This window comes from Felis catus, chromosome A2 (assembly GCF_018350175.1).
Source record: "Felis catus isolate Fca126 chromosome A2, F.catus_Fca126_mat1.0, whole genome shotgun sequence".
NCBI classification, from domain to species: domain Eukaryota; kingdom Metazoa; phylum Chordata; class Mammalia; order Carnivora; family Felidae; genus Felis; species Felis catus.
The window spans coordinates 96,827,944-97,116,301 of NC_058369.1; the positions used below are offsets into that span (position 1 = coordinate 96,827,944).

Here is a 288,358-nt window from a genome sequence, read left to right on the forward strand (position 1 = left end):
AAGCAGAATTTCCTTTGAAAATTCCTGTTTAGCTGAGTGCTAAAGTGAAACTTTAAGTTAGATTGAATAGCTTTTTTCTTTACCTACTCACTAAAATGTAGTCATAAAAAAGGCTTGTAATTGAATTCACTTTGAAAGTATAGTTATCTTTTGTAATGAAAAATTGGACCCGAAGATGAAATACAAATTGTGCTCAGAGCAAAATGAACAAGTCCAGGGGAAAATATTTACGTTTCTATATTTATTCTTTGAGGCAATTTTAATACATACATAGTGGTTAACACAAATGATATTTAACTCCTCAGAATGAGTAGTGACAAAATTATTAACATTCTGGTGTGATCTTTGTAAATATTAAGACTAGTGCAGCTTTTTGCAGATTTTCTTTTTTAGTATTACAGAAAATATTTGCTCAATTCATATCATCCACAAATTTTTAAAGGCCATCAAAAAGTTTAAGCTACACAACATTCCCCAGGACAAAACTATGTCACATTTTATACATGAGAATTCTTTTTTTTTTAAGTTTTTTTTTTAATGTTTATTTATTTTTGAGAGAGAGACACACAGAGTGCAAGTGGGGGAGGGTCAGAGAGAGAGGGAGAGACAGAATCCAAAGTGGGCTTCAGGCTCTGAGCTGTCAGCACAGAGCCTGATGCGGGGCTTGAACCCATGAACGGTGAGATCAGAACTGAGCTGAAGATGGATGCTTAACTGACTGAGCCACCCAGGTGTCCCTATACCTGAGAATTCTTGTTCAAACTCAATGGAGAAACATAGTTCATTAACTCTAATACACTTTTCTTGATTGTTGTATCCTTTTGTGAATCTTGCTAAGTATATCTGCATCATTTTTTCAGTTTGGAAACAAACCCACAGTTAGATTCTCTATTTGCTAGGGATGTTGGAGGAAGGGGCAGGAATTCAGGGAAGAAGGATAACTAGTCTCTTTCTGGAATTTTGGTACTTTATTGATATGACTTATAACATTTTTTTTGTTTTGCTTTTTGGTTTTGATGAAGAGCCATATTTATAAGTTTCTTTAGTGATCACTTCTTGATCTCAAGACTGAAATTTCCAGATTTGCTCTTTGAGGACTTTTTCACACTGAGCCAAGCCTTTCAGTCCAGAAAAGAGGTGTTTTTGTTTTTGTTTTAATCTACAGCCTATATTTTATTCTGTTTCTTCACCATCCCTTGTTTCTTGATTCTGCCTATCAGTAACCAAGAGGATTTATGTTTTAAAGAAAAGACATTTCCATATTGTGGGCCTTTTGGTCCAGCTACCACAAACAACATAGCGATCTTTGCCTTAGATGGAAGGGATATTTTAGTCAGGGTTCCCATTTCAACAGAAGTCACTTCTGGAGCCTACACTGAAATGTAATTACACCCTTGGGTAGCTATTAGAAGACAGCTTTGCTGACTGCCTGCTGTCTACCTTATTTTACTTCTGTTGTCCCTACTTCCTATCACAATTCCACCTTTAAGAACTCAACCAAGATGCTTTACTTTCCACGAAACCTGTCCTTTACCAGAGTAGGTGCTCTGGGGAAGAAGTGATAGGGAATGGTGGTGATCACGGTGGAAATAGAATTTTAACAAGGAAGATTGCAGAAGATCTCTCTTGGAAGGAAATGAGGAGGCCAGTCCTGCTGTTATCTGAGGTGGAGGGTTGCAGGCTGAGGGAGCAGTAAATGCAAAGTGAAGGCTCAGGGTGAAGGCTTCAGCTCTGAGAAGTGTAAGGAGGCCAGCATAGCAGGCACAGTAAGTGGGGGAGATTAGGAATGGAAAGGGTGTAGCAGGATGAGTCACACAGAGTGAAGACCTGTGAGCCTTTGGATTTTACTTTCAGATGGGAAGCATTTGGAAGATTGTGAACAGAGTGGGCACCTCATTTCTGACTTAGGTTTTAGCAAAATCCCTCTACCTGTGTATTTGAGAAAAGGCCGTAGGGGACAAAGACCGAAGCAATGAGACAGAGTAAGAATCTAATACAGCAAACCAAGAACAGAATTATGGAGGCTCTGTCTGCAGGATATGGTGAGGAGTGAGCAGATTCTGGATGTGTTTCAAAGGTAGAGACATTAGGATTTGTTGATTGGTTGATGTGATGTTTGAGAAAAGAGGGATTAAAGATGATTCTAAAACTTTCGCCTGAGAAAGTAGAAGTCTTTGACAGAACTGGGTTTGTGAAGATCAAGGGAATACTTGGACAGCTGTGTTTGAGATACAACATTGGAGGTGTAGAAGAGGCAGCTGTGCACGCGAATCTGGAGAAGTCAGGGCTGTAGATGTAAATGTGGGAGTCATCAGCATATAGAATAAACCCAAAGCTTTCTTTAGGAGGCGGAAAAATCTTACTTGGCCCATGAATATTAATAAGCATTGGTCATAGAAATTTTATCCCTTTAGGATTGCTATCTTCCTTGAAATTGAGCTCCGGACAGTTTCCACATCACACAGGATAGATTAAGGAATAGGCTTTCTTGGGGAAACTGACAAGCCTGGGACAGCAAAAAGTAAAAAAGAGAGAGAGAGAGAGAGAAAGAAAAGGCGTTCCCCCCCCCCCCCCCCACACACACACCCTTCACCCATCCCCAACATTATCACCATGAGAGGTGAGAGAGGGCTGGGAGAATGCAGAGACTGTGTGTGTGTGTGTGTGTGTGTGTGTGTGTGTGTGTGTGTGTGTGCGTGCTTCCTCTGGCTGGGAAGCAGAAGCCTTCTCCTTTGGGAAGATGAGTTCTGGGGCAGCCCTTTCCCTAGCTGGCTCATCGTTCAGGCAACTAGAGCTAGCTCCAGGGTACTGTCTTGTGTCAGGAGCTGGCTGGTCTCTAGTGGATTGGACAAATAGTTCCTGTCCTCAAGAGTCTAAATCTAGTAGGATAAACAGATGTAAGATAAACATATTTCATTCTGGGGGGTACTCCAAAGGAGAGTTCAGAAGTGGGAAAAACTACACTGAGGAAGACATGTTCAAGTGAAGAAGAACTGGCATGAGGTGAGGAGGCTGGGGGAAGAGTGTGCTTGAGGATCAGAAAAGGCAGTGTGGTTGGCACACACAAGGGGCAGGGAGAGGGGCACAGAAAAGACTGAGAAGACGTGGCAGATATCCTGTGCAGCCAAGCAGGAGACACAAATGAATTAAGCAGCAGATCTTATTCAATAATGAATGACAGGCAGTTTGAGATGTGGACAATGTGGGCCCGGCTGTACCTACAGGCACTTGAATTCGAATTTTAATCTCTGCATCCAAGGGAATGAATGGCCTCCATCCATCAGCTTGGGGGAGAAGGGAGTCTGTATAGATGAGGGAATTTCCCAGAACTTCTATCTGTGTGTTCTGCTATATCCATCTTGATAGCACTTAGCACAGAATATTACTTAGCTCAAAACTATATGATGGATGGAGTGGTCGAGTGGAATGCAAATAAATACTCAGGCCCTTTGAGCTAGAATTCCTCCCTAAACCGTCCTCAAGTGCTGCTTGGTTCTTTGGGGCTGGATTGTCGCAAGTATATTTCTTTACACCCCAGAGCTCCTTGTACTGGATCAGACGTGTAATGGCTATTTGTTTATTGACTTCTCAGTGTTGTGGAAAAGGATTAATTAGTAATTGTTGAAGAGAGGTGCACACTGGCATTGGAAGCCAAAAGGTTAGCAGTTTAAAAAGAAGCAATAACTTATTTCACTTTCTTAAGTTTTTAACGCCTACAGACTGAGATAAAACTTGACATGTTTTAATAGACTGCCCTAGACCAGTGGTTATCAAAGTATGGACCCAGATCATCAGCCTCAGCATCACCTGAGAACTCATTAAACAAGCAAATTCTCAGGCCCCACTAGAGACCTATAGAATCAGAAACTCTGCAGGTAGGACTGTACAATTGGCGTTTTAATAACTCTGACGCATACTGAACTTTGAGAACCACTGACTTCAAAGACACCCTGAGACAAAGTGATCCAGAAAAGCTGTTCACCTGGAACTTTCTTTCCCTTCACAGGGCTGTAGGATAGCTATTCCAGACTGACTGCTGACAAGGCTGTTTTTGTTTGTTTTTTGTTTTTAGACACTATTTTTTTGCCCACTTTAGTATAACAATTGCTACTTTTCCATAAAATAAATCTTATAGTCCTGCCTTCCCCATCAGAACCTGTATGAGTGACTACTGTTGGAACAGGCCAACAAACATGTGTATGTCCTTCACATTGACTTGAGTGGAAAGAGATTTACCAGGAGATTTTTAATTGGTGCAAGAGTCATGTGCAGTGAGACCATGGAACTGGAGGAATAATGTATCATTTTACAGAGATTTGGTCATTGATTCTTTCAGCCACTAATTGAATCAGATGGAGAGAGAAGCCAGTTGACTATTTGGTAAGGGAAGCTTAGCGTGAGCTGGAGTGTTGGTGGCTGGAGTTCTGTTGAGTTCATATTCTTGCACTCTCGCTAGTCTCCAGTTACCCTTCTGTGCCATAATTTTAAAGAGTATTTCTGTATGTCTAAGATGGGAACAATAACAGTACCAACTTAATAGGGCTATTGTTTTGTGCAGATGGTGACTAGGGGCCAGGAGGCTGAGGCAGTTTTCCCAAAGTCACACTGCAAGGGATGGAACCAGAACTTGAGTCCATTGTTCTTACTGTGTGATCCACATACTGGCCACTGACAGACCTCATCACATTTCTTCAGAATGCTAGGCTGCCTGAACTGCATCCTACTATCAATTCCTTGGCTGTACATCCGCCTCCTTCGTGAGGAATTAGTTGGCACGCTGTAGAATGTGTGCTGGGTCTCCGTGGGATTCCTTACGCTTTTAGTGATTCCAGATTTAATAGCAGAGCCTCTTGTGGGTGAGCGATGTGTCTCAATTTGGGGAAGTGAGAATCATTGTTTATGCCATTATGACAGGAAAATGCTGAGGTGTCATTTCCTTCATGCATTCTCTAGGTAAACCACCCAAGAGACCCTCTTCTGACTTAAGAAATTCAGGTGTGATTCATGTGACAGTGGTGGTGTTTCTGCTGCTATATCAGCTTCTAAGGTAATTCCAGGTGTTCTGTTCAGGTTCCATCTCGGGTGTGGAAAAGGTTTTCTCCATTTGGGGGGCTTACATCTGGGGTTGTCTAGTAGTAGGTGGCCCACAGAATAGAAACGTCCACACTTGGGCAGCTCAGCACTGAGTCCCTTTTCTGCTCTCTTGCCCATGTGCCCTCCCCCCTTTTCTGCTTAGCTCTCCATACCTTTCTTCCCCAACCTCTTTCTCTAGCTCCAGTCTTACAATGTTTTGGGGAAAGAAGAAGTAGTTCTGTAAGTGGGCACATTTTCATTCACACTTAAATTAGGAGTTTCTTAGACTCACTAGTTCAGCTTCTTTGAGGGTTGAAAGAAGAAAAGTGGTATTTAGATGTTTAGTGAGAAGCAAAGGAAAGCAGCAGACCAACAGAGGCATTAATGGAGGTAGAACCCTGCCATTTATCAGTATTTTAAGATTGTCAGGAGAGTACTCTCAATTCTCTTAGCAAATTTCTTTGTAGTTTGTAAATTTATAATGCAAGAACCTGATATTTTCCTCTCCAGGCTCCTATGTTCACACACATCTCCCTGCACCCCAACTTCATTGACTAAACAAACAAATGTACTACCTGGTGTCTGTTTCTTCAGATAATGGGATGGTTATTTTAAAATTTATTAGGGCTGAGGTCCATCAGCTACCTCTTCAGAGTCCTTAATTTTTGAGACAAGGCTTGTTCCAAGCAAACTACCTGCAGTTTAGTCCCTGAGACTTAAGCATGTGTCAGTAATAAAATTGTAAATGAGATTATAATTAGCACACACCAGAGACTGAGATTTGGCATTACCTGATATACTTTTCTCAGTAAGTGCTTGTCTTTCTGTTTAAAAGCTCACTTGTTGGACGCTGGTTTAAATGATTTTCGAAGCATCTTGTAGAGACAAGCCAAGGTGATCTTTGTAAGTGAAGTACCGTTGCTCACCATGAGCACGTACATTACAGCAGTTTTCAACATATTGGTGATGTGAAGTGTTGTTTGGCTGGTATTTAACAATAATAATAGGAACTTGGCTCTTGTGGTTTAAGGCATTTTGATAGCTGCTTTTTTCATTTTAAGCCAAAATAGAGTTTTGGTTTTTTTGTTAAAGGTCAAGTATTCCTCTTTTTCCTTTGACTCTTCTTTTGCCTTTTTAGCTCTTAGATTTCATCTTCAGGAGAGTGTGACGAGGAACTTTGGGAAGAGATTGTGATATAATCAAAATGATGGTGGCATAGAAGTGCAGGGGTTGGAGTGGGCAGGCACAGACCAGTTGGTGGGATGAGCTGCTGTACCCTAAGCTTCAGGGACAATGCATAAATGATAGAACTGTAGTATTTGAAATAGGAAGACTTAGCAGTAACAGCATGACACTAGAATTCTCCATCTGGCAAGGTAGAGTTGGAGAGTCAAAAATACTTTAGTAAATATTGGTAACAGTTGAGCATGCAGAAAAAAGACAAAGCAGTGATCTCTTCACCATGATTTGGGGAGTCCACAGTAGGTCTGTATAGAGTTGGGAGAGTGACGAGTAGGCAGGAAGTGTCCAGGAGTCTTTTGTAAACCCAAGTCCAGTAACATCCTATTTCCCCAGGATCCAGTGAATCTGTGTGGAAAGCAGCATACGGGCCTCGCAGCAGGGAGCTCAGTATGCAGCCCCAGGGAATAAGAAGACAAAGTACTGAGAAGCTTCCAGAGTAAAATCTAACAGTTTTGAAGCTGGTAGGGAACTTAAGAGGCCACCTAGTGCAACCTTCCACTAGGAAAGTTATGGATGTCCATAACTTGAGGGTATTCACAAGGGATGATATCCTTTACAGCATTCCTACCCAGTCAGTCCTAGCTACTTCCTGAGAATTTCCAGCAACAGGTAACTTGCTTTCTCACAAGTTCTGAACATCAGAGATCTTCCTGGGTCTGAAACTACACTCCATTGGGCCTACTCTCATTGTCCTCTGTTGTGCCCTGTGATCAGGAAGAATATAGAAACCTGTCTGTTTCTTTTCCATTAACACCTGTGAGTAGCTGTGTTGACTAATGATAACCAGATCACATGTAGAATGTCAACTCATTTTGAGCATATATTCACCTAAAGATCTTGAGTTTATTCAGTGCTATTAAAATCCTGCCATCTTTAGAAATGCCTGGTTGGCTCAGTTGGTTGGGAGTCCAAATGGATTTCAGCTCAGGTCATGATCCCAGGGTTGTAGGATCAAGCCCTGAATTGGGCTCTGTGCTGAACATAGAATCTGCTTAAGATTCTCTCCCTCTGCGCCTCTCCCTGACTAGTGCTCTCTTTCTCTCTCTAAAATAAAAAAGAATCTTTTTTTAATTAAAAAAAAAATGCTGCCCTCTTCAGCATTTGTACAGTAGATTGTTTTATTTTTTTTTTATTATTTTTTTTTAATTTTTTTTTTCAACGTTTATTTATTTTTGGGACAGAGAGAGACAGAGCATGAACGGGGGAGGAGCAGAGAGAGGGAGACACAGAATCGGAAACAGGCTCCAGGCTCTGAGCCATCAGCCCAGAGCCTCACGCGGGGCTCGAACTCACGGACCGCGAGATCGTGACCTGGCTGAAGTCGGACGCTTAACCGACTGCGCCACCCAGGCGCCCCAACAGTAGATTGTTTTAAATGTTAATTCAACATCTTATGTAATTTTCATCTAAAAAAATACTATTTTGTTACTTTGGACCTTGTTAGCTATTTGGAATTTTTTGGTTCCGGATTCTGTCATTTAGAATGTGAAGCATGTCTTTGCTGCTCAAGTGATAAGGAAGTATTTCTTGTAGGTCCTTAGTCAAGTAGACAAGAATGTGAGTGGGATAGAACCAAGGACAGAGGTCTCAGCCCTGTAACAAGGCAGCTCCAGTAATCAGAACTCTTTGAACAAGTATATTAGAGCCATGAATGCACTACCTTTTTTCACTTTCCCCTTGTTTTTCCAGTTTGGCCACAAGGTAATATGAAATTTTGTGATATTCTTTTCTAGGAATACAATACTAGCAATGCCCTCAAAATGGAAAGTGAAAATATTTTGGTATTTTTGTCCTCACTTGAATCCATGCTGGCTTTTGATGAAGACCTTTAAATTTTATAAGTGCTCACAAACTATTTTTAAATATTTTATTCTTGAATTCTGCCAAGTATTCAATGGTAAGCTCACCAGATGATTGTGTGGGAAGTTTAATTCTTTCAATATATTAGAATATTATTCACCTAATTCCACACTTCAGACATCTCTTCTCCACTCAATATAATTGTGCATAAATTTCTAATTCTTACTTCTAGTTCCTTTATGACCACAGGAGGGAAACTTGAACTCCTGTAAATTTCTAGGTGTTTGTGTGCTTTGGTATATTATCTATCTTTAAGTTCCACTTATCTTAATCATGTTTTTTTCCCTTTCTTACTGTAATGGGTGGATTGTTTGTTTTTTTTTTAAAGTCTAATTAATAATACTCCATATGCTTCAAGCAGTGATATGTTTTCCTGTTCTTTCTGCTTAGAGCACATATGTAAAAACCCTTAGAATTGTGGTGAAGCTGCTTTTATCTCAAGCCATACTATGCTTTAACCTCCTAAAAGGTCCCTTGTCATTCTTGTATTTGACCCTGATTATATACCTACCTTTATTTTCATTGTTATTTTTGGCAGTGAGATGAGCAGAATATACCTTTGGAAGACACCCTATCATCTTCAGACAACGCTGTCTCCTTCCTCAGAATGATGGCTGGGAATTCCATAAGACTTTCTTTCCTTTTTTTTTTCTTTTTCATTCTTTCTTCAAATGTTCTTCTGGAGATGAATTCCCTTTCAGTCTCTGGACACAGGACTGTGATATCTTTTCCTGACCATTTTCTGAAACGTGATCTCTTTTGGAGGACACCATATATAGCATAGTGGTTAAGCAACTCAACTTCAGAGTCTAATATGCTAGGGGAACTTGGACAAGTTATATAACCTCCTTGTGCCTCAGTTTCCTCATCTGTAAAATTGGAACAATGGAATCATTTGTCATATTTTGTGGAGGATTAAATGAGGTAAAATCTATAAAATTCTTAGTAACATTATTATTATTTCCTAGGGGCCATTTATGGCCATGCTACCATGGATCCTAGGAATTTGGTTCTGTTCTTCCAATATTCTCATCATCTCCACTTTATTAATCAGTATTCCCCTATTTGAAGTTTTAAAAAACTGCCTGCAGGGCTGTAGGTTGTGTCCCACTCAGCTGCAGGGGGCAACACTCACATGAACTTCGCAGGAAATAGTGCCTTCTACTGTGTGCAGTGCGCCCACACCAGTCCTTATTCCTTCCTGAATGACGAAACCATCAGCAAGGCAAAACAAGAATTCCTCAGGTGCCTCTGCCTTCCTCAGAATAAGCTTTATAGAGTATGTCTTCAGATTTGAGATCTACTTCTATAGTATAGTTTTATTGGAGCAAGTGGGAGCCGAACTGGAAAGAGTCCCTGAGGGAAGGTTGGAGTTGATGAGCGTGAACTAGAATGTGGGATATATGGACAGATAGCACCAGCAGTTGGAATTAGATATTTCACCTCCCTTGGGCAAGTTGTCTTCTCCCCAAGTGTGCTTTGATTACCACTTGGTCCCCTCAGCCTTTCACACTCAGGCTGTGCAGTTGAAGACTTAGGAGATGCTCTATGTTCCACAGTCCTGTTTAGCTGGCTTTGTGTCAATTTCTTAGAATTCTCTAAAAACAATGTGTCTTTATAGGAAATGAGTAAGCCATTATGGTGTTTCTAAGATGTGTTATATTTTTCTGAATCATGTTATGAACACTTTTAACATTAAGCCTGGGTAGGCCTTCTGTTTGTTTTAGGCAGTCTCCATATTTTCCATTGGAAGCCTCCACCTAGAGCAAGGTGTTCTTCATACTCCACAGTGCACCAGTTCAAAGAGATGACAGGTTAGGACTCATCATATTTGTTCTACAACAGTCATTATGCAATTGGATAAAAAATGATGCTTTAGGATTTGTTCTGAAAGCAAGCCTTATCAGCTAATAAGTTGCTATTATTATTATTAACTCTTAAATGAGTGATGATTTTCCTGTTTTCCCTTTGTTCTGCTTTCTATGTCATTAAACTGGAAAATCCACTTAGTCACTGTATAAGTTGGTAATTTTAACCTTCAATAGAGCTAATAGGTAGCACAAGCCTCTATACCTTGACCACTTATGGTGTCTTAGGAATTTTACAAAGCATACCAAAACCCAGCTCTGAAGTGCCTCTGAAATGCCATTGTTTTGACATGTTCCTAGGGCCTATCCCGGTTTGTAATGTAATTGTACTTCTGGCCATTGAGGGAAACGTAATCCACATGTAATTTCTCCTTTAGCCTGTTGTTATGTGGATTACATTGCTTATTTTTTGAAATGCTGAATCAACTTTTCATCTGTGGAATAAACCCCATTTTGTCATGGTGTAGAATTATTTTTATAATTGCTGAATTCTATTTTTTTTTCAACGTTTATTTATTTTTTGGGGACAGAGAGACAGAGCATGAACGGGAGAGGGGCAGAGAGAGAGGGAGACACAGAATCGGAAACAGGCTCCAGGCTCTGAGCCATCAGCCCAGAGCCTGACGCGGGGCTCGAACTCACAGACCGCGAGATCGTGACCTGGCTGAAGTCGGACACTTAACCGACTGCGCCACCCAGGCGCCCCTGAATTCTATTTTTTAATATTCTTTTGTGTCTATATTCATGAGGAGTATTGGTCTGTAGTTTTCTTTTGTACTCTCTTTTATTATTTTATGTATTTGTGTATTTATGTATTTATTTATGTTTTGTGAGAGAAACAAAATATAGTATTTTACTCAGGGTTTCTGATGATGGCACGGTATTAGTTACATAATTAATTTCTTCCATTGCTTAGAAAAAATATTATTTATTTTCTGAATAGGTTTTTGTTTTATTTTTTTTTAATTTTAATTTTAATTTTTTAAAATTTACATCCAAGTTAGTTAGCATATAGTGCAATAATGATTTCGGGAGTAGATTCCAGTGATTCATCCCGTGTATATAACACCCAATGCTCATCCCAACAAGTGTTTATCTTAATGCCTCTTACCCATTTAGCCCTTCCCCCACCCACCCACAACCACTCCAGCAGCCCTAAGTTTGTTCTCTATATTTGAGTCTCTTATATTTTGTCCCCCTCCATGTTTTTATATTATTTTTGCTTCCCTTCCCTTGTGTTCATCTGTGTCTTAAAGTCCTCATATGAGTGAAGTCATATGATATTTGTTTTTCTCTGACTAATTTTGCTTAGCGTATCACCCTCTAGTTCCATCCACATAGTTGCAAATGGCAAGATTTCATTCTTTTGACTGCTGAGTAATACTCCATTATATATATATATATATATATATATATATATATATATATATATATATATATATACACACACACACACACACACACACACACACACACGCACACACACAAATACATACTACATCTTCTTTATTCATTCATGTGTCGTTGGACATTGGGCTCTTTCCATAGTTTACCTATTGTCAGTAGCACTGCTATAAACATTGGGGTGCATGTGCCCTTTGAAACAGCACACCTGTATCCCCTGGATAAATACCTAGTAGTGCAATTGCTAGATTGTAGGGTGATTCTATTTTTAACTTTTTGAGGAACCTCCATACTGTTTTCCAGAGTGCCTGCACCAGTTTGCATTGCCACCAACAATGCAAAGGAGATCCTCTTTCTATGCATCCTCACCAATATCTGTTGTTGCCTGTGTTGTTAATGTTAGCCATTCTGACTGGTGTCAGGTGGTATCTCATTGTGGTTTTGATTTGTATATCTGTGATGGTGAGCATCTTTTCATGTGTCTGTTAGCCATCGGATGTCTTCTTTGGAGGAAGTTGATTTTTTTTATTGTTTCCTTCTCTGTGCAGAAGCTTTTTTCTTGATGCTGTTCCAGTAGTTCAGTTTTGCTTGTTTCCCTTGCCTCCAGAGACATGTTGACTAAGAGGTTGCTGTGTCTGAGGTCATAGAAGTTTTTGCCTGCTCTGTCCTCTAGGATTTTGATGGCTTCCTGTCTTACCTAAGTCTTTCATCCATTTTGAGTTTTTTTTGTGTATGGTGTAAGAAAGTGGTCCAGGTTCATTTTTCTGCATGTTGCTGTCCAGTTTTCCCAATACCATTTACTGAAGAGACTGTCTTTGGATATTATTTCCTGCTTTGTCAAAGACTAGTTGATCATATATTTGTGGGTCCATTTCTGGGTTCTCTATTCTGTTCCATTGATCTGTCTGTTTTTGTGCCAGTAGCGTACTGTCCTGATTACAGCTTTGTAATGCATTTTGAAATCTGGTATTATGATGCCTCCATCTTTGGTTTTCTTTTTCAGGATTGCTTTGGCTATTTGGGGTCTTTTCGGTTTCCATACAAATTTTAGGATTGTTTGTCCTAGCTCTGTGGAGAATGCTGGTGTTATTGTGATAGGGATTGCATGGAATATGTAGACTGCTTTGGCTAGTATCGACATTTTAGCAATATTTGTTCTTCCAATACATGAGCATGGAATCTTTTTCTATTTTTTTGTGCCTTTGACTTCTTTCATAAGCTTTCTATAGTTTTCAGTGTATAGATTTTTTTACCTCTTTGGTTAGGTTTATTCCTATGTATTTTATGGGTTTTGGTGCGGTTGTAAATGGGATCGATTCCTTGATTTCTCTTTCTGTTGCTTCATTATTGGTGTATAGAAATGCAACTGATTGCTTTGCATTGATTTTCTATCCTGTGACTTTGCTGACTTCATGGATCAGTTCTAACAGTTTTTTGGGTGGAATCTTTTGGGTTTTCCATATAGAGTATCAGGTCATCTGTGAAGACTGAAAGTTTGACTTCCTCCTGGCCGATTTGGATGCCTTTTATTGCTTTGTGCTCTCTGATTGCTGAGGCTAAGACTTCCAACACTGTGTTAAATAACAGTGGCGAGAGTGAACATCCCTGTCTTGTTCCTGACCTTATGGGGAAAGCTCTCAGTTTTTCCCCATTGAGGATGATATTTACAATGTGTCTTTCATATATGGCTTTTATGATATTGAGGTATGATCCTTCTATCCCTACTTTCTTGAGGGTTTTTATCAAGAAAGGATGCTGTATTTTGTCAAATTCTTTCTCTGCATCTATTGAGAGGATCTTTTGGTTCTTGCCTTTCTTTTATTGATGTGATGTATCATATTTATTGTTTTGTGGAGACTAAACCAGCCCTGCACCCCTGGTATAAATCCCACTTGGTCGTGGTGAATAATTTTTTTAATGTATTGTTGGATCTGGTTGGCTAGTATCTTGTTGAGGATTTTTGCATACATATTCATCAAGGATATTGGTCTGTAGTTCTTTTTAGTGGGGTCTTTGGTTTTGGAATCAAGGTAATCCTGGCTTCATAGAATGAGTTTAGAAGTTTTCCTTCCATTTCTATTTTTTGGAACAGCTTCAAAAGAATTTAACTCTTCTTTAAATGTTTGGTAGAATTCCCCTGGAAAGCCATCTGGCCCTGGACTCTTATTTTTTGGGAGATTTTTGATTATTCATTCAATTTTTTATTGGTTATAGGCCTGTTCAAATTTTCTATTTCTTCTTGCAGGGTTGCCTTGGTTAAGCATCCAACTCTTGATTTTGGCTCAGATCACGGTCTCACGGTTCATGAATTTGAGTCCTCTGTTGGGCTCTGAGCTGATAGTACAGAGCCTGGTTGGGATTCTGTGTCTTCCTCTCTCTTTCTCTCTCTCTGCCCTCAGCCCTCTTTCTTTCTCTCTCTCTCTTTCAAAATAAATAAATAGACTTTAATAAATAAAATAAAATAAAATAAAATAAAATAAAATAAAATAAATTACAAATGCACTTTCCTAAACATATAGAGGGCTATTCCACTAATCTGTTTCATAGTAAGTGGTAGTAATTTGTGTTTTTGAGTATTTGCTTCATTTCTTGTAAACTGTCAGATTTATTTCTATGGAATTCTTTGTAATACTCCCTTATTATCCTTTTGGTGTCTGCAGGTTCTGTAGTGATACCTAGTTTCATTTGTGATTCCTGATGCTGATAATTTGTGTCTTTTCTCTTTTTTCTTTTTAAGTCTTGTCTTAAGGTTTGTCTGACTTACTGATCTTTGCAAAGAACCAGCTCTTTAGTTCATTGACTTTGTTTTTCTGTTTTCAGTTTCATTTATTTCTACTCTTATTTTGTTATTTCTTCTTTCTGCGTGCTTTGATATGATCTGTTTTCATTTGGTTCAGTTTATCTTTTGATTTTCCTTGAGAATTCTGACATAAAGATTACTTAGAAGTATGTTGCTCAGTTTTCAAGTGTTTGGAGATTCTCCTGTGATCTCTCTGCTCTTGATTCCAGTTTGACCCCATTGGAGTCAATTAAGTGGAGAAAGAGTAATGCACAAAAAGCACTTGAAAAAAATTCATCATTCATTCATGCTAAAAACTACCCGAGAAAGGAATAGAGGGGAATTTATTCTGCTTGAAAAAGAGTATCTATAAAAATGCTACAAGTAACATTATAGTTAATAGTGACAGACTGAATTCTTTCTCCCTAAGATTGGGAACAAAGCCAGGATGTCTGCTGTCAATAGTCTTATTCACTTTGAATTCAAGACTTATTATAAACCTACAGTAATCAAGATGGTTTAGTAGTTCTGTCAAGATAAACATATAGACCAATGGAACAGATTGGAAGTTCCAGAAATAGATGCACACATATGGGGTTCTATATTGATTTTTAACAAAGTACAAAGGCCATTTATTGGAGAAAGATAGTCTTTTCCACAAATGTTGCTAGAACAATTGTATACCTATATGCAAAAGAAAACAACAATAACAACAAAGAATTGATCCATAGATTGCATCATATATAAAAGTTAGCTCAAAATGGATCCTAGATCTAAATAAAAAATCTAAAAATTTTAAAGTTCTAGAAAGAAACACAGGAAAAATTCGTACTAACTTTGGATCAGGCAAAGATTTCTTAAACTCAATGCCAAAAGCATGATCCATAAGAGAAATTTATAAATTGGACTGCACAAAAATTAAGATCTTTGAAAGACATTAAGAGAAAAAAACAAGTCACAAGCTGAGAGAACATATTTGCAAATCACATATTTGATTAAGGAATTGTATCTAGAGTATATAAAGAACTCTCAAAACTCAATAATTAGGAACCAGAATTACAGTTAAAAAGTGAACAAAATATATGAATGTATACTTCACCAAAAAAAGATCTGTTGTTTGCCAATAAACACATGGAAAGATGCTCTAACTCATTAGCTATCAAGGAAATGCAAATGCAGTTTATTGTGTCAATTTTGCCTCAATAAAGCTGTTTAAAGACTTAAATATGTTAATGTTCCCACTTGCCAAGATATTAAGTTTGATTTCAGTTATGTTTTCTGGGGCCCTTACGTCTAATAAGACCATGGAGGAATTATAGGGACTTATGTAGCTTTTGGAAAATAGGTTAAGGCCAGTTGGCCTTGACCACCGCAGATGCTGCTGCACAGTTTGGTTCTTGGATCTGTGTTCTTCGGCCTCATACTCACGTGTGATGACAACCTACTCACTATTCTTTTATACAAATCAAAGCTCAGAACCAGAGGTCTCCATAGCACCTTAGGGCTGTGTAGTCACCCTCCACAAGCTCCTTGCCTTTATATCCCCATCTGGAGTTTTGTACAAAATTGGGCATATAGGGATTGTCTACTCTTTCCCAGGTGAGGACATTTCTTCTTCATCTGCCCAGGGAGTCCTTTCTTTTCTTGGAAAGTCAGCTTTATTCCCCTGCATGAGCCTGACACCAAGCAAAAGTCCCATGAACATTTGCCTTCTCAGAACCAGCTAAACACAAATACCCTTTAAAATTTTTTTTTTAACGTTTATTTATTTTTGAGACAGAGAGACAGAGCATGAACAGGGGAGGGGCAGAGAGAGAGGGAGACACAGAATCTGAAACAGGCTCCAGGCTCTGAGCTGTCAGCACAGAGCCCGATGCGGGGCTCGAACTCACGGACCGTGAGATCATGACCTGAGCTGAAGTCGGCCGCTTAACCGACTGAGCCACCCAGGTGCCCCTCGAAGACCCTTTTAAATAGCTTGCTCAGGTCCTGTATGCCATCATGTTTGATATCACTGAAGCCTGTCTCACTCTAGAACTCAAACTGCATCTCCACACCCTTTGGGATTCAGTATTTATTGACAAACTATTTCTAAGTATCTCAGTCTAGTAAATGCACACTCATTGGTAGATAATTGAGAGGTTTTTGTTATTATTTGTTTGACAGTGATTGAATACGTTGTAGTGTCTCAGAATCCTCACTCAGATTTCTCATTATTCAAACACGTCAATATAGGTGGAAGAGATCAACTGTATCTGTCCTCTCTTGTGGGTTGGCATTTTGATTAAATCTCATGATTTGTGCTGCGTTACCTGTGTTCTGTTTCTTCTAAAAGAAATGTTGGAAAATACTACTTACTCAAAGCTTCTGGTTATTTGAGATTTTATCTTTATTCTGAAGCTGGTCATGGGACATCTAGGTTGTTTGGTTCTTCATGAAGGAAGTTTAACAAGTTTCTTAATATCAAGGACAGTATAAAGAGAATCCCCAGCTTCTAATAGTAAGTCTCAATTACACAAAATACATGAGGCATAATCTACATTGTACAAAAAAACTCATAGCATAGAACTTCCAGTATTTCTGATGACCACACTTAACCCTTTGAAAATGCCCCAAGTAAAGCTGTTACTGAACTGAAACTTGCCCATGCACATGATACACACTAAGCCAATGTGTGAGACACTGGTTTTGAAGCAAAGAAAGCTTTGTTATCAGAAGGGCAGGGGGATCATTCCCAAAGCTGCCTTGCCCTGTTGAGCCTAGGGACAGGAGAGGAGGGTAAAGGGTTTCTTGAAACCTTGGGGGGAGGGGCCTTGAAACAGGAGGTATGCATTCTTCTAGATGATGAAAGCTATCCAGGACCTGGTAAGATCAGGTAAGTCAGTTTCAAGAAAAATGTTACCATCCATCACCAATAGGTCTCTACAAACAGTAGGCAAACAGAGAGTAGGGATAAAAGGCAAAGTTAATGATTAATTGTGCATGAGATTAAGAGACATAAAACAAGTAGGGAAGAAAACAAAATGTGGAGCTAAGTTAATAATGTGACTAATACAACTATAGTTCTGTTTATGCTTTCAAAACAGGTCCAGGAACCCAGTGTCTGGCCTCAAAGTAGGATTATTTTTTGGATGAAAAAGTCAAGCCTCTGGCTTCATAACCTCCATCAAACAATTATAGTTTTGAGGTATGGCTTAAGATATAGTGATATTGGTAAAGATGGTTAATTTATGTGTGAACTTGACTGGGCCATGGGGGTACCCAGATATTTGGTCAAACATTATTTTGGGTGTTTTGGTGAGGTTTTGAGATTAGATTAACATTTGAGGGGCGCCTGGGTGGCTCAGTCGGTTAAGCGTCCGACTTTGGCTCAGGTCATGATCTCACGGTCCGTGAGTTCGAGCCCCGCATCGGGCTCTGTGCTGACAGCTCAGAGCCTGGAGCCTGTTTCAGATTCTGTGTCTCCCTCTCTCTCTGCCCCTCCCCCGTTCATGCTCTGTCTCTCTCTGTCTCAAAAATAAATAAACATTAAAAAAAATTTAAAAAAACATTTGAATCAGTAGATGGGGTGATGCAGATTGGTCTTTCTAATGGAAGCAGATCTCATGGAATCATTTGAAGGTCTGAATAGAACAAAAAGGCTGACCTGCTTGCAAGTAGGAGAGCATTTCTTTCTACCTGACTGCTTTTGAACTGGGACAGTGGCTTTTTCCTGTCTTTGGACTCAAACTGAAATATCTGCTCTCCCTGGGTCTTGAGCCAGCAGTCCTCTGACCGGAACTATACCATCACTCTCCAGGATCTCCAGCTTGCTGACTCACCCTGCAGATCTTGGGACTAGTTAGCTTCCACAAGCCAATTCCACATAATAAATCTTTTATACATGTATAGAGATCTCAGCTGCTTCTCTGGAGAACCATCACGAATGTAGTAAGTTTTCCTTATTTTTAGTATGTCCTCTTGGAGCCTACAGAAATATGAATGAATATTGGCTAGTTTCTTTGGTCTCATGTCTCCTACTAAGTGCAACAACTTTAGCATATAAAATTAACAGTTTTAAGAAGAGACTGGTGATTTCAGAAAATCCTTGCTTTGGCTAGAGTCTCACCTCCTATATTAGCTGCAGAACGGGGTTCCTGTTCAGAGTATAAACCAAAAACCTTTTGATTGTCCCCAGGAGATAACACATTTTTCCAGTGCCAGAGAGGATAATATGTGTATGTGTCTGTTTAGACGGATGACACCATTTGTTTCTATTTGGGGTAGATCTGTGTAATAATCGGTTTATAAAGTGAAAAAATATGAACATAAGCTTTATTGGAAGTTCCTGGTTTGACAAATCAGATCCAATTGGGCCACACCCAACATAGGACATGTTCTAAAACAGGTTTTCAAGTTTGGGAAGAAAAATGCTCTGTTCTGCTTTGTTAAACATCCTAAGAGCGCCCCTTGAAGATTCATGGGTGGGGGGAGAAGGGGCTAAAGAAGGAAATTGGAAGGGAAAAGGGAAACCACAGCAGTTACTGTGGAGTTCATTCAAAGCTTAATGTTAGGGTATCATGTCCTTTTCCAGAGGGATATTCTTTGCGATTTCCTTGGTGTCTCTCAGATTGTGAAGTGAGTACCTCTCTTTTCATGAAAAGCAAGATGTTCAGAAAAACGCCTACAAAGAAGTGCCATGATGCTAAATCTCCGGGCAGGCCTGTGGTGAGACTTTCTTCCCCCAGCCTTGGTGTTCAGTTTACCCCCATTATGTGAAGGATCCATTGGAATTAAAAGATCATTCACTGCTAAGTGGGGCATACCTATTTCCCCTGCATGATTTGACCATTTTTTCACACAGCAGCATTGTTCAAGACAATTATGTACAAATGTAAAGAGTTCCAAAAAGCCACAAAATGTTTAGCAAAAAATATATTCAACAAGAGATTGGTTATGTTCCAATCTTCTAGGCAAACTACCCCTATTATGATAAACTAAGGGAAGAAAACCTTACAGTCAATGTTTAGGGGTTTACACTTGCTTCTTCATTGCCTTCCAGGCAGATCTGTGCCAAGACTACCAAGGCTATTATTACACTAGCTTCACTCGTTGAATTCTTGGGCTTTGTACTCAAGTTCATGATGTCTCATTACTAAAAAAATTGTTTACATGGTGCCTGGGTGGCTCAGTCGGTTAAGCGTCTGACTTCAGCTCAGGTCATGATCTCGCAGTTCGTGGGTTCGAGCTGCACGTCGGGCTCTGTGCTGACAGCTCAGAGCCTGGACCTGTTTCGGATTCTCTGTCTCCTTCTCTCTTTGCCCACCCCTCCTTGTGCTCTGTCTCTCTCTCTCAAAAATAAACACAAAAAAAATTTTTTAATTGTGTAAGGAGGTGCCTGGGTGGCTGGCACAGTTGGTTAAGCATCTGATTTCGGGTCAGGTCATGATCTGGTGGTTCACGACTGCAAGCCTCACGTTGGGTGCTGTGCTGACAGCTCAGAGCCTGGAGCCTGCTTCAGATTCAGTGTCTCCCTCTCTCTCTTGCCTATCCCCCGCTCACACTCTGTGTCTCTCTCTCAGAAATGAACATTTGAAATAATATATATTTATTTTTAAAAAAGGTAAGAAAAAATTGTTTAAAATGTACAGCAACATGGGATTTGAGTTCAATATAATTAACGAGGTTTTTTTTAATGACAATAAATACAAACATCTGAAAAAATATCCTTAGTAGACCACTGTTCTGATACTGTTTTCAAAATGCACAGTCCAACTTGGTTCTCTAATACCATCTATTGAGCATGTCCCGTGCACCTCTCTGATGATGCTCTGATTATTCTCAGTCTGACCCAGCCACACTGCTGTCTCTGATACCCAAACATATCAACATTTCACCCCTTGAGGGCCTCTGCATTTGCTATTCTCCCAGATCTTCCCATGGCTGGCTCTTTCCTATTAGTCAGGGCTCAATGCAAACGTCAGTTCCTTAGAGGTGCTTTCCTGGTAACCCTACCTCAAGTATCAAAGCTCCTATAGCCACCTAGTTTTTCCCTATTATATCCCCTTTTTTTGTATTCTTTTTCAATGTTTATTTGTTTTTGGGTGGGGGGTGTAGAGACAGACAGACAGTGAGCATGGCAGGGGCAGAGAGAGAGGGGGAGACACAGAATCTGAAGCAGGCTCTAGGCTCTGAGCTGTCAGCACAGAGCTGGACACAGGGCTTAACTCACCAACCACGAGATCATGACCTGAGTCAAAGTCGGACGCTTAACCGACTGAGCAACCCAGGCGCCCCATGTATTCTTTTTCATAGCATTATTACTATTGGGAAAATTTTACTTATTGTTTTTCTTGCCTATTGTTTATTTTATTCCACTTGAATATAAGGTTCTTAAGAGCAGGGACTCTGTCATTCTTATCCATTGCTGAACTCCTAGACCTTAGTATCCAATAAATAAATTTTGAATGAATTAGAGTGGCCGCTCAAAAATAAATAATGAATTAATGAATTCCAGGCACTATGTTCACTTGGCAGAGGATTTTTAGCCTTGGGAAGTCATGATTTACCAGAATTTCCTCGTTAAGATGATGACAAATCTGAGACAAATCACAGTCTCCCCAGAGAGCAGCAGGACCTGGATGCCTATTTAGGGAAGCCCAAGTTTTGTAGTCGAAGGATCTCTGGAGTTGGACAGGCCATGGGTTCAAAGGTTTGTGGCCTTGGGTGAATCACCGGGCCTCTCTACACTTTGGTGTTCATAAAACCAGGAATGCTAATGACAATGGCTCTGACACTGACCATCTCAACAGATTACTTTGCATACTGTGGAAAGCAGTGTAAATTTTAGGTTCTCATTGAGGTTCTCAATGGCTCTTCAGGTCTTTTATGTAACAGGGAGTTTGGTTATAGAGGGTTTTTTTTTGTATCAAAATTAGACATATGCGTATTCTTGAGATAAAATAGCTTCTACTGAGGGCATGGATTTGTTTCTCAACCTTCCAAGATATAGAGAAACTCCTGGAAGGTCTTCTAACTTGTGCAGTAACAGGAATGACTGGGCCTATAAGGAATGAGACATAGGGTCTAGACAAACATTTTCTGGTTTGATATTTATAAATATCTAAAGTATTTTAATATTGTATTTTGTTGTAAAATATGCCCCATTGTACTCCCAAAAGTAATTTGAAGCAGTCTATTAAAAAAATGTACATACAAAAATAAATCTGATATATGAGGAGGGATAAGAGATGTAGTTTCACTTACCAGAGAAGTACTGAAATGATACAGAAGAATTTGTATCATCTTTTGGCAGCGAAAGAAAAAGGGAAAATAGGTTATGTCATATAGATACCAACTCTACTTTCAGGCTAGTCCAAGTGCATTTATACGTACCAGAATAAAAATGATACTTGTCCCCTCTTAAGAAACATTTTTTTTTTACAAGACAGTTTTGTACTGGAACATAACACTCCTTGCCAGCAGGACACATAGAAGAGGCCCTGGAGAACCTGTTCATTAGCATACAGTCACTGCAGTGACATTTGTTTATTTCCTATATCTGCTTTCAGCGATATAGAAGGTATAGAGACCACAATAGAATAGAACTTTGTGATGTTCCAGGATACAAACTGGGAGATCTGCTGTTCAGTTTGCCCTGCCTTCTTTCTCTCTTTGGGGAATTCTATCTCTTACCTTCTGGGAACCATTCTTTCCACTTCCACAATGAGGGAGCTTTCATGGTTCCATCCAAGTTGTTGCCTCCCTGACCCAGTAAGTGGTCTAAGTATGGTAACTAATCCAGCCTGAACCAATCAGAGATCTTTCCTAGGATTTTTAAGCCTGCGTTTAGAGGGTGCCAGCCAAGTACGCTTTCTTGGGTGAGGCTGGGAGAAGTGATACTAGGATCTATAGGTCACCATGTCTCCAGCGTGGAGTCCAGTCTGAGAAAATGAGACTGGCACTCAAAAAGAAGCATGGAGATGGAGAGAGAGACAGTCCTGGCAGTGCCTGAGTCCTTGAAGCCCAGCTGTTCTCCTGTTCTGCCACTGGTTTGATTTTCTGACCCAAACGTCTCCATTATCTAAATTAGAGTTGAGGTTGTTGCATGTAGCCAGAGGGTCCTGACTACTTTTGATAGAGATATGTAGGTTTTGCTTGCCCAGCATCCTTCTTCCCTTTTCCAGTAACAGCACTTTTGATTTTCCTTTGAGGAACCACGCCTCCTTAGTCTTAGTCCTTGTAGATGGGGTCACACAGACTCTTGCACCCCCTTCTGGTTACAAGCATGGAAACATGATCCAGGCATGACAAGTGAAACTTATTTTCTGGGTTTTAATTGGAACTAGGGGGAAAGAGAAGCTGGAAATGCTAGGGATTATTAAATGAAGAGGGCCTGCCAGTGGACAAAGCTAACACAGAGTAAAATGAAGCTCAGAGGAGAAAGGGAGATTAAGTCCAGATGATACCTTGAACTTTTGGGCCTTTCGATGCCGAAATCCGATTCAACCTTGGCTTTTTCAGCTATATGAGCCAATCCTTCGTTTCCTCCCCCTCATACTGGTTTGCATTGGCTTTCTATCACTTGCAACTAAAATCCCTGGGTAATAACAATATCACACACTATTGAGTATTAAGTTACTGGGGAGGGAAGCCCCAAAGCATGTTTATTCCATACACAAATTTAGGAATTTTCTTATGCTGGTTAGTCGTCAATTCAAGGTGAGTCACTAACAGGTAGAAAAACCAGATGTAAATAAATTGTAGTCTAGCAACATGGAAGGTTATTGATTGATGTCTTCCCAGAAATGCTTCCCTAGTGAGAATGCCAGTAAGAGATTAAAATCAGATTGTGCTATTTACACCATCCATGGGAAGAATAAATTAATTGCAGCATGTCTTTTTTTGTCAAAGGCGCAAGAATTACTTTATTTTTTAAGTTCATTTATCTTGAGAGTGAGAGAGCAAGCTGGGGAGAGGCAGAGAGGGAAGGGAAGAGAGAATCCCAGGCAGGCTCCCCACTGTCAGTGCAGAGCCTGACGTAGGGCTCGAACTCACAAACTGTGAGATCATGACTGGAGCCAAAACCAAGAGTCCAACACTTAACCATCTGAGCCAACCAGGTGCCCCCAGGAATGACTTTTTACTCTAGTCTTGCCTAGGAGGGTAGTTGGTGATAATCCATTTTTATTATACTTGATCTACCATTTGGTAATGAACATAGAATATTCTGAAATCTTTTGGGTGAAAAATGAGTCAATGCTTCCATTAAATGAAATGAATCAATATTGCTCTTTGGCAAGGACTCACCTGTGATTTATTTTTTAAAAAAAGAGGAAAAACATTCCCTGGCAGATATATTTAGATAAACATTTTTCCGATATAATCTCTCCTTTGTGAATAATTTCTTTGTCCCCATTCACTGTTGATAAATATCATGTTCATTATCCAAAGGTACAATTTACAAATGTGCTAAGTCTCAGCAATTACAATTTTTCCTTGTCACAACATTGCTGCTTATTTTTAATAGTTCTTTTTGTGGTTACAAGACCTTTCTTATGGACTATGTGTTTCCTTACTTTTGGTAAAACAGTTGGTCTCTGGTGGACTACTGTTACTCTGTCTCTGCTGCCTGGATGGATAAGAAGGTGTTTATTTGTTTGCTTGTTTTTTGTTTGTTTGTTTTAATGGAACTAGTGGGGTTTTTCCCCCATATTTATGTCACAAAGAGTACTTTCTTATTCTTAAAAAAATCACTAAGAACATATCCCTTTTTAATTCGTAATACTCTTTATCAAATTATTTTTATTATTTCACATTGCCTAAAGATTCTAAAATTATATGAACTTCTGTAATTCAAATTGTCAGAAATAGACTAATCACTCTTAAGTATGATACACTTGAGAGCTTCTTTCCCCAACAAAACAATTGAAGCCTATGTAAATTTCAAAACACTTCGTTATTTTGATGGTATGTCAAAGCAAAAGGTTAATTATAATGCCTTTTAGTCCTGTTTTTAAAAAAGTAATCTGTAGGAATTTGTTATGTAAATAAATTTAGTTTGATACAGTCTAAACAAGATGTCTAATAGGGTATTCCTAAAAGAGTTTATTTTTTGGAAAGTACTTTTTAATTTTCACTTATACAAAACTTTAGTCATGTTCAGATTGAAAAATACTTTTTGAGGGGCACCTGTGTGGCTCAGTCGGTTAAGCCTCCGACTTTGGCTCAGGTCATGATCTTCCGGGTTTGTGAGTTCCAGCCCCAGCATTGAGCTCTGTGCTGACAGCTCAGAGCCTGGAGCTTGTTTTAGATTCTGTGTCTCCCTCTCTCTCTGCTCCTTCCCCACTCACACTCTTTCAACCAGGCTGCCTGTCACATCAGGTTTACTTGGCATTGTTTTTTGCTGGAAGAAATCTTACTTTCCAAGAAAATGAAAATGTAATTTGTGAATTGTATTTTTAAAAAATAATAGATACTAAATTTCACTTTTCATGTCTGCTTCCTCCGAGTGATTTGGCTTCTTGAAGAGAGCAGGAGAGTTGGTTGAATATTTGCAGACTCTGAATCAAGCTTGTAGGGCCCTCAGTTTCTTCAAGAGATGAGGTCAACTGTTGTGCAGAACTGTTTTTAACCACTAGTGGGCACTCAAATAGTTGTCAAGCTGAATAAGTCTTTACATAAATAACAGGCTGAAATTACCATCTGCAAAATGCTTTTTTAAAAAAAAAGTATTTATTTTCTTTTTACTTACTTAATTTATATTTATTTTATTTTAATCTCTAACCAAATGTGAGGCTTGAACTTACAACCCCCAAGATCAAGAGTCGCATACTCCACCGACTGAGCCAGCCAGGTGCCCCCTCCAAAATGCTTTTTTGATAGAGTGCATTATGAAGCTAAATTTATTCTTTAAAGTTCTGTCAACTAATAATTAATATAACTAGAGAATTTTTTTGGAATTGACAATATCTTTTAGTTGTACTATTGTTCAGGAAGAAAAACTTAAAAACATCTGGATTCTGCTTTCTTGGCTTATGGTATTAGTTCATTGTGTTGCTTTCTTTTCTTGTAGGTGTTAAAAGAGTGATTCAAAGAATAGGATAAAATATAAATTTGACTCTTCTTTTTAAGTCCTTACTAATAGAGAAGGGGATCACTTACACACTTTTTTTTAAGTTTTATTTATTTGGGTGCCTGGGTGGCTCAGTCAGTTAAACGTCTGACTGCAGCTTGGGTCATGATCTCGCAGTTTGTGAGTTCGATATCCACATTGGGCTCTGTGTTGACAGCTAGGAGCCTGGAGCCCTCTTGGGATTCCGTGTCTCCTCTCTCTGCCCCTCCCCTCTCACACTCTGTCTCTCTCTCCCTCAAAATAAATACACATTTAAAAAATTTTTAAAAAAATAAAGTTTTATTTATTTAAGTAATCTCTACACCCAACATAGGGCTGAACCCATGACCCTAAGATCAAGAGTCGCATGTTCTTCCAACTGAGCCAGCCAGGGGTCCCTCCAGATCTGTAAAGGGCTAGATTATTCGGCAACTTTGTAAATATTTAGGATTCAGTGAAACTCCATTTGGGTTTGGTTGCATACTTATATTTGTAATTTTTGACATTGCATCCCTTTTGGGATAATGTAAGGTGTATGTTTGATTCATGAGCACTCAAAAATCCACAAACATAAATTAATAAATACGACAGAATTTCAAGCATGAAAGTGTTTCTATTAATAAAGATAAGGATCTTGCCTTCAGTAAATAAAGTATGGCATGGGCTTACCTTCCCCAGAATTTGTTCAGAAATCTCATAATTTGAACACTATTCATTCTCTCTTTTGCTTCACATTCCTTTTGGGAAAATTCCTAGAACTATAATCTAAAGAAAGTGAGAAGTGGGCTAGTCTTCTCTTCAGACTGGTTATATTTTCTTTCATTTAGTTGATTTTCAAAATCTTAACTGGAAATAAGAATACCTGTTCTTTCCTAGTCAGAGTGTCTCTCGCCACCTACTTACTGATCATGTGTCATTGGGCAAGTTAGCTGGCTGAATCTTACTTTGTGATCCATAAGATGCGAATAATATCTTCCCTGATATGGTATTTCAGGGGATAAAACGAAATTATGTATAGCACTTATCATAGCATGTGATCAAAGTAAAACCTCATTTGTCATTATCGAAGAAACTCTTCTGGCTTTCCAGATGAAACCATGTTCTTACCTTTCCTCTGTAAAATACACTAGCAAATGTGGCATGCTGAATTCTCCTGGCTAGAAGATACTCAGGAAGGTGTGGTCAAGGACCAACAGCATTGGGATCACTTGGGGAATCACCTGGCATCAGCTTGTTAAAAATGCAGATTTTTAGGGGCGCCTGGGTGACTCAGTCAGTTAAGCCTCTGACTCTTGATCTCAGCTTAGGTCTGATCTCATGGTCCTGAGTTCAAGCCCCATGTTGGGCTCTGCACTGAGTGGGAAGCCTACTTTAAAAAAAAAAAAAAAAATTAGTCACTTAGTCATTGGTTGGGGCCACTGTGAGAAGAGTGTGTGCTCAGCTCAGAATATAGGGGGGGACATGGAATTAACAGCTGGTGGCTGTCAGCTAATCACACATCTGGGCGGCCAGTGCTTTCCTAAGGGAAAAACCAAACAACACTCGCATTGTCTGCCACAAGCCCAATCTGTTTTTGTTTTTGTTTTTAAATCTGCAAACTGATGGATACATGCCTAGTATAAATTGTATGCCTATGATAGCAGTGTCTTATATACTTTGTTGGGCAAAGACTCCTTAGGACAAATGTGAAGGCTTTGAACATCCTGAGTGCAAAAATAATTATGCATTTTAATGATGGTGTTTGAAACTTGACAAATCCTCAATCATGCTCTCTGCACACCGGTCTCTATAAATATAGTCCTCAACAGCCATCCCTAGGGCTATGAATTAAATCTTAACTGATTTTCAAAGTATTGTGAATGTACTAATGAAAATTCTGAATACAAATGGACTCACTTAGGATGCATGATACATATTTAAACCACCAAGGAAATATCTGAGCAGCATCCACAATTTGTCTTCCACCATCTCTACTAAGTTTTACAGACCAGGAATAGCCAGTGGAGATGGATGTTATGTGGAACATCTATTATCATCTCAAGCTTTCTCACATACAGGTAAGCTGATGTGGTGAAAATGGTGACACTTGAAGTATGAAGACCTGTGTTTGAGAATGGCCACTGTCACTTAGCTCCCGACTTAGTGTCTTCAGGAAATGATTGATCAGTCTTTACAAATTGGCTTTGCACAAGGAAAGGCCTCTACCAAATCAGTCTGGCTAGAGACTCTGGCGGTCTCTCAGCACTTTGCTTTTGATGTGTCTTTCCTGGATTTGTGTGCATGATTTCTCAATTAGAGGGATTTGTCATTATTCCCCCCCAGGAGTTTGTAAGCTCTTCCTCTCTCTGGTGTCTGTCTGCAGTACTGCAGGCTCTCTGGAGCTGCTGCAAACCTCCCAGCTTTCTTTTGTCCTCAGCAGCCCCCAGGCTCCTAGAGTATTCTGGTTCCTAGTGCGTGAGACAGAAATAAGTCTCTGGGGTATTCCCTGGCCCCAAAAGCTGGAACATTAGAGGTATGCTCCAACTTTTTCCTTTCCCAGGGAGAAGCCTCTAGCTGAGGCTTAATGACTTTCCCAGAATAATTCAGCCTTTGGTTAATTTTCAGAGTTCTGAAAATCTTGATTTTGACAGCTTTTGCCAGTGTTCCCGTTGCTATCATGGAGGAGCAGATTTTTGGAAGTCCTTACTCTGCCATTCTGAATGTGCCTCTTCTCTATTTTGCCTTTATTCTTAAAAGATCCTTTGAATTAGTGCATAATCTAGATTGATATTAATTTTATTTTATCCTATTGATTCTCACATTCTACTGTCTTCCATTATTAATGTTGAGAACTAACTCATTCACCCATGAGGAGTTAGTCTGTTTTTTGTCATTGATTGCTCTTTAAGAGTTGTTATTTTGGGAGTACCTGGGTGGCTCAGTTGGTTCAGCGTTAGACTCTTGATTTTGGCTCAGGTCATCATCTCATGATCTCATTTCGGAAGTTCAGGCCCCTCGTTGGGCTCTGCACTGGTAGTCCGGAGCTTGCTTGGGATTCTGTCTCTCTCTCTCTCTCTCTCTCTCTCTCTCTCACTCTCACTCTCACTCTCACTCTCACTCTCACTCTCACTCTCACTCTCTTTCTCTCTGTGCCTCCCCCCTCCTCTCTCAAAATAAATAAACTTTGAAGGAAAAAAAAGAGTTGCTATTTTTGGATTTCTGTGAATTTAGTCTGTATGACTGAATTTCTTTTTATTTACTCTTCTTGGCTTTATTGGGTTCCTTATGTCTGTGGATTGATGTGTTTCAAGTTTATGGAAAATTCTAAGCCCTTATCTCTTTGAATACTACTTGCAATTCATTCTCTTCATTCTGTTTGGAGTTCTGATTAAATAGATGTTAGACCTCACATTTCTTAGTCTCTCTTTTACCTGTTTCTTCTGTCAGTCTGTGTGAACTCCAGATATTATATTCTCACTTTTCTTTTTTCTCTTCCTTATTATTTTCTTTTTCTTCTTCTTTTTTAATAATTTAACTTTATTTTTTATTTTTAAAAATTTACATCCAAATTAGTATATAGTGAAGCAATGATTTCAGGAGTAGATTCCTTAATGCCCCTTACCCATTTAGCCCATCCCCCCTCCCACAACCCCTCCAGCAACCCTCAGTTTGTTATTCATATTTATGAGTCTGTTTTGTTTTGTCCCCCTCCCTGTTTTTATATTATTTTTGTTTCCCTTCCCTTATGTTCATCTGTTTTGTCTCTTAAAGTCCTCATATGAGTGAAGTCATGATTTTTGTCTTTCTCTGACTGACTAATTTCACTTAGCATAATACCCTCCGGTTCCATCCAGGTAGTTGCAAATGGCAAGATTTCATCCTTTTTGATTGCTGATAATACTCCATTGTATATATATACCACATCTTCTTTATCCGTTCATCCATCAATGGACATTTGGCTCTTTCCACACTTTGGCTGTTGTTGATAGTGCTGCTATAAACATGGGGGTGCATGTGTCCCTTTGAAACAGCACACCTGTATCCCTTGGATAAATGCCTAGTAGTGCAATTGCTGGGTCATAGGGTAGTTCTATTTTTGGTTTTTTGAGAAACCTCCATACTGTGTTCCAGAGTGGCTGCACTAGCTTGCATTCCCACCAGCAATGCAAAAGAGATCCCTTTTCTCTGCATCCTCGCCAACATCTATTTTTGCCTGAGTTGTTAATGTTAGCCATTCTGACAGGTGTCAGGTGGTATCTCATTGTGGTTTTGATTTGTATTTCCCTGATGATGAGTGATGTTGAGCATTTTCTCATGTATAGTTGGCCATCTGGATGTCTTCTTTGGAGGAGTGTCTATTCATGTCTTTTGCCCATTTCTTCACTGGATTATTTGTTTTTTTGGGTGTTGAGTTTGATAAGTTCTTTATAGATTTTGGATACTAACCCTTTATCTGATATGTCATTTGCAAATATCTTCTCCCATTCTGTCGGTTGCCTTTTAGTTTTGCTGATTGTTTCCTTCACTCTATAGAAGCTTTTTATGTTGATGAGGTCCCAGCAGTTCATTTTTGCTTTTGTTCCCCTTGCCTCTGGAGATGTGTTGAGTAAGAAATTGCTGTGGGCAAGATCAAAGAGGTTTTTGCCTGATTTCTCCTCGAGGATTTTGATGGCTTCCTGTCTTACATTGAGGTCTTTCATCCATTTGGGTTTATTTTTGTGTATGGTGTAAGAAAGTGGTCCAGGTTCATTCTTCCGCATGTTGCTGTCTGGTTTTCCCAGCACCACTTGCTGAAGAGACTGTCTTTATTCCATTGGATATTCTTTGCTGCTTTGTCAAAGATTAGTTGGCCATACGTATGTGGGTCCATTTCTGGGTTCTCTGTTCTATTCCATTGATGAGTGTCTGTTCTTGTGCCAGTACCATACTGTCTTGATGATTACAGCTTTGTAGTATAGCTTGAAGTCTGGGATTGTGATGCCTCCTGCTTTGGTTTTCTTTTTCAAGATTGCTTTGGCTATTCGGGGTCTTTTCTGGTTCCATACAAATTTGAAGATTCTTTGTTCTAGCTCTGTGAAGAATGCTGGTGTTTCTTTGATAGAGATTGCATTGAATATGTAGATTGCTTTGGGTAGTATCGACATTTTAACAATATGTGTTCTTTCTCTCCAGGACCGTGGAATCTTTTTCCGTTTCTTTGTGTCTTCTTCAGTTTCTTTCATAAGATTCCTATAGTTTTCAGCATATAGATTTTTTACCTCTTTGGTTAGATTTATTCCTAGGTATTTTATGGTTTTTGGTGCAACTGTAAATGGGATTGATTCCTTGATTTCTCTTTCTGTTGCTTCATTGTTGGTGTATAGGAATGCAACCGATTTCTGTGCATTGATTTTATATCCTGCAACTTTGCTAAATTCATGAATCAGTTCTAGCAGTTTTTTGGTGGAATCTTTTGGGTTTTCCATATAGAGTGTCATGTCATCTGTGAAGAGGGAAAGCTTGACTTCCTCCTGGACGATGTGGATGCCTTTATTTCTTTGTGTTGTGTGATTGCAGAGGCTAAGACTTCCAATACTACGTTGAATAACAGTGGCAAGAGTGGACATCCCTGTCTTGTTCCTGAACTTAGGGGGAAAGATCTCAGTTTTTCCCCATTGAAGATGATATTAGTGTTGGGTCACTCGTATATGGCTTTTATTATCTCAAGGTATGATCCTTCTATCCCTACTTTCTTGAGGGTTTTTATCAAGAAAGGATGCTGTATTTTGTCAAGTGCTTTCTCTGCATCTACTGAGAGGAGCATATGGTTCTTGTCCTTTCTTTTATTGATGTGATGAATCACGTTAATTGTTTTGCGGATATTGAACCAGCCCTGCATCCCTGGTATAAATCCCACTTGGTCATGGTGAATAATTTTTTTAATGTATTGTTGGATCTAGTTGGCTAATGTCTTGTTGAGGATTTTTGCATCCACATTCTTCAGGGAAATTGGTCTATAGTTCTTTTTAGTGGGGTCTCTGTGTAGTTTTGAAATCAGGGTAATGCTGGCTTCATAGAAAGAGTTTGGAAGTTTTCCTTCCATTTCTATTTTTTGGAACAGTTTCAAGAGAATAGGTGTTAACTCTTCCTTAAATGTTTGGTAGAATTCCCCTGGAAAGCCATCTGGCCCTGGACTCTTGTTTTTTGGCAGATTTTTGATTACTAATTCGATTTCCTTACTGGTTATGGGTCTGTTCAAATTTTCTATTTCTTCCTGTTTCAGTTTTGGTAGTGTATATGTTTCTAGGAATTTGTCCATTTCTTCCAGATTCCGCATTTTATTGGCATAGAATTGTTCATAATATTCTCTTATTATTGTTTTTATTTCTGTTGTGTTGGTTGTGATTTCTCCTCTTTCATTTTTGATTGTACTTATTTGGGTCCTTTCCTTTTTCTTCTTGATCAAACTGGCTACTGGTTTATCAATTTTGTTAATTCTTTCAAAGAACCAGCTTCTGGTTTCATTGATCTGTTCTACTGTGTTTTTTTTGTTTTTTTGTTTTGTTTTGTTTTGTTTTGTTTTTGGTTTCAATAGCATTAATTTCTGCTCTAATCTTTATTATTTCCTGTCTTCTGCTGGTTTTGGTTTTATTTGCTGTTCTTCTTCCAGCTCCTTAAGGCGTAAGGTTAGGTTGTGTATCTGAGATCTTTCTTCCTTCTTTAGGAAGGCCTGGATTGCTATGTACTTTCCTCTTATGATCGTCTTTGCTGCGTCCCAGAGGTTTTGGGTTGTGGTGCTGTCATTTTCATTGACTTCTGTATACTTTTTAATTTCCTCTTTAACTGCTTGGTTAGCTCACTCATTCTTTAGTAGGATGTTCTTCAGTCTCCAAGTATTTGTTACCTTTCCAAATTTTTTCTTGTGGTCTGATAATATGCACGGTATGGTCTCAATCTTTCTGTACTTACTTAGGGCTGATTTGTGTCCCAGTATATGGTCTATTCTAGAGAATGATCCATGTGCACTGGAGAAGAATGTATATTCTGCTGCTTTAGGATGAAATGTTCTGAATATATCTGTTAAGTACCTTTGGTCCAGTGTGTCATTCAAAACCATTGTTTCCTTGTTGATTTTTGGATTAGATGATCTGTCCATTGCTGTGAGTGGGGTGTTGAAGTCTCCTACTATTATGGTATTACTATCGATGAGTTTCTTTATGTTTGTGATTAATTGACTTATATATTTGGGTGCTTTCACGTTTGGCACATAAATGTTTACAATTGTTAGAGGTCTTTTTGGTGCATAGACCCCTTGATTATGATATAATGCCCTTCTGTATCTCTTGATACAGTCTTTATTTTAAAGTCTAGATGTCTGATATAAGTATGGCTACTCTGGCTTTCTTTTGTTGACCATTAGCATGATAGATGGTTCTCCATCCCCTTATTTTCAATCTGAAGGTGTCTTTAGGTCTAATGTGGGTCTCTTGTAAACAGCATATAGATGGGTCTTGTTTTCTTATCCATTCTGTTACCCTTTGTCTTTTGATTGGAGCATTGAGTCCATTGATGTTTAGAGTGAGTACTGAAAGATATGAATTTATTGCCATTATGATGCTTGTAGAGTTGGAGTTTCTGGTGGTGTTCTCTGGTCCTTTCTAATCTTTGCTTCTTTTTATATTTATTTATATATATCTTGATATTTTGATAAATATTTTGATATATATTTTTCCCCATCTTTTCTCCCCTCAGAGAGTCCCCCTTAAAATTTCTTGCAGGGCTGATTTAGTTGTTACAAACTCCTTTAATTTTTGTTTATCTGGGAAACTTTTTATCTCTCCTTCTATTTTGAATGACAGCCTTGCTGGATAAAGAATTCTTGGCTGCATATTTTTCTTATTCACACATTGAATATATCCTGCCACTCCTTTCTGGCCTGCCAAGTTTCTGTGGATAGGTCTGCTGCAAACCTGATCTGTTTTCCCTTGTAGGTTAGGGACTTTTTTTCCCTTGCTACTTTCATGATTCTCTCCTTGCCTGAGTATTTTGTGAATTTGACTATGATATGCCTTGTTGATGGTCGGTTTTTGTGGAATCTAATGGGGGTCCTCTGTGCTTCCTGGATTTTGATGTCTGTGTCTTTCCCCAGGTTAGGAAAGTTTTCCGCTATGATTTGCTCACATAACCCTTCTCCCCCTAAATCTCTCTCTTCCTCTTCTGGGACCCCTATGATTCTGATGTTGTTTCTTTTTAATGAGTCACTGATTTCTCTATTTCTTAAATCATGCTCTTTTGCCTTAATCTCCCTCTTGTTTTCTGTTTCGTTATTCTCTATAAGTTTGTCCTCTATATCGCTGATTCTCTGTTCTGCCTCGTCCATCCTTGCTGCTGCTGCATCCATCCGTAATTGCAGCTCAGATATAGCATTTTTAATTTCATTCTGGCTATTTTTTGCTTCTTTTATCTCTGCAGAAAGGGATTCTAATCTATTTCCGACTTCAGCTAGTATTCTTATTATTGTGATTCTAAATTCTGGTTCAGACATCTTGCTTGTGTCTGTGTTGGTTAAATCCCTGGCTGTTGTTTCTTTGTGCTCTTTCTTTTGGGGTGAATTCCTTCGTTTTGTTATTTTGAAGGGAGAAAGGAATTAATGAGGTAGAAAAATTGAAATAAAAAAATTAAAATTAACAAAATATTAAAATTAAAAATTAAAAACACACACACACAAATCGAATAGATGATGCTAGATCCTAGGTATGTTTTGGTCTGGGTGTAGAAAGTGGTTTGACAGATTAGAGAAACAAACAAAAACAAACAAACAAAAAAAAACCCAAAACAACAAGAAAAGGGGGGGAGAGAGAGAGAAAAAAAGGAAATAGTTTGAGAATTTGAAAAAATGAATACACTAAAGTAGACTAAAATACACAAAAGTAGAGAATATAGTAGAAAAAATTATAGAAAAATATTTTTAATAAAAATTAAAAAGAAATAGGAATTTTTTCATTTTCTGTATTTAAGAAAAAAGAAAAGAAACAAAAAAGAGAAAAAAGATAAAAGAAAAGAAAAGAAAAATAAATCGTTTGAAATTTGAAAAAGTGAATACACTGTAGTAGACTGAAATAAAATGATGGGACTAAGAAATTAAAAAAAACTTACATAAAAGCAAAAAATATAGTAATAAAAATTAAATAAAAATATTGTTAAAAGAAATTGAAAGTAAAAATGAAGTTTTTCTCTTTCTGCATTCAAGAAAAAGAAAAGAAATGAAAAAGAAAAAAAGAAAAAGAAATTAAAAAAGGAAATTGTTTGAAAATTTGAAAAGGTGAGTATACAGAAGTAGACTAAAATAAAGTGGTGGAAGTAAAATAGGATTTGAAAAAAATTTACACACTCAAAAATATAGTAATAAAAATTAAAGACATATTTTTAATAAAAATTGAAAATAAAAATGAGTTTTTTCTCTTTCTGTATTCAAGAAAAAGAAAAAAGTGTAAAAGAGAAAAAGAAAAAGAGAGAGAGAAAAAAATTGCATAGACAAACCTGGTAACAGATTGAAGTAGAACTGAAATTGCTTCGTTTTCCCCTAGAGGTCAGTCCACATAGCTCTTTACAGTCCATAAATTAAGCCGGTGGTGAGGTTTGTGTTCTTGAAGTGTGAAGTTGGCCCAGTTGGGCAGGGCTCGGTGTTACAGCTCTGCTGTCCACTAGATGGCGCTGCTAGCCTACTGGGGTGGATTGTTGCGGTGCTGGTCGGTGCGCATGCGCGGGAGCGGTAAAAAATGGCGTCACCCAGCCACCAAGTCTGTTCTCCCCAACAGCAGTCGCGCACCGGTCCTCCGTCTTCAGCTCTCGTCCACTCCTCGCTTTTCCACTCTCCGTGACCAGGCCTCAGGCAGTACCTCTCTCCCAAGTTTTGTCTCAGATGCAGCTGTTTTCCCCGGCCCCTTACTTCCGAAGGACTGCGGCTTTGACCCGTTCTGCCCCTCTGCGGGAGGCTCTCACCGGGCAATGGCCAAATGAGCAATGGCCGAATGTCGCCTGCACCCAGGAATGCCCACTGGATCCTGCTGTTGCCAGCGCCCCGGGACTGCGGCCAGGTGCCAGCCCGCCTCAAAAAAAGATTGAGAGACAGTGTAGCCTCAGTGTTTCAGGGACCATGGAAAATCACAACACACATCTGGCACCAGGCTTCACCCTCAACAACCTTGCCCCAGCACCAGCGAATGTGGCTGCCTTCTGGGGTCTGCTGGGACCAGGTGTCTTCAACAGTCTCTACCAAATGTCTTTCCAGCAGTGAAACCGCTTTTCCCCGTGTGGCCTGAGAACCTCCCGGACCCCACTCTGTTCCTGGGGATTCACCTTTCCCACCAGAGCACTGCCAGGTATCGAGCTGCAGAGTTGCAGCCTTTGCATTCCTCTTGTTTACAGTCTTAATGGAATTTAAACCCTCTCCTTTCTCCTTTCTCCCTTTTTAGGTTAGTCCCTGTGGCTGTTTCTAATTTTCCACTTTCTCTCCAGCTGCTTTTGGGGAGGGGTGCTTTTCCTGTATGCTCCCCCGGTCCCCAGTCTCCGTCCTCTCTCTGCCCACAAAAGTGGTTCCCTACCTTCCGGGGCTTCTTGCTCCCCAAGTTCAGCTCTTCGTGTCGCATACCTGCTGAATTCTGTGGTTCAGGTTGTGCAGATTGTTGTGTTAATCTTCCAATTGGTTTTCTAGGTGTGTCGGATGGTTTAGTGTTGGTCTGGCTGTATTTCATGGATGCGAGACACACATAAAGCTTCTATGCTGTTCTGCCATCTTGGCTCCTTGTATTCTCACTTTTCTTTTAGTCCATGAATCCTCTATACTTCTGTCTTATTATTGTCCATTAAACTCATATACTGTCTCCCAAATATTATTATATTTTTCATTACAGAAATTGTATTTGATTCTTTTAGCATACTACTTAAACTTTTTTTTATCGTTTGCAGATATCTTGTCTTTTTTGTATGTTTAACATAGCAAAATTATTTCATAGCCCACACACACAACAATTTAAATATCTAATGTGTTTGCAAGTCTATTTTTTTTTCCTGTTCTTTTCATGTAGCCTTGTTCCTACGTGCCTAGTCATTTTTGACTGTGTGCTGCACAGGAGATACACACACACACACACACACACACACACACACACACACATATATCTATATACACTTTTTTTTTTACACTTTACATACACTTTTTTTTACTATTGGCAAAGCTTACACTTTCATTTTTTAAAAATAGAACACTTGAGTTTGCCAGGACATTTAGGTTTTCTTTTGCTAAAGCACCAGTGGACAGCACAAGTATTTCTGAAGAACTTAAACTAAGTTCAAGAGTTGAAATTCCCTAGTTTATCTTGAAGAGTGGGATGGAATGTAATTCCATAAATTATTTCACTTTAAATTTACCCTCTTTCTGAATCCTGACAGGATTTTGGGGATGATAGCTTATTGGGGATTTCTGTTTTAAGTTGTCTGTCTTCCTTATCTGTCAAAATTAAGGTTCACGTCAACAAATGCCCTCAATGTGTGAGTGGCTTCTGGGAGCACTCATGATTCTGGATTATTATTTTCCATCCACTTTTGATTTTGTGCCTTGGTTTTTTTCTTGTTTTCATTTTTTGTTTTTAACAAGATGATTTTAATATTTTATCAAAGTTCTTGGTTGGTTTCTGAAGGAATCTGAACTATCTAACGAACCACTAATAGAACTAGGAATTCCAGCTGTGCACATTTCACGAGATACATAATGTTCTGTATCTTACTTAGAGAGCTTCATGAATACCATGCTGATTTCTTTTGATGCTCTTTTCCCCTTCCTCATTAGGTCCACTGTTGGTTTTATAGGCATATCAATGATTTTTCCATATATTCTCAATATAGTATTGTGGTCTTTCACTTGTTTGATAGTTGAGTTAAAAAATATATGTATATAATAAAACTTATGTGTTTGACATCATTATACACATTATACACATACATGCAGACATACATACATGACATCACATCTTTCTATTGCTGTTGACTCTCCAACTTTCTGTAACATTCATGTGACAATACTCGTCATTTGTGTTAATGTTTCTGATTCACTTTGTTACTACCACACTTCACACTGTCATATAGATTTGTAGGATAGAAGAATTATTTCTGACTTTCTTCCCAGATACTTTTCCATGAAACATACCCTATTCTTCTTCGGTTTGCTTTATCTGGCATGCTGGGGCCCTCCAGAGAAAGTTGTGGAGCAGTATCTGGGCACTATTACTCCTTTCGTCCTCATTTTTTAGTTCCCAAAACATTTTTTTTTGAATTTTACCAGTAAGTTTTCTGCCCAGTAGAATCCTCTTAGCCTTTAGGTAGAGCCGGCAGCTCCTCAGCAGAGACTCAATGTACTATTGTAATAAAATTCAGAAAACCAAATTCTATTTTTCACTCATATCCTCAGCTTGGACTCCTTTCGTTTTATCTTCTTTCCCTGACAAAGCTACTACCATCATTTGGAAGAAGAGATGAAAACCATCTGTGCTTCCATGACCCTCCGCTTTTTACCTAAAACCCTCTGACAGGGAACATTTTTTTTATGACATTACTATTCATTCCTATAGGAGTAAGAAGAGTATGTCTGGTGCATTTAATTAGCCTTGGCAAGTTTTTGTTCAGGGCTTAGACATATGTTCTAAGAAGCCAATTATCTTAGTCAGGGCACATTGTGATATTTGGACAGGAATCCACTGAAACTATTTCAAGAAAAGAGCGATTAATTGTAAGAATACATGGCAATATTATAGAATCCAATTGTTGGAAATACAGCCAGGTCTCTTCAGAGATAGAAAGCAATCAGGCAGTTATTTTTTCCATCTCTCACTCTCCCTCTCTCTCCACTCATCTCTCTCTCTCTCTCTCTCTCTCTCTCTCTCTCTTTCTCTGTTACTCTCTCACTCTCATCATAGCTCTTTGTCTCTATTCCCTCAGTCTGTCTATTTTGTTCTCCAGATTCTCATTATTTATCACTGTATTTATGGCTAAAAATGGCTACCAAATCAGGATCTTTGTGGACTTTTATCTCCAAAGTCCATCACCATGTAATTAATAGTGTTTACAGAGAGAATTTTACTAGTTCAGCTTAGGTTAGGTATCTGCTTATAGTCCAATGTGCTGTGGCAGACAGTGAGATCATCTGGCCTAAACATAGCTGCCAAAGCATGGGTGGAAAACAGATTCTCTTAGATGGTGGTGTGAATGGAGAGGTGATGATTGACTTATCAGTACATCAACATACTCACTGTTCTAGAATGGAGATTTATTCACTTTTTAAACGCACAATGTATTTTCTCTGATTCAACTATTTTAGCATATACTAAGTCCGTTATTTCTTGTTATTAATTGAGTTTTTTATTGGTAGAGTTTTTGGTTGTCATTGCTGATTAAGTGCTTTAGTTTCACCCTCCTTGACCACATAGTTGTCATATAAATCAGGTCGAGAGTTATCGCTTCTTTATGTATTTTTCTAGTCACTAAGTTCCAAATGTTGGTTTGCTTTTCTAGTCTTTCAGAATTTTTTTCTCTATTCTTTCTAGTATCCCAATGAACTGGAGGAGGATTGCTTTCCCCTGAATACAGATACCTGTCCAGTCCTAAAATATATATCATCTGTGAAACTTGTTTTTAAAAATTTTTTTTCATATTTTTTTTTAACGTTTATTTATTTTTGAGACAGAGAGAGACAGAACATGAATGGGGGAAGGTCAGAAAGAGGGAGACACACAATCTGAAACAGGCTTCAGGCTCCGAGCTGTCAGCACAGAGCCCGACGTGGGGCTCAAGCTCATGGACCGTGAGATCATGACCTGAGCCAAAGTTGGAAATGTCCAACTGACTGAGCCACCCAGGTGCCCCTAAAAAAAATTTTTTTTTCTTGTTTTATTTTTTTAAATTTACATCCAAATTAGTTAGCATATAGTGCAACAATGATTTCAGAAGAAGATTCCTTAGTGTCCCTTATCCAATTAGGCCATCCCCCCTCCCACAACCACTCCAATAACCCTCAGTTTGCTCTCCATATTTATGAGTCTCTTCTGTTTTGTCCCCCTCCATGTTTTTATATTATTTTTGTTTCCCTTCCCTTATGTTCACCTGTTTTGTCTCTTAAAGTCCTCATATGAGTGAAGTCATATGATTTTTGTCTTTCTCTGACTAATTTCACTTAGCATGATACCCTCTGGTTCCATCCATGTAGTTGCAAATGGCAAGATTTCATCCTTTTTGATTGCTGATAATACTTCATTGTATATATATACCACATCTTTATCCATTCATCCATCGATGGACATTTGGGCTCTTTCCATACTTTAGCTATTGTTGATAGTGCTGCTATAAACATGGGGGTGCATGTGTCCCTTTGAAACAGCACACCTGTATCCCTTGGATAAATGCCAAGTAGTGAAATTTCTGGGTTGTAGGGTAGTTCTATTTTTAGTTTTTTGAGAAACCTCTATACTGTGTTCCAGAGTGGCTAGATCCTAGGTGTGTTTTGGTCTGGGTGTTGAAAGTGGTTTGACAGATTAGAGAAAAAAAGGCGGGGTGGGGGGAAGGAAATTGAGAATTTGAAAAAATGAATACACTGAAGTAGACTAAAATGAGATGATGGGAATGAAACAGAATTTGAAAAAATTTACACAAAAGTAAAGAATATAGTATAAAAATATTAAAGAAAAATATTTGTAATAAAAACTAAAAAGGAAAATGAATTTTTTTTCTTTCTGTATTCAAGAAAAGAAACGAAAAAGAGAAAAAAAGAAATCGTTTGAAAAATTGAAAAAGTAAATACACTGTAGTAGACTAAAAATGATGGGAGTAAAATAGAATTAAAAAATTTTACATAAAAGCAACAAATATAGTAAAACAAATTAATAAAAATATTTTTAATGGAAATTGAAAGTAAAAATGAAGTTTTCCTCTCTCTGCATGAATTCAAGAAAAAGAAAAGAAATGAAAAAGAGAAGAAAAAGAAAAAAAAAGGAAATCGTTTGAAAATTTGAAAAGGTGAATACACCAAAGTAGACTAAAATAAAATGATGGAAGTAAGATAGAATTTGAAAAAAATTTACACAAAAGTAAAAAATATAGTGAAAAAAATTAAAAATTTTTTTAATAAAATTTGAAAATAAAAATGAATTTTTTCTCTTTCTGTATTCAAGAAAAAGAAAAGTAGTGTAAAAAAACAAAAAAAGAAAATTGAATAGATGGATCTGCTAACAGATTGAAATAGGACTGAAATTACTTCGTTTTCCCCTAGAAGTCAGAAGCACTTTGTAGCACTTTATAGTCCATAAACTAAGTAGGTGGTGAGACTTGTGTTCTTGAAGAGAGAGGTTGGTCTATTTGGGCGGGGCTCAGTGTAATGGCTCCATTCTCCACCAGATGGTGCTGCTAGCCTACTGTGGTGGATTGTTGCAGGTGCTTGTAGTACCTATGAGCATGTGCGGGAGTGGTAAAAAAAAAAATGGCGTCACCCAGCTACCCAGGCTCCAGTATCCGAATTCTGTTCTCCCTGATCAGCAATCGCACACCCATCCCCTGTCTTCAGCTTTTGTCCACTCCCCACTTCTTCACTGTTCGTGACCAAGCCCCAGGCAGTACCTCTCTCCCAAGTTTTGTCTCCGATGTGGCTGTTTTCCCCAGCCCCTTACTTCTGAAGGACTGCAGCTTTGACCCATTCAGCCCCTCTGTGGGAGGGTCTCTCCAAGCAATGGCTGAATGTGGGCTGCACCCAGGAATGTTTGCGGGACCCTGCTGCTGCTGGTGCCTAAAGACTGCCGCCAGGTGCCAGCCCACCACAGAAAAAGTTCGCGAGATAGTGTAACAGCAGCTTTTCAGGGATTATGGAAAATCACAACACACATCTGGCACCAGGCTTCACCCTTAATGACCTTGTTCCAGCACCAGCTAATGTGGCCATTTTCTGGGGTCTGCTGGGACAGTCTCCACCAAATGTCCTTCCATCAGTGGAACCACTTTTCCCCGTGTGGACCGAGAACCTCTCGGACCCCACTCCGTTCCTGTGGATTCGCCCTTCCCACCAGAGCACTGCAAGGTATGGAGCTGCGGAGTTGCAGACTTTAAGCTCCCCTTGTTTACAGTCTTAATGGAATTTAAACCCTCTCCTTTCTCCTTTCTCCCTTTTTAGTTTAGTCCCTGGGGCTGTTTCCAATTTTCTACTTTCTCTCCAACTGCTATTGGGGAGGGGTGCTTTTCCTATATTCTTCCCCATCCCCCAGTCTCTGTCCTCTCTCCACCTGCAAAAGTGGCTCCCTGCCTGCCACTGGCTTCTCTCTCCCCAAGTTCACCTCTCCGTGCCATGTACCTGCTGAATTCTGTGGTTCAGGTTGTGCAGATTGTTGTGTTAATCCTCAAATCAGTTTTCTAGGTGTGTAAGATGGTTTAGTGTTGGTCTGGCTGTATTTCATGGACACAAGACACACAAAAAAACTTCTATGTTGTTCCGCCATCTTGGCTCTGCCTCTAAAATTTTTTTTATTTATTTACTTATTATTATTCTATCATCCTATCCTATCCTATCCTATACTATCCTATCCTATCCTATTCTTATTTTAGAGACAGAGAGTGGAAGCAGGGGAGAGAGGCAGCGGGAGAAAGAGAGAGAATTTTAAGCAGGCTCCATGCTCAGTACAGAGTCTGATGCAGGGCTGGATCCCACAACCCAGGAATCATGACCTAGGCCAAAATCAAGAGTTGGACGCTCAACTGACTGATCCATCCAGGCACCCCTCGTCTGTGAAGCTTTTGAATCAGTAAAAAATAATGCCCACTTCGTTTCCCTTCTCTCACAAGATGAGGTACAGACCGTGGTGGTTCCCCCTGGAAATAGTCATGTTCCCATATCTAATAGTGGCATTATTGTTTTAGTGAGCACTTTTCTGCTAACTAAGGATTTTGTGCATATCTGCATATACTTTTTAACTTTTTGGATGACCTCTTCGGTAACCTGCCTGTGCATATCCCATGCCAATATTTTTCTTGTTGATTTGTGAAAGTTCTTTTTATGTTCTAGTTATTAAATCAGTGTTATCTTGCTTCCTATCATTTGCCAATTAAAGATATCTATTTAATAAGGAACACTGTTTCTTGTTGGTTAGGTATCTTTACTTTAATGTAAACAAATTCTTTTTTTTTTGCCTTTTGTTTATGCTATTTGTTTAAGAAATATTTCCCTGCCATCAAGCTATTTGTTTACATATTCTTTTTGCATACATATATATGCATACATATATATGCATATGTATTTTTAAGTTTATTTATTTTGAGAGAGAGAGCATGGGAGCACATGTGTGCCTGCAAGGGTGGGAGAGGGGCAGAGAGCGAGGGAGAGAGAGAGTTCCAAGCAGGCTCCATCTTGTTAGCACAGAGCCTGACACAGGGCTCAATCCTGTGAACCGTGAGATCATGACCTGAGCCAAAATTAAGAGTCAGATGCTTAACTGACTGAGCCACCCAGGTGCCTTATAAATGCATATATTTACCTTATATCATTAGAAATTTAATATCCCTGAACTCTTAAGAAGTGATCCAATTTTATTTTTCTCTATGTTGTGATCCAGTTTTTCCAATACCATCTATTAAACAAATCATTATTTCCCCCTTATTTGTGGTATCACCTTTGTTATATATTCTGGAAAATCTTGTATATCTGGAAAATATTTTGTGGCAGAAATTAACAATTCCTCAACAAATTTGATGGGACTTATCCATAAAACCATCTAAGACTGGTGTTTGACTAGTTTATTGAAGTTTTCTGTTTTTTGTGTCCAATTTCTCCCATTTATATATATATTTTCTAGATATTTAGTTTCATCTAAGTTTTCAAATGTATTAGCATATGGTTGTATAGCATACAGAAATTTTAATGCTCTTATTGCTTTTATAATCTCTGTGGTGTCCTAATTATTCATCATTTTATTATGTATTAAAAATTTTTTTTAAATATTTATTTTTGAGAGAGAGAAAGAGAGACAGAGTATAAGCAGGGGAGGGGCAGAGAGAGAGGGAGACACAGAATCTGAAGCAGGCTCCGGGCTCTGAGCTGTTAGTGCAGAGCTTGATTTAGGGCTCAAACTCATGAACCCTGAGATCATGACCTGAGCCAAAGTTGGACAGTTAATCAACTGAGCCACCCAGGCAACCCTATTATGTATTTTTACAGTAAAAGCATCCTATCCTCTTTTTTTCTTGATCAGTCTCATTAGAGGCCTTTTTCTTTAATAATTTTTTTTGAAGAACTAAATATTTGGGTTTGTTGTCCTTCTCTTTTTTGTTCTTTTTTTTTATTGACTTCTGCTCTGAAACCTATATCCCTTGAAGTACATGTGTGATGAGTTATTTAGAACATTTAATTCTGCTATAGAAGACAAAGAAAGTAAATGAGAAGTATGAATAATAAGTAGATTAGTAACCTGTGAGCTATATTAGATGTAGAATAATTTGAATGGAGCATATGTGTGTTTAACATAGACTATAAGATATGGAGGGACGACAAGGCACCAAGTATTTAAGATCACTAAAGGTACCAAGGCATACAAACCCCAGTATTAATGATACTGTACATATACATTAGGCTTCTAAGACATTCAGTGGTCATGAGATTAAATATGCCATCAATGGTGACATTGTAGTTCCTGTTGTCCTCTGCCCAAGAAAAGAAGATAAAACCCATAGCTGTTAATTATGGTAATTGGAAGCTACAGTTGTAGCCATGAGTACTTAGTCTTGCATCTGTCTGGTAGATCAACTACCATATGTTGGCTCTAGGCATCTTTCCTCTTCTGTGCCTCACTGCTCAAACCTCAACTCTGGTCTTCATATCTATGGGAATATATGGCCCAGAGAAGAAATACAAACACTAAGGATTCAGGTAGTATGGTTAGTCTATTTTGCTGTACTCTATCCTAAGATCTTCTTCTCTAAATTTCTGATTGAGTGTTTTCAGTTGATTAAAAAAACCTGCATGATTTGAGCAATCTTAATTTGGTCTATAAACCTTTGTGGGGCATGAATTCGGAAATATCTTGCCTGATAGAGTACATGGAAAATACCATTGCCTCAAGGGACTTTCTCACATAACATTTTCCTTCTTATGTTGTTTTGCTTTCATTCTGTAGCTCACCCTCTTATTTCTTCTTGGATAAATGTGTCTAAAGTTTAAGTGTCCTTCCCATTACCCAGTGGGGACCACAGCACTGGTTTGGACCATGACTCTGCACACGGGCTAGAAAAGTATATGGGACCTTATGCTCACCTTCCTTACTTGTATCAAATGATGACCAATGTACTGATCTTCCATCCCTTTGCTCAAGGCAGGAGGTGGCTTAAATAACTAATTTAGGTTGGAAAAAAAAAAAAGTCTGAGTGTCCTTCAAAGAACTGCTTTAGGTATGTCTCATAAATTTAAAAGTAATATGATACTAATATAAGTCAGTCACCATTCTATAATTTTTAAGACGTTATAGTAAAATATTTATTATTTCCAACATCAGACTGCTCAACCTATAACTTTGTTATTAATTTCTAATTATATTGCTTTATGGTCTGAGATCTTCTGAGTGGTATTAATCATTTGGAATGAATACAGATTTTCTTTATGATTTTAAAGATGGCTATTTTTGTAAACATTCTGTCTATACTCAAAAAGAATGCAGGTTTCCTGTTTGTTGAGCATAGTTAATATATTTTCAATAGGTTGAGTTTGGGTAGTTATATTTTCCAGATATTTTTGTAACACTTGTAATATTTGCTTCACCTATCAGATTCTGAAGCAGGTGTGTTAAAATCATCAACTACAACTGGTAAATTGCCTATTTCTTCCTGAAGTTCTTTCAGTATTGATGTATTTTGAAGCTGTATTTTAGGGTACTTATGAGTTTATGATGGTTATAATCTTCTTGTGCAATTATTTCTTTTATTAGTACATAATTTTCTTTCTGTTCTTTATGATTTTTTTGTTTTGAATTCTATTTAGTCTGATATTAAGAGATGACCCCACATTTCTCTGGGTTTATATTTCCCTAGCATAACTTTTCCCACCCATTTCCAAACTTTTGTTTTCTTTTTGTCTTGTGTGTGTCACATTGTGGGGCTTTATTTTTTTAAATCTAATATGAGATTCTCTGTTATTAATTGGTGACCACAACCACTTTATTATAATGTTATATTATGACTATTTCATACATTTAGAGACCCATACTCATGTTTATTTACCCATATTGTGTTCTTAATTATCCCAATCTTTATCCTCCCTGCCCCTTCACAGAGCACCAATAAAAGAAAAAAAGCTTTAGCTTGTTTGATTATCATGTTGATCTTGTCCCAATCTTGTCAACATCAATATGGATTTTAGTTTGGGGTATTTATTTGTTAATATTTAACTTTTCTTATCTGAGGTCTCTTATCTTTCTTTAATTCTGGAGAATTAAAAAAATATATTTCCTCTTCCCCATTATATGTTTTTGGTCTCCTTCTGGGATTCCTGTTGTCTAACATTGGCACTTCTACCTCTGTATCTCAGTTTTTCTTTTCTATTTTCTATCTCTTTATTCTTTACTGCATCCTTTGGGGGAGATTCCTAGTCAGATCCTCTTACTTACTAATGTCCATCTTACTAATTGTTATTCATTTCAATTATTGCATGTAGTTATTTATTTCAGCTATTGCATTTTTCATAATAGTTTTCCCCTGGGTTCTTTTATATTATTTCTTGTTTCTTTCTGTATTGCTAATAATCTTTATTTATGGCCATCAATATATGTTTTCAAGCTTATTTGGAATTTTTCATCAGCATTTCCTAATCACTCTGGTTTATTGTATACTTTGTTCAGTTTGTTGGCCTTCCTTTGGAATGGTTGTATTCCTGAGATGTCTAATTGTCTTGGATGAGGAGTTCCTGTTTTTGGAGTAAATAGTCTCTAATGTCTTTTGGGGAGTAGCCAAAGACCAAGTCATGGCTTTGTGGATCCTGGTGAATTTAAGGAGAATGGAGGGAGTGAGCCCCAGGGTAAAGATCTAGTCACCTTGGAGTATCCTAGATACTTTCCTGTGCTGCTACTCTACCCGGACAACTTATACCTGGTCACTGCCCCTCATCCCACCCCACCCCCCTGTTATAACCTGCCAGTCTTGTGGTGTTGGAGAAGAAGGAAGGGCAGGAGTGAATGCCCAGTTTGGCTGCTTAGTGCATACTTATTTGTTTTCATGAACTCCTTACTCCTTTAGGGCTTTTGTGCTGCCCTGAGAGTGTTCTGTGGACACTGGTACCAGCAGGGGGGCTATTGCTGCAGGTGATGTCCCAGAGTGATGAGAAGTTGAAGACCAGAACATAATAAAACTCTTTCCTCTATCCTATTCTTTATTGCAGTGGCCTCCTGCTGTTCTCTAGACTGCTCTCCCCCCTTCCTCAAAATATACACTCATTTGAGAAGCCTAGAGTTTCATTTTTATTTTTTTTCCTTTTCCTTTTTCTCTCCCCACCATTAAATACTAATTCCTGAAATGCATGTGTCCCCTCTGTTTCTGTAGCTTCTCCAGGGTTGATGTCTGGAGTTGGAGCCAGCAGCCCCCCTAACTAGTTTGCCCTCTTGGCTGACCCTATAGTTCCCCATGCCTCTATCTTCCCCACTCTTTGCCTCCCTTCATCACCTAGCACTGAGTTCTATGGGTGAATGTATGTTCATGGTCTTTACTGTCCTGTCAGTTCAGGCCTCCATTCTTGAAAATCAGTACATGGAAGTCTGCCTACAAACAGTCTGCAGACCTCAAGTTAGGCCTGGTGTGTCACTGAGAGTTTCCCAAAGCATGTTTTGTCTCCCAAATATCTGAAATGGAAAAGCACCAAACCAACACTGTATGTGAAAAAATCTCTGGATAGAAAAAGAAGTCATCACTATAGAAAGAAACCCTTTAAACTATAGAAATATGCACTTCATCTAAAATCCACTCATATTTGAAGGAATCTGTGGACCATGAATTTTGGACCAAAGAACACACATATTGTGAACGGTCTCCATCCTCTCAATCAACAGGAGACAACAATCTGGTAGAGTTAAGAGGGAAAGAGTCTTACTTTGGTAAGTGTAGGATGGTGTAGTAGGGCCAACCAAGACAACCATTTAAAAAGCAAAGGCACTGGGCACTCTGGATTCAGATCCTAGCCTGGCCACTTACTAATCAGGTGACTGTGGTGGATGCATGATTTAACTTCTTTTTCACTTAGCTTTCTCATCACTAAAATGGGGTTAAAAACAGGTTCAGTTGTTACAAAGAGTAGGTAAGCTAATGTCTGTAAGTCTATTCTTTTTTTTTTTTTTGAGAGAGAGAGAGAGAGGGAGAGGGAGAGAGAGAGTGTGTGTGTGCACGAGCAGGGGTGGGGAAGAGAGAGGGAGAGAGTGAGAATCCCAAGCAAGCCCCATGCTGTCAGCACAGAGCCTATCACAGGGCTTTGATCCCACAAACTGTGAGGTCATGACCTGAGTTGAAATCAAGAGTTGGACACTCAACCTACTGAGCCACTCAGGCACCCCATAAATCTGTTCATATTGACTATAGTTTTTCAGTGATTGGTGTTCCTTTCTTTTCTTCTTGTTCTTGTCCTTCTTCTTCTTCTTCTTCTTTTTTTTTTTTCATTTTATTTATTTGAGAGAGAGAGAGACCGTGTGAGCAGAGAGGGGCAGAGGGAGACAGAGAATCTCAAGCAGGCTCCATGCTCAGTGTGGAGCCCAACATGGGGCTCAGTCCCACAACCCTGGGATCATGACCTGAGCCAAAATCAAAAGGTGGATGCTCAACTGAATGAGCTCAACTGACTGAGCCACCCAGCCTCCGCTCTTTATTCTTTTCTTCTTAAATCACCTCTATGCAAGGAATGTTCTCCATAACATTAAGCCCCCATGACAATAACCCTCTTGTGATGACAACATGCAGAAGTTGTAATGCATGGGCACAGCAGGGAAATGCTTGCAGCCCTGGGAGTAACCACCCACCCTGCTGTGCACACATTTCAAGAGTTTGCAGCTGAGTGTATGTTTAGGTGCAGGGTCTCTGTGTGAGACTGGTGCACTAGCTTTGATTAGTCAGTCTGGCAGGAGTGGATGGAGACAGATTTCCTGACATTATATTTTGAACATATTTTTCCCCTCCCCTCATTAAAGACATCTCAACTGGTTTTACTGAATTTCTATTCAGCGCTTCACTTGTAATACTCTGAGATTTTATTTGGAAGCAATTTCTCCAAATAAAATAGGAAGTCTCTTCAGTAAAGGAGATTACAGGGACATGCAGTGGCATTGCTGGTCAGTCAGCCAAGAGCTGGGGCACAGTTTGAGTCTCAGTGAAAGCATTTCTGGAAAGTTAGAGAGAAGGCATTGAATTTCTGTGAGGGGAGGAAATGGACACTGATCAGTGACCTAAGAGACTGGCTGGTCAATGCTTAACATAATAAAAAATCTCTGAAATCTTTCAGAGATGCTCACTAATCTCAATGGGGCAATAATATATGATGTTAGAAAATCTTCCCAAGTTGAACTGTGTTTTGTCTCCTTTGAGGCTTCATATTATTCATAGGTATTAAACACATGTAAATTCTATATCCAGAAGAACAGAAATAATCAGAAAGATAGTTCTTCATTTTCAAATGTCGGTTTTCTACCTTGCTTGACTCTCACAAGCACACATTATCATTCTTTCTTTTATGCTTCTAGTTATTGTTACCCCATGTTTGCCCCACTGCTGCACATACACACAAGGTATCTATGGATTAGTTCAGTAAAATCAATTTTATGTAAACTTAAGCTAGGAGGGAGGCATCTTGTCTACTCTTTCAAAATAACAAATGGACCTTCCTTCTGAGTTTATCTGCTTGCTTTTCTAAATATGGCTTCTGATTTTCTCTCTTCATGAATATGCTTATTTGAAACTCTGAAGTGTTAACTCCCCAATAAGAAGTCTAGCCAATGGAAGAATCACTGTTTTAGACCTAGTTCTTGAGAAAATGAGTCCTTGCTAGGTATTTATGCAGAGATCTTGTTCTGAGAATGTTTCTTGTAACTTGAGCTGTCCTGCCCAGTACTAATAAGGAGGAAAGGTCACATTCAGCTACCAGTTCCAACCACATTTGTCCCGCCCCAAAGACATTCCAACCACATTTGTCCCACCCCAAAGTTATCCATGGTTATGGTTTTAGGGTCATGGTTGACTTGGCAGGTTTTGATACGTACCATTTACCCAGGAAAGAAGCAGTCACCACTGCAAAGAAACTTTGCCATGATAACTATGATAAATAAATATTTGTCATAGAGTTAAATGGAAGGTGTGTGAAATGCCTGTTGAATCAATGATAATGAATGAAGGAATGAATGAGAAAGGCTGGAGCCTCATGACAATAGCATTTCTGTTATTTCTTTCTCAACATCTTTCCTCTTTTAAGAACCATGATATCTATGTGTACCCAAAGGCCTATTTGGGATCTTTTTGTAGTAGGGGTCAAAGCAGGTGGGCAGCTGACCACCTGAGTTCAGGTTGCCTGCTGAAGAATCAGGTTTTATGGTATGATGGAAAATTCCTTTTGTTTTTCAAGATCTCAAGGGTAATAATATTCATCTGTATTGCCTATTGGGACACAAAGAGTAAGATATAGCCCTTATGTATCTTTTCTGAAAAAGTTCTCCAGCTCTTATGAGGACAATAGTTGAACTGCACAGAACCTACAGATGGCTCCTGTTCCCCATTATTAGTCTGTCACAGTTCTAATTTCATCCTCATCTTTCCATTTCATGCTTTCCAGATATGAAAACCTTTCCAATGGTGGCCTTTATGCATTCTAATGACATGTAGTTAGTTGCCTTTTATCCTGCCTTAGTCTCTCTCCCAAACTATATTAAAAATCAATGATCGTAACAATTCCAATGATCTGATGTGATATTGGACAGTTTCAAGTCTGGTCCCAGAATAATGAAAAAAAAAAAAAAAGTCAAGAACAATAAAAGGATTTGATACTTTTGGCCTAGATTTCTTTGCTGTGCTTCCCAAACTTATGCAATATAGATCAAAGGGTGTGTGTGGTTTTTGTATTATCAAGGGAATGAGAGCTGTACTTTGGAGTTTATAGTCAAATTGAAGATGTTAGATGATCACACGGACAAAGGCAATAATCTCGATGTTTTTGCACATAAGTTTTCTAACCTATGCTTTTGGATTATCTTTCCCCCTCTTGTAACACAAACTAAATGGGATGTTAGCAACCCATGGCTGAAATGAAAAACAAACAAACAAACAAACAAAAAAACCCCACAAAACTGAACATGGAATGAGCAGGAGACAAGATGAATGTAATGAAAGATGAGGAATATATTTCTTTAGAAAAATAGGCACATATACATCTTTTTGCTTTTAACATACTCTGTATTAATTTATAGATATACATAGCGTAAGCATTTCACATCATTTTGGCACTGTGTACAATTCTACGGAAAGCTGTGTTGTTTTTCAGCCCGTACTATAATAGCACAATAATGTCTAGAATATTTAGCAATATTTTATCACATTTGTACTAGAGCTGCCTCAAATACTCTGTTTTCCATGTTTGTAAACGAAAATAGGAACACCACTACATAAACACTGTGATTGAAAAAATACCTTCTTTTCAGTTCCTCCTTTACATTCAGTAAAGGAGACTTAAGCCACTTTAGTATCCAAAATACATTTTCACTGAAGGAATATAATTTTTCTTCGGGTGCACTAAATATGTAACCAGAACAAATCAACTTTTTGTTTTCCCACAACTAGATCACCTCTGAAAGGCAGTGGCATCAAGGACATAGATGAGACTTGAGATTTGGAGGGTTTTGGTGGATCTCTTCATTTAGCACAAAACTAAATGATGGTGACTCGGATTACTGTTGCAAAGTCACAAATGAATTTCAGGTGCCAGCAATGATAACTGGTTTATTCAGGGATTTTTAAGGATTTTATACTGAGGAAGTGAAGAGAGACATGGGAATATAATATTGGGTTTTCAGAAGAACCTCTACTTTCATTTTAAATGAACTGGTGGATGGTCAAACTTGTAGCAGTTACTTTTCCTCCTCCTGTCTTGCTAATAGCAGCAAACAAGAGGTCAACTACAAACTGATTTCTAATTAGCCCTACTGAATCTTCCCGGAAAAGTCGGAGATCTTGTTAAGCTTTGAAGCTGGGTGGAAGGCAGTTAATGGATTTATATGGAGTCTTTTAATTACCAGTCTTAAACAAATTTATCTTTTACTGCTAGATAGCACCCAAGGGCAAGAGGTAATCTGCTTTATAAACCTTAGAGTGATTTGCTTTATAAATCCTGGAGCTTAGGAAAGTGGAAAACTCTCTTTAAAGAGAATATTCTCTTCCACTAGAAATTATATTTTTGGCAGTTTTGTGAAAAATTTAGTGATGGATTCTTTGTGACCTCCCAGTGTATAAATGTCAAGTACCAAAGCATATTCAACATGAAGGCCAGCTCCTTCAGCAGGTAGACCTGTTCGGTGGACAAGATTATCCAAAACCAAACTGAGTGTACGATATTAATAAACCAATTAACAAGGTGGCCCATCTAATGTTTTGAGCAAATTGACTCTAAACTTCTTTTTCATTCAGAGCATTACACCTTCCTGCCAAATGCAAGTCTGTCCCCCGACATTCTTAGTCATCTCTATATTAGAAAGCCACTCGGTCTTGCAGAGGTCATGTAATTTGTGCGGTTTACATTGTGTGGATGGTAAAACATCTGAGTAATATTGGAATTGGTTGAAATAAAAAAATTAAAAATCAGATCCATAGCCAAATACAGAAATATTCTAATTCAAAGTCTAGAGTTAAAAAGAAAAATAGTGACCGTGATTTTGATTTTTCAAAGTTATAAATGGCTCAAGATTAACAAGGAGCACCCTGTTTCTGAACTAGGTCAATTTAGTTGTGTTTCTCTTGGATACTTTGCTTGCATTACTATGACATCTGCATCTCGGTCCTAGATGAAAGATGGAGATCACAAGTGATGCAGTGGGAGACCCCATTCCTAGACTGTCTCCCACAGCAATAGTACCAAGGAAAACTTTCTCCAGATTTACTATGGACAAATTCACTTAATAATTCTTCACGAATGATATGCTCAGCTCCTGGGAGGATGGGGATCACTTTAAACACATGGTCTGTCTGTCTCCCAGGAAATGAAGGCTCAGTGATCACAATGTAAGCTTCACATTCAAGCGGATGACTCTTGCTCAATGATCTCCAAAGCGATGACCTCCGCACCCTCCTCGCCCAGGTTGTTGGCGGCTTCGTTCCTCGGCTCCTGATGGCAGATGTAAACCGGGATGTCGCCGGCTTCAGCTGCGGCTGCGGCAGCGGCTGCAGCAGCGGCTGCAGCGTTGGCAGCAGAGCGGCGGGGGTTCCTGCTCCCCCAGCGCTGATCCCACTGGGTTTTGAATTGGGCCCAGTGGCGCTTCACGGTGGTTTGGACCTGGAAGAGAAAAGGCGACCTTGTTTTCGTATAATTGTCAGAAAGGACCTGAGCTGTTTATGAGTGGGCACAATTCTAGGAGCTCATCAGAGGTTAAAGGAGATCGAATCGTAATTCTGATCCAAAGGACTGTGCAGGATATGCTCTGGTTGGGGAACATACCATCTTGGCAGAAGAATTTACAAACTGGAGAAGTGAGTTGCTTGCCTGAGCTACCACTGGCAAGGTCATTTGCTCTTATGAGTAAAAGTCTGTTCTTTAGCTCTTCTACCCAATCAATGAAATTTGACTTGGTTTCATACCCAATATGGTATACATGTCATATCAGAGGAAAAGATTTTGAGAAGTTTTTATCTGCTACCACCTCTGGTAAGGCAGAAACTTTCATCTAAACCTACACATTATTGGTCATGATTGCACAGTTCTGAGTTTTATGATAATGACTTCATACTGTTGACTTTCCTTTCTCCAACATGGCTTGAGAGCGGATGTGCGAGGTAAAACTCTGGTTAATGGAGTGACAAGCTTTTAAGAGTAAAATTTCAATCTCTTTCTATTGAGAAACTTCTAGTATGTAAATAAACTCATCAAACATACTTTATAAATATGATAAACTCTATCTTGAGCACAAGGGAGAAGGTGCTAAAGTCAGAAAGTTCTAAATATGAAAATTACAGTAAGCATAGCTGAAAACAACACAGACGATAGTGTTGCTTCCCTAGCTCTGCTTTCTACAGAACTGAATTCAATTTAGTAGTTAAGTTAATCTTTTCTGTTGTCTTCTAGCATACAGTGCTTACACATATGCTCCAAAGACTGCTCTTTGGGTTTGAGTTCCAGTTTGTTGACTCCATGGTTGTTGTTGTTGTTGTTTTCTTTCTTAGGCTTTTCTCCTTTGTAAAAAGGAGATCATGACACTAATTCAGAGTTATGAGTAAGATTTTTTGGGGTTATTTAAATCACCTAGTATGCTACTGGTGCATAGCAGCAGTAATTCCCTACTTTTTCTCCTGTTCTGTCCCCACGTTGACTCCCCTCCTATACCCACCACCTCCAAGGATTTCCCAGTCAATGTGGCTGGATTTGAGAGAGTCAAGTGTCTCTCTTAATATTATCTAGCACTTAATAAAGACCTAGCTCTTTATTAAGGCTATTTGCTGGTTGAAAACTGATTCATGTAAGTGTTTTGCCTTCTATGGTTGTAAGCAAATCAGTAGAAGAGGTACAAATGTCAGCTGTAATATATATAGAGAGAGAAAAGGAAGGATTGGAGCCATGGAAGAGGTACAGGTGAGGAAGAACAGAACAGTAAAGAAGAAAAGCAGTTAGGACAGTGCTGAATAACTGAGTATTGACTAGTTTGTTAACCCTCTGAGACATTTCTGTCTAGAGGTCAAGACACAAAGAGAAGACGAAGCCTGAAAGATTAGGTCCGTTTATTTCTAATTGAAACGATATACTCCTTCACACACTATGGTTTCCTGCACTCAGCTAGTGCCATTCAAAATAGCAGTAGGGAGACATGCTCCAGATAGGCTGAACTTGATCACGGTTATTCTTTTCAGAAGGAATTCAGTCCACACCCTAGGTGACCTGAAATCTTGGCCTCGTGGGTTTGTCCTTTAGCTATTTACCAAAAATACCTCCATTTCAGTCACTCAGCCAGGCACAGATAGAAGGGATTCGGGTCCCGTAAGAGCACTCAGACACCAGGAACAGAGCTGCCATCAGGCAGAAGTGGAAGATTCCCATCCATCATTCTACTGCGTTTGCCTGAGTTGGCTCATCTCTCTGCCAAAGTGGTTTTAAGCCACTTATTGCTCTGACCCTGATTCTCCAATATTAAACTGCTGGTCTCTCTCCACCAGCTATATGGTTTCTTCCCATCAGGCCTCTATTCACTGTGTTCCCTCTGACTGGAATGCCCCTCCCCCCACCCTTCACTAACACCAAAACTTGTGTTTTCAGGACTCAATTCTGTTTCCCTGGAAACTTTTCTTAACCCCCTAATACAGAGTTAGGAGTCTCTTCTGTGCTCTTGTTGCACTTATTCTCCATTCATTATTGCTCTTGCTACATTATATTATAATGCTTGGTATGTCTCCCTCTCCTCCTGTGTGTGTGTGTGTGTGTGTGTGTGTGTGTGTGTGTGTGTGTGTAGTGTCTATTAAGTCTAGGTCCTTAAATGTTTTAAATGCCAGGTTCATAATCTAGGAACCATCAAATACCCTGTTGAAGAAATAGGAAATACATTGTTTCAGCATATTTTTGGAGAAGCGATGTCCCCAAAGGGAACTGATAGTTTCTGTGGATTCAGCATCTCTCAAATACCAACATAGCTAAAACTTACACCAATATTTAGAGGTATCCAAGGCAGACAGTGTAAGTTTAGAGTGAGTTTGTAAAAGTTCCAGCAGACAAAAAAAAAAAAAAGTCTTTGTTTTTCCTCACCTGTTCTTTTAAAATAATCCCCTTTGGAGTGTCCATGCATTTTAATGAAGTACCCTGCGTAAATGAGGCCAAAGGGTTTGAGACCTATTTCATGTTTTTAATATTATTATTACAGAAATGTTCATAGCCTTCTATAATTGCATTCCTGAATTATAAACCTGTTCTTTTGTGTGAAGATGAGAATCTGCTTCAATTTGTAAACCACACATATAAGAATAGGCCCTTAACAGGATGTAAAAGACACTTGAATAATTATAGTTTAATAGGGCAATTATCTCCTACAATACCACAGGTTAGGCTTGATGCTGCTTTGATCACAAGAATAAGGGCATTGAATCTGATTGAAAAAAACAGGGAGACTTTTCATTGCTCCTGAAAAGCATCAGAAATGTTAGAAGAGGCCAATGGGATAAATATACAAAGTTTGAATTGTATAAATTCATCACTCATTCTAAAAGCAATTAATACAGATCACTTTACATTTTCCCTAATTATATCAATTTATGTATTGCCACCTTTAAAAATAGAGCCCTGGACTGAGGGTTTGAAGACATAATTATTGCACCTGGCTCTATTATTAACCATCTGTATAAGGCTGGTACATTTGGGCCTCAGTTTCTACATTTGTGAAAAAGAAAATCAGGTTGCAATCTTCATGGTTGGACTTAAATGCTTTTATCTTTGGCCTTTGTTTTGCTTAAATTCAGCATAAGCACCAGCAGTTATATACTGTTGAATGGAAGGTGGGATTTCTCCCAGGGAGTTTTGATTCAATGGATGAAAAGATTTTCAAAACTCCTCCCTCATGTCTTCCCTTGTTGATGCCACAACTGAATAGACCTGCTGCCATCTAAATTTAAGATTAAAAATCATGAGTTTTAAAAACACTTTAAATCCACTGGGAAGTTAAAAAGTAACTATATGCTTTAAATGCTTTTATATGACTTTTTGAAGCTGGATCTCTATTAAATCCTGTTAATTAGATGCTGAGGGGTACTTCTGAATATTATTCATAAAGTTGCCACTGATATTTTTTTCATCCTTTGGGAGCATTATCTTTACTAGTCTTTATCTTACAGAATTTACATGTTTTACAGTTTGAGGTAATTGGGTACTGCAAGATTATAAGATCAAGGTTTTCTAATTCCCTTTCACTACCTACTTTCCTATGTTTGGGGAAGCTCCCCTGTTCTAGAAGACAGAAATAAATAAATATCATCTATAATAAGGTTAATATTTTTGAAAATATTTAACTATTGTGTTTCTTAAATAACATTACCCTACAACCCTCTCATTCATTAAGTGAAGGTCATTCATTGCTTGAAGAACAAATTAGATTTTGTCTAGAGTAGGTTCACCAAGTGTATTCTCTGATCAGCAGCATCAGCATCACCTGGAAAATGGTTATAATGCAAATTCTCAGGCCCCATTCTTGTCCTACTAAATAGGAAACTCTTCTGGTTGGGGCCAACCACTCTGTGTTTTAACAAATTTTCCAGGTGATTCTGATGCACACTTAAGTTTGAGAACACTGGTCTGGAAAAACAAAAAGAAAAATCATTGCTTAGCTTTGAGTCTCCAAGCTGACTTTCTTGAGTCTCTAGAAGGACAAGCTTTGAAAACCAGGTTTTATGGAGTGAGAGAATTTCTAAATAGAAAAGTTTACCTTTGCATTGAAGTGAAAGCCTTACTGCTCTGAAAACAGAATTTTACTAAAAGCCATAGTACAGAGAACACACAGGATGTGACATAGGGAGAGTTCCTTGCAGACAGGAAGGGGAGTGGGGAGCCCAAAACCCTTCTAAGCCCCAGAGGAAGAGAAGAGAGAGATACAGAGACACAAAGGACCTTGCATTTCCATTCATGGGGGAAATACCTGGGGACATGGGGAGAAGAAAGAAAGCAGGAATAACAGAAACACCCCAATATAATAAATCTTGCTTTTATGATTTTGAGAGCACAGTTCTAGAAATTGATAGCCCCATAAAGAAGTCCCACATTTGGCTTGGTACCATGTCCAACTTGGTGCCTGAGCAGTGGCTATGACATTAGCTGAAGACAGATTCACAGGCCCTTCTCAGTGTGAAGAAAGGAGGCTGACTTCCAGGCTCCTCAGGTGGCTCCTCAGAAAACTGGTGTAATCAGAACAGGGGCAGGGCCTGGTCAAGGAGACTACAGAGTAAAATGATCTCTAGGGTCCTCAGTAGTGAGGGGAGCCACCATGAGTTTCAACAGGGGGTGCTAGCATAATGTCAGTTTTCACACACTCCAGTCTTAAACTGAAATCTTCCTGATCATGCTAGTTTGATCTACAAACTATTTTAGCCATAATGCATGGACAATAGCAAGAAACATGAAAAAGGGAGAACATTCACTGTGTTGTTAGTGCTCTCTCAATTTTTAAGCTGTGGCTTGGAAACATTTGAGTATCTTTATAGCTGTGATCATCTTTTTGAGGTCCCTTAGATAGTTAATAATTTATTGAAGTTGGATGGTCAATGTCCACACTCTTGGAAGACTTGTAGGAACTATTTGATCCATAAGCATGCTCTCATGGTTACCTCCTGATTCCTACTACTGTAATTCTCCAAATTCCTTTCCTGCTTCTAGTCTTTTCATCCTATCTGATCCATTTGCATAACAGGAATCGCTGATAACATACAGATAAAAAATAAAAACGAAAACCTCAATCTTCATAATCTAACTGACATATTAACCCCGGAAATCTCTTAACATTCTGGTAGGCAAAGCCCAATCCCAACTCTGTCTCAGATGCAGCTGCAAGAATTTCCTGCAGGTTCAAGTGCCCTGCCTGTGTTTCAGGTTGTTCACAGAGGGCCTTGCTGAGATCCACAGGCCTAAAATTCATGGGGCTGTGACATTACATTTGACACAGTAAACAATTTCTATCTTATTAGAAATGTCACACTTGTAGCTTCTCCTGGTAAGAGAATCTTAATTAAAATGGAGACAGTTTCTTTACTTCAAAAAGCAGAGATAACATACTCAAATGAACTAGAAACATTCAATTGTTCAGGAGCACTCCTCGGCTTGCTTTCTATGCCTGACACTCCCAAGACAGCATCATGGTTAAAACATAGTAAGTACTGAGGTATTTTTACAAACGCATGCAATCCTCTAATGTTTTCAAGGCATGCCCCTTCTGAATATGGTTTTTATATTAGCCCTATATGGGTATTGCTTTAGATGGGAAAACTTATTTTGTATGGCACCTGTAACAACTCAGAAGACAGAGACATACATTCACAGAAACTGATTAAAGATAAGGTGATCTAAGCCCTATTTATTTTTTTATTAGTTTTTGCTATTCTTCAAACAAATGAACAACAACAAAACAAAACAAAACAAAAAACAAAGGAAGAGAGACACTTTAACAGCTGGCAGCAGAAAGATGTCTTTTCCTTTCTATCCCAGGCCTTCAGTCTAGCCCATAGCAATAGTGAATACATAATATATTTTTGTTGAATGAAGGAATGAGTTTATGGATGAATGGACGAAGGGAGGAATAAAATGTACCAATTAAAAAGGAGAATGAGAATGACAAAAATCCCACAATGCAATGTCGAGGTTGGAGATAAATAATAGGTCACAAAACAGCAAAATATTATAGGTGCTCACTATTTAACTGAAGAAATAAAGAATGGAGAATCAATTAAATATTAATTGATTATGGTTAGAAAACCATTCTCGTTTGTAATAGAAAAATAATATTTTTGTTTATCTCTTAACAAAATCTGATTTGCCTTGGTATAGAATTATTCTTAATAGGAATTAATGTAAAATTATAAAAAATAATTGTGCATTAAAATTCATGTGGTATATAACTAGAGAACATACGCCAACAAATCTCCAGGGAGGAATCCTAGACATATTATAGAGCAGTGGAAGATGCAGTTCATTTAATTAAGAATCAGGAAATTTGGGTTCTAGTCACCGTTATACAATATACAACTATGACTGTGACATTGTGTGAGTCACATGTTCTTCCTGGAGTGTAGACTTTTCACCTAAAAAATGAGGGAGCTTACAAACCATGTTTCTTGAAGCCCTGGATATTCTGTGGTACAAATTTAAGCAGCTCCACTTTTTTTTAAATTCAAGTATAATTAACATATGTGTTGGCAGGATTTCATTCTTTTTTATGGCTGAGTAATATTCCATTGTATGTATATGCCAGATCTTCTTTATCCATTCATCCATCAATGGATACTCAGGCTGCTTCCATATCTTGGCTAGTGTAAATAATGCTGCTATAAACTTAAGGTTGCACTTATCTATTTGAATTAGTGTTTTCATTTTCTTTGGGTAAATAGCCAGTAGTAGAATTACTAGATTATATGATATTTGTATTTTTAATTTTCCAAGGAGCTACCATACTGTTTTTCCACAGTGGTTCCACCAGTTTGCTTTCCCAGGGACAGTAAGCAGGGGCATTTTTATGCTTTACAGTTGGGGTCCCGGGAGAGATTTCATTGGAAGAAAGGGAACTCTGACTAACTCCCCCCACCCCTGAAAACACTGGCCATATGGATCTCTAGATTTTACTGATCTAAATATTCAGATAATAAATTACTTATTTGAGAATGCTTTTTGAGTCTTAACTTCAGGGTTGTTTTCAAAATGTCGAATAAGTGATATGACACCGACACCAAACAATGGGAAAATAAAAAGTGATGAAGCAGGACAAATTGGCTGGATATTGGTTTTGCTCTAGTGAGCAGTTGGGTTTTCCAAAGGAATGGGAGCATGACTTCTCCTACTATGGGAATCCAGAATAGCTTTCACTATTCCTGCTCAAGGAACTCACTAACTTAAGGTGCCATCCAAGGAAATCAGAACTTAGCTGCCCGTCTGGATAGTATCTGCAATTGTACCATAGAAACACAGATAAGATGCAGCTTCAAGTAATGGAAAAAACATGATCCCTCAAGTCATGAAACCCTGCGAGGTCAACTGTAGAAGTGAGAGCAAATGAAATGTGTACAGAAATCCTTTGGGAACTGTAAAGTGCTGGCTGTATATAAATGAGTGATGGTATTATGTGAAATGCATGCTTACCTCGTTGTTGCAGAAGCAGTAAATCACGGCAACGAAGAATCCCTTAAAAAAGGAGGAAAAATAGAATTGAAGTTATTTTTGTGTGCATTATGTTATTTAGGAATCAATATAAATAGCCTGGAGAGGAACATTTCACTGTTGCAACAGCAAGTGAAGGCTCAAGAAAAGACAATTACAGCACTCATATCCAGTGTTTTATTACAAGAATATTCCATTTTAAAGGGATATAGCTTCCAGCTTGGGGTCCAGTGGAGGCATTTCATACTGATATAAACATGTGCTTCTCTACCCTGTGTTTTCTTGGCATTGGGGACTATGATGATAGAAATCCAGGTTGGGAAACTGACTGACATTGGTGATGTTGATCTTCAAAACTCCCCTTCATGAAGGAAAAACAAATGTGGCCCTCAAAATACTGGAGAGGGGAAGGAAAGGTTGAAAGGATGGTGGGAATAGAAGTTCTGTCCTCAGTACTGTGCAGTGGGCCCATCCCTGGACAAATATTTGTCCTTAGGAAGATTTGTTCTCAAAGCTCATACTCCCCCTATTTCCTTCTTCAGTTTTGGGATTCAAAAAAAGGGGAAACAGGCAGTGAGAAAGACAGAAGCTGTATCCCTTCCAGGTTGCATATATTTGAAAAGGTCCTTCTAATCATATATGAGGCCTAGAAAATGGTTCACCTTATGTCAACTAGCTGAGCAAGTAGTTGAATAAATACACTATTGGCTTCTTTACCTGGAAATGGATCAGAGAGTGCATCAGGTAATCATAGATCTTCCCAAGCATCTTGTTGGATGGCCTCCAGGGAAAGACGACAAACTGGATTCCCAGCAGGGGCACCAGGATCAGGGTGGCCCTCACAGCCTTCAGGTACATATGCGATTCTGCCTCTTGGGTTTCCCTCAGTTTGCTCACAAGCACGCGGACGATGTTGAGCAGGAAGAAGAAATTGACCTGCAAAGATATGATGTTTTGAGGAAATCATCTATGTCAGTACTACTGAAGGGTGCCCACTTTCCTCAGTTCTTGTTTATTCCTGGGAGCAGATGTGACCTCTGCAGGACATGAGGGATGGCCTGTGACATAGTGTAATGTGCTAAGCATTGCTGGGAACATCAGTATGACCAGACCCTTTCAGACCTGAATTAACATTTCTTTTTTTTTTTTTCCAAATGAGAAAATATTATTCCTGCATATGTAAATATATTAAGTTCAATTCTAAGGAGGGTGGTTTATTCTTTACTTTGATTTTTACGTTTTTACAAAGGAGCATCATAGATGACACTTTTCGATCTTCCTTTTTGGTCATCACATTATGAAGATTTTCCCTGTAGGCAAGACTACTTAACCAAGGCTGAAATGAGGACCGAGACATTTATTTGTAAAGTATTTGTAGTGGAGACAGCAAACCCAGCCTTCTTTTCTCTTTCATAACATCTTTTTAAAGACAATCACTTCATTGAGGTATAATGCACATTCAGTAAAATGGAGATTTTAAGTTTACATTCCAGAAGTTTAGAGAAAGGTATGCACCTATGTAACAACCACTCCAAACAAGAAAAGAGCATTTTCATCACCCCAGAAAGTTCTCTCCTGCTCCTTTGTGGTCAACAACCCCCTCCCCTCCACCTCAAGCAACCACTAATTTCTATTACCATAGAAGTGGAGAATTATATAGTATGTACTTTTTTTGTGTGTGTCTGGCTTCTTTGCTTTGACATGTTATCTGTGAGATTCATGCATGTTGGATATATTAACATTTCATTCATTTTTATTCCTGAGGAGTACTCTATTATATGGGTAATACAGATAATTTGTTTATTCATTCTACTGTTGATGGAAATTGGCATGGTTTCCACAATTTGACTATTATGAATAAGCATGCAATGAATATTTTCATACAAGTCTTTGTGTGAACATATGTTTTCGGTTCTCTTGAACAAGTACCCAGGAGGAGAACTGCCTGTTGACATGATAAGCATGTATTTAACTTTATAAGAAACTGCCAAACTATTTTTCAAAGAGGTGGCTTCATCATATGTTCCCTCCAGCACTAGATGAGAATTCCAGTTGTTCTTCACCCTTGCCAACACTTGGTATGGTCACTCTTTAATATTAGCCATTCTAGTGGGTGCCAAACTACTTTTGGCTATGATGATTAGTTTTGAAACCAAAGTTGTTTTTAAAATTTAATTGATGATTTATTTTTAAATGATTAGAATGATTCTTCAACCTGGAAGAGAAGTAACACGATTGCCCCCAAAAAATTCAGTAAAGGAGAGAGACCTTTATTAACAAATAAACTCTTACAAGGGGTTGGAAATATTCAAGACCTACGTCGGTGGGTCTTTGTGAGGACTGTCAGGCTGGTAAGTACATCACTGCTCTGGAGGAGGACAGAAGAAATTGGCTTTGGACTAGAGACACTGGTTACTGATGAATACTTCCTCAGTATGGGAGCAGAATATGGTGTATGACTCAGACTGTTTTTATTTTTCTCATTCGTACCCCAGGAAAACACTGTCTTTGAGGTTGGTGGGAAAACTAATGTCTAAATATTAAATTTGGTGGTTCTGACACCGGTCACCATATAGTAAACGTTGGGTAGAAACAAAGAGATTGGAAATAGATGCAGATGGTCATATTCTCCACTACCCCAACTTCTTACTAGCCTATGTGATTTGGGGTGAGTTTACTTGAATCTTTGGGTCTAGTTTTCCTACTGAGTAAGGGTTGCTTTTTGAAGGGTTGCTGTTAGAAACAGCATGGCAGCGTATGAGAAGTGCCTGAAATACGTTAAGTGTCTGCTGAGAGGGAGTTCCAACGATGGCTCATGTACCAAAGATGAAATGAAAGATGGTTTTGTTTGGCAGAGACCAGGGGAAAAGGTGCAGATGGACTCTGTGGTTTTTCAGTTTCTTTATCAGAAACATTTTTTATCATTCCTCAGCCCCTTGATCTTTACTTTTAACTAGAAGCATTTAGTTATAGCATTGTTTAAAGCAAAGTTGTAGCATTGAAAACTATATTTTTGTTATTGTGGGTGTAAAAATGAACTTATGCCCTTTCCCCAGTTGTGTTAAATGTTATTTTTTTCATTTGAAGACCCTCCAATAAAGTTGTTACAGATTATCTCACTATAGATTATCATTAAATTAGCCTAATTTTGAAGTTCGAATACACATGCTACATAGATCCGTCTTTACAGAAATCCTCTCAAAGAGGTAACACTTAATAATGGATTTAAAAAGCAATTCTCAACAACAATAACAAAATAAATAAAAAAGCAATTCTCACCACCAGTGCTGCCATGACGGGGCCGTGGATGATGTAAAGCAAATGGGTTTCCACACTCAGCCAGCAGCTAAAAAAAATAAAAAATAAGAAAAAAAATAAGGAGGGAGGGAATACATGAATATAAATGCATTTTATTTACAAATATGTTCACTTAAAAACCATCAAAATACTTACTTGTCATTGAAGTACAGCGCCCGAGTAATAGCATGGATAGTGGTCGGTACCAGTGGGAACCCTAAAAATGTGAGAAAGCAGAAATCACACCTGGTGTCTTGTCATAAGCTACAAGTAGGGTTGCATGGAAAATGGTAGTTTATCTTCAAAAACAGTGGCAAATTTTAATGTCTCTGTCAAAATATTTCCCTGATGTTTTTGCACAAAGTATTGTTGGTCAAACCAGATAAAAATGCTCTTGGTTAGAACATCATGTGTTTTCAGAATTTGGTTAAAGGCATTTCTAGGTAATTAAAAACCTTGTATGAATTATCCAAGATGGTAGGTACATTATTACTCTCACTATGACTATTATGTCATTGTTGTCTGTGGTGGTGGTGATGATGATGATGACGACTATTAGCTGAGACCAGAAAGCTCTTCACTGAGTGTGAACTGGATTCTGCTATAGAGAGGAGTTGGGTCACCATGGAGGGAAGTGACCTGGGACAGCTTATGGAGGCAATCACCTGATTGCTCTGAATGCCTCGATGATGTTCATAGTGGTTTTTGTAGGTTTCTTGTGTTTTTGTCTGTTTATATTACATGCATTGATCATGTTTTCTTTCTGTAAGAATACTTCAGAGCAGTACTGCATTCCCTACCCTCTGTAAGTTCTAGCTACAGAACCCTTATTAAGGCAGCTTACCATCCACTTCCCTGACTAAACTTGAAGGGCTAATAAAAAAAAACTTTGAATTTATAAATGGAACAATGGAGGTCGTGACTGGCAATGCATTCTGTCAGGGTACATGTTTTCAAAATCATTTTTCATTCTATTAGTGTAATCTAGAATAAAGTTTTAATTCTTGTAAAACAAATTTTTTTTTTTCCTCAGAGGTACCCCTGCCCAACAGAATATTGTTTGATTTGGTTGAGACATTTGTGGGAAGACTTTTTAAAATTATCATCAGATTAAGAAATGTATCTGAGATTGGGTTAGACCTCCACACTTTTTTTAATTTTTAAAGAATGCTTGTTTTTGAGGGAGAGAGACAAGAATGTGGCCAGGGGAGAGGCAGAGAGAGAGAGAGAGAGACAGACAGAATCCAAAGCAGGCTCCAGGCTCTGAGCTGTCAGCACAGAGCCCAATATGGGGCTCAAACTCAGGAACTGTGAGATCATGACCTGAAATGAAGTCAAATGCTCAACCGACCAAGCCACCCAGGTGCCCCTAGACCTCCACACTTTTATTTTCCGTGAGTTGTATGCAAAAACAGCCTCAGTTCCTTAACCCATGAAGCATATAATTCAGTAGGGCTACTGATTAAATGCTTGACCTGGGAGAACTTTGAGTTAGACTATTTGCACAAAATATAGTTGTATTTTATTCACAGCAGTTATAACATAGCATTTCCCCACTTGGGTTTTAAAAACAGAAATTCAGTCTCTGGATTTATTCTGAAACTTACGTTTTAGAATTAAACAGCAGAAGAAGCATATGGAGATCTCACTCTCACCACATCATTTGGGAGAGAGGAAAATGTGTTCCTTAGTGTACAGAGGAGCATAGACCCCATATCTGCTGATTCCTGGTGCTCTTTGCCTTGCTCTAGCCACCGATGTCTCTTTTATGCAGTTTGTTTTCTCCTTCCTCTTCCTCTCATCCCCCAGGGCCCCAAGAGCTGTAACAACCCTTCCTTCCACTAAAGTTGGTGAGAGTTAATCCTTTCTCCCTAGGATTCTTTTTCTAGGGAACTAGATAAATTCTGTGTGTTCATTGTAAAAGTCCATGGGGGGAATTCCTTCTTTGATTTATAACAAGAGGAGAACCAGCAAGGCGAAGAATCAATTTGAAGAGGGTTGTAAAATAAGTGACTTTTCTGAGAGCTAAACTTCACTATTTGAAACTGCTTCAATTTGAGAGAAGTCAACTAGTAAGTGGCCCTGTGCAGATTTGTAAGGGAGTAACCACCAAAAGAAGCATTCTTTCACTTTCTCTTGTAGAGAACTGTACTACCAGGTACTTTTCTCCCAGAGGGTGATGTTCATTATGTCTCTTATGATTTTTAGGATCTGTTCCAGATCCTGGAGTGGTAATATTATTCACAGCTGAAATGAATGGATGGGGTGTGCGTCACCTGGAATCAAAGTTAGGTCTGAGGACATAGCTTTCTGGGGCTAAATCTTCGCTGTTCCACTTTCATACTCTTTTCAAAGCACAGGTTATGCCTTATTTCATGGCATTGTAAAATTTGGGATCTATCATACTGTTTAGGTGTGAAATAATTTCAAAAGGACAATAAAAGTAATATCCAGTGGAAATGCCTTCTCTGCTCCACTAAATTCTTTAAAGATTCTGTGACATTATTTTTCTGGAGAAGTCATTTCAATTGCACTTTTACTTGTTTTACCCCGACCAAAGATAATACTTGCTAAAGTTCTAAGACAGAACTATTGATTTAAAATGCATCATCATGGTTGTCTCTCAATTTTGTTCTTAGAGATGGTAAAGAGTTTGGTGGAATTATGGAGTGTGTGTGTGTGTGTGTGTGTGTGTGTGTGTGTGTGTGTAGGGGGAGAGAAAGATAGATTTATGTCTGGCATGCTAAAAAATAATTACACTTTAGAACTTTATTGGTTGACTATCTGTCTTTCCAAACATCTATCTGTGGGGAAGTGCAAATCCTCATGCTTTTAAATTGATGATTCTATGCTTACCTTACTGAGTGCAATGTTCCTTAGGATTCCACTTCAATCATTCTGATAAAGTTTTAAGTATTTTCTGATTAAGAAAGGTTAAGGTATTCCATAAACATTTTACTTATATTTATTCCTTTCTTTTTGATACAGCTGAACAGCTTGTTCCTTTTTCCCCTTGAATTGTTTATGCGTGTTAAGCAGATGTCTTCATCAAGCTGTCTCTGATGATGTCAAAAGTTTTATAACTAATTCACAATGCATCAGTATGGAAAGAGTAGTTATAAATTGTTCCTTCCAGGGTGCCCTCATCTCTGCTGAATGTCACGGGCAAGAATAAATTTATAGCCTTTTGCTTCCATGGAAAATTTTCTGAGTATGGCAGATAGATGTTTTTGAATAGTCAAAACCAGTACAAGAAATATGCCATAAATTTTATGTCATTGGAAATAAGTAAAATACATCAGACAGAAATGGTGTGTGTGTGTGTGTGTGTGTGTGTGTGTGTGTGTGTGTGTGTGTGGCAGGCTGGGAGTGTGATGATATTTTCAGGTCTTCAGTTGGAAGGCATCTATCTGACCAACACCAATCATTACTATTGTGATGATCAGAATTTCTTCTGGGGGCATTAAACTGTATCCAGTTCATTCCTGGTATGATCATCTTTGGAGGACTAGAAATCTCTGACAAGGTATGTGTGAGGCTGAGAAGGTCAGGGAAAGGTAAGATCAGCCTTCTGTGGAAGGACACAGCTAAAAGAAAAACATAATAAAAGGCTATTTTGACCTTTGTATTCTGACCTGTTTTGAGGACAAGGAAGAGTAAGAGAACCTAGCACTTGATGTGGGACTGGCAGGATAGTCACAAACTTTCTTTCTAATCTTTCTGGATTTTGTAAGTCACAGAATGAGGGGAGCATGAAGGAGTAGCCCACAAGATGAGGTGGTTTGGGGTGTATTCTATATGGGCTTTCTAGTTCAAAAAAACCCCTCTCCCATTTTTTTCTGGATGGGTCACCATCCCCAGACATGTCTGCACTATGTGATTAATATCCCTTTCAAAGTCTTTGACCATGGTTTATTGAACCATGGCTGGCCCCCTAACTTCAGCTGAACCAATCAGATTTTCTTGTCCTGCTATTCACAATTGGGACTTAGAGACGAACATCTATCTAGTGTTTCTGTGTACCTGGAACAGAAAAATGCGAGCTCGGGAAAATTTGGGGTGGCTTGTGTTTACCATGAGGACTGGGGGAGCAGAGACCCTGTGATCTATGTTCTGTAGACAAAGAGAAGTGTTAAAACATATACTTAGAAAAAAAGAGACAAAAGAGAGGGAGAGTGTTCCTGGTCTTCTGGTCTCAGTGTATAGTTTGTTCAGTAGCTGAGCTGTGTTTCAGATCTTGACTTCCATGAGGTACTCTAGATTCTGATAATTTCTCTCTTTTTGTTTAAATTAGAAAATTGTATTCTCTGTTACTTGCAACCAAAGTGTCATAGCATTATTAGCTCAACAATGAGACTGCCCAAATATCTGCCCTACTAATTCACCATTATAGACTTATTCCATTGGTTTTGGGTCATGTGTTTTGTTAAAGTCCATATACTCCTATTGGGGAGGGTGTTATAGAAACAAACATTGCATAGGGCCAGTCCTGGTGTAGATTATAGAAGATTTTAGGTCACTTATATGACTTCCCAGACACATTTCCATACATTGGTGACAATGCCTGTTGAGTAGGGGTTTAAATACAAAGGGTCATGTTTTTATTTTTTTTATTTATTTATTTTTTTTTTTTAAATTTTTTTTTTTTTCAACGTTTATTTCTGGGACAGAGAGAGACAGAGCATGAACGGGGAAGGGGCAGAGAGAGAGGGAGACACAGAATCGGAAACAGGCTCCAGGCTCTGAGCCATCAGCCCAGAGCCTGACGCGGGGCTCGAACTCACGGACCGCGAGATCATGACCTGGCTGAAGTCGGATGCTTAACCGACTGCGCCACCCAGGCGCCCCTAAAGGGTCATGTTTTTAGAAAGCCTTTGGATTATCTTCTCTCCTCATTAAATTTTTCCTCTCTTATCAATATTTTTAGGGGTCCCCCAAAATGCTGCATTAAAGGGCAGGTTTAATTGAGGACAATCCATAGCCCCTGCTCCAACAGCCATCGTCACCCTATTAGTGGAGAATAAGAGTAAGCCTTTAGCTCTACAGTCAGGATCCTCCTCTGGTCTGGGAGGTTCACAGGATGTGTCTTTTTTTGATAGCACTGCATGAGTTATTGTCCCAAAGCTTTTTCCCTCTTCCTGCCTCACTACCTACCCAGTTTCCTTCCACCAGAATGAGTCATACCTTAGCATACTTGGTGAAGGGGAGAAATTTTAGAGTAGCCTCATGGACCTCAGCACCCTTAGTCAATATGTACAGAAGTGACCATGGTTTAAGCAATCAACCAGAGGCTTTTCAAAGTCATTGCCATGCACTGTGGTGTCAGGTGGCTCCCTTTGGGGTCCCATGAAATTATTTGTGTCTATTGTTCAGTGGGGCTCTTCTACCTGACTTTTTACTGGAGGAGTTGTTGGTGGATTGGTAAGAAGGAATGTTTTTGAGGAAGGGGAGTGGTGCCTGGATGGAGGAGATACAGAACTCAAAATGTGAGACTCTCTACAAACAGGTGATAAATAAAACTGAAGGGAGGATCTAATCATATCTCTCAATCAGAGCATGTTTGTCTGTCTGTTAGCTGGTCTGTTTCCACAGAAACACATACTCTTCCTTCTCTGCACTGACCCCTGTGCTGGCCACAGTCCATATAAACTTGTTGATGGGCTGCTACCGAGCTCTCTTGGAGACTGAACTCCTGCCCCCACCTGTGTCCCACCATTCCTCACAAGACCTAGGCCCCTGACTCTTCTCTGAGACCAAGAGTAGAAGAAGATTGTAAATATGCAGACAGAAGGGAAGGTGGCTGGAAAAAATACATACCCCAGCCCAAGAGATAATACCAACGCAGGTGTTGCTCCTCAGTGAACACAGCCACCACGATGAGTGTGTGCAGGTAGATTCCCTCACAGAGCATCCAGAAATAGTTGCATGCCATCATGTACTGGTGAAAAAAGTGCAAAATCTTGCAGCTCAGCTGTCAGAAAGAAATGGAGAAAGTCAGTGGAAGACACTGGCAACGGTCTGACAGTGAACAGAGGGTAAATGCGAAAATGAGCCAAAGTATTAACATTCAGTCTGCAGGGCGTCTCCCCAAGGATCTGTGGACACGCGCCACCCTCTATATCCACAAGTCAGAATGATAGTGTGCAGAGCAGTAGTATTACAGGTAAACAGCCATCCAGGGCGATGGAAGCCTACTCCTCAAAATGCTCTTTTCCTATTACATACTGGTGACTTATATAGACTAGAGAGGTTGATTTCCCTGCAATGTTTCTGAGGCCTATAATTTTTGAGAGCATCCAAGGCTTTTTCACATGGCATTTATGGCCCTTTTTCTGTGGCCAATGAGGCAAATAACCCAGAACTTGTTAGTGATGTTCCTAAAGTTCACTGATCTGTTGGTGAGGTCTCGTTAGCAATACAGAGGAGAGAACCAAGTGATACATTTCTCAAAAATGAGCCAGGAGCTATGCTGAACCCAAATGATGTGAGTGATTTTGTTTTCATATGGGAGGCTTAGCTTCTATATTGAGATCCAAACGTTTGGTGCACAGAGATTAGGATAGCAATCTTATTTAGTACTCAGTGCAGATGTAGGAGCCATACCTCTGGGGGAATCAGAGCAGCTACATAGTGTTGTCTGTAGAGAAATAATCATTGCTTCAACTGAATAACAGAATACCCTAAATTATTTCATAGTCACCTTTAGAATAGGGCTTTTCATCTTGGCACCACAGATATTCTGGACTGGATGATTTTTGGTTGTGCTGGCGCTGTCCTATGCGTTATGCATTATTCGGGTATTTAGTCACTCTAGTGGAGTAACCTCTGTCCACTAGATGCCAGTAGCATCCTCCACCCATTCATGAAATCAAAAATGTCTCCAGACATTACCAAATAGAGGAAAATGCCCCTGGTTGAGGAACACTACCCTAGATACCTAAATACCTAGAGTATTTAGTGGTGTTTAACTCTCTCTAACAACAATGGCAACAACAACATTTAGCATTTAAGACTTGGGGCATTAGAGATGATTATCTGCATTATTATTTTACCAAATGCCCTGCTTTACATATCGCATTTTGAATCTGACCAATTTTGGGCCTTTTTTCACTAAGTAAGGTAGTCATAGCATGACTGTCAGTACTATAGTAACCTTCTTAGGACTACACGTTTCTATTTAATGCGTAGCAGTAATAATTTATTTACTGACAATCCAATGTGCTCAGTCCTTTTGGGACTCATAGAACATAGGGAAAAGCCAGCTGGGTCCACAAAAAGGCAAATACTGCATTTTCAGAGATAGAAGCAACTTCTGATTCTGTCCAAAGTGGAACAGTAATGCAGAGAATTCAAAACATCAGGTAACCCAAAAGTAATTAATATTTGGCTTAGGAAGGCACTGGCTTTTTTTTTTCCATCTGAATGGCTTCCTGATTAGAATTATTTAATTTTATATTAGTTTGTATTTGCTACGCAAATACTTGCTATATGCACATGAGACTAAAACATATATTTGAAATAAGAAATTCAGTTGACTCTCACTACTCTTATTTAAAAGCCCTATACCTTCTGGGTCAAGAATTCCAGTGGAGATGTTTTGCCAGCCACCACTTGTGGAGGAAGGGAGAGGAAGAGGATGAATATGACAGCCCTGTGCAAAGATGTGGTTTTGTGTCGTCCACAGCAGCTTTGGCTTCAGATTTTACATACAGTCAATTCTCATTACTCACAGCTAGTTATGTTCTATAAAGTTGCTGCAAAAACTGATTTAGCAAATGCTGTGCCATTGCTCCTAGGGGAAACACAGGGTTAGGTTCCTACAAGCCTCTGGTCAAAATATTTTCATCAGCCAATCAATATCTAACTTTGTTTTATTTCTGTTTAAAGACACCTTATTTAATATATATTCTTGATTTGTTAACATTGAACTTATGACCAACAGCACTGTAACTTCTGCCTGAGGGAAACTCATCTAGCATACCTATTTTTTTCTGTAAGGTGTATCACAGCCAACTTGTACTTAGGAATATGACAACACTTTGGCACTATGCTTGGGGGCTATTGTAAGCAGTGAAATCACCCAACAAAAGCAACAAAGTGTGAAAAACATGGCATTTAAATAGACCATGAAAAGGACATTTATGCTATGAGAGATGAAATAAGAAGACAGAGTGTTGCCTTGTTCAACCTCAGCTGGGAATGTGTACATCAAGTGACTCAGTGTTTTTTTGCTACTCCGTGCATATCTGTAAATGGCCACGAAAGCACTGAGAATATGGATTTTGGACTTATAAATAAATTTTAGCAAGTAGGCAAATTTGCAAATATGGATCTGTCAATAATGAATATCAATTATATTTGGGTTCAGGGTAAGATATTCTTTGGAGGGCAAATGGCTCAAAAGTTCACAAAAATTCTGAAAATGACCAGTCTATTATTTTCCCCCCCAATGTATCATGGACATGATTGGATATATCTAGATGATGAAGTTGATTATTAAAATTTTATAAAATTGGTCACCACTTAGGTCAGTGGTTCATAACTAGGGTTGTTTATCTGTATCACCTGGAGGACACTTACAAAATATGCATAACCAGACCTCATCTCCCTTCTGTATTTTCAAAATATTTTAGGAGTTTCTAATGTAAGTTCCTAGTGAAGAATCATGTGCCTGAGATATTCAAGGTCATTCTGTTGCATTCCACAAACATTTACAGAGCACCTAATATGAGCCAGGAACTATACTAACTCTGTGAATATCAAGATGAATAAGGTGTAGTCATATTATCTCTGACTTGATTATAACCTTTCCCTCAAGGATGGGGTGAACCAGGTATTCAACAGACAGGGCTTCTGCTGAGGGTTAGTGCTTCACATCATTCTGGGATAGTTTTCTGCTTAGCAGAATGAGGTATTAAAAGATTCACTCTGAGCTCAAATAAGCTAAATAGCTTTTTGGCTATTTTTTCAGGCTGTGGTCACAATACTATAATTTTGGTTAGAGTAATGATTTCCAAAACTGCAAGACATAATCTATATTCAAATATAACTACATCACTCCCAAGTAATACAACAAATGTTCCAAGCCAGAAATGTATGGAATTTGTGAATTATTTTCTATTTTGTTTTCTTCATTAATATGGACTACAAAGAGATAATTCTACTGTGAATGATATGCATTCTAAGAAATAAAAGCAATAGTATCTGCTTTGGCTTCAGATAAACTGTTATCACCATTTAGTGTCATTATCTGCTCATAATTCAATAGAACATAAAATTTGTTGAGCAATAATGTCACTATCAAGGGAACAGATCCTACAGTTTTCTTAATTGGGTATACTCATCAGACAAATCTATGTTTCCCATCAAATAGCATGAAGATATTTTATAGTACTGTGATTAAAAATGGAATTGGAATTGCAGAGCAGAAATTTTCTTTAGTCTAATAAATTAAGTCAGCCTCAAAATCCTACAGAAGATACTCAATTGTGGATTTTGTTCCAATTGTATCTTTCTTTTTTTATGTTTATTTATTTATTCTGAGAGAGAGAGAGAGAGAGAGAGAGAGAGAGAGAGAGAGAGAGAGAGAGAAAGAGACTCCCAAGTAGGCTCCATGCTGTCAGTGCAGAGCCTGATCACAGGGCTCTGTCCCATGAACAGAGAGATCATGACCTGAGCCGAAACCAAGAATCAGAGGCTTAACCCACTGAGCCACTCACGCGCCCCTCCAGTTTTATCTTTCAACACACTTAAGAAAATTCTTCCCATATGTATAGCATGGGAAATATTGTGTGTCAGTGTGTTTAAGAACCATTCAACGGGGGAAAGAATGCCTCCATATGAAAACTGCTTTGGAATTTTTTGTTGTTGTTTTAGAAAAGACCAACCTTACAACAGGTAGTCAGTGTTTTTGAGATGTTCTATTGTGCTGGGACAGGGGAAGGGCTTTGGGTTGAGAAGTAGAAAGGAAATCAGCTATTGCTCCATGGAAGCAATGCAAGCAACAGTGGGTCACAACCTATATCCTACCTTTAAGCCATTGAAAAATCTACCACGAACCATTCCTGATACCATTTCCCCTATGGGTATGTTACCAGGTCTAAAAGGGAGCTAGGGAATATCATCTTGCCTCTGAGAACTTATTCCACCATCTTCATGATGTCTGAAATGCCACATAATTTCATTTCTTTATCTTACGATTGTTTTCCTTATTAAAATGTCACACCTCTGGAAAGGATTGCACATTTTAATCCTATCATTTATAGAAAATTTAGAGTATAAGAATTGAAGAAATGAAAGGGAAGGAGGGTGGAGGATACTAGGAGGTGCAGATTTGGAATGTGGCATAACAAATGCTTATTACTCTTGTGCTGGAGGAAGGCATTAGGCTGGAAGATTACAGCTGCCAAACACAGATCCTACTTCCAAGAAACTTAGTGTCTTGAAGGGCCAGGGAAGGGCTGCCAAAAGTAAGCTTTGTCCACTGGAAACCTTTGGCAAGGGCCAAGCCAACGCATACTTCATTCTCATAATACATTTTATATGTGACCAAAAACTCTCCTCTTTTACAAAAAAAAAATACTTGGAATTTCTCTCTTTCATTGATAAAATGGAATATCAGGTGAATAGGTTCAGCTTCTATATTAACTCTGTCAAGTCGAAGTTGGCAAGTTTATTCCTAAGTCGTGTTTTAAAGTAGAAATAACGTTTGCAGTAGGTTCAGAGTGATTTTGAGTGATTAAGCATGATTATTTATATTTCCCTGAAGCTTCTAAAAATGTTTTCTCATCAGTTCATTTTAGCACAGAAGGAAGGGTGCAAAGTTATATTTACTTGAGCCAGGGAAGAGGAATCGATAAGCAATCTCTAGATAATTTGCTTGAAGGAAAAGACATTAAAAAAAAAAAAACCCTGAATAAGAAGGATTTGTGGCCTATATTGGTTAAATTTACCAGGTTAATCTTTTATTAAATTTTACTCAGTGGTCATTTAGATTACATATTGAGTAAACATGTAATTACTGTTAAATATGTGTCTGCCTGATCATCTTTTTGTCTCTGTTGTTTTTTCTATCTCTACCCACAGGATTTAAACCCAGTAATACTTATACAGTAGGTGAGCAGTAGGTGCTAATTAAATCTAAATGAATATGGCTTTGGATAGTGTTTATAATGTTGTTCATCTGAAAGTATTTCAATTCCTAATTTATTTCTCAAGTGCCCAAACAAGAGCTGCTTAATCAAGATTTAACAAATAAATTCCAGCGTCCTTTTTTCCTAACAGACCTATGGTTCTTGCAAATGTCTGCAGGGGTCAGGCTATTGATACCAATAGAAAACTTACAATACTGGGTGGGATCCCTGGCGGGGTGTGGGGTGCCCTCCTGAGCCTGTGATGTTCTTCTAAGTTTTGGGATTTTTAGAAGGTAGCATCCCCAAGGTCAACTGTTCCCTGTCATTTATACCCATTACCCCTGGTACAACAGAGATCTTCAAACTGGGCACACAAATTCTTTCTGAAAACGCTACCTTTCATCACGATTTGCAGTTGATCTTAATATGTTCCCAGTCTTGAGATAATGTTTCAATAATGTATTTAAAAATACAGTCACCTATAAACGCGGTAGTTTAGTTTTGGTAATATACCTGCTTGTTACTCTTTAACAATGGTTCACAATTTTCAATTATCTATACTACATGTAAATCATCCAGAACTTTTCAAGGCCTTTGAGCTTATTAAAATCCATAGTCACTTGTTTTTCTCATAAGGGAGAAATGCAAGACTTATTTATCAGCTAAATTGAGTTGCATGTGACATTAAGAGGGATGCTCTCCATTGAAGTACTATTTATGGATGCAATTGAAACATTTTTCTACAATGGCCATCTTTCTATGAGACCTATTTAAAAGTATGTCTTTTGCTGCTTCCCTTATCATTTCAATTAAAAGAAAACAGGCTTTTGTCTGGGTCAAATATACTCAGTCTTTTCTCCCCACCCCACCATTCCAAACAGCATTTCTTTAGAAAACACAAAATCAAGAGAAAACATGCTCTCGAATGACTGAAAAAGGTTCTACTTTATGGGCTACCCCCAACTTTGAGAAAGAATTTTGATTTCAGGATAGTTTTATTATTTTTATTTTTTTATTATTAAAAAAAAATTTGGGAGGGTGCCTGGGTGGCTCAGTCTGTTAAGCGTCCGACTTCATCTCAGGTCATGATCTAACGGTTCGTGGGTTTGAGCCCCGCGTCGGGCTCTGTGCTGATGGCTCAGAGCCTGGAGCCTGCTTTGGGTTCTGTGTCTCCCTCTCTCTGGCCCTCCCCCACTCACACTCTGTCTCACTCTCTCTCTCAAAAAATAAAGCATTACAAAAATTAAAAAAAATTTTTTTTTAATGTTTATGTTTTGAGAGACAGAGCGCAAGTAGGGGAGGAGCAGAGAGAGGGAGGGAGACACAGAATCTGAAGCAGACTCCAGGCTCTGAGCTGTTAGCACAGAGCCCGACTCGGGGCTCAAACTCACCAACAGTGAGATCATGACCTGAGCCAAAGTTGGATGCTCAACCAACTGAACCACCCAGGGACCCCTGATTTCAGGATAGTTTTAAAGTATTATTATTGAAGAAGGGTTTTCATAATTAGCTTTTAGTTTTATGTGAAAAAATTTACAAATGTTCCCATTCTCTGTGATATGATTGGAAGTATGTGTTTATTTCTCATTCATTGTAAACATTATTTTATCCAGTTATAGGACCAAAACAAAATGGGAGATTATTGGATCTGATGAGATGAGGGATGTTGAGAAGCATTTTATTTCCCTTACTTAATCATTTGAAGTTGTGGATTTGTGTTGAGACATATTATGGGAGAGATATGTGAATGTTTTGGTATATAATCAAAGAAAGGTAAATTATTTTACATTTTTAGAGTCAAGGACTTACTTTTCTCATCTTTCCTATTGCTCTTCTTTCCTTCTAAAGCAATATCAGTGCTATAAAGTTTCCAAAAAGGCTTAGCGGAAAATTAGTGATGTTATTTATCACTGCCATTGTCTCCCTTTTGTAAGTGGTCCCTTATCATTCTGGAAGCTATTTTTAAGCAAGGAATGAGTTCCCAGCAGAGAAAGATGACCAGAAAAACACCCAAAGTGTACTCAAACTTTCATGTGCATAAGCATTTCTGTACAGGAACGTATGTTGTACTTGACAGATGAATTAAGGGATTTTGGAGCATAATTTGATGATTTGAGAATTTTATTTTAATAGGCTAATGTTAATACCCAACACCCCTACTATGATACAACTCCACTATACTGCTTCTCTCTTTAGGCTTTCATTTTAAGGAGAATAATTTGTAAATCTTTAAGTAAAACTTCGTATTCTTTAAATCAATTTCTTTATTAGGTGACTGATTATTTTGTGCTATTAGACATGTCTTCTGTTTCCCCAACCTATCAACCATGGAATTGCATTCCAAATGTGCAAAATTTAGAGGGAGAAATGAGAATGTGTCTCTAGAATGTGATATAAATTATTTATTTTAAAGGTAGCTTACATCTGGCCTGACCCCTCATGTCTTTAAATTTCAGGTTTCAGTGAAGATTTTCACCTTCTTGTTTTTACCTGAGGTTTTTCCTGCCTATAATATGTCTGCTTTTCAAACTAGCATTTACTTTGCTCTATCACAGGAGTGCAAATTTTCTTTTCTGAGGTGTTTCATTTCTTTTTTTTTTTTTAAATGTTTATTTATTTATTTATTTATTTATTTATTTATTTATTTATTTATTTATTTATATTTTTGAGAGAGAGAGAGAGAGAGAGAGAGAGAGAAAGGGAGGGAGGGAGAGAGGGAAAGAGAGAATGAGAGTAGGAGAAGGGCAGAGAGAGAAGGACAGAGGATCCAAAGCAGGCTCCATGCTAACAGCACAGAGCCCAATGTGGGACTTGAACTCACATATTGCGACATCAGGACCTGATCTGAAGTCGGATGCTTAACTGACCGAGTCACTCAGGAGACCCAGGTATTTTTATTTCTAAATGATATTTCTAAATAGTCAAGGTCTCAGTATCTTCCCATGAGGGTGATTTTTGATTACTTTTTTCAGGGCAACTTCTCTGTAGAACTTTTTGTGTAGCTGCAATAGAGCTACTCCAAAGAAATGTTTTGTGTCATTTGAGGGTGTCTTTGGATGTGTGGATCAGGAAATACTGGAAAGGTCTGCTTCTGGTTTCTCCAGGGAAACATGTCATATTGGGCCCAGAGCCATTGGAAGAGGGATTTTATACTTTCAGAGTCAATGTGGGGCTTCCTTGGGAGACAGGAGTCAGACCTGTAGGGGCAATGCAGTCTCCTGTGAATGGCTCCCTGGATTAGAACTTTGTCTGTGTTCTAGCCACTTCCACACAGACAACCAGAACTGGTCACAGATGAAAACCGGGGTGAAACCATCCAGAAGAAGTAGGAGATGGCAAGGAGTGATGAGTAAAAATGCAGAGAAGAAAATCTTTGTGGGAGAGAAATAGGCTAACCACATCTAAAAGCCGAAACAAAAAGGATTCCGATCTTCTAGTTAATTTTGTTGGAGTCTGATAGGTTTCTAGAAATCACATTTCTGTTCTTCTCTGAATGTTCCAGGAAGAGCTGGCCAACATATATATGTACGTCAACAGGGCACCAGCCGGCACTGCATCTCTGGCTTGTTCTGCCTCTCGTAGATCATTCTGTCTTGTGTGGGCACAAACTTTTGGGAAATGGAGGCTCATCTCCCTGATCTTCCCTGAATTATTTGGAACTGGAGTGAACAGTGCTGTGAATTTGTAGGCAAAGTTTTGTTTGTCTACCAGGGAGGATGGATCAAATAAGACTGACATTCGTTTAAGCTGGTAATTTTCCCAGCTCTCTTCTCTTGAAGTGAGAGGGTGATTTTGATACATGGAGAGCTAGACAAGGAATATTGCTTAATTTTTCCTCTTTATCCCTTCATATATCTTACAAGCTTGAAAATTCCCTCTAATCTACTCCTTGATATTGAAGTCGAAAAGGTATGGGTATGAGTTCCTGAAAGCCTCTTATAGTGCACCCCTCCAAAATAGGTTCAGTTCAAATGTAAATAATAAAAGAGTATACAGTGGTGATCTTCCTATGGGGGTGATTTTCTCAAATTTTAGCATGCATCAAAAAGCACTGGGAGGGGTTGTTAAAACGCATGTTGTTGGGCCCTACTAATAGAGATTATGATTCCGAGGGTCTAACATAGGACCCGAAATTCTGCATTTCTATCAAGTATCTGGGGATCCTGATGCTGTTTTTCCATGGGCCCCTCTTTGAATGGATTTAGGGTATAGATGTAATTTCCTCAGTATCTTACTCCTATTTTAGTTACTTGCTGGCCTTCCAGTGCCGATAATCCTAATTATCTATGTTCCAGGAGACTCACAAGGCAGTGGGAGAAGTCCCGACTTTGAGTCACATGTATACTAAAACCTCATGAGGAGAAATTACAGTACTTTTTGTCAAGATGCCAGTGCAGTTGATAAATGGAGGAGCAAAAAGGCACTCATATCAACTTGAAAACTGTCAACTTGTACAGTCTTTAAAGCTAGCTGAATGAAGGAGAAGAATCCCCCAGTCAGAAAATCAGCATTAAATAACTTTGTAAGGAAGTACCACAATCTTTCTGCAGAGGAATTTCAGGATGTAACATTTTCAATTAAATGCGAGTCTGTCATGCAATTCTGAGCTGATTTCTGATAAAGCTTCAGAGAAAATGAGCTTGAATCTGTGGAACTATAGTCACGATTCAGTGTGTTTAGGGGGGGAAAAGCACTGGAGATAAAAGTCCCATCTAAGATAAGTACATTGGAAGATGACCCACACATTGGCAAAGGAAGTGTTCTGGAAGTATTCAGAAAACAAAGCCATAGTAAACAGAAAAGCAGGATACACACATGATGGAAAAAAAAAAAAAAGCCTGTTAGGAATGTGACGAAGGAAAACAAATCAACAGCTTGCTACGCTCAAGGGTCTTTCTCTATATGATATAATGAGGATATTATGTCACTCTTCACTAGAAGTTCTCAAGCCATGACTGAGTTAGTTTTATTTTCTCAGACCACCGCCCTTTTGGTTATTTCTGACTTACTAACCTCTAAGTATTTTTTTGCATTTGGCTTTTACACTTAGTCCTTTTGGATTTAAGCAAAATTTACAAATGCTCTGTGTTTCCAATCTCCTATGCTATGTAACACAGAAATGAAACTAGGTGCAGAGTTAGAAAATGACAAGTACTTAAGGCCTCATGACTGTGGTAACAACTATAATATAAGTAATAATAGATAACATTTGACAGTTGTTATGTGCCAGCCTGGTTTTGAGCATTTTAAGTGTATCAGTTCATTTAACCCTCACACACAACTCTATGAGGAAGGTGCTATCATTATCTCCACTTTACACATTAGGAAAGTGGGTTTCAGTAAATTGCTCAACATTACAGAATAATCTCTAAGTAAGTAGAAGAACTACAGGATTTGAGATCCTCTAAGATCAGCAAGACCAATTTGGAGCAATCCAGCTAAGCACAGCGATTCTAGCGATGAACCAACAGGGTTGGTTCAATGTACAAACTCCTTCATACAACCAACAGAGTGGTTCTATCTCAACTAAAAGCTTTTGAGAATAAAATCTATAAGAAGTTCTGCATAAAATGCATGATAACCTTCTCAAAGCAGGGGAAACTAGCTGTAAATGTTGACATGAAGCCTTGCTACACAAACCACATCACAAGGTACCATTTGTAAGTCACTGATTTGCTGTGCAGAGGAACCACCCAGATTGGCCAGATGAGAGAAACTGGAGGTTGGGTTGATGTTTATAGCCATTTTAGCAGTAAATGCTTCAAACCCATGTGGGAAACCATATAATCTTGGTTAAAATATCATTTATTGGTTTGATGTGTACGTAAAACAAAATGGCATAAATGACCAGAGTAGGATATTTCATTTCATTACCACATCTTGGCAACATGCTCTCTGCATCATCCCTCAAATCCATCATACTTTTTCATTCCCAATCTAATTTCTTCCACAGGCTACTAAGCTGGATAATTCCAATCTAGTTTTACCTGCATTGATCTCTCATCTCAAAAACTCTGCTGTCCCTGTCACCTCTCTCACATGGAGATGCCCTCCCTTACACCAGTCTCCTCTGGGCTGAGTAGGAGGGTTCTAGTGCCTTAGATCTCTAGTGCCTAGTGCTCTGGTGCCTTAGATCTCGGCAATCATTCCAAACCTATCTTTCTGTGACTATGATGAAGTTCTGACATAGTCTGGTGGCTCAACTGTCCTGAACAAATTAGAATTAGAAGAAATCCACTTTGTTTTTCAGACTTTGCTTATATAAGAGGCTATAGAAAATGTGTCTCGATTATTTTGGCTTTTGAAGTGCAAAATGCCCAGATTCCCAGTAAAAACTAATCTCCCTGTATTGTCCCTTTCAGACCCAGATAAAAAGTTCAGAGAGACATTTCTTCCTAGAAAATGACAAGTATGCTGCCAGCTTCCTTTAGATGCAGTAAGAACAATGCTTTTAATTCTGCCTCCTGACTCTACATGAAGATCATCAAATAAGCAGATGGAACAAGAAAATGAAATTTTAGGTATTATGGAAATGAAATACTCAAATGACACAAATGACAATGGGCAATTTTCACATCACTCAATAAACTGAGGCTCTATTCAGCCCTTATTTGTGCCATGAGTTATTTTGAGTTTAACTTTTAAAAAAAGAATGTCAAGGAATGAAATTCTCACCCTTGGTTTTACAGGAGAGAATCTGCCTAACCAAAAAAATTCCAAGGAAAGAAACTAGCTACTTTGATGGGAAAGGGGCTGCAAGTCCATAGGGATTCCCTACTGAGGAGTGAGAACATTGTTTGCTTTTGCCCCCAACGAAATAAACTCTTCTAGAAGTAGTGCAACAGCATTTGGGATGATGCAGCCTCCTTTTACAAGAAATAACTTTCTTTTTAATATATTCCCTTGGGCACTGGGAAGGAAAATCTTTTTGCCTCTTAACTGCTGATTCAGTGACCTGAGAATTGGGTCAGAATGAAAAAATAATCTACAACTCTGCTTTTAGTTTGCTTAAGAGAAAAAGTGGGTTTAAAAATTACATATTTTGTTGTTGTTGTTTTTTTTTAAAGGAGACATAACACCTGAATCACAGATAAATGGAATGCTGGCAAATATACTTTAATTTATGACTGTGGTTATTTTTTTATGTTAGTTGTAATTTCAATAGATATATGTAATTGACAATGTCCAATAACTTCTTTTTTTCAAACATTTCTTGTGCTTTTAAAAATTTTTTTGGGGGGGTCTATTCTTGGGCTTTTATTATCTCCACTCTTCTTGGCTATGGATAACCATAATCTAATGTTTTCTGGAATGTCACTCTTTCAAGAAAAATGCAATATTTCAAATGATTCATTTAAAGTAACATTTAAATATACAATTTTGCATGTGACTTACTAATATATTGATGACCTGATTCTCAGTGTTTGGATGATATTTTTTCTGCCTTTTTAAGCAGTGAAGAACTTTACTCTTAGGAAAGATGGGGCTTTCCTAGTCAAACTTCTCCTAGTTCTTGTTTATCCCCTGTAAATGTAAATATATCACAATAGGGAAAATTTCTCCCTTCTCAATTCCTGAATTTATTGCAACTGCAATTCAATTTCATTGTCTTTGGATGGGAAATGATACTTAAGAAATTGGGCTTCTCTGAGTGCGTTAATGACGGAATATGTGTTTTCAAGGTGAGCTACAGCACAGATTTCAAGACTGTTGTCTCTCTTGGAAATACTAAATAAGCAGTTTCAAGGATGAATAAATAACATAGAAGACATGTTTACTTGAAGGTTGTTTCTTGCCCTTTCTTGAACTTTGCTTAGACAGAGCAACCCCAAGTTTTGCATACAGAGAGTTGGAGAAAAGATTTAATAAGATCTCACTGAAAAACAATGACTATTTTCAAACAGAAAACGTACTAAAACCAAATGACCTAGTTTTGGGGGGGGGGCAAGTGTATGCTTCACAATTTACAAACATGAATTAATTTTTGTTGTTGTAGTCATTTGTGCTTAGTCTACACTATTTATATATATTTGGTAAAGGGCATGAATTTCCAAATTTTGTTTTATGGAAGAAACAGACTTTTGGAAATGTGAAAGAGGGCACATTGTGTTCACACATTATGATGTTCCCTGTTTCCCACTGTCAGTGGCTTGTTATTGGTGGTTTATTCTCATTTTGTCTAACCTCAGAGGAGAGGAGGCTTCTTTTTCACCCAGACTTTTTGCTCCTGTGTTCTCCGTTAAGAAACCCCACAAACACTTGGAAATAGGTAAAAAAAGGACTGAACCCCACATGTTTGGTTGCAATACATAGGAAGCTGTTTCCATATGAGGCTTAGTCTATTCCTAGGCATTGTGAAGAAGACGTCATAAATAGCCATCTTCCCCCAATTCTATGAATGTAGTTCAGCTTGAAGACTAAAATTCGAGTTTTGGGCGATCGACAACACTTGATTGATTGGATTAAATTCTGCCTTTCAAGATTTTACAATTTTTCCCTAGGAAGTTTATTCTTGCATAGCTAAAAATAACAAGTCTGTTAGGTTAACAATATATTGATTGGCAGAACCAGGTGCTAGTCATGTCATAAAGATAAACTTCTTTCCATTTTTCAAACTTATGTCATTTTGAGATTGCCTAATGTGTGCAAAGGAGCCACCCTCACTCCTCCATACCAGAAGAAAGCTTCCTGTTAATTTCTCTGGCTCTCCTATGCTCACACATTCTCCCAGGAGATGAGCTGTTGAACTGGGTCCCTAAACATCTGCTTATAGGCTTTATTATAGGTTTCTAGGCAAGAGAGAAGCTGCAAGGCAGAGCTGGGCTGACTTGTTGGCTAGGAGGCAGCCTATGCATGGTAACTGGCAGAGCAGATAGACATGTGTGCCCCTAAAGTAGCCTATGAAAGTGAAAACATCCACTGTTAAGAGCCATGAATAGACTAATAAATGGACCAGGGAAGCCAAGTGCAGAGACCTAGGAAGTCAGTTATAGGGCAAGAGTTAGCAGCAACTGTGTGAGCGATCATTTGCAATACTGTGCCTTTGGGAATTTTTAAGTTTTCTGCTTCAGGGCATCTTGGTGGATCAGTCAATTGAGCATCTGACTCTTGATTTAGGTTCAGGTCATCATCTCACAGTTCATGGGATCAAGCCCTGTGTTTGGCTCTGTGCTGACAGCATGGAGCCTGCTTGGGATTCTCTCCCTCTCTTTCTGTCCCTTCCATGCTCATGTGCGCATGTGTGCTCTCTCTCCACCCCCCACCCCCCACTCTTGAAATGAACAAAATAAAGCTTAAAAAATTAAAGCTTTGTGCTACTTTTGGGACTCCAGGACAAGTTCTTGGAAGTAAGCAGGGCAGTTTTTATTTTTCTCGTTGATGGATAAGGTTAAATGGCTTCTGTAATTCAATAGTGAATTCAGAAAAATCCTGAATTTAGACTATTTCAGGAAGATAATAGGTTTAGTATGATTTCACAATGCATGAGAAGCCCCCTTCACCCTAGGAGCCAGAGAGAGGGATGGTGGAATGATACGGGGGTATGAAACCCTCACAAGAGAGATGGGACAGAGGTTACTCAAGAATTTACAATACTTCATAACGTGACTGAGTATTGCTCCCATGATTATTTAGTGACTAAAGTGCCATTTCCAGGCCTACTCCATACAGACTGTAATTTGTCAGGATTTCCACACTTAATGTTGTATGGGAAACCAAAAATTTGAGCTTTTCTGATGAGAGATGCTTAGTTAATTGCTTTTACATTTTAGTAGGTGTCAGCTTCCCTAATGAAACATAGTATACGTGCCCAATTATGGGCAATTACCACTTGGGAATGGCTGAAACTATTTCTTTAAGAACACATCTTCTTAAGGAAATTAATCAAGAGCTCCATGTGGTATATAGGAGAGAGGATGGGATTTGTGTGAGACAGGTCTGGGTTTGAATCCCATCTCTAACTAACCACAGTACAGAGGACACATCCCTTCACTGAGCCTCAATTTATTCAGTTAATAATGAGAATAATATCCACCCTTTCCTGGGGTCTTGGGAAGACTAAAGGAAATGAAATTATTTTTATTAAAATCAGTTGACATTCAAAAAGTAAACTCATCAAGATGAGCCCATTGGGTCACATTCTGTAGGTAAGATAAGACTGTCTCGGATAACAGATGCCATGACCTTAAGAGATGGACCATCATACCTTTCTGGATATATTCGCACTGCAAAAATTATTAACACTGTGGATTCATTAGAAGCCAAATTAAGCTGCTTTCCCATGCCATGCCACTGTCACACAGGATGCATGCTCTGGGCAGATTTCACGCATTTTTGTCTTTGGGTTGGCAGAACTGTCAAATGCCACTTTTGAAAGATGAGGCTATCTACAGATGCTTGCATAACACAGTTAAGCAGAGAAACAAAAATAAAAATATCCCTTGGTCATTTACTGTGGGCTGGATAGCTTCTGTTCATGCTCTCAAATGCACTCTCCACCCTGCTCCCACTGCCCTGGGCCCAGAGAAACACATCTGTACAACTCCATCCTGGCCTCCTTGCCTTCTGGTTTATGGCTGAGCTCTGTTAATAGGGATCGGCGGCAGAGATTGGGAGCTGAGAGTGAGTGAGTTAGGGGTATTTAAACCTTTTTCAAGTTATGCAGACATAGAATATGACAGTATTTATGTGGGTTACTAGAGTAAATGCATAGCAACCCATAGCTAAATTGACTGGCGCAAGCCCAGCCTGGTGTCAGGATGTTAAGGGGAATTACTTTTAAGGACACCTGTAACCCATTAGTGACACACTGGGGCATTGCCTTAATATACCTCAAATTGCCCACGTTCACAAGATGTGCTCAGTAAACTTCCCATAGATGTGAATAAATTTTTAATTCGTAGTAAAAACTCAAGATTTGTTGTATAATTCTTGTTTGGTTATGACTGAATTATTCCCAGCCCTTTACTACTGCATATAGCAATTACTTCCAATAACTATATAGAAATGATATGTCATGGTTGATGCGAAACTCAACTGTAAAAGTAAATATGATCACACATGTAAACAGTTGCTTCAGTTAAACACAATAGCACCATGTTCACTCTTCATGTGTACTACATCCTTAAGAACAAATCAAAAGCAAATCATGCAGTGTTTACCGGGTCCCTTCTCACAAGCTCTCCATTGGGTACTACTTCAACCAGGTGGATGATGATAATCATAGAATTCAGAATATAAGTCAGAAACATGTTCTTGTGCAGAGTTACCCTTTGGCAGCCAAGGTTCCTGGAGGAAAAAGTAACAGCATTAACCGGTGCCAAAAATATTGACATACCTGGAAAAAAATTTTTTTGGTAATATTTGTATTATTTCCTTTAGCAATAGATGAGAGACATATAGAAATAAGTGAGACTGGTCCCATCTTTAAGACTCATTACTACTTTTCTGCCTGATTTTTAAGAACAGTTTTCTAGTCACGGTAGCTCATAGTTTTCAGTCCTCAGGGTGACTTCATACAATAACTGAAAGAGTGAGTGATAAAATCACTTTTAATTATACCAAATGTCGTGAAATTAATTAAGAGAAGGACTCTTACAAGAGAAACCATTAGGGTTTGGAGTGTGCTTCAGATGAAAAGTCGAATATTCATTGATGTAACCGGGCAGAAATTGTGTGGCAAATGGGATAACAGAGCATGAAGTCAGAACCAAGGCTGCCCTTGACAAAGTACTGAATCTGTGTCCTTGACCCATCACAGACACAGACTTTATTAAGTCTCCGTCATTCTTCTCTTTTGCTATTTTTTCTAACATCTTCTTCGTATTTCTCATATTCCAACTGGAATCAACTCTGTGGTTCTCCCTTTCCACATCCTCCTGATGGTGGAGCTCAGACACAGGCACAGAATTCTACATAGGCTCAAATTTGATCTCATTATAAGGCATATTGTGGTTTGGATCTGATGAAACCCATCCACGTGCCGCCGCTTGTTGGCATAGCCATTTCCCACCTTTTGGACACTAAACAATTTGTTGGAATTTTCATTCCTTTCTCCTCCATTTCATAAGCTTGTACATACGTATTTGTGTGAATGATCACATAAATAAACATTAGTTTGGATATCCTATTCCACTTTTTGATGCAAATGGAGAGAGTCCTGTAGGATGGCTATAACAAAATTGGAATGATTATCCAAGAGGAATAAAAATCTTGCATTTACCATAACTGATCCAGTCAAAAAACATTTAGCATAATGTGAAAATCTAAAACATTCAATTAATGATGCCAATGACTGATCATAGTAATTATTCCTAATTCATGGAATAAAGGATTCCAGGAATTTTGAAAAGGAAATTCTGGGGAAAGATGAAATATGAGAATGGTCTGGCTTTACTTAACAATGCTTTCCTAAATTTCGAATCAAAAGAAAATGCAATTATCTGTTGTAAAAAGTCGATTTAAGTAATAAGGGCATCTGTTAAAACATATTTTGATTATTGTAACTACACCTTTCAACATTCAGGAAGCACAACCATTAGTAAATAGTTAACACAGAATATCTTAAATTTTTCAACTTGCTGAGCAGGGATAGAATGCAGAACTTTATATCCAGGAAGGGTTTAGAGAAGAACTTAAACACACGCATGTGCACACACACACACACACACACACACACAAACACACCCCTGTACTACTTTATTTGACAGCAGAAAACTCTGTTAAATAAACCAAACCTAATTGGTTTTATAATAGTACTATAAAAGTAGGTTGCAAATTTAAGGCTTTAAAAAGAAAAAAAATTACTTATGGGAAACATCATACCCATTTATACTGCATAAACTCTTCAATATTGCAACTGGTACATTAAACCTGTGACCTGCCATTTTCCATATAGTCATAATAGCATTTCATAATTCTTCTCACTGGGGGGAAAATATCTGTGGCCTCATTACTGGATTCTGCCTGGCTTAAACCAACGACACTTGGCATTATCCAGAACTAAAGAGTATGGATAAATGCATCACACAGTGCTACTGTTCTCATGCCTGGTTTTCTTCTGATCAGGTAGAGTTCAATAATCTGCTGATATACAACATTAGTTTAAAGGACTGGTTAATGCTCAATCTTCTGTGTAAACCAAAAATCGACTTCCTCTACTTCTAGCTTATTACTCCCTGGCCCTTTTATCCTTACTTTATTATTTTTTTCTTTTAAGACCACCTTCTGACATATCATATATTTGTTTATTGCCTGTTATTTTCTCCATTTCTTTCACTAGAGTGGGAGTGCTAAAGGATTTGTTTTGTGCACCTAGAACAGTGTTTGACACCTTGTAGGGCTTGATACTCATGTTTTTTATTTTTATTTATTGATTTTATTTTTATTTTATTTTTTAAAGTTCTTTGAACTTTTTTATTTTTAATTTTTTTTAACGTTTATTTATTTTTGAGACAGAGAGAGACAGAGCATGAACGGGGGAGGGTCAGAGAGAGGGAGACACAGAATCTGAAACAGGCTCCAGGCTCTGAGCTGTCAGCACAGAGCCCGACGCGGGGCTCGAACTCACAGACCGCGAGATCATGACCTGAGCCGAAGTCGGCCGCCCAACCGACTGAGCCACCCAGGCGCCCCTCATGTTTTTTAATTAAAAATCTTTACATAAGAGCAATTTCCTTCTTCAAGCAGTGGCCAGTAAATAGTTTTCCAGTATATCAGAGAATTACATTAAGTGCTAGATTGTGTAATATCTTATACTTTGAATCATACTGAACATATGTTCATACTGAACATATGAACATATGTTCATACTGAACATTACTATAGGTATTAACTACCTAATATTGGACATTATGCTGTTGTTCAACAGTAGCTAAAACCTGTATGTGGTATGGTGTTAATTATATAATGAGAAAATGAAGGTTTAAAGCTGGATAAACTATTAGACTCCAAAGGAAGAATATGACTAGTATATAATAAGAGTTTGTGTCTTAAAGTTTCAATATAATTTCTGCTTATTGAGTTTAAAAAAATTTTATTACACTTACTTGACAACATTTAAACTCAGCTTTTTGAAGCAAGTTAGAGTTACTTTAAATTTATTAAAATTCCTTCAGTAATCTAACACATATCACTGTGTACCCATTTAAAAATCCAACACACATTACCATATGGTTCAGACCTTTGGTAGATGCTAGGGATATATGGATGAACAAAACAGCCTCTGCCTTCAGAGACCTTATATGCTAAATAACTGTTTATTTACTCTTATTATGATTACTGTTCTGAAGGAGAGGTATAGGATGCTAAAGAGGGTAACTGAACTTAACATGAGTAATTATGCGCTCAGTTGTTCTCAATGCAAATATCTTGTTGCTTGAATGAACATGATCTGTCAGATCTGAAAGGTCTTAAGTAGAAAATAGCACAAACCTGATGTTAGCTATACTTCATTCCTCTTGATTAAAAGAAACAGTTATTTAGATAGACAGAACATTGCTTACTCTTTGCAAGACAAGGAACCCTAAGTACTATAGATTCTGTAATAGTAGGAGGATAAGAGAACATAATTGACGTCTGTCTTGGCCCAAAGTGTCACTCAAATGTGAGGAAGAGATAATGATTTACCTAGGTATGAATCTCAAGATGTCATACTTTAAAGCTAGATGTTATTTTCATGGTTTTAGCTTACTTGGGGTAAATCTGCCACACTATTTGTTTCAAATAATTGGGACCCTATGTATGTATGTGTGTGCTCTTGGGGAGCTTTTAGTCATATGAGAAAGCATTTATATTTGCCTTGAGTTTTGCATATTGCATAAAACAGTCTGATATCAGAGGATAAGGAAGAGCAGTGTTCAGTCCTTTATAAGACAGTGTAATTACAGTCACATTCAAAGTAAATGAGGAAAGATGCAAGCAATAAAAAAAGTAAAAGTTGTTTTGAATTTACTGATGCATGAGAAAATGTGCATTGGAATAACTGTTGTGATTAGTACAAGGAGTCATATCTCTCAGTGTAATGCTAAATTTTTCTTTACCTGGCTATCATATTTTGTTCACAATAGACCAGACAAGTAAGGAGAAGGGGAGGGAATCGTGGAATGGACTGCATTAAAACTCCTAGAAGAATTTGAAACCCAATACTCTTTATATCTTTCCCCTCTGACAAGAGACTTTATACCTTTGGATTTAGCACAAAATCTTTATCCTTAAGGAACTCCCTTTTGATCATAATTCTTGCTTCTTTTCCTATTACCACTATTCTATGAGTGAACAGTTTACCAAGATATGACTGGCAGTTATCTTTTGTGTCCTGTTGTGTCAAGGGTGGGTTGGGAGAAAGGAGGTTATCTTTGGTGCCATTGATTTAGTGGTTTCTTTGGAGCAGTAGGAAGGCAGCTGGAGATGTATCATAGTGGATGCTATAGAAGATAAAGTGTTATCTATCCATCCACTATGTAGATGTGACAGAATAATAGTGAATGCTGATGAGTAGAGAGGAATCAGTATTGCTTCTGGAAGGTCCCAGTGGAAAACCTCCTTTTGTGCTGATATGGCCAATGTAATGTAATGTAGACAATGTAATGCAATAAAGACACCCCCCCCCATCTTCCAACATATATCTCTACTAACTTTCAGGCAAGAGTAATTAATATTCAAAATTTAACAGTAAGTAAGGCATGAGTATCAAGCAGTTAAAATGGATGATAATGAATGTTCTATTACTGTGCTTTCCTGAGAAAAAAGAGTTAGATATTTAGTAATTTAGGATTCTTCCACATAAATGTCAATTGATAATTCTAACTGGAACTGATGGGATAAGTGAATTTTATTGCAAACTTGCTTAAAATGGTCAGGAAATGCACACAAATAAATGTCCACTTATGTGGCTTTCTCAAGCCTGTCTCCCCTCGGGGTATCTTCATCTTAACTCTCTTGTTGACATTTACTATTGGCATGTAGTAGTGAGGAGTCTTGCTGAATAAATTTGATGTTTCTATTTAATCCCTCTCCATACTGTTGCTCCTAACTAATTTTCCTGCAAAGAAAATGAGTATATATGAGTAATTTCCCAGATTTTTAGCAGCAACGTATTGGCAGTTCCACAGCCTCCCGTGTATTTAGTGACTTTAAATTCCTCTGCAGGCTTTCTTAGCCTGCTGGTTTGAGGAGGACACCTGCAGGGTTATTCCTTTTTATAGATCCTATAAGGCACATTTGATGAGTTGAGAGTGAGTTTCAATGGGATGATTATGAATGGGGCATTAGGTCTGAAAAGTGGGGCTGGGTGTAACTTCTCATTTTGGTTTCATGAAATTTTTATGAAACTGATTGTTTGGATTTTGCAAAATAACTCAACCCTGGGAATGTGGAATTAAGCGAGGGAATTATGATTTTTTTTTTTTTTGCTCAGGTTTACACAGATGATGCATCTTAAACTCATAAATCACAGAAGCTTCCACTGTAATATGAAGTAGAGACCTTAAGGGTGATGTTGAACATTGAGAACAATTTGGGGAAAATGTTGCTAATTAAAAGATAAAATCCAATGATAGATCAGAATTACCTTCTTTTAATATTTATGAAATGCAAATGTAGAGAAAAAATCTGAAGATTCAGAAACATACTTTAATTTTAAGAAAAAACACAAATGCCCTGGATATTTTTAGTTTGAGCAGGTTTAAGATAAAATTAAGAACAAGTATAAAAATCATGTGTGACTGCTTTTAGATCTGAATATTTGATATCTCAGCATGTGTGTTTTTCATATCCTATTTGTCTCTTGTTGTATGTGCTTTGGAGAACAAGCTATTTCGGTTTATGTCTCCCCATTATCACACTCAGATTATAAATCCATAAGAGCTGGTTTTCCTCCCAAGATTAAAGTTGCTGTTTGGTAGGCTTTTGGAACTGAGAGATAGTAGGACAATATTAGGTGCTTTCTAATCAATCTGCCCCCAAATTCTCTCATGGGTTCAGCGAGATTAATTGTGTTCTGGGTCTAACTGGAGTTGAGAAGTATTTTACTTTACTTATGTGCTGTACTTTTAAACACCCATCTTCAGTGGCTTAATACAGCAATGAGTGTTGAAAGAATACTGCTATTTTCTTTGCTGATTTGGCTCTCACATCCTATCACTTATTTAAGTGACTGGAGAAATAAAGAAGTAAGAAATGTTCCCTGGACATTTTTTATCTTTAAACTCCTGAATACACTTATTAGTTTCACCATTACAAACTTGGGGGCTTTTTCTTTCAATTTTTTATGGTTACATTAAAAATTTTAAAGGTGAGACTTTTAGTGACAGACTTTTTAATCAAAGTTGTATGGGAGCCATGATGATGTATTTATTCACTGTGGTCAAGTGCAGTTGAAAAATGAATAGACATTCCAAGATTAATCATGCTGTGTGTTTACTCTGTTGTATTCTGATCATTATAATTGAAAATACTCTTCTATTCTAATTCTAGTAATTGATCCCTTATGTCTTATTGCTTTGTTTATATCTTTCTCCTGTTAAACCATATATGGAAAGAGCTCATTCTGTTTATTTAATTTATTATTTATTTATTGTTATTTAATTATTATTATGCAGTTAACAAAAAATTGCTATTCAATTACGTTCCTTTGTCAGAATAAGAATCTTGACTATATAAGATATAGACATAATATGATAATGGTATAAGATAAAGGCAAAGATTAAAAAGGATCAAGGAAAAAAATAATAGTAGTTGTGTTAAGGGTGTGTTTTCAGGTGATTCCCCCCTTGGGTTAGGCTTCTTTAGTATTATCATGATAATATTTTAACAAAAATCAAATTAAGATTCTGTTATACTATATATGAATCACTGTATATTTAGTTACATAATCACATCTGTAAAGTGTGGAGGATTATTTGTAGTCTGAGCCTATGAAGGAGCTTTTCTTTACCATTTATATAATACCACTGCAACTAAAAAAAGTATTAGTTGAAGGAGACAGCCCTGTAATGTAGAAATTAGAATTCTCATGAAAGGGTAACGTAGCGCCTCCTGCCTTTGATTTAAAGAAACTACACTAAATTTAGGATGTTTCTAGAACTGATTTTAACTTACGTTACTATCTCACATGCATTATGAAGTCATTCCTGAAAAAAACAGATTTAAAGTTTCAAATTCTCCATTAATACAAAATCAGTAGTTATACCAATGTTTTGTCATATATAATGCAATCAAGTACATAGACACAGCCTTGGAATAGAAACCTCATTGGGATTTTACTCCTCACAGTGTCTTAGGAGATAACTATGGTGGATGATGCCAGGTTTGCAAGGGCAAAATACTGACACTTGACTCTTCTTCCAGAGATTCTCCTTGGTCTTGGATGAGTGAGTCAAGGCCAGAAGGGAGCCTTACCTTCCTTCTCTGACTAAACACTATCATGGCCTCAGTAGCCACACTTCTCCACTGGCCAAATCCACCTGTGATACAGCTCATAATTAGGCAAGGTGCATTTGAACTTCCGGCCATGACCTCCATATTTTAGGATGGGGGTAAAAGAAGGAAGAAGAGCCTCTCCTCAATACTTCCTGCAACCTTAGCAATGATAAGTGGAGCCTTTAACATGTTAACAGGATACCTATGGGCTCACAGGACTGTTTCATTTTGGGAAAGGCATATTGCCTTTGAGAATTATACGATTACACCTTATTTTTCTCAGAGATAGGATTAAAAATGGTTTTAATTAATTTTATTTTCCTTGCTACTTCATGACTCTTGGTGGTGCATTTCTCTTGTGATTTGCAGAAGATCACCCTTCCCCCAACTCTTGCAGAGTTAACCATTTATTTCAGTACCTTAAATAAGAAAATAAAAAGCAGATGCTATGAGGGTACTTACTTGAAAAACACGAAAATCCCCAGCGAAATCACCAAGGTGAAAATCGACAAAGAATGACCCACAATAGCCAAGTAGTACAGGACATATGCGTTCTGCAACAACAACAGCAACAACAATGAAACAGTTATAAAAATAAACAGGCAAATAAGTGATAATAGAGGAGGGAAAATAGTTTCTATTTTTAATATAAGTGTAATTCAACAATTGTTCTCCTTTTAAAAAAATCTAAAATTATAACATATTTCACAGAAATTATATTGAATTATAATATTTGGGTTTAACAGGTTAAATAGTATAAGATTATCAGTTATACTAGAATTTGCATGATGTGGTGGGAAGAATGTAAGACTGGATTCATCAGAGCTGTTCTTTACTCAGAGTATTAGTGATTAAGTCTTTGTGTGACTCTCATAAGTCAGCCACTTCACCCCTCTAGATCTCAGTAGTTTTTATCTGTAAAATAATTTGGTCAAACTAAATGATTTTTAAAATAATTACATACCACTTATAAGAAACATAATTAAATACTGGGATACAGAAATACTGGACATAAAAGGATGGGGAGATGATGATCTAGGTAAACACTAACCACAAGAAAACGGGTGTAATATCATATAGGTCCAGAGCTCAAGTCAGAGAGATAAAACAATTTGTAATTTCTATTCACCTAATAATATCAGTTCAAACCACATAAACATAAAGCAAACACTGACACCACTTAGTAATCAATAGAACACACAATACAAACGCAGTATAAATAAGTTGGATAATTTCTGTGAAGTTTTTTAATTCCTGGTAGAATGTGGCATTTATGTACAAATCATGACCCTTCTGCATTTGATTCTTGTCACTTTACTCATGAAGAGCCTGATATTGAAGTACTGATTCCACTAACAGGCTCTCAAAGCATGCAGAGTCCTTTGTTTGGTTAAATGCATTATTGCTGGACAGAAACAAATATTGCTTTTCTAGGAGTTTGAATTTCAAAATGAACTAATCAACATCTCCTGAATTGTGGCTGTTCACCACTTGACCGGGCATTTGCATGTTATTTGCCATTTTCATTGATACTACTCTCCTAACAGAATGCTTTTTGTCTTTGCAGAAATGATAATTAAGGTTGGAGTCATTGGTTTATATCTAGAACTTATGATAAAGACTTCAAAATAGCCTATAAGCCCCTTCTTAGGAAGTATTTAGGAATCTTTGCAAAAAAACAGATACTCAGCTGCTGTCTTTTCTCCCACCAATTCATTTTCTGGCTATTTTTTTCATTTTACCACTAGACAAAACCAGGAGTGGCATTTTCTAAAAGTTCTTCCTTTTAAATAGTTCACCATGTAGAATCCCCTTGTCATTGAAAGTACTGTTTTTAATTTAGATATATGCTCATGCCCCATCCTCTGTCACTATTTTATTTTTATCTCTGTATATTTTTATTTCTAAGAAAATTTTATATAATTGATTTTCTTTCAGTTGCCTCCAGACTACTTTAAAAAATATTTATTCTTTTGAAATAAAGTTGTCTAAGATTAAACCAACAGCTCATAATTTAGTTGCCATTCTTGATGTCATTCTTAAGACTGAGAAGTGCTTTTTTTTTTTTAATAAATTCTAACATTCTTTCTTCAAAACAAAAAAAAATTTTTTTGCCTGTATATAGATGGAAGATTTGTTCAAAGAATTTCAATCATTATGTTATGTGCCCAGAGGGGAACATTTACTCTTAAAATCCTTTCTTTCTATCTCAGATGTGGCTAGAATGAGAAGGTCAAATATGGCAGCCTGAAGAACTACTTACTTGGATATGTACTCCTTATAACAATTGAGTTAACAGGATTACAGTTTTTTCCTGTAAAATCATAATTAACACTCATTCAGGTATTCCTTACTTGGTGACATGTCATCTCAGTCAGACCCTATTACGTAAATAGCTCTCCATTAGGATGTAGACATGCGTCTAATTCTCAGAGGCGACTATGCAATTTGTAAAGCGGTAACCAGCGTTGGTGCCCCCAGCCTACGCCTGTGACAAGATGTCCTTCTGGTCTCTAGTCAACTGGTCTCAAGGCTACCTGTTCATCTTGTTTGTTTTTTGTGTTGTTTTGTTTTTAATAAAAGGAAAATTTTCTATACTCCTAAATCTTCACTGTAGCAAACAGCAGCACTGATGAGCTTTTAGCTTCCAACTCAGTAATTATTTAGCATGCAGGCCTATCTTTGAAGGAAACAAAAGGTTTCTACTGCTGTGTGGTTAAACACTGCCTGTTTCTCCCAGCTCAGTGGGAAAGAGGAGGCTGATTGTGGGTTTAGTGATTTTTTTTTCAGATTTCTCATGCATTTGGAGAGTAAGTATCTGGGTTTTTCCCATTGGCTTAAATGTATCCAAGCAGAGATGATACTAAAAATATTTAACAGGCAGTAAGACAAAAGTAGTTCCACTGAAAATAACCTAAACTGCCACACCTGTATCTACAGGCTGATGGGCAGCCCCTTTCTAAGGGTTCCTTCAAGCCCTGATAGTAAAACTCTAACTGGCATCTTGGGGGTGGGGAAGAGGGGAAACTGTCACTTTGTGGCTTGAGGAAAAATCTCTAATTTTGGAATTTTTCTCACAGAAGAGACATCTTAGAGAGTCCCTGGAAATGCTGCCTAATGTCTGAATGGGGAATCCCATCATCTTTCCCATGGACACTATTTGCCTCATTATAAATGGCCTGATTCTATATGCTCATGGAACTCTTTGACACCAGGTATCAAAACAAGAAGTAGAATGTCATTTTTTTTCTAATACTACTAATAGAGTCCCTAGAAACTTACAGGCCATTATCTGATTTCCTTCTATAAAATAGGTTGGCATCTTGGTAGCAGCTGTTTCATAGTGATGCATATATTTCTATGTAAAAATAATGGCATTCTCACCCAATACTGAAATTTGAAATAGAACCTACCTTCAGTTTCTCAGGAGTGAAAGCATTACACATAGTATAGTTGGACCAGGTTCGATTGTTCTCAGGATGTTTATACCAAACCCCTTTCTCATCACAGTATTTTGTAACCTTTTCTGTTAAGGAAACACAATTATTACATTATTATCTCAAACTACCAAGAAGGAAAAATAAAGCTTAAAAGCCATGCCACAATGTTAATCACTTTATATAACTTGAATGTGAATATAGGTCAATGGAGACCATCATGAAGATGTATTATGCACAATGTTTTAGCATGCGTTGTCTCATTTTATCATCACGAAGCCATATAAAACGGATGTTGCTATATCTCCATTTTGTAAACAGGAAGCAGAGAGTGAGAGAGGTTATAGAGTTTGAAAAGTCACTGGATAGTGGGTCAGCTAGGATTAAATGTCAGGTCGGTTGCACTAAAAAGTGCTACCTATACTGTACCTCATATTTTTTTAAAGCCACATTACATTTCTGATTTTAGATAGAAACTATATGAGAAGAGCAAGACCACATCTTCATTTATATGCAATATTTATTTATTAGGTTGACTGTATGAAACCACAGTTTTTGTGAGTCAGATGGTCAAATATTGGCAATTTCATATAGTTAAATCCAAGAGAACAAAGAAGTCCAAAACTAAGAGGTGTATCAAGAAATAATTTTTGTGCTTCTCAAAAATATTTCATTTAAATCATCTCTTTATCCCACAGAGGGCATACTAGGGATGTATAGATTTAGCCTTCGCTATTTACTTCTTTAACCATCTCTCAGGTGATAGTGAAATTTGCTGATTTGGCTGGATTGGCATTTTAAAGATCTCCACCTTGCTATGGGCCAGGCACTGTGCTAAGCACTTTGCAGAATTATTTTCTTAAATGTTAATAATGACCCTTTAAGATGGGTGTTGGTCTTCCCATTATACATATGAGGAAACTGAGGCTCAGATAGGTTGAGTAAATTCCCCATCTATGGCTAGCAAGTAGGAAGGCCAGGGGTCAAATCCAGGTCTGGTCTGCTTGATTCCAAAGCTATTGTGCAGCTAGTTAACTCTATATTAAGGCTCATAGTTTTGTGGGCAAGTTATCTACACTCCATTCAGTGACCCAAAGAATCATAAATAATTTGTTGACTGTAAGATAGTATTTTAAATCTAATCTGATTGGCTATACAAATGGAAGAAAAAATTATATTGAGTTAAATAAAATAGAAAATAATGAACAAATGCACATTGAAATGAATGCACTTGCCAAATTTAATCTGAGTTATTCTGACTTCCTCTAGTTCTCCAGAGTATCTCTGCAATGCACTTATTGCCTTAGATATCATAAAGCAACCTCAAATTGGTATAATATGCAAATAGGTTTTACCAGTGTATTTAGAACCCTTACAAAATTTTGATTTTTGATAATTTCCTGGGAAAAATATTTTTGAAGAATTTTTCTTCATTGGCAAAGGCAAAGAGCTGTCCCACCTGTGGATAGACCTTTTATTGTATCACTTTTGGGGTTTTTTTTTTTAGCCCAGGATGTGGGAGTCTGAATCACATACTAATATTTGGAGGAAACTGTTATTGTTTTAAATACTAAGAAAACAATTCATGTAAAAAAAAAAACCTTATTTGTCTGAAACATCACTGAGATCTCATAATATTTAAAATAATTTTCTATCAGTAGTTATGGTTAGTCAATCAATATGCTAAGAGCTAGTATGAGAATTCTTTTATCTTTGGCAGATTTTAAGGGAAATTAAAAATTTTTAATTACAGAACTGAAACAGGTGCTATCAAATTAAACAAGATTCAAGCTTAAAATTGTAGATTTGTTTGTATGTCTACTCTAACAATTATTTCAAGTGGATGAAAAAACACATTCTGCAAGCAAAAGATGTTTTCAAGCAACCTATGAGACTCATCATTGCTTAATGTAAATTTGTTAGAAAGTTAAATGGAAGAATTTTTAATTGTAAATTTGCTGAGATAGCCATTGGACAAAAACTATATAAAGAATCACCACTGAGGGGTGCCTGGGTGGCTCAGTTGGTTAAGTGTCCAACTTCTGCTCCGGTCATGATCTCACAGTTTGTGAGTTTGAGCCCCGTGTTGGGCTCTGAGCTGACTCTCTCAAAAATAAATAAACATTCAAAAAAAAAAAAAAAGAATCACCACTGGATACCAACAATATTTCAAAAAAGGGTTAGCACTAATCAGCATAGAAAAATTGATATTGACAATTGGTCAATGATTTCGCTAATGCTATTTGTTGAAGCTTCTTGCAATTTTTAGAAAAGTGGCTTGCAATGCAGCATCTTATCTTTATTATATTGTCAGAAACTAGCTTATTACTTTATCAAAATGAATACAATCTGTTTTAACAATGTTATTTAGCTATGTAAGGCAAAATATATTCTATGGAGGAGGGAGGGGTGTTCCTCCTCAAGAAGTCCATTCCAATCATGGACAAGACTGTAGGAAATATTATTTTGTTTTGATGTCACTAAAGTCTGGATCTAAGCATTTCTTGGTTCTACCTGTTACAGCTATAAGAACTTGTCCTCCCCACCTGGCAAGTCTTTCAATATTCAAAGAAAGGATATGTCTACTCTAACTTCCCTTTCCAAACCAAACATCCCTATTTACTCACACTACACAGTTTGCTGTCCCTTCATAGTCTGGAGCCACTCTGCATGTGCTGTGATACTGGTATTTCCCTAAAATATTTTAAGTTTGGACTGCCCCATGAAGAGGGCAGCATGCTTATTTCACTTTAGATTCATATGGAGGTTTTACAGATGCTCAGCTCCAATCTCCAGAGATTCAAACTTGATTAACTGGAGAGGTAACCAGGCATTAGCATTTTTAAAAAGCTCACCAATTCCAAAGGGTATCAGGGTTGAGAATCATTGTCCTAAACCATGTTGACCATCTTGGCGCTGTGCCATTAATGTTGACTGAGTGACATTAAAATCAGGGCCTTAAGCACCTCCTTGTAAATCTGCTTTTTACATTCTAGCATATTCCTTCAGGCCACCAGCCTCTTTTGAATTTCAGTGCTGTTATTCACTCTCTCATGACCTGTCTTTTACCAAGCACTTTGTCTAAAATGAAATCTCTGTCATTTCATGAAACTGTTTTGTTTATCATCAAGGTGTAGCTTTGGGTCAATGGTAAAATCCTAAAGAATTTACGTTTGGTGAAATAGGTATTTTTAACATGTGTTTTTCTTTTGAAGTGGATTTGTCTCCCCGTTGAGAGGGTTCTTTCTACAAACCAGGCTGATAAGATGGATCTATGCCTGGAAATCCCTGTTTTGCTGACCAAAAACTTGCCTTTTAGTCAGTAAGTAGAGCCATTTTGGCAAGAGCCCATTGCTGCTTTGGAACTGGCCTTGTAGTCTCAGTTGCAGAAAAGCTCTTTGTGCCAATCAAGTTACTTCTAATGTAGTTGTCAAGTCAAGATTAATGAAGCATCATTTACTGGGAAGAGTCAATAAAAGATGGAAAGATTATCATCAAATAGCATTTAGTTAGAGTTTACAGGAATGTAGTGCTGAGCAGGGGCACAGCACTAAGCCCTTCCTCTTTCCACAATGAGAATTTTCAGCAGTGGCTGGCCTGAACTGGTTTTTAAAGTAGTCCCCTGTAATCTCATTTTCACTCTCTCTGTCTTACTGGGGTGGAACTTTGGATCTCATCCTTGCTAGATGCACGAAAAGCATCTCTCAAACATTGATACAGGGACAGACTAATTTCTCTGCTCTAATCTGGATTCCAGAGACTTTCTTGACTAGATTTTACCATTTGACTATTGTTTCTATCTTAACTGATGATCTCACTTTCGGTCCGTGCAGCAGTAACCTCTTGCCATTCTTTATCAGTGAGTAAAGGGAAACAGATGGGCTGGTTGATCCCAAAAGGTGGTAGAAACTCTGACCAAACAACTCTTGGAAAAATTTGAAAGTTAAGGTTGTTTTTTTCATACATAATCTCTTAAGCATGAAACAAACACTGATTCCTCCCTTCAAAATGCTAGTTCAATGAAGATCCTTCCTGTCAGGACCTTGCCATTCCCTTCCACTCACTGAATATTCCAACTCTCTTCCACTGAACCACTCCCAAAAGGACACTGAGGAAAATCGGCACTGTGAGGTGTGGAGGGATTACTGTGTTCTGTTATATCACGTCTTGTTAAAAGGGATCAGGAGCTTGAGATGGAATGAACTGACTACCTGGGGCCCTGACTCCCAGCCAGCCAGTTCAACACCTAGAGCCACTTAAACACAGTCAGCAGACTGGGACTCAGGCACACCCAGGCACACTCTGCTGTCAGGCACAAACCTCACCTGTTAACTGGGATTTAAATCGTGTGTCTGTAGCTTAGTTTCAGCATATGGGTCTCTTTTATAACTAAGATTTATACTCCCTTTTCAGTATGTTAATCCCATATAGTATTTCGTTAGGGCAGATTTTCTGTCTAGTGTTTTGGAACAGAATTTTTCTGGCCCCAACACCTGCAGTCCCTGAAGCTAGGTGGCTACTGCTTTTTACTCCTCTGGTACAGTCTCGTCGGATACTGGGCTCTCCCTCCCATGGGCACAGCTACTTAGTGTATTGGTTGAGCTTTCCTGGTACCAGCCACTTTCTTAACTGGACTGTCTTTATTATTTAACACATTTTCATCTTGGCTATACATTTAATCACAAGCAGAACTTTAAAAGATCATGCCCAGGTTATGCTCCAAACTAATTATTTAAGAATATCTGGGGTGGTACCAGGCATCAGGATTTTTTTAAGTTTCCTAGGTTCTTAGCTAAGTTGAGAATCACTCATTGCTAACACCTACCCAAATCCATTCCCCTGATTCCCACGTAGCTAGTCTCTGGATTGAGGTTGTTATACAAACTCAAACATCTCTTCACACATTCCTTGCACTGCTCCTGACCACTAACTACCAGAGCATCTTGGATTCCAGATCTCCAATTTATTTGGATAGCTGACAGTTCAGAGATACATCTTGTCAGCCCTCTGGCTTCTCACTCCACTTGGTAGCTGGTACTCCTCGACCTTTATCTTGCCTAAGCATCCTGACCCAACTTCCAGTTACACCAGTGTGGCTAGATTAAGGCCTGAAGGAAAAACATGTCTTCCTTAGAAGGTTCTAAAGGTACTTTAATCTGCACAAGTTTGTATGGAGACTTAGAAATATTGCTTCCCAAATGCTTTTCCAAGACTGTTGCACTTACTTATATGTATTATATATATATAAGAGAGAGGGAGACACAGAATCTGAAGCAGACTCCAGGCTCAGAGCTTTTAGCACAGAGCCTGACATGGGGCTCAAACCCACAAATGTGAGATCATCACCTGAGCTGAAGTCAGATGCTTAACCTACTGAGCCACCCAGGTGCCCCTGCATTTACTTACAAAGAGAGGGTTAGGTAAGAGCTCTAGGGACTTGGTACACTTGCAATTTTGTGTCAAATATTGTGTGAGTATAAAATGAGATAATATATATGAAAATGTTTTGAAAAGTTAAAAATGACAGTGAAAAGTATTCCTGTGTTACTTTTATAACTAAAATGAATTTGGTGTCACTCATTTACTTAACACACATTTATTGACTGCTTATGTTGTGCAGGGCATGGAGCTGAGTATTAGTATGATCCATTATAACAGCATTAGTCTTATTTACTGAACATATTTTAATAATCTACTGTTGGAACAGAAATCTAGTAGATGTCTAGAGTTACCACCGTCTGGTTTATTTTCCTTTAGACATGACAGTTTTATATAACTCTCTTTTTAAAAATTTTTTTAATGTTTATTTATTTTTGAGACAGAGAGAGAGAGAGAGCAGGGGAGGGGCAAAGAGAGAAGGAGACACAGAATCTGAAGCAGGCTCCAGGCTCTGAGCTGTCAGCACAGAGCCTGACATGGGGCTTGAACTCACGAACCGTGAGATCATGACCTGAGCAAAACTCGGACACTTAACCAACTGAGCCATCAGATGCCCCTATATAGCTTTCAGTGTTATATCAAATTTCCATTGTGCATGCTATATCAGCCCAGTAGACCCGAACTCTAGACCAAGCATTTGCATAAGTTGCTAAATGTGACACAATTGAAAACTTAAGAACAACCACATTTAAGTAAAACTTCAGTTTTAAAAAATTAATTTAAAATTTTACTAAAATTTAATAACAAATATTTAAAATATATAAAAATTTAACTTTTATTTAGAATTTAAGACCTAATGTACACAACTGACCAGTAATGCGACTTAAAAAATAAGGAGAGCTTGTAATATGTGTGCAACTGGGTAATATTTCAAGTAAGAAAATTCTTCAGAAAATGCTGAAACACACAGAGTATGATTAGATAGATATCTTTTATATCTGATTTTCTTTTCAGAACCATGAAAATTCTAAAAGTGAAGCAAAATGTAAAATAAAAAGAAATATTTTACCTGATGGATCAAAGTCTGGAAAATAATCTGGGCAGTACTGATGGGACAGTACTCCAGCCGGTGTATCATCCCAGCACAGCCATCCATCCCAGGTACGGTTGCAATACGGACCTGATTATTCAGAAAGAAATTAACACTGTACTTGGAAAAAGTTGCAGAATCATCAGCAGGGATTTGACAGTGTTAAACAGGATCTATCTATTTAATAGATGGTTATTTTGGAGCTCTGGACATGCATATGGAAATATTAAAAAGAACAGCAACAGCAACAAAATAGAGATATTAACTTTACCAACTCTTAATAGAGTTTACATTTTTAGAGGGTTTTCTCCATTTGTTCCTCAAAAGACATACATGTCATCTGTATGGAATCTTTCCTCTAAAATATTTCCTTGAAAATGTCTCCAGAAATGCTGCAAAGAAATCTTGTGAAAGGTATATGCAGTATCACCCCTGGATCAGAGGCTTACCTTGAAAAAACTATATGTTTTTGTAACATATGGATCCTACTAGCCATTAACCTTCAAAGGGGTTGCCTTGAATAGTTCTATTCTTTTTTTTTTTAATTTTTTTTTTCAACGTTTATTTATTTTTGGGACAGAGAGAGACAGAGCATGAACGGGGGAGGGGCAGAGAGAGAGGGAGACACAGAATCGGAAACAGGCTCCAGGATCTGAGCCATCAGCCCAGAGCCTGACGCGGGGCTCGAACTCACGGACCGCGAGATCGTGACCTGGCTGAAGTCGGACGCTTAACCGACTGCGCCACCCAGGCGCCCCGAATAGTTCTATTCTTAATCCAAGGGTTTAAAATTCAATTGTTCAAAATTCCTGTGGGAGATGCATTTGTACACAGTTAACAGGTCACACAGAAATCTAGTCTTATTATTTTAGAATCACACTTTGTTAGTAGCTAAAATAATGCTCAGTTTGAGTAGTTTATGTATTTATCAGCATTGGGTCTTAGTGGTGTCTCACTGCTTTCAAAATTTAATCTACCCTAAAATGTAAAGATTGACCTCTATAAAGCTATTCAAAAGAATAAGCCTCAGGCTTTGAAGGCAGTCCAAGAACAAAAAAAAAGGAAGGAAGGAGGAAAAAAGGAAAGAAGGAAAGAAAGAAAAGAAGGAAGGAAAAGAAAAAAAGAAAAACAAACAGAAAAAAGAAAAGAAATCTTAAAAGAATGATCATAGCACAAAAGTTCAGCCTCCCAAAATGGTTAAGACTGAAGTGAATGAAGGAGTCTGCTCTCGCTTGGTCTCTGAAAATAAATGTTGTGTTTCTATTGTTTCACTTGCTTCAGAAGAAATGATTTCTTCTTTGGGCAGAGTTGCATCTAATGACTTTTCAGTTTCTTAAAAAACACTGAAACTACTGGAGACCGAAGAAGAACATGTATCTATCTTTCTACTGTCTTGAGTTCTGTTTAAAAGAAATATTCTAAAAATAGGAAGTAGAAATTAAGTAGAAATTTAACTATTTAAAGGCAAACCATATGTAGTAATAGAATATAGTTAACTGATATTCCGCCTCACCCCCAACACACACACCAAGAGGTGTTATCTTAGAATATACAAGGGTGTACAAGATCTTGTTGGGTCTTTTCAAATGTTTTAGGGGACAGGGAAGAGAACTGAAATGGATGTCGTAATGCTTGGCCATCACATAGCTCTCTATGGCTAAGAGAATAGGCTTGGCCCTGAAAATATTTGAACAGTCACATAGAGCATTCTAGAGAAGGTGACAGATAAACAATGCCTGCCTAGGAGATAGCTTTTTTCTAATTTCTCTGGGAACTAGGGCTAGAAAAGGAGAAGGAATAGCACTAGTTGCCAACAAATTGACAGTTAAGGGAAGATACTGCCTAATTAACCCAAAACAAGACAGGATTTTGACAGGATTCACCTGAGGCAAATTCTCTGCCCACCATTTTCCCATTCCCTTCCTATCATTTTCCAATTCTTCTCCCTCACTTCATCCTGCATTGTTCCTCCTTGCTAGGTGTGAATACTGAGTTATTGTAGCAATTTTGTCATAAGTGTAGATGTTAGCCCAAAACCAGTTGGGTGGACTTGAGCAAAGAAAGTAGGCATGTGTCCAGCATGAAATATACAAGCATACCATAGTTTGAAAACCACCGTTAAAATTGCTGGCATATTAAAACTAGTCAACACATATTTACCCACTGAAGCAAAAAACCTTTAATGTTGTTTGAAACATATTTGCATACATCTTTCTTCTTACCTTCTCCTTGGTATGGGGGTAACTGCTGCATGCGGTCATAGCATTTGTACTGCGCATCCGTCATTTTCTTACGTCCTAGGACGTAGAGAAATGGCTCGGACTTCATATTTGGAGGATAGGTGTCATTTGAAGTGGCAGGAAGAATTGGGGTTGGGTGCTGTATTAAAAAGAAAAATCAGTCACTTATAGAGAGCAGGAACCGGTGTATACAGAAATAAATGAGACAGTCAAAAAGTTTGAAAACATTTTCCTTCCACGAGCAACAATTATATATGGTCTCCAAGTGGAATATTTTTCTTCATAACTGAAAAGTGTATTTATATTTCATCTACAAATTCTACCTACAGATTTCATATATGCATTCTTTCCATTCACTACTGAAAATGTATAGCCCCCACTCAAACTCATGCACCTCTTTATCATATAAGATTGTTTTAATTTTGTTATCACTGTTAAGTTTAGAGGTAAACAAAACAAATAACCTGATTTCCAAAAAATACCAATATTAAATCAACTTTGCCTTCTTTGGAACTTCTAATACTCATGAATCATGTTATTAAAAATAGATATATTAGTGCAATAAGTAAACTTTTATATTAGATTCTTTCAGCTGATTTTTATTTGTGCTTAGATTACGTGCGCTGCCAAAAATTCACTCCAGGTAGTCACAGAACAGACAAAATCTGTTCTTCTGAGATACTCTGCATTGGATAATTGGCTTTAATATCTTTAAATAGGCTTCTTCAGCAGGTGACCTACACAGGATAATTTATTTTCACTGCTGGAAATCAGTGCAAATCTTAAATATTTCTCTTAGTGCTTCTGCACTTTTGGTACAGGCTGTCACTGGTCATGATCACAGACTGACAAATCATCCTAAGTCATGTTTATATAGATTTCAATTTCTTTTGTGGCCATGATGTTTTTGGTGGTGCTTGAATCTGTGATTCTATACCCATGTTCTGCATAGAGACTTGTTCAGAGAAGACTGCAAGCTTCAGCCTGCACTGGCTGTTTCTTCTTCTGAAGTTAGGAAGTTGCTCTCTTTCTATCACACCTGTTAAATACATTTTTTATTTGGCCTTATTCTGTCTAAATTATTCTAAGATTGAAGTTTCCCCAACTGTATTCATGCCAGAAACAGTGTTGCATACTTTTCTCTATTCCTCACAGTCTCTAAAACAAACTCATTTTTATTAAGTTGACCTGTATACCTCAGGCTACTCGGAGTGTAACCACACTGTTTTCCAGTGTATGTCATTGTGTGGATGCGGCATGCTTTCCTATCAGATAGCATGTCACTAGATGCTAAATTGTACAATGCATAATACAATAAAAATTCAGAGTGTACAGAGGGCATGGTGCAAGAATAGTCAGTTACCATTACAGATACAAGGTAGAATTTCAACTGGACTTTGAGTATATGCAGTGTCTACATAGGCAGACAGGAGAGGGAAGGCTTTCTGAATGAAGGGAAAGGAATGCGTATAGGTCCCAAAGGTAGGAAATGGCACGTATGAGACACAGTAAGGAAACCATTGTCCCTGGAGAGAAGCATATTTGGGGGTTAGTAAGAAATGGAATCAAGGAAAATAAGATAATATAGAGCCCTGAGAAAACAAATACAAAATGCCTAGTGCAATGAAAGGCTCAATACATTTTAGCTAATATCATTAAAACATGACAATAAATTAAAGATGTACTGTAGGCTTTTGACCAGTGAAGTCTGTGAAAGGAAAATGTTAGTAAAATTCATGTGGTGGGCATTAGATGTTCACAGATCAGAGCTGGGGAGGGAGCCAGGAAGCTGAAGGCATGGACTAGAGCACTGAGTGAGGGAACAGGGAAGCACAACCCTCAGCACTTTCTCAGATAATAAAACATATATTTGAATATAAGGACCGGAGAACAGTAATAGTCAAATAGCTCAGGTATTTTAACCTACATAATGGACAAGAATGGGAATACCTGAGAAGGGAGAAGTTACTAGGGGGAAGAATGTAAGTTCTCTTTTGTTCTTGTTTTGAAGGTGCCAGCAAGGCATCTGAGTAGAAATTGCTTGCAAACAGAAGAGGGTGAATACTTATTACATACTGTGATAACTCTAGATGGACACTTACTGTTGGTATAGTTGATACTACTCTTTATATATTAGGATTGTTTCTAATTTTAATGCTTCTTGAATGTATGACAGAAAAAAAAGAGACATTAATGAACTCACAGAAATTATTTCAAATGTACAAATCCTTTACCAACATAGTTGAACACCATTCTGTTGTCATATGATCCTTCCCTACTGGTTTTAAGATCAACCAATCAGCAAATAGTCATTGAACTTTATCAGCCAAGCATTATGCTAGTGCTGAGTAAAATAAACATAGATCCTGCCCTCATGGAGCTTACAGTCTAGCAAGAAAGATCAACATAAAATATTTCCTGACACCAGGAACTGTGAAATGTAAAGAATCATTAATAATTGAATGCTCAGTATTCCTTCAGGAATTGGAATGTGGTTTGGGAGTAAAAAATACATATTTTTAATAGATTTCACATTAAAGGCTTCGTTGTGGATTATACTAGCCTACATTTGTATGAATGCATGTGGCTGTGTGTGTTTTAACAATCTGACTAAAGATCACATAACCATGGTCTTTAATAGATCATTGTATCTCCACAATAAGAGATATCAATTATAGGTTAACCTTATGCATCTATTTTAGATTCTTTGTAGCTCTATTCTTAGAATCTTTAATTGATGTGAGAATTGTCATTGATATATTATTTATTTATGGGTAATTTTCTCACCATATTCAAATGAAATTAGAAGCTGGAATCTGATGTCCGATATAAATATTTTCTGTCATTTATACTAGATGTTTTAGATGTTAGGGAGCATCCTGTTTAAGTTTGGCATTCTTTCCAAAAGTAACATTCTGAATTCTATCTTTAATGGACTGGGCAACCAATTAATAAATGTTCCTGCACTAGTTGGAAATTCTTGTAAGCCATGGGGAGTCATTATGTGCAAGGGTACCAAGAGGAAAGCCTGGTACTTGTGTTTTCAATTACAGCATGATTTGTTTTAATGAAGTTTTAACATCTATAACAGTGTAGATATGACCATCTGAAAGAGCATGTGTATTTCATGTAGATGATAGGAGCATCAATCTTACCATTCTTGCAATATTGAAACAAACTCCAGTGAACTTGGTTTGGAGCCTGGTTCCATAGAGATTGTTTCAACACTGAAGGAATGAGAAATTAGAACTTCTGTCATAGATGAGACATAGTAATCTGAGTCTACTCCTTGTCTGGTTGGTGTGTGAGCAATGACTATAGAATGTTTGCAGTGGTAACTGAATGCTTCAGTGACTTTCTTCTGAAAATAACATATATTTGAGGCATTCTGTCATATATGTATATATAATGGATATGAAGATATAGACAGATAACGATTATATATATAATTCTAATAATGGAATTACTACTGCTTAAAAATAATACATATACAAACTTCATAAAGCTCATGAACATAGAAAGGTTTTGCTGGTGATTTTGTACCAATAAAAATGGCTAGTGAGGTGGCATAATTTTCAGCAATATAGAGACAAAAAAGAAGCAGTGGTGATTAGATAAGACTACCAAGCAATGTGAAACACTTAAAAATATTTTAGTTATCATAAGTATTATGTTTATATTATACATTTTGGCACATAAATATTTTATGCTCAAATGAAGATAGAGATGAGATATTAAGGGCACATTGATGTTCTGGATAAGGATTCATGTTCAAAGTTTTTCATACAAGCCATCTTATATGATTCTCCCAAAGCAAAACAAAATACAACCTCTTAATTGTTGTCCTATGCAGCAGTTTAGCCGCCGTATATGTGATGTCACTCCTAAAGGTTCAAGTAAATGGCGCCACACATACGACCACCAAGCTGCCACCAATACCTGCAGTCCGTAGCTGAAACACCGTTGTTCTTTCAGTTAATAAATACTTTGCTTCCCCCATGCCAGTTACTGTTCTAGGTACTGGAGATTCAGCAGTGAACAAGACTGGCAAGGTCCCTGCCCCCATGGGGCTCACATTCTAGGAGGTTTGGTGCACACTAATCATGGAGTCCAGTGGAAAGCAATCTGGTTTGAGTGGACATGTACTCAAGCAATTCCTACTTTGATGTAAAACAATCTTCCTACTTCTTGGTTTCTAGAAGCACAGAGACAAAACAATTACAGGACCATTCTGTGTAGAGCTTTAAGAAATGGTGCATCACTGCAGTGGTTCAAACGTAATGAATATGGGAACTCATGCTACAGTGCTGAAGGGAGAGATTCCTATTGATTTCCACAGACAGAATTTGTCTAAAAGGAACATGATTCCAGAATCCACAACTTGATATAACGAGCAGGATTTTGACATCACCATCCTTAATACTGACAATGTACATGTTGGAATTGTTTGTAGTTTTCAGTTACTTATACTTTTCAAAATAATAAAGGATAAAACAGAGCTTTGTAAAGTGTTAACCTGGTTCTTCCAGGTAGGATCAGATGGTTGGTATCCTATGTTTTTTCTACTTAAGCATTATTTAAACAACAAAACTGCTCCATAATGATAAATGCCAAGCAAATAGGGGAATACAGATAAGTTACCAACAACGAATGCTTCTCAGAAGAATCTAGTTTTTCTATGTCTTCATCATTGTTGCTATAATTATCATCATCACTACCTTTTTTTTTTAGAACTCACTATGTGCCAAGTACTATTCTAAGCCAATTGCACTATTACAGATAAGGGAGAGGAAATGAGTAGGTGGTTTTGATTGATGTAAATTGAGGCTCATGAAATGTGGTGACCCAAACTTTAAAGACCATTTAGAAATCAGGTTGTTAGAATTCAACAAATACACTGGCAGTGGTTTTTCACAATAATGTATAAAAAAGTAATATTTTATAGTAATTAAAATCAGTACCACTTTTTAAAATAATTTACTTTTCTTGAAGGAGTATCAGTGTGGAACACAATGCGTGTTTTAGAAGGAAACTCACATATCAAAACTTTTTTTTATGGAAGAATCCTCCAAATCAAATATATGATCCAAATACAAGACAGAGAAGCAAATTTCTGTTTATCACAGGAAAGAGAGCACAAAGCCACTTTAGTGCCCTGTACAGTATAGTTTACTAGTAAAGAGATGCCCACAAACCATAAAATATTTCTGCCCATGGCTCAAATATATGAAATTATTTTAATCTTTGAATTTTGTAAAAGTTTTGAATAGAATTGATGTACTTCAGTTTTTTAGCACACCACAAATTATCTGTAGTCTTTATAATAGAAAAGGTGGAAACACTCAAACTGTCTTATATCTAGTTAAAGTTACTTTAGTTTTTCTTCTGTCAATGTTTAATATAATTATATGCTTTATAAAATAAAATTATTTAGAGATATTTACATACAACTGATCACATAGGATTTAATTTAAGCTATAAAAATAACAATATCAATCACGAATAGAATATACCAATATTTCTGTAGCTATAGAATCTCATATAAAGCTTGAGCATTTACAGACAAAATAAAATGTGCTAATAATTTCTACAATATTCTTGGTCCAGTGTTTTTATTATATTTACAATGGCATGAAGTTACCTGCATTTCCAAATACCAGATTACTTTTAGCAAATTATGTTGTATTTTATCTAAAGATTATAACATGATACTTTTACATAATAAAATAGACTATACTTAATATCCAAGTAGATGCAAAAGGACTACATTGACAATCATACCCATAAACCACTTATTTGATGTATAACATTACAAAATAAACATTTCCTTAAAAATAAGATTTATGTTTATGGAATATTAGTGATATTTTCTCCTGAATAATGTTAAGAGAAACAGTTTATACAAACTTGTAAGCCCATGACGACACATTAATTAACAATGTAAATCCTGGAACCCTGGACTAGTTTTGTTTGCCTGAGTATAATAGGATCAGTTATTGACTGAATTTTATTGCCAGGTATAATTCATTGGCCAGGATAAGGATCAATACAACTCCCAATTTGTTTATGTAAAATTTACTCATCTCTCTTTCATGTGCTATGGAAGTTGATGTGATGGGGAGTTAACAAAGTTAACACAAATAAATAGGCAGGCACTGGTAGTATTTTCTAAGATAATTGCAGTTCTGACTACTTGCTAACCATTTAGGAAAAACCAATATAAAATTACAGAAATTGGGCATGATTTACAAGGCTAGAGAAAGAGTTATGGAATGACATTGGTATGTTAAGACCTAAGATTCTTAGTTTTTAAAAAAAATTTTTTTTATGAGAAATGCATTTAAAATCAATAGCCAGACTGAAAGAGTTCAGATGTTTGAAAAAGACAGAAGCCTAGAAACTGGTTCAGATCCACATGTCTAAGATGAAAAACATTTTATCGAAGGACATTATTAGCCTTCGATGTTAATTTCCAAGATAATGTGGAGATGTCTCAAGTTAACGCTAAATTTTTATAAACAAAGCTCACATTTTTCAGTGAACTATAACACAAATCTAAATTGTGAAAGTTGGGGGGGGGGGGATCTGTTAACAAAGTATCAAGGAAATGATAGTTTTGGCTTGTGGAATGTAGTTTTGGCAAGACCTCTCCCTGTGTGAGCGTCTACTCAATCACGTGCTCTGTGTCAGCATTCTTGATTAACGTGGCTTAAATAATGTTTTACTTACATTTAGGAAGATGAAGAGTACCAAGCACCGGCGGGTCAGTGTGAACTTCATTTTTGGTTTTTGAAGATGATCTTCTAAGTCCTAGAAAAATATAAAAGTAACAAAGACATTTACATTAATATAGGTTTAATACTGACTACAGTCAATTTCTTTTTCTTGTCTTTCAGTTTGACTCGGAGAGAATCATGTCCCAAGACATTCTAAATAAATTCATGTAAGTAAACAATATGCTTGTGATGCAAATGCAGTTGCATGTTCCATTGCCCTTCCTTTCAGCCAGGAAGGACTGGTGTCTGGTTGTTGTCTAAAGTCCTCCTATTAAGAAATTCCAGAGCCACCTTTACATATCAGGATCAAAATATAGGATTCAGAGAAATCAAGAGCAATCAATGTGGGCTTCAGTTAACATGTGGTGTCAGTAGAACTGTTGAAAATTTCAATGGAAACGTCCAGAAAGAAATCACTTCATTAGACATGAACAAATACAATCAATGATTTGTAAAGGATCACCTAGGTAATTTAAGGCAACTTTTATTTAAGCAGTCTTATTTAGAGCCTTGAGTATTTTCCTTTCCTACAGAATTTTCTACAAGCTTCCAGTTGCTATTAAGAATAAATTTCTTCAATAGCAAGGATAGAATATGTCAAAATATTTTTCTTTCCTACAAAATTTCCTACAAGCTTCAAGTTGCTATTAAAAATAAATTTCTTCCACAGCAAGGATTGAGTATGTCACCTAACAGCTCACCATTCCTACCCAAAAGCATGTAATCGTCAGAAACATGCTGCTGTCACAAATATCGGTTTTTCATGACTGCAGATAATTTTACACAAGGAAAGATAATAAAAGAGCAAAAAAGTATATATGTATATTTTTCATCAGTGGGATTTGCATGAAAACTGTATTTCACCTAGGGGTGAGTGGCTATGATCACATCATATATCTTACACTTACGTATTCTGCTAGGTATGTTAGTATCTGCACTGTCTACCTAATACACTTGCTCCCCAAAGAGCAAAAGTTGTATTCCATTTACATATCAGTACTACAGGAAACTGAGAATGTAAAGTATAATTTTCAAGTGTCATCCTATATGCGGATTATTATTTATGGCTTGTGGTTTACCTCAAGTCCACTAGTAAATTAAAAACACACATGGGTGAGCTGGATGAGACATGGTCCCATTACAAGAAACTGAGCATTGGGGTGTCTGTGCAATACACTAGGTATGAATGATACAAGACGTGTGCTAACACAACTATAACACAAAATGGGTAAAATTATCAAAAAATGGTACAAATACAGAGCTTCATAAAAGGGAGAGCTTTTGAATAGGGGAACCAGGGCAGGATTTGTATTTTGACTAAAAAGGATTTTGAAAAGCAAGACCTATAGGCAGTGAAAGCAGATGAAAACAAGATATGAAGATAGGCAAATTTAGGGGTAGCTGAAGAATAAGGAATCCAATAGTTTAATTTAGCTGGAGCTTGGAGTTCCTCAGGAAGTGAAAATACAGCTAGAAAATTAGGGTCTGAGTCCCTAGGAAATTTATTACCCAAACCGTCCTTTCGGCACTTTATATGCCAGCTATACGTTTTCATCTAGGTAGATACGTAACCTGACAACCTTGCCTGATGCTAAACCCCTTTCATATAAGAATTACGTTTTAGCTATCTTTATCTCTCACACTTCACATAATCACTTACACATGATTATTATTATTATTGATAATGATGGGGGTTAGTGGTCCAATGAATCAAAGGAAGCATAGAACTCTGTGATTTTTTTTTTTTCAACGTTTATTTATTTTTGGGACAGAGAGAGACAGAGCATGAAGGGGGGAGGGGCAGAGAGAGAGGGAGACACAGAATCGGAAACAGGCTCCAGGCTCTGAGCCATCAGCCCAGAGCCTGACACGGGGCTCGAACTCAAGGACCGCGAGATCGTGACCTGGCTGAAGTCGGACGCTCAACCGACTGCGCCACCCAGGCGCCCCAGAACTCTGTGATTTTTAAAAACTGCATCTTCTCTACATGACCACAGTAACAAATCTGAATACTGTATATCATTTTCCCTCTCCAATTCCTTGCATTCCCGTGTCAGTGACTTGCATAATTATCCATGAATTGTCCAAAGGAGAAACCCAAATCATCCTTGATTCTGCGCACTTCCTCGTACCCAACATCTAGTCTCCAGGACTCCAATTCTATCTGTGTTTGGTATCTTTTCAGACATGTCCACCCTTCTCCACTGCCTTAGTACAGGACTCTGTCTTTCTCATCAGGACCCCAAAACAGCCTCAGGATGTTTCCCTACTTTAAGTCTTGATCTCTCCAACCCATTGTCTATATTAAAATGAGTGTAATTGTATCTTCTTTCAGTGATACCCTACAAACTTTAAGTAAACGAATAAAACCCTCAACTAGGACTAAAATATATGGCCCTATTATAGCAAGAAGCACCAATATGATTGTGCTGAGAAATAAAGAAGAAGAAACTAAAGTTGTCTCTCAGATTGCTAGCTTGGATACAAAGTTAGATAATGAAGAAATTCAGGAAGGGGAAGTAGGTGAAAGAAAAAGAACTTTTGATTTGTATTCTCCTTTAATTAAAAATATTACTACCAGAATCTTGGATGAGTCTTATTTCCTGGGCTGAAAGGCAGGACTTTTGAAATGTACTGTGTGTACTCATGAAATTAACGCAGCTTTGCTTAACTAGATCCTGCTTTTTTTTTTTAAGAAGGAAATCACAGACGTACATTGATTTTTTAAAGTCTGCTATTAATGGTAGCCCTATGATTTGGCCTCTGAGAGAAAAGATGTGTGAGTGCCAGAATTAAAAGTCAGATCTCTTCTTCAGATGAAAGTCCTACTCATTAATTCTAAATGTGAGAGCTACGCACAGTGAGAAGCCAGCTTCTCTATGAAGGTGAATATGGGGTGATTAGGCAGTTAATTGGCTTGTTCTATCCATGTCATATATTTGATGTCATCTGATATGTTATAAAGTATAAGTTGCTAGGTTTTCACTCAACAGTATCATTACCATGAGGAGCATTAGAGGCTGTGGGAGAACTGTCCCCCGGAAGGTGAATGAGGCTGCACATTTTGCTGTAGGAAAGCGGAGCCCCATGGTTTCAAAGCCCCACACACTGCTTTTACAATTGTCCCACGACCAACTAAAGCGAACGAAAATAGTAAGGACATGGATCTGAGAGTGAATGTTCGGAAATGACAGAGGGGTTTAGCCAAGAAACAAAGTCCTTTCCTTTCTCCTATTAATTGGACATGTCTATAATTTTAAATACTCTTGCATTATTGTGGACTATAACAAATTTCTCATGTGCAACTTTATAGCAGATCTGGACTGTACCGAATCTGCCTCTAGTCAGGAAAGATCACTTGTAATTGTTCAAGGTTAAACAGTACTTTGCAGATATGCCTCTCTTTGAGAGAAGTATTTCATGATGATGTGTGAAGAGGAGAGAAATAACATATAAGTAGAGTTGTGAAGAAAGACAGGGATTTATGAATTTAAGGGAGAAAAACATGGCAAAGAAGAGCAGAATCAGAGTAAAAAATGAAGTAATTCACCTTTGCTGAGATTCTTCCAAGGGAAGAGAGAGAGAGAGAGAGAGAGAGAGAGAGAGAGAGAGAGAGAATGAAGAGGAGTTAAAAAGAATGATGGACGTGGAAAACCCAAGTCTATAGCTTAGTTGAATAGATGATTAAAGGATGGATAGATTGCAGGGTGGAATCTAGGGAAAGACTAATGTGGAATTTCCAAAAGGCAGGATTCAGAATTCAATGACCGTGAGGAAAACAGTTTTGACCTAAGGCGTAGAGAGTTAAACCTGCACCCAAACAGGAAAAGACAAAATCAGGCAAACAGCAGCTAATGGAGACAAAAATGCAACTTGGAAACGTTTAATTTGGAATGGGTACAGATGAGACAGGTAACCTGTGATCAGACAGGTAACCTGTGATCTGGTATACCTGGGAGATGACTCAGAGAAAACCAGAACAAAGCTTAACTTTGACATTAGATTATTGATTTGTTTACTTCTTAATGTTTTCCCTATTCCTTCTGTACAGCAAGGGCTTTACTCATTTTTGTAACCCAAGAACCTAGAAAGGAGTCAGTAACATTGTAAGTGCTCAGTAAATGTTGGTTACTTAGTTTAAGGGATGAAATTTTACCAGATTTTGGTAAGGTAGGAAGCATTATTATCTCCCCAAAGAGCCCTAGTTGGAGAACCAAGAGATTCTAATTTCTGCTTTTATTTTTTTTTAATGTTTCTTTTAAAAAGATTTTTTTTAATGTTTTATTTATTTTTCAGAGACAGAGAGACAGAGTGTGAGCGGGGGAGGGGCAGAGAGAGAGGGAGACACAGAATCTGAAGCAGGCTTCAGGCGCTGAGCTGTCAGCACAGAGCCCGACACAGGGCTCAAACTCACGAACGGTGAGATCATGACCTGAGATGAAATAGGAAGCTTAACCGACTGAGTCACCCAGGCGCCCCTAATATTTCTTTAGTGATTTAAAGAGAGAGAGAGAATGCAGGGTAGAGGCAGAGAGAGAGGGAGAGACAGAATCCCAAGCAGGGCTTGATCTCACAAACTGTGAGATCATGATCTGAGCCGAAACTAAGAGCTGTTTAACCAACTGAGCCACCCAGCGGGCCCTAATTTTACTTTGATTATTTCTTTTGTTTTGGGCAAGGAGCTTCATCTCTATGTCAGTTTCCTGTCTATAGAAAGACTCCTTAGCCAATCCTCCTTGACTAGGAGAAGAACACGCTCTCATATGCGAAGCTTATGGATTCCACTGGATCTGTCCAGCAGTCTTCTTAGGATAATGGTTTCCAACATGTCTTTTAACCACTTTTTTTTTTTTTAACAAAAGCTCTTGTGGGAGCCCCATATATAAACCAGATGAATGTGGAGTCTAAAAGCTTGATTGTGGAGCTGGACTTAGAACATGTAAATGAAATAACCCTGGACACTGGTTCAATTAATGGGTGAGACAATACAATCTGCACTACTTTGAATCCACAAATGAACACTCAACACTAATCTCTTCTCTAGAAGACTGTATTCCTTTGTTGCAGGGATGAGTTGGTCAGTGGAAACCACTTCTATTAATACACAGAGTCTAAATCACTAATTCAATGATGGTGATTGAATAATCTTCATTTAAGGAGAACAAATTTCCTTGACATGTAAAGTTTTTTTTATTTTTATTTATTTTTTATATTTTTATTTATTTTTTTGTGGAAAGAATATGAAATGTCACTGTCTGAAAATAATGTGTCTATTCTCATAGATCAGCATTTCCAAAAGTGTATTCCATAGAATAGCAGTAATCCCATGAGAAGCAGCATAAAATAAAGTTTCCATGGCCAAAAATGTTTAGGGAAATTAAGCATTTCCTATATTATTCTTAGAGATCTACCATAGACATTAGCACTTTAAAGTACCTAATTTTCTTGTACCAAAAACACTAGTCTGACTTTCAGTCTTCATTCTCCAAACTCATTTGACTATGAAAAAAATGTTTTTGGCAATAACAATTATTAACCCATCTACAGCATATACTTTGAAAATGCTCTTTTGGCTCAATGGCAATTTCTAACCCACCATAGTCTATTAAGTTTGCAAGTCATGAGAAAGAGCTGCCCTTTTACTTAAAATTTTCTTTTTTTCTTCTCCATGGAGCAAAAGTGGAATTTCTGAGGTCTTAAATATTCCCCAGACTTGGTACAAAGCCCAAAGCTATAAAAGGCATCTCAGAGGCAGTTGCTCCTTTGGAGCATTATTTGTTAAGAACCTCTCCTCTAATACCCTGGCTATGAGAACAAGTAGTATGAGGGTATAGGCATACAGCAGGAAAGAGAAGAGACAGGCACTGCTTATCTCAAAATAGCTGTAGCCTTTTGTCACCCAAGGCCTAGAATCTGTTTCAAATTTGAAATTTGACATTCCTTTTGAAAAAAGATCTATCTAATATGTTTATGTAGATATAGTCCAAGTGAACAGGTAAATAAATTTTGTGAAACCACAGGGTATACTGGTTTGTTGCCTCAGCAATGCCTTCTGTTTGGATAACTCCTTTATTATGTGACCTACTAGAAAATCATTCTTCATTACTCTAGGCAGCTTGCCAAGACATAGTGTTGTCATTATGTCATTCCTTCATGTCATTATTTATGTTGACATATTCAGCAAAACAGACTGACTTCTTGCCTTCATCATGAGTTTAAAGTGCTCATCTAACTCTAAGCTCCAAGTTTAGGTAGTAAAAACTGGCACTCTCTGCAGTGGGGCTGTTTTTGGTAAACTAGTTGGCACATCATGCAAAAGCATCTAGATGAGCAGGGAAGCAGAATAAAAGTGATGTCACATTGAAAAAAAATGACTTTATCTTTGACTCTTGTCAATGATCTGACATAATAAGTGTTCAATAAGCATATATTGAATGAAAAAGATAGATTGCCTCTAAGCAGTTGGCTAGGCAACATTAATCAGTGGGAAATCTTGGAGAAATGGTTCAAAATCACGTGTAGTTCAAAAGTGTGCCATTACTCAAATGGATATTATTAATGAATAATCAGGCAGGATTTGGTTAATTAAGACTAATTTGAGGAAATGGCATTGTGACCTCATGGTACTGGATCTCCAATGGCAGTCATGATAGAGAAAGGAGAGATAAGAACTGACTGGTTCAAATCAACTTAGTTAAAAACACATCATGCACTTATTATGTGTGTCTTAATACCATCTCAAGATAAAGTTTAACTTCAATATGTGAGAAGTTGGAAGAAAAACAGTCCAGTCTAAAGCGTCAGCATGAGCAAAGACAAGGATGTGGGAATCATTAAATGTATTGAGGAAACTCTAATTGGGCTGATTGTGAAGTTCATGTTCTTGGTCGTTACCTATGTACTGCCATCTGACATGAAAGGAATAAACTCAGCTTTGGACAAATGAAATTGGAGTCGTCAGCAGGGTCTTCTATATGGAGAACCTAAAATGCACCTGGTTGTAATTAATATATTCACTGCTTCTGTATAAGCTCATAACCTTATAGTCTTATGGGTTCTGTGAGATCACTTATGGTGAATATGGGAAGAGAAGTCAGTACAGTGTAATGGAAAAAAGATCTTGGGCTAAGGAATAAGGAATCCATAGTCTAATCCTAGAATAACCTCAAACTCATCATGTGACTCTTAAGCATGTTACTGCACCTGTCTGGACATAAATTTCATTATCTATAAATTAGAAAATAGAGCTATAATTAAGGGTTCTTCTCACTCCAACAGTGGCTCTAAGTTGAGCTACAACAAAATATAAAAAATATATTTTGAAGAAAGAGAAAGCGTAGTAATTAGATACATATTGGGTCTATTTGACCCTCCAATAGAAAATAAACAAAAACAGCATTTTCCACTTTGTGTTCTCCAAAATATGATACCTATGACCACTCATTTAATAATGAAAAAGGGAAAGAGTAATTCACTAGGACAAAGTTGGAGAAATGTGGAATATTATGTGCTCTTTTCTGGAAAAAGCATTAGGTTGATGTTAGGATACTAAAGGTTCTGAGAAGTCCTGCATCATTTAACTAAATTCATTTAAGTTAGCTCTTGTTACTAATTACATTTACCAATAATAATGTGCAATTAACACTCTAGGACTGAACAGGCAAGCTTAGCTATTAGTTGACTTCCACTAATTTCAGTGAATGAAAGGTGTGTTGCTCTTTCTTTATTAGCAGAAGACTTACTAGCATTTCTTTATTATATTGGAATAGAAATGACAGGACTTTGCCACAACTTGTCTGGATTACTGCAACTCACCTGAATAGATGACTGAGTTAAGTATATTGGTGCTATTACAGCATGGGGAATATAGTCAATTAAAAAAATATGTTGGTGCTTTGTTTTGAAAGTGCATTTTCACAACTACTGATATATGAAAAGTATCCTCTCTTATCCAGGAGACATCCTGAGAGGCACTGCACTGGTCAATTCAAATTACAAACTCTTTTAAGTCAAACTTTAAAATATTTATATAGAATCTGGGGCGCCTGGGTGGCTCAGCTGGTTAAGCGTCTGACTTCGGCTTAGGCCATGATCTCACAGTTTGTGAGTTCAAGCCCCACGTTGGGCTCTGTGCTCACAGCTCAGAGCCTGGAGCCTGCTTCAGATTCTGTGTCTCCCTCTCTCTCTGCCCCTCCCCTGCTCGTGCTCTCTCTGTCTTAAAAATAAATAAAACATTAAAAAAAATTTATGTAGAATTCAATGTCGTACACACATCAAACTATTCTATAAATACCAATAGGAATTCGAACTTGTGGGTTTATGATTTAGTCCTTACATACACATTATTGGGCCCTTATACACACACTTTTGACCAAATCTTCTTTCAGAAAAAGATAAACCTGATTTCATTGGATGCTAGAACTGAAAGAGATTCTAGAATTTAAATTTTCCAAACCTCTCATTGTACAGGTGAGCTCATGAAAACCTACTGAAAGAAGGTTAGTGGAAAAGGTCTAGTTAAACCCTTATCATATTCCCAGACTAGTGTGTGCTCGAAACTACTACCTTGCCTCACACCAAAGGTTTTCCCTTGTTGGTTTTAACCTTCTGCCCATGAAGCCTGTAAGGCCTAGTCTCGCTGGGATAGAAGTAAACAACAACCACAATCATCCTCTTGATCAGTTTGGTTTCTCTTAATCACCTTCAGGAATTCTGTTTGGTTCTGGTTTCAAGGATATATTAGGGTAGAAGATGTTTAGGCCTGAATAAAGTGGGTTATATAAAGGAATATCTATCCTGTGGTGTTATTCAAAATGCGTAACAATGGCTGCCACTTAAACATCCACTGATCAGAACATTTGCTCACTGTTAACCGCAGACTCTGTTGTGCCAGTGCTCACCAGCCCTGGAGTTGTCCACTTTCTTCCCCTCTGCATAACCTTGGTGTTCATTATACATGTGTCTCTGTATGTTTGTGTTTACAGAAATGGAGGTGAAGTGGAATGAGGCAGAGAGCACTTAGTTATAAATTCACTCATTAAATATATGAGTCAGATGCACTTTTTGCTCTTATGAGCCATTATGTACTACAGAGAATGCCTGAGTGGAAGCTACTCTTATGTATCCCCTTTATTTATACATGTTTCCCAATCCTCTCACCATTTCTGAGATTCCACACAAATATATTTCACTGAGAATCTTACAAGGGGCAAGCCTGCTCCTGTTTTTCCAATTCCAGTAGCATATATTTACTAACAGAGAAAAGTACTATCAAATATAATTTAATCATTACAAAGCTTTCTTTTTCTTCCTATTAAATTATTTAAGGATCCATTTCCCTGAAATTTGAGTGCCTAGGAAATTATCTTTTTTGCATTGCATGGCTGTGTAAGCAGTTCAAAAGTTTCTGTAAAATTAGCTGGATTCCCTTGAAAAACAGATTAAGTGGGATTAATGACATCAGGGATGGTCAGCCAAGCTGGAACCCTCGATGTCAGCCATGATGATGCAGATAGTCTTCATTATAGCAGTTGTTTCCCACCATGACCCTAACAGCTAACATTCAAGGCCCTGATCTAAGGGATTTTTGTCTAAAATTATGGTGTCAAAGTCAATTTCAATGTGGCAATTTAATATTTCAGAAGAAGCCAACATTTTGCAACCTGCTTTATTGAAGAAAGAATGGTCCTTTCTTTATTAAAGAAACTTGCATATGATTCACTTTGCCAATTCATTTTTTAAAAATTATACATGTAAAGAAATTATGGTCCATGAAATAAGACTTAGCCGATCATACATTTAATTAGGAACGCCAAAGAAGTGATCTTAATGCATGTGATTTGATTTGGGGATGTAGATGGGATGATAACTGAGAATCATGGAGACAAGTTCAGTGAATTCAGAATGTGTCTGGGAGATATCCAGATAATCTCTATCCATAAGTAATCCCTATTTGTATTTTCCCAATCTCTGACTGAATTTCTATGACAGATCTTTGTACTTCCTGCTGCCCTTTGGTGGTTTGCATTCAGTGAGAGTAGCTAAAGGAAACACTGCAAAGACATAGAGGGAACCTAAAGTTTATCAAGAAAAAGTTTTTAAAATTTTTTTAAAGTTTATTTATTTTGAGTAAGATAGAGACAGCATGAGTAGGGGAGGGGCAGAGAGAGAGGGAGAGAGAGAGAATCCCGAGCCGGCTCTGCATTGCCAGCGCAGAGCCCGATGTGGGGATCTAACTCATGAAACTGTGAGATCATGACCTAAGCCGAAACTGAGAGTCGGACACCTACTTAACCGACCGAGTCACCCAAGCGCCCCAGTAAAGAAAAACTTTTATCCTCAGGGGCTTGTTGATACATATATAGTAGTCTTTAGCTAAATTAAAACATGTCTTAAAATGGACTTTTTTTTTTTTTTTAAGAAAAAACTGGTGGTTGGGAAAGGAAGGAAGGAAACTAAAATGAATTGAGTGCATACGAAGAGCCAGGTAATTCTATTTATTACATTATCCTCACATTAAATGCAAATAAGCGTTATCTCCGCCTTATGCATAAGGAAACAAAGGTTTGCAGGTGTTAGGTGACTATATTACGATCTCATAGTCAATGAGGGGCAGAGACAAAAATTTGAAAACGGTTCTTCGAACTATGTTCTTTTCATATTTCACACTGATTCTAGAAATACGTACATTTAAAATCAGTATTAGGCAATGGCACTTTGAAAATAAGTTGTCAGTAATTTTTCTTTTTATTTTTTTAAATGTGTATTTTGATTTTTATAATGGCTAATATTTATTGAAAAAAATTTTTTTTTCATTTACATCCAAATTAGTTAGCATATAGTGCAACGATTTCAGAGTAGATTCCTTAGTGCCCCTTACCCATTTAGCCCATCCCCCCTCCCACAAACCCTCCAGTAACCCTCAGAATGTGTATTTATTTTTGAGACAGAGAGAGAGAGCATGAGCAGGGGAGGGGCAGAGAGAGAGGGGGACAGAAGATTCTAAGACGGCCCTGTGCTGACAGCAGATAGCCTGATGCAGGGCTCAACCTCATGAACCACGAGATCATGACCTGAGCCGAAGTTGGGATGCTTAACTGACTGAGCCACTCAGGCGCCCCTCAACAATTTTTCTTTTTAAAGGAGAATCATCTGTGCTTTAAAAAGTATGTAAAGTTTTACTTTGGAAAAAATATAGAAGTTTGGTAAAGATTTATTGTCTCTTAAATTAACAATTTGAAGAGTGTTAAACATGTTAAATATATTTCATTCTTTCTCTTGGTTAATACGTATTTTACTTTGTATTTTTATAGAATTCTAATTTATCATACACTTTTTTATAATTAATTCCAAATAATGACAATACATTTCCACTTAGGGTCTCTTCATGAACGTTCCTTGTTGAAGGGTTATGGGCCAATGAGGATTCTGAGCTTTCGTTAGCAACCCATTATAACCACCAAAAGCTTCCAACAAGGACCAAATCTAAAAGGCATTAAGAGATTTATGACTATTCATTTTAAAAACATTAGACAAATGTTATTTTCTTAGGTCGACTGTATTGACTATATTGAATTTTATCTAAATCATGCATGTAAAATAATAATCATACTTTGAAATGATTGTTGCTTAAAGACAGATGTAAATTATTTATATTCTTTTTTCTAACTTAACTGTATTGAAGCAATTATTCACAAGTGCTTCAATGTCAGTTTCAAAGTTGCTCTCTGTGGAATCGTGCTAATTCTGGAGTTGGCCACCAAGGTGAATACTGGGCTAGATTACAACTAATGCTCCTTGATTAACTGCTTCAATATGCCTACAATAGGTAATTTAAAAATGCAGTGCTATATTTTTCTCCTTCTGTTAGAATTAAATGCAGAGTCTATACAACCAAAGATAATTAAGATCAAAACCAAAATACTCAATTCATCAAGGATCTTCTTAACCCAGTATCAGTGGTGAGGCTAATGTTGATCCCTGGGCTCTCCTAAACCAAAGAACTGTGGGAAATAGAGCCAGCCAAATGTTTCCATCTGGTCCATATCAACTGCTGTTTTAGAGTCAGCTTAATTAAGCATTGGCAAGTAAAATACTGAAATAATTTAGAAAGGTGTAAACAGAAGCCCATTAAAACAAACACATAACAAAGGAATTTTCAAACATAAAAAGTAATACTTTTACGAGTAGTTTGCTTATATTGTCATCAGTTAATACTTTGTTAAATGCCATGGATGTTCATAGTTCATGGCACTGGTTTAACTGCAGTTCAATTCTAATTTGTCTCCCTAGAACAGAGATGCTTGTCATGGAGTTTTGTGTATATAACAAATTCACCACTTGAAATGGGTAGCAAACATCACTGTAAAGTGCACAAGCTCACCCACCACACTCATCAATACATACATATACCTCGTTGACACAAAGGTAAACCACATGAGCCCATGGGCTGACAATATTTACCAGAACAGGAAACAAAATCAATAGCACAAATGGAAACATAGCCTAGGAATTGTTTCCTTGATTTATACTTAAGACCAGGATATTTATCACAGTCATTCAGAAATGTCTTTAAAGTTATTTTTTAATTAAAAATCAGTGTTTCTTGGGGCTTCTGGGTGGCTCGGTCGGTTAAGCATCTGACTCTTGGTTTCAGGTCAGGTCAGGGTCTCACAGTTGGTGGGATCAGGCCCCATGTTGGGTTCAGCACTGACAGCACGGAACCTGCTTGGAATCCTCTCTTTCTTTTTCTGACTCTCCCCCTCTTGTGCTCTCTCTCTCTCTCAAAATAAATAAATAAACTCAAAAAAATCAGTGTTTCTTGAAAAATAAGATAACAAAAGTCCTATTTTATTAAAAGAAGACAGTATAGAAGAATTTGATTGTCATATATATGAGTCCTATGGCAAAATGTGCCTTGCTATTTTTATACAATACTATCAAAGACATAAAATTCAACAGCGCCTGGTTTAAGAGCAATGATAATATCATGCTCAGACAGCACATTTTTTCCTTGTATCAACATAAATATTAGAGACTTAGAGAACAAGTCAGAATATGTATTTTTTTTTTGGCTAAAATAATTCAGTAGAAGTAGGAAAAAATACTGCAACATAAGGGTTCATGCATTTTAACATAATTTCTTGATGGGATTTTACCACCGTAAATCTTAAATACTATAAGCATTATAGTAATAGGAAAATATAACTACCTTCTGGCAAAATTCTGCTTTATTAACTGCATAAGTTTGTAAACTTAAACAGTTTTGCAGTATGTGTCAAAATCCTTAAAACATATAGACCCTTTGACAGGGTTTTTTTTTTCTTCTCAAGATATAATCATAAATTGGCTCAAATTTGAGCCTCTAGGTGGTTCAGTCGGTTAAGCATCAAACTTCAGTTCAGGTAATGATCTCACAGTCTGTGGGTTCAATCCCTGTGTCAGGCTCTGTGCTGACAGCTCAGAGCCCGGAGCCTACTTCAGATTCTGTGCCTCCCTCTCTTTCCGCCTCTCCCCTGCTTGTGTCTGCTCTCTCTCTCTCAAAAATAAGCATTAAAAGAAAATTAAAAAATAAATTGACTCAAATTTAATTATAGAAATATTCATTATAATATTGTCTACTGTAGTGGAATTTGGAAGTAATCTAAATGCTCGAAATAATGGATTCGTGAAATAAACTTTGGTCCATCTACCCTATGGAACACCACACAGACATTAAAAATTGTGTATTAGAATATTTAATTATCTTATTAGAATATTTAATTATCTTATTACACAGATAGGTATTTATTACATTAACACTTTAAGAAAGGACTACAGATTAAATGCCCGGTATCACCTTATTTTTGTAAATATATATATGTGCACAGAAAAAAAGGCTTGAAGAATACAATTAATTTTCTGAATTCCTTTATGCAGAAAGCACTATCAATGTATTATCTTCCTGAGTCCTTTCAGTTGCCTTAGATATTATCGTTGTTACTGTAATCCTGTAGCTATGGAAACTGAGTCTTAGGGGGCTTGGTAAAATGTTAGTCAGATTTGCCGTGTAACAACCAACCCTCAAATCTTAGTGGCTGGAGAGGTCAGATCTTTATTTTTTGCTCAAGTGACATGGAGCTACCAGGCAGCTGAACCTCCCTCTGTGGATCTGTGTCACATGACTTGTTTTCCTGTGACCAAGACTGAAGGAGCAACACTGATCTGGAGCATGCTGTTCTCCTGGCAGGGGGTTGTCTTGCCAGAGGAGCCAAACTACAAAATGGCATTTCAAGCTTTGCTTAGGTGGGGGAAGACACAACACTCACTCACATCCCATTGACCTAAGCAAGTCACAACATGAAGCCCGAATTCAATGTATCAGGAACAAACAATTCTTTCCTGAGTAAAGAGAAAGTGAATAGTTAGAAACATACATACACACACGTACCCACGAGAAAACTGCACAAATTTCCACAGCTGAGTAAGTGGCAAAGATGATACTAAAATCTCTCCAGGAGGTGGGATCGCAGGTGATTTTCTTTTGCTTATATGCATTTTTCTAATGTTTACAATATATAGGAATTGTTTTTGAAATGTAGAAAAGGGAAAAAAAGAAGAGACAGAATAAACCAACTTGCCTTTGTTCCGGGTTTTATTTGGTATTGCTAATAGGAATGTTCCCTGTGGTGTAGCTTTGGAGAATAGACTAAGAAAGACTTACAGAAGGGGAGGGAAAGTTATATTCCTCTCACCTTAATTGTGTGGCCCTGCTTTTAATCTGTCTTCCGGTAACTGGAAGAATACTTAAAAAAATGTTTGACAATAATCCCCAATAAGGAATACCCCACAGATTAAAAGAGGGCACTTAAAACAAGAGAGTGCCATTTCAGAGAGGTCCATTTTCTATAATTAAAGCTTCATTCATGATATCAACAGCAAGTTGCAATAAAAAAAATGAGTTAGTACTAAATTAGCAACACGTTTAAGACAGAATGTCTGATGGTCTTTCTAATTACATCTCTTAAGAGTGCCCTGGTGGTGATTAGCTGTTAAAAATATATTTCACAAATGTAATTGCTAAACTATAAAGGGAAATGAATCTCAGTGGCCAATGAAGAACAGTCATAATATACCCATAAAAACAACTCCCAACAAAATACACACAAAGATGGAACATGTTCAGTGATATTATAGAAAACTGTCCAAGTTTTCCATTTTACTTCTTATTGCTGTTTTGCTTCTTTGGAATTCCCACCAGCAGGGGAAAAAAAACAACATATCCTATCTCACATTTCGTAATTGCCTTTCCTAATAAACACTATGATAACATTACTTACATGTAGCTAAAAATAGTTAAAATTTGCAACGTCTGTGCTTGAAATAAAGGTACCACCCAGCTGTAGAGTAATAGACCATAAGATAGTTACAATATCTAACCTCAGCAATATCTGGTACTCAAACAATGCCAGCAGGAATTCTTTAACCACATATTATTTTCTCTGTTCAGCAATATCTTTTCCTTTCTCCCACTGTGTGTGAAATCTGTGATCTGCCACTTTGGGCAGACACTCAAATAATACTTGTAAATAAGATAGGCCTCTATATCTACCACAATCTTTATGGTTTTAAGACCAAAGAAGAGATAAAAATGTTCAATGACTAGGCTTGCGATATATATTTGACCAAAAAAATATGCCCCCTCGGCAACTCTGTGTAAATTCCACCCCTGCTATATCTTCAAATGGCATTTTTTTAGTGTGACATTTCTCAGGAAGAGAGAGGTGTTGTATAATTTATCAAAAAAACTACCCCCCCCCCATCAAAAAACCTCAAGGACACCACAAAAAAACTACATTAAAAAATAAGCAAAAGACCTGAATACAAATGTCTCCAAAGAAAAAATGCAAATGGCCACTAAGCATCTGAAAAGACGCTCAACATCATTAATCAAGAGGGAAATGCAAATCAAAACCATCTCAGTGGGAATGGGGGCAGGTGGGGAGGTTACTGTTCAATGGGCACACAGCTTCAGTTGTGCAGGATAATAAAACTTCTGGGGATGGATAGTGGTGATGGTTATACAAGATGAATGTACTAATTGCCACTGAACTGTGTACTTAAAAATGGTCAAGATGGTGAATTTTATGTTTTGTGTATTTTGCCACAATGAAAAATAAAAAATAGTAAAAAGACACCAGAAAAAAAAAAGAAGCTTTGAATGACTGGTATCATTTAGAGTTCATCACTGACATGGTGGAGAAGGATAAAGTAACTGGCTGGGGTGGGGCTGCCGGGAAATAACAAGTGCCAGTTTGGAGATATGGATTCAAGTCCCAGCCCTGCTGTTGGCTACTTATGGGAATATGGTGAGATAAGGACCAGGGCTGTGTAAAATGAGAAAGTGCACTATAAGCTCTCTAAGTCCAATAACCCTACAACTCTATGAAGGAGGAGAATGATGAATAGAGAATCGAGTATTAAGCATGGCAGTACTCAGCAATCAGAGATGAAAGAAGGAGGAAACAGATTGCTTATGCTTAAACAGAGATTTTTTTTTCAAATGTTTTCTTTTCTTTTTTATATATTTACTTCTGCTTCAATTTTTTAATATGAAATTTATTGTCAAATTGGTTTCCATACAATACCCAGTGTTCATCCCAACAAGTGCCCTCCTCATTGCTCATCACCTACCCTCCCCTTCCCCCCACCCCCATCAACCCTCAATTTATTCTCAGTTTTTAAGAGTCTCTTATGGTTTGGCTCCCTCCCTCTCTAACTTTCTTTCTTTTTTTTTTTTCCTTCCCCTTCCCCATGGTCTTCTGTTAAGTTTCTCAGGATCCACATAAGAGTGAAAACATATGGTATCTGTCTTTCTCTGTATGACTTACTTCACTTAGCATAACACTCTCCAGTTCCATCCATGTTGCTACAAAAGGCCATATTTCATTCTTTCTCATTGCCAAGTAGTATTCCATTGTGTATATAAACCACAATTTCTTTAGAAAATTCCTGTGGTCCAAACAGTGGTCAGGATCATAGGGCCTAGAGGATACACATTTTGTCCTTATCTCTCTCCCTTTGGAGCAAGATTGCTTCTTCCCTCTGGAGGGCAGCAAGCCAAACAATGAAAACTCAGTCTAATGACACTGCTTAGAGAGAAGCAGATGCCCTTATTTCATTACAGAATTGTTTGGAATGAATCATGAGGACATCCATTCCTGGATAGCTCCAGAATGTGGCCAAGAAATAGAGGATGTTGAATCAAGGCTATTCGCTATTTTAATAGCTTTTCTCTTTTCCTTGTCTACGTTGTGAGGTTCCTCATGAAAGTGCAGTGACAGCTGCCTTGAACTACCATCACAAACAGTGCTGCGCCATTGAAATGCGTCACTGGGGTGCTTTTGCCCACTTAATAAGCATATCACTGGTGAGTGCTGAAATTATCATAAAAAGGCAAAAAGAAAAAGCATAAAACAAAACTGAATCATAAGTTAAGACAAACAGATAATAAGATTTTCAACAGAAACAAGTCAAATGGCCAGAGGTCACAAACAACCTTACCAACAATTATTACAGATGTATTGCCTGTGTGGGAACTAAATAAAGTATATCATTATGGGGCAGATACCAGATTTTGGTCACAACTAGAGATTTCTTTGTTAAGTCTTTGATTTCTTACTTAGGATTTTAGAAAGTCTGAAAGGTACATCATTTCCTTATGCTGATTTTGTTTGCTTGGTCATTTGCGTTTGTGAACACAGTAAACTCTGGGAGTCATTTTATTCAAACAAAAAATTGTATTTGTTGAGCTTTTATATTTTGTGCCAAATCATGTGCTAGACCTTGGAAATACAGTAAACAAAAATATATGAGATCCTTACCAACATGAAACTTGAAGCTGAGGTAACAGACAATAAGAGGACTGGGAGAATAAATGCACCTAGCACGGGTAACAGAAGATTCCTGAAATAATGTAGGTTGAATTAGTTGTGACAGAAGAGTGGGAGTTTACCAAGCAGAGGAAGGAAGAGCTCTCAGTTAGACTAAAGCAATATGTGGAGTCCTATCATGTGGGGGAATGTGATGAATTTGACTCCTGTGAGCTACAGGGAAACATGGGGCTGGAAAAGGGAGTTGGGATTAGATTACACAAAACACACACATCATGGGGCCAAACTGTGTCCCCCTAAGATGCTTATGTTGAAGTTCTAACCCCTAGTGCTCCAGAATGTGACTATATTTGGAGCTAGGCCTTTTAAGAAGGTAATTAAAATTTCATGAGGCCATTAGTCTCCTTGCTGTCAGCACAGAGCCCAACATGGGGCTCAAACTCACAAACCGCAAGATCATGATCTGAGCCAAAACCGGACGCTCAACCGACTGAGCCACCCAATCGCCCCCAATTTCACAGTTTATCCATATTCTCCTAGAGACGTGTTTCTTGGGGGCACTCTTAGGGCTATATACCAACTCATAGTGGCTTTAAGAGCAGTCACAGAGGGGGGCACCTGGGTGGCTCAGTTGGTTGAGCATCTGACTTTGGCTCAGGTCATGATCTTGCAGTTTGTGAGTTCGAGCCCTGCATCAGGCTCTGTGCTGGAAGCTCAGAGCCTGGAGCCTGCTTTGGATTCTGTGTCTCCCTCTTTCTCTGCCCCTCCCGCACTCATGCTCTGTCCCTCTCTCTCAATAATATAATAAACAAATGTTAAAAAAAAATTGAATAAATCTCTGCACTACAGAAGAAAATTGCTAAATAGCCCGGTAGAAAAGAAACAGGACTCTGTTGTTATGACTACATGCTACCAAATATCCAGCGAGCTCAGCTGTTTGTTAAATCACTTGGCCAAAGAGTTGTCTATGGTGATCGGTTTTTCCCACTTTAGTTCGAGTTTGAGGCGTAAGGTCTGGAGAGTCTCAGCATCCTAGCTTAATCTCCTAGGCAAGAACTTCTCCTCCAGGATGTGGCTAATAATTAGAAAAGTATAAAGTCCCAATGAGCCAAATTAGGGTTAATTTAGTGAGAATGAAGAGTAAGCAGCCTGAGTGTAATTAGAGGGAAAGCAGAACACTTCTTTGTCGAACACACATAGTGAATATACTAATGGTGTGAGGAAGTGGTAGAAAGGGGGCACATTAAGCTGTTATAAGCTGACTGAGAAATTAGTAATGTAACAGCAGCATTCCAAAAGGACGACCAGCTGGCAGGGCAGTGGGTGGGAGGTAGTAAGCCAGGATTAAAAGGGTCAGGGGACACAGTCAGGTAAGGTGGCCTCTTTTGGGGCCTTAATATTGGGGTTTTTTTAGATAGCCTGAAAGTTGGGAATCAGGTCACAAGAAAAGGAACAACTACTGAGAAACAAAAGTGGAAGAAACCAAAGAAACCATCCCCTACACCATTGTACAGGACTGGAATCAGGTTGATAGAGTCTGCATTCCCTTGTGCAATTGTTCACATAGACAAGATGAGGCTGACTACCTCTTCTCACTTTTCATGTAGGAAAATTGATGTTCCCAAGCTACCAAATCTTGAATTTCTGGTTAACTCGTGCTTGCCAGGAGCCAGTCTACAATATGTCATAAGATACCCTCATAGAATCTTATGGAAGCATTGATACTACACATAGTTAAAACCTGGATTGTCATGTGGTATATACACAAAGATAGGTGGACATGTACTGCACAAATATAGACATAAGAGAATTATGACATATATATTGGGTATTTTACCAAGAGCAGATCTCCAATGTAATTAGTTAATAAAAGAGAGGAAAAAATCAAAGCAAAATGTAATATACTTTCTGGTTGGATATACTGGAAGTGTGGCTGTTAGAAGGTAGGTGGATGGACAAAGGAGGGTGGCCTTTTTTAACTCCAATTGAAATGGACAAAATTAAAGCATTAAATGCAAGTGTTTTTGATGCAATTTAACTGAATTTAAATCTTAATTCTGATTCTATGGACAGTGAGTTTTCACGTAGCAATAAAACAAAATAAAAGTCATGACTATAAATAGTAGTTGAATGGTCTAGTGGGTAGGGTCATTGAAATATTTTTAATTAACCCAATATGAAATGAAAAGTCCATCCAGTGCATTACAGGTAGAGTGCTGCCCTTGTGATGAGCTATTTGTAAGATAATAACTGTGTGCCTAGAGCAGTGCTCAAAGTAGTTATTCTCATCACCTAAATTAATCCACTCAACAACCCTAAAAGGGGAGGTTTGCAGGTGAGGAAGTGGCAGATCTGGGATTCAATATCAGATCTTTCAGATCTTTCAGTCCCTGTACCCAGTGACTATGTCTCCCTGATTTTAATTTCCACAGAGCTGGGTTAAAGGTTGAGAATTTGGGTTCCTCTTTCCTGCTCCCTTGCTCAAAATTAAACAAACTAGGTACTCAATACAGAAAAAAACTGGCTATGACTTTTCTACTTTCATTACCCACAAAATGACCGACATAACCTGTGCACTCAGCAGTTAGGCATATTTGGAGAATTAATTTCAAATAGACTGCAACTATATTATGCCAAAATAGGTGCCAGGAGAGATTAAATCAACTAGTGAAGGGAAAATTTCAGACAAACTAGGAATTGGATATTACATGGATAGGTGGTTCTCACATTTTCAGTTTATGGATAACTTGAGTGGCGAACAAGTTTAAGAATAATGTCCCACCATTTATGCCTTGCACTGCATGTATGTGTATGTGTACTCATTATATACTGACAGGAAAAGTATGTCATTAGTTCATGCTAAGAATGAAAGTGCAGGCGGTGATTATAGACCAAAAGTTCATAAGCATCAATGCTACAAGAAAGAAGTTCATGAACCATCTAAAAAACCTTGTGATCTTCATTTATAGACAAACAACACTGGATATTTTCCCAAACAGGCCACTAAAATTTAAATACACCATAATTATAGGGAACTCTGATAAATAGGTGAGAAGAAACATTTGATATGATCCAAGATTTTCATTTTTATAGGATATAATATTTAAGTTTTCATGATTGAGTAACATATAAATCTTTCAACATTGTCTTTATAATATTATAACATCAAGAAAAACTTATACATGTACTTCTTTGGGGATGTATTTCAGAATTAAGTTAGTTTTAAAGGGCTCTTCAGTTGGGGTTTGACTTAAGGGTTATTCAATTAATTATACTTGAATCAAGGACTCTGTCCCAGCTTCATTTTTAATTCAAGGACTATGTTTTAAATTCTAAAAATACTAGAAAATGATTTCCAAAGTAAATTAATAGAACTTTCAAAAAGGACTTAGACCACCTACTTGTTTAGTGGTTAGAAAGGATGAATTAATAAGGATGTTCTTCCTTTGAGACCTATACAACAAAATAACTTTGACATTAAATTGAAAGGATTAGAGAGGTTTTTCATCTTATTTTTTAATACTGTCTTTATGCATGTATTTAAGTTATTATATGTAGTATGAGAGATAGTTAGCAGTGGCTCCCTGAGTCAGTAACTAAGATTGGTAATAGCATGTAAAAAGTATTTGAATCTACTAAATTATGTTGGTATTTGCCCAACTATATCAGCAACAGTCAGGCTGAAAAAAACAGACTATTTTCAAAAACAAGGTGTCATTGTGGTAAGTTTAAAAAATAAAAAGTAAGACTAAGGTTTTCTATCATGAAATCAAATTTTAGATGATTTAAAATGTTTTAACTTTTCCGGTTATTTTGCATTAATCACAGTGGAAAATAATATCCTATTGGGTTTAGAGTTTGTCAATGATTCCTATCTTTCAACATTCAGATATATATTTTTAATATTCTAAAGTAATGGGAGATTTTTCTAATAAACCTTTATATAATAAGTTTCTTGTGGGTTTGGACTATGAACTTACTTATTCATATTGGAAATAAACCCAGTAAAATTCTACTTCTCTCCCATGAATAAACAGTAGGAAAAATTACAATGATAATAAAAAGAAGTCTTGATATTTTTCAGCATGTACACACTCTGTAATGTTTCTGATGAAAGATTAAATGATTCAATATATATATTGACATATATATGTTGACATATATCAACATACATACATATTGTGCTAAGGGCTATGCCGGCACTAGAAATGCAACTGTGAGTGAGAAAGGCACAAGCAATTCCCTCTCAGAGCTACATTCTATATAAAGATACAGAGAAGGAAAGAGGAAGTTGTAAAATATATGCTTGGGAGGGGAAAGTTCTAGGCTCCAGGAGACATTTAGTTGCCTTACTCCACTCAATTGCCCAGATATATTGTAATTTTTTCCTGACTTCTTGAGAGTCCATATATGGGACTGAAGTCCCTCTAATTTTCCAAGTGCTGTGGAAAATAATAAAGAGAAAATTTGTTCATTGTCTTACTACCATCACGTACACAGCATTAATAAGCCAGAGCATGAAGCTAGAGCATAAAATCAGAACACTAATTGTAGGAGGTATATACAGTGTGTATGTGGGTTTTTTAAGGGGATATATTGTTTAAGCATGATTTACTTTAGGCTTTTCAGAGATACATTCTTGATGGAGTTGTGTTCTCTTGCCTTATTTATATAAAAAGTGATAGCCATGGTTTTCAACTTGTACCAGGCTCCCATAAATAATCTCTGACTTGAGGCAGATTGTTTTCCCCCAAAGATGGTGGCTCTGATAGGTATATAATCCCACATTATCTTCTTACAATGTGATGTGGATACTCTTCCAAGAGGTGGGGGGGCTATAGTCCCTCCTCTTGAATCTGGGTACCACAGTAACTGACCTGACCTTCAGAGTGTGGCAGAATAACTCTTTATGACTATCCAACTCAGCTATTTTCCCTTGGCTCTCTCTTTTTATTGAGCCACTTTCTCTTGGACCCAGACACCATGTTGTAAGGAACCCAGGCCATAAGACATAGAAGGGCCAAGTATGGGTGTTCTGATCAACAGTATGAGCATCAGCTGCCATACATGTAAGGAAATAACCTTCAGAGGAGTCTAGCCCCCTACCTATAAATCTTCCACTAAAGCCCCAAACATCAAGGAACAAAGTCAAGTTGTTCCCACTATGCCTGGTCTAAATTACTAGCCCAGAGAAATGGTGAGATAAAACAAATTACTTTTATTGTTTTAAGCTACTAAATGTTAGAGTAATTTTTTGTGCAACAGTAGATAGCCATATTAAAATATGGCTCAAGGACTTCAGGTATAAGATTAAGTAAGAGTATTTGTGTTTATTTTTAGCTCTGCCACTAACTAAATGTTTTAGTCTAGTGTAACTAGTCTTGAATAAGTTACAGTACCCTCTGGGTCTCAGTTTTTCCATTTTCTAGTTGGGAAAATCAGAATAGACCCCTTTTAGCCTTAGCATCCAAGATTCTGTGATGGAGGCATTCTAAATAAGGGAGTATCAAGAGATATACCCAATGGATATTTGTTGAATGAATGAATTTTATTTTAAAAATAAAATTATATAATAGCCATTATCTAAATACTTTAGTACTTAGTAACTGTGACAGAGTGAGTGGACGGGAATCCATATATTGATCACCCTAAACACAATGGTGCACATTTACAACATCCTCAAACAGAACAAAATGCTATATGGAAGGTAAATGTTTTTGCTTGTGGTATTCATTGTGAAAAACAAAAAATAGACCAGTCGTCATTACTCACTACCTTCAGATAAAAAAAAAAACAGTATAGACAATATTAAAAGTCACACAAGTAATATGTAGTAGCAAATGCAAGGTGTGGGGGACACAAGAAGTATTCAATATTGTTTTGTGATCAGAAACTCCAGGGCTTCTCAAGCCTGGATACAGATTGGAATCACACAGGGGAACTTTAAAAGCACACTAGTTTCCTGGCCTCTCCTTCAAGACTCTGATTCACGGGGGGGGGGGGGGGGGGGGGGGTGGCCCAGGTGTGGCAAGGAAACATACCCTTAAGTTACTGGGGAGAAGTCTGGCTAGATCTAAATTTAACTTGTAGCTCCTCATTCTACTCTTCTCTTTTCACTCTTCCTGAGATCTCTACCTGATGAGAAACAGAAGAAGGAAAAGGGAACTTCTCTGTCTGGAGGCATTTGGTGTCTTTTTTATTTTTAGAAACAAAATGATCCTTAAATGAAGGAACTAGTTAATTTAAGGGAAGAAAATTATGTGAAAATCATATGATTCCTCTTTCTTGATCGCAGAAAACCCAACTTCTGTGTTAAAAATCCTGTGTAGCAGAAATGAACTATGACACTAAAGAAAATACCACGCTGTGAGCCGTGACTCAGCTAAACCATAATGAAGATCTATGCCAGGTAAGTGGGCATCAATTTGTCCTTCTCAGAACCACCAGCCCGGGAAATATGACCTTCATCAAATTAGACTGAATGTTTTCGCTTAAAAGAAAACCTGGTTTTAGTGAGAGAGAATAAAGTTTTGGTTCTAGGAGTTGGACTGGCCCTTGGGAGATGTGAGACTGAGGTCAGGGCAGAGCAAGGCACAATGGTACCCTGTTGGTTCAGATTAAAGCATGGCAGAGAGGAATCCTATAAGATGCCTAGGCAAAATTCTTTTCCCCAAATCTCTTAAATTGTCCCAATAATATTCATTTTTAGGTAGGAAATCATGAAGTCTTATCTTGCACATTTCTGAAGATCTAATATGGGGAGCCATTCTCTCAAGAGTTGCTGGCAACTCTGAGACTCAAGTTATTAGAAATATGATAATGTTATCAGGGTAAGAGAAGATCCTAATAGTGTATTTAAGAGCTAACAGGATTCCTAACCTCATATCATATAAATAAACTAATGCCCTAGGTCCTTTTGGACCTTTCTGTACATATGACAAAAACAAAACAAAATGAAAAAACTTTCAAGACAACTCAGCAAAAAATTCCAATTTAGAATCAATCTAAAACTTTGGAGGTCAACTGCTTTCAAAGCAGAAACTGGCTTTATTTTCTTTCTAAAGACTTTGGTCAAAGCAACATTTGGAATACTCACATTTGGAGATTAACTTTCTGCCAAATACAGAAGTTCCCAGTCTATTTCCTCAATGGAAATCATCCCATCAAGTGAATCTTATTTATTCCAGGAACGGTATTACATTTGTAGACTATGTTCCTAAGGACTCAGCATCAAGTAAATTATGTATATGACATCAGTATATAATGAAAGTTTAAATACAAAACTAAAAAATCTCTAAGATAAAAGTAGTAATATTAAATTCTAATTAGAAAATGTGAATACATATAGGCTGAATACATAAAAATATAGTTTCCCTACATCACTTGTTTGACTTAAAGCCTCCCTATAATCATATTAATGCGGCATTGTATTTATAATACTTTTACTAATTTTTTAATACAGAAGGGGTTTTCCGAGATGCATTAGAATGATCTAGATCTTAAAACAAACAAAACCAAATCAAAAATCTTTTCTAAAGTCTTTGAGTTGTTTTTTTTCTCCCTATAAATTTCCCTGTCTGTAAGCAAGGGCATTTTTTAAATATTATTTCAGTCATCATAGTGGAACTCAAAGTAGAGTCATGAGTATTCATAGTTATTTACATGGATGATATAAAAATGTGTCTTCCCCTGAAAATATATTTTGACTTCAGAGTAGGTCTGCATTTCTCTGCTCCACATTTTCCATGAGTTAAGACCTTCCAATAGGAGGCATCCATCAAGAGTAGCAGGGCTTTCCCAAGGGAGCTGTGATCAGTCTTTCCAGAAAAGTTAGGAATCACACTGCAGGTTGCTTATGTTGCATGAACTCTTCGTCTCTAAGCCTGGACCAAGAGAACTGGGGAGCCACTAGAGTGTCAACTGGGAAAGTGACAGGGTTCTATTTTCAGACAATGAGTGGGGGAAAGGCAATTTTAGCGGCAGGGACAGTCAGGGTGGAGCCTGGGGGGTTGGGGGAAATTTCATGGAGGAGGTGACCTTAAGCTGAGAAGAGTAAGTGTAAAAATATGTAAGGCAGAAGAAAAATTTTATTGCTTAAGGACACAAACACATGTGATTAAGAAAATCATGGAAATAATAAGTAGACATTTTAGAATAAAAATAATAGTTGCTTCTGAGTGGGAAGGGAATGGACTGAGATTGGGGAGGAGTTATAGGGTACTGCAAATGATGACCTTAAACTCATAATCGTTTGAGACCTAATATGGACAGGCATCATGCTAATTACCTCCCCAACAACCCTGTTTGGCCATGGCATCTTCATTTTATCGAGGAAGAAACTGCATCCCAGAGAGATTAAGAGATTTGTTCAAAGTCTTCCATTTAGTAAGAGGCAGAGTCTAAGTTCAAACTTAAGTTTTTCTGACTCTACAGGCCCATGTTTTCATTTTTACCATACCTCACAATGGTTTCATTTTAAAAAAGCATTTCTTTTGTTTTATGGCACCACAATTTGTAATAAAAGTAATCCAGAGCCTTAAAAGTATACATGACATGAGACTTTTTGTGAAATTTACATGGGATTGACAACCATTTGGTGAGTATAAACATGGAGGTACCCTCTTGCTTAATTAAATCCAGCTGGAGATCCGAAAATATTTAAGATAATTATATTTTTGATGGTATGAATTACTATGACTTATACAGACAACATGAAAAGTCTAATTAAAAAGCAGCTCTCAGAGTGGAAAAGGCTCTTCAGCAATTCTTAAAGGGCTTCATGCAGTTTGGCAGCACCTGCCCCTTACATACACAAGAGTATCGTAGGATTCCAGAGAGTCACAGGATTCCAGAGAATCATAGGATTCCAGAGAAAATTATCCGGTTCTAAATAGCACTCATAAAATTTTTTTCCTTGATAAATGATAACACTGACATAATTTATGATAACTGCTTTCATTCCAACATATGATTGCTGCACTTAGGAACTGGCATCTAACTGTAATCAGGCAGTAAAAACTGCCATGTAACAAACAAAATATTTAAGGCAAATCAGAGGATCCATGGAGGTCAGGAGTGACCATTACTGCTCTCCAAATACATGTCCATGCCCAAATCCAGACACAGAGGCTGCTCCCCCACAATGCTCTGTGCTCCAGAAAACCCCAAGACTTTCCTTCACGTGCATATGTATCCTGACTCCCCACCTTCTGAGTGGTGCTTCTGAGATGGTGTTAAAGTAGTACTGCTTTCAGGGAAACTGGGGTATGAGTAATCCCAAAAGACCATTAGAAGTCTCAGATATTCCACAGAAGATGTGAAAAAATTATTTACTTTCAAGAAAGAACAACCTGATCATTCATGTTAATACATGTTAAATGGGAAAAAAAATCTTTGTAACCACATCTGCTCAGTGTAAAAGTATATACGTATTTATTTGCTGGGATACTCTGTTGAATACTGCAATATAGAATCACAGGTTTCTTACAGAACAGCTGGTTTAAAAGCTATTTCCTTTTATATTTCTATTCATTTGAATTGCTCACTTACATTTTATTCTTAATATTTCTATATATGTAGAAGGTAGTATTAAAAGGTAGTATTTTCTGGAATGTTGTTTTTTCAATAAAACTTTTCAAAATTTCTGCATGGCATCATGAAATGATCAAGCTAGGGTTGAATCTTTGCTATGGCATTTATGAGCTGTGTGACCTTGGGAAAGTCAGTCAATCTCTCTGAGGCTCCATTTTCTTATTTGAAAAATGGGGCTCATAATGCCTGTCTTGCAGTGTTAATGTGAACTTCAAGGAGGTTGGGTCCATAAAACATTTGACTTGCAATAAGCATTCAGTATATAGACACATTTTTATTGTGACCTGAGCCTGTTTCATTTCTCTTTGAGAATAAACTATAATTTAAGAATGTAGCCTCTAGAAAGCCTAATAAGTCAGGGAGAAAAGGCCCAGATACAGTCAGAGAAGTAGAAAGTCCTTAGAAAGCATATAAAATTGAGATAATAATCTTTATCTCTTTGTGCAGTAAGATTATTAGGAGAGATTAACACATTTACAGAATTGTCTTTACATATTCCTAGTAAATTTTTTCCTTTCATAGCTGAATGTAAAATTTTACACATTAAAAAGAAAAGTTCTGTTCATAAACATACTATCATTTATACCATCTTATGTCATTGTAATGATAAGGAGCAAATTTCAATGGGATCTTAAAATTATTCTACAGTTAGATCAGCCTTTTAAACTAATCTCAGATATTCTATTGAGGCTATATGGCCAGATTTTTCTACATGCCTTATGAATCGCTCTCCTACCTTAAAAAGTGGTATCCCTGGGGCACGTGGGAAGTTCAGTGGGTCGAGTGTCTGACTCTTGATTTCAGCTCAGGTTATAATCTCTAAGTTCATGAGATCAAGCCCTGCATTGGGCTCTGTGCTAGCAGTGTGGAGCTTGCTTGGGATTCTCTCTCCCTCTATCTCTGCCCCTAGCCCCCCTCAACAAGATTTTTAAAAAAGTGGTATCTTACACTGAAGAAAGGATTTAGCAAATAACAATAACAATGGTGAAAATAATAGCTAATGTTACTAGCATTTGCTATGTGTTAACAATGTTCAAAATTTACATATGTTGTCTCATTTACTTCTCACAGTAATCGATGGGGTAGGTACTACCGCACTCCCATTTTGCAGATTTTTAAAAAATGAGGCACAGAGAGATTAAGAAGAGAAGAAGGAGTAATTGACATGGTATGTCCTGAGAACATCAATATTAAGGCATGTTGCTCTAGACATCCTGAAAGCAAATGAGCAAAGACCTTTCAAATTAAAGATAAGGAGAAATAAAGAATTAATGAAAACCATGGAATCACAGCATTCCTATCCCTCTTCTTCCTCTCTATGGAAAGCTTCCTTTGAGTGTATAATCCATATGTGGAACCAGTTCTATATCCTGGGCAGATGGAGAAAGCATTTTAGGGAGTGCCCTAAGTGCTCATGAAGTAGTATTTATAAGTAAAATTAGAAGGCACCTTAAAAAGTATAAATAATTACTGGAATTACAAATATTGATATGCAAGTGATATTACTGATCCATACTTTTGTCCTGGTTTTACCACTTACTCTACCTATACCATCTCAGGCTAATCAATACACTTCTTGTTTCTCATCTATAAAATGAAAGGGCTTGATTAGCTGATATCTAAGGTTCCTTGAAACTTGACATTCTCTAGTTCTTATAACAGCTTAGGAAACTTCATCCTAGTCGTTTATATGATGTTCTGATCTTTAATATATTTTGAGACCAAGGTCCTTATCAAATTGCACTTGACCTCTACCCACAAGGTCAGCTTCTTGTCTTAGTCATTGAAACTAAGGCATGAGAGATTTCATTTGCCTTGAAAACAGAGAAAATGATACTGACATCTTATAGATTTAATCTGTTCCACTCTGTTTGCTGACTGCGTTGTTTCTGCTGTGATACTGGCCTAATAAAAAAATTAGTAAGTTCCAGTTGTGGCCAAGACAAAAAGGACCTATCTTAGGGGAGCTATGTCTACCTTTGACATGATGAGAATAAACTATTGGTTAACTTATAGTGCAAGGGAAGGGATGGAAAACTTCTTTGTTATTATATGTTATGATGGAATTTTTATTTTAAAGGCCCAAAGTTTCTGTGAAATAATTAACACATTTGCTTGTGCCAATCTCAATAATTTTATGTACCAAGAGCAAATCCTTCACATCAACAGAGACCAGAAAGGTACAAACAGGATTCATATGAAGATTAGCATCCCTAAGAATGCATTGCTCTGAATCTTTGAATCTTACGCATTATATTTTGCAACTGATTTCTACATACATGATCTTAACTGTACTTCACAACAACACTTAACGGGACAGCAAATGGAAATATAATTATTGTATAGATAAGAAAATGAGACTTAGATAAATGGAAATTGCTCCTGTTTTACCATATATATAAAGGCTAAATACAGCCATTATCGCCCAACTTATAAATGCCAAAGACAGTACTAAAACCTAGATCTTTCCACTCGGAGGCCTATTTTCTTTTTGTTCTTCATACACGTATATATGTGTGTGGATACACAAAGATTAAGATTATCTCTTATTAAAGAAGGATGGGTGAAATTTCCCATAATGTACCTATTTTCCAAAAGGAACTATATATTTATTTTATAGCAAAAAAGTAATAATCAATTACTAGAAGTCTTTCGTAAAGTATAAATGGCCCCAAATGTTGCATCACTCTTAAATTTTCATGGGTTTCTGGAGACCACTTTAACATGCAGAGCTGTAAAATGATAGCATTGATAATAAAAAGGAATTTGGAATCAGAGCATGAGAGTAAGTCCAAGGAGGACAGGCTTGGGCAGGATATGGGGATGTCTTCTGCCCATTAGAATCAGGAGAACATTAAATGGCTGGTGTTTGAGAAGAGGATACTAAAAACTTGCCAAGAGGGTATCAAGATAAGCCATTATTCACAGCTTTGCCTCTGCCTAGCTTATAAGGGGCTGCACACGTCATTCTACCTTCACATGGGAAGACAGAACTGAAGGTTTTTCTCTACCACCCAATGCCTTATCATAGTGTCAGGCACAAAGGTCAAACTCTGAAAATGCTTCTAACCTTGGAAAATTTGAAGTACTGGAAAGAGCTTTGTATTATTACTCTGAAAAGATCTGGGTTTGATTTGAGATCTCTTTTTGTTATTTGCTAGCCACATATAGTTAATGGGTTAATGACTTGTATCTCTAAGACAGGTCTCAATCCTATAAAATTCAGATGATATTAATAATTATCATGCCTCTTCACATAACTGGGGAGATTAAATAATGATATACTATAAACTATGAATGATTACTGTACATACATTATTACTATTTCTATTTTTCAAAAAGACTTTTTAAATATAGTCTAATAATTCATAACAATGCTGCCATCTTTTTAGAATTCTGAAAGATTACATGATGAAGAACTAAGAACAGTTGAAACTATATGGCAAAAAGCCAAATTTAAATTATTCTTCTATTCAAGCTACTAACATTTTAAGGATTTGAGATATAAAACACACACACACCATACTTCTCTGTACATAGTTATTGTGAAGGCAGCCTGACTCATCGACCTCTTAGGATTACCTTCTATCTTATAGCTATAATGAGGATATATTTTCTATCCAAGATAAGAAAACCTTGTTGAGTAAAATACTGACCCAAGGAGAACTTTAAAAGGGATTTGTTCAGTCTAACTATATAGAATACCCAGAAAAAAGCCCAGCTCCTCATGGGAATTTATTATAGGGTAAAGGTGGCATGTTATTTGGTAGGGAAAAGATGGATTACTTCATAAATGGCGCTGGAACCACTGCAAAGCCATTGGGGCGAAAAAACACTGGGTTTCTTCTTTATTCCCTATATCTAAATAAATTTTAGATAAATAAAACAAGTAAAGCTAAAAACATGAAACATTGAAAATAGTAGTTAAAAATACAAATATTTTTATAATCATGGAATAGGAAAAACCCTCCAAACATATCAAACTCAGGAGGCATAAAAAATAAGACTGGTAATTCGGACAAGATAGAAATTTAAAATTTCTTTATAACACCACATATACACAGCAAAGCATAAATAAGCAACTCATAAATCAGGAACTGGGGAAAATATTCACAACATATGTGATAGAAAATGATCTAAACCTTTAACAAAAACCAAGAACAAAATGAATAAGATGAAAAACTCAATAAAAATGGACAAAATAGAATACAAATGACCAACTCAAATATGGTAAAACTCCACTCATAATTAAAGAAACACTTAACTCATTAGTAATTCATTAACTTCATTCATAATTAAATAAGTGCAAATTAATGTGAAGAATTTTCTCACCTGTTAGTTCAGCAAAGACTAAAATGCCTTATTATCCAGCATTGGTATTATCCGGCACTTTTCTTAGTTGGTGGGAGTGTAGGGGTGCAATATTTTTGAAGGGCAATAACTATAAAAATTCAACCCATCTAGTTTCAGGAATTCTTCTGTAGGGTTAACCACTTCAAGAAATACACTAGCATGTGTAGAGCATACAAGGATGTTTGGTTACAGCAGTTTTTGAAACATGAGTTTGGAAACAGTCTAGAATAATTGTTTTTCATCCATGAAATGGAGCATTAACTATCAAAAAGAATGAGATCACTCTCTATGGGATAATATGGAAAGATCCTCAAGATGCACTAAGCTAAAAAAAATCTATATAACAGTGTTTTTATTTGATCTCATTTAGCGTAAACATATATTTGCATTTACCAAAAAAAGTATCCGGAAGGATACAAGGCAGGAATCGCTTGCAGTGGATTGTTCTGGGGAGCTGAGTTATAGAATTGAGAGAAATAATACTTTTATTTTTATGTAAATCTTTAGTATTATTTAACTTTTATATTTTAATTTTTAATTAATTAATTAATTTTTAAATGTTTATTTTTGAAAGAGAGAGAGAGAGAGGCAGAGCGCAAGTAGGGGCAGAGCAATGAGAAAGGGAGACACAGAATCTGAAACAGTCTTCGGGCTTAAGCTGTTAGCACAGAGCCAGACACAGGGCTCAAACCCATGAACCGTGAGACCATGACCTGAGTTGAAGTTGGCCGGTTAGATGACTGAGCCACCCAGGTGCCCCTTATTTTTTTATTTTTAATGTTTGTTTATTTTTGAGAGAGTGCAAGTGGGGAGAGGCAGAGAGAGGAGAACAGAGGATCTGATGTGGGCTCTGTGCTGACAGGCTGACAGCAGAAAGCCCAACGTGGGGCTCAAACTCACTAACTGTGAGATCATGATGTGAACCAAAGTCAGATGCTCAACTGACTGAGCCATCCAGGTGCCCTTGTATTATTTAACTTTTAGATAATGATCATGCTGATTTTATAATAAAAAGCTTAAATCATGCTAAATAAATAGTGATTTATGCTCATTAACTGCTACTCATAATCTTGTAGGTGTTTTAGAGTCTTATATGAAGACCTTTTCTATAGACTTTAAAGACTTTTAGTCTTCACTCATACATACCAATTTTTTCCTCTTTTCTATGAATTTAAGCTCTATAAATGTGGTGGTCATATTATCTAGAATTCTTTATATTGTCATAATCATCTGATTGCTTTAATATAAATTAGCTTAATTTAAAAAATTGGTATCTATCACTAATATAATTTTATTGTTTTTATTTTTTATAGTTTTATTATTTTTAAGCTTATTGTTTTTTAATTTATTTTATGAGAGAGATACAGAACAAGTGGGAGAGGGGCAGAGAGAGAGGGAGACAGAATCCCAAGCAGGCTCCAGGCTGTCAGAGCAAAGCCTGATGCTGGACTTGAACTCACGAACCATGAGATCATGACTTGAGCTGAAACCAAGAGTCTAATGCTTAACTGACTGAGACATCCAGATGCCCCATAAAATGACCGTCTAGGGCAATGATTCTAGAATTAGACTTTCTGGATTAGTCTATCCAGCTACCCAGCCTCCATACAACACAGAGTACTTAGTGAGAAGATTTATGTCTGGTAGAGTAGCAATCAACCACCATACCCTCTGGACATGAGCAAAGAGTAGACTGTTCAGATCCTACTGGTAAGTAGGAGAAATGTCAATTTCATATGTAAAAAGCAATAGGCCATGTATCAGCATATGTGTATCTGCATTTCTCAATTTCTAAAAACATAACCACAAAAAGCTAAGGCACCAAAAAAGTAAATCCCCTAATCAGAAAGTGAGGAAGAGAATCTGTTGCTGAAAAGTAAAAATTAGGGGGCTGCATATTTCTTTTCACCCTAGATTCTAGATTGTTTTCCAGCCCATTCTTTTTTTTTTTTTTTTCAACGTTTATTTATTTTTGGGACAGAGAGAGACAGAGCATGAACGGGGGAGGGGCAGAGAGAGAGGGAGACACAGAATCGGAAACAGGCTCCAGGCTCTGAGCCATCAGCCCAGAGCCCGACGCGGGGCTCGAACTCCCGGACCGCGAGATCGTGACCTGGCTGAAGTCGGACGCTTAACCGACTGCGCCACCCAGGCGCCCCCAGCCCATTCTTTTTGTATCCACATAAATTCGTTGTTGGGAACTCTTTCCCACCTAGAACTGTGCAGAACCGCAGATATTAAGATGTATAGATATCTCCAAACCTATTACATACATATCTATTATATGCTCTATTATACAGTCACCTCAAATCTGCATTATCACAACTCTATCAAACTTCTGAAGGGTGCAATAGTCTGATTGCTAAATTTGTGTCATGTGACTAGGCTCTGGCCTTACAGTACCAACTTGGAGAAATCAGAAAGCCGTAAGTACGTTCCTGGAGTTTATAAATTTCAGCGAATTCTGCCTCTCTTCCCTCAATAGTTTTTTTTTTAATTTTTAAATAATAGTTCCAAGATAATGTCCCAAGTATATTAATGAGACATTGTATGTTTGTAGTGCATATCTGAGCAGGGATTTTTTTTAAAGTGGCACAAAGCATAACACTCATATTATGGAGGAAGCCAGATACCTCATCAACTTAAAAACTGAAGTATATAATTCTCTAGGTGGTAAATCTAGCAAATAAAAAGAAAATAACTTTAAACCTCTTGATGCTGCTATTCATTTATTGATTTGTAAAGCGTTTAAAACTACACAAGATTTATTGTCTTTCACTGAACTGGATAAAACATGACTGTTTACTTTAGATAATTTGTGAATATGAAGTATTTATCTCCTTCAGTTTTTTTTTCCCCACCCTCTGGCTCCTTCAAGGACTCTCACAACTGGAGATTGGGAGTGTTCGTGTGAGTACACACACACACACACACACGCACACGCACACACACACACACACACAGTATTCCCCGAGTTAGTGAAGATATCTGTAAATACCTGCACTTCTTTTCATTTCAGAACCTACAGTATTGATAAAATGTTAATGATTTTTCAAACAGAAAATCCTGCAGTCTGTCCATGCGAAGAAAAGTGCAGTTTTCTGGAATGACATACTAAGTCATTTTCAAAATTCATCAGAAACTTTTCAAACTCTGCTTTGAACAATACAAAAACAGATCTCATCAGGGCACCTGGGTGGCTCAAGAGGTTAAGCGTCCAACTTCAGCTCAGGTCATAATCTCACGGTTCTGGGTTCAAGTCCCACGTCAGGCTCTGTGCGGACAGCTTAGAGCCTGAAGCCTGCTTCGGATTCTGTGTCTCCCTCTCTCTGTACTCCTCCCCCACTCATGATCTGTCTCTCTCTGTCTCTCAAAAATGAATAAACATTAAAAAAATTTTTTTAAGTGTTAAAAAAACAGATCTCAAGTCCAAGTCGTTAAAAAGAGTCAAGACAGATTATTGATCATTAAGTTGACATGTATATACCAAGGGACCTTGAGGAAATAGTACAACTAGGTATGTGCACTTTGATGAATTATCAAAACTTTGGAGATTTAACTAAAGACGGTGGCATTCACTGAAAGCATTTAAAAACTGACATCAGAAGGCTTAAATTTTCTTTGAGGAGGTATTCCAAGCATTACAAGAAATGAGAAAATAGAACATGCATCAGAAATAAGCCTCAAATATGTTTATGGCTTTGTTTTTACTGATATATATGCATGTGTGTATGTATTTATATGTGAAAGATGTGTGTGTACATGTAAAGACTGAAAGGCAGAAAGAAAGAGCAACAGAGATAGAAAGATAAAGAGGGAAGGAGAGAGTTAAGGAGGGAAAGACTGTTGCCCTTTTCAAGTAAATTTTTGGTAGTCGAAGACATACCTTATGAAACTGAAGTATTATAAAGCAGAAGGGCAATTCTTTTTACAATTTCCTTCAGATTTTCCCATTTTGAAGCTGAGTGAACTGAGTCACAAGGAGATTGAGAGGTCTGAGCAAGATCACACGTTGACCTAAGTAAGGCCTAACCAGAAAGAGCCCTGAAGCTGCCCGAGGCCCACGCTTCTTTTAACTCCAACATCTTATCTTGTTTTGTGCTCTCCTGTGGTTGTGAAGATGCGAGTGATTAAGAAAAGGGACCAGTATTTAAGTAAATATCAGCAAACTTTTTAAAAAGTGTGCTTTCTTATGCTACTTGCAAAACTTTTGGAGGCAAAAAACAAAGGATAGAGCATCATCAACTTATTTTTAATTAGTTTATTCTTGTTTTGTTTGTGTAAAATAGGTTAAGAAAATGGAGATGACTCAGTCATTACATTATTAATGTTAATGTTTTAAATTAGCATTACTAAAAATGTTGCTTCCCAATAGTGATCTCTTTGAAATGTAATAGAACATGGCAATTTAAAAGTTATTTGTTAAAATGAATGCTAGAGAATACTTCATCCATGAATGTGCCCCCAGCTTAATCAGGTTCTTAATCTATATCCTTTTTTATCACTTAAAATCTAGAAAAACTGCTTTGAATTTTCTCTCCAATAGTTTCAAATACAAACAGTTGCCTACTTCATTCTACACAGGAAATTTCCCTCCATATGGACTTAATTTTGACATGGTTCTGTAGCCCTCACTGTTGTTTTTGTTGTTGTTTTGGTGCTGCACAAAGAGTGCTTAGTGAAAGCTTTAAAAATGAACTAGAAATAAAAGGATGGATAAATGAGTATATTTGTCTCATAATCACTGGATTTCTCATCTAGCTCCTCTAAGTGACTATGATGTTATTTACGGCAGAGACTGCATCCTGTTGACCACTGTATCCCATTACCTCCTAGGTACTCAATAATGTTTGCCGAATGAACCAATGAATCCAAGTCTATCACTCTATATCTTCAATTTTTTTTTTCAACTTTTATGTGGGTATATGTCTCATGACTTCAACTATACTGGGAGCTCTTTGAGTGTAGGACGCATATTTTACTGGTCGTGGCAAGCCCCAATTAGGGATTAGCAGAGTGCCTTGCATGAAGCAACACTTCAAAAATCAATGGGCGAAACATTCCCTTTGATTGCTTTTTTAAACCTAGAGATTGTGCCTGTATTTTTAAGCCTAAACCACAACAGTGAAATAAAATTTAGATCAATATAAAGAAGTTTTCAATAAGTAGGTATTAAAAATCCAATATCTAGCTCCAGTATCTAATATTTTGATAATGAGGTAGGTTTCCTTTTGAAGTAGTTTGTTTCTAAGATCTCAGATCTAACAAATATGCATATTAATACCTAGAAATTTCTGTAATGGATGCCCTTATTTTATAGAAATTTATTTTAGATAATATATTTATACCTCTAAGACTCTCTGATTATAGCAACCTGTCATTACATTTCATATTTTCATACTTGAATGTCTTTCATCGTAGAGGAAACAATCATCCATTAAACAAAATGGAAAATATATGTAGAATGAAGAAAATTGGCTACAGTCCCACCACCCCAATACAACCACCTACCACATTTTGGTCTATTTTTTCTAATTTAGTTTTTGAACACATATTTATAATTTCCTCTTCCAAGTTATCAAATTACATCTTATATATTTTATTTATTAAGTTTATTTCTGCTTAAGGAAAAAAATGCTTTCTAGTACTAAGTAAGCAAATTTAATTCCAAGTCATTCACCAAACTTACTGATTGTGTTCTCCTCTCCCAAGGAGCTCATATATGCAGTTGGTCTCACAGAATTATCAAACTATTAGACAAACAAAATTTAAATAAATGAGAATAAGGTATGTGTGTGAGAGCATGTATAATTTTTATAGCTAGCTGTATCTTTAACACACTATCCCTAAGTAGATAATGAGACTACGTGCTTTTTTTAGAAAATTAATTCCAAAGGCACTCACAGTAAGGTATATTTTAAATAAAGTGAATTTTGTGTCCCTATTGGTTTCCACTATAAAACTGAAATTTTTAGGGCAAGTCATATTAACCTCTGCATCAGTCTCGTCATCTTTAAAAATAAAAGTCTAATATAAACATTCACTGTATAGGGTTGTTTGGAAAATTAAAAGAATTAATGCTTGTACAGAAGTGTCCAAACACATAGAAAGTGCTTCGTGTATGTTAATTATAATTATCATTACTGGGAAAATTTTGTGGCCAAATAGTAATCTCAGATTTTGAGGCTGAAGTTTTTTCTCTTCTTGGCTTCAATTAAGTAGAAAATTCTAATTTTTTTGTCATAATAATCTTTTAGAAATCACTTAAATATTTCTATCTTTTTCATTCTATACATTCCTATCTTCTAAATTTGACCAATTGAAAAAATATTGAAAAACATGACCTTTTAACACTGACTCTCTGCTCTACTTTTCTCCAGTTATTTGACTTTCTGTTTTAATTTTTTTAATTAAAAAAATGTTTGTAACATTTATTCAATTTTGAGGGACAGAGCTTGAGCGGGGAAGGGTCACAGAGAGAGGGAGACACAGAATCTGAAGCAGACTCCAGGCTCTGAGCTGTCAGCACAGAGCCCAATGTGGGCCCGAATCCACAAACCATGAGATCACAACCTGAGCCGAAGTCAGATGCTTAACCAACTAAGCCACCCAGGTGCCCCTCTGGTTATTTGACTTTCTTACAGAATCTGGATTTAGTATAATAGAAATTGCTAGGCTACTAGGGATTTGTAAGCTATCTCAGAAGCTACCTGGTTGGATTTCTCAGAACTATATTCAAACTAATAACATGAAATTAGTATCCTATCAAAGGTAGAGAGCTTTTCAAATTAAGGTTCAGACCAAAAGATGATGTAGAAACAGATCATAGTGTGTTTGCCAGACACAAAGCAAGAGGAACCGGGAACCAGGAACCAGGAACTCAAGTTTTGGGTCTGCTTTGCCAGATGGCAAGTTATCTCTTCTGTTATGAGTACCACACTATACTCATTGATACCAAGGCTTTGATTTAAGTCAACAAGCTTGTTAATTTGAAAGTTTAGGAATTTAGGCCAGTAAGGAATTAGACTGACAATAGTCAATCAGTGTTAATCCTTAGGTTGTTTTCCTTCCTTCCTTTCTCCTTTCCTGCCTTCCTTCTTTCCTCCCTCCCTCCCTCCCTCCCTCCCTCCCTCCCTCCCTTCCTTCCTTCCTTCCTTCCTTCCTTCCTTCCTTCCTTCCTTCCTCCCTCCCTCCCTCCCTCCGTTCCTTCCTTCCTTCCTTCCTTCCTTCCTTCCTTCCTTCCTTCCTTCCTTCCTTCCTTCCTTCCTTCTCTCCTTCCTTCCTTCCTTCTCTCCTTCCTTCCTTCCTTCTCTCCTTCCTTCCTCCCTTCTCTCCTTCCTTCCTTCCTTCCTTCTCTCCTCCCTCGCTTCCTTCCTTCCTTCTCTCCTCCCTCCCTCCCTTCCTTCCTTCTCTCCTTCCTTCCTTCCTTCTCCTTCCTTCCTTCCTTCCTTCCTTCCTTCCTTCCTTCCTTCCTTCCTTCCTTCCTTCCTCAGAAACATCTTTATTACAAGTGTTTTTAAACACTTCTTTACATGCACTGCAGAATGAGTATCAACTTCCTTTCAGATTATTTCTTTGACTATAGAATATTTCCGTAGTGGTTTCAATATTTCTTTTGGATAATTTTTTTTATGTTTTATGTTTTTTTATGTTTTTTTATGTTTTTTATGTTTTTTATGTTTTATGTTTTTTATGTTTTATGTTTTATGTTTGTTTCATATTAAGTTAATTTAAAAGTGACTGAGTACTGGGGTGCCTGGGTGGCTCATTTAGTTAAGAGTCCAACTTCAGCTCAGGTCATGATCTAAGCCCGTGTTGGGCTCTGTGCTGACAACTCAGAGCTGGAGCCTACTTCGAATTCTGTCTCCCTCTTTCTCTGCCCCTCCCCCACTCACATTCTGTCTCTCTCTCTCTTTCAAAAATAAATAAACATTTAAAAAATTAAAATAAAATAAAAGTGACTGAATGCTCTTTGGAAAAGAATTATTGTGTATACAAAAAAAATCAGTGCTTAATCTTAGTGGAACATGTAAGCAAACTTGGAATTCACTTTTTTGCTTTCATTGTCAATTCTAGACATAGGAAATAAACTAGGGCAGATGAAATGTGATTAGAATCAATGTATATTTCTCAATGAACTATTGTGATGAGGAGTCAATATAAAGATTAGAAACCACCATTCCAAAAAGATTCACTGGCAGTAAAATACAGAAAGAGCCTTTAGCATATGTCTATGTGAATTGGATTGTTTTTTGTTTGGTTAGATGAGAAAACATGGACCCTGAGTGATGAAGCAATTTTCCCCAAGATGACACTGGTAAACAATAGCAGAGCATGGTAGAGACACCACCTCCTATAGCATTTATTCTTTTGTTTGTATCAATTCATCACACTATTATTGTCCTTTAGAAATAAATGATCAGTACTTTACAGAACAGTGTAAAGAAGGGGAAAAAGTGTTACTGATATTGACTCAAAGACAAGATAAAGAAAAATTAGGTTGTGATTTATAATGAATATTTTGAATCAGATTTGTGTATGGGTTATTTAAGAATGGTCATAAAGAATGTTAATAAGACTTTCAGGATATCTAGAGGATACAAAATAATGTAAGATGATAACTTATTAAAATCTATTTCAATTAGGCAGATCATATAGTTTAAACAGCAAATTATTCCAAAAAGAAATAAAATTATTCCATGTATTTGTCAATAGATAATACAAGATGTTAGTTCTTTTAACTATGTGAGTTTTAGAAGTTTATTCAACAACATAGTTCCTTATGACTTAAACAAAACTTTTTCTAAAGAGTAGACAGAGAGGGGCGCCTGGGTGGCGCAGTCGGTTAAGCGTCCGACTTCAGCCAGGTCACGATCTCGCGGTCCGTGAGTTCGAGCCCCGCGTCAGGCTCTGGGCTGATGGCTCAGAGCCTGGAGCCTGTTTCCGATTCTGTGTCTCCCTCTCTCTCTGCCCCTCCCCCGTTCATGCTCTGTCTCTCTCTGTCCCAAAAATAAATAAACGTTGAAAAAAAAAAAGAGTAGACAGAGAGTCTCTGTTTGACAGTATAAATTTATGAACAAGCATAAGATACCAAAATTCTAGCTTGGGTCATTCATTCCCAGAATACATCTTTTGTATTTGTTAGACATCTTTTGATACAAGATGAACTAAATTGCTACAAAATCATAAAACTATGAATCAGAATAAAAGAGTTTTGAGAAAAATATCTATTATTCATGACTGCTCTCTTTTCCCCAAATTTGGGTTTGTATTATGAAATATATTTTTATTATAAGGAGTCGCCATATACAAAAGTAGCTCTAAAGCTGTTAGCAGAACTTCACATTCACACAATAACATATCTTCCTTATTCTGTCAAATAGCTGGCTTGGCAAATTTTAAAATTTATGATGTAATAGAAATACGTTCTAAAATAGTATTCTCAGTATAAATGTATCAAAACTGATTGTTTTCTTTGAAAAGATCTAATGGGAAAAGAATTAGAAATGTATTTTACTCATATTTAGCCCTTAACAAATTAAACCCAAAGGAAAAGCTACACTGAAACTTTCTATCCAGAGTTCTATAATACTAATGTTTTATTTTACCCTGAAATACTTGCTCTGAATAAGGCTTCCGATTTCGCTAACTTAGCCTGAAACTGATATGCGATATTTAGCCCACTTTACTGAAGATTTTGTGAAATAGGAATGTTTGACTTTATTTCTGTAGAAAACTATGATCTTCAATTCCTTGTGGAGTAATGTTGTGTTTCATAGTTGTAGGCACTGGCCTGGAATATGATTATAGGAAAATTAGTTTATTTTAATGCCTATTGCATGCATGGATGACTCTATTAAGTGAATAAAATTTGATAAGTAGATATATGATAAAGATATAAGTATGATTTCACAGAGTTTCAAAGTAAAGCAACAATTTGAAGAACAACAAAACTTCACATTTGATCTGATTTTTCATGTATTTTTAAATCACTTATCCCATAAATGCCAGGTATCTTCATGTGTCTTCTTTAATTTCTCTTAACTTCATGTTTGAATATTTTGTATATGGGACATATATAACTTTGATTAAAACATGGGTCAAGGCACAGATCCAACCACTGTTCAGATAGAACGCGAGGTATTTGTTTAATGAATGAATGAATCTGCGGAAAAAAGATGAAGGTGTGGGCAAAGTCAGTGATTCCCACACTAAAATACTTAGTCATTGTAAAGACAGTACAATAAAATTAACATTAATATATATGAAGACAAAATTTTCCTCTTAGATCAGCAGTTCAATATATACTTCCATTATAATAGCAAACCCCTCTACATGTAAAACATAGCTCCTTTTTTTTTCTTTCACTACTATCAGTACTCTTGTTTTACAGCATGAACTTTCACATAAATTGGCTAATCAAATTGAACAAAGCTACAGTAATGAGTACTTTGACCATTATTTATATTCTAGAAAGTTCTAGAAAGGAGCTTTTTTCTATTAAAAGTGTTCTCACAAAACTATGGAGCAGGTCAACATAATTTTCCCTCATTATGTAACTGGGGAAATACAGTGATCCTCAGTGGCAGTCAGTGGCAGACAGAAGTTGTAAATTTATAAATCAAAATATTCAGATTTTTGCTTAGTTTAAGCTATGACCAATTCCATTTTCATAGAAACATTAGGTATGTGCTTTCCTGCCAGTGGGGAATACTCCCCAGTCCCTAACTGCTATACCAAATGGGGGACTCAGCCGGTGGACCAGGTTTTTCATTCTAGAAACCTGTGTTGATTATGTAACTATAGACTTTATTCCCACCTTTTAATTAACTTTAATGCCACATCACATAAAAGAGTTGGCTCAGTTTCATTTCTTTGGATTCATATAATACATTAGACAGGAGGTCCATAATTTCCTTGACATAAAAAGTGCTTAAGATCATCCACAAGCAGTGCATTTTGAAATTCATTAAAGATCTCTGACATGTTCTTCTATTAGCAAGGTTCCAGAGAGCACAGATGGCAATTAGTCACACAGGTGTTTGGTGGTTAACTTCTTTGATTGAGGAGAGCAGCACCATCTATGAAAAGAACCTCTGAATCTCCAGAAACGTAGTATTAGATGCTATTCAGAGCATCTCCTATCAGTACTCTAACTTTACTCGATTCTTATATAAATTCTTTGCTCGTTAATTAACATATTATCCATGTTAAACTTATACGATGTTATATGTCAATTATATCTCAATAAAGCTGGGAAAAAATAAAGTCTTTACTCATATGAGAGCCTTCAAAATGGCTGATTGATGGAAAATCCAATCCTGGCAGGATGGATGGTTCTTTTAGCCAGTGGTTCTTCAAGTGTAGTCCCTGGACCAGCATTATCTGCATCACTTGGGAGCTTGTTAGAAATGCAAATTCTTTGGAATTGCAGACCTACTGAGCCAGAAACTGGTGATGAGGCCTAGCAATTAGTGCTTCTATAAACCCTCCAGATGATTCCCATACAAGTGAAAATTTGAGAACCCCTGCTGTAAGCTCTTTGGAGGTGACTGGATAAAGGGCTCTCCAGAGAGAACACAGTGGAATGTAAAAATTAAAGTATTATTACAATTTGTATTATATTTAAATTATAAAACACTATTTGGTCATGGACAGGATGTTTAATTCTTATTTTTAATTTCTTCATTTTGAATTCATTAGAATTAATGTATTTGAATTAATAATTTATAGACATAGCACTATATGGATGGTAATATGACTTTACTGTATGAGGAATTTGCTGTAGGCAATGGTGGGATGGAAGTTAGTGTGGGAACCTAGATGGAGTTGCTTTTGCAATGTGCTTTGCAAATTGGAAGGGATCTGAGATGCCAAATTACCACCTTTGGTGTTCCATGTGTCCTTCTCGCATGCCCTATGACTTCAGGGTATTTCCTCCAATCACACATTACCTTTACACATCACAAAATAGAAGTGAAGAAAAAAACCCAACATCTTGAAAGATGGAGACATTAGCAAATTACCAATCTAGGGAGGCAATAAGAAAAATATTTCTTTTCCTTGAGTTTGTTTTCATATACTCTTCAAAGCAATTCCAGAACTGGCAGTATGAAATATGTGTGTCCATACAATTATATTTATATTCTCTTAATCCTTATTTCTTTTATTCTGTTCATTCTTTATACTGGTTTCCAGGTCAACAGTGCCAACTGTGAAAGCCACTGCTATTGGAAGCTTAAAAACAAACAGAAAAAAGGACTCCTCTAGTTTTAGGATAATTGAAACAACTCCAAAATATGGTGGCCAAAGTGTTAATCAAAATTCAATGTGTAGCTAAAATTTTAATCTGATGAAATCATCATCAACAAATTACCACGGAAGTTTTTAAATTATAGCTGAGGGATATTTAATACACTGAATAAATAAATCAACAAAATTCATAATGCTGTTAACACTCACACCAAATTAAAAATATCATTATTTCTGAGATGTTAAAAAATTACTTATATGAACTATAAGAAGAATATGCGTTTTGTTGGTATGGTCACTATTAAATATTCTCAATATCAGCTCTGTAGATAGCCATGTAGAAATAATTATCACAACTGTGTGATATGAATAAAATAAAGTAGCGGTAAAATAACCAATGTTCTCATTACTTCGAAACTTCCCTCCTCAATTTCAGGAAAGATACCACATGATTAAGTCTATCTAAAGGCACGTGCAGGCTCTGTAATAAATAGCTTTCCCCACAAGCCCTGAAGAGATTATGTGTGTGTTGGATGGGTTTAGCTCCAAGGTTGGGTTGTTGCTGAAGACAGGAAGGGAACTCTTGTTAGTTTTTCACAGATGCTCCCATTATCTACTGGTCACTAATCTATCTTTATAAGTCCTTCTGTTGCATATGTTGCTATTTGCTGGGTCTCCTTTTACCTTAGGCAGAATAGAATAATATTCAGGAGGCTAGGTTAAAAAAGACCTCAAGCAGCAGAGAATGTAGTTTATTGACAGGACGCTTTACAGATGGATAATGATAGTAATGAAAAAGCTGTGTAATTGCTCTTTGTGGTGGGCCAAAACCTCAGTCAATGGCTGATACACATGGAACAAAATTATTAAGGCACTTTATTTCAGAGCTGGAATGGTTCCCAAATTAGAACAGACCCGCTAACAGTCCATCTGGCTACGTTTTGGAATGGTAGACAGATTGTGGCCTATGGACGCAATTCTTTAGAATAAAAACAAATGGCAGAGGTGCTTCTTTGCCAAAACACCCAAAGGATTTCGCAGGAATTTTATCCATATCACAGAGCCTTGATTGCTCATGTCCAAAGCAGAAAAATCTCAGGAAAGATAGGAGTATTCAATGTCATTGGTGTGAAAGATAATTTCCCATTTCCTGGTAAATGCAGAAATACTTGGCAAACTAGATGTGAGATCAATTTATTTGGCTGGTATGCTTTACAAAAGATCAACATACTGCCAAACCAGTGGGAAAAATGGCACTCTGGCTTTCCTTCATATGACTCTGGTATATACAAGAGCCACAGAGAACCAAGACTTGTTTGGATCATGGTTAAAATTAGGACTGGCCTTAAATTTAGGAAGAACATGATCATACGTTCCAGTTGGTTAACTATCAACTCCTTTAGTTAGTTTTGCCAATGTCAAATAGTACCTTTCTGTTCAAAGAAAGATTACAGAATAAAAGCCTCCAAAGGGAGAAGAACTTTGGTGTTTTTGTTGTTGTTGTTTCTGTTTCTTAGGGACATGCAATCTAACCCACAGGGGGATCACCCAGTATAGACTAGGGCTCCTGAGCTTTGTGGGTACAATGCAAACTGGAGAAACCAAAGCCCATTCCTTCTTTGGTCAACTCATAGCATTAGTGTAATGAAGGTTGTATAATCCCTTTTGCTCTGCCATACCAAGGCCAGACAGAGATGAAAGCCTGCAATAATAATGAGGGAGGCCAAGCAGCACTGAATGGTAGGTGACCCGGCTCACAATAGGCATTCAGTAAACAGTCCACTGAATAAGATAAATTAATTCTAGCCTCAGTTCTGCTGATAACTACCTATTCAACCTTAACTACTCTTCTTTTCTGAGGTTTCACAAAACAAGGATGATAATGGTGCTCCCAGGACAAGTATGAAGTGGGACAATACCCAGAAACACGTCTTAAGAAATTTGAGGGATTATAGATGATACTTCTCTAAATGTCGCCCAGGAACTAACATTTTAGAGGATAAAAGTAGTACTGATTTTCTCATTTTTATTCTTATTTCATTAAAATAGGTAATCTAAATTGAAGAATACTTTTTTTCCCATGGGACTCAGTTATGTGATTTTCATTTTGAATAAGCCAAAAGTATGTCTGATAGACATTTTCATTTTTCCCAAATTAACCAAAATGCCCAAGAGATCGCTTGGCACCAATCATCCAATATGACTTCATTTTTGCAGGAAGTTCTAATCATCTTCCTAATCTGCCACCCTTTCCTCCAAAAGCCTGACATTTTTTTTTAAACAAATTATGCTTCATGTTTTCAATTGAAATATTGGCCTTTGACTTCTCTTGAAATGCAAAGCCCAGCGTGCTAAAAAGCATTAAGCTGCTCTTGGTTTTTAGGTTTTTTGTGTTAATGAAACATCAGAGGTAAGGTTTCAATGGGGGAGGATACTGAAAAAAAGATCAAAAAGACTTGGCATTGTTGGATGCTTAAACATGGATTGGGAAGTCAGAGTGGGTAGACACACTGAAATGAAGAACTGTTCATTTCATCCTTTCACTGTGGGTTTACTCTGATTGAAGAGAGTCCTTTGCTCACAGGTTTAGTGGCCAAGTACATCTGGAATTGTGTACAAAGATAAGCTATTAGCATTTTAGAGTCTTTTTCCTCCTTGCCCAGTAAAGTCAGAAAATTCTTTCTCTCTCTCTTTTTTTTTTTTTTTGCTATGTTATTTCTTTGAGAAATAAATCTGGAGGTCATGGCTCACGAGTTCAAGAGCAGTCTGCTTTGACCTTCCTGATGTTTATTTAGCTGCTGGCATACTCTTATCTTCCTAGAGACCTGCTTTCAAGTAGAAAACAAATCAAGTACCGCAGGTGAACAAAAGATCCCTTTATCTAACAGAGGGATGATTTTGAAGATGCTACTTTTAAAAGAATGATATAAAAGAAAAAGCTAACTATGAACATTTTGTCAAGGTCATAAAATTATGTATCAAAATAGCTAAAAATAAAACCAAGAAACATGATTTACTAGACACCTATCAAATGGTTGGCACACGTTGCAAAATACCTCTAATATTTTCCACAGCCCTAAAAGGTATGAATTAGTAGTTTCTGTTGAAAGAGTAGAAAGCAATGCTGAGCATAGTTAAAAAGCATGTTCCAAGTTGCACAGGGAGTAAATGGATGAACTGGGATTTGTAAACTAGGGGAATCTACCTCCAAAGCCCATTTGCTTCCCACTAACCTATGCTGCCTCATATGATATGATCTGTTTGGTCCCAAGTGAACAGATTTGCTCAGAGATTGCAAACCTGACTCATTCAAAAATAACTATCATTCTTTAGGAGCACCTGGGTGGCTCAGTGGATTAAGCATCTGACTCTTGGTTTTGGCTCAGGTCATGGTCTCACGGTTCATGAGGTTGAGCCCAGCATTGGGCTCTGCCCTGACTGTGGATCCTGCTTGAGATTTTCTCTCCCTTTCTCTCTGCCCCTCCCCTGCTTGTTGCCAGCACACACACACATGTGCTCTCTCTCTCTCAAAAATAAATGAACATTAAAAAATAACTATCATTCTTTTGAATAAAGATGCAAATGTAGGTAGACATTATTTCTGTTTCCATCCATGTTAGCATCCCTCCCAACAAAACTCCAAAGTTTTACAAATTATGGTATAAAAAAACATTTCTTATGAAAAGTTTGAATTTCTTAGAGTGATAATGAGGAAGTATTAAACTCATATGTAACAGTGTTTACAGAACGGAGGATAATATTTTTGTGAAACAAGTTTCATTATATGGTCTCTTCCTCCCTCATTTTTCAGTAAAATTATATCAGAAGGCTTTACTGAAGACAGATACAGACATTACAAGAAATATTTACCTTTATCCAAGTCCAGAGAGCATACAGTGTTTAGAAATATATGAATAACCCCATATAGAACTGTTTGGATACTCATACAAAAGAGATAACATTTACTGAGTTATACTAGGTATTTTATACATAGTGTCTCAATCTATATAAAAAACCAAGGGAGAGACTGTTTACTACCCCTATCTTACAGATGAGAAGACAGAATCAGAGAATTAAAAACTTGCCCAATATTACTAACTCAGTCAATGATAGAGCTGTTATGCTAATCTTAACTCAGTAAACTATATTGCTGCTCAACATTACTTACAGATTATTTTATGGCTATTCACAATAATTCTCCCATAATTATTCATGTGAGTATTCAGGAAAATGCGTGTAAACTTCACTATCATTGAACCTTTCTGACCTATAATTTTTAACTCTGTACTTATGCTCTATTTTTCTAAGTATGATCAACATTTCTTCTAATCATAATATATGACTTATATGAGACCCTGGTAACAGTTGTATAACTGAAATCTACTAGATAATTCATACCAAACAACTTTGAAGTGCAAATTTTATTCTTTATATTTAATGAAAATTCCACCTAGCTGAGTATTTTACCTGTGACCTTGAATTCCTTAAGTGCCCAGGGCTGTCTTGTTTAACATTTTATTTTGTAAGCACTTAAGCAGTTTCTTGTGAAATGGAGACATTGAGAACCTTTGTCTTATAGCAGTAAGTATGAGGATCATTTGACATTATGTATGCTAAAAGTCTTATAAACTGAAAACTAATATACAGATAACTATTATCTTGCTGCTGCTTCCATCAGTAAGCTAAAGTCTACAGCTTTTGAATGAGTGAATGACTGAATTAATGTTCTCACAAAGACCAAAAAGTATCCCTCTTTGGCTCAGTAGTTTTCACTTGAGATATACAGAAAATTGCCAAAGAATTTCAAAATGGAAAGAATTTCATATTGAAAACCAGAAGTAAATAAACTTGGCTTATCTACTCAGGGCTGTAAATACTATTTAAGCACTTGCTCTTGGCCTAAGAGGCAGTGTGATCATTTCTCCAACCTAATTATGAAGTTCAATGCAGACTGAGCTACAGTATGGGACTTTTGGAACTACCAAAACAGCCTGAACTCTGTTCAGCTAGCACTCATGTTAGCATTTTTCTATTCTATCTAAGAAGGAATGAGTTAATTGGTGAGGCTATCCAGAAGTTTCTTCTCACTTCTAGTCATCGATTTTAAGCTGTGAGTGCATGGAAGAAGTATAAGAGCATTTTTAAAGTGCAAAATAAATCCTGATAGCTGTTTTCTGCACTAAATGCTTTCTGCCCCCAGACAGACACATGCTATTTCATGGAAGTGAGTGGCATACTTTGTCACCAGTCCTGGGCATTAATTTTGTTCCTGCTCTATTGATCAGCTTAAAGAGATCTGTCTTATTATGCCATGCATTTCTATTTTAAAAAGGTTAATGTTTGCTGGTTAACTGGTTTTGGAAAGAAAAACCAGAGACCTTATAGAAAAGTTTGAGCTCTTATTCCATTATGGAAAAAGTGACATCTCTAAAAATTTTAGAGAATGGTAAAGAGCATCATCTTTTCTTTTTTTTTTTTTTTCCTAAGAGGAAAGCCTTAAAAAAATAAGTTTATTGACTTCTTTATGTTTTAGTATATTTCCATAAAGTTTCTTTTGGGTCATTCTTGATATTAAAAATTAGTAATGGAATTTAAATATGGACTGTGGATTAAACAATAGTATTATTGTTAAATAAATGCCATTTTTTAAAGTTTTAAAATTTATTTTGAGAGAGACAGAGACAGTGCAAGTGGAGAAGGGGCAGAGAGAGAGAGAGAGAGAGAGAATCCCAAGCAGGCTCTGCACTGCCAGCACAGATCCTCATGTGGGGCTCGAACCCACAAAGCTGTGAGATCATGATCTGAGCTGAAACCAAGAATCGGATGCTTAACCAAATGAGCCACCCAAGTAGCCTTTGTGACTTTTTTGTAAGTTTGAAGGTCTATTGAAATAAGTGAGAGAAATACACTGATATTAAGAAAATGCTGTGAAATAATTTTCTTCATTTCAAATGAACATTTATAAAACATTTTTTAAGCCGTAAGTAATGCAAAGCTCAGTGAGGTAAAAAAAGATCTTTCCTCTTAAGTTCTGTTCCAGGTTTCAGGCTAAAATGAATTTCCCTCATTGACAACACCTTCTAATATGTTTAGTGCTTTGGAGAAGAAAACTGTAATTGGGCACTTTGAAGGGGAAAGTGTTCATTGGGTTACTCAATAGAACCACAGTGTATCAGAACAGATGAAGACAAACAGATGAAGACTTCTACTGGTGGCGGAAGTCAGAGTAGAACTCAAGTTGCACGATGAGTTATTATTGCCCCTTTGCTATGCTGCAGTGGATAGGGTCCTGGGTGTTTGTGTATCATCGAGTATAGGGTTTTATTAGTCTAGTTCTATATCAGACATTTTCCACTTTTCACTCCAGTTTTCAACTTCTCTCTTAGATATTAATACAGTTAAATGAAATTACATTTCAAACATTCTAAAGCTTAAATGAAAACTTATAGATATAACTATACATCCCTTATCCTTTTCTTAACTCTGTAGAATTCCATAGCTTTTCATTTTAACAGTGACAATATCTTCTCCATTTTTTTTTCCTACTACGAGCTTAAGGTTAGTCTACTAAGAAGGTAATTAGCTTATTATTTGATCATTGTTTTAGTAATTTTATTTTAAAAATTAATAAAAATAATTCTTATATCAATCATGAAACTTTATCATTCTATGAATCACTTTTTAAAAATATATATATTTATTTATTTATTTTTATTTATTTTTTTTTCAACGTTTATTTATTTTTGGGACAGAGAGAGACAGAGCATGAACGGGGGAGGGGCAGAGAGAAAGGGAGACACAGAATCGGAAACAGGCTCCAGGCTCTGAGCCATCAGCCCAGAGCCTGACGCGGGGCTCGAACTCACGGACAGCGAGATCGTGACCTGGCTGAAGTCGGACGTTTAACCGACTGCGCCACCCAGGCGCCCCAAAAATATATATATTTAAATCATCTGAATGAGAAATCAATATTTTTATTCTCTTGCATAAGGGCAAACAACATGTTTGATAAATTTTATCCTTACCAAATTAATGGAGTTGACTAGTTATTATGGGACTGTTTTAGCCAAAGCCCAAGACACTTTATAGTATGCCACTGATAAATGTACACTTACTTTATTTAGAATGGGTGCTATTAAATATAAAACTTTTCCCATCTTTTTCTAGTAGAAAATTAGCCAGGTGATGTATGCCCAACACATGCCTTTTAAAATATCACTAACTGATCCACTAAATTGTAGCAGTGATCATTTTGCTATGATAATGGATAATTAATGAAGGACACAGAAAATATAATAAGAGACTGACTTAAAATTTAATTTTTAATAAACCTAAACATTCAAAATACCTTAAATACCATAAAGTCTCTCCCTTTATTAGGACCATTGTGGTTACTGTCATAACAAAAGGAGCCAAAAATGCATAATTCTATTTTTGGTTGAAAAAGCAGACAGACCCAAATCATCAATCTTTTAGTGTGTCTGACTTTCTGGATGGGCGACTATCTAGTTTATACCCCTACCCTCTGGGGTATTCCCAGCATTTTAAGCGTGAAAAGTGTTTATTTCCTGTCTCAATTCCTCTTGTATTATGATACTTATTCTTCTTCAATAGAGGTGGTGAGCATGTGGTCAGCATTATCATCCATTTAAGATCGTTGCATGCTAAGATCCACCCTGAGGTTAGTGTTCTATCCTGGGCTAGACAGTTCTGATCCCCTTCACATGGAAAACATCCTGTTTCTCTTTCTTTAAAATGATTTATCCCTCTTTCCTGTATTCTAGTGATTCTTAATATTTTTTTTGATCAGAGACCCTTTTGAGAATCTGAAGGCAGCCAAGGAGCTTCACGCCAGGCAGATAGGCACAAGTGTTCACGACTTTGTGTGCTGTTTCAGGATATGCTCTGCCTCATAGCCTGTATGTACACCCTTCAGGAGAGCAGTTATTGAAATAAGAATGTCCTCAGGTTGTTCAAATAGTGGGTTCTTCGGACCAACTCTCTAAGATATTCTTTTTTTTTAAAGTAGGCTTCATGCTCAGTGTGGAGTCCAATATGGAGCTTGAACTCATGACCCTGAGATCAAGCCCTGAGCTACAATCAAGAGTTGGACACATAACCAACTGAGCATCCAAGTGCCACCCAGCTCTCTCTGATATTAACTGAGTACAACTGAGAAGAGATTTAGTATCTGCATTTTAACAAACTCTAAGTGACACAGATGTATGAAGCGTGTACCACACTCTGAGAAAGACTCCTTGAGAGTCTGGGATCCTCAGATGAAGACTCTCCACTCTGTGCCCTCTCCAGGTTTTATGTTTCTTAGTTCCTAGAAGAATTTGAACTTAGAGACCTTACATACTTTATTTAGTTTACAACATGTTACAACATGTTTTTGTGTTATAAAGACTCCCTAGATAATTATCTTTTATATATAAAACGTTCATTTAAATCCCCAGCATAAGGATTTATGAAAACCCAATCACTTGCATCAAAGTCCCATTGTTTTTCTAAAGTGTTCTGTGAAATTTTTACTTCATAATGATCTACATTTATTGATTGTGCCACCTGTTTGGCAAGTGTATTATGTTTTAGTTATTCAAGATCTTAATTGCTATTTAGGGGAGGCATATGGTTATCTTATTTCTCCCATTTTTAACTAGATATAATCGATATATAACATTATATTAATTTCAACAGCATAGTGATTTAATATTTGTATACATTGTGAAATAATCACCACAATGTCTAGTTAACATGTATAGCCATTCATAGTTACCATTTCTTTTTCTTCTGAAAAAAACTCTTCTGTTTTTTCTGAACTTTTAAGTTCAGAACGTAAAGGGAACTTTTAAGATTTACCCTCAGCAATATGGTAAACATAGTTAATAATATTGTTGTATATTATATTTCATATTTTGATCATGAGCTTTTGAGGACAAGGATCTAGTACAGATCTATATAACTACTGATTGCTCAGCCCAGTGTCCCAGGAAGTAAGGAACTTAATAAATCTTTATTGGTTGATAAATTCATGATTAAAGAAAGAAATGTTCCTCTGAAATCAGTAATTTTCCTTAAAAGTCTATGACAATGTACTCTTTCACTCTCTCACATCCAGTGAGTCATTTCTTCACGGCACAGGTCTCTGGGATCAAACATCTTAAGTAGGATTACATCTCAACTCTGATACTCGCTTGTTGTGTGTTCTTGGGCAAGTTAGTGAATGCCTCTAAAAGGCTCAGCTTTCTTATATGTAAAACAAGAATAATAAGAGAATTTCCTCCATAGAATTGTTGCTTCAAAATGAATTAACAGAAAAAAGTGAATAGAATAATGCCGGAATATAGCAAGTACTCAGAGTTACTTATTTGATTTCTTGGTAGTGTTGGCCCCTTGTGGCATGTTGTAGGCAAAACTCTAAGATGACCCCCAAGAATCTTGCCCCCCTGGTGTACTGTCCCACTGTCCCACTTGAATACATGCCCCTTAAGTGTGAGCGGGACTGTGAATATATTCTAATCCACTCCCATGATCAGACTGTGTTATATGACAGGAGTGAAGAGTTTTTGCAAATATAAGGAAGGTTTCAAATCTGCTGACTTTGGTTTAATCAAATGGAAGATTTCCTGGGTGGGCCTGAGTTATTCAGAAGAGTCTTTAAAGGAACTGAACCTTCCTGAAATCAGAAAGTGTAAGAATACAAGGGCTGAAGACAGGGGCCACATGGCAGGGAACTTCTGGCAGCCTCTAGGAGTAAAGAGGGGTCCCTGGCCTATAACTAGCAAGAAAGTCAGGAATTCAATCCTATAACCACTGAGAAAACAGGAATCCTTATCCTACAATACCAGGAAATTAAATTCTTCCAACAACCTTGAAACACCCTTGGGAGAGGACCCCCAATTCCAATGAGATCAGAGTGGGACGGATACCATGATTTCAACCTTGGAGGACCATGAGCAGGGTAGAAAGCTAGCAGTAGAAAGGTGGTAACATTGCATAACAAACTTATGAATGCTTATTAAAGTTGTATAAACCACAAATTATGCCTGGAAGTTTTCAAATCTGAAAAAAAAACTTACATATAATAGAAAGAAATAGGTAAATGGGCCACTTTCTGTTTTTGTATGCCACTTTAAGATTTCTATTATGATTTGGCATTATAAGCTGGTCTTCCTATTGCCACAACTGAGTACATGTTACTCATTTATTGTATACAACAATATCATAGTGTTCCATTAGGAAACAATTTATGGTCACCTTTTTCTGTGGCACATAAATAAATTTTGAAACATTTTTGTATGTTTAATATGTTTTCATGACTTTCAGAATCACACATATTTCTGAAAACACTTCTATAATGGAATCATGACATTTCTTAGCCGTGTGGACACAGTCTGTACTTAAAAGGTTCCATTCTTTTTCAATGTATTACAGTTAATAAATTTTCTAAGTGTACGTCATTACATATTATTAGCCATGAAAACCAAACTCAGCGTTAAATTTTTGCTTTGCCATCTCAGTGATTTGCATTTAAAGGGAGAAAAATAATCAGCCAAACAGGACAGCCAAGAGTTTGTCTTCCACATTAAACTGAAATAAATTAAGGTTGGGAAGTGTTGATTAAGCTTGCACCGACCTTTATGAAGCTTTCTGAGAAGCCATCATCTTTTAGAAGGGAGACAAGAAGCAAGGAAATGTTAGAATGTATAGCAGAATGCCTGATATTTAGTGAAATGTCTCTGGGTTCTTTGCCCATGTAAATTAAGGTGTCACCCCCAAAGTAGAATAGCTGCAATTTTAACTGAGTCTTTTGAAAAGATAGAGTATATAGGTGTAATTTAGAGCTCTGGCTAAATATTTTGGCCATTACTAACTTAAAAATCCCTTTTAGTGCAGCAGAGGAAAGCATTTACTATGTTTGACTTTACTGAAGTGCAACATCACAGTGCACTGACAAGTACCTCCCCAGGGAGCTTAATGTATAGTTAGGCTACAGCTTAGGTATAGAGTTACACCTTCATTCTATTTGCTCCTGCCTTATCAGATATCGCATGCACACCAAAAGAATGCAAAGAATGTCATCAAAGAAAGACCACAGAATGGGGCACCCAGCTGCATCAGTCAGTGGAGCATGTGACTCTTGGTCCCGAGGTAGTGAGTTCAAGCCCCATGCTGGGTACAGAGATTACTTAAAAATAAAATCTTAAATAAAAAAAGAAAGAAAGACCACAGAACCCCTAAGAATTTCACTATGTCTTTTAATTCTAATTATGAAGAAAAACAAAAAACAGGGTATCTATGTCCTTTATATAATTAAGCTAGAATAGTTTTGTATAACTCAATTTGAGCTTCCAATTCAGCTCAGTTTTAATTCTGACCATTTTAAGTGTCTGAATTGGTGTCATTTTCTTTGTTTTCACTTGTAACTGACAACCGTCATTTTAGGGTATTTCTCAAATATTTTTGCCAAGATTTAATTATTAGATATAACAAAACATTGTGGTCTGTTTTTTATTTTTTTTATCATCGGACAATATTTTTTTCCAAAAAATGCAACTGATCATTGATAGTGAATGGTCACAAACAATCCCAGATGTCACTAAATCTCATGGAGGAACAATAAGGGGAAATGATAGGAATTTCATTGATAAAGAAAAATATTACACAGGATACACATAGAGCTATGAATAATATCTATGTTTTTAAAAAGTATAATTAGCTATAATCCTGAAAGTAATATTATTATTTGTATTCAAGTGTTTTATAGGAAAAGTTATCACTTAGCTGAGGTATGTTAGACTTAGCTTTAAAAATTTGACAGACATTGGTTCAGGTATTATTAAAAAATATATTATTTGTCTAGATTAGATGCAGAGACTACATCCTGAATTAGAATTTTACTAAAACAAGTAAAGGCAGCAGATGTGGCTAATCATAATGATATGGAAACCTTGTATGAAAAGAAGGAAAAAAATCAGTAATCAATCTCAAGAACATATGTATGAGATTGAAAGAAAAATTTAAGAGCATTTCCTTTAAGTTATCTCTTTATAATTTTTTTAATGTTTATTTTTGAGACAAGAGACAGCGCATGAGTGGGGGGAGGGGCAGAGAAAGAGGGAGACACAGAATCCGAAGCAGGCTCTGAGCTGTCAGCACAGAACCCCATGCAGGGCTCGAACCCACAAACCATGAGATCATGACCTGAGCCGAAGTCGGACACTTAACCGACTGAGCCACCCAGGCGCCCCGTTATCTCCTTATATAAATAATTTGAGAGCATTTACTATCCAGAGAAATAAAACGGCCAGCCTTCAGTAAGGCCACTGCAGTTCTCATTACCATCTTGAGCTGAATTCTATAGCTCCAGGATTCCATTCAGCTCATTCCACTCTATTAGAACCTCAAAGATTTTAAACATTGCACTAGGTGTTTCTGCATATCCACAGAAACAGAATGTGCAACAGCCAATTCAATTGTTTCCAGCACCTTCCAAATTGAATCCTGGGGACTGGCAAAGTAGCATAAATGTCTGAATCTGGCCTGATGTAAGTGTGGAGTGTGGAGTGCTGCCCTGCCTAATATATTACCTTTTACAAAAAGATAATCAAAACCTCTACCAAACAAAATGTGCCTGCAGCCAAATCTAGTGTGCAGATTACTAATTGTTCCCTTCTGTTCTACCACCTTTTGAATGGGGGGTGGGGGGGTTGTTGATCTCATTTTCTATCATGGCCACTCTTCTAGTTCATGTTCTCAGTGTTTTCAGGGACACTGGCCTTCTTTCAATTCTTTAAATGTACTATGGAGCTGGTACGTATTCTAAGTCCTTTGGATCAGAACCCTGACTTCTTGTTCTTCTGAGAACTCAGTTGAAATAACACTTCCTCAGGTAGACGTTCTTTGACCACCTGAGGTCCTCCTATTATTCTTATCTTATTGCTTTCCTCTATGGTATTTATCATAAGGCATACTTATATATTCCTCATAGACTATAAGCTCCATGAAGGAAGGGACCAGGGTTTATCCAGTACCCAGTGCTGTGTGACACATAGTAGGTACTCAGTAAATATTTGTTGAATGAATGAATGAATGAATGGTCTAAGAAGTAAGGGAGGAGGTAGAGGAAATGATTTTTAAGTTGAAAACCCAAGGATACCTGAGAGTTAGCAAGGCAAAGGATCCTGAGTGAGGAAAAGGGGGAGCAGTTCCATGGCAAAGACTATAATAGGGAGAGAGCATGGTGTGCTCTGAGAACTGAAAGGTGCCTTCCTATGACAAGATTCTAGAGAGTAAGAAGAAAGAGGCAGTCCAGATCTTTTCATGGCCTGAAATGGAAGCCCCATGTCAAAGATCTGTGGAAGCACTACTAGGCATTTATCCACGGGATACAGATGTGCTGTTTTGAAGGGACACATGCACCCCCATGTTTATAGCAGCACTATCAACAATAGCCAAAGTTTGGAAGAAGCCCAAACATCCATTGATGGATGAAATGGATACAGAAAATGTACACACACACACACACACACACACACACACACACACACACACACCATGGAGTATTACTCGGCAATCAAAAAGAATGAAATCTTGCCATTTGCAACTACGTGGATGGAACTAGAGGGTATTATGCTAAGTGAAATTAGTCAGTCAGAGAAAGATAAACATCATATAACTTCACTCATACGAGGACCTTAAGACACAGAACAGATGAACACAAGGAAAGGGAAGCAAAAATCATAAAAAACAGGAAGGGGACAAAACATAAGAGACTCTTAAATATGGAGAACAAACTGAGGGTTACGGGAGGGGTTGTGGGAGGGGGGATGGGCTAAATGGGTAAGGGGCACTAAGGAATCTACTCCTGAAATTATTGTTGCACTACATGCTAATTTGGATGTAAATTAAAAAAAAAAAAGGGGATCTGTGGGACAACTGTCTTCTGCCATGGACATCACAGATTTACAGTGAAATGAAGCAGATGAGCAGAGAGCAGCAGAGATGAGAGCTAGATAGAAAGTACTGCCAGGCTTCTTCAAAGCTTTCAATGCCTAGTTTCATCCCTAGAGTGAGGGGGAAAGGCGGGATTATTCTCTAGTAGCTGCTTTCAGTTTCTCTAAGCTGCCCTATGATCCTTCCAACAAAATACTCCTTGTTAAGGTGACTGCAAATGAGTCTGTTGTGTGAAATAAAAACACTGATTAATTCAACAGGATTTGAGGGGCAGGGAGCTCAATTTTGGACTTGGTGAGTCTTCAGTACCTGTGAAAAAGCTACATGAGTACGTTAAGTAGGAACACAGGAGTCAACTGGTAGGATATGGTTATGGTTCTCTTGTGTGAAGGTTCTACTTAAATACAGTCACTCTATCTTTGGTAAAGTCGGTTGAAAGTATTTTGTGCTGATGCCTAACATTTTTCATACATGGGTAACATGATCACATTTTGTTTGAATTGAGATCCAGTAAATAGTTTATCTTTGTCAATGTATTTCCTAAGTATTTTAGTCTTTATGTAACTCAGTGTGTTTCTTTATTTGTATTTACTTACAGGAAAATTGGATGCAAATTTAGTACCCAATGGTAATCAATTTATTTTAAATGCCCAGTAAACTCTACTTTTTCTTCTTCCTTTTAAACAATTTGTATTGTTTTATCCCCAACTGTCCTGTTTTCAAACTATGCTCAAACTTTAAGACAACTCTAAAGATGTATGTATTCATTATATTTAAGTGGTATAACAGAGAATAGGAATATATAAATATTAGCATTTCTCTATAAATCAATTTAGTTCAACTTCTCTTTCTCTATTTATAATCAATCAGGAAGGATTCAATAAAAAATAGTTCAATACTGGTAGCAAAAAATTCTATTTCATTAAGAAAAATGACAAGTGATTTGGCATTAAAACTCACTGTAGCCTTATAAAGACTGTAAAACTTCAGATGTGTTTTGAGTTTATAATTTGTACCTATGATTGCCATGCAAATTCACTCCAGTGGGCTGAACAATAGATACAAATTGGATTATAAACTCCAAAGTAAGAAAATCAAATTATGGCTTTGTAAATGAAACACGAAACTGAGCACTGAATTCTTTTCAAGATAAAAGAGCAATAGAATTGAAATTAAGTGATAGAAACTGAGGAAGATACATTCACTGCTTCATTTGCATTAAATATTGACTTCAGAACAATACATCACATAGTTTTGTAATTAAAAAATCAGCTGCTGGAGTGTTTTGTTTTATGTTCTTTTGGTATATGTTAGATAATCTACAGGACATCTCAAGGTTGTGCTTTGTACGCTAACATACGAGAACAGTTTGGCAGATTGCAGGACAAGTTCCATTCCATCCGTTTGTCCATCCACAAATATCAAGCTTAATGTGTGGCTGGAACTAGCCATCCTTCTTAAAGGGCTTGGCTTAGGGGCACCTGGGTGGCTCAGTTGGTTAAGCATCCAACTTTGGCTCAGGTCATGATCTCAAGGATCCTGGGTTCAAGCCCAGTATTGGGCTCTGTGCTGACAGTTCAGAGCCTGGAGCCTGTTTCAGATTCTGTCTCTGTCTCTCTCTGCCCCTCCTCTGCTTGCGCCCCTGTCTCTCTCTCTCAAATAAAAATTTTTAAAAATATATTTAAAAAAATAATTAAAAAATAATTTTAAAAAATAAAGGGCTTGGCTTGGACCATGCATTGTAAACTGGGTCTCTGGACTTCTAATTAATCCTGATAATCTGTATTAGAAGAGTTTCTGTTGTTTTAACTTTATAAGAAGTTCAGTGATAAGCAATTTAAAATTCACTTTAGTGGTTATTTTGGGATTATAAATATAGTATGAACTCATTACATGTATTTGGAAAAGTTTTCTAAATGTAGTAGAGAAAAAATATCCATAACTGATAAATAGGTGACAATCATTGTTACCATTTTGATGTATTCATCTCTCACTCTCTTTTATATAAACAGTATAATATCTATACACACATATAAATTTGGGATCATACTCTATTAGTTTTTTTGTCAAGTTTTGATTATATTGTGAGATTTTTTTATGCCAAAATTTAAAAAAATGTTAATAATTACAAAATATTCTATCAAATGGTTAAACCTATTATATTTAGTATTTTTTATTATTGGTTATTTTTTTCTGTTAGTGGTTTATCATTATCACAATTAGCAATTAGTAATATTTACATGTGATAATAATTGCTATATGACTTCCAAATTTTAAATTTTGATAGAAATTAAAACTAAACAAAACATAGGCTGCATAACAACAACAACAACAAAAAGAAACAGCAGAGTAGAGGGAAACTGGAAAATTTATAGCAAAATTGATGATCAATCATGCCAATTATGACAATAAACACAGTTATATTTCTCCATTAAAAAAGACTAACTTTTAATTTGGTTATCAAATCCAATTATATCCTGCTTACATTGATAATAAACTAAATAAAACGATGCAGAAATGAATAAGTAAAGTAGGTCAATAAAGTATGGACTGATACCACATAAAATGCAAGAAGGGTTGAAAACTGAAATCTGATGGTATAGAATCTCCCCTGTTCACATCCCAGTTAAGGCTGGATGTTATAATTTTTAAAAAACTGTTCCAGTTTTATGGGCAAGTATGGCACATATATTTCTTATATTAATTTACATATATCTCATTAGTGAATTTCACATACTTTAAGACATTTCCCCCCGTTTGATGATTTGCTTTCCCTTGTTTTCAATATTTTCATCAGTTTAACTCCTTTTTGAAAGAATTTTGAAACACTTTATATAGTTTTATTGCTAATAATTTGTCATACAGATTACAATTTTGCCTTTATTTTTCTATATAAATTTTTGCTTATGGAGTTTTTTTTTTAAACACATAGAAGATCTCAAGATTTTGTTGTCCAACATACCTATCCGTTTTATAGTTTGTGATTATTTTTCTTGTGTTCTTTTCCTTAGGATGGCTTGAGATAAGTGTTCACCTTTCTCTAATTCTTTTTCACGAGTCTTTTAGCTGGAAGTTGGGATGACTCCTCAAGCTCCCTGGTAACAGTGTGCCCCGAATGACCATTTCTTCATAAAGGCAGGCTTGGCCAGGAGGAGCTTGTGGTAAATCTTCCCACAGCCTTCCTCCAACTGCGAAACAGCAAAGATATTTATGTCACTGTGAATCTCTACACCTGTGGTCAGTGATTTCATGCCGCTCATGGCTCATTTCATGCAGAGCAGCAGGAAAGGCTGCTGTGCAGCTTTCCCAGGGCTGAACATGAACTCATCTTCTCGCGAGCTGTCCCACACTGTCCCTGGCCTGCCAGAGAAGGGCTGAAAACATGCTGTGTGATACTGCTGTCTGTGCTTTCTCTTTAGGCTGGTCCGTGCACGAGGCTGGACCTGCTGCGTGTTAAATTGGTGGAACTGAAAGAATAAAATGCCCATGAGATAATGTATTTTGGCTTACTTTGTAAACTGGGAGGCCCTGATATTATTACCAAGAAGAAAGGAACCTATTAGGCCCCTCAGTAAAATGTGACTTTCATGTATGCTGTTGCTTTTTATGTCACATAACTAGATATCCTGTCCTCTTGCCAAGTGGAGAGTGCCAGCTTGTTAAATTTAGATTTAGAAGGGTGAGGTAATTTTGATGGTTAGTATTAAAAGAATTTGAACTATGAAATGTAAAGTCCGCTTCTAGATGTGCAGGCTCAAACGAGGCAATGTTTGGTTAAGAAATTGCATTTGACAGACACTTAATGTGGTGTCTCCTAGTATGGGGATTATACTGAACTGAGAAATCCAGGTCTGAAGACCTTGCCTGCTCAATTTTGATGATGTTTTGCCAAAGAAATGATGGAAGCCCCATCTTTGAGGCAGCTGATGCTAGGCTGGCCAGGACCTTGAGAACATGTTTTTAAAAGACCCTATGCTGGCAAGAGGTATAGAGATGACTTCATGGGACTTCTGAGTCTGGAATTTTTTTGCTTCTATTACCAATTATTTTTGCTAGATTTTTGACACAGTGTTTTTAATTTTTAAAATCTAAATAAAAATAACTGTCAACTTCCTGAAACTAAGCCTTAGTCCTGCTGCTGGTGTGGGACCGACCTCGTATCACCCCTCTTTCATCATCAGACAAGGGTGTGGATTGGAACAAACACAAGGAGCCTCCTTGCTACACTCTATGCTTGTATTTCTCTTGCAAAAAGTGAGAGTAGGGGCTAAATAAGTGAAACAATGGTAAGGAACCCTCCTAAACATATACATTTGAGCACACTTTCTTTCCCTTTGTTGAAACAAAACAAAACAAAACAAAACACTGCTGCAAAAGAACAAACTCTGAAAATACTAATATGGAAGAAAATGCCATATTCTCAGATATTTTTTGACCATAATCCCTCAGGCAATTTAGTAGTACATATTAATAGTGCATTCTAAGAAGACTTCAGGCATCATGCTAGGGGTTTTATGATAGAGCAACCTCCTACATTCTGGATTTCCCAGCAAAGTCCTGGTTTATTCCTGTTGTCCTGATGTAATTATTAATAACATCCCTGTTCACTCACAAAAGTGTACCAGTTTGAGTGATAGTTTATATAGTCATATTATTTATGTGACTTATTATCTTTTCTCTTGTAAGAACCATGAGGCAGATGCTATTATTATGATCTCCATTTTGCAGATGAGTTACTGATTTATAGAAAAGCTAAGTAATTTATCTGAAGCCACACACTTTTTAAATGGCAGAGGCTGGAAATCAAACCCAGGCAGTCTGGCCGCAGATCTTGTCAGGGTGGGTCCCCGGGATTTGTCCTGAAGCTGAGTGACTTCTAATGTACAGTATACTCCTAGAGTGGAGCAGAATTGGATTCAGATTTGGGTTCTCTTCATCAGGATAAGCTCGTATGCATGCTTTCATGCTCTTGGCTCACAGAGCGGTAAAATGAGCTCTTGGAAGCACAAGTCTGCTAGCCCCCAGAGAAGAAAGTGCCGAACGGGGATGGAAATTCTCCCATTTGACTTTAGCGACTTCCAGGATGCAAGGAAAAAGGCCCCAATCTCATGGTACAGACCCCTCAGGAATGGTTATGTGGCTTAGGGGAACTCTACTCTTGAGGCATTGGGCCAAACTGGCTTAAAAGGATGAGTTTGCATACTCTGGCTGGCAGGTACGGCACACAGCTAGTGCAACATGAGGACAGTGTGTGTTAACTTATGGAACATACTTCCTTTTGAGGTTTCTGTTTTATCCAGTAGGATAGATAGCACTACTTCTTTGTTGATCTCTAACCCCTGAATGCAGAAAACTCTTTGGGTATAGAAAGAAATAGATGGAGTGTACTAAGTAAATTGCATTTTTAAAATGTCAGCTCTGGGGTGCCTGGGTGGCTCAGTGGGTTAAGTGACTTCGGCTCAGGTCATGATCTTGCAGTTCGTGGGTTTGGGCCCCAGGTTGGGCTCTGTGCTGACAGCTCAGAGCCTGGAGCCTGCTTCAGATTCTGTGTCTCCCTCTCTCTGTGCCCATCTCCTGCTCGCACTTTGTCTCTCTACCTCTGTGTCTCCCTCTCTCTCTCTCTCTCTCTCTCTGTCAAAAATAAATAAACATTAAAACATTTTTTAAAATGTCAGTTATTACCATGTTAACTAGCTTACTTTTTTCATCCTTAAAACTACCAGTGCCTTAAATCATGTTTCATTATATTTGAAAAGTCACCCCTTAGTATTCAAAGCAAGTAACTGGTCCCAATAACTTAATGAGTTGGAATCAGCCATTTCTGGGTCCATTTGACCTCTGTCCTGTGGGTTCTCAGGTGTACCGTCTTATCAAGGCCTTACAACACTATGTGAGGGAAAATTTGCTTCTACAAAAGGAGTTTGTGGAATTGCCCTGATGGCTAAGTTTGAGAACAAATGGCTATTTCATGGGCATATTCCTCTGGCTCTAGAACATTGCTCATCCTGAGGCTTCTCTAAGTGGTCTTCAAATGACTACACACATAACTAGGTGATGGGAACACTTCCCAAGGTAGAGCGCCTACAAGTAACTGAGTGCAAATTTCTACATTCTCAATCTCTACATGAACTCCTTCCTAAGACCAGTAGGCCTTCGAATTTGTCTTAGGTGTGCCAAGTTTTTTCTCTAACCTCTTTTCATAAACAGCCTTCTCCCACTTGACAAAAGAATAAATGAACAAACAAAACACAAAGGCCACCTGACACCCATCTCTTGTGCATCTTTTGGGATATAAAGAACCTTCCTGGCTCCAAATATTGGTGTGGTGTTGGTAGAGCGAATGGCTATAACTAACCATTAGGTACAGTGATTAACTAACAAATCTTTTTGCAAGTCAGGTGGAGTCCTTAGCTTTCCACAAAGTTGTAAGAGGATCTAAATAAGTAAAGCTGAAAAATGATTAGACATAATTCTTAATTTAACGATCAATTATCATGTGATTTTTGACTTATAACTGGGAAGAATTCAAAGAACTAAGGGACCTAACTGTAGTAAAACTCCTCTAGCCCATCTGCTTTCTAATGTAAATAAATTTTCTCAGCACTTCAGTTAGAAAAACCAAAAATACAAATAGAACTGATGCTGAAATCTGTATACTTCTATCAATATATAATCTTTACCCATGGATATATGAAATAATTAGAAAAACAAAAAAACAGAAAAATGAAATCCCACAAAGTACTTCATCCATCTCATAAAGAGAGGCATTTTCAATACTTTACTTTAGATATTTAGTAATTATTAAAATTCATGATATATTCATGTTGTCTTGTACAACTGTAAACTGATAATAATTATAATGATAATTCAATCCAGAAGAAATTATTTTCATGTGTGTATATTAAATTTTTATTCCCCGGGACTCTTATTAAGATTTAAATTTGTACATTTTTTTTTCCTTCTTCAGAGAATCATAATGATGTGATTATCAAAATTTTCAAGTAAAAATTATTTTCAAGTAAAAAAAAGTGTTACTATTTTGGGTTTGAATTATTTCCTTAATTTCAGAAAGTGAAATGGAAATATGCGTTAAAGCATATGACAAACATAAATGATGCAGAAGTTCCACTTGTTAAATTTCTACCTATATACAAGGAAGAATGACAGGCTGATCACTTGGTCTTTTTGTGCCTTCATTTTTTCATGTTCACAATGAAGGGGTTAGATGAAATTCATTTATTATTTTAGCTGTTTAGCTCTTTATTCAGTTGGAATTCCATGTGGAGGATAAAAGGCTGAGTTGCTTTGGTAGAAGTTGGCTGCAGCTAAGGCCTGGGCCATTCCCTCGCTGCCATAGTAAACTTTGAAGAGCACTTGAAGAATTCATATGGTAAAGAACTCCACTTGGGAGACCAGGAGTTCAAAGAGGTCCTTCCTGACTCAAAACCCGTAACTAAAAAGAAACAAATAATCTAGCCTCCAACCTCATGTGGTGGTACAGTCTTAGAACTTGTTTATGTAATAATTGGTGGTATGATCAGCCCTTTTATTTGATATGCAAGAACAAGAAGGATTTAGTAGACTCTGGGGTGGGAAGTTTGCTCCAGGGGGCAGCAGATATTCTAAATGTTTAGACCACTTTGGAGTCTTCTTCTACCTAGGGAACACAAGGCTTGCTTTTGGTAAACCTTACCACATTTGCCAATGATTCATTATAAGAAATGTGCAGTTTGATGTAACCAATTTAATGTCTAAAGCATTTACAATAATATCATCCAGCCAAAAAGTTACTTTTAATATTCTAACTTTAATTAAACTACCTGCTGCTCTGTCTCCAGTGTACAATGAGGTAAGACATGAGCACTATGATTCACCTGGAGATTTACATCAGTGTTAGAGACTGAATGATGATAAAATACTCTCAGACCTCCTGCTCTTTAATTTAAGGGCAATAACTTTTTTTAGGTAATTCTCATAACTCTCAGTTCTATCCCCCCTTTCAACTAGGAAAGGTGGAGAGAGAAAAGGGAAATCTGGTAGATAAGAATGATATCTTCTCAATGGCTGAATTTTTCAGTTTGTTTCTTAAGCATTCTCAGCTTGTGGACCATTTAAAATACCCAGCTCAGGAAACTGACATTAGATAATATGAAGATAATTACTCTGAAGGCTGAAGGTATCCACTGTTTGTCATAGAAAGTTTCCCAGGAGAATAATTTTAGGTCAAGATTTGTGGTTAGGGTATTAAGATGAAAAGATCAAAGTAAAAAAATTAAGAGGTTGATCTTAGAATTCATTCAGACCATCTGACTAGATAAACCCTCTGCAGATTGAAGGCTTGCTGAAGACCTTATTAAGTCAAGTTAATGGGAAATGCAAAGCTAATGCAGTTATATTTGTAACTCAATTGAGATGTAAAGACCATGAGCAGTGTTTAAATATTATTACAATGACAAGTACATTCAAGAGGGTCTATCTGGGAACTAATCTGTCCCAAACTTCCACATGCTGCTGATGGAACAGTGCTTTAAACAGGGCAAATAGGCAATTCAGTTTTAATCACTAGAAATCTTATCTACTGGAAAGATCGGACTGGCAACATAATTAAATTCAATGATTTGCTTCAGAACACAATTATAGAGTTCATCATTTGTTGCACTTTAGCTAAATACAGCAATATGTCAAAATGTGTGGTGAAAACTTTTTTATTTTTCCCAGTACAGAACATTTAATCAGCTTTGTTCCTCAAAATAATGACTTGGTTAGACAGGGTTTCCTAAATAGTGTACCATGTGGTTTTATTTTCTCTTTAAAGACAAATTAGTGTAGAAATTTGTCAATTTGATCAGGGTTGGTGGATTTTCGTATCTTTAGAATTTATATTTATTGTAATCAAGAATTTCCATTTGGGTTAAATACACATGAGAAAATGAGATATGGGACCAGGGACAAGTGGGAAGGGGTATTTAAGTAAGTATAATATCTGGATGGATTAAAGATGGCAAAAAAAATACTTGAAATATTTACAAAATCCATTTTCAACCTGTATCTGATTCTAATTATTTCTAATGAAAAATAATTAGAAGTGTATATTATAAATATTTGGAGGAAGAAGGTATAATGAATGAGTATAAAGTTAACACACACACCCCAAACATGATACATAAGCTCAAAAATTATTTTAATCTTGAAATGTGTCCCAAAAATGAAATAAATATTGTGCATGTATGTTTTAACATCATAAATATAAAGCAAGTCCTCTCTGAGATTGTTTCTCAACCAAATTTAAGATAATTTCTTTCAACACGAAATGCCATTAACAGAGTGTTAACACTCTGCCACCTACTGGACAACTTGTTGACTCCCAAGAAATGTGCTCAAGAGCTTGAAATGTGTATTTCAGCAGTAAGGCTTCTGAAATTCTTTGGCAGGAATAAAGCTCTGGGATATATGCAGGCAAACTTTTCCGACTCGTTTGACAACAAGATACCTTCCCATTTGTTGCTGAAGGCTGTTTTGCTAATGTGATTCCTATGCTCAGAATCAGTCCTTTAATGTTCAAACAACAACAACAACAACAACAACAACAACAACAACAACAACACAGTAACTTCTGCAGTGACTTTTTGATGCCAGCTAGTTTGGATCCATTCCCACATAAACAATAACAACTTTATTTTTAGGCATCAGGCCAAAAGTGACAGTGAAAGTGGAGCTTGGCGAAAGGTTGTAGGCACTTCTATCCACGCCCCCTGCCCCCCGCCCTAACTCCCCTTTGGGAAAACAAATACTGGACCATCCTTGTGGAATGGCATCTCCTGGATGGAGGGCACAGAAGGTGCCAGCACCTCTGCTTTCAGCAAAGTGTGCCAGTAGCTTGAAGCTGCAGGTGTCAAATTCTACAATATTTAACTTTATTTTACAGATATAACAAAGGTAAAATTAAATCATGATGATATGGTATATTTAGCCAACTCAAATAGAAATTACATAAAATTACATAATATGCTTGAAATAAATGTTTAATACAGATAATACAAATTAAGAAAAAGGCCAGCTAGCAGTGAAGTGGATAAAAATAACAATAGAATAGGACATCATATTTAAATATTTATACTAAAATCAAAGAATGTCAAAGTTACAAAGGATATAGAGAGCACACAGACCTCACTTCTTTAAAGAAGTAAACTAAGACGCAGGAGGTTAAGTGATGGAAACAGTTCAATGTAGAAAATGGCTGTGTCAAACCCTAGCTTTGTCATTTTTCCAGCTGGATGATCTTGGCCATTGTTAATTAGCCTCTTGGGGTTTTAATTCCCTCATTTGTACAGAGTAAATGTATTACCTAACTTACAAAATGGCTATGAAGATTACCTGAGGTAAAATACCCAGCTCAATTTCTCAAAGCCAAACAGGTGCTCAATAAGCATGTTACCCAAAGTCACAAAACCTATTGGCAGAACGAACTAGAACCCAGGTGTCCTGATTGTTGATTTGATTCCCTGTGCAAGACTGCACTGTTTCAGGGCTTACATATAAGTAATTTTAAAACTAAGATTCAGCTCCATTGGTATGTATGTGAATAGGCATGTGAGTATGACTTCAACAAAACCAACGTCAAGGTTTGACCTTTGTGAATCAATTGATTAGCTATATTTCATTCAGCCCTATCTTTAGAAAGTCACTTTATTGGCCTGAAGTATGGGTCGATCAGATTTGATATTAATTCTTTATACTAAGCCACATCTTTGTAATTATCTCTGTTTCCATCCTCTTAGAAGGACATAACTACATTAATTTCAAAGTTAATCTTTGATAATTAGCATTATTTTCATACATGTAGTAAAGCACATGAATAGTTTTTTATATCAAAAAGAATCTGCGACTCTCAAACAACAAGCAATTGAGGGACATCATAAGAAGGAATGCTCGAGTAGAGCTCCCCTCCCTAGAAAGCACCCCACCCCCAATAAAAAAGGGATTACTTTTGTCCAGTTGGACATGGTGGATCATATTCAGTGGAATATCACAACTTTGGGAAAAACCAAAAAAGTTCCATTTCTCTGGTAATAGCAAAAAGTGTCCACCATTTTTAGCTACTGAGTAGAAATATAAGCTTTAATCACCTTCTTCTTGTTTTGAAATGTACAGTATTGGTTTAGAGGAAGAAAGCTTTTAAATAAAATGGCCTTTCACTAAATTATGGGTTGTTTTTACAGTTTGCCTCTTTGCTTATCAAATTTCACTCACTCATGGTGGAGAGACTTCACTGACAAGATGTTGACTGCCATTCTGTGGAAGAGTGTGTAGATTGGTTTGTTTGCTCCATAGAGAACACAAGTAGGGTCAAAGGTGTGACTCCCAGGGAAGGTTTTGGCTCAATATATCAAAGAGTTTGGGGAAGTGTTCAGTAAGGGAAGAACATGGAGATACTGAGACAGGACTGGGTCCTAGGGACTGGATCTTTTAACAGGTGGGAGTTAGTCCAGATAACCAGTAAGATCTCTTCCCACACTGAGATTCTATGATGCTAAGATTACAAAATTCATGATGTAGAAAGATGTTTATGAAAATTCACTAGTATTTTTTGCACAAAAAACCTTTGGAGGCATATTAATATAGTAATAAGGACAGAGTGTGGAAGCAGACTTCCTGACAGTGTTGCCAATGAGTTTTGCTCATTATTAGCTGCATTGCCTTGGGCAAATTACTGATGTTTTTCTGTGCCTCAGTGTCCCCGTTTATAAAATGCAGTTAATAGCAGAATGTACTTTTTGGGCTATTGTATTAGGTCAATGAGTGAATACAATGTGAAGTGTTTTGAATATTGCCTGGTTCAGAATCATTGTTGCCCTGCCCCCCCCAATGTCAGTGCAGCCTCCCTTTCTAGAAAATGACACCATCCTTGACTACACAAAGGGAATATATGTATGATCCAAAATCAAGCAGGTAACTAGGAGATACAAATGTGGTAACTATGTGGTACAAATCCTATCACTTGCCACTCCTACAGCCATGACAGACATTAATCTTCTAGCATGACACTCAGTGCCACTGTGCCTAGATGGTACCTCAGCATCCTTTTCAACACAGAGCTCTAGAGCAGACAAGCGAGAAGAAACCTATTTTGTTCATGTTTTCATGATGTTTGAATCTAAACTTTACCTGTAAAACTTGTCAGGATCCAAAGACAAACCAGTTTGACACATCCACTCCACTTGCTGCTTTAGTGTGATATTTTTCATGGTGGCTTTGGCAAATTGCCACAAGATATTGGTTTCATCTCTTTATTTTTCATATGCAAAGATGTGCATTTTTAATAAACCATTATTAATATTGGTATATAAAATGTGTTTTTGTGCTTTGTGAGAGGCATCAATTCTACTACAGTTTGACAGTGTATTTATTTCTCATGATATTCTATTTTTTAGGGATTGGAAAGAAAGGTTTTCAACACTTGCTAGAAGACACCTGTTCCTATTCTTTAGAAATGAAAAAACCATCTTACGGATGCAAACTTTCCTCAAGCAAACAAAATCAAAATACAAAGAGATCAAAAGAGATCCAAGTTAGATGCCGTGAGTGGTCTAAATTATTGAAGATGACCCTGTCATGATTTGTTTCCAAAAGGAGATTGAGCTTTATCATTGACCTGTTCTAAGAACAAGATAGCCAAACCTAGGGGAGTGAGGGGTGTGAGAGAACGATAGTCTGTTGGGAAGAGCAGAAAGTTTAGCCATTCTGTCCTCTCTGCCCTGAGAGGAATAATCCCATATGGGTCCCAGTCCCCGCCAGTGATTGCAGCTAAGAAACACTTTATGGAAGAGCAGAAAGTTTAAGACCAAGTAGCAGCAGGCTATTTCTAGCATAGCTAAGCAGTCTGTTCCAAAGGGAAGTCTCAGCTGCAGGGATAGGACAAGTGGCAGAATTCTGAAGGCAGAGCTAGTGAATAGTCCAATTGCCGGGCCAAATATATTAGAGGTACATGTCATTTTATAAAATACATGATATCATTACTATTTGAGCATTTATTCTGTACCAGGCACTGTGCTGAGAGCCTTGCTCACTCAGTCTTTATTGACACAATAACTCTGAGAGGTAGGAATTAATGTCCCTATTAAATGAATGAAAAAAACGAGGTATAGGAAGGTTAAATTGTCTGCCTCAGGCCATGTTGCCAGTAACAGGCAAAGCTAGGACTTGATCTTAGAATCATTGACTCCAGAGTCTCTGTACTTAACTGTGCTGAGGGGCCTTGTGGTTATGGATAACTTCCAGGTCCCGCCTTGTTAGGTCTCAAGGGCTAGTGGGAACTTCTGTGCAGGCAGGTCCTAGCCAGATGGCAGAGAATGCCAAATAGAACTGTTACCCAGGTGTCAATACTCTGCATGGGGCTAGAGAAACTTCTGAATGAATAGAAGGTCAGGAACTTGACAGTCAGAGAGGATTTTGATTTGATTAGGCTCCAGCAATGCCCCATACCCTCCGTGCTCCAAAGCAAAGCAGACATCGTTAACTCAGGGCCCTTGGGGACTGTGGGTGGGCTACGGAAAGACCGATTTATTATCCTCTAACTGGTTGTGAAGAAGAAATGACAGGCCTGCATACTCCTGGGGTCATTTGGAATAGCCAAGATGGGACTAGGGCTGTAGCCCCAAATAAATTTGATAGTGGTTTAAACAGCAAAAATCACTTATGGAGCACATTAAACGCAAGTGTTTAGAATAATGTCTCCCTTTGGGGGGTTTTGAATGGATAGACATTTATCAAAGGGGAAATACTGTATTTCAAACTTGTTAAATAGTTTGATACAGGTCAATGATTATACCAAAGTGGCACAGATTAAGCATAGCATTGAGCTTATCATAGGTTTATTAAAATAGGTAGAAACTCAAGCTAACTCAAGCTCACAACAAATCTGAAATCTTAGCTTTAAAAATGGGCCTTAATAAATAAGAACTGGACAGCAAAGAGACAAACTGAAGGCCTACTGGTAGACAGAGGAGTCTTATCTCATTTATGAGTGAACAAATATTTCTGCTCAATTTTAATCTAATTAAAACATCCTGTACTCACTGAGGTCCTTTTCACCAATCGTGAGAAGAATAACATTGATCTGTGAAACAGAAGTGACCAAATACTAGGAGCCTATATTTCATACTGCATAGCTTACCTTAAGCAAATACTACATCCTGCAAACAATTAAAAAATGAACATGGGCACATAATTCTTTCTGAATCCATTAAGATTATCCTTAAGTCACCAAGATATTTGGGGGTACTTAAATTAGTTGGTTTTTTTTTTTCAGGGCAAGTTTTTGCTTTAAAACGGCAGAGTAGGGATGAAGGATGAACATGGAAATGGAATTTGGATGGCTTTTATTATCAGTGGCTTGAAAAAGTATGAAAGTAAAGCGTGGCACTCAAGGGTATTGAAATCCTTGAGTCAGATATAAATGGGAAATATTTTCTTTGCATTCAGACATCCTGTACAAGAAGAAATGGTCTATGTTGTTTTACTTGGAATGTCTTTGATATGTTCTTTACTTACAAAAATTATTTTAGAGAGCATGAGAGAAGGAGAGAGGCAGAGGGAGAGAGACAATCCTAAGCAGTCTCCATGCTTAGCACAAAGCCTGACATGGGACTTGATCCCACAACCCTGGGATCACGACCTGAGCAGAAATCAAGAGATGGACGCTCAGTTGACTGGGCCACCCAGATAACCCTGTTCTTCACTTTTTAATTAAAATTTGTTTTTAAAATATGTAAGTTAAGGTTCTCCCTCATAACCATCCTAATTTTCCAACATGCTGGCTCAGATGTAGAAACCATTAACAATTTGAAGTTTATAATTCTGGATACTTTTCTGTGCACAAAGATGTGAGTAAAATGTATAATCTTACAAAACAGGATCTATTTATGTATCTAGATATATTCTCTTGAAACTTCTTTTTTTTCTTTTAGTATATGATGAACACTTTCCATGTCAGTGCATATAAATCTACTTCATTATTTTTTAACGGCTATATTATATAGCACTGCATAATGTAGGTATGCCATAATACGTTTAATTATTCCCTATGGATTGGTATTTAGGGAGTACCAACCTTTAAAGTATTACAAATACTGCAAAGAAAATTACAGAAATACTGAAGGAAATGTTCAGAAAGATCCTCATTTCTCTATGGTAGATAATAAATAGAAATGCTGGGCCAAAGCATATGAGCATTTGTAATTTTGACAAGTAATACTAAATCGCCTGCTTTTCCTCGAATGCCTTATTATAATGACTTCCATTGGTTCATCTTCCATGGATTTATAACCTATTGTCATTTTTAAAAAATTGAGTTATCTTTTTTTTTCTTTTAGGTTTATAGGAGCTCTTTGTATCTCAATGTTTAGTAACAAACTCTGGAGTAAAGGAGATCTGAATTTAAGTTTCAGTTTTGTTTCCTTCTTACTAGATGATGTTGACGTTTTGTCTAAAGTCTTCAATTTTCAGTCTGTTTATATGTAAAATGAGGGTAATAAGACCACATACATGATAAGTCTTTCTTGAGTCTTAAAAATAATACAGTATTTATTAACTTTTAAGATGGTGCTTGGTACAGTGTGCATACAATAAATATCATTTGTTTCCTATGTTGCAAATACTTTTTCCATGTTATTAGCTGACTTATAATTTTATTCTCAGAAATTACCACTTTATGGAAATTTTGTATTTAGATATAGTAAAATCTTTCACCCTCTCCTGTTTTGGGGCTTTTGGGTTTTGTATAATGCTTAGCAATACCTAGATTATGAGCAAATATATCCTTTTTAATTCTTCTAAGTACATTTACAGTTTTAATGTTTACACTTAGACCTGAAATACATCAGTATTTGCTTCAGAGCATGGTGCAAAGTAGTTATGTATTTTGAATTTCTCATCATTTCACCACTGAATTGAAATGCAGATGTCATCATCCACCAAATTCCAGGGTATTTCTGCACTCTTTATTCTATTCCATTTACCTATCTATCCTTTTCCATTTCAACACCATCATATTTTGGCTGCTTGTTTCATGGTACGTTTTGACCCTTGGTAAGGCCAAGACCCTAACTCTTTTTAATCTCTTGGTTATATTTATTTATCATCTATCTTCTGCATTAGAATGCTTTCAGAGAGGCATGGCCTTGTTTTTCACTTCTGTATCTTCTTTGACTGAAACGACACCTAGCCCAGGGTAGACACTCAATATGTGTGATTTGAATAAACAAACTTAAATCTAGTAGTCTTTTTTACACCTATTCATTTTTTATGCCTTTTTAAAAAACTTTTGTATTGTTAAATACAAAAAAACATAAAACAAAAATATAAACACCTTTGTAACTACTGTCCCATATCTAATTTTTAGAAATAAATAAAGCAATTCTGACTTTCCATGTAATTATTGTACCAGCTATAGTAGTTTTAAAAGCAGCTATATTGGTAGGATCTTTATTTCTTTGTATACCAAGGTTTGGCAATTGTTTATTTATTTGTACTAGTGAAAAGGACATGATTTACTCTGCTATTTGTTTTAGGAAAAACAAACAGCTACTTCCTGGAACTTTCACCTTTAGTGAGCTAGAAGACTGCCATTTGAAATAAATAGAGCTTCAGGTTCTTTCTGTATCTCTCAAAGACTCTGGAGAGATGTTCAGAGGGGAGGGCAGATTTCACATGTCCTTCTGTTCTTGATAATCTTTTAAATAAAGATGGTTTATCTTTATTACATTAATCAACATTTAGCTGGAATAAAGAAAAATAAGTGAGAAAACAACTCATTTTTCCTATTCACCCAGGTGTTTCTGATATGAATTTGGAAATACTGGACAGAAAATACTGGAAATATTAGAAGGAAAGAAAATATTAAAAACATGGGCAGCAAAGAGGCAAAGCATCTGCAATGCTTCCCTCAAAATACAACTGCATATTGTTGGTGCTTTGCTGACAGTGAGTGGCCAGGGAAATGCTCAGGCTGATGTAGGGCCAGATAGACACGGGCATGAAGTAGTCAAACTGAAAACTCTAGAACTGTACAAGGGGTGGGGAGGAGAGTCTATTGCAATGGATACCTGAGAGGTGTTTGTGAGCTTGATAGCTAGACCAACAGTATCAGTATCATCTGGCAACTTTCTAGAAATGCAAATTTGGGGGCCCCATCGTAGACTGAATCAGAAACTCTGGGGTGGGGCCAGCAATCTGTGTTTTAGCAAGGCCTCCCAAGTGATTCTGTTGCTGGTTGAAGTTTGAGAACTACTGTTTCAGTGCAATTAAGAAGGGAAGATGGAGGGTTAAAAAATCTGGCAACGAATAAAATCCTTCTCCCTGTCAACACCTTCCATGTCATGAGGATACATGAGAAGTTGAGACAAATTATTTGAGAAAATATGGTAAGACTGGCAGTAAACTGTAATTTTAAAAATTGGTAGGCGGGGCGCGTGGGTGGCTCAGTCAGTTAAGTGTCCAACTTCAGCTCGGGTCATGATCTTGTGGTCTGTGAGTTCGAGCCCCATGTCAGGCTCTGTGCTAACAGCTCAGAGCCTGGATCCTGCTTTGGATTCTGTGTCTCTCCCTCTCTCTGCCCCTCCCCTGCTCGTGCTCTCTCTCTCTTTCTCTCTCTCTCTCAAAAATAAATAAACTTTAAAAAAATTAAAAAAAAATTGGTAGGCAAGTTAGGCATTTTGTACAGTGCCTCCTTCTTAGCAAGATTCATGCACACAGTTCATAGGGCAGAACTGTTTAACTGGATACTAATAAGTCAAAACTTTTCTGTTCCCCACCCTCAGCCCCTGAGACAACAAATCAGTTCCCATGATTGCTGTTCATTAAAACTAGGCTGAAGTGGTTTTCCATAGCTTGCCTACTGAGAAGTGTCTTCTAACATAAAGTATGATGACTATGGTTAATAATACTGTATTGTATAGTAAAGAAATTTTAAAAGAAATTTACAAAGAAAGTGGATCTTCAGCATTCTCACTGAAAAAAAAAAGGCAAAGAAAAGGTGATTAAGAGTAGAAACAAACAAAAAAAGAAGTGCCTTTCACATCCACGTGGGTTATGTACAAAGTGGGGCCTTTGCCCTTTCGTGGCTTAGCAAAATGATTTACTGGCATTATAAGTCAAGTTGATTATTTCATCTACAATATTTCCATTACCTGAAATAAACTGAAAGACCCAAACTAGATGTTCTCTCTCCCCCTTTCACTTTGGGAGTGGTGGTGAGTTGCTGGCAAGATACTCAGGTAGTTAAAAAAAAGATTTTGAATATTTCTAGTCATTCCTTTCAATGGAACAAAGTTAAATTTTTTTTAACGTTTATTTATTTTTGAGACAGAGAGAGACAGAGCATGAACAGGGGAGGGGCAGAGAGAGAGGGAGACACAGAATCTGAAGCAGGCTCCAGGCTCTGAGCCATCAGGCCAGAGCCCAACGTGGGCCTCGAATTCACGGACCGCGAGATCATGACCTGAGCAGAAGTTGGACACTCAACCGACTGAGCCACCCAGGCGCCCCACAAAGTTAATTTTTAAGAGAAATATGTTGGCCTTTGAATATAAATATTTTCAAGCCATTTTCATAAATTGCTGCAGGAAGATTCTCAACATTATCTCCAATAGTCAGGTCCTCTCGCTGGTGTCCCTGTCTCTTGTATAACTCTAAACTTCCCCTTTGGAGATTCAGCCTTGTCATTGTCCCTCCCTGTCTGGTGGCTGACACACCACATGACAAGCTCTCTGCTGCAAATTTGCACCCTAAATCCCAGAAAGACATGAAACTTAATAACTGTCACATTCTTTAAGCTCAAGGTATGCCTTCTCACAACACAGTGTATAGGCAGTCTACACTTGTCTCTGAATATATTAGAAGCAGCCATTTAAGATCCAGATTTCTGATGAACTCAAAACAAGAGATGGAACTCCAGAGTGTGCTATATTAAGAGAAAATCCCTCTGAAAGAAAAGAAAAGGAATTGGCTTTCCTTCCTCATTTGCTGGCCTCTGAGGACAAAAATATATCATACTTCTCCTTTCTCTTTAAAAAGACAGAAACTTCTTATTCTTTAGGATTATAATGAAAACAATGCTTTTTCGACTAAGGAATCAGTGAGATGCCCACTTCTTTTAATCTTCCAGTGACCATACTGTATCCTAGGGAGATGAAGCCACTCTTCAGGTAATTTAAATAAAAAACAAACAAACAAGCAACACACTGACTACCAGTGTCTTGTAATCTAGGAAAATATATCTGCTGGTGAGCTCTAGTCACACAATGAGCCCTTTTTTATAGATATAAAAATTATGGGTCCACTTTCAAATTTTATCTTCCCATTAAACTGATGACCTTTAGCTACTGCCTCCTTTATGTGCTCCAGGATCTTACTTTTCATAGCATCTGGTGATCTTTACAATTTCCATTCCGACTTGTATTTGTTTTAATATTAGTTTTATTGGACTTATATAGACAATAAATCATTTTTTAAATGTTTATTTTTATTTTGGAGAGAGGGAGAAACAGAGCACGAGCAGGGGAGGGGCAGAGACCGAGGGAGACACAGAATCCAAAGCAGGCTCCAAGGCTCTGAGCTGTCAGCACAAAGCCTGACATGGGGCTCAAACCCACAAATCGCGAGATCATGACCCGAGTGGAAGTCGGATGCTTAACCAACTGAGCCACCCAGGCACCCCTACAATTAATCACTTTAAATTTCATCTGAATCTCTTTCTGAGAAGTTTATGTGCTGTGTCCATATGGACAGCATCATCTACAGAATGATGGAGGCACATTCAAGTCAAAGGGATTTCTCAGGTTTTTACCATTACTGGAGTCGTGGTGTGAGATAGTGAATAGAAGGTTTGAGATTCACACAGAATTGTAGGTGGGAAGTAACCAAAAGAAGCCTTGGGATATGGATAGAAGTGGGTGCAAGCCCAAATCCATCACTTAACTACTTAAGTAGATGAGCTACTTTGGCTCATTTTATTCTGAGTTATAGTTTTCTCATCTATAAAATGAATATCATAATAATTATAAGAATAGATAGCAGTTATGAACTGCTATATGCTTTATACCATGTGTGGCACTTTTCCTACTTTATCTAAAATCCATGAGATAGTCCTTGGGGATTGAAATAATTCCTTTCTTAAAGGAAGTTGAGGTTAAGAGAGGCCAAGCAATACTAGTAAGTAGTATATCCTATTGTGTACTCTAAGGACAACAGCCTTCCTGTTACAGTAATACTGGTTTCTGGAAGTTTGAGTACAGATCACATGAGATGCTGAATATGAAAGCATTTCTTAGACTGTATACACACTAGTCCACCAAAGCTCAGGTGTTTTCTCTATGGAACGTTCTATTCTATAAAAATATATTTATACACTGGCAATTTTTTAAAATATTTTTAAAAGTTTATTTATTTTTGAGAGACAGAAGGAGACAGTGCTAGTGGGGGAGGGGCAGAGAGAGAGGGAGACACAGAACCTGAAGCAGGCTCCAGGCTCCGAGCTGTCAGTACAGAGCCTGATGTGGGCCTTGAACTCACAAACTGCGAAATCATGATCTGGTCCGAAGTCAGACGCTTAATCGAGACGCCCCGATATACACTGGCAATTTTAAGTGTGACATGCTTCCTTGTAAATTCCTAAACAACTATAAAGTGATACTCACCAGCATAAGGGTTAGTCTTGGACTAATTTGTAGTTTGCTTTGTGAACCATCCTCCATTCCCTAGCAGCATGCTTTTTTAAAAGACCCCCAAATTTAAAATTTTATGAATACACACAATTCCTTGCCCATTGTCCCTGATGTGAGTTTGGCGACTTAGGGTCGACAAATGTATAATTTTAAAATAAAGTATGTTTTTAAAAAAATCTATCATCAATTACCGTCATCATTAGATAAAAAGAAGGGATATTTTTGCTCCAGTAAAGGAAGAATGTAATCTCGGAACAAAGTGCAGTCCTTTAAATCAAACACACATCGTGTCGGGAGAAACTCTTGACATTGTCTTTGATCTTTTTATTTTGCTGCCAGACAGTGAAGCTCCACCATGGATCAGCATGGGCCATCAGGCCGTATTTGAAGACCATCATTTTAAAGGCTACGTGGGACGTGGAAAACTCATGGACGGGTAGCAAACAAACCTGGGTGAGAATGCATGCTCTGTTTTTAGTAGTTCCGAACAGCAATCCAAACCACGTGCTCCAAAGTTAGGCGGTTTAGGCCTAAATCCTGCCTCTGCTTTGAGATATATCACCTTTAAGTCCCTAAGCCTCACCGGTCTCCGTAGGTAAAATGGGTATAATAAGAATGCCTGTGATTATTATGAAAAATAAATGGGATTATTTGTCCATGACTCAACCTAATTAGCCCTCAAAAATGTAAGTTTTAAAAGTAACTTACTGTTCACATATTATTAACTATTATAATTATTTTATTCTTATTTCTTATTATTAATTTATTTGGCTTCTTTGATTTTCAGTTTTCCCATCTGCAAAACGGAGATAAAAATAACTAGCTTGCAGGGTGATTGTGGAGCCTAAATGAGATGATGCATGTTTGTACACAGATTGGCATATACCAGAAGCCCAATAAGTGGTGGTCCCTGCTATTTCTTGTAACACTTCCCCTCTTTGCTCTCTTAGTGCATTCACAGTTGTCAAACTGCCTTTGGCTCCTCCCAGCCCCTCTTTGGTGCCCTATTTGGAACTCTGTCCCAGGCTCCACCCAATCCCTCTCTCATGCTACCTGTCCCATTCATTTGTCCCTCAAAGTCCTGTGTGCATCTGAAGGTAATTTCAGCAACATATCACCTTGGGAAAGTTTTTAAACAAATACATTGAGAAATCCTAAAAGCAAATCACATGCATGATTATCACCTAAAAATTCAGTGATGTCTATTTTGGAGCTCTGCATAAAGTATTACGAAGAGGAGGGGCTCTGGGGTGGCTCAGTCGCTCAGTTGGTTAAGCGTCTGATTCTTGATTTTGGTTCAGGCCATGATCTAAACGGTTCGTGAGTTCGAGCTCCACATCGGGCTCTCTGCTGTCATTACAGAGCCTGTTTCAGACCCCCCTCTCCCTGCCACACCTCCCCACTGCTCGTGCTCTCTCTCTCTCACTCTCTCAAAATAAATAAACATAAAAAATATTTTTAAATAACTATTATGAAGAGGAAAGAAAACAAAATGAAGGTTTCACAACAAAAATCTCTAGTTTGGATACAATGAGTAATGGTAAGACCAGACAAGCTTTCTTTCTTTCCTACCTAAGTCTTTTTTTAGGTGTCCATCAGCCTGGACAACTCAGGGAGTCACCCAAGGTGCTGTATATCTCCCATACATTGCCCTATTGCCTACATCTCCCTACCTAATGCCCACTAGTCACCATGGTGGTTATATCTGTATCCTGACCTTTCTTTTTTAAATATAGGGTCTGAGATTCTGGACAGTGACAGATTCAAAAGGAGAAATTAACTCAGCCTATATTGCTATAATCTTGGTTCCTCAATGAAGAGTATCTTATTTCCTAGCACATATCTCTCTATTCAATAGAGGTATATATTCAATATAAAATTGTTTAATGCAGCATGGGATGGAACCGATATACCTGTGTGACACTGCAGAAGTTTTGTCTCCTTTATTTCTTCATTTATATGATGGAGGAGTTGGATTATAACCTCTAAGATCTGCTCTAATCATCTATAAAAACGTGTGTACTAAAGGAGTAGCGAATGGTACAAGGTTGTTTGAGAAGATTACATACAAGTGACTGAGAAGAGGAAACGTGACAGGGAGGTGCTATATTCTTTTGAAACTTCCTCAAATGCACAAGTAAATTATGGATTAACATAAATTAACATGAGTAGAACTTAAATACCCGAATGAAGGCTGGGAATGTAAAGCTGATGGCGAGAGAGAACTTTTATTGCAAACCTTGGTGTATTAAAACTAGATGTTTTCTCCTGAATCTTTCAGGTGGGACCTTTTAACAAATATGAAGAAGAGCTCAGGTGTATTATTCTCATTATGCTAAGAGATAGCATGGGGCTGGGGGTTAGAGGGTAGGAGCTTAGAAAAATTCATGCCTTAAATCAAGAGAGAAGTAGCAAAGAAAGTAGGCTCTGTCTCATCTTTCAAGGTTCAACATGTTATCATCAGTCAGTCTGCTCTGAATCATAACCTTTCTCAGTGTGTCAACTTTGGCTTTCTGGAAGGGAAAATTTTAGGCAGGGTCTAAATGAATTCTATAATGCAATGTTTATGAACCTTTGGGCTTCTGCTAAATTGATTTTACTAATTTACTTGTTTGAAGGTTACCTAAACTGAACAGAATGGTGGCCTATCCTTTTCTGTTAGAGAAACTGATCAATTTTCAAAAGCATTCAAGATGTGTTTCTGTGTTAAAGTCCAAGGGTTTCCCCCACCCCCCCGCCCCGTCCTAAGAGGGTATTTTGCATTACTGAGGACAATATAAATATTACTCTGTAATATTTTGAGATTATAGAGGGCAAAGAAGATCCTGAAGTGTTCGTTTTTTTTTTTTTTTCTTGAGTGCTTAGAATATAGAGTCACAGGGGTGCCTGGCTGGCTCAGTCAGTAGAGCATGCAACTCTTGATCTCGGGGTCATGAATTTTAAGCCCCATGTTGGGGGTAGAGCTTTCTTTAAAGGAAATACATAAATAAAAATTTTAAAAAAAGAATATAGCATCACATCAAATTGACACAAGAAATGCTAAGAGTAGATTTTCTTTTCCCATTAGATTGAAATAAAACAAATAAAAGTATCTCCTTGTGCTATATACACATTTTTTTCTTTTATTCTTTTTCTCCATGAATTTGATTACACTTTTCTACAACTTTGGAGGATAAAAGCTTCTCACTTTGTGATGCATTCATTTCCTGGCCTCTGAAATGATAACTTACTGCTGGAAAAAAGACTTGATTCACAGGGAAATTGGATAATCTAATGCAAAGCAGTTAGGTTCTAGATCAATATTCTGTGAAATATCCCTGACACACATGTTTTCCAATTCTTTCTTTCATTATTCTTAAAATGAGCTGTGACAGTGGGGGGGGGGGGGGAAGCTTTAGAGTAAAACGCATTACACAATACACTGCATGAAAAATTTCACAGCAGTAAATAAGAGAACTATAATATTAGAAAATAAAATAACCTCAGATATGGTAAATAAATTAAAAGGGATCAGAGATGGTAAATAGAAATCCCTTGTGAGCAGCTGAGCATCCTGAACACGGAAGCGCACACAGATTTTCCCTTGGGTATCTGATCAGATCTCCCCCGCTGCACGAGTACTCAGAGTGCTGACATAGTCACCGCGTAGGGAAAAGAGACCGCTTAGAGCACATGGAAAAGACTTGGCATGCTCCAAAATAGATCTTGGAAAGTTTATCATCTCCAAGTGAGTGAATAGGAAACTTGACCATTTTTAGACTAATTAAAATTCAATGTATTTGTACTTGCCATTTTTAGACCACTTTTTCCCCCCACATCATTAAGACCATATATATCATGGGTTTCTGACTAATTTCCATGGAAGTAATCAAAATATAGTTTTGAAATTCTACTTAAAACCATGTTTTGTTGAGTTGTGTTTTGCATTTTTGCAGCAGAAATTGCACCTTTAAAAGAATAAAAACAGATTAGCTTTTTGAATTTGACTCTGCTTTTCATGAATGAGGTGTCAACTTGGCAAAGTACAATTTCCTCTTCTTGTAAACCACAGGGCAGAGTGGAATACTATTAGCATGGGTACATCTCATGACAGCTATAGAGATTAATATTTAGAACAAATTAGGAAAACCACTATTTAATTCCTTTAATTTTCCAAGAAAAAAAAATCTGTGGATCTGCTGCTGAAAGACATGCAAAAATGCAAAATTGAAAGACATTTTACGTCATAATAACAAATTTTGGCTGTTAAGCTTTTAACGTAAATTTACAATAAATACATTTCCCTTTTAGCATTTACTTACTCTCAGGAGCCAGACCTCCTTGGTTTCCTTTCCAAATCTGTCGTGGATTAAGCTGCGTCTTCTCCCATAGGTTACTTACCTCTCTGTGCTTTAGTTTCTTCATTGTGTAAAGAGAATAATTATAGTACCTACCTGAGAGGGTTGCTGTGAAGATTAAATATATTAATATCTATTATTATCACTGGCTCAAAGTAAGTTCTATGTAAGTGTTATTATTATTATTACTACCATTATCACCATTATTAAAATATTTCAATAAATCTATTTTTTATCTAAGTATCCTTGAAAGTTGTTAAAACATACTTTTCTTAGAAACAGGAAATTACACTGCTGGGAGTCTGAGACTGATCAAAATTTCACATTGGGCTCTGTTTAGAGTATGGTCTGGTCAATTCCAACACCATAACTTAATTTCTAAGAGTTTCCCATGTACAAGTTGTTTATATTGATGGAGTGTTTTGCACTAACTAGTTTTGCATACTGTAACTTGAAATACTTACTTAAAAAAACCTCATCTGAGCCAAATAATTTGCGAAAAGTTCTTACTTAGAAATACTTATTTTGATATACGGGCAATAAGGCAGACAGGTGAAAAATGTAGTTGGTTAAAACTGCAGATTCAAAAGAGGCTAAGAACTATAGATACAGTTATGATAACTTATAAAAGTGATTCGATTCTTAAAAGCCCCGTATCCTCCAAGGGTGATATAGAATAAAATTAGCTTTTACAAGAGTGGGTATGGTTTTACCTTAACAGGTATTAGCCCCCTTTAAACTCATGAATATGACACCAGGTGGTCAATCCTACTATGAAAAGTTACATCTAAAGGGAGATTTGAATCTTATCAAAAAGGCACACCTGCCCCCAAGTCACACTTGTGTTAGTACTTAAAATTCCTGCTATTATCTTCACTTTCTTTCAAAAAGGCAGATTTTCCAAAGATTTTCAGCCAGATATCAAGAGGCGGTGTACCATAAAAGGGTCTTATAGTCACATAAATTGAGAAATGCTGTGGATGGGACAAGATTAAACGGATGTATTCCTCCAATTTGTTACATAGATATTTATTTAGCGCGCTGGGAATTAGAAGTGTCAACAAGACAGACCTTGTGGAATTTATATTCTAATGTAGGTGATAGAAAACTAAAAGAAACAGACACAAAAATAAAATGCTTACAAACTGTATTGACTATTATGAAGGAAATAAGCAAAGAGCTGAGATAAGAGATTAGTAGGACAACACATACTTTAGAAAGTGCAGGGACTGTGGCGGGACTCTTGAGGGAGTGAGCGTTGTTAAGCTAAGGCCTGAAGTAAGAGAAGCAGCCAGCCATGTGCCAATGAGTGAAAAGAACATCCCGGACAGAGGGAAGGGCACGTGCGAGGGCATGAGGGGGAAAGAGTGTAGTGCCTTCCAGTGAATGGATCAAGATCAGCGTGGTGGAGTGAGTGGTCCCAGTAGATGAGGCTGGGCTCATAGGCCGTGGCTGCCAAGTCACACACAGGAACTGGAGGCCAAGGTGATGAGTGTGAGCATGGGTTCAGGTGTCCCCGGAAGCTGTTATGGACAGAGGAGAAACCGAATCTGGGTTACATTTGAGGAGCTCATTTTGGGTGCTGAGCAGAGAATGTGTCAGGAGAGGCCCAAGGGCTAGTGAGCAGGCCACATAGGAGGCTGTTGGGATGGCCCCGGCAAGAGCTGACGGTGGGGGGGCTACATTACAGGCAGTGGATACGCAACGAAGCCCACTTCTCACAGTTTTCAACAAGCTGATGTGTGGCATAAAGTTTCAAGTTTGGGAATAAAGATCCAAACTGATTTGATTGGAGAACACACAACAGGAAATGCCAGGTTTAAGAATTAGCTCCTAAATCGTTGATAATGCAAATATACTTTTTTTTTTTTCCTGAAGGGAATAAAGGTTTATTCCACTACAATATTACCTGCAGGGAGCAGTGCTTATAGGAAGAGGGTAAGAGGAAAGCAATCGATTTTGGCAAGCAAAAAAGGAGCTGAGAGGGAGATTGTGGAAAGATTCAAGCAATGGGGATTTTTGTTAGGAAAGCGGGCTTCTGCAATAAATGGGAATACTGTGAGTGGAGGTGCTTGGGGAGCTAAGAGAAGAAAAGGGACATAAGAGACAGCGTCTTATGCAGTGTAGTTCAGGGCCACTGTTACTTATGTGTTCAACTGGCCTCGTGGTTATCTAATATAAGGACATTCATGCAATTTTTTTTTTTTTTTGCAAATGTTCACAACTCCCTGCAATTCTGCAGACTCTTCAAGAAGAGCACTGGACTTGGAGTCTGAAGACTGGAGTTCTCAAGGCAGCACTGTCACCTACTGATGGGGAAATATGCCATTGCATATTCCTCTTTAATGAAAGAGGTCTCCTCTTTAATGAAAGCATTGGACCTCTTATTAATAATAAGGATACAATATTAGTTACCAAGAAAATGTATGACATTACCTCAAATACCAGGAATGCCTCTTTAACAAATTAAAATGCAGTTCAATGAGGCTCTAACTTGCAGTTTTGATATTTGCTGATTCCAAGTTGCTACTCCTCAAATTTGCCCAGAGTCTTAATATTTTAGTAGCTAAGAAATGCGAAGTTTCTCATTGAACTTCTATTTACTAAAATAACATATCTAATTTGCAAGAATATACGTTTTCCTCACTGGATGCAATAAAATTATTTTCATTCTGAATGGGAAGAAAAGCACCCCAGTAAATTCTTGCTTTTCCTTGAATTGGCCCTCGAGCAACAATGATCGCTCACCACTTTGCTGGGATTTTTTGCCTTAATGCCATCTTTGCAGTCTATATGACGTTAGGAATGAAAAAGTGTTCTAATATTGTCCTGACCTTTTAGCCCTGTAGTAGGCCCAGGGAAGGAGGTGCTAAAGCAATTTGCATTATTGTGTTCTTTGTGTCATGAATTTCTTTGAATCTTGGGCTAAAGAGATCCCATCTCAATGTCTGTAAACATGGACGTTTTCCACAATACACCCTTCGTGCCTGCAAGAATTCTGTCGGACTTAAGGTTGGAAACAAATAATTATGCTGAAGTTTGGGTTAATTCATGTATGAGTCATGTCCATCTGAAATTCAAACTTGGCAATGGTGCCATTTGCCTTTCCCTTTGCCCTTATTGCCCTGGTTGACTTTGTGAGCCCCCTGCTCGAGAGGCAACTTCCTCAAATAGCAGAACTTTCCTTTAAAAATTTTTATTATCAAGGAGATTTTTTTTTCCTTAGGATAGTTCTGGGATAAGTGCCATTCCTTTTGGGCTCCAGAAGAGGATAAATATAGCTATCATATTTGGCTGACACCAAATTCATCTCTGTTTGTAATAAATTAACAGCTACTTCATAGAAATAGGTTTGGGTCAGACAAGAAAGCCTAAAATCCTAGAACTATATCACATTTCACATTTTCATCGCAGTGCAGGGGGTTCCTGCTTATGTGTGTAGCTATCTAGAATGTTCCCTTTTTCACAGAGCACGAGCCTGGACTATTGCAGGGTGTTCCAAAAGGCTGGGTCTTGGTTGTCAGGATGATAGCCACAGACCCGGCAGCCCCACTGGGCTGGAAAGCTGAGCATAAAGCCTCCAGAGATACTGACTTAAAAGTCCATGTTGACAAGGGCTCCTATTTCTGTTATTGAAGGTTCTGATCATTCAAGACAATTAATATAGACAAATTATAATTTAAAAAAAAAGATGTCCAAATCACCATCAAAATGTCATTTGACTGCAGTAGGGCAGCATAGTTTTTTGGCATTAGGTGATCTTAGGTTTGAGTTCTAGCCCTGATGCTTTGGAGATGCATGAACCTTGGTGAGTCACGTAAGCTTTCTGAGTCTGTCTTCGTGAAATGGGCTTAATAATATTCCATATGATTGTCATGATAATGACTGAGCATCGCTGAATGCAGCACACAGTCAGGGTTCAACGAGTTGTAGTAGGCTGTTTTTGTTGTTACTTTAGTTATATTCCTAAATTCCCAGAGATACTAACTTGGTGACAATCAGTTATTCAAATAATTTAAGATTAATTGTTTCCAGGGCTTTGATCCACACTGGGAATATGAGAAGGGAAGTCCCATTTTTCGCCCCTGCCTACAGAGGTATAAATATCACCTAAGTAGCTTCAGCTTGGTGCAAGAGGCACGGGAAATGTAGAGGTATATGCTTTGTGATTAAGAAAGTGTAAGGGGGCCAGTGGAAAACAATTCTGCATGCTTAGAATGAATGCTATGTTCTGAATAAGTAAGCTATGTTTTTTAAAAATGATTTTTATTTATTTCTGAGAGAGAGAGAGAGAGAGAGAGAGAGAGAGAGAGAGCGAGCAGGGAAGGGGCAGAGAGAGAGGGAGACGGAGGATCTGAAGCAGGTTCTGCACTGACAGTAGACAGCATGATGCAGGGCATGAGATCATGACCGGAACCAAAACCAAGAGTCGGGCACTTAACCAACTGAGCCACCCAGGTCCCCCTGAATATGTAAGCTATGTATTAAATGCTCACTAAAGAAAATAGAGTTGGCTCTTCAAGTCAACACCGATTCAAGCTGGAAATAACAGTACCGGTGTAAGAAATGTGGGATGGATTACTGATTTGCAGCATACCAGAGAGAAGGGACTGAAATCTCTGGGGTATCAGCTAGTTGATACCTTAAAAGAGGAAAAATTTAAGGCTTAATGTGACAAAAATAATTTCAGGGAAAAAAAGCACCATATCTATGGCAACATTTAGGTTAGTTTAACTCATTTCAGTGAGAGAAGAGAAAGTCTCCTCTGTGTGCTGTGGAATACAGGATAAACGGATGACTCTGTCCTTTTTAATCGAGTAAGAAAATAAGAAAAATTAACAGATCTCTACAACAGAAAAGGGAGATAAAGTGCCAGAAGACAAGTATAAAGTGGTATAACCTGTGCCTCAAAAGTGGTATTTTTCCCTGAAAGATTCACCCATGAAACTTCTGAGTCTCCATTCTGAGAAATATTGGATACTGAAATAATTGGGTTTTCTAGATTGTAGTCCCAGAGGGTAGGGGTTAATGAAACCCATCTTTACCCCCACCCAATACACTGTTATAATAAAGAGTTCATTTCAATGAATGAGAGACAAAAGGGAAGAATACTTTATACACACACACATACATAGGGGCATGCATGGTACTTCCTAGAAGCTCTAAGGAAAGAGGTATCAAGGTGTGATATTACATCTTGCCTTGGTGGTGGTGGGGGGGGGTGGGAGAGGGTTGGCCATCCAGGTAACGCTAAAAGAAGGAAGCAGCATTTAAGTTAAACTCTAGGGGACTGTAAAATTTCAAAGAAGGGAAATAAAGCAAGGAGTTCATGTCAAACTAATTGAAATTATTGTGGATCCTCAGTGTCTCAATTTCTTTGCTTCTCCTTTATTCCTCAACCCACTACTGAAATTGCTCTTAATTAAATCCAACTGTGATCTCTCACTTCTTACCCACTTGATTTACTTGTGGTGCCCACTTTTTTTCTCCCCGGCTTCCACAAAATCACTTTCTCTTGTGTTTCTTCCTTTCATCTAGCCTTTTATCTCTATCTTTTTTTTTTTTTTGCAGACTCTTGTCCCCTAAAAAAAAAACAAACAAAAAAACAAACAAACAAACAAAAAAAACCCTGGTTCTCAGGATTCTGTCTTAGATGTTTTTCTTTTCTTCAAAATTTTCTGTCTTTTTTTTTCCTTCTTCTTTCTTTTCAGTTTTTACTTCTCCAAAGGAGAAATCGTCCCTTCTTATACTATCAGCTGAAATAGATACACTTACATCTTCCTAATCCATATCTCTAATACAGAAGTCTTTCTCAAGTCACAAATTTCTGTATCTACTTCTACTGGACATCATCACATGGGTAAGTCAAATGCGTCACGTTCCAAATTAAATTCTTTATCTTCTGTCCCTAAAATATTCCTTGTCCAGACCACATGGAAGACATCCATCTCTCCTATTATCTGTGAAAGACACCTAGAATTGATCATACTATCAGCTCTCTCCCTCATTCATCTCACTTCCAATTTCTACCATTTGCCCATTTCCACCAAAGCTATCCCTACAATAATCTCCTGACTGTTTTCTCTTCTTTTCTATCTCCCACAAGGTGACCCTAACTATTTCTCCCCTCTGTTACTGCAGTAAGTCTCCAGGTTTCCAGTTAATTTATATCCATTGCTCCTCCGACTTAATATCTCTCCTATCTTCTGGCTGCTGTGATCTACCAGAACCACAGATCTGATTATTTCAGTCCCCTACTTTAACTCCTTCGAGAAACCCCATTGTCTTCATGATAAAATGCAAATCCTTTAATGAGACAGGCACATAAGACACTTGATGATCCCTGCTCTGCTGACCTCCCCAGGACCAACCCAAATACCCATGGCTTCCTGAAATCACCATGTTGTTTTAAACCTCCAGGGCTTTTTAGAGTCTTGTGTCCTGCCTGTAGCACACTTCGTCTCTTCCCTCCTTATTCGGCTTCTTCTGTCTTGTCATATCAATGCCGGATGATGTCCCCTTTAGGGTCACCTCCCTCAGAAAGCTTTTCTGATGCTCCGCTCAGTTCTGTTCCTCCCTGCTTCCACAACATTCATAGCATTTCTTTATTGGAGTACTTACCACACGATGGTGTAACTATCTGTTGATCTATCTGTGTCCTGCAGTTCCCAGGAAGCCCGGAGCTGTAACCTGTCACAAAATCCCCCAACTAGGACATAATAGGCATTTAGTAAATATGTACTGAGTTTAAAAATATGAGCAAAGCTTTAAGGGTGGAAATTTGTTGAATGTGTTACAGGAGAATGACTAAGACATTTTGCAGGATGGAGGAAGGTAAGATTTGAAATGCCGGATTCTGAACTATGTAAGACAAGTAAAAGGCAGGGATGAAGACCAGGGTTGTGGAAAGAAACAAAATGCAAAGCAATGCAGCTTCACCACTGAACCACTGATGTAAAGTCCTCCCCCCCCCCCAACTACAAACCTCGATTTTGAGGCAACAGAATATAAACTGAGATTGAGAGGTGAGGGCACAAGGGTTGAAAGTGAAGGATGGACTCTAAACCTGGAGTCAATTTTTGCAGCATCATTATGGCTTCAGAACTGGAATTAGGGAATTGTTGTGGTTTCCAACTTGACTTGAATAGGAAAGATAAAATGGGATTATATCATGAAACATCTTAAATGCCTAGCTGAAGAGAGGGTTCTAAGTCTTATGGTCCCTCAGCAATCGCTGAATAATTCTGAACAGAAGGAGACAAAATGGGAGCTTAGAAAATAAGTCTGACCCTATTATATAACACTGAATGCATCAAGGAGGCTGAATGTAACTGAATATTAGGAGAATATTTAATTATTTTGTTAAAAATAATAAATGCTCAAAATAAAGGGGCGGCAGTGAAAGTAGAAGGAAGAAAAATGCAACATCCATAGGAAAAACTGGGGGTACCCTTGAGACTTGATAAGACAGAAGAAGACATACATTTGCAACAGACATTTCAATGAGATAGAATGGTTAAATATTGATTACAAAAACAGAAAATATTTCACTGAGCTAGGTACTTTATTTCTTTGAGAAATATCTCCTTAGGTTTAGAGTACTGTGTTCTTCTTTTACAAAGAATACCAATTTTTATACTATTTTTAATAAAGGGGGACTTTTCATTTGAATGAAGACAGAATCTTAGACCGGTGAGGTATTCACAGGTACCCTGGAGGTATCGTGTGAAGTGACACAGGGCAGTGGCATAGAGCCACAGGCATAGTGCAAAAAGCATAGCCAGTTCTGATGACATATACATATTCTTGCCAAGCCAGCCTGGTGTTAGAGACCTTTAACTCTACTCTTTGATCAACTCTTCCTCCCCTAAAATTATTATTCTTAAAACAAAACAAACTACATTCCAATCAGATAACACTCTTTTCAGAATACCAATCCAAAAAAATAGCATTTAGAAGTATTGAGGAATATATTCTGATGACATTTTCTACCAATTCTTTGTCTCTAACTTATTCACGTCTAACATAAAATTCTAGAGACCCCAAACATTTCCATATGACCAGTTTTCTAAACTCATAAAGTAAAGCCAGAAACATACGTTAATACTGGCTCCTGTGTTTTGATAGAATTGAAAACAATTGTGACAACATAACCTATTATCAATTGATTTTAACCTTATTATATGGAGCTCTGGAAGATCATATTAACATTGAAAAGCACAAAGTTGTCACATAAAATAATGCTTCTGATTATAATTAAACTGGAAGAAACTCTCATACCAGAATGAAATGATTACTTACGTATTGGTCATTCTTTATTGGACACAAAATCCTTGAGGATAGGGATATGACGTATTTGTTTATGTATCTTCAGGTTTAATGCAATGCTTGACATATAACAAATAATCAAAAATATTTTTTAATGAATGACATTTAAAAAAGTATAACACTTACATAGAACCTACTGTGCACCAGGCACCTACCCACCGTGACTTACAAATATTAATTTGTTTAATTGTCATTAGAGAAATCTTTTACAAAGGAAATTAAGGCATGGGGAGGTTAGATTACTTGCCTGGAATCCTACAGCTTCTTAGAAAATGATGGAGCCAGGCATAAAACACAAGCATAGCCATTCTAGAATCTGTGCTCTTAACCAATATTGCTTTTTAAAAAAACTGCTGCCTTTAATTTTTAAGAAATGTTTGTAAATATATCTTTTATTACATTTTGAATGGAGAATAAGAAGACCTTGGTTTGTGTTAAATTTACATGGTTTGTGGCTTTGAGCAAGTTCATTAACCTAATGGGTCCTTAATTTCCTCATATGCAAAATCCAAATAATAGCTGGTACCTCACAAAGCTCTTGTGAGCCTTAAATAAAGTAATTTATGTGAAAATGCTAGAACATAGTTGGCACCTGGGATATGTTAGTTGGTGTGCCAAAGACAATGGTACTATTTTCCTCCTTCTCTCCTTTCAAAGGGTATATATTTGCACATGACACATCATTCAGGTCTTTTAAAGAATGAAAACAAATTCTATGTTTCTTAAAGCATTATTTCCAATATCTTTCCAAGCTAGAGCTAATTTACGAAAGCATTTTCTGGATGGTCAGGTAAGCTTCAAACTCAATAGCTTGTTTTCTGGAGAAAAAAACATGTTTTTCCCGGAAGCTATTATGGTTTAAACATCTACCATCAGGGAAAACAACCTCTTTTTCTTCTAATTGGGAAATCAAATTAGATATAGTTTTTAAAGAAAAAAGATTCAACCGACAGTAGAACATACGGCATTTATTTTCACCAAGAACCTCCAAAATTAACGGGCTCTACCAAATTTGACAGGAACCATCTCAAACAGTGGTTCCCAGTCAGGGCTTCACATTAAATCACATAAAAAAAAAGTGGGCCCTTCCTCAGATATTCTGATTTAATTGGTTTGGGGAAGGGTCTAGATAACCTTATTCTTTTGAAAGCTCTCCCATTGATTCTAATTTGCAGCCTGAGTTGAGAACACTGGTTTAGGTTATCATTGAAAATATCACATCTCCTATTTCCATTTCATTTTTACTGCAGTAAAACACAACAGTAGATAATATCTTCATTCATGTCAACATTTAAAGAGTCTGAGAAGTTCACCAAGAACACAGTTGCCACAATACCACTATACTAAGATTTAGCTCCATTTCTTTAACTGATTGAAACAAATGCTACCTTTATACATCCATCATCATTCATTATCTGGAATTCAAATACATAACAAAATGGGAAACCAAAGCCGTATTTATATCAGGTAATTTTCTTCAACTCCAAGAATCATGAAACAATACAACTCTAAGATTATTTATGTGTTCTTGTGAATAAGTTATAATAAGGATTTCATGTTTACTCAGTGTATTGGTGTGGTCAATAAATAATCTTAGAGCATTTTACAATATGACTGAATATTATTCTTATGGCTATAGTTCCCAAAATTAACTGTAGATTAGAGGCATTGAACCAAAACAAATCCTGGCTGATGGATGTTTTCAGCTATGTTAAAATATTGAGTAGAAATGAGTGCCCACTGAGAATACTGACTTAAACTAAAGATGTTTGCAAATCTAATCACCTTAGTTCCTTTCATAATGTCAGTGTAGAGAACCAGCACTTTCTACTTTTATAAGCTGAGTTCTTTAACTGAACACATAGTAGGCTAGCAACATGCTATTACAAATTATACTCTACAAATCCCACAACACTAAAAGCATTCCAACTCTATCTTTAGTGGTAAGCCAAAGTGGCCCAAATGTATAAAATATTTGCTTTCTCCTACCATTTAAAACACACTCAAACTTAGACACTCTGCTATTTAAAGATTATTTTCAGTAACTACATGGTCACACTTTGATTTCTTTTGAGCATTTCACTTTCCATCACCCAATAATTTCAACAAATAGCCTTGAACAGATGTCTTGGTTTAGGCTAACTGGAGCCACGAAATTGTCGGGGTCTCCCAAAGATCGGCAAATGGAACCCTGCCTCCTAGTCTCGCATACACCATATAATATTAGGTAAAGCTTTCAGGTAGAACTTTTCTTAGGCATATTTGCAAGGTAAAGCCTGAATAATGGGTTAAAAATCGAACTGGATTGTTGGAGTTTGACTTTGATTGGATTTCCTTGTACCTCAAGGAAAATGACTGCTTGGGGAAGAAGAATTCATCTGTTAGAGTTTTTCTTGATGTCTTTCACCCAGGCTTGGAAAGAGCATCATGAAAAAAGAGTACCCCTTTGGAAACTACGCACACAACATATTTTTCCTAATAGGTGTGAAGAATGGCTGCTATGCATAAATGATTGTTGGAAAATAATTCTCTGTAAAACATGACTTAACAAGCAACGCCACTCACCACTGTACTCATTTCCAATATCCAGAACAACGATGACACATCACATAGATGCCGATATTATCTGTTTGTTAGTTAATAAACACCTTTTGGAAAAAATCCACAACCCTCAGCCCCGTAATTTTCATACCCAGTAAGTTGGAAAATAAAACTTTTGAGAGAAAATTGATATTAGTAACATAGTGAAAGTCACAAAAAATTCAGAGGAGCCTGCAATATGAAATCCTAAGTTGTAGCACCTTCCCAGGACAACCCTCTTTTCTCTAATCAAGGGTAAAGTGAGACGACCGAGACTAAAGCTGACCCTACATTTGAACCTCAAAGCACCACAATCAAACTGCAGTTTTGCAATCAAAAAACAAGGTACCTTGTGCCCTTCCACTGCTAACCATCCCCGGGAACATCCCAAAGCTTTAAGTCCCGTTCATTCCCAGACCCTCCTTACCTGGAATAGTCTCACAGGGCTGCTGGGCACAGCTCAGTAGAAGCGAAGGGCATTCGCAGGTGGTGGCTCCAGAGACTCAGGAACTCAAGCTACAGCGCCCATCTCCTGAGCAGGAGATGTCAGCCTCAGGGTGAGGTGCACGGGGTGCGCACCTCTCCAACCCCGGAAGGTCCGCGAGCCGCGCGGCGCAGCCCACCCAGTTGTCTGGGGGGCTGGCTTTCCTAGTTTGACGAGAGAGCAAACTGCATTAGTCCTCAGCCCTCCTCCTGCCCTCCCTCCCGATTCCCTGACACTTTACTTCTGCCTTAACTGATGGTTTAAACCTAGACCCAGCTTGTATTATGGGCTAAAAGGTAACTGCTTTTTCCCCATGCGCTGTTTCCATCTCCCCAAAGTCCAGGAGGCTCACCTTCCGGGCGCCTTCCTTCCCTCGCCCAGCTGTGAGCTGTGCGCAAACTTCTCCCGACTTAAGAGTCTTATCCTCGCCCGCGCTCCCGCCCCACCCCCGCCCGCCTCCCCCCAGGCTGCAAAGGAGGTGGCAGCGGAATTGATGAGCGCCAGCCCCCCCCAACCCCGCCCGCAAGCCCTCCCGCCCCCGCCAGCCCCCTCCAGTCCCTGGAGAGGGAGGGGCGAGCAGGAGAGCTACGAGCGCCTCGGTGCCAGCCCCTCTCGCCCCGGCCCACAAGTGGGGCTACGCCCGCGGCAGCTGCCTTGCTCCAGTCCGGGCTGGGGCTCACCCCACGAGTCCCGGAGACTAAAACGCGGCGTGAACACGGGGAGCAGGAGGGCAACTCGAGTTAGACCTTGGGTAGGGAGGAATGGGGAGGGGGGCGACAGTCTGGGTGGGAGATTCGTAGCTTGTCCCTGGAGGCAGCTTTCTGGGAGCCCTGTCCCTTCCCCGGAGATGCAAATTCCGGAGGGAGGTGAGTTTCTAAAAGGACCTACACCTAGAGACCATGCCGCCCTGGCTCCTTAAACCAGTACTCGGGGGACAGCACCACCTGGGAGCCCGTGGAGAGAGGGTCGGTAGTGGGCGAGGTAGTGAAAGTGGGATGAGGATCAGTGGGAAAACGGTTGGCGAGGAGCTGGGGTGCTGAGAGGAGGCAAGAAAAAGAGCCGGGAGACAGGACGTGACAAGAGGAGCCACCGGGGTCCTGCAAACCCTGGGAGAGCGTTCGGAGTTGGGTAGCTGTCCGGAGCTGGGGGCGCAGGCTGGATTTGGGGGAACAGCGCCCTCCTCGTAGGGGACTGATGGTGGGCACAGTAACCTAGGGTGAGTGACCGCAGTGAGGACGGCGTTGGAAGACGGGGTTCGGAGTGCCAGACTTGGTGTTGGGGACTGCGACTCCTCTCTCTTCCCTCCTAAAGCCCTGGATGCGAGGAGGAGCCCGGGACAATCCGATTCCAGGCACAGCGCAAACCTGGCTGGCTGGTGCGCCCTGGGAGGCGGGCAAGTTGGTTCCAAGGACACACAGCCCTTAACCTCCTTTAGCCCACCTCTGGGTAGAGCAAGGCAGCAGCGGACACTTTTTTCCTAACTCTGTTGAAGGGGTGTTGGGCTAAGAAAGCGGCATCTCGCGAGTCCCGGGACTGCAAGGTGGCAGTACACCGTCCAGGTTACCAGGTGCTCGGCAAAGAAACGATGGTAACAACAACATAAGAGGACGGGAAGAAAGCCAGACGGCAATACAGCACACTTTCCCGGGTAGTTGGAGTTTCTCCTAAACACTCAGGAGGCAGAGGTGCTCTGTGAATGGGACTGCAACCTACACCCATCCGTTCTCCGATCCCTATGCTGGAGAGGTTAGTCACTATAGGCAAAAGATGTGTGTGTCTCTATCCTATTTTGAGCTTGCACTCTCCATCTCAGGGAGACTTCAGGGACCCCTATATCTTGGGTTTGGGGGCTCTCAGGGGACCCAATAGAAGACGGAGTCCGGGGCAGATCAGCTATCCCACTAAACTTTCCAGAGGTTTTGTTTTTCCGGGCTCTCTTTTCCCTTCATAGCCACCCCCCCCCCCCCCACTTCTTCCTTGCCACCTCCAGTCTGGTGACCCAGAGGGCTGTGTGACTCACCATGTATTCAAACCCTACAGCACAGCCCCACTGCAGGGGAATATTCTACAATCCCTTCATTCCAGTTATCTAAGCGGGAATGATGTTAGCAGTAAAAAATGTGACTAGGAAAGGAACCCAGGCAATGGGAGAAGTATCTTGCAGAGAAACGCACACACACATACACACACACACACACACACACACACACACACGCAATGACAAAAATTAAAACCTATACAAGAAACCTTATGAATTCAGGATTTAGATAAGAATATTCATTCTGTGCTTTGACATCTGTCCTGGGTTCAATAATAGATTTCTGTATCCCAGCTGCTACTAACCAGCCGACACCTGACCATGTCCTCCCTTAAGAATTCTCTTTCAGAACACTAATTACCTTTTTTTTAGTGCAAACAAGCAGAAAATTATTAAAGTTGTTTGTGTATCTCCTATCGTCAATTGGTGGGGACCAACCACCGAGAATTTCCTCATTGTACCCAAACCATGGAAATAACATTAAATCAGGGAGATTTTTCTGGAGTGGAGGGTGTTGCTGTCCTCTGCATTGTGTGACAAAGCAAGCACAGAGACTTTTCTGTTGGAGGCTAATCCTAGGACATCCTACATCACTGATTGACAACCAGTATTCTAAGTCTGGCTTGGTTTGGTAAAGCTACTGAAGATGTGTGGGACACAGCCCTCAACCATAACTTAGAGATGGAAGTCTGAAAATCAGTGAGAAAAATGGCATACGTATGTTATAAAACCTTAAGCTGAGTGTTGGATAAGCATCCAAGACCTAGAATGAGCAAAATACTAATTTTATTAGAGATAATATTAGATAGAGAAAAAGGAATTTTCTGTGGGCAGAGGATTTCAGGGAAGGTGAATGGTAGAAGTGGGATCAAAGATGTGACCCTCTGGTCTTCCAAGAAGATGAAATTAACTTTGTCAGCAACAGACGTTTATTGAACACCAAAGGGGTTTGCACCTGTTAGAAGCACTGGTGATTTACAGAAATTTAACTCTGCTGCTGTCTTACCACTATCAAAATATTTCCTATGTAGAAACACTGTAGAAACCCTCAGAGGGTTAAGTATTAACCCGGGGATAGTCTAATAAGAGTAATTGGCAGCATTTTTGGAAATGCTATGAGAACTATTAGTTCTGAAGTCAGTGTAGTTGGCACAGGCTATATTTTAAAAATGAAGTGGAAAAGAATACAAAATTATATTTATCTCCTGTGACAAGTGTGAGCACAGTTTCTTGAAACTTAGTTTTCTACTAAGTACGTGTATGTGTACAGATATGCAAAGTAGAGTGTATTTCTGTGACTCACAATCAAAAGTATCTTAAGGTACTTGATTATAATAAGCCACTCTTCCAATAGAATACCTTATATTTGCAAATAAGTCTTTAAATGAAATTAGTTCATCAAAGGGACATTCAGGGAATAAGCATCTTAAAATGTGGTAACACACACTTCAGGTATTTTCACTGTTCACTTACGACTTTAAAATTCTGTCTTAATGAGACTTTGCCCCTTCTGCTCCTTTTTAAAAAAATCCCCCCAACCCCGTTTTAGGCAGATATTAATTTATGGAGGATCCTGTTGTAGATATTATATTCCATGTTTGGATACTAAAGAACAGCCTTTAGATGCAAACTGCACTTCAGTCCTCAAACCCTCCATTCTCGTTGCTGAGGAAGTGAAGTCCTCCACTAACTGTAGAAAGGTTGCGTGACCTCTCTCAATTCTGACTTTCCAAAACAAGGTTTACTCATCTGCAAAACCAGGGTTCAGACCGTATCACTTTCATACCACTTATGGTTCTTGAATGGTGTAACTTTTCTATAAAATCATGAAACTTTTTAATTGCAGTGAGTAGAAGGAAGATTAAAAGCTAACTCAACTACAACCTGTTCTTGTTAAATATGGTAATGTATGGGAAGGTCACATTTTGGAGGGACTGAGAAAAGTCATGCATAGAAAAAATGCATGTGATTTGTTATATTTGGGGGAAAAGATCATTTGTCAGGATAACTGAATTTGGGTTTCTCCTCTTTTGAAAATAAATTTAAAGAAAAATTTCTGGCCTCTCTCAGGAACCCAATTTCTAGCTTTGGGTAACTCCCTACTCAGGAATTTTTCCTTGCATTGAAATACAGCCCAATCCCTCATACATATGTGGAGGGAATTTAGTGCATGTTTAATATTATCATATGTCACAACACCTTGGGGTAGTCATTCATGGCGGACCCAAAAATATAATTGCAGCCCGTATTCTCAAGGAGCCCATAATCTATTTGAGGACATTTGTCTTTTCCTCTTGTAGCCTCTTTCCAAATAGACAACAGTTGGTGATTATCTTTTATATATTATCCTTCACAGATTTACAGATTTCATCCTGACAGAGAGAATAATAATTTACCTTGGTGAAAAATAAATATTTTTCTTTTGAAACCATATGAATTCCACTGGATGATCAAGCTCTCTTGAGGGTAGTCTCCTGCTTCAATCTTCCACCTCTTTTCCAGAAAGAGAAGATGATGCACTTGCATGTCTCTCTTCCCTTTTCATCTTTCAAAGGGCGTAACAGTTTTGTTTCCCTACAGGATATGTCTCTTGGCTGAAAAAAAAAAACCCAAAACTCTGCTTAAACTAGGAAATGTCTTTCTAGATTGTATACATACATAAATTTCACCTGGGTTAACTGTTAACTTTATGAATAAATAACTTGGAATAGGAAGGGATGGCAGGGGCATACACCATTCAGTAGTAGCAGTGGAAATGAACTTCCATCTTCGATGAAGTTAGGAAATATCCAGATATTTTCTAGCTTCTAAAGAGAGTTCTAGAGGGAAACTCAGGAACGGGAGAAAAACTGCAGAAGCATATCAATGCATGTATCCATTCATTAAATCACTTAATAAAATAAAATAATGAATAATTAAAAACTTCACATTCTAGTGGAAGGATGGAAATAGATAATATACAAAATAAGAAATAAGTTGTTGATTTCAGATACTGACAATGCTATAAAGATTATGGACAGGGGACTGAAAGACAGGCATGGGTTAGTGATGCCCTAGGAAGCTGAGGGAAGGCCTTCCTTGAGCTGTGATGTGAATGAGAAGGAGCCAGTCATTCTGAGTTCCCTTGTAAAATTCTCACACAGTGCTGTTTTGAACCCCCCCACCCTTAATGAAAGTAAACACCCCTAGGATCTTGAATCTACTCATTTTGTGATTGTGTGTGTGTGTGTGTGTGTGTGTGTGTGTGTGTGTGTGTGTCTTTATCAAGCGTGCTCTGTAATTTAGTCATATTTAGCCTGTCATCAGGAATCTGGGAGATAGGAGGTATTTTTCTTGTACTAAGTGGAACAGGTAGTGGTAATTTTCAGTACTTTTGGGGCTGGTCCATATGAAGTTAAATTAGGAGAGGACCCTCAGATGGCAGTAGCCTTTTGGCTTGTGTCGTCTCAGGATATGTTGGCAGAGTGCTAAAATACAAGAAAATATACAACTTGCCTCAGAACTAAAGAAAAACTTGTCTTTAATATCTACTATTTTTAGATTTCCATTTTCTGATTAAAAATCAATAGCTTTATTGATTTTGCTTTATTGAACACCTACCACTTATTATATGGCAGGCATTGTATTAAGCATTTTAATGCATTATCTCTTTGTAATTCTGTGAGGTAGGTACAGTTATGATCCCTATTGTACAGACACAGAGACTGGTGCTTAATGGGTTAAATGATTTGATGCTACGAAATGATTCTAATATAGGCAGTATATATATACCCATTATATAAATACTAATATTATATTTGACTGGCCTTGATTCTGTAGTTACTCAGGACAGATATATGTATTTATTGATTAAAAACAGTGAGGCGTAAGATTGTTTTAATAGGCGATTCTATACAGATTCACATATTTTTAAATGACAGCCAAAAAATCTTTCAACAAATAATTCCTGTTTCGGCCAACCACAAACTGAACACTTAGCCATCTGAATTGCAGTGGATTTTTGCCTTCCAGGCACAGTATAGTCTAAAAGGGGAGTCAAACCATTTAAACAATTAATAATAATTCAAAGATCTACAGCAGAAGTATGTTCCAGTGCCCTGGGAGCTCAGAAGAGAGGGGATTAATTCTGCCTGGGAAGAGATTTGTTTTTACTAGTTATCGTCTCTCTGAAATCTAATACTCTGGCACTAACAGACTAAGTGTTAGACACACAGAGCTTTACGTGCCCCAGAAATAGAATTTTCCTTTTTTAGTATAAAATAAGAGGTGATATTTTAAAATTACGTGGTAAATATATATGAATGAAATCATGTAACGTAGACTATATTGTCCACACAACTTTTCTTTGGCTATGGTGCTTAACCATTTATAACAAATTCTTTCCAGTTCATAGTTTAAGCAAAAATGTTATTGTGATGATAATTTGGTTGGCCATGGCATTTGAAAGGTAGAAAATCAAATGGAATCAGTATAAAACAGTGAGAAAAGACATTTTAAAGGCAAAATAAAAACAGGGAAAGAAACAATTGACCCAGTTGCTAAAGTTGAGGCCTTAAATATATGACAATGTTTTTATAGAATTTGAAATCTGCTGCCACACCAGCACCCATCCTGGGTAGTGGGAAAAGACAGAGGTAGACAACAGAGACACCGGTTTCTAAAGGATGAAGAATTCGGTGGACCGCTTTACATTAGGTAGGTCTCTCTAATTTCCTAAAATCCTGATTCTAAAGGATAGACTTATGGCAGGAATCTATACATACTTCAAAAACTGATTTTAATTACATATGTTATTCACAGAAGAAGATGATAACTAGGGTGCGCGCAAGTTTCGAAGGTGGAAACTAAGAAGTTAAAGATGTGTTTCAGCATAAAGAGAAACAGCGTAACTAGGAGCAAGGGTTAACAGAGATGAAGGAGACACGAGATCAGGTATTTCACCCCTGGGGTGATTCTTAAACTACCCTAGTCACTGAGGTTGTTGTTCTTAAAAATTGACTACAGAGTACTAATTTGAGTGCAGATTATTATATACAGAGGGGGAGGGAGTGAAAAACTCGTCTTTATAACCTCATTAACAGCCTCTGCCACTTTAGCATCAGCTTTTACCAGCTTTCCCTTTTTTACTTCAAAGGGGGGCAGCATTTTCCCATGTCCTCTTTATTTCTGTTCTATTTAAAGAATGTTTTCTCTATGTTATTATTTCTTTCAAATAACTGTTCATATTTTACTTTTTTAACCCTTTTCTGATACTGCTTTCGCATATACTCAAAATTTCTCCTTGTTGCAGCCTGCCCTCCCCTTTCTAAGAATATTGGTTTTCATTTCCATCACTCAGTGATCAGCCAGCTAGAGTCTTAGCTTTTTTAAAAAGCTGTATACTATTATTTAAAAATAAATGTTTCTGTGTTTCTTAGAGTCCGAGTGAGCTCTTCAAAAAATGGACAAAAATCACCCACTCTTACATGCAGAATGACAGATTTGATTAAGGAATTTAAGGCAGGGCTTCTCAAATTTTAATGTGTTATAGATCACCCGGGGCTCCGGTTAAAATGCAGCTTCTGATTTATCAGATCAAGGACCTGAGACTCTGCATTTCTAACAGGTTCTCATGCCCATGATGCTGGTTTACAGATCGTTCTTTAAGTAGTACGGCTTTAGAATCATCTCCCTTAAATATGCCCTTCATCTTATAAACTTTATTCTTTTAAAATTTAGAAATACTTTTACCTATAATAAATACATTACTGTATGGCCTTGTCTTCTTGATATCAAAATGTCGTAACAACTATTTGTAGTAAAAATACTAAGGACAGTTGTCCTGGGAAGGGAGTGTTGTTGATGAGGACATGCTCCTCATGTAGGAGAAATCTGGGAAAGAAATTTATTCTTGGCAGATTTTATGAATACGAATTTTATGAATATAAATGATTTCTTCTGGAGGGGTACTTGGTCTAAAGAAACTAGCCTTCCTTAGAGAAGAAGAGAGTATTGCTGGTGAAGGTGCTTAGTATCAGTGGTGGTATTGGTGGTGAGGGTAGTTGTGGGCATACTGTTTGTAGTCATTACAGTAGCAGTAATGTTGAATGAAATGGAAGTAAGTAATGGTTGTAGTCACGATGGTGATGGCAGTGTTGCTAGGGGTTATGATGGTGATGGTGGTGGTGGTGAAGATGTACACAGAAGTGGTCCTGAGAGTGGTGTCAACAGTTTGCACTAAATAATAGAACAGCAAAGATTGGTTTTCAGTCCTGGTTCAAACTCTTTAACACCTCTGTATACTTGACAAATTACTGTTTCTGAGCCTCAGTTTTCTCATTTGAAAAATGGTGATAAATAAAACACTTAGCTATGAGTATGCTGTAGGGATTAATCAAAACAAAGCATGTGAAGCCTTTAGCAAAATGTAAGGCGCACAGCCCATATTCAACAAACATGTTGATTCTTCATTGGTGGAATTGCCTGACTCCACATTCATTCTCAGCTTCTGATTGTCCAACCAGGTTGAATTCAGACTTTTTTTCTTTTTATTTAGTTCATGTTTTATTTTCTGTCTTTTTTCCCCTCTGGACACATCTTTATTTGCTCAAAATGAGAAGTTGGTGATTTGACATTGACCTTTAGATGATAAATGAATAAAGGCAGTTCAATCATTTCCTATTTAAAAATTCCTTTCTATAATTTCAGCCTTTTAGAAATTGACACTTTCAGAATATAATAATGTATCTTTCTATCCAGAAAATTCAACAATCCTGTAAACAGGGAGGTCCGAGACAGTGTCCTTGTAAATGGATTTGGATTCTTTTCCATACATTTTTATTATTTAGCCTGGGATCCTCTCTCAATAACCTCTTCCTCCTGCCCACCACGTGAGTGCTCATGAAACTCAAACAAGTTTACTATTGACTGTAGACATACAAAATTCACTCCTTAAAAACTTTAAATGACTCCATAAAAAATCCAAACTTCCTGGTCAGATATTGAAGATCTTCCCCAGTTGTATCTTGACTACCTTTGTTGCCAATCATTATCCAGTTCTCACTTGATCCCAATATGTTTTGGCCAAAGTAGGCTATCCACCCATTAGTAGCAATAGTTTCAGTTTATTAGGTACTTGCCATGTGCCAGGTACTGTGTTTAGCATTTTACATGCATTATCTTATTTGATCTTCATTTGAACCCTCCAAGATACATGCTGTTATCCTTGTTACAGATAATTAAAGCTTAAAGTACTGAAGTAAATTTATTACTGTCACAAAATGAATAAATATTCTAACTCTTGTATTTATTTTTTTTAATTTTTTTTTCAACGTTTATTTATTTTGGGGACAGAGAGAGACAGAGCATGAACGGGGGAGGGGCAGAGAGAGAGGGAGACACAGAATCGGAAACAGGCTCCAGGCTCTGAGCCATCAGCCCAGAGCCTGACGCGGGACTCGAACTCACAGACCGCGAGATCGTCACCTGGCTGAAGTCGGACGCTTAACCGACTGCACCACCCAGGCGCCCGTTAACTCTTGTATTTAGATTCAAGGGTATACTCTTCCTGGAATCACATGCTGCCTCCCTAAAGCTCTCTTGCTCATCAACTTCTCTGCTTTTGCAACATGGCGAGTTTCCATTCTGAAAAGTACTCCTGTTTTCATTACTTCTTATAGAAGCCTAAAAATCTTTCAAGCTTTCCCTCAGATGGTATTGACTGGGGAGTGCCTGGTTTTGATTCTTAGTCATGTGACTTTAGGCAGTTTATCTTTCTGTGCTTCAGTTCCTCAGCAGAAAAAAAGAGACTAATAATAATTGCATTCATATTTTAAGGTTTATATGAGAATTATATATATACACCCTTTCACTATATATCACACACACACTATCTGTAGCTATGAAGAAATTAGATCAGTTCTTGCATGAAATACTATATCAGTGTTTGTTATAAAAGCAGAAGTTACTTTAAAGATCTTCTGGGAAAATCCTCCTAATAGGAAAAATGATGAATCTGAAACTAAGAAAGGGTTTGTAACCCTGTCCTGGATCACACAGTTTCTGGGACAGCCAACTCTAGAATTCATAATTTTCATTTCCGTTATCAGAATGTTTCTTTGTATCTTTACACTGGAATACTCTTACCCTGTAAAACTTTTAATTTGCCCCTCAGCTTTATTGTGCTTTGTTTCTCTCTTATGACGAACACTGCATTGTAACTATTTGTGTATATGTCTTATCCCTCTCACTCAATTGTGACATTCTTGGGTGCAGGGAGACTTCCCCATTTATCTTTCTTTCCCACACAGCACTGATGCTCAGTGTGCACTCACATAGCATTTCATGAATTGATTGAACATCTGCTATTACAATGATAGGAATTGATTATTCATCTGCTAGAAATTGAAATCCAGGTGCTTTCACAATTCTCAGTCCTCTCTGCAGCTCTGAGGGATGTATACAATTTTACAGAGGAGGAAACTGAGGTTCAAAGGCTGAGAGAAGAGACTATATGGAAGGCAAATTGCCCAGGTGTTCCAAAACCAACCAAAGGGATATTGAACATTGGGCCATTTTCTCTTTAGGGGAGCTGTATCTTTGTTGTCTTCTTTTAATGCAAATAAGTGAGAACTGTTGATCTATTATTTGCTCTTAATTGCTGTGCCATGTTGATTTTTCTCATATTTTTCATTCTACGTGTTTTCTTTATTTAATCGAGTTTTTCAGGAACTTGAGTCATACATTTTTTTTTCTGTTTTCAAAAGTAGTAAATGTTTTTTGTAGAATATTTAGAAAATAAAAAGGAAGAAATAAATCACCTATAACTTCACCAGTCAGAGATAAGCAACATTAACATTCTGGTTCTTTTCTCCCTAGTAGTTTTTCCATGTTAGAAATATTAATTGTATCTGCTTATCTTTCTCCTATTTTAAATTACATTTAAATTGGGATTGTAATTCTCTTTGCAACTTACCTTCTCCAGTCATCATCTAGGATCTGACGAATAAAAGTGTTTTACATAAAAACAGATATGAAGTGAATTACTCTAAACTTAGGATGCTATATCTAGGGTGGCATATGATAGGAAGTTCAAAGTATAGATTACATGGTTTGTATACATTGGGGTAACTCCTTTCAGGTTTTTCCCAGTCTGGAATCTCATTTTTTTTTCTCCCCAGTCACAACCATGGCAGCCTAAGTAACAACATCAACTGCCATTATGTCAGGGTATGTGTAGAAACAACACTTGACATTACAGCTAAAGGAAGTTTGTTATTCAGAGTAACAGGCTCAAGCATTTAGAACAAAGCACACCGAAATTTTTACCTTTTGAGTCTGCTATAGATATTGTTATCAATCAGAATTAGAGAAATAAAAAGGCTAAAGTCTCTGTATTAGTATTTTAGGTCTATGGTTTGAACAGCTATTGAGAGGCGATTGATACTTCTTTTTGTATTTTGTATAACTTCCTAAAGTAGGTAAATATGATCAATCCCTAGGCTGGTTCCATGGTGAAGAGAAGTGAACAATGCAGAATCTAGATGTGTAGGGAGGAGACTCTGTTAGACAAGGATATTGATGTTGGGTAGACCTGAGGATGCCTACTGCCTACTAAATAGGCCTGAAAGTTAGATCAGTAGGAAGTAGGTATGGCTGCACAAACCCCAAATAACTATGATTAATTATATTAAAATTTATTTCTCTCATCAAAAAGTATATTGAGATGGGCATTTGAGGGATAATATGGCTAATAGGACCTGTCCTTACCAAGTTCCCAAGGATCTGGGTTTCTTCCAGTTTGTTGCTCTCTCATTCCTACAGTGAGGCTCATATCCTCATGAGCTAAGACAGAGTTCCAGTGGTTGCAACCACATTTCAAATAGCAGGATGCAGAAGCATAGGAAAATGTATCAAAGGGTGTGTGCCAGCTCTCTTTTAAGGAAAGTTCACAGATGCTGCCATGTGACTCCTGTATTGATAGTTCATTGGGTTCAACTTGGTCGTATGGCCCCAAATGACAAAGAAGCATGGGAAAATCTTATGGGGAAATCAATCTTTATTCCAGACCACCATGTACTAAAGATTACGTCACCATAAAAGAAGGGGAGAATGGATATTGGAAATAATTTTTATCTCTTCTGGAGTAGTTATTATAAGAACCACAGTGAATATTATTTACGGCTTATTCTAAATATAATTGTGTTTTAGGTAACTTTAATAAAATTAAATAGTTCAATCTAGGCTGTCTAGTACAGGGGTCTGTGTATTAGTCTCCGTATTAGTATTTTAGGTCTATGGTTTGAACTAAACTATGGTTTAGCCTATGATTCAAATCTGGCCTGCCACTTATTTTTGTAAATAAATTTATATGGGAACACAGCCATGCTCACTCATTTGTATGTTGTCCATGGCTGCTTTTGCACTACAAAAGCAGAGTTGAGCAGTTGCAACAGAGACCTGAAATATTTACTATCTTCCCTGTTTACCTAAAAAGTTTGCCAACTCCTGCTCTAGACTCTAGAATATGGTTTCACAAATTTAAATGAATCCATTTGTGTGTGTGTGTGTGTTGTCAAGTCCTTAGTTAAAAAAAGTCCTTTATATTTGTATTACACTAAGGTACATCGATAAATTAGATATACCACTATTTTGTGTGTTATCACTTAGATGAGGGAGAGAGAGAAAGGATGGGGAGTGGGAGTTAGGATATCAAACAGTTTGATTTCCTTACAAAATCTGAAGTAAATTGTGACAAAATATTAACACCTGTCAAATGTAGATGATGGTTATCAGAAAGGCCAAGTTATTTTCTGTATTTCCTTGGTATGTTTACAATATTCTATAAGTGTATAATAAAAAATGTTTAAAAAACAAAAAATATATAGCCCTCTTAAAAAAAAAAAAAATTTGTAATCGACTTTCAACGCCATTCCAATTTGGATGTCCAGAGGAAGCCACTTACAGAATGGTGCACAAGGAGATTGACTCCTACTGGAGTGTGATATTTTTGTGATTGAAGCTCCAGAATCATGTCAGCAGTTCCAGAGACTCTGCACATCTGTAAAATGTGTCTGCCTCTGCTTGTGTACTCCAAAAATAGCACCTGCATCCAAAAACAGAGAGGAAGGCAAATTTCTCCTAGAAAAGGACCACACTGTGTTGGAATTAGTGCATTTCTGAGATAGGAATGTCTGAAGTAATAAGGGCTCTGAGTTTTGTTGTTGTTAGGATAAAATCCAGATCATTTACTCATAGTAGGGTAAATTATTTAAGAGGACCAAAACCCATTGTATCGACTTTTGATATTTATGTGTTTGTTTTTTTTAAAGGGTTTTTAATCTATAAGCATGGGATATATAAAGGAAAAAAATAACAACTCTCTAAATTATTTAAGATTTACCCCTTTAGAGGTAATAGATCTCATTGTTTCCTTGGGAGAGCCTTCCTATATTAAAGAAGTGATGTTGCCATGTATTTAAGTAGGAAGAGAAATTTGAAGACTTCTACTGCTATAAAAATTGTATCCAGTCAGCCTTTAACACATATACATATGCACAGAAAAGCTGCTTATCTGCCAAAATTGGATAGCTTTACCAAATGCAAGTTTAATTAACTGGAAAAGAGAGTTAAATTTTAATAAATAATTAGGGTGATTATTAAGCACTATGGTGAACTTAAAATGTGCTGTGTAAATGCAATAGTAGTATGAGTATCTCCCAGGTTTGATTACCTGCTCATTTCAAGTCATTACCTTTGAGAATAAAACTAAAGTAATGGATAATTGTTTTTTCAGGGAAAGAGGAAAACGTATAAAACAAAAACCAACTTTTATTTGGGTAACATGACAGTATATTTTACATCAACTTGGAAAAATCAAACACCTACTATGTACAAGATAGGGTGCTATCTAGTAAGGATATAAAAATGGATAAAATAAGATCTCTGCTCTCACAGAACTCACAGTCTAGTGGTGGAAAAGAAAGTAAAAAATTAAGTACCATACAAACTATAAACGTGTTAATAGAGGTGTGTATGAAATGCTTTAAGAGCACAAAGGAGAAAACAATTCATTCTGACAAGGAAGCACAAAGAAGGTGCCACAGATGTAATATGAACAGCAGAGAAGTAAAGGTATATCATGCAGTGGAAAGAGCACCAGGCAAGTCATAAAGGCCCCAAGTGCATATCTTATTTGAGGAAATGTGAATTGCTTCATGTCATTGGAGCATCAGGTCATGGGAAATAAATGACAGAAGGTAAAAATATAAAGGTGGTAAGGGATGGATTGTCATTGAAGGCTTTTAAGGAGGTTATATATGATCAGATCTGGGTTTTAGAAAATAAATTGTCTTCACTTGAAGGAAAAGGGCCAGGAAGGATGGAGTCCAGTTATAAGGATGTCCAGTGGTCTGAGAGATTGGGGTGATGCTGGCCAATTCAGATCATTAGCAAAGACAATGAAATGGAGGAAATAAATAAAAAGAACCTTGCTAGAATAAGTCTATTTGGGGATGAGGGAGATAGTAGGTAAAAAGGGGTAGTAGAGGTGATGACATCAATGAAGGTAAAGGGCATGTAGTTGGGAATAGGGCAGGGGAAATAGTTACTTTCCATTTTTAATGTCTTTGGGTTATTGATGCCTGACATTCATTTGAGAAAAACAGTATGCAGATCTAGAATTTAGGGCAGAAGTGATGCCTGGAGATGGACATTTGAGACTCATCTGTAAGCAAGTGATGATTGAGGTTGTGGGGTTAGATAAATTAGTCTGCAATAAAGAATAAAACAAGATAAAATGAGTATACAAGTGATACTTTCAGATTAGTGTGACACTTGAAATGGATCTGTTCCTTTTTTTGCCAAGAAACTTGCCATTTTGAATTCCCTTCCCCATTCCCCGGCAAAAGTGGAGCCTGATTGTCTACATTCTATCTCTTATTATTTTTTCATTCTCTCAATTAACAAGAAGATTTTAAAACTATGCCTGCTGTCCCACTTAGTAATGTTCCATGGCCTTCCTTTCCTTCTCTCCTTTCTTCTGGAAGTACCCTATCCTGTGATCAACACCTCTTGATACATTTTTTCAGTCTGGAATTATGCAGTCAGGTGAGGAACACCACATAGATGATAAAACAGAAAAATTACAGCCAAATTATAGCAAAATTTTGAGAAGAGATTTTAGCGAGCATATTCATAACTTTTCCACAATCTACTTCTTTTATTATTAATTGCATGTATAGTGGAATATTCTAAGATTTATATTTAAGAAATCATATTACCTTTAGAAATGGCACATTTTCTTCAACAAAATAATTTAATAGAAAAGTATAGATACTTCAGTGCAAATTGGAGATGAAAATGAATCCCTGCATTCAAATGCACATATTGCATTTGAATATTCTCCTTTCATCATAAGAACAGTAATTATGTATGGAAATAGTCCAAACCCTTTGTTGTCTTTGTTCCTTATGCTCCATGTGTGTAATACTAGAAATGTGGAAGAAATTCAAGACAATTTTTATCTATTATCACCTAACTTTGACTCATTCCTCCTAGATCAGCTTTCAAATAATTATTATATTGATACTCATGGACCAAACTCAACTATAAACTCCATTTATAAATTTTAATTGCTTGAATCATCTACTCTTCATTATTTACCTCAGTTTTAACGTAAAATTACCTAACATTTAATGACAACTTAAGTTGATAATGGTTCGATTTAATTAGCCCTATATTGATTAGAATCAGATTTGGTCATATAAAATGGGAAAACCCAAAATAATAGGAACTTGACACACAAGGAAAGTCCTACATCACTTCTAGAGGTGTCTAGAGGTAGGAACCCCTGGCATGTGGTGACTCCAGGATTATCAACGATCTAATCTCCCTTTGTCTTGCCACTCTGTCGTCCTTAGAGTCTTCAGAGGCAACCTATAGTTTCTCAGAAGTCTGACACAAGTCTTCTGCTCACATCTCATTGACTTGAGCGATACTTTCTCACAAGAAAATGTGCAACATGTCATCTTTTAGCTAGTAATGCTGTAACCCAAAAAGAATTGGGTTCTGTTACTAAGGGTGAATGGAAAGAATAGATTTGGAGGAAGACAATTAGCAATGCTGTCACAGTCAATGTACCAGCACACTGTTATTTTAATATAAAATATAAGAAAATTACTAATTTTCAAGCCAATTATAGGAATTTGTAGTATATGGTTCTCCAAATTAGTGCTTTCAGAAAATAATTCAATTTACAAAACAATATAGGTTCTTGTTTCCCAATGGCAGAAATTCAGTACAGTATAATCTGTAAGATTACTTACTTCAGAAAAAAGGATTGGTTAAAAGTATCATGGCAAGAAATCCTTAACTTTTTAGGAAGTTATTACCCTGTCGTCAAGAAAAATAATTCCTCTTTCAAATCACAATATCCACTTATAAAACTCTTTGCCAAACCTGTCTACCTTCTAATTGAATACCCTACCCTATGTCACACAGACCCTGTCCCTATGTTTTCAATAACCAGTGCTTGATCCAGGTCAGTTGACTTCCATGACAACTTCTGCCTTTATCCTCTGGACTTTCATCATCTACTTTCTGATCTACTTTCATCAATTTTTGGTATCTTCAATTCCAAGGTCCTCAGTCTCTACTCTGCTTTGGTCTCTATTCATCTAAATGTATCTTTAGAATTTGCATTTTCCTGGAAACACTACATCTCTAAGATCTCAAACTCTGAAAAAGTATGAGATGTAGAATCATGCAACTCAAGGTCCACATCTCAGCTTTATCATTTGCTCTTGTGATTATAGGTAAGTAGATCAATTTCTCTCAGCCTAGATTTCCTCATCTGGAAAATAATGATGAACTTCTTTACCTCACTGAATTACTGAGAAAACTAACCAAGATACCACAAGAAACTGTAGCTGTTCAATATCCTTCCCATCCAAATGATCCCTGTGGTGGTCTTCAGAACAAGTACAATATCTTATCTAATGATCCTTTAGGAGACTTTCTGGTAACAGAATAGGCTCTTCATAAATGACTGCTATAGAAAGGGAAACTCCTATCTTCACATATCCTATAGAACATGTACATGCTAGTACCCAGAGGCATATCTGGGTTAGTTGATCAAGACATGACAATAGGGGCATCAGTTGGTGAACATCTGACTCTTGATTTCAGCTCAGGTCATGATCTTAGGGTTGTGAGATCGAGTCCTGCATTGGGCTCTGCACTGAGCATGGAGCCTGCTTGGGATTCTCTCTCAAACTCACTCTCTCTCTCTCTCTCTCTCTCTCTCTCTCTCTCTCTCTCTCTCTCCCTCCCTCCCTCCCTCCCTCCCCCTGCCCCTCTCCCTGCTCACATGCATGCGGTCTCTCTGTCTCTCTCTCTAAAAAAAAAAGACATGCCACTGGCATTAAGAGATCATGGTTCAAATCTTGGTCCTGCAAGTTGTAGCCTGTGTAACCTTAGGCAAGTCATTACTTTTACATGAATCTCAGCTGGAATAATAACACTTGACTTCAAGGTTTTCCGGGAGGAGATATACACAGAAATCATTTTATATTTTACTACGCTGATGTAGTGCTCCAAAAACGCATTGTGAAAAAAAAATTAGTCCTTTTGACCAAAGAGAAATATTAACTTTTTGAGTGTTTTTTAAACTTTCTACAGTCAGTCAGTGATGATGATAATGATAATGATGGTGTTGATGTTGATGATGATGGTCTGCCAGACACTGTGCCAAGAACTCAACATTATTTCAATTAATACTCAATACCTGTATTGGGTATTTACTATTAATATCCCTATAGTACATATGAAGAAACCAGGGCTTAGAAAGTTTGAGATCCGGGGCGCCTGGGTGGCGCAGTCGGTTAAGCGTCCGACTTCAGCCAGGTCACGATTTCGCGGTCCGTGAGTTCGAGCCCCGCGTCGGGCTCTGGGCTGATGGCTCAGAGCCTGGAGCCTGTTTCCGATTCTGTCTCTCTCTCTCTCTCTGCCCCTTCCCCGTTCATGCTCTGTCTCTCTCTGTCCCAAAAATAAATAAAAACGTTGAAAAAAAATTAAAAAAAAAAAAGAAAGTTTGAGATCCTGCCCCAAGCAACATCTGGGCAGTGATGGAGACAGGATTGAACTTTGGGCCCTGGGACTCAAGGGTTTTCACCATTAACCATCACATTATACCACCTTCCAGCTGATTCTATCTCTTAAATATCTCTCAAATATTTACCCTCCTTTTCTCTTCTATCACCACAACTTAGTTCGATGCCGCATTTTTTTTTCTCACCTGGGACACTGAGGTAGTCTTTTAACTTGTCTTTCTATTTCTCCAGTTTTCTCTGTCCTCCATACTTCCGTTGTAACTGTCTTCCTGAAATAGATAATCTGAACATGCCATTTCACTACTCAAAAACCTGCTATGAATAATTATGTTTAAAAAATCATGTCCAAACTCTTCAGCTTGACATGGAAATCACTCTACAGTTTGGAATTTTCTAGCCTGAGTTCTCACAAAATTTTTCTATCTAGTGGACTCTTCACCATTGCATCACTCCAAAGCCTGTGTTAGAGCCATGCCAGTCTATTAGATGCTTTTAATAGCATCCTCTATTCCACTTTTTGCTCCTGCTCAAGTTTTTGTCCCTCTTCGGAATTTGTTTATCTCACTGATGCTTCTCAAAGTCCTTGTCTTAGTTTATATTCGCTCCAAAGCAGAACTTGAGGCAAACACTTGGGTATATATAGGTGGTTCATTTGGGAGATGATTCTGAGGAACAAGAGTGAGGCAGCTGGTACAGGAAGACAGGTAAGCAGAAAAGCCAATATAAGTATTTTTCATCAACTGGGGGGATATATGTATAAATAATTCTATTATAAATTAAATTAGTAGCTAATGTTTCCAAAGTTCTTAATTGCTGGAAGAACATTAGGTGTTTTTGCATTGTTTGACATTAAATTTGCCCGAAAACCTTAGGATTTACTCAGTTCTAGTAGAGTGAAATTTCAATCCTATTTTCAAAAAAAAATTTTTTTTAACGTTTATTTATTTTTGGGGCAGAGAGAGACAGAGCATGAACGGGGGAGGGGCAGAGAGAGGGGGAGACACAGAATCGGAAACAGGCTCCAGGCTCCGAGCCATCAGCCCAGAGCCTGACGTGGGGCTCGAACCCACGGACCGCGAGATCGTGACCTGGCTGAAGTCGGACGCTTAACCGACTGCGCCACCCAGGCGCCCCTCAATCCTATTTTCAAATGCCAGACTGAGAGACAACTGGAAGTTCATGAGTCTACTCTTGTTATTGCTTCTTGTTGCACCTCGTGACACTGTTCATGATAGGTCACACGCAAGACTGAGAATGTTTGTTCCACTCTGTAGAGATGCCCTTGCCAGCCCTGTGGTGACCACAGTACTGAGAGGTCTTGAGTTAGAATAACTGACACGCTCAACCATTTTTTCCTAAAGCAAGCTAGTTGGATCCCAAAGGGCTTCCTGCTGCAGACTCACTGTGCTATAACCAGCCCTGGCCTATTTCCTGGGAACCCCAAGGTTCCATGTCAACAGTCCAAACTGCCCTTTCCCACTGGGTTCACTCCTTTTAGGGACCTTTAGAATCCATTTCTGCTAGTGGACCTCAGAGAGGGCAATTCAGTCTGTTCTGCTAATTTCCTTAATTTGAGTCTTGGAGAGCAGAGGTTAGGTTCTCAAATTCTTCTTTCCCAAAGGCTGTTATATTTCTTATGCTTGTTGTCCATTCTTCTCATTGGTGAGCTGTGCATACTGGGGATGTCAGAAAAGACAGCCAGAATTAATTTTAAAAAGGTTATTTTACGTTCTTCCCACACAAACTTGCCTTGCAATATGCTTAGTTATTACCTCTTATTTGCGTAACAAAGAAGGCTTATTCTAGTGGCTTCTTTCTGAACCAAGATCTTATCAAGGCTGCTTCTATGACTAGACATGCCCTCTACTGGCATGATATTTACACTTTAATTGACACACAAATACATTGACGATATTATAATTTCCTAAAATATTTTAGTAGTGAAATGAAATTGGAAGATTTCTTAAATATAAATACTGTAATTTATATAGAATTATTGAGCTTTTGGTTTAATCATAAAAAAAACTTAACAATAGTATCGTAAACTATTTGATACCTAGGTAGAGCAGGCATTTTAAAAGTAGACACTTGAATAGGTTATATAATAAACTGGCCATCCCATGACTGAGTATGATGAGTCTCTCACAGCATATCCAGAATGCTAGAATAACGCCCTAACTCTGTTTCTTGCAGATTCAGTTTTATCTGGGCATGTTCTGAGGGTTGGTTAGTGGACTTGCCAGGGGCCATTTTCATGAGGTACCAAGCAGCCTGGTTCCTGAGAAAACCAGTACCAATTCTGGAGGCTGACAGTCAGCCCTGCTCAACTTTCCTTGATTATCATAAGGCTTAGGGAAGAAATATCTTCATGACATGAAGAAAGTACACTTTCATTTTGTCACGGTGAGGTGATACTCAAGATTGTCTAACTAGCTCCCTCAGGCTCAATATCAGAGTTCTAAAGTAAGGAGGAAATAATACTGAGTCAAACAGCAGATGTCACTGATATTCCTGCTCAAATCTGAGGTCTCCGAGCAATGTTATCTTGTGGATTCAATACCAGAACAGTTGACCTGGATAGGAAAACCATCTGTTCAGTGATGCAGGTAAGAGAAGAGCATTTTACAACGGCTTCCCTGGACAACAACGATGGGTGCAGTGTATAGATTTTTTCTTGGATGCTGGGAAATGTTAGTCAGGACAATGACCACAGTGACCTGAGACCTTTTTGAATGTGGAATAAGGTAGCAATTTTGAGCTACACAAAGAATATCTCCTGGATGCCCAGCTTTGAGTCAGAGAGAAAAGGTGGAAATTCCTATAATCCATGATGTTAGCAATAAGAGAAATCGAGAGAGAGGCAGACAGACTCTCTTAATATTACCAGGCTGGTAGCCAGGAAAAGACTTAGTAAATAAGTATTCTTCATTTTTCTCCTTTGAAATCATTAGGTCTTAAGTATTCCCATGAGTGAAATCTGGCAGTATTTAATAGTACTTCAGTATTTTCAGGGTTCTTTCCTATTCGAGTGAGGTGGTTAGGAGTGGACATTCTGGGATCACTGTACATAGATATGCCTCCTGACTCTTCATGTGATCATCACCAACACATTTAAATTCTTTAAGCCTTGGTTTCCTTATCTGTAAAATAGGAATGATAATAGCGCTACCCTCACAATCATTTTTAATGAAAATTAAATGAGATAATCATATAATGTATTTAGCATATACCAGACATGCAAAGAATACTTTTAATATATAATATTCACTTTAGACTGACTAGAGTTTTGCTTTTTAAAGTTCTTTTCACACCAAACAGAAGATTTTGTTAAGCTGTCATGACAGTGATAACTCTAGGTCTTTTTTATTCTTCTTTCTCCAAGTGGTTAAATTATTTCACAGCTTATCAGTTGTGATCCAATTCCACAGTTCATACTCAGGCAAAACAGCCTCCTCAAAAAATAGGAGTTGGGTATGGAAACTACAAAATCGGGATAAAGGTTGTTAAATTGCTATTTCCAATGTGCCTTACTTTGAACTTGACACTGCCTGGTCTCACAGTGCCCAATTCCTGCTTGAATAATTCTGTATTTCCTCACATTTTACAGAGCATTATTAGCCTGACTATTTGACAACCACATTGTCTAGGCTGATGACACTGTTTCTGTTTCTTAACTTGATCCCCCAATTAATGCAAACAAACAGTTCCCACACTTCACTTAGTTGTATGTGAATTTTAAAGACCTGGTCACTTAGAACCAGCAAACATCTAACCCCTGCTTCTGCCTCCTTCCTTGAAAGCTCCCCTCCCCCCGCATAAAATACACACACACACACACACACACACACACACACACACACACACATACACAGAAAGAAGGCAAAGTGATGCTTCATTCTTGGTTGGGGTTTTTGCTTTAGAACCCAACGTAAAGCTATAATAGGTAGATTGGGCTTCACAGAAAAGCTCTTTTTCCTCATGCATGGTAGGCTACTTCCCCTTAAGATAGACCCCTGTTGGAATCTAGGATCTTCCCACTGATGGCAACACCTGTGCTTGTGTTTGAGAAAAAAGCAGTTAAAGAGAGCGAGAAAGAGAGTGAGTGAATGAGAGATTAAAGATTGATATTTGTCTCTGTTGCCTAGAATGGAGTCTAAGGAGTCCATTCTAGGTGTTCTCCTGGTGGAACAAGAGCCCAAGTCTAGTTTGCAGGAACAACAGAGGGAGGAGAGAGAAAGAGATAGCTAGAGTTTGTTTGTTTGTATTTTGAAGGAAAACAAGTTCTGGACTTCTCTCAGACTCATGGATACAAGAGAAAAAGAGTAGAAAGAAAAAGATTGTGTGGCAGTGGCCCCAGGCTTGTCACCGCCTCGGCCTCATGGGAATTATCTAAATGGGGCCACCCCTCTCTGTGCGAGATTTATTAACCAGTGTTCCCTCCCCCAGAAATTCAGTGTAGTACATGTACTTTCTTGGTGGTACAGTACTTTTCATCAAAGTTTGATTCATCATTGAAGCACAGTAAGGAGGAGAGGGGTTGAGGAGGAGTTTCTCTATAAGCCAAAAATGCTGCCAGTATGTTCATTCTTCTGTTCATTTCTGGAGTTAAAGATCAAGTCTATAATTAGCTAAGGTCTCTCCTAGGGGAAGATGTCAACAAACATCAGTGAGTCCTACCTACATCATGTGGTTATTTTCTTGAGCACTTTCACTAATTTTTGTGCATCTGAGATTACTGATAGAAGCAGTTCAGCTCCTCTGTACTCTATTGTTGTATAACAAATTACCCCCAAATTTACCAGTTTTAAAACAATAAATATTTATTATTTCCCAAAGTTTCTGGGAGATAGGAATCTGGGAAAGTCTAAGCTAGGCAGTTCTGGTTCAGAGTTTCTTAGAAGGTTGCACTCAACCTTATCAGGCAGCGTGACAGTCATTTGAAGGCTCTGGCTGGAGTTGGGATATCCATTTCCATGATGGCCTCCTCACATAGCTATTGGCTGTAGGCCCAGTCCCTCACCACATAGACCTTTCTATAGAACTCTTTGAGAGTTCTTATGACATGGCAGCTGCTTCCTTCAGAGTGTGTGATCCAAGAGGAGAAACACAAAATGTCTTTTATGTCCTAATCTTGCACATCGCAAAATGTCACTTCTGCCATTCATCAGTAGTGAGTCACTAAATCCAGCCCAGACTAAAGAGGAGGGAAATAAAACTCTGTCGCTTGAAGGAAAGGCTATCAAAGAATATGTGTACGTATTTTAAACCACCACACCTTCAAATCTTTTACAGTTCGAGAAGTTTCTGCAATCAGTCAAGATAAAACATTAGGTTAACTCTAAGGTGACATCAAATCAAGAATTGGCCATCTCTTCTCTTTCCTATTTTGAATAATTCTTCTTGCCATCCAGTCACATTCACCAGACAGTGGCACACATTGTGATACAGATACTATAGGCCAAATAATGCAATCAAACTCCTTTAGTTATTAAGAAAATGCCTACTTGCACAAGTAAGGACAAATTAACTTTCCTACATTTGTCTGCTAAGGAGAAATTTGCTCACAAATGGATCACTCTTTTTCTCACAATGGAATGATAACTCAAAGTTTTATTCTTCAACATTTCTTCTTATTCTATTCAGCCCTACCTAGAAGATTCTTGCTTACGTGAATGTGTGAATGTGTGTGTGTGTGCGTGTGTGTGTGTTTAGCCCATGTCATTTTGCACAGAACGAATAAGGGTTCTTTGCCATCACTGAAGAGGGATTATTCCTACCACAACTGTGATAATTATATTGTTATTTTAACGGCTCCCAATAAGTCATGCCTCTAACCACCATGCCCATGGGTGTTCCTTTCCATATTATTCTGGAGTTGTCCTCATGACTTACTTTGTTCCATTAAACATCAGCATATGTGGTACAAGCCGAGGCTTGATGAGCATTTATGCATTGGGCCGTCACACCTTGAAATCCAGCCACTGAGTGAGGAAGTCTGAATTAGCCATATGAGGAGGTCATGCAGGAAAGAACTGAAGCACCTCTGCTGAGAGTCCAAGCCAACTGCTTTCTATACATGTGAGTGAGGCCATCCAGGACCAGCCAGAGTCTGGCCCAGCTGCCAACTGACCACAGACACATGAATGAGCCCAGATGCTACCACATGGAATAGAAACAAGCTATCCCAAATAGCTCTGCCTAAATTCCCAAACCAGAGTCACGATCAAATAAAAGTTGTTTGGGGGTTGTTTGTTGTGTAGGGATAGTTAACTAACATGACCAGTTTCTCATACAGTCTAACTTTTTTTTAGGTGCCAGAATGTCAATATACCACAAGACTACAGCACTGATTTAACTGTAAATATCCCCAGAATCCAATGAGACCCCGAAATCTAAGAGTAGCAACTTATACTTTAAATGCTGATTCTTTTACACAGTAATAATCTCCAAGCAAAGGAATCTCCCCACACCAGTGCATATTAAAATCTAGGTCCTGACTGAAGTTGATAGGTCAAAGAGCATTAACATTATTTTAACAAATAAAGTAGACTGCAGAAACATAGAAAATATATAGATAGTCCCTTAGTTACAGCTTTTCCAGGCTGTCGATCTTCCAGATGTTGAGAGATATTTGAGAGAAATCTCACAATAAGAGATTAAAGTGTACTATTGTCTGCCCTTCCCTACAATCTTTTGGAAGCCTGAAGAAGCCTCAAGTCTCTGTGGTCAAAATCGGTGCTCCTAGATACTTCCCCCAGGAGACTGGCTCCTCAGGGCCAAATCGGAAGCACTATATCATCTGCCTCACGCTGTAACACTACTCCTTCACATCTCCCAAACTCCTGTCTCCTCATTTCCTGAATTCATCTCAACTCTCTTGGACTGAGAATGGATTTTCTACTTTAACACATACTAGGTGCTCAATTAATGTTTGTTGGATGAATGAAAAAAACATTTTTATTTTACCACAATATTTTTCCCTACTATATCTTCTTTTCTAATTGGAACACAACCTGACTTCCCATATGGAAATATGAAAGTTCACAGGACTATTTTTTTTAAATCAACAAATAGGGGAAACCAAAACAAAATAAGTCAGGTTGACAAAAGCCTCCACACTAACCAATGTCCTCTGTCTGGACTGAAGCCACCTTGACCTTAGAAACAAATTCCAACCTTCAATACCCATTGAGAATTTAGCAAGAGTTTGGCTGACTCCTTGTGGGATTTGGATCACAAGAACAACAGCTTCCCCTTTGGTGTGAGGCTTAAAAGTAAGTCCCCTGTATTCCCCATAAGCAAATCTTAGTTCTGGCCCTGGCCACATGCCTACTCCCTCCAAGTGACTTTCAAACAGAAAGTTATTAAATGGTTTAACACCTAAAATCCCAGAATTTTCTGGATCCCCAAGGCTATTAATATTAGAAAAGTATACTTTCATTTTGAGGTCTAAAAACAAGCCACTTCTGGTACAGGAACCCGTCTACATTGTAACTTGTTCTCCAATGTCTCTTCCTAGGCATGTTCTTGCTGTTTTACTGGAATAACGTATAGTGTTAGGGCTCAGTGCTAAACATAGTATTTAGCCCAACACCCCTAGTCCCCATTCAGCTCCCAAAAGGAATCCAAACATAAAGGATACAAAGTAGGCAATGTGTTATTTTATAGTAACTAGAGTTGTGTCCCCAAATCTAAGAATTCTAGCCTGGGCTGTGTGAAGGAGTCCTTTTTCCTAACTCCACAGACCCAAACAGCTTCGAGCCAAAGCAGGCTATGAGTGCTGATTTGGTCAATGCCTCCATCTTCCCAAAATCTGCCACTCCAGTGCACTGAAATTCCATTCTCAGTCCCAAAGAAAGACAAACCAGGAAAGACAGAATTTTAGAAAGCAGGCCTTCTTAGAGGCCACATGGAAATGTCTGAACAGAGCTCCTTGACGATGGATCACTTATAGCAAATGGCACATGTATATTAATGTTTCTTATACAATGGATGCCCTATGATACTAATAAAGAGTATACTTTATATAGTCTAAGGAAATGAGAAAAACTTCTATAATTTAAGCAAACTATTTTAACAGGTAGCAAACTTAGATATTCTACCAAGCTTATATCATAAATATTTGCTAATGATGAAAGATAAAGGTTTGCTGTTGGGAGATTTTTAATTCTAATTTTTGGTCTGGCATTCAAAGATTAATAATATAGACCTATAGTATTTGGAACTAAGTCACACATGACTTGCAATGTCTTTGTGAGAAATGATGTAGGGACTCTTTTAAGACTAAAGTAATTAAGTTTGTTTTCAATATCCAGTTAACTCTAAGACTCTCAATATTACTATTGAGAAGATTTAACTTCAGCAATATTAGAATTGCTAATGATATCTTTAAAGATTGCTCATTTTACACTAAAAAAAGTGAAAGTCACACACACATACACCATTGAATACATATATTTAAGGTATAAATTCACATCTAAATACATATTTTTATCCAGATTAATTCCAATATTATTACAATAAATAAGTAGCTTTCATTCAAATGTCTAATAAAAATTTAGATCAGAGAGGGTATAAGATAAATATCAAGTTACTTGTTGAATAAGTAGTTATTTAAAACGTGCTTTGGGTTGATTTGACCAAATTACACCCTATTAGATATAAAAATTTTAATTGCAAGTAAATCATATTTCTAACAGAGACAGTGTACTAAAAGACTTAAGAAAACAGCAAAGTGATCTGGTTTCTGTACCTTACTGAGAGATGAGGGTACATTCATATCCTGTTCATCTATGTGTATGTGCCTTCTTTTTTATACTTTCCTAGTTTATGCCAAAGAGAACATAAGACTTTGTGCAACAAGATGATCCTGGTATTCGCATAACTGTATTCAGTTGATTAGAATTTGAATGTGTATCAAATGTATTTGTTTAGAATGACTGGACACATTGTATTCAGAATGGCTTATGTTATTGAATTTTCTTGTCTCTTGGTCTTTCCTCTCTCTACATTAAGCCTACCAGAAAGAAGAGACTCTCTTTATTTAATATGGGTGCATTTAACCTTTGGGGATCTAAAGCTCTCTCCTCAATATGCATGAAAACTTAAAAAGCTTGAAAAGGATAATGTAGTTCTAAAAAGTTGATCCCTCTACTCTCTTTTTACTAGAATGTAATCCATAGTCAGGTAATGCATAATGCCAGACAGTGGACGATATCAAATAAACAATGCCACCAAATCCTTACACTGACCCTACAAATCATATTTTTCCCAGAAAAAAAAAAATTTCAAATGAGGGTAAAAGCTAATCATGCTGTTTTGTTGCCTTTTCTTTATGAAGAGAAGAAAAACACTGTCTTCTGTGTATGTTTTTTTCTTTTGAAGGGCATCAGGGGCCATAAAATTTAATTTGTAATTAAGAATAACATACACACACACATATAACAGAATACACACAGAATAATACACACACACACACATATAACAGAAGCAGCAGCATGCCTAGGAACTTGTGGTATTGGAATAGAGTAGAACATTAGAAAAAAGCAAAGGCAAATTCAAATTAAATAAATACTAACCAATTTTAGGCACTACAAAGATGCTCCAAATACTTTTTTGTCATAAAGATAGTACTAAGTATGTCCTGGTAGGCTTATAGAACTATGAGATTCATCTTGCCTTCATCAACCATCTATAATAACACTCATCCTATTTGACACTGACAATATCACAATGTTGATAATAATGTCACAATATCAGGTTCATACTGGCATTTCACAGACCTTAAGATTCCCCTTATTCTTCCTCATGGCCTTTTTCCAGGCAAAGAGTCAATTGCTTCTTTTGGCCCTTCTGTATTTAATGCATAACTTCATCTGTGGAAGCAATAAAGAGGAATCGCATGGTGAATTCAAGTGTAGTACTGTAGAGTTCTCACAACATTGTGGTGTTCTGGACTTTTGCCATCAAGCTTTAGAGATTGTCAAATGGCACGGAGTTAGACATGTCCTTGTGCCTGAAACACACCTAGCTCACTTGGCCTCGTAAATTATCTTAGAGGAAAGAGTGTTTTGTTTTTGATTTTCTTTAAAGAGAATTCATCATCTCTATGAGAGAGCTCCGTTTCTTGATTTCTTCCCATTTAGAACAAATTTCTAGCTAATATTTTGAGATCTTCAGAGCAGTGTTTCCCCAATCGAAGAACACAAGCCATAGATGGGTTTCAATATCAATTTAGTAAGGTCTAGACAAGAAATTATTGGTTTTTTTTTTATTTTAGAGGGGGGGGGGAGAGGGGCAGAGGGAGAGAGAGAGAATCCCAAGCAGGCCCCAAGCTCAGCACAGAACCTGATGAGGGGGCCCAATCTCCCGACCCTGAGATCACAACCTGAGCCAAAATCAAGAGTCAGACGCTTAACTGACAACAAGCAATTAAAATTGAAATATAAAATATAGCAGCTTAAGAGTGACCCAACTACAACAGAATAGACAATATTAGCTTTCACTGTGTATGTTTACTGGGCCATGGAGAAAAATGTATTTTTAACCGAGTTGTGGTAAAAAAAAAATCTTGAAAAATAGCATTTTATAGCAATATGATTCCATAAATGTTATGTCTTATGAAGGTTCAGTGATTCAAAACAATTGTCTACTTAACCGGATAGATACATACATAAGTGGCAAGAGTATTGTAAATATTAGTTTCCTGTTTGTAAAGAGTTTGATACACCAGAGTTCTATCAAAGTTACCAAGGAAGAAAGAAAATGAAATATTCCATTATCTCAGAATATACACATTCTGTCTTCTACATGCCTATCGAATATAGCAGAAGTTGTTCAGGATCTCACAAAGTGAAATTCCCTTTTAGACAAAGCATATTCTCTTCTTGTATATGTCTGGAGAATGACTGAAAGTGATGGAAGGTCAAATGAGAAATTGTGGTTAATTTCTCAAACAAGAATTTAAACTGCCTAGAGTTTACTAAGCGACCATTTTTATTTCTTGTTCATTTTTTATTTGCAATCTTATGACCTGTTTTATCCAATGTAAAGGTTTAAAAATTCTATGTATTCTTTTTATTTTGAGTACACAAAAGAAAGCTTAGGGCATTTATTCTTTTGAAATAACTTGAAAATATATCTTATTCCTCCAGGGTCACCTTGTTTTTTCTATTTTGAAATTTGGATAGTTTTTTAGAAGTACTAAGCTTCTCATGCACCATTCAGGAGGCATTAATGAGTCCTTTTCATCATGGGTGGCCCTTTTGCATAGTTGGAGACTTCACCAAATTATCTATTGCTAGCAATAAACCAAAATCAGTTTTCACCTGAAACTTATCTCTATGTAAATCCAGTTATCTGATAGAGAAATGATTACTGATATGGGACATTAATTCACTGGTATATGTATTGCATACAAAATAAAGTCTTTTAACATAAATTTTAAGAGAACTAGAAATGATGACCATGTTATTTCCATGTTAATAATTATAAAACATTTTTTCTTTCGCTGTTTCTTTTTGGCAAGAGAATGTGAATTTTAATACATTACTATACTTTTAAAAAATATTTTTTCTTAATGTTTATTTTTGAGAGAGAGAGCGAGTGGGGGAGAGCCAGAGAGAGAGAGGGAGGTTCTGTACTGACATCAGAGAGCCCGATGTGGAGCTCAAACTCACAAACCGTGAAATCATGACCTAAGCTGAAATTGGATGCTGAACCGACTGAGCTACTCAGGTGCCCCTGTTACTATTCTTTTTAATTCTACATTTATATGAACTTTGCTGAGATATTAAAATCTATATCTATCTATATCTATATATCTATCTATATTTATCTGTATCTCTATATCTATCTTTATCTATTTATATATGCCTTCTTTATTATTCCTACATCCTAACAATTTGTACTGGTGAACCCTCTCTTCAGACTACATGATCATGAAGATGGTACAGATATAGGTGCACTGATTGTGACCAGTGTAACATTGGTCATAACAACCATTCTGATTGGTCAGAGCCCAGACTGCGATGCTTATATATTTCCAATATCTCTCCTTTCTATGTACTCACTACAAACTTAAAAAAAAAAGAAGTTGACCCATGCAAGGGATATTTACAATATTTTCAACAAGGGCTCTAGAGCCAATTTTAGAAACACATCACCAAATTATACTTCTAAGCAGTTCTGGTCTTGAGAGGGTTTTCAGGAAGCAGACAAGAGAATACCTATCAATATAATGTAAACAAAAGATGAATTTAATGACATGTGAAAGCAAAATTTCTGTGGTTAATCTAATCTTCAAATTCCTTATCTCCTTATCTTCCTTATCTTCCTTATCTTCCTTATCTCCCCTTTATATGCTGTATGTCATAAACTAGGACACAGAATTATCATCCCTAACTGTGATGAACAATATTTAAAATGAAATAATGGTGTGAGGAATAAATGAGGGAGAGTATGGACTAATATGAATTCTGTTTTCTCAGAAGTCTCTAGGAAACTTCTAGTTGGACAAAACCTAAAAACTCTGAGGTTATGTCATGAAGTAGTTAAAAATAATCTGTTCTCAGGGCACCTGGGTGGCTCAGTTGGTTAAGCATCTGACTCTTGGTTTTGGCTCAGGTCATGATCTCACAGTCCGAGCCCCACTTCAGCCCCATATCGGGCTCTGCACTCACAGCATGGAGCCTATTTGGGGTTCTCTCTCTTGCCCCTCCCCCCCAACTTGTGCTGTCTCTCTCTCTCTCTCAAAATAAATAAATTAAAAAAAATAGTAATCTGTTTTCTGTCTAGTCCCATTACTCTGTTCCAAAGATTTAATTCTGTTTTGATTAGAGGAATATATGCCCTGGACCTGCTAGATCTTTGGTTAATATTCCCAGTTTCCCATATTAGAGAAATGTGCTATCTTTGACTGTATTTTGATGAGTATTTCTATGGTAATAGAGGCTAGTAATATATGTCTATTCATACAAAAACCCAATGCTGAATACGTTGACGCAATTTGGCAACACTGCTAAATTATGGCTTCTTTAAAGAAATGCTCTACATATTTTCTTTTTCTCTTGGTTACAAGTCAAGACTTCTATGTGAAATTTGAAGTGACTGACAAACATAGGAACTCTCTAAAAATGCACAAAATCATTGCCCAATGTGTGGAAAAGAAGAAATAATTTTCCCTCTGAGATTACAAATTCAAAAAAAGTGAACTGAGACAAAATATAATTACATTCATTTGAATTGAGCAAGGCACTGGGGTTAGCAATGTCAACCTCATGGAAAGTGTAATGAAATCTCTAATGATCACAGAAGGCCTGTATCTTCACATTTCATTTGAAAGATACTCTACTAGTAGTAGTGGAAATGAATGAAATTATTAGAAGCTTAACACACGTACTTCTTCCATATGCTACATTTTTAGATATCTAGTGTGGTGTGGGAAATGGGGAATCACATTAACCAGATATACTGATTAGCAGAAAGGCGGCAAAAAATGGAGATAGTTTCCTTCACTTTCTGGTTCTTTCCAAGTGCAATGGCTGAGGACTCTTCCATTCCTTAATATCATTTCCTCTATAATTATCAAGGATGTATATTTGGTTATAGAAAATAGGTATTATATTCCTGGGGAGTTCAGTAGAGGCTCAGTACAGTTGCAGGCATTGCTTCTTCTGTTGGCAATGAAGGCAGCTGTGGGTTAAGGGCCCTATAACTTAATGGTATGAATAGATAGTATGGTTAATTATATGGGGAACATGTAGTGAGTGCTAGGATGATAATAATCAATCTGTAGGTGTTGGATCAGGCTTTCTCTGATTCACTGATAGAGGTGGCAGGGGGATAGGGAAACACCCAGATCTGATGTTTTTCCCTCAGGTCCTGTGAACTCCAAGTTTAAACTTTATTATCCGGTTCCCTCAGGATCAACCGTGCAATGCCATTATCTCTCTAGTCTTTCAGTGTGGCAAAAACTCTGGGCCCTGCTTTCTTTAGGATTAGGCTTTGATCTTTAATAGCTGTGGTCATCACCAGTTAGGTTCACCGATATTCAGTTAGCCTCTGTTTCAGGCAGATGCTTCTCTTCTTGGAAGATGGCAGAAATGCACTTCGTGGCAACTTTATTCCCTTAAAGTTGATTGGGGTCGGTAACTAGTTCTGGATGTGAATTGTGAACATACATGATGTATGTCAACCAATGATTGGTGAGAGTTGTTGTATAAATACTCTGTTCTCTCACACCTTGGGGAAGAAAACTCTAAGATATGTTTCTCAGTGCTGTTACACTTCAGTTGCCTACAATGGTAACTTACTTGATAATACACCCTTTATTGGATCTTTTCCTTCTCTACTTCTGTCTCACTTTCTTATCTTCTTTTGGCATTTCCTAGGACTGTCTTCCAATTAAACTATTTCCGTTAAAATCCTTTTGTAGCAGTTTTAAAATATTTCTATAACTCTTAAACACCCTTTCTAAGAGGTGGAACCAAATTCCCTCCCTTAATTCACCTAGACTTAGTAACTAGTTTCTAACTAATAAGATATAGTTAAAATGATGTGTTGTATGTAGGGGTAAAAGTACTCCTTACTGTTTCCTTTTAATCACTTGTTCTGGAGGAAGCTAGCTGCCATGTTATGTGAATGCTCAAATAGCTCTATAGAGAGGTCCATATGACAAGGAGCTGAGGTCTCCTACAAACAGCCATGTGAATCAGTCATCACAGAAGCAGATCCTCTGGCCCAAACATGCTTTTAGATGACTTCAGTCCCAGCAAACATATTGATTGCAACCTTTTGAGAGGTCCTAACCTAGAATCACACAGCTAAGCCACTTTGGCATTCCTGACTCTCAGAAATTATGTAAGCTAATAAATGCTTATTGTTTTAAACTGCTAATATTTTACTGCACAGCAATATATAATCAATTCACCTGTCTCAGAGATTGCATCTGGAGCACATCAAAGCTATGACAACTCTCTTGTTTGAGTAAAGTGTACTGAGACCATGTGCAAAATAGAGTCATGGCCTAAGTCCATTTGACATTGGATTCATTGGGTCCACTGAACTACCTGTGGCTATTTATCTAATATTTATGTGCTTAAAAGGATGGATATATTTAGCAGTTGATAGAACTTCCCTACTGAATCCTTGACCTTTGGAATCATATCCACTGGAGTAGGAAAGGCCATGTGAAAGCCCCTGAAATCTCATCCCCTCATGCAAGATAGTAAATCAGAAGCATCCTAGGTAGAATGGCAGAGATTAGTGCTCCTTGCAAAAAATAAAGAATGTAGATATTGCCTCTGCAGAAACCAAAATGGACCATGGTGAATAATGGTACACTTCTGAAAACTTAACAAAGTGGTAGCCCCCATTATAGTTGCTATGCAAGATATGATATATTTATTAAACTAGATCAGTACAGTTTCTGGCACATTGTATGAGACTGCTGATCTGATAGGAGTGTTTCTTACAATCACAATCAAAAAAGTGGATTAGAAGCATTCACGTTCACTTGAGATGAACAAGAATTTATAGCCTTGCACCAGGGATATACTGTCAAACTATGTAATGAGTGGAGTCTCTAGTGAGCCTCAATAGAAGAATTGCATCCCAGCACTGTGGAGTAAGGTCATGCTATATATAGCAGGGAAAATTTTCCTATCCAAAATCAGTTCCTGATGTAGACCATTGATAGAGACCATCATTACTATCCTTAATATCAAAAACATGCCATGTAAGCTACTATAAAATTATAGTCTTTCAGAAACTCTTCAGAGAGCTGAAAATGTAAAGAAATACAAATGAGCTAAATTCCAGAAAGTAATTTATCACTTTTAAGGGGAGAAAATGTCTATGCCTGCTCCTCCCTAGGGTCCTCCTAGGGTCCTCCCTAGGGTCATGGTGGGAGCAGCTTCATATAGAATGTCCTCCCTAGGGTCATGGTGGGAGCAGCTTCATATAGATGAAAATAAGGAGAAACAGTCAAAATTTTAAATGTACTTTAATGGCTATATGTAGATGGAAATGAGCAATTAGATTTTTGAGAATCTCAGTCACAAAACAAGTCCACACATAGCCACAAATTCTTTCCCATGGAACCTTCAGAGAAACACAGCAATAGTGTGTGAATGCTAGGTACCAGGAAAGAAGGCTAAGAGATAAGCCTCAAGGTGCATGCAGCCCTCATCAAGTGCAAGGAAGTACAAGGAAGTAGGCTGCTGGTGGCTGTGGGCACAGCAGGAGAACTCAGAGACATGACCCTGAGGTGGATATAACCTTCACCAAGCCTACGACCATGGAAAATCGGAGCCAGGGAAGAAGGGCAGGAAGTTAGAAGGCAAAGAAAACTCTCCAGTACTACACAATGCTGGCAGTTGGCCTGTAAAGAGAGACGTCAGCATCTTATTGTGCTTGGGAAAGGCCTGTGTTCATCATCAAAATATTTGAATCCAGTGGTAAACTGGATCCAGCTAAAGCTGCAAAACATATATTTTTGTTCAGAATTTTTTTTTATCAGATTAAAAAACTAATTTAAAAATAAAGTGACTTATCTCAACTAACACAGATATCCAGGGGCAGCGCCAAAGCTAGGGCTGGATCTTCTCACTTCTAGTTTAATTCCTTGTCTGTTGAACCATGTATAGGACTATAATTAAATGAAAAACACTATGCTATACATCATCAATCTCCTTGATCTTGTCTCAAAAACTTGGAAGTTGACTCACATTTGCCTGAAATTCTTTTTAAAGTCTAGAATACTGAAAATGATCTTTGATTTTTTTTAGCTCAAGATTTTTAGAAAATTCTAAAATAAGTCCTGTGGATGTATAAGTGAGATGTGAGGATAAGGTGGACAATGTTAATCATATAAAGAGAAAATATGTGCAATGAGTAAATCCATAGACTGTGGAGCCAGATTGCTTGCATTGGGAAAATTGTCTAACCTTCTCTGCCTCAGCCTCCTTATCTGCAAAATGGGATTAATAATAGTATCTACCTCATTAGATTGTTGTGAATATTAGAATATTTACGTCTGCTGTATAATTTTTTAAGGATGGCATAAAGAGTTATTGTTGAACTTGTTTAAAATCTAAATAGATTTTCAACTTAGAAAGGATTAGCAGATATCACGGTTACTCTAATAAATATAACAATAATTGTCTTCCTTCATCACTCTCCCTTCCCTTCCAATATAGTCTAGATCAGGAAAGATGAAATTAACTTCCTTTAAACAAAGAACTTTTCTTCACAATATAAGGGGGAAAATGACAATCACTGAAAAGGCATTGGTCCTGTTTGTCCCTGCACTCTGTCCCCAAACCATCTTATTAAAAAAAAAATCTAAATAGGATATTAAATGTGGGACCAGGAAAAATGAGACACACTGGATGAGGGCATGGATATTAACCAATGGTGAGGACCTGTCCTAAGTAAGCTTCATTAATGGCAACAGATTTCTTTAAATAAAAACAGTAAGATAAAAACAAAGAGGGAGGTAAATCATAAGAGACTCTTAAATGCAGAGAACAAGCTGAGGGTTGATAGGGGGGCGGTTAAGTAGGTGAAAAGCATTAAGGAGGGCACTTTTCAGGAAGAGCAATGGGTGTCATATGTAGGAGATGAATCACTGACTGGGTTCTACTTCTAAAGCCAAAACTACAGTGCATGGTAACTAACTTGAGAATAAAAATAAATAAATAAGCAAACAAATAAATAAATAAAAACAGCTTCAGAAAAAAAAATTAAAAGATGTGTTCATAAAGTTTGGGCAGAATAATGCAAAGAGGTGTGATGAAAAATAACTTCTTTATATTCCTGCCATAGAGCCTGCATGGTTCACCATTCTGTGACTTCCTAAAATGATGTGGAGAATGGTGCAAATGAAAAAGTCAAGGGTTGCTGGCGTTGAGTGTGGAAGATTATTTTTCTTATTTAGAGTTTTCTAAGGTGCTATAATGTGGTATGTGTAATTTACACAGTCAAGACCACAAAGTGCATTTAAAAAAAATTTAATGATAAGGTTAATTCATTTACTTGAAGAATTAATCTGATGCAAATGATCACAGAAGTCACCAATCCCTTACCCTGCCTCCAAGTTAAAAAAAAAAAATTAAATGTTCACAAAGATATCAGGTATGGCTTACTAAAAGAAATTTTTAATGTTACCTTAAGTTACCTTAAGACTACAATCATTAAGCCTACAGTAATGGAAGAGCTAGTGGTATGTTTTAAAAAGCAAAGTTACTTTAGATTTAATTATTGTGGAGAGGTATTAATACTATACTCGGCAAAGTTTTAATCACAGGATTAAAAATAGATTTTATTTATTTTTTTAATGTTTATTTTTGAGAGAGAGAGAGAGAGAGAGAGACAGAATGAGCACGGGAGGGGTAGAGAGAGAGGGAGATACAGAATCCCAAGCAGGCTCCAGGCTCTGAGCTGTCAGCACAGAGCCCCATGTGGGTCTCAAACCCACAAATGGGACGATAATGACCTGAGCTGAAGTCTGACGCTTAACCGAAGTCGGATGCTTAACCGACTGAGCCACCCAGGCACCCCTTAAAAGATTTTAAAAGATCCTCAAATGTTATGGGAAATACATGCAGAGGTTCTGAAGTTAGAAATTTGTTTGTTTTTACATAAAAAGACAATTGTTCTTAATATATCACGGGAAACCGCTATGTCTGTGAAGTTTGATAAGCAGAATTCAAGAAATAAATATAAAATATTTATTTTGATGGGCACTGATTAGCAAAGTCAGTCCACTTAATATTGCAGGAGAGCACCAGACACAGAAGGAGGGTAACCTATGATATTTATAGTTATTCATGACATATATTAGAAAGTAATGCCATGTTTGGTAAAACTTATGCATAGCTCTTTGAGAGATCTTTTCTAAGACAAATATTGTACTTTAAAATTATAATATTAGAAGATTAAAGTCAATACATATTCTGAAAATGAATGTGGACAAGGACTGGCGGGTAGCCTAAATGAAGAAGTCAAGGACTGCTAATGAGAGTGGGGAAGATATTCTTCTTAGAGTGTTTTTAATACGCTACATTATGGTATGTGGTTCAAAGCCAGACACTCAGGCAGCAACTTTAAATTATGCAAGTGTATACAGTCCGTTCGACTGCAAGCAGATGTGCCAGGCGATCTGGAGGGATTCCTGGGCGGTAGTTGTAAAAAATAAAAATCCGGTCTCCAGGCCAGTGTATAAGCTCTGGGCTGGGAGACAGCGGCAAGCTGAGTGGAGGCAGAGAGAGCCTAAAGACGCAGTGCCCCCCACCCCACATTTACGCTCATAGGCTCTGAAGGGGGCGGGGTGTGTGTTTCAGAACAGAAGCCTGTTCCTTAGGCCAAAGCTCCAGGACACGAAGAAAGGCCTTTGCCACAGACAGACGGGATGTGTTTCAGGCTGTGCAGTGCCCTGGGGGTGGTGGCCTGCCGAGAACTTTCTCTCGGATGGTTACAGTCCCGCGAGACCTAGGAATACAACCCCCCTGGCCATCAGAGCCAGGAGAGCAACGGGTATCCCCTGGGCCGCAGCGAGCACCATAAAGACTATGACACGAGATGCGAGTAAAAGTTCCCCTCCAGGGACAGTGGCATTCTGGAATGTGGCAGAGACAGCGAGCCAGCGAGCATGAAAATGGCGCCCACCGGCTGGAATGAGGCAGAGGCATAGCTTAGCGATGGCAACTGCAAGAAAAGAAAAAAGAAAAAATGAGAGACAGAGAGAGAAAAGGAAAAAAAAAAAAAATCTGGGGTTAAAAAAAAAAAAAGAATGCTCGAGGCTGGAGTAAGGCGGAGGGAGAGCTCAAAAATGGCGCCCGCCAGCCTCTGTCCCTGGAGAGCAACCCGGCAGACCCCCCCAAAGTGTACAAATCAGACGTCTGACCCTCAGGCCAACGCTCCCAGAGAAGCAGATGAGCCTCTCCCCCACAAAGTCTGCGCACCCCTGGATCGGCAGCTCACACACCGGGTCCTGAAGCCGGTGAGTCTGAGTGCGGGCCCTTTAAGAGCCCAGGTCACTTATAGGCCAGTGGGTCTTTTGGACTCCGTTGGTTTTCAAAACTAGATATTTGGGGGATCCGGTCTCTGGTGCAGGTCTTAAAAGTTGGGGGTGTCGGGTGTGGGGTTAAAACCTTTCGCACCTCAGTGAGAAGTTCTGGGGTTTGAGTTCTCTCCCCACTCTGGGTCTCGGATAGGAAGTAGGGGGGATGGTACAGATGATCTTGGGGTTTATGGTGAGATTGTGCCTCAGCCTCTCCTACCTGCTTTGATATGAACCTTCTCTCTTTTGCCTGATGCTAGGAGCGGCTCAGCCAGTCAGTAGTTTGTTTGTTTGTTTGTTTATTTTCTCAGAAAAGTAGTTCCTTGCGTAGTTGCAGATTCAGTGTGTTCATAGGAGAAGGTGAATTCCGTATCCTCTTCCGTAGCCATCTTGAACAGGAAACTCCTACATCTGCACGTTGTATCCAATTCCTACCTGAAACTTCAATGGATTTTGAGAAAAATTATAATCTTAACCTTTGCCTCTTGTGAATCTGTACCAGAAGGGTCGTCTTCATTTCTGAAACAAATAGGATAAGGGAAGTGTTGTGACAGTCTGTGAGAAGTTTATCATATTATGGGTATTGTGTCCCAACTTTCTCCATGACCAAGACTTATAATAAAATGATTGCATTATTAAAGAAGTATATCATACTGACTCCATGAAATGTTACAGATACGTTTCATAAGTGAAATAAGTAAGCTGTGTGCCATGCATAATGTATTTTCATAATTTTTCAAAACTTGAAATTGTGGGAAATATTGGTCTATCGCTGTCTCTTAGCCTCCAATTTAAAGAGTCAAGAAAGTGAAGGACAAATTTTGCAAGAAGTAAGACCACCTTGAGAGATCATTCCATTAAATATTTGTTACAAAACCCAGCATCTGTCAAAATGGTTTTCTTATCTCTTGGCTTTTAAGGAATCATTATTATAAATAAGACAGGGAAATTCAGACATTATGGTATATTTAAAAGCTGAAGGCAAAGTGCCTTGAGGTTACACAGTATCAGTTATAGTCTTCTTTAAACAGTATGGGATACAAAATGTAAGTCAATCTTATAAATTAATAATTGACAAAAACACACGTTTTCCTCAAAGCGTTCCTCATAAAATTTATCCCAGTAGAACCATGTGTCCTTCAGGATTACAAGATAGTTTTGTTTATTTTCCTGGAAGTTATGCTTTAAATTTGTAGCATAACTCTAACAGAAAAGAGTTTACTTATTATCGAAATAGATTCAAAATCCTCTTAAGAAGGAGTTTGTTTAGGCCCGCCTTGGTGGCTCAGTCGGGTAAGCGTCCTACTTCAATGCTTGACCTCGCTGTCCTTGAGTTCGAGCCCCGCGTCGGGCTCTGTGCTGACAGCTCGGAGCCTGGAGCCTGTTTTGGATTCTGTGTCTCCCTCTCTCTCTGACCCTCCCCTGTTCATGCTCTGTCTCTCTCTGTCTCGAAAATAAATAAACGTTAAAAAAAATTAAAAGAAAAAAAGGAGTTTGTTTAAACCAGTAGAATCAGTGTCCAATACAACTGTATGTGACATGAGCTTCTGAGGAATATTTAAAATGATCATATCATGTGGTGGGCAAAGGGTAGAGAGGGAGCATCATGTAGTAACATTATCCAAATGTAGCCATTGTACGGATTCCCTTGGAGATCAAAACATAATTTTCTTTAGCTTTTCAAACTGAGTCTGTTTCCTTGGTGGCATATGGCAGGGTTTCAGTAGTACCCAAAGCTGCATGATAAAATAGTGTATAGCTGCCGCTGAAGTATTTGGGGGGGGGTGTAAACTTTATAATAACAACACAAATTATGCAAATATGGATAAATAATAACTGCAATACAAAATTCTCATGCTTAAGGAAGGTCACTTTGAGCTGGGCCATCAGAACCAACAAAGGGCATATATATATATATACATATATATATATATATATATGTATATATATATATATACATATATATATACACACACACACACACACACACACACACACACACAGTCTCTGCCATTTGTGTTAATTCCATTGAAATGCTTTAGAAGTAATGCTGTAAGAAAAATAGGAATTTGATGAAGAATTTCAGTAGTTTCACCCCTGTGATCACCAGGACTAATATTTCAAAATTCTTGGTATCCTAGATAAGAAGTATCAAAGAAGAACCCAAGTGAATAGGTTATCTATTCATTCTCTAGTTGTAAGAAACTTCTTAGTAACTGCCTCTATAACTTTATTCCTCTTGTATATGACCATCATCACCTGTGGGTCCATCTCCATCTTTAGGTTCTGAGATATGCCCTGTATTATCAGGGAATAGCCTTTAGGAAATATAGATCTGTGCCTAGGGCACTAAAGATCAAGTCAGTTTTATTGTTAGTTCTGATTTGACCCTGGCTCTTTAGTTCTAGTACCTGGGCTTCTGCTTTATTCTTACATTTTAAACACCTATTTACAACAAGTTCTTATTCTATTTCTAATTACTTGAGTCCTTTATTTAACATATTCCCAGTTTCCCAGCTCCTAAAATATAGAGTTCATGTATTACTTTCCAAATGCTCTTCTCTCTGTTGTCTCATCCCTTCTTTCTTTTTTTCATTCTACTGTTGAAGAAGCTGTCACTATCTTCTATAAGGAATGTATTGTATTATTTGTATATTCCTGGTGCTGAAACAGACCCTAGCATATGTATAGTAGGTTTTCAATAAACTTGTCTTAAGTGAATGTGTCACCCTAGATCTATGCTTCCTCGAGAGGGGCTAAATCCATCACAAAACCATCCTACTCTTAGCTAACACGTGCAGGGGATCCTGAAAATGCCTAAGTAGAATAGTCTACTTCAGGTTCAAATGTCATATTCCAACATACACAGAAGTCACAGGATGATGGGTATTTAAAAGTGGTTTCTCTCACATATTCAGCTTGTCCCCATGCTCTTGTCTTCTGGCTTGCATTATTAGTTTTATATTCTCCTCATCACCCTTCCTTCTGTCAGCCCCTAGAGCTACTCTGTGATTTTTAACTTTTTGGTTTCCTTCTGAAAAGTCTGTCCTCTAGCCTGGTTTGTTAGTCATCCTCAGTCACTTCTAATTCTGTTATTGGATAGGGAGTGGGAGAATAGTTTTCAGATCTTGAAAATAGAGTGGGGGGGGGGAAGGAGGACTCCATGATGATATTGTCAAAGTAGAGAATTTGAAAGACTAGTTTTCCTTTACTGTTGCAAATAGGGATTGTCATTCATTTATTTATTATGCTAATTAATAAAAGCTGGTGATTATATCTTCCCTTAAGGGGAAAAGTTGAAAGTTGCAAGAATGTCTCCTAACCCACTCTGTGGGTTACGTCACAGAAAGTTCTCTCTATAACCTCCTTCTATAACCTGGCTCTCTGTACTATAGATTTGCCTCTATTACTATAGCCATTGTGGGTGCCAGATTCTAGAAAATGGTCAAGTAGAGGTGGGATGGGTATTTGCACTTGTTTAGTCTTATTACTAATGCCTGCCAACACACGTATTTCATTTTGCTCTTCTCTTGTCTTACTAAACTTCTCAGATGGCAACTGCTCATCTGGACACAACTTTTTACCTGTCATTATATTTTAAAAATCCTATGCTGTTTTAGGCAACACGGTTATCAACCATTCCCGTTCCTGCTGTTAGTGTTAGCCCAGTCCTAGTGGTTAAATATATTTTTCTCAGTAATGCTCTTTAAGTACTTCTATAACATTTGATCCTTTGGATCAAGATAAATTCTCAAGACAAGAGAATGAGAACATGAAAAATAACCCTGATTTAGGAATTTAGTAAATGAAAATACAGAACCAAACCTTGTTTCCTTACAAACCAAGCTTGAATACTTTGGTCACTATAGTAGACACCATATGTCTACAATCTCCTCTAGTGATGGAACTTTTATTTCTTGTTGGAAACTTTTTTGTCATCATGTGAGGAAAGCTCTCCCCTTTCTGGCTATTGAAGGATAGGGAACATGGCATAGGCCAGGCAAATCAAAGTAACCTGACTGCCTGGCCATTGATTGTTCAGTGATAAACTATTCAGGCTAATCCAAGACTGTCAGGGAAGTTCCAGCCAGAGATAGTAAGGAAGTGTCACAAAACAAAACAAAACAAAACAAAACACGAAAAAACAAAGCAAAATAAAACAAAAGCTACTAGCCTGTAAGTGGGCAACATTGATAAGGGTAACCATTGATAATCTTGTCCATTCTGACGAAACCAAAGAGAAAGCCTACTGGCTTTACATAAGGTTCGGAGAGATGGCCAAAGAGGCAGTGTCCTCTGTTTAACCACGCTTGAAACCTCAGGGCTTAGCTACATTTCTGAACTTTCCAGTGGTAGGAATTCATACATAAACTCTTTTTCTTCCCAAGCTAGCTTGAGTGTGTCTTCTACCAGTGGCAATCTAATGAGTCATATTTGACATTGTAAACACAAATTGAACCATTTATAATGTTATTTACTATCTGAGACCAGAGAGCTGTCTTGCTTCAGATAAAGGAATAAGAGACATGAATTTGTATCTGAACTGGCTAAAATGAAGAAATCAACATAGCAACAAGGTGAATAAAGAAATATTTGTTCAAGAGACTGGAAAGGCAAAACCAGTACTTCTGTATGCATCTTCTTAATGACTTCAATTTTTACATAGGCAAGGAAATGCAATTATTAGCTTCATTTAGGGGGACATACTAGGAGAGTCAAAATCTTTCTAGAATTAGACATTCAGATTTGAATGGGCAGGGAGATAGAGAAGTATAAGGGAATGTGGAATCAGCTGGATATTAGTAAGGAATTCTGGTCTATTAAATAGAAAAAATAATGATATTAACCATTTTTTTTGGCGATTATGGCTATCAGAATCTTCTATGTGTATGCATAGCACGTAACTCTATTTCTTGCAAACAGTCTGCAAGTGCTAATAATTCTATTTTACAGGAAGGAAACTAAGGTTTAGAAAGTTGATGAAGGCTATAGAGTTAAGGGATAGGGGTAGAGTTTGAACTCAGATCTTTAAAATTTTAAAACCCAGAGGACTTCCTCCCCCACCCCCCACTATACCACCCTACTTCCTTGAAACAGGATACAAAGATTGCAGTGACTGACAATACATTGACTTCATCAGGTTATAGCAGAAGATGGTGGGCAGGAAAATCATTGAAATGGCAACCTATTTTTGGATATCTCCTTGTATTGAAAGAATATGTCCACTGAAAGGTGATCAGCATAGTTTCATAGTTTAGGAAATGGACTGTGGAACCAGGGTCCCTCGATTCAAATTATAACTAGCATTTGCTAGTCATGACGACTTGCACAAGCTATTTAACCTCTTTGTGTTTCAGTTTCCCCATTTTAGAAATGGGGCTATTAATCTTTACCTCTTAGAATTGTTATGATAACAAAATATGTTAATGCTTGTAAAGCTTTTAGAAGAGCACTGGATGCATAGTAAGTACTATGTAAATGTTTATTAAATAAAATAAAAGCCAGAAGGCTTTTTTTTTCTGTATTTTAATTTTTGAATTGGTTCCTTTAGGTCAGGATTTCTCAAGTTTGACTCTGTTTTTGTTTTGGGCTGGATTGTACTTTGTTGTAGTGGGGGGCTGTCCCATTTAGCAGCATCCCTGGCCTCCAGTCACTAGATGTCATTAACACAGCATACCCTCCTCCCCCTGCCCCCCCATTGTGAAAACAACAATTTTCTTCAGACAGTGACAAATTTCCCAATGGGAGCAAGGGGAGCAAAATAATCCCCTTTGAGGGTCATTTCTCTCAATGTAAGAATTAATAGCCTATAAATCTTAGATTTATGTGTAATTATTAGTTGTTACAAAATTATAAAGTAGAGCCAATTGCTACACGTCACAGATGTTTCAAAGTTAAAACTCAGAAATTTGTTAGAAAAGTTCTTGAAGGAATGAGATGTTGTCACCAGCTTGCTATAAAGCCTACTCAATTTCATCACTTTTTTTCCTAAATATTCTTTCTCTATTTGGTATAATCTAGTCTTTCCATTTCTGTGTGTATTTCCCCTCTGTGCCCTTCTCTGTGTAGCAACGCCGCATGTCTACCAGCAGGTGGTATCCATGAATAATGTGATCTACATCTTTTCCTTCGCAGGCATGATCAGATTACCTCTCCCACACTGCTGTGCGGAGGCTTAGCTGGTGAGAGCTCCGTTGGGATATTGTATCTCTTTCCCCTACCTTAGGGGGTGAAAAGATGTTTTCAAAAAGACTTTTGCCCTTCTTTATTCTGAAGGCTGATTGCTATACTTCATATAATAACAGATATTTTGTATAACTCTGTTATTTGAGTTGGATGGCATTACTTGTAAGCAGAATAATAGAGGCATTTGCTTTGCTGGATAGTCAGAATTCTGCTACTTTGAATACCCAGATTATGTTATTTCACTCTTCTTAGCTGACTACTAATATACTGCATTCCACAATTACATGTGGCAATATGGGGATTGGCTTAAGAAGATAATAAAAGAAGTCCAAAAAGTAATATCTTTATTGAACTTAAAATGCCCATAAAAGCACACTGTCTTTTCCTTTGCATATTACAGTTATATTGTTGATGCATTCCAATTCTAGTAATGAATCATAATCATATGGAAATAAACATTTTCATATGTCATGGGGTATTTAAAGGTATCTATTCATTGTGAAAGCTTTCAGATTTCCAGAAGATATATATTAGAGTGTAATATTATGGTTTATGTTATAAAATTTCACTATATTACAGTTTTCTACCTTTGCATGCAACTATCTGAGTCTACCAAATTTCCTTCTCTGGAATTCCCATTCCAGTTCTTAATTCAGCATAGAAACCTACATCCCTGTTATTGTATTGTCGAAATAGATTGGACCTGCTCTTTGGAAAATGGGTACAGGAAACCTTCAGGAATAATGTAGTCATTTTTGACCCCATAAAGGCAGAATTAAAACCAAAACTTTTTCCTAGAAGTAGAGGATTAAAAAAAAGTTGAAGAATAGGAATCTAAATTAATTTAATTCATCTGATACATTAGAAGGATTTTGCTGTCTCACTTCCCTTGGGCCACTTCTTTTTCTTTTTTTATCTTTATCTTTCCTCTTTTATCTTTCTATAAATGTTTTACATGTGTACAATTACATGTACATAACACATATGTACCTGGGCATTATTTACTTGAAGATATTTCCATGTTAACATTAAATATATAATTTTACTAGGGCATATGTTTTATGGGTCTTATTAAAACTATTTTCTCTACTAGTAGAGTGGAATGATATATACGCACTTTAGAAAATCATGTATTTTCTTCTGCATGTTTTTTTAGTGTTTTTAATTAATTAATTAATTAATTAATTAATTTTTTTCCTACCTATACCTTTATTTGTTTTTTTTTAATATATGAAGTTTATTGTCAAATTGGTTCTCATACAACACCCAGTGCTCATCCCAAAAGGTGCTCTCCTCAATACCCAGCACCCACCCTCCCCTCCCTCCCACCCCCCATCAACCCTCAGTTTGTTCTCAGTTTTTAAGAGTCTCTTATGCTTTGGCTCTCTCCCACTCTAACCCCTTTTTTTTTTTTTTCTTCTCCTCCCCCATGGGTTTCTGTTAAGTTTCTCAAGATCCACCTAAGCCCTTGGGCCACTTCTGTATTTGCTATGGAATCAGATTGAGCCAATCCTTTCCTCCAGCTTCACAATCTATATCAAGCCTTGTACTCTAATCAATATTGTAGTGATTGGTATTGATCTTGAAAAGAGTTGAAATGACTGGCTCAAATGTGCCTTGGTTTGATCAATTGTTAAGTATAGATCCACTGTTAAGTGTATACCTTGTGAAAGTATGATCAAACAAATGACCCCTAATAGAACTTTGACAGTTCAGTAATAATAGATTATCCTCAATTAGTAAAATAAAGTGAGGCTTTATCAAGTAATATATGCCATTATATAACTTTAAATGTATTTCCATTTTAAAAATTATTAGAAGTTTGGAATACATTTTCATAGTATTACAAGATTTTCTACATTATGAAAAATTGAGCTCTCTGTCTTCATCATCATCATTTATCCTTCACTCAGGTTTGTCAGTCATAATATTTTGTCATATTTCTCTCTATAAAATATACATAGATATAAAAAATATATTTTAAAGAAACTATTTCTGGAAATCCCTATGTATACCATCCTGATTTCATTCCTATTTATCCTCTCCAGTCATTCTCCAGAGTTTAGTGTTTATCTTCTTATGTAAGTTTTTACTACATATATTGTTATTCTGCCTGTTTTATAATAAACAGTATCATGGTCAATATTTTCTTTGACAACTTGTTTTTTAATTCAAATTAAATTTTGTGAGATTCACCCATGTTGATGCAACTCTTACATAGATGAGCAGAGTGCAACTAATTTATTCAGCCTTCAACCCAAGAACATGTAGGTTGTTTACAGTTAGTCTTCATGACAAATAGTGCTGTTATGGGCATTTGTGTACATGTCTCCTTGTGGACATGTGTGAGGGCCTCTAACAGAGAATTGCTAGATCCTAGGAAATGCTTCTTCAAATTTATCAGATACCCCCTAATTGTTCTTTAACTTACACTTTCTCTACACATGCATAAGAGAGTTTGTATTCTACAGTCTCATCAAATATGTGGTATTATTAGACTTTATTTTTATTTATTTATTTTTGCCAGTCTGGAGGTATGAAATTGTATTTTATGGTAGTTTTATTTTGCATTTATGTGATCACCAGCATGTTGCCCTATGTTTATTTGCTATTAGTTTTTGCTTTTCTCAAAAATTTTTCTCCTAGCCTTTGCCTTTTTTTTTTCCTTTTGGTTGTTTGACTTTATTCTTATTTATTTACAGAATCTCTGTCTCTCATCTTAACCCCTCTCTACTTCCAATCTTATTTTATTATTTGTAATATCACACTGTTTTGTACGTTATCTTTTGAACAATTATATTTAAATTTTATTCCCCTCATGGTGAAAACAGTTCCATTTTTTTTCAGTATTAAATAGGTAATGTATCTCTACACTAAAGTACTCAAATGGTATATACAAATATGAGAAAGTTAAGATCCCCTGAAATCTCACCATCCCTAAATAACTACTGCTGACATTTTAGTTAATCTTTTAATTCATCTTTTGTGCATTCACTCATACTCCCAGACACATACTTTTACATATAATTGGGTCATATAATTTTCCTTCTTCCCCTTCCTTCTTTATCACCCCCATTTCCATATTCTGTCAATCCAGGTAAGGTATATTAATAACCTTGATTTGCAAGCCAGCAATGACAATTTAAATCCTTCTCATGCTTTGATAACCTCACCGTCTCTTCTATGACCAGTTGAAAAAAACTCTACTTTTAATGGCTTATATGATTTGGTTAGATTATCCACCTGGATAATCTTCCTATCTTAAGGTCAAGTCTGTCTATAACATAATGTAATCACTGGAGTAAAATCTATCATATTCAAGGTCCCAAGTATTATTCAGGGCATGTACACCAGGGAGGGTAGAAATTCTTGGGGGATATCCTAGAATTCTGCCATTTGGCCCCCAAAGATTCAAGCCCTTGCCAAAAGCATAATACGTTCATTGCCTCCCAAGAATTCTAAGAGTCTCACCCCATTACAGCATTGGCTCAAATCCTGAATCTCTTCTAAATCTCATTAGCAACAAAGGCCAAACTCTCAACATTTAAGTCATCTAAATCATATGCATATGAGGCTCTTGGGTATAATCCATTAAGTGTAACTCCTGGGGCATAATTAATCTTTGTCTATGGACCTGTGAAACTACAGAGAAGACTTACATGACCCCAACACTCCCAGCATACAACTGTGGGATGAGTATCATTAATAGTTATAGACATTCCAATTCAGAAAGGGCAAAAATGGAAGATAAAAAGGAATCATTGATCCAATGCAGTTCTGAAATTTGGCCAGGACAACTTTTTAGCCTCAGTTCCTTGATTAGGTTTAAAGACTTAGAGATAATCCTTCACGGGTTTCTGCTCTGCCCCCTGAGTTCTCATTTGTGCCTGGAGGGTCTTGGCTCTGTTCAATCCATTCCTGGTTTCACCCTCTTAGTCATATTTTCTTTTCTATGAAAGGTAGCATGTGCATGTGTCTGAATAATTTTATCAGCCTGCTTCCTTCCAGTAGAAATTGGAAATCCAACAGCTTCTTTTCATTTGCATTCTCTCTGTTCCTTTATAATTTTCCTAAGAACTTTTGTATTTTATATTTGTTCTTTACATTTATATTTTTGAGGGATATTGTTCTATTGTTATTTTTTCTTATGATATCTTTGTCTTGTTTTTGATATCACAGTAAATCTCACCTCATAAAATAAGTTGGGATATATTTCTTCCTATTCAGTTTTCTGAAAGATGGTATGTAAAGTTGATATTTCATCCTTAAATATTTTGTAGAATTCACCAGTGAACCTCTTTTGGCCTGAAATTTTCTTTGTGAGGTTTTCAGGTATGGATTTCATTCTTTAATATGTATAGACTTATTCAGGTTATAAGGTTATGTATTTTGTCTTGAGGAAGCTTTCAAGGGATTTGTTCATTTATTTATTTCTTGGTGTAAAGTTGTTCACAACATCTCAAGATCTATAGTGATTTCCTTTTTTTCACGCCTGGTAGATAATTTGTGTTTTCTTTTTTCCTGATAAGCCTTAATAGAGGTCTTCAATCTAATTGTTCTTTTTAAAGAACAAACTTTGGTTTCATTGATTCTATTAATGAGTTTTCTGTTTTCAGTTTCATTGGTTTCTACCTTTGTGTTTATTATTTTTTTCCCCTTCTGTTTGCTTTTGGTGTAATTAGCTGTTCTTTCACTAGTTTCTAGTGGAGAAGAGGTCATTGATTTGAGATCGTTTCTTCTATACGCATTTAATAACTAAAATTTTCTTCTAAGTACTGCTTTAGCTGCATCCCAAAGATGTTGATGTGTTGTGCTTTTATCAATGGTTCAAAATATTTTCTAATTTTCTTTGTAATTTCTTTCTGACCTATGAGTTGTTTAAATGTAAATTGTTCAATTTCTAGATATCTGGAACTTTTCTAGATATATTATTTTCATGATTTGTAATTTAATTTCATTTTGGTCAGGGAAGACATTGTGTAAAATTTTAATCTTTTAAAATATTTTTAAGATTTATTTTATGGTTCATTGTACGGTCTATCTTCATGTACATTTTATGAGCACTGGAAAAGAGTATGCATTTTCAGTTGTTGAGTATAGTCCTAAATAATTTGCAATTAGGTTAATGTGGTTATTTTTCCCTAGCTTTATTGAAATATAATTGACATATAACATTGTGTAAGTTTAAGATATACAACATGATAATTTGATATACATATATATTGCAAAATGATTACCACAAGAAGGTTAACACATCCATTTCCTCACATAGCTACTATTTAGGTTTCTGTGTTTTTTGGTATCATTTGATCTTTTGTATCTTTATATATATTCACATCTTTACCATTTGTGTTTATTTTTTTTTCTGTACACACAAGTTGCTTTCTAGACTATTTTACTTCAGTATATCTTATAGTACACATCTGTGAGCTATAAAATCTATTATTTATTTATATGAAAATTTATTCATTTCATTTTCATCCTTAGAGTTTATCTTCCCTGGATATAAAATTATTAGTTGACAACTTTTTTCCTTGAGGCCTTTAAATATGCCATTTCAATGTCTTTTGTCTTTGAGAGCTTCTGATAAATTATATGTTATTTAAACATTGGTATTCTGCATATAATGTACCATTTTTCTGTGCCTGCTTTTAAGATTTTCCTTTATTTTTGGCTATCAGTGGTTTGAGTATGATGTGTCTAGAAGAGCTTTTATTTTTAAATCTTGCTTGGAGTTGGTTGACATTCTTGTAGGTAGCCCTAAATCAAGAGTAGATATCTTTTGTGGTCTCTGTAGCTTTTCCTCTGTCTCCTTTAGGATCTATCCCATCTCTCATAGTGTTATAGTTAGCAGTGATTTGGGCAGTTTATACTCTGAATTTTGCTTTTTCTGGCCTTCAGTTTTTACACTGCCATGACTTCGCTTTTATATAATCTTCTTTTCCAGGTGCAAACTCAAGATTATTGGAAATGTTACCTGTTGAAGCTATGCTTTGTTTTGTTTTATTTTGGTTTATTTTCCACTGCCATTTTCTTCCCACTGCCAAGTCCTTGTGGGACTCTTACTAACTTATAATAGGTTTTGTCTTTATACATTCTATATTTCCTAATTTTTAAAATATTTTCTAGACCTGACTAATTGAATATCTAGTTTCTAATTTAATAACTATTATGTCAGCTGTACCTATTGTGATTTAACTTTTCATTATGTTTATAATTTTTGTTACATTTTTTCTGTTCTATTTCAAATAGTTATATCTTAATTTTATTTTCAATATTTATTTTGTAGGGGCACCTGGGTGGCTCTGTTGGTTATGCATCTGACTTTGGCTCAGGTCATGATCTCATGGTCCATGAGTCTGAGCCCTGCATTGGGCTCTCTGCTATCAGCATAGAGCCCACTTCAAATCCTCTGTCCCCCTCTCTCTCTGCCCCTCCCCTGCTCTCTCTCTCTCTCAAAAATAAGTAAACATTAAAAAAATAAATACTTATTTTGTAGTCTTGATTCAATAGTTCCAATGTCTCATGGCATTGGGGAGGGAGAGTCTCATCCCAGTGTTGTAACAAGTGACATATCTTTATGCAGTGTTCTCAGTTCCAACTTTCTCTTTTGCATGATGCAAAAGCCTTGTCCCTCCTAAACTTTGAATTACTAGCCTCTTGGTGACAAAAAGAATTGCCATTGGTCAATTCTGTAAAAGCATATGAGTGCTCTTTAAAGAAATACAATGTAAGACTTCTTGTTTGAAACACAACGTAGAATCCTGGATAAATATATCTATCTCTATCTATCTATCTATCTATCTATCTATCTATCTAATGTATGTATAATATACATATATAATATATATTTTAAATTCTATTATTGGTATTGGCAGTGACAGGTGATTTTGATCAAAACTTGATTAAATAGTCATAGTTAAGTGGTTATTACTTTTGATTAGAGTTAAACAGAAGCAAATGACAATCTCATTTATAGTCAGAACAACAGACAGGAAATTAGCTCCTCATCTAAGACTTTAGGAAATGAAGCCAAGTAATTATTGTAGAAATAGGGATGAAGTGTCAGTCCCTGTACTGTCCAATATTTCTTCTCCTGAATAATTATTCTGACCTAAAATGCTCAGCGAATTCACAAATCTTTCAGACACAAATCTTTCTTGGAGGAAACAAACTTTAATTTGTTTGTGGTTTATTTGGGGCTCCCATTCTTGGAAAGGATAATGTACCAATTTGTGTTTTCAAGTTTCCAAACAAACTTATATGTATGCAAAGTATTATCAATATAGATTTTATATTCTTTATAACCAGTTTTTTCTACATAATTAGCATTTAAATTTACCTTTAGCTTGGTCAATAAATCACAAATTAAACTTTACATATATTTACTGGAAAAAATGCACTACAATCTTTTTAATCATTATAGTATTTTCCTTTAATTGAATGGATTGGATAAGACAATATATTTAGATTAAAAAAAAAAACCTAGGTCATACTTTTGATTATATGGCTAGTAACTCTTAGCAGTACTTTAACTTCTCTGAGTTCCAGTTTCCTCATTGTAAAATAAGAAGAACCAAGAAAGGAAATTGTTAATGTCCCCACTAATTTTAACATTTTATGTTAGGGACTTACTTTAGATGAAGGGAAAAAAAATACAACAACTCAGTCACACAGACTTCCTGAGTATAAAACACCTATGATTGTTCTTGATTCAATTCTAGCTTCCCATACACTTTCTAATTCTTTCTCAGTGCCCCAGAGATCCAAAGGGTTCTGATTCCTTTTCTGAACTATAGGCCACTGAGGTCAGTGACTCTCAAGTTATATACTTCAAATCTCTGGGAGCCTGTAAAGTCACTGGAGTTAACAAAGAAAATGTAAATCCTTAAATGCATGAAATATTTTCTCTAAACTGAAAGTGGCTCTTATGCATGTACTTTGATTTTTCAAATATAAATAGATGCTCCTGTGATTAGTAAAATTAAAATAATTAATTTTAAATGTCCATTAAATGAAAGGAAAATACCTTAATCATTAAAAAGACTTCTTGCAGTGCATTTTTTCCTAATAGATACATGTAAAATTTAATTTGTAAAATATTGACAAAGCTAAAGGCAAAATTTTTGTCATTCTGTTTTCCAAACAATGTAAAATTAAAGTAAAACTACTCTCATATAAAGATATTTGGAAATTTTGGTTTTGATAATGTTAGGAATAGCTGATCTTACATTATTTCCTTCAACTTATGTTATTTCAGTGTGAATTGCCTCTGAAATAAATTCAGATGTCAGTTTTTGGTAAGGCTTTCTGGAAAATTACTATAGGGAAGAGAAAGGCTAACAATTTGATATCTACTTTATACCCCATAGCACTTTATATATACTTTAATTTTTTTCACTTTTGACAGTACATTAAATTGATTGCCTATCTTCCTTACTGGATTAGAGATTACTTAGGGATAGTAATAGTCACTCAGTTACTGTGACTTCTTCTACTGTGTCTACTATGTCATGCTGCATAGATAGTAAATGCTTAATAAAAATTCTTTGGATTGAATTGAATGATCTGTGATTCTGTCAGCAGATTAGGAGGCTACCAATAGATCAGAAAGAGTAAGCAGTCTCTTGTCACTGAGAAAGCAGAAATGACCAAAGGACAATATCCCAGGTTGGAATATCACTCAATGAAGATCAATATTCTGGACTACCTGAAAGGCCATCCTGATACTCAGGGAAGTCAAAGGACCCTGGGTAGATTAATCTTATTCTCTAGATTTGCATGGTTAGGTGATCAGATAGAGGTGGGGTTGAATCTGCCTAGGGAAGATAAGGCATCAGGAATTTGTTACATTTGTTTAATACTTTACAGCTTTTGGGGGCGCCTGGGTGGCTCAGTCGTCTGAGCATCCAACTTCGGCTCAGGTCATGATCTCGTGGTTTGTGAGTTTGAGCCCCGTGTTGGGCTCTGTGCTGAGAGCTCAGAGCCTGGAGCCTGCTTTGGATTCTGTGTCTCCCTCTCTCTCTGTCCCTCCCCTGCTCACGCTGTGTCTCTCCCTCTCTCTCAAAAATAAACATAAAAAATTAAAAAAAAAATACAGCTTTCGAAATGCTTTAACTAATATATATTTTGCTTGAGTGTTTATTTTGTATAAAACCTATATTCTATTTGCATATTTCATGGCTAGGTTGATGTCTAAGGAATTAAGTGTGGAAGAATTCCAGAAGATTCTTTGGGTTGTTAATGATATTAATGTCCTAGCAACAAGCCTAAGTGTAGATCCAAGAAGAGTGTATGTGGGAATACTGATTGGATGATTGAGTAGTGGTTTAATGAAAACCAGGATGACTAAGTTAAAATTTTGTTTGATATCTAGAATGTCTCTAAAATCCATCCTTTTTTTTTTCCAGAATATTTGCCCATTTCATGGTCTGGCTTTTTTTGTAGTATCTCTACTTCTTGTGTACAATTCTCTTACCAAATTTATCTCTCATGTTGTTGCTGGTTATTTTTTTAAACACAGACTCAATTATGTCTGTTACCTGTTTGGAAAATCTCCAGTGCTTCTCCCAACCTGGAGAATAAAGTACTTCTTTTAGCATGGTATGAGGAGATGTAGTCAGAATTTCTCTGTTAGCATCTTAGATGATCTTTCTGGCTTACTCAACTAATGAACTAAGATCTCCTATTCCCAGTGGGAGAGAGTGCCTGTATCTCCAGGCGTAGGCACCTGGCTTTTATACTACTCTTCTGAGCAGCTAGCACTTAAGATTGGACGTTTTGATGCCAAAGCAGTTTATTTTGACCCAAATTCTACAAAGATTAGCTCAGCTTGCCCCCATAAAAAAAAAAAAAGTAAAGCAATGTGAGTGTGGGGCAGAGAAAGAGTGGTGTGGTTTCTTTGCTAAAGCATGGCCACATGGCATGTCCTTCTGTACCCAGGAAGCCTCTGTAAAGGATGCTATTGCATGCTAAGAGATAGAGAATCTCTGAAACCATTGCACTGCTGCCCAAGTTTCAGCCTATACTAAAGCCTTTGCTGTAGTCAAGGAAAATGAGATTCTTCACCATATACTTCAAGTATGCCTTTCTAGCCTCCCAAGTTTCATGTTGTTTTCTATTTTAACACAAGCTGTTTGTTGTTCCTCCCATATTATGCACATACATACTTCATTACTTCTGTTGACAGTAAATTTTCTAGCTCATTTGCCAGGCAGCCCTCCTGTCCTTGGTCACCATAACAATTAAAACCATTCCATATAGCTACTGGCTGTCTACAACACAAAAATTCCATTTCAATTAATTGTCCTGCTAAGAAAGTAAACCATTTTTTTTCTCATCTTAAAAGCGGTCTTTGTAAGCATACCAATTGGTTGATGGCTTAACTAATGAATATATTATTTACTTACACTGACATAAGCAACTGTGTCAGTGAGAGAAGTAACAGATCTGTAGTATCACAGAGTTGTTAATATGCATGTTTGAATTTTTATATTTTTGCAAAACCCCAGCCCTCTTTTTGTTTTATATATATATATATACATGTATATATATATATTTATTCTACCAGGTTTCCACTCAGCTTTCACTGAATTGTCTATATAAACTGTTTCCCAAGGTGGTTCTCAGGACTGGCTACTTACATACTCAAATTAGATTTACAATTCAGATCATTGAACTATCATGTCATTCTTTTTAAGTTTTTTTTTTTTTTTTTTCCCGAGAGAGAGAGAGAGAGAGAGAGAGAGAGAGAGAGAGAGAATCACAAGCAGGTTCCACACTGTCAGCACAGAGCCTGACATGGGACTCAGATTCATGAACCATGAGATCATGATCCAAGCCAAAATCAAGAGTTGGGCACTTCACCAACAGAGCCACCCAAGTGCCCTATACTATCATGTCATTCTAAAATGAGTAGTCTAATATTTGAGGCTATTTTGTTTGGGCCTGATGCAATTCTTCCTTGCTGGTGACTCTTATGCTAGATGATTATCATCCATGTGTGTGTAAATTGTATTATGCTTTTTTAATCAAAATTATTCAAAGACATTTCTACTTTCCATTTTATGTTACATAGATGACCCCATCCAAACAACCAACCAAAGAAGCAAACAAATAAACAAACCATGGAGCGTGTTCAGTGTCAAGGATGGGGTATAGAGTGATGACTTTGCTGAAGTAAACTGTAAGAGGAGAATAATAAAAAGCATAGAAACTATGGTAGGCAGGATTTTAGATGGCCTTCAAGATTCTTGTTCTTGGTGTCCAAATACCTTCTCTTAGTTGTTCAGTCAAATACTAATCTTGATACTCCTTTGAAGATATTTTAGATGAATTATTTAGATGAAGATATTTAGATGATATTTTGAATTAAGTTCCCAAATATGTTAACCTTAAATAGGTAGATTATCTGTGTGGGTCCAACCTGAACTTAAAATCACTTAAAAGTCAGAAATTTTCTTCAGCAGGTTGCAGAAGAGGAGGTCAGAGATTCAAAGCACAAGAAGGATTTTATGTGCCATTGATGGCTTAAAGATGAAAGGAAAAGAATGAAGGAGCTGAGAACAATCCCTGGCTGACACTAGCAAGGAAATAGGAACCTCAGTCCTATAACTGCAAAGAACTTAATTCTGCCAATAACAAGAATGAGCTTCAAAGTAGATTCCCCCCCCCCCCCCCCCGCCTCGGAGCCCACAGATAAGAACTCAGCCTACCTGACACCCTGATTTCAGTTTTTTGATGCCATGAGCAGAGAACCTATCTATTCTTGCCCCATCCTGGACTTTTCATGCACAAAATTGTGAACTAATAGATTGGTGGTGTTTCAACACACTACGTCTATGATAACTTGTTACTTGGTAATAGAAAATGGCTACAGAAGATATTATAGTTATTGGAATGAGAAGAAAGTGTAGCTTGGACTATGGGGGTGGCAGTGGAAATAGAGAAAAACAAAAGTAAGAGATATTCAGGAGCTAAAATAGATATGATTTGTAACAGATTGGGGGATAAGGACAATGGGTTAGATAAAGCAGGTGTTTGGTTTATCACTGTTCATGCTTTGTCACACATTGGAACACCACCATGCTAAGTAGATTATAAAGTGGTTGTGGGAGGTGGAGAACATGAATTGGGTTTTAGATGTGTAGAATTTGATGTGCCTTTGAGACAATTAATGGGAGATGCCAAGTTTGCAGTTGGATAGGACTCATTGGTATATTGGTGGTAATTAAAGTCATGGGCATGGATGACATCATTTATGGTGACTATGGCATGAGAAGAGGATGGAACTTAAAGAATCTTAATATTTAATGGTCAAGTGGAGGTCAATAAGCCCACACAGGAGACAGGGAGGTAATCAGTTGTGGAAACAAAAGCAACATTGTGACCTGTAAGCCAAGAAAACAAATGTGTCAAGGAAAAGAGCATCATGCATATTACACATGCTCCCCAGATGTCGAGTAAGAAATATTTCTCTTGGGATTAGTCAAATGAAATTTATTGGTTACCTTTAAAAGAGCTATTTCTATGAAGCGATGGGGACATAAACCAGACTAGAGTAAGATGAAGAGTGAGAGTGAGGAAAAGGCAATACTAAGCATAGAAAACTCTTTAAAGAAGTTCTGTTGTAAAGGGGAGAAAATCAGGAAGTGGCTGGAGATGTTTGTTTTTCCTTTCTTCCTCTTTCTTTCTTTCTTTCTTTCTTTCTTTCTTTCTTTCTTTCTTTCTTTCTTTCTTTCTCTCTCTCTCTCTCTCTCTCTCTCTCTCTCTTTCTTTCTTTCTTTCTTTCTTTTCTTTCTTTCTTTCTTTCTTTCTTTCTTTCTTTCTTTCTTTCTTTCTTTCTTTCGAGACACTTAACATTTAAAAGCCAACTAGAAGGATCCAGCAACAGTTTCCTAAGGAAATGAGATCCAAAGTACACATGGAGGTTAAGTTCCTTCAGTGTGACAGGAATGAAAGGGTATTGTTAGGTTCTAGTATACACAGATTCACATATTAAGAAAAATGAAATTAATGGGATTCTAACCTGATGGCTTCTATTTCCTCCAAAACCATGAAGCCCTGTTGTCTGCTGAGGATGTGGAGCAGAGAGGAGACAATATAAATGTGAGGAGAGGTGGATAAAGTTTAAAGTAGTCATTGTGGAAAATGGGAGACTCAAATGTTAACAGACCCATACAGGTAGTTTATGAGGAAACTTGAATGTCCTAACAGTAATGAGAATTTTTCTGTCATCTTTGCAACAGTTATCACCTTCTCCTACTCTGAGGTAGAACTAATCTATAGAATATTTTTTCCTTGGAATACCATGGCACATTTTTCATAACATGACAGAGATAATCTCACTATATTCTCACCATCCATTAGCATGTCTTGTTTCTGCAGTAGGCTGTGAACCCACAAGACCATTTCTGATGCCTTATCTTTGCACTCCAATAGTTTAGCAAATAATGAAAATAAAATGTTATTATTAGGGCCTGGGAAAAATAATACAAGTAATAACAGTGATTTTTAAGAATAAAAGTGATCTTTTATAGAACACTAACATGTGTCACTTTGTTCACTTTGCTTAAGTAGATTTTCATTTTCTTATTTGTAATTTAATTTTGTCCTAATAATTACTCTAATTTGTCTATTTAATAGATTAGGGAAATAAAGCTTAGAGAGGTTAAGTGTCTCCATGGTAATTTTGCTGCTAAGTGGAAAACCCTTTTGAGCTCAAGTCTGCCTGGTTTGGAATCCCATGCTTTGACCACTATTTTCTCATATTTTTCTGTACTACTTATTAGATATTTATTTAGTAAGATTCTTGTATTTCAGAAGGTGTTTTTACTTAATATAGAAAATTTTCTTCCTTCACCTGTTGAAGGGAAAAAAGACATTATAGGGCAATAATAAATTCATTTATTTATTTAGTGTAGATGGACTTTTTGTAGAGAGCTCTATTGCAAAAGCACTGCAAGAGAGAATTGATGTAGGAATATGCCAACTGTCTTCATTTGTTTGGCCACTGTAACAAAATACCACAGACTGAGTGGCTTATTATAAACAACAGGAATTTCTTTCTCACCATTCTGGAGGTTGGCAATTTGAGATCAGAGTGTTGGGATGGTCAGGTCCTGGTGAAGGCCCTCTTCTGGATTGTATACTGCTGGCTTCTAGCTGTGTCCTCACCTGGCGGAAGGGCTAGGGAACTCAGTCAGGCCTCTTATTCCATTCTTAGAGATTTAATCTCCTTCCAAAGGCCCCAGTTCCTAATTCTGTAATACTTTCACCTTGGACATTATGCTTTCAACATAAGAATTTTGAGAAGACACAAACAATTCAATTCATAATACCAATCAACTGAATTAGAACTCAGTATTACCATTACTGCATCACACAAGAAGAATATAAAGCAGCTTAGTTTGGTCAGGCATGAGTATCTGCTTAGTCTATTAATTAATAAAAAAGGAAAAAAAAATCAACTTTTATTCCAGAGTATAAAATGATCCCATGGCTATTCAGATAAAAATTGGATCACTTTAAATTTATTTTTTTTAATGTTTATTTTTGAAAGAGAGAGAGAGAGAGAGAGAGAGAGAGAGAGAGCGAGCAGGGGAGGGGCAGAAAGAGACGGAGATGCAGACTCTGAAGCAGGCTCCAGGCTCTGAGCTGTCAGCACAGAGCCTGATGCAGGGTTCAAACTCACGAACCGTGAGATCATGACCTGAGCTGAAGTCAGACGCTTAACTGACTGAGCCACCCAGGCACCCTTAAAATTGGACCACTTTAGAAGCAGTTTCTAAGATTCGTTTGCAAAGTGGTTTAACACATTGCTGAAATGTAAGTAGGTACCCGATCCAAATAAAGTGACAAAATGACAGTCTTTTTGCTGCTCTCCAGCGTAGTGTTTTTAGGGAAAAAAATACAGAGGAAAAGCAGACAAAGAAGAAGAACACAATTTAGGAATAAATGGACACTCCTCATATGGGAATCATTCCTGGGTTGATTATGCAATCTGTATCTTATGTGTCCATTTTACTACTTTCTTTAAGCTAGTCATTGATAGCAAAGAGCACTAGATGAAAGAGTGAAAAGAGAGAGCTCTAGTCATTTTGTCACTTACTAGCATTCAAGGAAGGGGGAAAAAAAACAACTAAATGTAGTAACCTGTGATGTTTAGTAACCTGTGAATGTAATGTTTTCCATAATATTACATTGTCTATACCACAAATCAACATAAAAAATTCTGTTTATCCATCTATCCATCATTATCTATATAAAATCTTTTTTGACATATTGGAAATTTTTTTAATTAATATTTTTTGATATTTATATTTAAGTCAAAATATTACAGAATTTCAGATCAGAATGTCATGAAATTCATAATATATATATCTTTTAGTTAAGTATCTAATATTTATTTAAAGGCAAATTTTACATATATACCACTTAACAATTAATGATTTTAATTTAGTTTAAATTCCATTTTTTTATTTTTTTTATTTTTATCAAAAAAATTTTTTTAACGTTTATTTTTGAGACAGAGAGAGACAGAGCATGAACGGGGGAGGGGCAGAGAGAGAGGGAGACACAGAATCGGAAGCAGGTTCCAGGCTCTGAACCATCAGCCCAGATCCCGGACTGCGAGATCGTGACCTGAGCTAAAATCGGACGCTTAACCGACTGAGCCACCCAGGCACCCCTAAATTCCATTTTTTAGAGAAAGTGCATAATTTTAAATTTTAAAAGGAGATATCATTTTTGGTTAGGAACTGAATATGTGTTAAAATGTAGGTTAAAGTATAAATATAGTTGAAACTGTGAAAGTGTATGAAAATTATTTTTAAAACCTAATTGTTTGATATACATGAGTTTTGTACATAAAATAATGGTATTATATGAATACGTTTACATATTACTTAAATGATTGATGAGATGTATTGGTAAAGTGGGATTATATGAATAGGTTTATATATTAAGTAATTGATGAGATGTATTAGTAAAGATGCTATCAAGTAACAGAAGATCAATTCTAATTGGTTTAAAAGTAAGAAGATTCATTTACTCATATAATTGGAAGACAAGTGGTAAAATGGAATTAAGCATTAATCTAGTGGCCCAGCTTCATTGTTTACAAATCTAGTTTTGTGAGGTATTTGTATATATATTTGCATACCATAAAATACAATCATTTTAAAGGTTCTGTTTGATAAGTTTTGACAAATGTATACAACCATTACTCTAATCAAGGTAGAACATTTTCTTTACTCCTCAAAATTCTCTGGTATTTTCAGTCAACCTTTCTCTCCCATCTTTAACTTTAGGATGCCAATGACTGATCTTATCTGACATTACAGACGGGTTGCCTATTGTAGAATTTCGTAAACTATCAGTCATGGCTGGATTCTTTTGCTCAGCAGAGTGTTTTCAATACTCATTTATGATGTTGTGTGTATCAGTATTGTATCTGAAGTTCAAGCTTTTTCATTTCTGACTAGGATTTCCTTGTGAGAATATACCACAATTTGTAAACCTATTCACCTGTTGATGGATATTTGGATTGTTGACAGTTTAGGGCTATTATGAACAACCTGTTATGAACAATTGAGTCTTTGTGTTGGCATATATTTCAATTTTCTTGGGTAAATACTAAAAGAGGAATTGCTGAATGTTATGTTAAGTGTATATTAACTATTTTCCAAAGTGGCTGTGCCTTTTTACAATCCTACCAGTAATATATGAGACTTGAGAGTGTTCTTTATTCAAGTTGACACTTGGTATTGTCAGTCTTTTCAATTCTATTTTATTTTCTTCATGTCTAGTGGTATCTCATGTGGTTTAATTTGCATTTCCATGATGAGTAAAAATAATGAGCATCTTTTCCAGTGCTTATTGGCCATTTATATATCTTCTTCACTGAATGCTTGTTTAGGGCTTTTTGCCCTTTCTATTAGGTTTTTTTTTTTTGCCTTATCATAAGAATTATGTATATATTTTGTGTATAATTGTGTGAGAAAGAATCAATCCAGCAGGGCTGTTATTCAGTTCTTGCATGTTCCCAGGAAGGGCCTATTTTCATTATTGACCTTCGGCCAACTCTCAATTGAGTTCATGAAATGCTCTGACTGGTAAGAATATTTTGCACACTTAGAGCCTTGAGACATACCATACCAATTTGTCTACATAGTTTATACAAATAATATAATTTATGTCACACATTTGCTTTTGGGAGGGAATTAGAAATAATTCTTGTACTATATTATGAATGTGCTAAATGACACTGAACTATACACTTTGAAATGATTAATTTTATATTGTGTGAGTTTTACCTCAATAAAAAATAAATAGCAGTTGTTAAAATGGGCAAAAAATTTAAATAGACATTTCTCCAAAGAAGACACATAAATGACCATTAAGCATATGAAAAAATTCTCAGCTACATTAAAAAGACAGATAATGATAACTCTTGGCAAGGGTATAAAGAATTTGAAGTTCTCATACGTTGCTGATGGGAATGTAAAATGGCAGTTGCTATGAAAAACAGTTTGGCAGTCCCTCAAAAAGTTAAAAAACAGAGTTATCATATAGCCTAGCAATTCTGCTCCTGGCTATATATCCAAGAGAAATGAAAACCTATGTCACTTTGTACAGAATGTTTATAATAGCATAATTCATAATTGTCAAAAGTGGAAACAACTGAAATATCCATTAGTTGATGAATGAGAAAATATAATGTTGTATATCCATTCAATGGAATATTATTCTGGAATAAAAAGAAAGTATTGATACATGTTACAACATAGATGAATATTTTATTTATTTATTTATTTATTTATTTATTTATTTATTTATTTTTAAAACACCAGTAAGTTAACCTATAGTGTTATATTAGTTTCAGGTATACAGTATAGTGAATCAATAATTCAACATAGATGAATCTTTACGATATTCTTAGTAGGAAAATCCAGTCATAAAAGATCATGGATTACATATTTATATTTATATGAAATGTACAGGATAGGAAATTTATACAGACATAAAGTGAAATAGTGGTTGCTTAGGACTGGTGGAGGGAGAGGAGGGAGGTTGGAGAGGAACAGCTATTTACTGTTAATGGGTATGGGATTTCTTTTGGGGAAGATAAAATATTTTAAAATAGATTGAGATCATTGCATAATTCTGTGAATATACTAAAAATATTGAATTGTACACTTTAAATAGTACAACATACCATGTTGTATGGTATGTGAGTTCTATCTCAAAGAGGTTTACAAATCAATCACTATGATGGCTGGTATCTTTCAGGTGAGTTATAAACTGATTGGTAACTAAGTTATGAATATATTCAGCTTATCTCTATTCATGTACTATCAGCACAACTCACAACCTCTTTTCAGACAGTATCTACTTATTACATATGCTGAAAAAGCAGAAATGGAAATTTTGCATTATTTTAACACTATAAACATCTATAGAAATTTTTGTAAACTATTCTGAAAATAATGAATGAAGAAATAATGAAGAACTTGCTTCCACAGTCTCAGAAACGTTTCTTATTTTCCTTTGCATATATCTAGCCAGTTAATAAGGAAAAAATATTTCAAACAAAGGGAGATGGGAGATTCTAGAATGAAGGATATTAGAAGTAAAAGGGACTTGGAATTCAGCTGCTATAGACTTTTTGCTTTATAGATGAATAAACTCAGGTCCAAAGGATAAGTATGTTTTCCAAGATCACACATTACTTAAGTGACATTAAATCTTCTTTCCAAGTCATCACTTATGTCCATGTTAGGCTATTTTTCCTTTTTTGGGTTGTCAGTAGAAGACATGGATGGAGTTGTTCAAGTAAAGATAGCAACAGTGGGTTCAGGTCTTTTTTTCACTGACCCACTTTGTGGATATTTAACTTGCTATTGGGTTAACAGTGCTGCTGTGCATTAGGCAGATTATCAGAGAATGTGCTGGCTGTGGTGGGAAATGTGGCTACTCTCATCTCTTCATATCGGAAGAGTAGAAACAAAGAACATTTTTATTTGCTATTGCTGATATAGGGAGCTTCAATTTTGGGTTTCCAAGAATTGTCACATATCTATGACACAGAGACATCACTCATTGTAGCTCCAGATATCTGTGTCAAGGCTCCTCTTGGTATGGTTCTACAGTAGACCTACTGAGTCTTGAATTTCATTTGGTTTAACAAAATATATTCTGACTTATCTCAAGACAGAGCGATGACACATTATTTTAGAAAAGCACAAATTTTAGTAATATATATTCAAGCTGTAAAAAATTATATAAATTAACAGAGCTTGCTAATTTATTAATAAATCCATAGGAAAAAAAGATGCTGCATTAGCCTGATTCATCTAAGTATGGCTACTTCTCTTTTGAAGCCCTATTTTGAATGTCATCTCTACATAAAACATATGTATATTTCATTTTATTTAAGGAAAGACTTCTGGCTAATAATCAAACGATAATTTGTTATGTTAAACATACCAATTAAAGTTCCTAAAGAAATCCAATCAGAAATTGAAGTGTACCTAACAAATTCATATAAGGAGGAAACAGCAAAACAGAGAAATTAGTGTTACCATGTTCATGAGTATGGTTTTTAGCTTTGTATTACCAAGAATAGAGACAGACTTCCATGCTGCTACTAATTTGCTGTCATCACATTTTGAATGAGTAAGACAGGAAATAAAAGGATTTTCATAAATTATTTACTTGTTTTCTGAGAAGTTTTTGCTATTGCATTTGAATTTTTTGAAATGTGTTACTATAACATATAGGTACTAGGTAATACACATTTTAAAGAGAATGGTTAATGTGTGTGTCAGTCAGTCAAGGTTCAAATAAGAAAACAGACACCTCTCCAGGTCTTTCAAAAGGGGAGATTTAATGCGGGAACAATTAATGCAACCTGGTTATTTACTTTTTTTTTTTAATAGAGAGAGAAACTGAGATATCAAAAAAGCAGAAGGTGAAGCAATGTAAAGGTTAACAAAGCAGGATAGCACCACCACCCTAGAGCTGGAGACATAAGATGAGTAGGTGGTATTACCAGAGACAAGAATCTAGATTTTTCTATAGGGATTAAAATCATGGGGCATGTGGAAATCTACACGATGGAAATATGCGACCCCTGCCAGAGATGTCACCAGACATAGAAAGAGAAGAAGAATAGAAATACTCTGGATTTTATCCTGGCCTCCAGTCTTTTGGTATGCCTCTCAGTGGCCATGCCTACTTGGAAGTCAGAGTGCAAGGGAAAGACAAATAAATGTATTAGTTTTTATTGAGACTATCAGGAGAAGTGGTGGGTGGATAAAACTTGTACACAATGAGCATTCACTGATAATAAGAACAGTTTGAGATATTCAGAAAGATAATATTTATCTTTTAAGCAAAGAAATACAGGATGACTGGGATTTCCACTCAACCAATTTGGCAAGAACCAACTCTAATTACAAGAAGAAACATTTGTTACTTTTTTTTTTAAATATAAGGAAGTATAATGAAACACCCCAGCTTTAATTTTATCTTAAAAGCTTTCTACCCCGATGATTTATCTATGTTTTCACTATAGCTCTAATGAATAACAAATATTTGTATAGATAATAACTATGATCCTATATTCATGTTAATGTTTAAGAGATTGGCTTTAATCATTATCATGGTATAACCTATGGAGGATATGCCAACCAAGTGATAGTATTGGCAGCAGCTTAGTCATAAATCAACAAAAACTCCCATTATTGTAACATAATTATTGTGGCTGTTTTCTGTATTTACTTAGTCAAAGATCTACTCCCAGAACTTTGGAGACAATAACTTCATTTTCAATCAGTCAGCAACTATTTCCCTAGTTGTGTGTGTGACTACAAATATGTTAAGTATTTTAGGAGAAGTTAGAGAAACAATAGCCCTGGTTACTATTCTTGAGAACAGCAGCAGCAACAAAAAAGCCCCACTATATTCAAGTGTTTACTTGTACTGACCAAAAGAAAGCACATGATTGAAGGTAGTCCAATGGGCTTATGAGTTCAGTCTTCATAGTTAGACGTTCTTGTCTCTGCTTGTTTCTTGTTCTGCAATATTTTGCAAATTGTTTTTGACCATTAGTTTACTGTATAGGGATGTGGATAATATTACATCTCTCATGATTGCTAGGAGAAGGGACTAAACATGTGAAACATACATGTTACAGCATGTAAGATGCTAATAAGTGATAATTATTAGTAGTAGTCATAATAATAATAACAGCAAGAACAAATGGGCATGACTCAAAGAGGGTTAGAATTGAACTTTGAGAAATCAGAAGAATTTAGATAGGTCAAGGAGGATAGTATTCCAGAACGTACAAATAACTTTGGGAAAAACTTCTGTAGAGGGAAAATCATATTTGGGGAGGATATATATGGCTAGTGGCTTGAGAGAAAGCTAAGCAAAGGAGAAATATTGGATTATAAAGATATCAAAAGTAAGGCAGTGACAGGGTTCAGTCTCTCTTCTAAACTAGGATGCAAGTAAGGAAGGTCTACTTTTTTTTTAATTGAGGTAAAGTTAACAAGGAATAAAATACATATATCTTAATTGCTTAATAATTTATACTCCTGTGTAAACACCAAAGAAAACAAAATATAGGCCATTTCCAGCACACCAGAAATTTCTCTTATGTACCTTTTCAGTCATTTCTCCCAAACCCTCCTAACCCCCGTTCAAACTCACAAACCTTGAGATCATGACCTGAGCCGAAGTTGGATGTTCTTCCAGTTGAACCACCCAGGTGCCCAGAGAATTCATTTAAATGGAATTATTGGAAAATATTCTTCCATGCCTGGCTTTTTAATTTAACATGTTTTTGAAATCCATCCATTTGCTGGATGTTGTGTTATACTTATCTGGATTTTATTTTATTGTCCACAATATGTATTTATCATTTTAATGTTTTTATTTCTGATATTAATTTGAAGTTTTTCTATTTTTTTCTTAATCATTCTACCTAGGTTAATCTTTTCAGAAAACCAACCTTTCCGTTTCTCAGTTTTCATTATTTTTGGTTCATTTTTCTATTTCAGTTTCTTCAAGTGAAATACTACTTTTTAGGACTTGCTCCTTAAATATTACTTTAAATAATATGTGTCACTTAAATACGTACTTATTATAATTTCTATTTATTAAAAGTGTAATTTCTATATATTGTAAATATATTTCTAGATATATTTATTGAATTCTCATATAAAGCTGTTGTAGTCTAAGAATGTACCCTGTGAGATTACAATTACTTGATATTTACTGATTTAAGACCCAGTGTATGGTTTTAGTGAAAGTTCCAGATGCATGTTGTAGAGTTTGCAATGGAGAGTAGTATTCTATAATTGTCAAATCTGGGTCAGATTGTTTAACAGTTTTTGGAAAAATCTTCTATATTTTTACTAACTATTCCAGTCTACTTATTCTAATATTTACTAAGAAAAGTTTACTAAAGTTCTGCACTTTGATTATGAATTTATTTCTTCCATAAGTTTTGTCATATTTGATTAATATATTTTGGAGCTCTGCTGTAATTAGGTGTTTGGGATTTTATGTTTTCTTGATAAATTGTTTGTAATCAAATGCCCATTTTTGTTTCTAGTAATTTTCTTGTCTTGAAGATAGCTTTGTCTGAAAGTAGTACAGTCATATGAGCATTCTTGTGCCTAATGTTTGCATGAGAGTATTTTTCATACTTTTATTTTCAACCAGTCTGTGCCCTTATACTTAAAGTTTATTTCTTGTAAACAGCATATAGTAGGGTCTTGTTTTTCTCCTAAGCATAGTAATCTCTGTCTTTTAATTGGAATGGTGATTCCATTTACATTTATTATTAGTATGGTTGGGATAAGTATCCTGTTTATCTCGTTTGTATTTTGTTTCTCTATTTCTCCTTTTTTGCCTTCTTTTGGCAAATAACATTTTCATTCTCATTTTATCTCTTGTATGGATGTTTTTAATTATGTGTATTTTGTATTTTAGTGGTTTATCTCGGAATTTCAAAAGTAATCATTTAGTGTAACAGTCTACTTTAAATAATAATGTACCACATCAGGATATGAATAAGAACCTTATAAAAATTATAATAGTATGATTCTATTTATTTTCCCCACTTTTTCTTTTTTGGATTATTATAATTTACTTCTACATAAACTCTAACTTCCAAAAATCTTTGTCACTATTTTTGAATAAGCATCAAGTCTTTAAAAAATGAATAAATGTGGGGCGCCTGGGTGGCGCAGTCGGTTAAGCGTCCGACTTCAGCCAGGTCACGATCTCGTGGTCTGTGAGTTCGAGCCCCGCGTCAGGCTCTGGGCTGATGGCTCAGAGCCTGGAGCCTGTTTCCAATTCTGTGTCTCCCTCTCTCTCTGCCCCTCCCCCGTTCATGCTCTGTCTCTCTCTGTCCCAAAAATAAATAAACGTTGAAAAAAAAAAAAAAAAATAATTAAAAAAAAAAAAAAAAAAAAAAAAAAATGAATAAATGTTATGTAAAATAAATATACGAAAGATCATTTTAAAAGTGTTTTATGTTTACTCAGCTATGCTTTTGGCTACTTTTCATTCCTTCTTGAAGACCTTGCATTTCCTCTGGTATCCTTTTCAGCCTAAATCACTTATTTTACTTTTCTTTTCTTTTTTTCCTTTTTTTTTTTTTAAGAATGTGGATTTACTGGAGACAAATTTTCTTAGTTCTTGGATAACTTGATAACATCTTTTTTTAAGTTTATTTATTTATTTAATGTTTATTTTTGAGAGAGAGAAAGAGATCATGTGAGTGGGAGAGGGGAAGAGAGAGAGGGAGACACAGAATTTGAAGGAGACTCCAGGCTCTGAGCTGTCAGCACAGGGCCTGACATGGAGCTTGAACCCAGGAACTGTGAGATCATGAACTGAGCTGAAGTTGGATGCTTAACTGACTGAACCACCCAGGCGCTCCTATTTATTTATTTTTGAGAGAGAGAGGGAGAGAGCATGAGTGAGGAAGGGACAGAGAGAGAGAGAGTGAAAGAGAGAGAAAGAGAGAGAGAGAGAGAGAGAGAGAGAGAGAGAGAGAGAGAGAGATTCCATGCTGCCAGTGCAAAGCCCAATGAGGGGATTCATCTCATGCACTGTGAAATCATGACCTGAGCTGAAATCAAGAGTCTGATGCTTAACCAACTGAGCCATCCAGGTACCCCTTGATAACATCTTTATACTGCTTTCATAGTTAAAGAATGTTTTCATAGGCGATAGAATTCTACATTTGGCAATTTTATCTTTTTTTTTTTTTTCAATTAGTACCTTAAAGACATCATTCCATTGTCATCTGACCTGTATCATTTCTGGTAAAATGATATCCATCATTCATATTCTTTTCTTCTTTTATATTGAGCCTTTTCTTAACAGCTAATTTTAAGAATTGTTCTTTACCTTTGATTTTCAGGAATTTGATTATGCTGATTGTATTTATCCTGTTTGCTGCACTGAGAATTTTTAATCAATGGGTTGATGTCTGTCACCAGTTTTTGAAAGTTTTCAGCCATTATCTCAACTGTTTATTCTGCCTTATCCTTTCACTTTTTGGGGGATCACAATTACTTGTAATTATTTTGCTATGTTCCCTTTAAAAAAAATGGTTGAGTTTTAGTTGGGATTCTCTTTACATAATCTGCATTCAAGTTTTCTGATTTTCTCTGCTGTTAAATCCATTAAATAAATGTTTCATTTTGCACATAGTAATTTTCAACATGAATATTTCCATTTATCTTTAATTATAACTTTCATCTCTCTGATTAATTTATCCACCTCTTTACACATCCTATCTACCTTTTTTACTATATCCCATAGGACTTTAATCAAAAGTATTTTTAAAATCCCTAACAATTAATTCCATCATCTTGGAAAATTCTGGGTCTGTATTTATGAACTATTTCTTCTCTTGAATAATGGTTTCATTTTCTTCCTTTTTCATGTGCCCTATACTTTTTTATTATATACTGATATTTTGTATAAAATATACGTAGAGACAGAAGTAAATCATATTTACCTCCAGAATGGGCCCATTATTTCTTTCAGGTTTCTAGAGAGGTGGGCTAAATCATTCATATCTATAGATGATTTGGATCTCAGCTTTGCTGTGGCTTTGATTTATTTCACCATTGACTTTAAATATCTGACCCTAAGATCAGGACATTCCTTTAGTGCAATCTGGGATATGATCAATGGTGACATTCTGGAAATTGGCCTGTTTTACAATTGAGCTACCAGTTTTTGTAAATGTGGGAAATCTTTTTTTGCTTTACATCCCAGCTGCTAGGGTTTAGAGCAGCTGTGGAATTTTTTGTTTTGTTCTTGCTTTCTAGTATCACCCCATTTGCTCTCTGGGCCTTGGTAGATCTTATTGAGCCCCGAGGTTTCACCATGGCATGCAGAGAGCAGCTGCTCTCAACTCTGTGAAGACCTAGAATGCTGTGGATGTGTTTCTCTCACACTTCTACTGGTGTGTCCCCAGTCTTTGATATTTGAAAATGTGAGGTACCACTGATATATATGTATTTTTTTATCTTCCTTTTCCTGACCTCCCACCTGTGAAGTTTGCTGCCTTGAACATTCAGGAAACTCCTCACATCTTAAGGAGGATTTCCCTGAGTTCCCCTTATCTATTCCCAGGATTTGGTATTACTGAATATTTCATGAAGATCTGAGGGAAATGGCAGGTGTTAACAGATTCAATCTGTAGCTGAGGTTCCTTAGGATGTTAGTATGTCACACCAGCCTACATACAACTGTTAAAATTTCAGCTGTTTCTCTTTACTTCTCATATGGCATATTCTTCTTCTATCACTAAAATCATAAGAATATGAATGTCCTGTTGCTTTCAGTAGTTTAAGTCATTTGTATTTCATTGTGTTGTTAGCTCAGAATGATTTTAAAATTTGTTCCGATTGCTTTGTTTTGGGTTTTCAGGTAAGCATGCATGATGGCTTGTGATTTGAAAAATCTGAGTAAGAAGGAAAACCTAGGAAGCTCTATATTTAAAATTAAATACATCAAGTCTCACAATACAGATGATGTGAATTACTGAAACTCTGGATGTGAGTATTCAAAAATATTTGTACATATTAAAGATACTTATATGAACAAGGAAATTATCTCCTGACCTTTATGCAATGATGCCAAAGATCATGCTGCTGGATAAAATTGATCAGAAAGGAAGTCTACTGTGTAGGATGAGAGAAATATAATGGGCTAATTACTTAGTATAGATAGAATGTAGTAAGTTATTGAAATCATAGGCATTGGGAAAAATGAAAACCATTTGGAGAAAGAGAGAATGCTATGTTTTTAAACAATTTTAAGAATGGATGAGTCAGAAGCAATGTAGTGTTTCCATCAATAAAAGAGGAGTATTGGTTTCTATTTTAGGCAAAATGGTGGGCCAAGTGATTCATATTAAATCTGTGCTGGAAAACTACTCAAAATATTGGATAACATATAAATTTAAACATGTATGTTCAAATGCATTGAGGAGTAGTATTTAAAGGAAAAATAACCTCTAATGCATATAGTATTAAAAGAATTAAAATCTTCCTCATGATGTTAGGATAATAACTAAAAATTAGTAAAAGTAAGGAAATTAAGACAAATTAATAAAATAAAAAATAAAACTGCAGTTGAACATATCAGCAAGGACAGAAGTTGATTCTCGGGAAAAAAGCCTAACTTAAGTATGAGGCACAAGTATGAGAAATAAAAAAGGTGGCATCATTATAAATGATACAGACGTCAATAATATAACAATGTTCTATGGAAAATATTATGCTAATAAATTTGAAATTTTAGACAGAGTGGATAAATTCGTAGAGAAATATAAGCTACCATAACCAACTAAGAAGAAATGAAGAACTTGAATTTAGTAGGTGAGTTATTCAAAATTGTTGGATATAAATTCAATATTTAAAAATCTATTTATCAGAGTGATGCCAGCAGTAATGGCAGAGTAAGGGCCTCCAGAAATCCCTTTGTCTACAAAAACAGTAGAATACTAGCAAAATTTTTCATAATCCACTTCACCAGAACTCTGGAAATTTACTAAAGGGCAGCAATTTGGGGACATGTATTCAAGAAAAACAGTTGAATCTCAGTAAGAACAGTGAATTTTGTGACATTTCCCTATCCCCAATGTAGGTGAACTTCTTGTACTAGATATCAAAATTATTATTATTTTTTTTTCAATATATGAATTTTATTGTCAAGTTGGTTTCTATTACAACACCCAGTGCTCATCCCAAAAGGCGCCCTCCTCAATACCCATCACCCACCCTCCCCTCCCTCCCACCCCCCATCAACCCTCAGTTTGTTCTCAGTTCTTAAGAGTCTCTTATGCTTTGGCTCTCTCCCACTCTGACCTCTTTTTTTCCTTCCCCTCACCCATGGGTTTCTGTTAAGTTTCTCAGGATCCACGTAAGAGTAAAACCATATGGTATCTGTCTTTCTCTGTATGGCTTATTTCACTTAGCATAACACTCTATTGTGTATATATATTGTGTATATATTGTGTATATATATTGTGTATATAAACCACAATTTCTTTATCCATTCATCAGTTGATGGACATGTAGGCTCTTTCCATAGTTTGGCTATTGTTGAGAGTGCTGCTATAAACATTGGGGTACAAGTGCCCCTATGCATCAGTACTGCTGTATCCCTTGGGTAAATTCCTAGCAGTGCTATTGCTGGGTCATAGGGTAGGTCTATTTTTAATTTTTTGAGGAACCTCCACACTGTTTTCCAGAGTGGCTGCACCAATTTGCATTCCCACCAAGAGTGCAAGAGGGGTCCCGTTTCTCCACCTCCTCTCCAGCATCTATAGTCTCCTGATTTGTTCATTTTGGCCACTCTGACTGGCGTGAGGTGATATCTGAGTGTGGTTTTGATTTGTATTTCCCTGATGAGGAGCAACGTTGAGCATCTTTTCATGTGCCTGTTGGCCATCCAGATGTCTTCTTTAGAGAAGTGTCTATTCATGTTTTCTGCCCATTTCTTCACTGGGTTCTTTGTTTTTTGGGTATGGAGTTTGGTGAGCTCTTTATCGATTTTGGATACTAGCCCTTTGTCCGATATGTCATTTGCAAATATCTTTTCCCATTCCGTTGGTTGCCTTTTAGTTTTGGTTGTTTCCTTTGCTGTGCAGAAGCTTTTTATCTTCATAAGGTCCCAGTAGTTCATTTTTGCTTTTAATTCCCTTGCCTTTGGGGATGTGTCAAGTAAGAAATTACTACGGCTGAGGTCAGAGAGGTCTTTTCCTGCTTTCTCCTCTAGGGTTTTGATGGTTTCCTGTCTCACATTCAGGTCCTTTATCCATTTTGAGTTTATTTTTGTGAATGGTGTGAGAAAGTGGTCTAGTTTCAACCTTCTGCATGTTGCTGTCCAGTTCTCCCAGCACCATTTGTTAAAGAGACTGTCTTTTTTCCATTGGATGTTCTTTCCTGCTTTGTCAAAGATTAGTTGGCCATACATTTATGGGTCTAGTTCTGGGGTTTCTATCTATTCCATTGGTCTATGTGTCTGTTTTTGTGCCAATACCATGCTGTCTTGATGATGACAGCTTTGTAGTAGAGGCTAAAGTCTGGGATTGTGATGCCTCCTGCTTTGGTCTTCTTCTTCAAAATTCCTTTGGCTATTCGGGGCCTTTTGTGGTTCCATATGAATTTTAGGATTACTTGTTCTAGTTTCGAGAAGAATGCTGTTGCAATTTTGATTGGGATTGCATTGAATGTGTGGATAGCTTTGGGTAGTATTGACATTTTGACAATATTTATTCTTCCAATCCATGAACACGGAATGTTTTTCCATTTCTTTATATCTTCTTCAATTTCCTTCATAAGCTTTCTATACTTTTCAGCATACAGATCTTTTACATCTTTGGTTAGATTTATTCCTCAGTATTTTATGCTTCTTGGTGCAATTGTGAATGGGATCAGTTTCTTTATTTGTCTTTCAGTTGCTTCATTATTAGTGTATAAGAATGCAACTGATTTCTGTACATTGATTTTGTATCCTGCAACTTTGCTAAATTCATGTATCAGTTCTAGCAGACTTTTGGTGGAGTCTGTCGGATTTTCCATGTATAATATCATGTCATCTGCAAAAAGTGAAAGCTTAACTTCATCTTTGCCAATTTTGATGCCTTTGATTTCCTTTTGTTGTCTGATTGCTGATGCTAGAACTTCCAACACTATGTGAAACAACAGCGGTGAGAGTAGACATCCCTGTCGTGTTCCTGATCTCAGAGAAAAAGCTCTCAGTTTTTCCCCATTGAGGATGATGTTAGCTGTGGGCTTTTCATAAATGGCTTTTATGATGTTTAAGTACGTTCTTTCTACCCGACTTTCTCGAGGGTTTTTATTAAGAAAGTTTGGTGAATTTTGTCAAAGGCCTTTTCTGCATCGATTGACAGGATCATATGGTTCTTATCTTTTCTTTTATTAATGTGATGTATCACGTTGATTGATTTGTGAATGTTGAACCAGCCCTGCATCCCAGGAATGAATCCCACTTGATCATGGTGAATAATTCTTTTTATATGCTGTTGCATTCGATTTGCTAGTATCTTATTGAGAATTTTTGCATCCATATTCATCAGGGATATTGGCCTGTGGTTCTCTTTTTTTACTGGGTCTCTGTCTGGTTTAGGAATCAAAGTAATACTGGCTTCATAGAATGAGTCTGGAAGTTTTCCTTCCCTTTTTTTTTTTGGAATAGCTTGAGAAGGATAGGTATTATCTCTGCTTTAAACGTCTGGTAGAACTCCCCTGGGAAGCCATCTGGTCCTGGACTCTTATTTGTTGGGAGATTTTTGATGACTGATTAAATTTCTTTGCTGGTTATGGGTCTGTTCAAGCTTTCTATTTCCTCCTGATTAAGTTTTGGAAGCATGTGGGTGTTTAGGAATTTGTCCATTTCTTCCAGGTTGTCCAGTTTGTTGGCATATAATTTTTCATAGTATTCCCTGATAATTGCTTGTATCTCTGAGGGATTTGTTTTAATAATTCCATTTTCATTCATGATTTTATCTATTTGGGTCATCTCCCTTTTCTTTTTGAGAAGCCTGGCTGGAGGTTTATCAATTTTGTTTATTTTTTCAAAAAACCAGCTCTTGGTTTCGTTGATCTGCTCTACAGATTTTTAGATTCTATATTGTTTATTTCTGCTCTGATCTTTATTATTTCTCTTCTTCTGCTGGATTTAGGCTGCCTTTGCTGTTCTGCTTCTATTTCCTTTAGGTGTGCTGTTAGATATTGTATTTGGGATTTTTCTTGTTTCTTGAGATAGGCCTGGATTGCAATGTATTTTCCTCTCAGGACTGCCTTCGCTGTATCCCAAAGCGTTTGGATTGTTGTATTTTCATTTTCGTTTGTTTCCATATATTTTTTAATTTCTTCTCTAATTGCCTGGTTGACCCACTCATTCTTTAGTAGGGTGTTCTTTAACCTCCATGCTTTTGGAGGTTTTCCAGACTTTTTCCTGTGGTTGATTTCAAGCTTCATAGCACTGTGGTCTGAAAGTATGCATGGTATGATCTCAATTCTTTTATACTTACGAAGGGCTGTTTTGTGACCCAGTATGTGATCTATCTTGGAGAATGTTCCATGTGCACTCGAGAAGAAAGTATATTCTGTTGCTTTGGGATGCAGAGTTCTAAATATATCTGTCAAGTCCATCTGATCCAATGTCTCATTCAGGGCCCTTGTTTCTTTATTGACCGTGTGTCTAGATGATCTATCCATTTCTGTAAGTGGGGTGTTAAAGTCCCCTGCAGTGACCACATTCTTATCAATAAGGTTGCTTATGTTTGTGAGTAATTGTTTTATATATTTGGGGGCTCCGGTATTCGGCGCATAGACATTTATAATTGTTAGCTCTTCCTGATGGATAGACCCTGTGATTATTATATAATGCCCTTCTTCATCTCTTGTTACAGCCTTTAATTTAAAGTCTAGTTTGTCTGATATAAGTATGGCTACTCCAGCTTTCTTTTGACTTCCAGTGACATGATAAATAGTTCTCCATCCCCTCACTCTCAATTTGAAGGTGTCCTCAGGTCTAAAATGAGTCTCTTGTAGATAGCAAATAGATGGGTCTTGTTTTTTTATCCATTCTGATACCTTATGTCTTTTGGTTGGCGCATTTAGTCCATTTACATTCAGTGTTATTATAGAAAGGTATGGGTTTAGAGTCATTGTGATGTCCATAGGTTTCATGCTTGTAGCAATGTCTCTGGTACTTTGTCTCACAGGATCCCCCTTAGGATCTCTTGTAAGGCTAGTTTAGTGGTGACGAATTCCTTCAGTTTTTGTTTGTTTGGGAAGACCTTTATCTCTTCTTCTAATCTAAATGACAGACTTGCTGGATAAAGGATTCTCAGCTGCATATTTTTTTCTGTTCATCACATTGAAGATCTCCTGCCATTCCTTTCTGGCCTGCCACGTTTCAGTAGAGAGATCGGTCACGAGTCTTATAGGTCTCCCTTTGTATGTTAGAGCACATTTATCTCTAGCTGCTTTCAGAATTTTCTCTTTATCCTTGTATTTTGCCAGTTTCACTATGATATGTCGTGTAGAAGATCGATTCAAGTGACGTCTGAAGGGAGTTCTCTGTGCCTCTTGGATTTCAATGCCTTTTTCCTTCCCCAGATCCGGGAAGTTCTCAGCTATTATTTCTTCAAGTACACCTTCAGCACCTTTCCCTCTCTCTTCCTCCTCTGGAATACCAATTATGTGTATATTATTTCTCTTTAGTGCATCATTTAGTTCTCTAATTTTCCCCTCATACTCCTGGATGTTTTTATCTCTCTTTTTCTCAGCTTCTTCTTTTTCCATAATTTTATCTTCTAGTTCACCTAGTCTCTCCTCTGCCTCTTCAATCCGAGCCGTAGTTGTCTCCATTTTATTTTGCAGCTCATTGATAACATTTTTTAGCTCCTCCTGGCTGTTCCTTAGTCCCTTGATCTCTGTAGCAAGAGATTCTCTGCTGTCCTTTATACTGTTTTCAAGCCCAGCGATTAATTTCATGACTATTATTCTAAATTCACTTTCTGTTATATTGTTTCAATCCTTTTTGATCAGTTCGTTAGCTGTTGTTATTTCCTGGACATTTTTCTGAGGGGAATTCTTCCATTTCGTCATTTTGGATAGTCCCTGGAGTGGTGCAGAACTGCGGGGCACTTCCCCTGTGCTGTCTTGAATAACTTGCGTTGGTGGGCGGGGCCACAGTCAGACCTGATGTCTGCCCCCAGCCCACCGCTGGGGCCACAGTCAGACTGGTGTGTGCCTTCTCTTCCCCTCTCCTAGGGGCGGCATTCACTGTGGGGTGGCATGGCCCGTCTGGGCTACTTGCACACTGCCAGGCTTGTGGTGCTGGGGACCTGGCGTATTAGCTGGGGTGGATTGGCAAGGTGCACAGGGGCAGGAGGGGCAGGCTCAGCTTGCTTTTCCTTTGGAGATCCTCTTCGGGAGGGGCCCTGTGACACCAGGAGGGGGTCAGACCCGCCAGAGGGATGGATCCGCAGAAGCACAGCATTGGGTGTTTGCGCGGTGCAAGCAAGTTCCCTGGCAGGAACCAGTTCCCTTTGGGATTTTGGCTGGGGGATGGGCGAGGGAGATGGCGCTGGCAAGCGCCTTTGTTCCCCACCAAGCTGAGCTCTGTCGTCCGGGGCTCAGCAACTCTCCCTCCCGTTGTTGTCCTCCAGCCCTCCCGTTCTCCGAGCAGAGCTGTTAGCTTATAACCTTCCAGATGTCAAGTCCTTCTTGCTGTTGGAACATACTCCATCCGGCCCCTCCACTTTTGGCAGCCAGACTCGGGGGCTCTGCTTGACCGGCAGGCTGCCCCTCGCCCTGGCTCCCTCCCGCCAGTCCGTGGAGTGCGCACCGCCTCTCCGCCTTTCCTACCCTCTTCCGTGGGCCTCTCGTCTGCACTTGGCTCAGGAGACTCCATTCTGCTAGTCTTCTGGCGGCTTTCTGGGTTATTTAGGCAGGTGTAGGTGGAATCGTCCTCCTACGCCGCCATCTTCCCTCAAAATTATTATATTTAAGAAATAGAACAATAGGCAAAACAAATAGCCCAGAAAAATGTCCCATGTAAATGGGCACTAGATCTATGGAGGAGATGGCATAACAAATCCATGGAGAAATGCAGATTTTTCAACAAAAGGTACTGGTACAATTGCAATTCATATGGAAAAATATAAAATTTGACCACTACCACCTCATATCATAGCCCCCCAAATTCCCAGGTGAATGACTTAAAGATATGCTTGTTAAAGGCAAGCCTGCTATTGTAAAGAAATTAATATAGAAGACTGTTTTTGTAATTTTTGTAATGAAGAACTACCTTAAAAAAATAGAAAAATCATTTACCATAAAAGTGGTAAATTCAATGATACAGAAACGAAATATTTTGGTCTTTAAAGTATTAGAAGAAGATGAAGAAAAGTCACTTCAGGAGATGCAAGAGAAGGTATGCACAAAACATGTAATGAACAATTGACTTGATTTGGAAATATATACATAACACTCCCACATATTTAAAAAAATGAAATCCTCTTTCCCCCAAGTAACTATTAAAATGTGTTTAATTTGTAATAATCAACAATAAGCAAAATAACACTGTTATAGTATAAGTACTAATCATAACGATTTTCAAAAAAATTAAGTCAGAAAATACCAATTGTATTAAACTGAATTATTGTTTCCAACACTTTATTGCCCCGTAATACAATTGCACATGTGCCTTCTCCCTGTGGCTCCTTGGTGTGCAAAATGTCCTTGCTCCTTGACTCTGGGCTTGCTCTTTAGGATTTGCTTTGACTAACAGAATATAAGTATACAGGACATAAATAGTGGCTTAAATTGGGTTTATATTGTGGAATTTGCTTATCTCTTGTAGTTCCGTATAAAATTCTTTTACATGGGGGCGCCTGGGTGGCTCAGTCTGTTAAGCGGCCGACTTCGGCTCGGGTCATGATCTCACGGTCAGTGAGTTCAAGCCCCGCGTCAGGCTCTGTGCTGACAGCTCAGAGCCTGGAGCTTGTTTCGGATTCTGTGTCTCCCTCTCTCTGACCCTCCCCCGTTCATGCTCTGTCTCTCTGTCTCAAAAATAAATAAACGTTTGGGGTGCCTGGGTGGCGCAGTCGGTTAAGCGTCCGACTTCAGCCAGGTCCCGATCTCGCAGTCCGTGAGTTCGAGCCCCGCGTCGGGCTCTGGGCTGATGGCTCAGAGCCTGGAGCCTGTTTCTGATTCTGTGTCTCCCTCTCTCTCTGCCCCTCCCCTGTTCATGCTCTGTCTCTCTCTGTCCCAAAAATAAATAAAAGTTGAAAAAAAAAATTAAAAAAAAAAAAATAAATAAACGTTAAAAAAAATTAAAAAAAAATTAAATTCTTTTACATGTACATATAGCCTATGGCATTCACAATATTAATAATATGTATTTTTTTTCATTTTGCTTTATCAGTAAACAATCTGCGAATTATGAAGTGTTTCATAAACACGTGTTATGTAAACACAAACAAACATACAGAGAAGGCAGAACACACACACTTTTTTTTTCAGTGTTGGGTCATGATCACTCAGTGGTTATTTTCTTGGAAAAATGGAAAAATGAAGTCCATTATGTTCATCCTGCCTTTCATCAACAGCATTTTCTATCTCTTGCCTTTCAAAACACAACCAAATTGGCCCAGAGGAGTTTGTTTTGTAGTCTGGAGAATTACTTTTCTTCTGAAACTTTGGAAAAGGCATTATAATGGCTTCTGCAACTGTCTCTGTTTGGGGTACAACATCAGTCCAGTGTCTTTTATGTGAAAAATGCTGTACTCAGAGCTATTTTATTCTCTGCTTTTGTTTCCGATTGGCCTTTTTGTATGTCTGGCCAATTTTGGTAAGGTGAAATTCATTCAACCGATATTTTTTAAGCACCTGCTGTGTTCTGTGAATGGAGGATATAGTGAATGACTAAGTCCTTGCTCTCCTGCAGCTTATACCCTATTGAGAGATATAAAATCTAAAGTAATATCAAATTCTTCAGTTTACAGGTTTCACTAAACCTAAAATCATGTTAAGTCCCTTTCTAAAATTCTTGGCCTGCTAGTGCCTGCCGCATTAGTCTGCTTGGGCTGCCATAACAAAATACCACAGCCTAGCTGGCTTAAACAACAGAAACTTATTTTCTCACAGTTCTGGAGAAGTCCAGGATCAATGTGCCAGTAAGGGTGGTGTCTGGTGAGTGCTTTCCCCTTAAGTTGGAGACAACCACCTTCTTGTGTATGCACAAGGAGTGAGAGAGAGAATAAGTGCAAGTGTGAATGAGCTCTGGTGTCTCTTCTTATGATACTGATCCTATTGGATTAGGATCCTACCCTATGAGTTCATTTAATCTTAGTTACTTCCTTACCCCAAATTTAGCCACACTAGGGATTATGCCTTCAATATATGAATTTGGGGGGAAACGTACATCCAGTCTATAACACTTGTTGACCTCCTAGTTCCTCTCTCCTGTCTCAGAAATTCCATTCCTGGAACCCTCGCTGCTAACCTCAATACTACCTGTATACTCAGTACTACCTATAGTAATTTTACCGTTGGCTTGTTCTATCTGCTTGCTCTATCCTCAAAGCCTATTCTCATCATCAATCGACACTGATTGTTGCCTATTTATTAAGTTCCTTTATTTGGGTACTGTGAAATCTGACCTTGTGAGACTAACTGTTCGTGAATGCCCAAAATCAAACCTGTGACTTAATTCCTTCTACTTCTCTATCTGCCCTTTCTGAGGCTTCTAATCATTTCTACCAAGAGTTTTATACCTACAGCCTAATGCTGTCCTAACTGTATGACAAGTGACCTGTCATTTCTAGGAATGCATTCTACCACAGATATTTCTCCACCAGCCTTTGTGGGATCACTTGTGACCTCACTGGGGCTGGTCCAGTGTCATCCCCTACATTGCCTTATATTTGTTAGCACTAAGACTAAGATTGTCTCAAGAATTTTACCAAACTCAGGAAATCAAATAGATGAATTACTTGCTTTTTATATCTCAATTGTTTCTAAGAAACACAGAATTGGGCAGGTTATTCATTTCAAAAAGAAAAAGGTGGGGTATAAACCCACTGGACAAGAAAGTGAATCATGATGAAAGTGCCCTTATAAAACTGTGGATAATTGTGCCCTAAGGTGGGTCCTCTATTGACAGAGATGAATATTTTTAGAACAGAGTTCTTTAGAACTGGACAGTTGTGTCATAAATATGGCTTATGTTCCCATCACAAGATAAACAAGACCACATGGGATCTTCTCTGCTTGAATGGAATGAATTATTCAATTGACAGGAGATTTAGAATGCTTCATTAGACAAGCTAACACAGACTCATTTTCCTATCCAGAATAAGCCTTTATAAAGAAGTTTTCGTAGATAAAGAGTCTTGCAAGAGTGGAAAGTACCAGAAACATTTTGTTTTTTGAAAGATAGTTCAATATTTCTGTCATAGTATCAGTTGTTTCCATAGGATCCTATGTGATTAGGGACATCCTGCGTTTCAGTGAAAATACCCTAGAAGGCACAGAGAAAATCATAAAAGTAGATTCTTCCTGTGGATTCATTAAATTATTAGCTTATTGCCAGGTCAGTGCAGAGATTCTATAGGGACTTGTCACTCTCAGCTAGGGTAATGGAACATGTGTCTCTCAGAAACATATCATTCAGTCCTTGTATTATTCTAACTGCTCTGGGATCCAAGTGTATTTCTCTCCTAATCCCCAGCTTCTTGATACTGTAATAACCAGGGAAATGCTGAAGTGATCATTCATGAAATTATAATTAATATCGATCATTTATACTTTCTTCTCAAAATATTTATGGTTGGTAGAGATAAATCATCTTTATTTACAAACTAAGTAGGGTAAACCCAGCTCCCATAAGATTTGTAAAATAAAATTCTGGTAGAAAAGAATTTATGTATTATATAAAATCTCCAAGGAAAGTTCTAAAAGTTTAGACTTTAAAATAAATTGTGTTTATTTTATTCTTTGTGCTTCCATTGCAGGCTCTATACCCCCTTATCATTTCAGCTGCAGTAATTTATTGCATTGATCTATGTTTCCTTTTCTCTGACTTAAATATGCTCAACTAGACAAGCCTTTTTTTTCTTTGTATAAATAAGCACCTAGCATAGAGCCTAGTACTTACTATTCATGTAGCATAAGTAAGTGACTGACTTACACACAAATGTCCTTCTTCCTTTAAAAAGAATGGTTATATAGATTTTTCTATATTACCATGAGTTTA

At 37.2% G+C, this 288,358-nt stretch overlaps 1 protein-coding gene across 1 annotated transcript; it reads right to left on the reverse strand.

Moving 5' to 3' along the window:
* Nucleotides 1-50,693: 50,693 nt before the first annotated feature.
* On the reverse strand, nucleotides 50,694-206,795 carry CALCR (calcitonin receptor). Its single transcript, XM_003982757.5, has 13 exons — nucleotides 206,581-206,795; nucleotides 112,117-112,197; nucleotides 105,370-105,526; nucleotides 103,127-103,237; nucleotides 96,655-96,767; nucleotides 93,704-93,795; nucleotides 85,984-86,110; nucleotides 69,510-69,663; nucleotides 63,849-63,909; nucleotides 63,675-63,741; nucleotides 61,113-61,331; nucleotides 60,378-60,419; nucleotides 50,694-52,847 (listed from the first exon to the last, which is right to left on the reverse strand). The coding sequence occupies exons 2-13, from the start codon at nucleotides 112,165-112,167 to the stop codon at nucleotides 52,590-52,592; spliced, it is 1,452 nt and encodes a 483-aa protein (XP_003982806.1). The 5' UTR covers nucleotides 112,168-112,197; nucleotides 206,581-206,795; the 3' UTR covers nucleotides 50,694-52,589.
* Nucleotides 206,796-288,358: the final 81,563 nt, after the last annotated feature.

Coding starts and splice junctions, on each gene's coding strand:
- CALCR (XM_003982757.5), bottom strand. CDS start 112,167: ATGAAGTTCACACTGACCCGCCGGTGCTTGGTACTCTTCATCTTCCTA. Junction 93,796..96,654: donor TCACTCCTGAGAAACTGAAG/GTAGGTTCTATT, acceptor TTGTTGTTGCAG/AACGCATATGTCCTGTACTA. Junction 63,910..69,509: donor GTATTATCTCTTGGGCTGGG/GTATGTATTTTT, acceptor TCACATTTTTAG/GGTTCCCACTGGTACCGACC.